Source organism: Schistocerca nitens, chromosome 2 (genome assembly GCF_023898315.1).
Source record: "Schistocerca nitens isolate TAMUIC-IGC-003100 chromosome 2, iqSchNite1.1, whole genome shotgun sequence".
NCBI lineage: Eukaryota > Metazoa > Arthropoda > Insecta > Orthoptera > Acrididae > Schistocerca > Schistocerca nitens.
The window spans coordinates 345124174-345412531 of NC_064615.1; the positions used below are offsets into that span (position 1 = coordinate 345124174).

A 288358-nucleotide genomic window follows, 5' to 3' on the forward strand; every position below is an offset into this window, starting at 1 on the left:
CTCATATATCAGGCAACATGTATTACGGAAGTTTGGTGATTTAATACTTATATACATGTGTATTTCCTATATTGATGCTTGGACTAAACAGTAATTGTCAATCATGACACAATGCCATTGTTTACAAACACACTAACTCCACCAAATTACAGTAAAAAGTTTATTAATGTGGCACAGGGATGTGTAGCAAACACGTAGAAGATATAAGACAGAAATTTTCCAAAACAGACAGGTTACAACAGCTCACTACAGAAGATACTACTGAGTGATCTGGAATTAAAACCAGAGTGTTGGTGCGCATTCCAGTAATGAGATAATTCAGTATATAAAGAAAAGCAAAGAGGCTATAAACACATTTATTACAAACATTCAAAGTAAAATGAGAACATGTAATTACATTACAATGCCCACATATAAAAATAAATACTATGATTTGTACTGAAGAAGATGCATTTACATGAGATGGAATGGGAAACAATACAACAAAAATAAAAGCAATAAATACAACTTCAGCAGTGTTATTCATCTAAATTTAATATTGAGCAAAACACACACACACACACACACACACACACACACACACACAAACACACAAATGTGATTTTCAAATTTTTTCTTCAGTCAGTGGCTATCTGATAATCACAATGGTCACACTGTGCACTAGTTTTGTTTAGCTGATTCCTCCGCATCTCTTCATTCTGAAGTTGTTCAAGCGTCAACTGTGAAAGTCACAGCTAGTCCTCACGGCTGAATGGTTGTGCCATCATTTGGCAATCTGGGAGGAGGTAAAGACGCACATTCACAATCCAAACTTTGGAAGCTCTTTTAATATTTATAATACTGGGAATATACTATGTTCAACAGTATTTGTAGATTTTCATTCACAAATTTCTCATTGGGGATTCTTTTAAAGGCATACACTTGACAAACATTTCTGCACAATGCCACAGGTGGACAAAGTTGAGACTATGGTGATCAACAATTTGAATAACTACTCAGACTAGAAAAGTTTGCAAAGTATGATGATACACAGAACACAAGATTGAGAAGTGAGTGGTGGATCAGAATGATGGAAGAGGGAAACAAAAGGCAAAAGAAACAAAACTAAAATGCACGATTGAGAACAGTTGTTAATTGCAAAAGAATGAACAAAGCCTACTGTACTGTTTGCTGCATGGCTTGTTGCTTTCGCACTTAGCATTGTAACTTCATAGAAAATCATTTGTACTCTTGTGAGAAGGATATGTCCAGCAAGGCACATCTGAGAGCTTCTGTGGTTTGGAGAACAGAAAAGAGGTAGTGACAGGCTGAACCTTTACTCAGAAAGTGCGTTGTTCGTAAGGCAACAGTCCTGTTTTAAATACTGGTCTAGCAGACTGTCATAATCTTAAAGTGCATCTGAAAGCCCTCTTAATTATTTAAAATATTAAAACTAAAATGTTGAGAACCCACTAACTAACATTGCACATATTTACCATGTAGTGTCAATTGTGTAGCAGGTCTAAATGATCAATTTTATCTTTCTGTTAATTCTAAAACTAAATCAAGTCAGTGCTCTTCAAAGCATAACACAAAAAAACATTTTATAAAAATTTTTGAATCCATTGAAAGATTAGATACAGAATCTTTGAGATGTTCTTGTATCCACTTTGGTAATTTGCTGCACTTATCCTGGCATGAGAATCTCTTAACAAAGATACAAAAGCATCATTGAATACTTTCTGTAAAGTAATAAACTGAGATTATTGACAAGAAATACACAAAGTCGCTTATATTGTCAGCAAATACCATTATACCATTGTCAGTTTTACCATGTAGTGCACGACCCACACACTGGGCTACATGTCACATTGCATCAAAAGTGAGGAAGTCATTCTCCCTTATCCGTGAAAATGTGTTTTTGTAGTCTACAATTCATAAGTATTCAAAGAAGTATCAAGAAAACGAGGCAACTTGACATTTGAGCAAAATCTAATGGGTAAATGAAGGAAACTGCTGAAGAACTTTAACATAAACTGTGTGAGTTGAATTCTGTAACTTAAAACTGCCTGAAAATTTATGTACATTTATCTGTCTTAAGACAGACAATTGCCAACTGCAAAGAATTCAGGTATGCACAGACTGAATTGTAACATTGAGGGAGCTGAAGTGTTAGAAGCAAAACATGAGGTTTTTACATTGCCTACTTGTATCATAACAGAAGAGATGACAAATTTGTACATAGGAATGGTTGTCTGCCATACAGACTGAAAAAGGCCACAAAATTGTATGCATCAAGTAAAAACTAAAAATATTTCATCTGAAGACAGCAACATTAAGAATAAATAAATACAGAAAACATAAAAGACCACACACTTAAAAGCAGAACAATCTACAGGGTGTCCGAAAAGTCTTTCCCTGATTACATAAATTGATAACTCAGGCTAGAAGTAAGATACAAATATGAAACTGGCGTCTAATTGTTTACAAACTATCAAAGTTTTTTTCACACATCACACATTCGTCTGAGATAACCATCATCATCCTCAATATGTGATAACATTTCGACCACAAAGTCATATCGACATGTACTGTCATTGGGCAACAAGGCCTGAAAGATTTGCACTTTGTATGCACGAAACCATAAACGTTTGTGTAAAATGTCATGGAGAGAGCTTTTCGGCATCTGTAATTCAAGTGAGGCCCTGCGCACTGATTACTTCGGACTTCACAGAAAAGACTGCCTTACTGCTTCCACCCTGTCTGCTGAGGTTCTTGGTCGACCAGACCTCGGAAGGTCAGCAACCGATCCTGTGTTCTTGAACTTCTCATACCAGGCTTTAATGCTCTTGACATCAGGTGGATTCCTTCCAAATGTTGTGTGGAAGTGTCTCTGCACTGTGGTTCGTGATCGTGTCTCATGGTACCACAGGACACACTATGCCTTCTCCTGATTGGTTAACATGGCTTCTTGGGCACTGCACCTCATCCACTACTTACGTACTGCGAACCTAAAACAGAAAAAAAAGCTTTGATAGTTGTAAACAATTTGACACAAGTTTCATATTTGTATCTTACTTCTAGCCTGAGTTATCAATTTATGTAATCAGGGAAAGACTTTTCGGACACCCTGTATTTGTTCTGCGACAAATGGCTATAAAAGTAGTGAACACATAATGAGGTAAGAAGCAGGGTGATGATCAGTTGTGAGAAATAGTGTGAGATGTCAGTTTCACTGGACAGTAGCATCATTTTGCTGATTTGTCTGTCACATGCAGTTCAAAATGCTCACGGAGATTTAAACTGATTTTCACCTGCTTGCCACTGCAGTGGTCACTATGGCGTGTCATGAAGCAAACACACAAAATATTACAAGGGCAAGTGAGAGGGACACAGTTCTATGTACACCAGTTTCCTGAAACAGTCTCAGTGGTAGAAACAGTGTTCTGAAGTAGAGTATGGCAGATGTAGCATTTTCATTTACCAAGTGAGAAAGGTTGGAGAATGTGTTGAGGGACAGAGACAGAGAACAAACAGGTGATGCAGCAAAGTATTCTCAGTCCCTCCCCATGCAGAGCATATCAAGCACTGTCTTCTTACCATATGCACACCAGTCTAGCAATGTGTGCTTCTAAAGGACGTTCAGTGCATCATGATGAACAACGTCTCCCGAATTACTATAATTTGAAAGTCCAGAAGAGAGATCTCATATTTTCTCATTATCATCACATAACCTACTGTGCAAAAACAATTAAAAAAACAAAATAAATATCTTTTATCCCACCAGTTTACCAGAAACTCTACACATGACAAAACCTGATTAAACTCATTGCAGTGTAGCTGACTGTAGTTCTCGACAACTCTTGGATTTTTGTCCCTTTCAAAGATCTTTTATTAACTTCTTCTATGATTTTAGTTCATTTTGTCCATTACTAATGAGTCACTTGAAAGTAAAATGTTTTGCAGATTGTATGATAGACATCACGCTGCCATTATCACTTTATGACTCTGCGAATGCACTTATTTTCTTTCTGCTAGATGTTTGAGCTGAATATACTGAACATCCTTTGTAAGTGAACTGTGAGTAAGAACTTGTGAAACAAAATGCATTGTCAGGTACAGTTTCAAATAAAAATCTTATTCATTGGGAACACATACCTGGAATTGGTCTCTTAGGTACTCCAACCAAGCTTTTAGAATGCATGATTCTGTATACACATATGGCATTCCAAACATGAGCACAGCTCTGCCTAAATGGTGATCAAAGTCAATGCCTTCTGACACTTTACCTCGTGCAACAGAAAGAAGTACCGCACCATGCCCACTCTCACATGCCTGTAAGGAATTTTTTTAAAAATCTACAGATTTCACTCATCCTCATTAAGCCATGGATCACAGCCTTGGTCACAGAACACTGACAGTCAGAGGAAAAAGTTATAGATAATTTATTATTTATTTAGCGCCCATATTATCACATTCATGATATTGGACTTGTCAAGGTACAGAACCGTATAAAATATTACATATTTACATAATGTACAAAATCTTGTCATTGGTATCAACATGTCTTTATAACAAAAACATTATTCTGCTTAATTTGATTATAAAATTATATACGTACATACAGATAAAATAAAAGCTAGCAAACCCCTTGGTTGATTTTACTAAAACTATCAAATGCCAGTACTTTATTTAACTAGGCATAGTAACATATGGCACAAAAGCTAGGTGCATAATTATATACATACATGGACGAAAGAAGTTTGGTTTTATCTAGGAATGTTTGATAATTATGAGAGTAATAAAGCAGACTTACAGATCTGAGCAAAATTCCAGGTATTCATTAATGCTGTAGAAGCTGTTGTTTATTAGTAGATTTTTTTTAGTTCTTTTTTGAATGTATCAATGTTTGGTATTTTTTTATGCTACCTGGCAATGCACTGTACAAATTTTTGGTTTGTAAACAGCACTGTCCTCATATATTGATTTTCTGTGCACATGCCCCATCATGGTTTACATTCCAAAGACAGGAAGTTCCACTCAGATGGCTCTATCTTCATGGAGCACAAAATTTTATCACATACTCTTCCCTAATATATTATTGCTGTGTTACCACAAAATATTGTAGAGCAAACAACACCAAGTCTGTTGATGCTGCATACTATACCACCTTGTATGGCGAAAGATAAATATTTCTTAGATAGGACATATGTGAAGGCATCAGTGCGTAACTTTCATAGTAACAGACGGAAATATAGAGGGCAAAAGCAGATCAATACACTGTCAGAGAAGTGGTCTCTGTGTCTTGATATATATTGTAATACATATTAGAATAGATGCAGTTAATGGTGATAAATGCCTTAATTTACTAGAGCACCACCTAACATATCAGTTGTTGTTGTTGTTGTTGTTGTTGTTGTTGTTGTTGTGGTCTTCAGTCCTGCGACTGGTTTGATGCAGCTCTCCATGCTACTCTATCCTATGCAAGCTTCTTCATCTCCCAGTACCTACTGCAACCCACATCCTTCTGAATCTACTTGGTGTACTCATCTCTTGGTCTCCCTCTACGATTTTTACCCTCTACGCTGCCCTCCAATACTAAATTGGTGATCCCTTGATGCCTCAGAACATGTCCTATCAACCGATCCCTTCTTCTAGTCAAGTTGTGCCACAAACTTCTCTTCTCCCCAATCCTATTCAACACCTCCTCATTAGTTATGTGATCTACCCACCTTATCTTCAGCATTCTTCTGTAGCACCACATTTCGAAAGCTTCTATTCTCTTCTTGTCTAAACTATTTATCGTCCATGTTTCACTTCCATACATGGCTACACTCCATACAAATACTTTCAGAAACGCTTTCCTTCCCATTGCCAGTCTACATTTTATATCCTCTCTACTTCGACCATCATCAGTTATTTTGCTCCCCAAACAGCAAAACTCCTTTACTACTTTAAGTGTCTCACTCATTTCCTAATCTAATTCCCTCAGCATCACCCGACTTCCATTATCCTCGTTTTGATTTTGTTGATGTTCATCTTATATCCTCCTTTCAAGACACTAGTCATTCTGTTCAACTGCTCTTCCAAGTCCTTTGCTGTCTCTGACAGAATTACAATGTCATCGGCGAACCTCAAAGTTTTTATTTCTTCTCAATGGATTTTAATACCTACTCTGAATTTTTCTTTTCTTTCCTTCACTGCTTGTTCAATATACAGATTGAATAACATTGGGGAGAGGCTACAACCCTGTCTCACTCCCTTCTCAACCACTGCTTCCCTTTCATGCCCCTCAACTCTTATAACTGCCATTTGGTTTCTATACAAATTGTAAATAGCCTTTCGCTCCCTGTATTTTACCTCTGCCACCTTCAGAATTTGAAAGACAGTATTCCAGTCAACATTGTCAAAAGCTTTCTCTAAGTCTACAAATGGTAGAAATGTAGGTTTGCCTTTCCTTAATCTAGCTTCTAAGATAAGTCGTAGGGTTAGTATTGCCTCACGTGTTCCAATACTTCTATGGAATCCAAACTGATCTTCCCCTAGGTCAGCTTCTACTAGTTTTTCCATTCGCCTGTAAAGAATTCACGTTAGTATTTTGCAGCTGTGACTTATTAAACTGATAGTTCGGTAATTTTCACATCTGCCAACACCTGCTTTCTTTGGGATTGGAATTATTATATTCTTCTTGAAGTCTGAGGGCATTTCGCCTGTCTCATACATCTTGCTCACCAGATGGTAGAGTTTTGTCAGGACTGGCTCTCCCAAGGTCGTCAGTAGTTCTAATAGAATGTTGTCTACTCCCGGGGCCTTGTTTCGACTTAGGTCTTTCAGTGCTCTGTCAAACTCTTCACGCAGTATCATATCTCCCACTTCATCTTCATCTACATCCTCTTCCCTTTCCATAATATTGTCCTCAAGTAGATCGCCCTTGTATAGACCCTCTATATACTCCTTCCACCTTTCTGCTTTCCCTTCTTTGCTTAGAACTGGGTTTCCATCTGAGCTCTTGATATTCATACAAGTGGTTCTCTTTTCTCCAAAGGTCTCTTTAATTTTCCTGTAGGCAGTATCTATCTTACCCCTAGTGAGATAAGCCTCTTCATCCTTACATTTATCCTCTAGCCATCCCTGCTTAGCCATTTTGCACTTCCTATCGATCTCATTTTTGAGATGTTTGTATTCCTTTCTGCCTGTTTCATTTACTGCATTTTTATATTTTCTCATTTCATCAATTAAATTCAATATTTCTTCTGTTACCCAAGGATTTCTACTAGCCCTCGTCTTTTTACCTACTTGATCCTCTGCTGCCTTCACTACTTCATCCCTCAAAGCTACCCATTCTTCTTCTACTGTATTTCTTTCCCCCATTCCTGTCAATTGTTCCCTTATGCTCTCCCTGAAACTCTGTACAACCTCTGGTTCTTTCAGTTTATCCAGGTCCCATCTCCTTAAATTCTCACCTTTTTGCAGTTTCTTCAGTTTTAATCTACAGTTCATAACCAATAGATTGTGGTCAGAGTCCACATCGGCCCCTGGAAATGTCTTACAATTTAAAACCTGGTTCCTAAATCTCTGTCTTGCCATTATATAATCTATCTGAAATCTGTCAGTGTCTCCAGGCTTCTTCCACGTATACAACCTCCTTTTATGATTCTTGAACCAAGTGTTATCTATGATTAAGTTGTGCTCTGCGCAAAATTCTACCAGGCGGCTTCCTCTTTCATTTCTTAGCCCCAATCCATATTCACCTACTACGTTTCCTTCCTCCCTTTTCCTACTACTGAATTCCAGTCACCCATGACTATTAAGTTTTCGGCTCCCTTCACTATCTGAATAATTTCTTTTATTTCGTCATATATTTCTTCAATTTCTTCGTCATCTGCAGAGCTAGTTGGCATCTTGTACTACTGTAGTAGGTGTGGGCTTCGTGTCTACCTTGACCACAATTATGCGTTCACTATGCTGTTTGTAGTAGCTTACCCGCATTCTTATTTTCCTATTCATTATTAAACCTACTCCTGCATTACCCCTATTTGATTTTGTATTTATAATCCTGTATTCGCCTGACCAGAAGTCTTGTTCCTCCTGCCACCGAAGTTCACTAATTCCCACTATATCTAACTTTAACCTATCCATTTCCCTTTTTAAATTTTCTAACCTACCTGCCCGATTAAGGGATCTGACATTCCACGCTCCGATCCGTAGATTGCCAGTTTTCTTTCTCCTGATAACGACGTCCTCTTGAGTAGTCCCTGCCCAGAGATCCGAATGGGGGACTATTTTACCTCAGGAATATTTTACCCAAGAGGACGCCATCATCATTAACCATACAGTAAAACTGCATGCCCTCGGGCAAAATAATGGCTGTAGTTTCCCCTGCTAACATATCAGTTAGCAGAGTGAATCAGCTTTATCTTTCTAGAGAGAAGGTGAACTGCCACATTTGCCCTTTGCTATTAGATGTGTCCTAAAGAATATATTTCACTTGCATTAGAAGAGTGATGGTGAACAAAGTTTCTGAACTTGATAAGGCACTCACTTTTTACCCTCAGACTATTTTCCCTATGGGTTATGTTTGTAGTGGGACACCATTCTCTAACATTTCCTTTTGTATTTTTTAATTTATTTTTTTATTATTTTTTTTGTTTTTATTTATTTATTTATTTATTTTTACGGAAATAGCCGCTACCATTCATACTATTAATTCTGGTATAGCTGAACATTATCTCAGTTGTTTAAATGAAAGAATTTCATATGATGATGTATACAATGTATTATATTTCAGGCTAAAATATGTAAAAAGAAATTAATTTGTTACTACTCTGAATGTACAATTAAAATTATTCTTCTTTTAGAAATATTTGAAATTACGAAATATCTGGCATACTTAAAATTCATATTATTAATTGCACAATCTGACGATAATTATAAAATTTATTTCTGGACTCATTTACAAAATAATGATATATTTTAGTGAAGATTCTTCTTTTGTCAAGAAAGTTTGTAAACTCTTTTTCTTTGTAAACTCTTTGGAATATTGTGAGTACCGCAAAATAGAGATGGACAAACTGAAACACATAACTCTTTTGAAACAAATGAAACAGTAATGCTGTTTCAAACCAGTGAAACAGTTTGTGTTTTGTAATAGTATAGGCTTCCACATTATATCATCTTCAGTGTCTAGTGTACAAACACTGTCATAAAAACACAAATGAGGTGTGAGAGTGCCTATCGTATCACAGAAAGTAAGAAATTTTCACTTAGGTGTTTTGGCAGTTTTGTATTTCCTGCAGCAAATGCACTGCTTCTGAGTCATGTGACTTTCATATTTTCCAACTGACCGAGGACAGACTTTGTATATCTGAGGACAGACTTTGTATGTTTGACATAACAGATTTTGCCAAACTTGTTTCTACTTATTTTAGTCCCTAATTTTGATAGCTTTTATGAGTGTTAATCAGTATGTGCTCTTGAAAAGGCATATCATGAGATAATTTATTGAGATAGCATTCTGGGAAGCAAGGCACTGAATTAACATTTATGAGTGTGCCACTTACACTTTTCTTACTCACAGTTAAATTTTCTATTGTTTGTCACACAGAGCAGGACGCAAAGTGACAGATGCACACAGATCAAAAAATTACCATAACAGACTGGAGCAAATAGCACAGTGGTAAAGTATGGCAATTTTTCATCAAACATTCACAAGTTAGCTGGATACAGCTCATAATATGTACACTTGATAGAACTGGAAGACATGTTAAAGCATTTCAAGGTAAATGAAATGCAGAGATTGGTATGTTTCCTTGAAGTGTAAAACCAGACTAAAACTTGAAACAATTCATACAGTGTAATGCCTTTGAGATACTACATAATGGCAGATGCCACTTACAATTCTTGCTAAAGAAGTTTGTTTGAGGTACAGGTATATGGAGTTTCGTAAAGTACTCACAGCAAACAGAAATATTATAATTTTATTATAAAATTCCCCAGGAAATCAGAGATGAAGTTAAGTTGCTGTTGAAATACAATTTTTATCACAGTATCTGAACGCCAAAAACAAAAGTATCAAAGTACCACTGTTGATTTGCCTGAGAATTATTTATGATATACAAGTATTAAGATGCCTATAGTGTAATAACCAAACATAGCACATTTACAAAAATAAGCACACAAACATATATATACATAAATCAGATAATTATTCTCAAACACAAATAAATAACATACTCAAAAAAATTAAACTCGCTGGATGGTGAGCAAAAACGTAAGTGTCTCCTGTGTGCAACAAATTTGAGAAAAATGTTCTTGTAAGGTAGCTACATGTAAGATTTAGTGGACTAAACAAAATACCGTCAAATACAAATTCAGTGCACATTGTCCAGGGAAGAACAAAATCAATTGAAATTTCAGTTTCATTTCTGAGTAGATCTACTATACCTATTCTAAGTTGTAGTTTATAAATATCATTTTTGATACTTTTTCAATTGAAAGACGGGATCGTCTGTTATTGTTTGCCCCTGCTTTGAAAATATGTGCTCACATGGAACAGAGGAGGCCATAATACAAAGAGGTCATTTCATTATTTCAAACAGCATAGGAAACAACACATGATTTTTTTTCCACCACAGCAACAGATATTTTGATCTGTGTATCAGTGGCATCTTCATATATTTATCAACTATGCTTGCAGCATATGGATTGTCTACAAGCCTCCTACAGCGTGGTCAAAATCTTGCCAATGTTGCCACTTCTAGAGTTGAATGTGCTCATCACAACCGGTTTGGATGGTGTGTAGAACACCGAGTGGGCTTCTGTCATACAGCACAGGACTTGTTAATTATGGTATCTTTTGTTTCTTTTAATCAATGTCCAGTTTTTGGAAATCCAAGCTCCCTCAAGTGAGGATCCAATAATGTTGCTTCACAAGCTATTACTTTACCTGTTTTGAATGAGACAGGTACAGATTTCATCCTCAAGTTAATCAATTACTATATTAATTGCTTCATTGCTGTAATCTGAGTTTTTCAGTCTCAGACAATGACTTTGTAAACCTTTGCTTAATAAGACGACTTTTGACAAGGTTACATTTCTTTTACTGCTAATTTCTGTTGTGACTTGCTCAAAAGGAGATAGTATTTCACAAGATTTTTCAATAACTGACCAGTCTTCATTGGATAGCTTTGTTTATAAATCCACACTGAGGATGGCAAGGGAGCTTTGCAGAGGCTCTTTTACTTTTTAAAAGCCTTTCAAACATTTCATACATGGAATTCCATCTCATAGGGCAATCTTGTTTTGGTGTTAAAATAGAGAAGCCCATTTGGTTCTGAATATTGTGTAATTTCTCAAGTGCTTGAGAACTTCTTTTGAAAAATTCCACTATTGACTTCACTTTTCCCTTGTGTCTGTAATTTGTTCAAGGCTTGCTTGCACAATTAAATTAAGTGTATGTGCAAACAAGGTATATGCCACCATTTGTACATCATCACTGTCTTCACCATATTAGGTGCATTATCTGTAGTGCAAGCTACAATTTTATTTGTAATATCCCAAGATGAAGTCATATTTTGCAATTAACTGGAAATGTTTTCAGTTGTATGATTGTCATGGAATTTAAAACCAGATAACAAGTATTACTTCAGATTGCAGTTTTCATCAATGAAGTGAGCATTCAGTGAAATATAACTCTCATTTTTCACAGATGTCCATCCATCAGTCACAATGCAGATGTAGGATGCAGCTTGCACTGCAGATCTTAGACGCACTACTGTGTTGTCGAACACGTGAGAGAGTGAACTGTTCGAGAGTGTTTTTCTACTGAGACGTACATAGTTTTCATTTAATACATAAGTCATTTTTCTAAACTCTGCTGTCTCAACTACATTAAATGGAAAATATTCTTTAACAATTCTTAAAATCTGTCATCTATTTTGGCTTGTTTGAAAGAAGGCACTTGTCTTGATGCAAATCCAGTAAACCTTTTTTTTGTCTACCACACCTACCTGGAACTGAACTGGTGGAAGTGCTGTGTATTTCTTGCACAGATTGTTCATCTTGACACACAGGTACTGAAATGGCAGATTCCTGAACACTTGCTGTGGAAAAATGAACTGGCTTTATCACTGCCCAGATTCATAATAACTGGTTTCCGAGTTTCACTTAAATTAACTGTTGTATGCTTATGTTGCAAATGTCTGTTTAAGCAAGAAGTTAAACTACTTTTAAATGACAACACTGCTGAGCATAAGTCACATTTAATTTTCTCAGGATTCATCTTCATATAATAATCTCACACCAGGCTTCACAATGCCATAGCTGAAGACAGAAGAACCACCACGAATGGAACTGGAGGCAGGAGCAAACTGCAGAAACAATGGATACACTACTGAGATTCCCACATTCCGTTAGTGTGGATAATATACCTGTCCTGTTAATTTTAACGCACACAAAATGAATCATTATGAAGAATAGGCACATTAGCTATAGACTCACAAATAACGCTATGTAATTTGAATAAATAACAAAATACCATATTATCAACACCTCACTGAGTTTCAAAGAGGTCACCTTAATTGGCCTACAAGAAACTGGATGTTCCTTCTGTGATATTGCAGAAAAACTTGGCAGGAATGTAGCCACTGTACATGACTGATAGTAGCATTGGTCACAAGAATGTATGGTTGCAGGAAGACAGGACTCCAGATGGCCATGTGGCAGTACTGAGAGGAAAGACCATCGTGTTCGGTGGATGGCTCTGACGCATTGCACTGCATCTGCAGCAGCAATTTGAGCAGAAGTTGGCATCACAGTGAAGCATCGAACTGCTGAAAATCTGTTACTTCAAGGAATACTTTGAGCCACACACCATGTTGGGCGCATTCTACGGATCCCAGACCATCACTATTTGCGACTTAAGTGGTGTCAAACGAGAACTCATTGGAGGGCAAGGTGGAGGTCTGTTATGTTTCCTGATAAAACTTGGTTCTGCCTCGGTGATAGTGATGGCTGTGTTGGTTAGAAGGGGGCCAGTTGAGAGCCTGCAACCAACCTGTCTGCATGCTAGACACTCCACCAACACCTGGAGTAATGATCCGAAGTGAGATTTTGTATGACAACTGGAGCACTATCCTGGTTATCCCACGCACCCTGACTGCGAATTCATGCGCCAATAAGGTGGTTCGATCTGTTGTGCTGCCATTTATGATCATCATTCCATGGAGTGTTTTCCAACAGGATAACGCTCGCCCACATTATGTTGTTGTAACCCAATAAGCTCTACAGAGTGCCAACATGTTGCCTTGGCCTCCTCGATCACCAGATCTGTCTCCAATCAAGGACTTATGGGACATCATCAGACGACAACTCCAGCGTCATCCACAAATAGCATTAATTGTTCCTTTATTGACTGACCAAGTGCAACAGGCATGGAACTCAATTCCACACAACACAATGCAAACACGTTTGCATTGTTGCATTCAACATTCTGGCGGTTACACTGGTTACTAATTGACCAGCATTTCACATTTGCAGTGGCCTATCTCGCTCTTACATTAACCTGTGATCTTGCAATGTTAACCACTTAAATATGTTACCTAGACAAATGTACCCCAGACACTTTATTCCTTTATTGACTGACCAAGTGCAACAGGCATGGAACTCAATTCCACACAACACAATGCAAACACGTTTGCATTGTTGCATTCAACATTCTGGCGGTTACACTGGTTACTAATTGACCAGCATTTCACATTTGCAGTGGCCTATCTCGCTCTTACATTAACCTGTGATCTTGCAATGTTAACCACTTAAATATGTTACCTAGACAAATGTACCCCAGACACTTTATTACTCTACATAATTAATTTTTTTGTATTGTGGCTTTTTTTTCTGTCAGTGTATTTCATCAGAATATTGCAAGGCCTCACACTACAGTTCACACCACAAAAGCCTTGAGAAATGACTGGATCCTTGACTATAAAAAAAAGTCTACTTGGTACTTAGATTTGTCATCTATATAGCATATCTGGCATGCAACGGGAAGACGCATACTTTCATGTCAAGCTCCAGCCGGCAATCTTAAGAACTGATGCAGCATGTGTTTCAGGAACGGCAATAAATTCCTCAACACAGCCGATTGATTTCTTTCCACAACACTACAGGAGTTAGTCGTGCCTGTGGAGGTCACAAATCGTACTGATATTGATGACAGACGTTAGTTCCGAATGTAATGAAAGCTCAGTCGCGTAATACCTGTTACGCGTGAAAATCGCTTCAAAGCATGACAATTATCGGACTCATTCTTGTAATGTGGGTCCACAGCTTCCACACATTTTTAAAATGATGCCATCTTGCCTTAGCTGTTAGTGTTTTGTTTTACAATTACAACTTCGGCATACTACCATTTTCCAGCATAAGATTTATTACATAGACTGTAACGTCAACCTATGACAAATAAATCTTATGCTTCAAACTGGAACTGTGAAAAAATTGCAGTCATAAAATAAAACACTAACGGCTAAGGCAAGATGAAGTATCGGACTGTGCTTGATGCTGTAACACTTCTCATTCCGTCAGTGTATAATGAATATATCCACACTCTTACAATACCACTCCTAAACAAGGCAAAGTGAAATTTTGTGTATACTTTCAGTGATAATGTGTACAACAATTAAAGGAAATTAAAAAATTATTTCTGCATTGTCCAGCATTTGGCCATTGATGTCTTTTACATATCGCAACCACATTCTCGCGTATTTAAATAGTTAATTCACGATAATGTAAACTATTATTGCTTTTGCATAAGATCCGAAAACTTCAAACAAATGTGTGAAGTCAATGCAAGCTAATACTATTCCGTTTAGATGCATCTACGCTGACGGTTGCGATCAAACTATGAGTTTCCCGCGCCCGGGTTCCCGGGTTCGATTCCCGGCGGGCTCAGGGATTTTCTTTGCCTCGTGATGACTGGGTGTTGTGTGATGTCCTTAGGTTAGTTAGGTTTAAGTAGTTCTAAGATCTAGGGGACTGATGACCATAGATGTTAAATCCCATAGTGCGCAGAGCCAAACTATGAGTTCCTACCTCTTGACAAAACACAAACTTTAAATAAGGATAGGATTTACATAAGGAATCGAATGTTAAGCCCAGGCAGCTCATGAGTGACAAGAACTGTTTCACCTCTGGTAGAGTTCTGACATTTCACGTTCCAATGATCAACGTTTGTTTCTTTCCACTGCCATTTTAATTTTTTCGGTCTCTTGTGTAGTGATTCACTGGGAACGACCACTTAGCCAGCCTAAAAGTGAAACTTGCTGTATTTATCCTACTTCTACTATGGCCTTCCTCATTTGGGGCATGTAGCAGTAATCCTAAAGAGGCCTGCCCAATAATACAGTGCTCTTCAAAACTTAAATACGACATAGATAAAGTAACATAACATATTAACTACTCAGTGTAAATAAATGAGGTTCCTAGTCGTGCACAGGAAGCTGGACGTCACATGTGATGTCAGTGTGCCTACAGCGCCAAATGGGGCTGGCCCCGCAACGGGAATTAGATGAAGGAACCGGAAAGGGCGGTGTATTACAATTAGCGCACAGTTACAGTGCACTGAGATGGTTTTCATCGTTACAAGATGGCATGGAGACAACAGGTGAATGACTTCACTTGGGGAAGAAACTGGGAAACTGAAAGGAGGATGAAGTGTGAAAGTGTAGCCTCAGGAGTTTGGTATTGGTCACGGCATTGTTTTCTGTGCGTGGGGAGTGTTCCAAACCACAGGCGCTGCACCCTGAAGGAGAGGAGATGGTCGACCACGGTCAACTACAGCAGCAGATTACTGCTACACTGAAATTATCATATGGCATTTTTGGCATTGAGATCCTATATGGTGTTGTTTGGCCGCCTTGTGCAAGTCTTTTTATTTGCAGCCACTTCGGTGACTTGTGGGTCGATGATGATTTAATGATAATGAAGACAACATATCACCCAGTCCCTAACTGGACAGAATCTCTGACCCAGCTGGGTGCCGAACACGGATCCCCTGAATGGCAGTCACCTACACTGACCACTCAGCTGTAGCGGTGGAGACTGCTACATTGTGCAACAGGCAAGAAGCGACCCACGTCAAACAGTGGATGTAATTGCAACCACATTTAACGGGAGTGAGAAACACGCAAACTCTCGCTCCACACTAGCACGACGACTGCATGGGGTTGATCTCTCTCTCTCTCTCTCTCTCTCTCTCTCTCTCTCTCTAGACATCCAGACATCGGCAACACCGTTTACTATTGCACCAAGAGCACAGTGACTGGACCAATGAGGAACGGGGTGACATACTCTTGTCGAATGAGAGCAGATTCAGTCTGAGTAGTGATTCTGGATGTACCTTCATTTGGCGAGAGATGGGAACACTGAATGCAGCCAGGAACATTGTCAAAGAAGTTTTGGTGATCCCGGTGTTATGGTGTGAAAACGCATAATGCTGCATGGTTGTACTGATCTCTAATCTTGGAACACAGTACACGCACTGGTCAATGTTATTGTGACATAATTCCCTCCTCATGTACTTATTTTCAGTGGTGCACACGACCATGAATTAACTTTTATGGATGACAAGGAGCTCCTGGAATCATAGGATATTCGGCCAATGGACTGACCTGTCCATTCCCCCCACTTAAATCCCACCGAGGACATGTAGAATGCTCTGAGGAGATGTGTTCACCCTACTACAAGAACTCCTTATCGACGTTGTGACCAGCATTGGAGCACCCTGCAGAGCATGAATTACCGCTCATGGTGATCACACACCTTATTAAGAACCATGTACCACCTTGTTTAATGTCCATAGAGCCATCATGCTCTTACGTTTTGCACACCAGTGTCGTTGCAGGACTGAATTTCTAATCAGTTATAAATCTCATACCAACATGCAGGTCCAAATTAGATTTTTCCAGCTCCATCAGAAACAATTCCACCGCCATTTAGTTTTAGAAATGGAGCTATGTAACATATGGGACGTCGCCACTAGCGTAAATTTGTTAAAGGGGGATCTCATGTAGCAGGGAAGTGAACCAAGTGCTGGGATCCTAACGTTAGCTCCTGCGACACATGTGAACTTGTTGTTGTTGTGGTCTTCAGTCCTGAGACTGGTTTGATGCAGCTCTCCATGTTACTCTATCCTGTGCAAGCTTCTTCATCTCCCAGTACCTACTGCAACCTACATCCTTCTGAATCTGCTTAGTGTATTGATCTCTTGGTCTCCCTCTACGATTTTTACCCTCCACGCTGCCCTCCAATGCTAAATTTGTGATCCCTTGATGCCTTAAGACATGTCCTACCAACCGATCCCTTCTTCTAGTCAAGTTGTGCCACAAACTTCTCTTCTCCCCAATCCTATTCAATACCTCCTCATTAGTTACGTGATCTACCCACCTTATCTTCAGCATTCTTCTGTAGCACCACATTTCGAAAGCTTCTATTCTCTTCTTGTCCAAACTGGTTATCGTCCATGTTTCACTTCCATACATGGCTACACTCTATACAAATATTTTTAGAAACGACTTCCTGACACTTAAATCAATACTCGATGTTAACAAATTTCTCTTCTTCAGAAACGATTTCCTTGCCATTGCCAGTCTACATTTTATATCCTCTCTACTTCGACCATCATCAGTTATTTTACTCCCTAAATAGCAAAACTCCTTTACTACTTTAAGTGTCTCATTTCCTAATCTAATCCCCTCAGCATCACCCGATTTAATATGACTACATTCCATTATCCTCGTTTTGCTTTTGTTGATATTCATCTTATATCCTCCTTTCAAGACACTGTCCATTCCGTTCAACTGCTCTTCCAAGTCCCTTGCTGTCTCTGACAGAATTACAATGTCATCAGCGAACCTCAAAGTTTTTACTTCTTCTCCATGAATTTTAATACCTACTCCGAATTTTTCTTTTGTTTCCTTTACTGCTTGCTCAATATACAGATTGAATAACATTGGGGAGAGGCTACAACCCTGTCTCACTCCTTTCCCAACCACTGCTTCCCTTTCATGCCCCTCGACTCTTATAACTGCCATCTGGTTTCTGTACAAATTGTAAATAGCCTTTGCTCCCTGTATTTTACCCCTGCCACCTTCAGAATTTGAAAGAGAGTATTCCAGTTAACGTTGTCAAAAGCTTTCTCTAAGTCTACAAATGGTAGAAATGTAGGTTTGCCTTTTCTTAATCTTTCTTCTAAGATAAGTCGTAAGGTTAGTATTGCCTCTCGTGTTCCAACATTTCTACGGAATCCAAACTGATCTTCCCCGAGGTCCGCTTCTACCAGTTTTTCCATTCGTCTGTAAAGAATTCGTGTTAGTATTTTGCAGCTGTGACTTATTAAACTGATAGTTCGGTAATTTTCACATCTGTCAACACCTGCCTTCTTTGGGATTGGAATTATTATATTCTTCTTGAAGTCTGTGGGTATTTCGCCTGTCTCATACATCTTGCTCACCAGATGGTAGAGTTTTGTCATGACTGGCTCTCCCAAGGCCATCAGTAGTTCTAATGGAATGTTGTCTACTCCCGGGGCCTTCTTTCGACTCAGGTCTTTCAGTGCTCTGTCAAACTCTTCACGCAGTATCTTATCTCCCATTTCATCTTCATCTACATCCTCTTCCATTTCCATAATATTGTCCTCAAGTACATCACCCTTGTATAAACCCTCTATATACTCCTTCCACCTTTCTGCTTTCCCTTCTTTGCTTAGGACTGGGTTGCCATCTGAGCTCTTGATATTCATACAAGTGGTTCTCTTCTCTCCAAAGGTCTCTTTAATTTTCCTGTAGGCAGTATCTATCTTACCCCTAGTGAGACAAGCCTCTACATCCTTACATCTGTCCTCTAGCCATCCCTGCTTAGCCATTTTGCACTTTCTGTCGATCTCATTTTTGAGACGTTTGTATTCCCTTTTGCCTGCTTCATTTACTGCATTTTTGTATTTTCTCCTTTCATCAATTAAATTCAATATTTCTTCTGTTACCCAAGGATTTCTATTAGCCCTCGTCTTTTTACCTACTTGATCCTCTGCTGCCTTCACTACTTCATCCCTCATAGCTACCCATTCTTCTTCTACTGTATTTCTTTCCCCCATTCCTGTCAATTGTTCCCTTATGCTCTCCCTGAAACTCTCTACAACCTCTGGTTCTTTCAGTTTATCCAGGTCCCATCTCCTTAACTTCCCACCTTTTTGCAGTTTCTTCAGTTTCAATCTGCAGTTCATAACCAATAGATTGTGGTCAGAATCCACATCTGCCCCTGGAAATGTCTTACAATTTAAAACCTGGTTCCTAAATCTCTGTCTTACCATTATATAATCTATCTGATACCTATTAGTATCTCCAGGATTCTTCCAGGTATACAACCTTCTTTTATGATTCTTGAACCAAGTGTTAGCTATGATTAAGTTATGCTCTGTGCAAAATTCTACAAGGCGGCTTCCTCTTTCATTTCTTCCCCCCAATCCATATTCACCTACTACGTTTCCTTCTCTCCCTTTTCCTACTGACGAATTCCAGTCACCCATGACTATTAAATTTTCGTCTCCCTTCACTACCTGAATAATTTCTTTTATCTCGTCATACATTTCATCAATTTCTTCACCATCTGCAGAGCTATTTGGCATATAAACTTGTACTACTGTAGTAGGCATGGGCTTTGTGTCTATCTTGGCCACAATAATGCGTTCACTATGCTGTTTGTAGTAGCTAACCCGCACTCCTATTTTTTTATTCATTATTAAACCTACTCCTGCATTACCTCTATTTGATTTTGTATTTATAACCCTGTAATCACCTGACCAAAAGTCTTGTTCCTCCTGCCACCGAACTTCACTAATTCCCACTATATCTAACTTTAACCTATCCATTTCCCTTTTTAAATTTTCTAACCTACCTGCCCGATTAAGGGATCTGACATTCCACGCTCCGATCCGTAGATTGCCAGTTTTCTTTCTCCTGATAATGACGTCCTCTTCAGTAGTCCCCGCCCGGAGATCCGAATGGGGGACTATTTTACCTCCGGAATATTTTACCCAAGAGGACGCCATCATCATTTAATCATATAGTAAAGCTGCATGTAAAGCTGCATGTCCTCGGGAAAAATTACGGCTGTAGTTTCCCCTTGCTTTCAGCCGTTCGCTGTACCAGCACAGCAAGGCCGTTTTGGTTAATGTTACAAGGCCAGATCAGTCAATCATCCAGACTGTTGCCCCTGCAACTACTGAAAAGGCTGCTGCCCCTCTTCAGGAACCACATGTTTGTCTGGCCTCTCAACAGATACCCCTCCGTTGTGGTTGCACCTATGGTACGGCCATCTGTATCGCTGAGGCACGCAAGCCTCCCCACTAACGGCAAGGTCCATGGTTCATGGGGGAAGATGTGAACTTAGCATGCAGGAAAGTACATTAGAAGTACGGTACAAAAAACATTTACGAGTCATGATGTGCATCTCACCTGCCAGTCCAGTTGGCATGACTGTCCATATTAGCTCTGAACCTTGTACAAGTATATGGATGCCTGTTGATCCGAGATATTTGATTACCTTTCTACAACCAAATCCCTGGGAGGTGTTTCCAATGCACCATCTGGGGCTGCACCCTCTTAAGTATCAGACTCCCCAGTAGGCTTGGTAGAGGTAAACCCAGTTCAACGTCATTAGAACTCAAGAACTGGGGAAAAATTTAGTACTTTTTGTGACTACAATTACAAGGAAATAGTAAGTAAATCTAATATTTTTGACGTCATATTTCTATTTTACACTCATCTCTACATAGAATTAAATATTAAATAACGACTCTTAGAAAACGAGACGAAAACACACAATTATTTACTGAGTAAATTACAGAGCTTATTTCTTTTGAACTACTGTTGTCTATTTTCTACTACAACAAACCTCCATTAGAGAATACACTGTTTTGTTTACTAAATGCCCTTTCCAAACTTCTAGATATTCAAGGCATCATTGGTTACATGATTTGACTGGCAAACAAGATGAGAAATTAATCATGCCCGCCGGCCGCGGTGGTCTCGCGGTTCTAGGCGCTCAGTCCGGAACCGAGTGACTGCTACGGTCGCAGGTTCGAATCCTGCCTCGGGCATGGATGTGAGTGGTGTCCTTAGGTTAGTTAGGTTTAAGTAGTTCTAAGTTCTAGGGGACAGATGACCACAGATGTTAAGTCCCATAGTGCTCAGATTTTCTTTATTTTTTTCTTTATTGTGATTTTAAACACCTTATACAAAGGTGGGCTGTCAGCAGCACAATACGCCGCTCTTCAGCCTTGAGTTTGACAACAAGTAGTACATAAAGGTGGCACTTAGAAGACAGTCAAAACGGTGGGCAAAAAATGTAGACACTAAAAAAACATGGAGCCGTTCACGCTGGACGAGAAACATCACTAACACTAGGCGACACGGTGCACATAACATTGATGATGGCGACGGCACGTGAACGGTGGTGGCGTGACGGCGAACAACACTACACACAAACGAAGGCACACACACGAAACACTGATGGCGATGGTCTCCGGCGCGCGAATGTTCACTGAGCGTGTGCGAGTCCGGGGACCTGCCAAGAGAGGAGGAGGAGGAAGGGGAATGGGAGAGGGAGAGGGGAGAGCAGAGATGCCATGGCCTGAGGAGAGAGGGGGAGGGAGGAAGGGGGAGGGGAAGCCCGGGGGAAGAGGGGAGGAGCGAGGGGATGGGGGAAAAGGAAAGAGAAGGGAAGGGAAGAGAAGGGAGGGAGGGTGCCTAAAGGAAAGGACACAGGGAGTGGGGAGGGGGAGGACCAAAGTTGATAGGAGGGGTAGATGGAGGGGAGGAGGATATCATCAGGGAGGGGGAGCTGACGGAAGCCACCTTGGGAGAGGGTAAGGAGGGTGGAGAGATGGAGACTGGGTGGGACGTGGGAATACAGGTGTGGCAGCGGGCGGGGGTGGGAGAGGATTGGTGAGACAAGCGGATGAGGAGGATCGAGTTTGCGGGAGGTGTACAGGATCCGTATCCTTTCAAGGAAGAGGAGGAGGTGGGGGAAGGGGATGAGATCATACAGGATCCGCGTGGGGGAGGGGAGACGGATGCGATAGGCGAGGCGGAGAGCATGGCGTTCAAGGATTTGGAGGGATTTATAAAAGGAAGGGGGGGCGGAGATCCAGGCCGGATGGGCGTAACAAAGGATAGGGCGGATGAGGGATTTATAGGTGTGGAGGATGGTGGAGTGGTCCAGATCCCAAATATGGCCGGAAAGGAGCTTGAGGAGACGAAGTCGGGAGCGTGCCTTGGCTTGGATTGTCCGGAGATGGGGAGTCCAGGAGAGGCGTCGGTCGAGGGTGACGCCAAGGTACTTAAGGGTGGGAGTGAGGGCGATACGATGGCCATAGATGGTGAGATAGAAATCAAGGAGGCGGAAGGAAGGGGTGGTTTTGCCTACAATCATCGCCTGGGTTTTGGAGGGATTGACCTTGAGCAACCACTGGTTGCACCAAGTGGTGAACTGGTCAAGATGGGATTGGAGAAGGTGTTGGGAGCACTGCAAGGTGGGGGCAATGGCAAGGAAGGCAGTGTCATCGGCAAACTGGAGGAGGTGGACGGGGGGTGACGGCGGCGGCATGTCCGCCGTATACAAAAGGTACAGAAGGGGGGAGAGGACGGAGCCTTGGGGCACACCGGCGGAGGGGAAAAAGGTGTAGGAGTCAGTGTTATGGAGTTATGGATGGTGACGTAGGAAGGACGGTGGGAGAGAAAGGAGCCAATCAGACGGATGTAGTTAATGGGAAGGGCGAAGGTTTGGAGCTTGAAGAGGAGACCGGAATGCCATACGCGGTCATAAGCTCGTTCGAGGTCCAGGGAGAGGAAGATTGCGGAGCGACGGGAATTAAGCTGGTCGGAAAGCAGATGAGTGAGGTGAAGGAGAAGATCGTCGGAAGAGAAGGACGGCCGAAATCCACACTGGGTAACGGGAAGGAGACGGTGCTGGCGGAGATGCTGGTGGATGCGTCGGGTGAGGATAGATTCCAGGACCTTGCTGAAGGCTGAGGTAAGGCTGATGGGATGGTAGGAGGAGACGACGGACGGCGGTTTGCCAGGTTTAAGGAACATCAGGATACGGGAGGTTTTCCACAGGTCGGGGTAGTAACCGGTGGACAGGACTACATTGTAGAGCCTGGCCAGGGTGGAGAGGAAAGAGACAGGAGCTTCACGAAGGTGACGGTAGGTGACACGATCGTGACCAGGAGCGGTGTTGCGTTTCATGCGGAGTGTAGCAATGAGATTCTGTGTAGTGATAGGGGCATTGAGTTCCGTGTGTGCAATGTTGTCCAAGTACTGGAAACCAGGTGCGAGGAGAGGGACAGAGGTGTCAGTTCGATCGCGGACAACCGGGAAGAGGGAGTAATCGAACTGGGGATCATCGGGGATGGAAAAGACATCAGAGAGGTAAGAGGCAAAGTGATTGGCCTTACTAAGGGAGTCAGGGAAGGGGTGATCATCATGGAGAAGAGGATAGTAGGGGGAGGGTTTAGTTCCGGTAAGGTGATGGAAGGCTGACCAGAACTTGGACGAGTTGATAGGTAGGGTAGCATTTAAACGGGTGCATGTCTGTCGCCAGTCCCGGCGTTTCTTAGCCGCGAGCAAATTCGAATGTGTCGCTGGAGTTGCCGGTGGCGTCGTAGAGTGTCCGGGTCATGCGTGCGGAGGAAGGCACGGTAGAGATGGCGGGATTCACGGAGGAGGAGGACGGCCTGTGGGGGTAAGGTAGGACGGTGAGGGTGGACGGCGACAGTAGGGACGTGGGCCTCCACGGCCTCAGACAAGGTCTGCTGGAGAAAGGAGGCGGCATGGGTTACATCGTCAGGATGGTGGTAGGTGAAGGGGTGGCTATCGACCTGGGTGGAAAGGGTATCCCAGTAGGCATTCCAGTTGGCACGGGAATAGTCATGGATGTACTTAGGGGGAGGGTCATGACGAGGGTCAGGGTGGGGGCGATGACCGTCTGAAACGGTGAAGAGGACAGGGAGATGGTCGCTACCAATAGGCTCCAGGACATCCACCGTTATGCGACCAAGGAGGTTGGGGGAGGAAAGGATAACATTGGGAGTGGAGTTGGATTCGGGACGGGTGTGCTGGGGGATGGGGATGAGGTCGCCTTGAAGGGAGGAGAGGAACCGATGCCACCGCCGTAACTGGGCGGCGGAACGACTATGGATGTTGAGGTCGGCGGCGATCACGTAGGAGGAGAAGGTACGGTCAATGTGGGAGAGGAAGTCGAAGGGAATAGGGGCATTAGGGCAGACATAGATGGTGGCACAGGTAACGGTAAGGCCGGGGAAGAAGAGACTAAGGATCAGGTGTTCGGTGGGGTCGGGAAGGAGAGGTTAGAGCCGAACGGGGATCTGGCGGTGGTGACCAATGGCAACTCCGCCACGCGCAATCGGGAGGGGATTATCGGAGTGGTGGAGGAGATAGGGCAAAGTGTGGACGGTGTGGTGGGGTTGGAGGAAGGTTTCATTGAGGAGGAAGGCATCCACGCGGTGGGTGGCAAGGGTGTGCAGGAAGATGTTCTTGTTGGCGGGAAGGGAGCGGATATTGTTGAAAAGGATACGGTACTGTCACACCATGTCAGGGATTTAGACAAGGGTGTCAAGACGGGAGAAGGTGAAATGGGCCTGGTTGTTGGAGTAGGTGGCGTACATTTTGAGTTGGAAAATGGAACGGGTGGCGAGGGATATCTGTTGGAGAGTGTGGGGGCGCTGAAAATGATGAACATTCTGAAGGACGATGGTGAGGAATCTGATGATGTCCTCAGCGGTAGGGGGTGGGCGAAGGGAATTGCCGGGAGGGGTGGGGGCGTCCAGAGGACGGACAGGGACGGTGAGTTCAGGAGTGGTCGGAGGGGGTCGGGCTTTACACTTTTGGGAGTAGGTGGGATGGGGGAGATTGCAGGTATTGCAGGAGGGAGGGGATTGAAGGTTAGGGCACTGCCGGAGGAAGTGCGCCTGCCTACAATGCGGGCAGGTGGGGGCCTCGCGGCACTCGGCTGTTGGGTGTGCGTTATAGTGCAGACACCTCTGGCAGCGCAGGGATTGAGGAGGGGAACGGGAGGGGTCGACCTTGTAGCGTTGGTTGAAGAGGAGGGCACCCTCCTTCAGGAGACGGTCAATGGGGGGGGGTGTCCTCAGAGAAAACCCGCATAAGGCGGGTGGGGCCGGCCGAGTTGAAAATGCGGAGGACCGCCCGCACCTCCAGCGTGCGATGCGCCTTGAGCTCCGCCAACACCTCCTCCTCCGTGATCGTCGGACTAAGCCGAGTGATCACGGCGGTGAGGGTCGGCGGGCGACGCGGGGGTTGGGGTTGGCGGGTAGGGGACGGAGAAGGAGCAGGGGTGAGGGAGGCGTTGGGGCCAAAACGGGTGATGGGGAAGCGGGAGAGGATGTTAATATGGAGGGTTGGCCTGGGGGAGGAGATGAGAATGGAATCCCATCTGGGAGTGAGGAGAGAGATGGGGGCACCAGGGAAGTGTTGGCGGAGAAGGAGGGAGAGATTCCGGGCCTCGAGAAGGGAAGGATCGGGACGGGAGAGGAGGTATTTGTATAAAGAGGGGGGGAGGAGGAGGAGGAGGAGGCGGAGGGAGCGGGGCCAGGTGGGGAGACATCCATGGCATTCTGGGGGTGGGGGGAAGGAGGACAGGGCGCGGCCTTTTTGGGAGCGGAGGAGGTGGTGGTGCCACTAGGGCGTTTAACGGCGGCAGATGGGTGGGTGGTGATATGAGGGACGGGAGCTATAGGGAGGTGACGGGAAGGGGCAGATCCCGGTGTGGACGCAGCAGTCGGCGCCGGAGATGGTGACGGTGGTGAAGGCGACGGCGACGGCGACGGTGGTGGCGGTGACGGCGAAGGCGATAGGGAGAGTGGGGCATGGGCAGTGGCCCGACGGGCCACCACCCTAGCTGGAGCGGCAGGGACAGGCTGGGGGAGTGGGGGGAAAGAATCAGAGGGAGAGGAGCGGGAGGAAGAAGCTGGAGAGGGGGCGACAAAGAGCGAGGGCGAAGGGAGAGTGAGAAGAGGCGGGATGGAGAGAGGGGGGTGTGACTGGGCACACCATGTTATGGTGGTGGTGGCGGCGGAGGGGGAAGTATAAACGATGGCTGTGGTGGTAGTGGTGGTGGGGGCGAACATGACGACAGGGAGAAACAAAAACGCACAGGACGAAAAAGAAAGGACAAAAACTGGGGACGGACGAAGACGGAGGAAGACGAAGACGGACGAAGACCAGAGTCCCACGCTGCTGGCGCTGACGGCGACTGCGACGGCGGGTGGCAGGAACGCCGCAGCTGCTGCTGCTGCTGCTGCCGCGGACGGGGCCGGTGCTGTTGCTGGGCTGGCTGGCTGGACCGCCGCTGCTGCTGCTACTGCTACTGCTGCAGGAGGACTGGCTCGCTGCTGCCGGCTGGACCGCTGCTGCTGCTGCTGCCTGGCACCTGAAAAACCTAGCACTTCGATTAGTGCTGGAACGGCACAATCGAAGGGCGGTAACCTTGCGGAGTACAGGCGGAGTGCTCAGAGCCATTTGAACCATTTTTAATCATGCCCGTGCTCTGTCGAGAACTGAAGCAATTGTTTACTTTATAACCGTATACTATTCTTTAACGACATTTGAAAGTCCTTGCAAAGGAAATTGCTGCTTGTCTTGCCACTTACATTTTGAAAATTACGTGCTACGAAGGTGGTTTGAAAAGTTCTCGGAATCACCACGAGAGGTCAGTGCTAGAGCAACGAGTTGTTCACGTGATATTCATTGGACTGTTGCCTGCAAACACGTGCCACGTCAGTGCTTTTGCAAGAGAGTTCTGGCAGTGACATGGCTCTGTAGTTGTTCCCGCATAGTGATTTGCGAAGACGGAAAAAAAAATCGAGATTCGAGCAGTGATTAAGTACTTCGTAAAGAAAGGTATGAAAGCAGAGGACATTCATTCCAATTACCAGAATATGCTGGGGGACTCTGCTCCTTCATATTCAAATGTTGTCAAGCGGACAAATGAATTCAAATTTGGTCGAGAGAGCTTAGATATGATGATCCACGCAGAGGTCGGCCAAGATGTGTCACTACTCCAGAAATCATTGCAAAAGTGCTCAAAATGGTCATGGAGGATCGCCGATTGAAAGTATGTGAAATTGCTCACTCTTGCCAGCTGTCATCTGAAAGGGTATATCACCTTTTAACTGTTCAATTAGATATGAATAAATTAGCTTCAAGATGGGTGCTGCGACTCATGACACTGGATCAATGCACGTCCGCACACATGTGCCGTCACCACGGCAAAATTACACGAACTAAGGTACGAATTGTTGCCACACCCGCCTTATTCTCCTTATGTGGCTCCCTCAGACTTCCGTCTCTTCCCAAAACTGAAAATTTTTCTTGGTGGACGAAGATTCACTTCAAACGAAGAATTGATAGCCAGAGTTGACAACTATTTTGCAGGCCTGGAGGAAACTCATTTTAGAGTTGGGATCAAGGCACTGGAACATCGTTGGACCAAGTGCATTAATCTACAAGGAGACTACATTGAAAAATAAAAAAAAGTTTCAGTGATGTAAATACCTTTTTTCTATGCCGTTCTGAGTACTTTTTAAACCACCCTCGTATTTTAGCGAAAATTTGACTGCAACCGTTATATCACTGAAGTCTCTCTCCATGTCGTTTCGATTGAAACACAAAACAAAGCAACTCATTCGATTAAAATCGAACATAGTTGCTTTAATATCTTGCCAGTTAAAAAAAGGTGCGTGGTCAGGAACAATCTGCACAGCTTGTAAGTGTGTTGCAAGGTAAATTGTTCTGACGAATAACTGCCGTTTCCGAGTTAATTAGCATTGAACTTAGCCAGTCAGGCCGTTGCGTGCACAGACTTAATCGGCCTGCCAGATACAATATTAGTATCAATTGTTCTCATAGTGCGCACGAGAATGCTCACCTATGGCTTAGGTTCGATCCTTCCCACATCCCACGTCCAATTTTTGCATCATTCTCTCGTTCGCTTTTAGGAAACCGAACGGAAAACACACTTGTCAACACCGTCTCTGGCATGCCGCTTAAATCTGTGCGCTCAGCAGTCTGATGGCTAGCATCAATGCCAATTAATTGGAAATGGAGCAACATATCAGTTTTTTTCTTGACAATTATTTCTCAGTAAAATCTACTCTACAGCATCCTTACAATCTTTCCAGACTGTTTCTAACACCCTGCATAAAATTATTAGCCTATTTGTGTTGTGCCATTTGTTGGAAACTTTGTTTCAGTACCTGAAACCGCTTGTGAAGTGTTAGGGGATCTTCAAGAACTTGGCTTGCCCTGTTATGATGGCAACCAGTCATTATTTTCATTTCGATGTTTTATTTGTTTAATTCACACTGAACTACATACTTTGGACTTTCACACATCATCAGAAGTGTATGCTTGGGATTTCATTTAGTACAGTATGTTATGCTACGGTTCTTACCATGTCCGGTATTTTTCGCCTTTGATGAACATGACCAGACCATCAACGAATATGACATTATTAGCACAATCCTTTAATGTTATTGTCAGGTTATTTATGAAAGTCAAGACCACGATATTTTATATTATCCCATTGTGAGTTTAGTTTTAAACCTATGCTGCAGTCAGGTATACAACGGTCTACTTTCTGTTATGAAGACTGTATTTTTGCAAGGTTCCATTTTTGCAAGGAGGTGTGTCTTTTAGACGTTTGTTGTTTACACAATCAAAGGCCTTTGCATGATCATAGAAATTTACAACTATACATTCTGACAACCAAAAGCAGTTTCTTTCCACGAATATAGACTGAATTTCCAACACATTATTTAGCCACAGTACACTGTAATAATTGGAGGTTAGGAATCATAAGATTGCGGTTGTGAGAATAGGTTGGAATGCTGAGTGATGGTTGTCGGAATGCTGAATTATGGTTCCTGCTATCTGAACATCACTTTTGCAAGTAACATGTTCCTAGATTATCTCATTGCACCATGATGTACAAAGCTCTGCCTTGTGCAGCTGTAAGATAACTTTTTATCAGACTTCAATGATTCAACGAAAACAATAGACCATAACTTTGCTTAAATGCTGGTGTCGGAGACAGGAACGATATTCAGAGAAAGGTGAGTACAGTGTTGCTCTCCTTGCACTCCCTGATGCTTCCATGCCAGCGCGTACCATGTACGAGATAGCGTTCCAAAAGAACGAATGGGAACGTTTTGGAAGTACTGTTGAGCGTTGGTTGCGGATGTGTCGCCTTCCACACCATCATTTAATACAGTGATCAAGGGTCGCCAGCAAGCCAGTAACACTTCTTTCTACCCACCGGGCAGAATATTAACTAAAAATGAAAATTAATCAGAATTCATTTTCACTCTGCAACGGAGTGTCTGCTGTTTTGAAACTTCCTGAGCCAATAGAGCAATTAACTGTGAAAGTCAAACGTTCTAGGTTCGGTCCGGTACAGAGTTTTAGTCTGCCTTGAAGTCTGGAAATCAGACTATCTGTTCTTTTCCTAAGCGTTTTCTAACTATTAGAAAGAAACGCAGTAAAATGGAATAATACTGAACCTAGCACCTTTCTGTACCAAGTTCATTAAGTGGTTTATTTAATGGATTTACGGTCGCCAGTCTATCTAGGCAAAGAAATGATTTTCCTACTGTTTCCTAACTTAATTTCAAAAACAAATATAACTTTTCAGAATATGGTTAGCTGCTACACCCACATGCATATATAGTGTTGATCTAGAAAGGCCATGAATTCCTAGTCATCACCATGTGCTAAAAAAAAAAAAAATGGCCAGGGGGGACTTCTTTGTTTGCAACTTTGTATAATCAACGAATTAAAGACTTAAATATTCTAATAATACACATATTTAAGTTTATTAAGAGACTTTGTTTATATCTTTCTCTTAACAAAGGGTCTGTCAAAAAACAAAGGTAGGGTGTGGTCTCTCTGTTTGTCATTCAGTGATTTTATGCAACCCTACTTCATTGTTACTGACCTGCATACGCAATTTTCTTTTATAACTCTTTGCACTTTACTGAACCTCATTTACAACTGAAAGAGTTTTATCTTTACCTTACTCGAGACTTATTGATTCACTTTCACTTCACTTATTGCCAGGAAGAGAGTAAGAATTTGTCTGAAAACATCTACTTTAGTTCTTAAGCAAACTTCCACTTCAGCACTTCTAGTATGTAAATCATAGATTAGTTTTACCTTCACTATAAAAGTTAGTTCACAACAACTATTTTCAAACATTTGTTAAAAGATGAAAATTACTGCTTGTAGATATTGAATAGCGCACTTCAATTGTTTTTGTAACAGTTTTACTCGGAATAATCATACACCAGGAAAGGACCCTATACAGGCGAATGATTAGGAATGAAATAACAGGGTGCACCGAATTTTATGTTTAACGCAATAATAATAATTCCCGCGCACTCTACAGGAAAGCGCACAAAAAACCCAAGCCACCTTCCTACAGTAACTTCCATATAGTACAAAAGCACTCCATCTTTTATATAACACATATCCCACACTTTGTCCCTAAGAAAGTACCATTTTTGCATATGACAACTTGGACAAATATATAAAATCACATACATGAACATTTTCATTTCATTCATGCATGACAAAATACGAGGGTTGGAACTTACATAGTGGCAACTATTTATTCACAACCGATACAAAAGAGTTCCGTGTTTTCACTTCTTACTGTCCATCAAAACAGTCATCAGTGTTATGTAGAACCCGTTGCCAGCGATGTGGAAGGCGTAGTACACCGTTAGCAGAGCCTGTTCTGTTGATGGTGCGAATGGAGCGGACTCAAGTTATGGTGATTCTCGTGTACGACTGTGATGGTGTTATCCTAACGCATTACGTTCCTCCACGGCAGACCGTCAATGCACAGTATTACTGTTCGTTTTTGGAGCATCACCTGCGGCCAGCTTTGCGAAAGAAGCGGCGACACTTTCTGCCAAACCCACCCATCATTTTGGACTACAATGCACGGGCGTATACAGCACAAGCTGTGGCTGCTCTGTTCGGTCGATGGGACTGGGAAGTACTGTACCATCCACCATACTTCCCAGACTTAAATCCTTGTGGCTTTGATTTGATTCCGAAGATGAAGGAACTACTTCGTGGCATTCGCTTCAGAACTGTTCCAGAGATTCGACAGGCAGTAGACCGCACCATTCGCACCATCAACAGAACAGGCTCTGCTAACGGTATACTACGCCTTCCACATCGCTGGCAACAGGTTCTACTCAACGCTGGTGTCTACTCTGAAGGACAGTAACAGATGCAAACGTGTAACTCTTTTGTATCGGTTGTGAATAAGTAGTTGCCACTATTTAAGTTCCAATTCTCGTATTACTTAGTAAATTATACATTTCACACACTTTTTTACATAAGTTACAAATATACAGTAGCAAACAACACTAACATCACGTATATCAGATTTTTCACATAGTCTTTCATGTCACAGTTATGTTGCGGCAAATTTTAAATGCAATTTTTTTAATGTAGGTGACTGATTGAATAATAGTGTTGTACAAGCAATCGAGGAACTGAACTGGAGCAGTCGCAGATTGACTATCGCGGGCATTGCTCCCCAGATGTGCAAACCAATAGCCAGTGCTCAACCCACCAGCCGAGATCATCTGCAGGGAAAATTGTGCTTATTCCTAAGTCGCATCATTAAGGGCGACGAGACATGGATCCACTAGTGTTTAACACTTGCAAGAGAGCGTCTTCGCGGAAGAAATGCGAAGTCGCACCATCCGCAGGGAAGGTCGTGGCCATAGTTTCCTTCAACTGGGAAGGATTTGTGTACACAGAGTTTATAGCAAAGGGTAGAGCCGTTAATGCCGATTCGTGCTGTGCAACACTGACATCGCAGAGCAACGCCGTAAAGAGCAAGAGGCGTGGAAAATCTCCTGCACATTAATGCAACACCCCGCACCGCGCGCACAGTACATGCTTTCAAGCTTTGCTTCACTGTTTGCGGTGGGAGGTTTGCAAGCGTCCGCCATACAGCCCATATCTTGCACCATGCTGTTTCCATCTTTTCGACAGGCTGAAGGAACATCGGTGAGGGGGGAGGGGGGGGGAAGAGATTTACCGTCTATGAGGACGTTCACATATCGGTTATCGAATAGCTTGGTGACAAAGAAGCAGTTTTCTATCGTCGAGGAACTGAACGACTAGTAGAATGCAGCGACCGTCAGTTATGGAGACTTGCTGACTGTTGAACCATAGTGTCATGTGTACGTGTCACTTTGAACTGTAATGCAACATTCAATAAAAGTTACTTGACCGGGCATGATAACGTGTAACTTACCTTTGAAGGTTTCTCGTATATTATACCAGCTAAGTGAAATGAAATGAATGGGACACTCGTCGAGAAAATCATTGAAGATGAAATAAGGTGAAATGATAGGGCAAAAGGTTCAGGTTTGCTGAACCTGCACTGTAATGAATGAGTCTACATCAGTCACAGACAGGCAAATAGTTAGTACACTTCTCTGTCTCATTCCGCCTTTTCCTCTGGACAGGTTTATGTGCGTATGTGTGTGTAACCATGAGTACATTTGGTTAATAGCCAGCAAAGATAAGAGGTAGTAATGCAAAGTGATTACTTCTAGGAATCTGTTTTCTTATTGTTTTACGCGTTCCAGACACCATATGTGTGATAAAGGTAAGCTCAAACTGTATATTTACGAAAGACAACCATTTATCAGCAGTGCTTGTTGTACATGGTGACAACGGAGCAGTTGTGATACAGACAACGTCATAAATGACTTTTAAAAAGGATAGACCTATATCCTCCCGTCTGCTCATTAGTCACTAACGTTTTCGTGTAGTGTGTCAGTGGGCGGGTCACACGCAAGTGATAGGAAGAAGACGGGAAGTCCCCTGGCAAGGTCGCCCTCCACTACTTAAAACCAAACACCAGTACCGGATGTCAGACCTGCCATGGCGCATCACAGAAGCGCCATGTCCGCCTCGATGCAGCCGTTAATAATTGTGCTGTTAGCACCTCTGACTTGTCTGGCGGCGTGTGGCAATCGGCCGATCGCCTCCACACCGCTGGGCCAAGTTCTGGGTTCGACGCTGACGACGCTCGACGGCAAAAACTTCTCAGCCTTCCGTGGAATACGCTACGCTAAGGCGCCTGTTGCTGACTTTCGCTTCAAGGTACGTATGTTCTACAACCATACTCTGCAAACCACGGTGACGTGCATGGCAAAGGATACTTTTTCCCATTCTATTCACGTATGGAACGGGCAAAAAGTGACTGCTTGAACATCTCTGTGCGCGCTGCCGTTAGTATAATGTTGTCTTCGCGACTTCTATGGGAGCGATGGATGGTAGGTTGAAGTATATTCCCAGATTAATCACTTAATGTTGGTTCCAGAAACTTTCTAAGTAGACTTTCAAGGGATAGCTTGCATCTGTCATCAAGAATCTGCCAGTTCAGTTCTTTCAGCACTTAACGTGGGTCAAACAAACCTATGACCATTTGTGTTGCCCTTCCCTATAACAATCGTTATCCTCAGTTGGTCCTATTGGTACGGGTCCCAAACGCTTGAGCAATATTCTAGAATGAGTCGCACTAGTGTTTTGTAAGTAGTTTCCTTTGTAGACTGATTACATTTTCTTAGTATTCACCCGATAAAACCAAGTTTGCCACCTGCTTACCTCCGAATGGGCCAATGAGATCGTTCCATTTCATACCCCTACAAGTGTTACATCCAGATATTTGAATGAGCTGTCCGATTCCAACTGTGACTCTTTGATACTGCAGTCATACGATACTACATTTTTGTCGTTTTGAGAAGAAACAGTTTCACGTTTTTTGAACATTTCAAGCACGTTGACAACTTTCCACCACTTATATATGTGTAGCTTCTGTCAGACAGTACTTCATTATGGACACATTATACGTGCAAAGTCTGAAGTTACTGTTGTCTGTTAGGTCATTAATAAACAACATGAACGGCAGAGGTCCCAACACACTTCCCAGGATCACAAAGTTACTTCTGCAACTGTCAGTATCTCCCCATCCAAGATAACATGCTGCGTCCTCCCTACCAAAATATTCTCAGTCCAGTCACAAACTTCGCTTGATGCCCCATACGATAATAAGCGTAGATGTGGTACTGAGTCAAATGATTTTCGGAAATCGAGAAAAACTGCATATACCTGACTGCCTTGATCCACGGCTTTCAGGATGTCATTGACAAAAACGCGATCTGAGTTTCACATGTCCGATGTTGTCGTAACGCAGGTGGTTTGCACGGAGGAGGTCATTTGGTTGTAGATACTTCATTCCGTCTGAGCCCAGAACAGGACTATACTCTCAGATTCTGCAACAAATGGATGTCAAAGATATTGGACGGTAGTTCTGTGGATCACTTCTGCTACCCTCCTTTGTATACCGGTCTGACCTGAGCACCCTGTCAACTGCATCTACACTAGCTGCTACATTTTTGAATGTAGATGAGACTGCTCTACCTTGGTTACTTTTCAGACTTATGCCTCTTGCCAGCCCTGCAATAGAAGCTTAACATACGTTCCTACTCCATTATAAATGACTGAATTTACTTTTTATGTGCCACAGTATTTTTCTGAAATTACAAAAATTATTCCTGATCATGTACCTAGGAACAAATATTCGATTGAAACTTAAAAGCGTTGCGATTGAGAAAATCGTGCCAGTACCGTATCTGATTGCCTATCTGCTGCACTGTTACTCTACAACACACCAATAATCAGTAAGTGAAATAAAATTTAGCGAAAGTATTATCAAAAACCAGTTACGGTTAAAAACAATTTAAAATAGAAGCTACTGTAAACTATCACAAATTTAGCTAAACTTAAAATAGCTAAGTTTAGTGTGCGTTTATTTTTATTTCTTGACAATGTTCTTTTAACTAAGAAATTTTACATTGTTATTCGACTTATAACTCATTGGTTAGTAATGACATCATGCCGTCAGAAGTGGGCGGAGCCTCCATAATATATAGTAAGACGTGCACTGGTTTCTCCACTAGTGATTCTCCAGCAGAAAGAGGTTCCTACTCAATGGTAATTCATCGTTTTATAGCTTTATAACTTTATATATTTTCTTTAATGTATGTAGCCCTCTAGTTAAAGCTTTGTATACGACTTGTAGGTCTGAAGATAACCACAGTAGTCGAAACCGGTCACCTTAATAAATAAATCGTGGTCAAGACTATTTTTAATAGTAAATCCAAAGGGAATTCCGTACCTGAATAGGTTTCTGAATAATCTCCCTCACACGTCCTGGAAGTCAGAAAAGCATGGTAAAGTCCTAGTCAATACGCTAATTAACAAGTTACTGTTCGAAATGCATCTTCCAGGCTTTCGAGTTTGCGGTCCAGGGACAAAATTAGATGACGGATTAGCGCGTGGAGATGTAGGAATTAATCATTTAGATGAAGCTTGCAAGATACATGAAACTGCATACAGAGACCATAAAGAACTGGAAAATAGGCATACAGCAGATAAAGAATTGCAGAAGGCAGGAAAAGAGAGAATTTTAAGCGAAGATGCATCGATAGGCGAAAGATTAGCTTCTACTGCTACTAATGTATGGAAAACAAAAATTAAGAATGGGTTTAGTAGACTGTAATGGGTGGACATTATAATTTTTTTCTCCTGTTAATAAATGTAAGGATTTAGTATTGATTTTAAGCCAAGCCAAAAGCCAAAGCTATTAAGCTAAAGCTCTCCAAAGACGAACTGAAAAGTCATGGCTTTCTTGATAATTTTCTTACTGAAAAACAGATGAAACAGAAAGCCAGTAAAGTTAAAAAAGGTGGCAGTTTACTCCTAACTTTATCTATTTCCGTTGTGAAAAAATTACTTGATTATCTTACAGCAAAAAAAGAAGGTAAACATGCAGGCGGATTCCTGCCTCTGATTCTAGCTGCATTGGGCGCAATTGGATCGTTGGATGGTGGTGCTGCAGCAATTACGAGCGAGTTGGCAAAACAGAAGAGACATAACCTAGAAATGGAGAAAAGAATAGCAGGGTCAAGTTTGCCTATGAAATCAAGCCTTAAAAAACAAGTCGAAGAAATGATGCAAAAGTATAGTCATCCGCTTACCAACTTTGATATAGAAAAATTAGTAAAGCAACTGAAAATCGTAAATTTTAGAGGCGTCTTTATGATCGATGAACTACCGCAAAAAGCAGCAAAAGTCGAAGCAGGAATTGCTAACCTAGACACGTCTGATAACGTAGGCACTCACTGGATATGTTATTTCAAAAATGGAGGTGAAAAATTTGTGTTTGACTCGTTCGTTGGCGATATCCCACAAGCATTAGTGACCTACCTAGGCCGAGATAACTTGTTTTACAACGCAGAGAGCGTTCAAAATTTCGATCAGTGTGTATGTGGCCACCTATGTTTGCTACTCTTGAAGCTATTTACGGATGGATGGTCGTTTGTTAAAATCTATATGTATAAAAGAAAGTCGTGTTAGTTACACTATTTATAACTCAAGAACGGCTGGACCGATTTGGCTGAAAATTGGTGGAGGTAGCTTAGAACCAGGAGATGCGCATGTTGTTGTTATTGTTGTTGTGGTCTTCAGTCCTGAGACTGGTTTGATGCAGCTCTCCATGCTACTCTATCCTGTGCAAGCTTCTTCATCTCCCAGTACCTACTGCAACCTACATACTTCTGAATCTGCTTAGTGTATGCATCTCTTGGTCTCCCCCTACGATTTTTACCCTCCACGCTGCCCTCCAATACTAAATCGGTAATCCCTTGATGCCTCAGAACATGTCCTACCAACCGATCCCTTCTTCTGGTCAAGTTGTGCCACAAACTCCTCTTCTCCCCAATCCTATTCAGTACCTCCTCATTAGTTATGTGATCTACCCATCTAATCTTCAGCATTCTTCTGTAGCACCACATTTCAAAAGCTTCTATTCTCTTCTTGTCCAAACTATTTATCGTCCATGTTTCACTTCCATACATGGCTACACTCCATACAAATACTTTCAGAAAAGACTTCCTGACACTTAAATCTATACTCGATGTTAACAAATTTCTCTTCTTCAGAAACGCTTTCCTTGCCATTGCCAGTCTACATTTTATATCCTCTCTACTTCGACCATCATCAGTTATTTTGCTCCCCAAATAGCAAAACTCCTTTACTACTTTAAGTGTCTCATTTCCTAATCTAATACCCTCAACATCACCCGACTTAATTCGACTACATTCCATTATCCTCGTTTTGCTTTTGTTGATGTTCATCTTATATCCTCCCTTCAAGACACGCGCATAGGATACTTTTTATCCCGCTCGACCGTTATAAAACGTGGTATAACAAAAACGCATCTGGAATGGAATAACAAAACGCAAATGTCAGCTAAACGTCTATGGTTAAGTATCAGTATATATCATTAATTAAAAATTTAAAGAAATAATTTGTATTTTCTTTGAATCGTTATTAACAATGCCGCGACCAAGACGATCGAACATTTCTCGACAAAGCCGTAATGCAAGAAGGATACAAAACATTGCGAATGAGAGGACTGAAGAAGAAGAACAAATTGCCCGTGAAGAGCGCCGCGTTAGTATGGCTCGACTTCGTGCTTGTCAGTCACAAGAGCAAAGTGAGGCAGGCCGTGAAACGGCTCGGTTGGCAATACGAAATCGTCGAGCGAAAACAGAGATCAACATGTAGATAATTTTCGAAGCACAAGAAGAGATTTATCACGTGATGACTTGAATCGAGCAGCGTTTAGATACAATTGCAGCACTGATTACTGCTTGCATCGTTATGTTTGCATTGGGCGGAAGGCCGTTGTTTGCGAGTATTATGGCGCATTGAAGTTTTCTGGAGAAACGCACGGATTGTGCTGCCTTAGTGGGAAAGTAGTTTATATGTGGTATGTTCGCAGGTCGGAAGACCATCTGCGTTGTTTGTTCTTGAGCCTGATAATAAAACAAAAAATGTCTGTATCAAAATACTTAATTTTTTATTATTTCCTAATAAAAATTGAACTTAACATCCAAAATCTGATTATTTATTGGCATTAAGGCGGAACAGAGTTCGCCGCGTCAGCTAGTTCTCGATATAATAAATGGGTATATTTGGGAACAAGATAAAGCAAGGAGAATTAGTAAAGCACCTAGATTCAACTGCTAGTAATGCTGACTTGGAAGAATTAGCTAGTAAAGATGACTTGGGAGAATTAGCTAAGCAACTAGAATCGACTGCTGGTAAAGCTAACTTGGAAGGTGAGAGAATAAAATTTCGAAAGGAATTCAATAGCGTTTTTAAAGTAACGAAAGGTTATATTGTCTTCAAGGACAGGAGATTAGTAGATGTAAAAGAGCCTATAGATGACCATGATATAGTTACCAAAAAATATCTAGAAAATCAATTAAATAATATTGTTACCAAGCCTGAATACACAAGTATTCTCACACTATTTAATAATTATGTGAGCAAAACCGACCTCAGCGAATACTAAAGCAAAAAGGACCTAGAGAAATTTTTCCGTGATTATGTGAGCAAAGCTGAATTCGATAAACAAAGCGGAATCAATTAAATAATCTTGTTATCAATTCTGAATACACAAGTATTCTCATACTATTTAATAATTATGTGAGAAAAACCGACCTCAGCGAATACTACAGCAAAAAGGACTTAGAGAAATTTTTCGGTGATTATGTGGGTAAAGCTGAATTCGATAAACAAAGCGGAATCATGGCGCATCATAATAAAGAGATAAATAATTCATTACGTAAAATAAATGAACGACGAGAAGCATATTTGGTGCTAGAAGTGCGAGAGATTTACAGCTACAGTTCACCCTCACACAGTTACTAGGAAAAATTGTCGAACCAGAATCGAGGGCAATTGCGCAGAATGTAAGGGTAAGAAGAGCAAGTTGGTAAAAAAAATAAAAAATAAAAAATAAAAAAAAGTGAAGTGGTCGACTGTGAATATTCGCAGTGAAAGTGCTGCACAAATCGGTGAGAAAAAACTTCCCAACGAAACGAGTCACAGCATTTGGTACAGGCGATTTGTAGCTAGCTGACTTGGTTGAAATGGATTCTGGTAACCTAAAGAACATGACCAAAATCAATAAAAATATGCGGTATTTGTTGACTGTGATAGACGTGTTCTCGAAATTTGGTCATCATCACATCTACACATTATGCGTAAAATAATCATCTTTTTGCGATGTACCATCCACCCGTCGATGGGTGGAGACCCGCAAAATAGTCGCGACATGTTTACTTTCATTAAAATCTGATAAACGTTTTAATCTTATCTCTGTCTTTACCTGAATTCGCTTTGCGATAGTTATAAAGCCAATCCTCGTTTCAAGATTTACTGCGAATTTCTCTATAGTCGTTCCACTTCAAATCTCCACCCACAAATTCGTCGTAGACGTGCTTTAAATCTTGCCTAAAAATGTTCAGAAAATTAAGGTTATCTCTCACCAAATGCTCGGGAATTTTGAGTACGTTTGTGCTAAATAGAAGCAGTCAACGTTCTCGTGTCGTCCTCTGGTAAAGTATTCTCTGACTGTTCCTTCAACTTCAAGAATGAAGTTGTCAAAAACAAGAACTTAGTTATCTTCACATTCATCTAGAGGAATAATTACATCAGTGTTTCTGGTAAAAGTAGTAATTTTTTCTTTGTGTTTATCTTCCATTTTTTCACACGCTTTTATAAATTCTTGATATTTCGGCTGATCTAAACTTCTAGAGTAAACATACAGGTGGTTAATTTTTTTCCAGTTCAACCATCCTGGCGCTAAGATACAATTGTCAGTCATTAACGTTGTTTTCCCACAGCGACTTGAGCCTATTATTGCACATCGAACAGAATTAGATAAAAGTTAACCATCTTTCTTTTGCCGTTTCTGTTCACGAATTCTTATTTTTGGCACCCAGTCAGTCGTCATTTATTATAATAATAAATGAACAGAATTTTTGAACTCAGTGGTAAGTCTTCGCCTTTAGAAAAAAGGCTGAATGTACCTATACAAAGTGCGTTTACAAAAGTGAAAGTGGTTGGTTTTTACTCGACATTTTTAACTCCAAATGTTACATGTCAAAACAACAGATTGCACTTTGAGAAAGACGGTGTCTCTAACACGTTGACTATTCCCACAGGCCAGTACAGCTAGATAATTTAGAGAGATATATACAGTGTCAGCAACCATTCAATGCTGATAATTTAAAGATTAAGCCAAATAGTACACTCAACAGAGTCGAAATTCAGAGTACACGCCATAAGCTGTATTCTGATAGAGAGCACAGTATTGGGCGGTTGCTGGTTTTTACGGAGAATCGAACTGTGAAGCTCGCAGCAGTAAACGCTGTTGCAGCTGCCGAAAATCACTCCTTTCGATAAAATCAAAGTCCATTTTAATTTAGCAGTAGCATGTTTGTAAAGGACTCTGATAGAGAAAAAACATTATCGCGTCATTTAAGCCAAAGTTGTTTGAACTAGTTGCTCATTTGCAGTTTGGCAGTCCTATTATATATGAACCAAGCCATCCGCTATTTTTCCAGTTCACGATAAAGTTCAAAATCTGCAGATCACTATAACGGACGAAAACGATTCTGTGATAGGTTTTGGTGGTGCGAATGTAACTGTACTTCTGGAAATGGTGCAATAAAAATTTTTCCCGTTTAATAAAGATGAACAAAACAGAAAGTTACCAGTGGAAGTCTTTTCCAGTAAACGAGACGACTAAAAATAATATGAACTTGCCGTACAAAGATGTAGAAATAGACGTCAAATTTGGTGATGGCTGGTTTATAATGATGACATTTAATGCGACACATGAAGACGGCTCAGATTACACTGCCTATGAAGGCAAATCGAATGTAAAACTAGACAAATTTTCAAGTCAACTATGGAGTGTAGTAATTGTCAAGAAAAGAGGGCACATTATCTAAAAGCTAGAGCATCCAGGCGTTTCTTAATGTTTTGTATCACCAACGTCTTCTCTGCACGAAGACACAAGATTCGAGGAAAATTTCGTTAACAACGGAAAGTTGCAAAGAAAAGAAAATGAAGTACTTTACTCGCTGAAAATGCTGGGCGGCTTTTGATCCATTAAAAATGTTCACTCACTATTTCTCTTCATAACTGTTCTGCACATTGGACAATCATTTTGCATTGCTAACCACCGGTCAAAGCATTCTTTATGAAAATGGTTTTTGCATTTTGTCAGCATAAATGGACCATTTCCATTTGTTAAGCATATAGAACAGTCATTTTCAGGTTGTTCGGTCAGTATTTCATATGTGCATAATATCTTTTGTTCGAACTATTCAGATAGATATTGAAATTTTAAAATTAATTTTCAGTTTACTTTACGCTGAAATTCCATTATAAAATCTTCAGACAGTTTTTGACAGAATGATATGCTATTACAGAATAATCTGTCTTGGAAATCTCGCATCAAATCTTCAGATTTTTTTGATGCGACGACGAGAATCCCCAGTCCAATCTATCTTGGAATTCTCGCTTGAAATTTTCAGACAGTTTTTGATCTGCTGGTATTTGAAACCATTCTAATCTGTCTTGTAATTCTCTCGTGAAATCTTCAGACAGCGTTTGATGTTTTGATACGTGATGCCAGTATAATTTCTCTTGAAAGTCTCTAATGAAATCTTCAGACAGTTTCTGCTTCCATGCTATTGCATACCAGCCTAATATATTTTGGAATTCTCTCATGAAATCTTCAGACATTTCTCGATTATACGCTACTTTATCCCTTTCTAATCTATCTTGGAATTCTCTGGTGAAACCTACAGACAGCGTTTTATTGTATGATATTTGAATCCAGTTTAATTTGTCTTGAAACCCTCTCATGAAATCTTCAGACAGCCTTCTATTGATTGATATTGCGCTGCAGTCTAATTTGTCTTGAAACTCTCACATGAAATCTTCAGAAATTTTTGATTGTATGATATTTCAATCCAATCTAATTTGTCTTGAAAGTCTCTCGTGAAATCTTCAGATAGTTTTTCCCATCTTGGTATAGTTCTCCACCTGGGATGTTTGAATGGATTTCCTTTTTTGATACAATCAGCAATTATTGCAGCATGTGTTTTATTTGTTGAATACAGTTTGTATAATTGTTCAAATTTTAAAAATTTACACATTTGATTAATCATCTGAATAAGTTGGTCTTTTTACATCTTTGAATAACCCTTTAAAACCATTTTTTCTGTTCTTCTTTTAGTTCTTGCGTAGTATAATTATTCGAGCCATTTCCTTTCGCAGCCATTTTATTATTACACAGATACATAAAATATTTAAATTATACAATTCAATTTTCATATACAGCTCGTCAGTTGCTGCTGCTGAACGGCGGCGGGTATAAATGGCATCGAAAATGCGCTGCCAAAATGCGCTCGCAAAAGAACGTCTGCCAAAATGTCGTTGCAGAAAAAGCGACCGCCGAAACGTCGCCAACATTAGGCATAAAAGTGGCCGCCTAAAAGTCACCGAATTTTGCAAAAAAGTGCCTGGCAAAAAGTAGCCACTTTTTCGCCAAAAAGCCGCCTACATTTTGCAAAAAAGTTTCCGTTTAGGCGGCCGACATGAAGTCGCCAACATTTTGCAAAAAAGTGACGGCCATCAAGTTACCGTCATCTTTCAGCAAAAAGATGCGGTTTCAGGGAGCAAAATATGCTCGCAAAAAAGCGCCTGCCAAAATGTTACCGTTTAGGCGACCGCCACTTTTTTGCCAATAAAAGTCCGCAAAAAAGCGACCGCCATCTTTTGGCCAAAATGTTACCGTTTAGGCAACCGCCATCTTTTGCGCAAAAAGTGTCTGCCAAAAAGTGCTCTCCGTCTTTTGGTCAAAAAGATGCGATTTGAGGGAGGCATCATCTTTTGCGCATAATGTTAAGGGTTTCGTCTCATACCGACGCCTATACTATACTATGTAATGATGCCCGAGCGTCCATATTCACCGGATATGGCCCTTCTGACTTTATGTTTCCAAAACTCAAGAGAACCTTAAAGCGCGGTCGGTTTACAAGGTTAGATAAGATTAAAAGTGCAGCATTGAAAGATCGAGTTCCAGAAGTGCTTCGGGGATTGCTGGCGTAAGTGCATAATATCTAATGAGGGCTACTTTGAAGGAGATAACATTAACGTAGACGAATAAATAAAATTATTTCCAAAATGTCAACATTCAAGAATTTTTTTGAACACACCTTGTAGTTCTCAAAAGCTTTCCTTGGCGATCTAGGAACACGAAAATTGTAGAAGGCAAATGCCCCCGAGTTAGTCTCGGTCCGCCACACAGTTTTAATCTGCCAGGAAGTTTCATATCAGTGCACACTCCGCTGCAGAATGAAAATATCATTCTGGAAACATCCCCCAGGCTGTGGCTAAGCCATGTCACCGCAATATCCTTTCTTCCAGGAGTGCTAGTTCTGCAAGGTCTGCAGGAGAGCTTCTGTGAAGTTTGGAAGGTAGGAGACGAGGTACGGGTGCAATTGAAGCTGTGAGGACGGGTTGAGAGACATGCTTGGGTACCTCAGATGGTAGAGCACATGCCCACGAAACGCAAAGGTCCTGAGTTCGAGTCACGGTCTGGCACACAGTTTTAATCTGCCATGTAGTTTTCATATCAGCGCACACTCCGCTGCAGAGTGAAAATATCATTCTGGAAACATCCCCCAGGCTGTGGCTAAGCCATGTCTCCGCAATGTCCTTTCTTCCAGGAGTGCTAGTTCTACAAGGTCTGCAGGAGAGCTTCTGTGAAGTTTGGGACGTAGAAGGCCAGGTACTGGCAGCACTGAAGCTGTGAGGTGTGATAGCTCAGATGGTAGAGCACTTGCCCACAAAAGGCAAAGGTCCTGAGTTCGAGTATAGGTATTGTGTAATATTTTTTCTTCAAAAGAGAATGAAATAAATTATTCTGACAAGTGGAAATGAAAATGTTTTGTTAAAAATTCTCTTTTATGTTGGTTAAAAGCCACGGCTAATTGTTTCTCAGGGCGCTATCGCCAGAAATATCATACGTATTCCAACGTGAAGACATCCATCTTACTCACTATGGATTTTAAAAAAGAATCTTTCTTTTATGTTATGCGATAAACCAGGTAAATAAAATACTTGATTTTTTTTTCTGGGAGGCTTGATGCTACAGTATAGCTGCCTATGTGCAATAGCAGCGTATACATTAATAAAAATTATTATTCATAAAACTGTTCCTCTGGCCTAAAAAATGTAATGGAAAATATTACAAGACACCGTTCTGTATTTATTAAGATTATTCTCTTTGATACTTCTTGCAAGAAATCACTATTAATAGCGTTTTTATCATTTTTTCATTAATAGCGTCGCTACAATAATTAACTTACACACAATGGCCAGGGTAACACTTAATTATTACGTAAATGAATCATGGGTCAGAGAAGGTACTTTTTACTACCAACAAAAAACACATTCTACGCTAAATAATTGCAAATATATTCGACAAAATTGATGATACCGCTACAGATAATTATATAAAGTATTTACAGACCGTGATCTCTATGCGACCGTCAGACAGGACATCAGAACCAACAAGACCAGGAAGACAAAGAGGAAGACCAAGAAACAAAATGTCCTTTTCTTATATACTACAATACAGAGATAGTAATTACTGCACATCTAAGGGCGCAGTGAGCGCTTCCATTGTTGATGATTATCTATAAGTTAATTTACGTTACTTTTTTCCGGAGGCTATGCTATATCGGTCTGGCACACAGTTTTAATCTGCCAGGAAGTTTCAAGAAAATTGTAGTTCAAAAGTTTTTGGGTTTGCAGCCTAATTGTTATTTTGTTTACACGATATTTCTACAACTGGGTCAACTGAGCCGTAGTTTCGACGCCATACCGGTATTACAGTGTCGTTTTTCGCCAAAAAATTCACCAACAAGCAACGAATTTAAGCAGGTGCATTATCGTGGTGCGAAAGCCCGGAATTGTTTCGCCACAAATCCGCGCGTTTTTATCGAATTCCTTGCAGTCAATAACGTTGAACTTATCGGTAGTACTCGTTATTATCGTCTGACCTTCCGGCAAGAAATTACGATGCCTATGCCGTTAAAATCGAAAAAAACAGTGAGGAGAGCCTTCACATTCGACCACATTTGCTGAGCTTTTTTCGATATTAGAGATCCAGAATACCTCCACTAGGTCAATTAGCCGTAGTTTCGACGTCATACCGGCAAACCTAAGTTTCCTCACCTGTTAAAACACATTTTAATAGTTCTGCAACGTTGTCGACTTATTTAGCGACTCCTGAGGGACTTCCATTTGCCACTGTTTGTGCTCGAAATTCAACTCCTTTGGCACAAATTTTCCTGTTAAACGTTTCATACCCAAAACAGTCGAAAAGATTTCATGACATGAGCCGATTGGTTTGCCGTCGTCAGCAACTTCTCTGATTTTGATTCGGTGATCATTCATAACCATTTCTTTCACTTTCTCCACGTTTTCATTCTGTTGTTGATGTGCTGGGACGTCTAGAACGTACGTCATCTTCAGCTTCTTCATGGCCATTTTGGAAACGCTTATATTCATAGCAGACTCACCAAAACCAATAATATCTCATTTTATAGCGAAATTTAATGCAAAATTTTTGAGCAATTTTTAAAACAAATCAGTACTCGCCACGATTAAGGAAACACATGTAACCCCTATTGACAACTGGCGACGGATCCACGATCAACGAACGATGACAGTTCGCGCAGGTCGAGATAAGGACGGGGATTGCATTGTTGCCAGTTCCGAGCGGCAGTTGGAGTACGCACATACACATCCTTTGCGCTTGATGAAAGCATGTATCCCGCAAATTATGTCTCTTGCTTGCTTGTGTAGAATATGTCGCTTACGAGCATCATCAGCCATGACAACTCGCAACAAATGGAATAAAAATGCACCATATAACTCGCTATGATCACATACAGGGTGTTTCAGAAGCGATGGTCAATATTCAAGGATATGACATCAATGACCATTCGAAACAAAAAAGTCAAGTAAACAGGACTCTAAAACGTACACCTTAAGAGCTATGAGCAATTCTTTATCTTCGGTACTGTGAAACAAATCTCATCTACCACAAGCTCTTTACTTTCCATATTTTGGGAAGTGGTAGCAGGGGCCAAACCATGAAAAAAATTGTCCTGTAAACATGTGCTCTAAAATTCGTACCTTAAGAGCAGTGAGCACTTATTGATCTTCGCTACTTTGAAACACAACTCTTGTAATGAACAAGTGCTCATAACTTTTAAGGTTTGCATTTTGAGCACATGTTAACTCGACATTTTTTTCTAATTTTGGTCCATACTACCACTTCCCAAAATATGGAAAGCAAGGAGCTTGCAGTAGAGAAGATTTGTTTCAAAGTATCGAAGCTCAAGAATTGCTCATAGCTCTTAAGGCATGCGTTGTAGAGCCTGTGTTTACATGAATTTTCTTGTTTCGAATGATCATTCTTGTCATATCCCTGAATATTGACCATCACTTCTGTAACACCCTGTATAATGCTCGGATTGCATATTATATTCACATAGGGTGGCCATATTTTCTTCGGACAAAAGTGGGACTTTCATACATTTTCTTGGCCAAAAAGTGGGACAATTTTTATTTCTCGTTAAATATCACTTTTAATGCTAACATTTCTTCTTCTTCTGCAAATATAGCCTTCACTGATATTTGTGTGTGTGTGTGTGTGTGTGTGTACAAAACCAAACATAGAATGGAAAGACTGGAAAGAAGTACATTTCAAGGTTTCAGAAATGTACTTATTAAGAAATGTAACAGTTATAACCCAGAATGTAGAAAGACATACAGTAACAATCACTACAAAAAAAGTTCTTAGCGAACACAAGGAATTTATGGTTTTGTGGATTCCACACTGCAATCATATTTCTTCGAAGATTAAATTTCATTCAGCAACTCAGGTTTGCGTAATAGGTATGAATAGAAGTCAGTGCAACTGTATTTACTGAAGTTTAAACAGGTCAGTAAAATAGACTTAACGCTCCTCACCGTAAATCTATTCCTCTCATCTGTCCACTGTGACGATAGTAAGCTGGAAACTCTTTCAACATTTGCATTGTGGGCAGGGAGTGAAAAGAAGTACTGCGCTATATTAAGCGATTCTCTGAACTGTTCATTACACTGGCAAGATCTGAAAAACCTACACCATTTTTCATGTGCCATCAACTGATTCCATTGTTCACTGTCTGTTTCCACTTGTTGTTTTACAAATGACTGTATATGAACTATTTCAGCAAATAAGAGGCTGTCATTTACTAGAATGCCCTTTTCATTTAGCCACATTAAAGTATTTTCAACTACTGACCATTCTAGTGGTTCTGTGAGCATCATCCATGAGAATACAGAAAACTCAGCTATTCCCTGTAACCATGAGGATAAATAGTCTACTGAAGCATCATAAATCGTTGATACGACTATGTCAAATTTCTTAACAGACTGGTCATCACAATCATTAAGCAGTTTTCTTACACTTAGTGGTACAAAATGTTCATGTTTCCTTGAATTTAGACTTGTCAGAGTTTTATTTAAGGCTGCTAATACTTCACATATGGAATTATTCTGTTTTTCAATACTCAGATGGATTGTTGTAAAACACTCATTTGTGAATGTAAAAAAAGTAAATAACATTCATTTATAGGATTACTGAAAAAACTCTTTTAAGATTGCAGGGCACTCTGAGTTAGACTGTGACAAAAAGTAAGATTTCAAAGGTTCATACATTTTCAAGATCCTTTGTATGGCTGGCAACAATGAGAGCCACCTTGTTTTGGAAAAGGAAAGTAAATTTTTGTAAGTGACACCAACAAATTCACAGAATTCAGTGAGTTCTGCAACACGAATAGAAAAAACATGAAAATGGTTGTACAACTTCATGACAATGCAGTCAATGTCAACAGGTAAAACATCACAAGCACTTTGAAGTGTGTTATGAACAACATGTGCTGGACAACCTATGCCAACAATGTTAGAGTTTTTTAATTTTCCTTTCAGATGTGAGAAAACATTATTACCCTCTTTCTTCATTAACCCCCCAAAATTACAGTTAGTATTGTCTTCACCAAATGCAACACACTTTGAGATGATACTGAATAACTGTATAACATGAGAAAGATAATTGGAAATTGCTTCGGGCTTTTCGTTCTGCAATTCATCGAGATCAAGCAATTTCGTCTGCAGTCCACCCGCACTTACAGAAAAATACTGAACTATCACAGGTAAAAATTTCTGATGCCCATGGTTGCTAGCATCAGTAGATATTGAAAAGTATTTTTCACTGTTTACAGCAGCTATTAGCTGTTTCTGGGAATGCGGAGCTATAACATTGTTGATAATTGCTTCACACTTTGTTCTTCCAAACGAAACATTTTCTGCAATCACAGAATCAGGAAATTTTTTTTTGTTTAGTTGAACACTGCAGTCATTAGAACGATAGCTTTGTGGTGTTTAACAACATGGAATGACAGGGTTCCTTCTGCTGCAGCTACGTTTTTCTGTTCCTGTGTATTTGAAGTTACAAAATATCTCGTCATTTTTTGCGAGGAACCTGCGGATCGAAGATTCTTCCTGTGTTTCTCTGATTCCATATGATGCTTGAGATCTGCAGCAGCACCACCATGAGACACGGATACAGCACAGTTACATATGTTACATTTTGCTGACAGTCATTGTCTGTAGCAGTGAAGCAAGGAAATTTCCTTTGAAGCTCTTGCGGAAACTTTGATTTTCGTTTCGGCATCGCCCTGACGTGCTAGCACTTCACGAAACTGATACTGAGTGCTGACAACAATGGCAAGCAAAAACAAAGAAAGTAAGAGTACGCAACAGTTATAGTGCTTAAGCTGTACATTATCAGGGGGTACCAACGTACGGAAAGTCAGTTTTAATTGACAGTTTATAAAATCGACACTCAGAAAATATTTTAACCACTTTGTAAATGTCTGAAAATAATCCTTGAAAATCGGGACAAATTGCTTGTTTTTTAAAAAAAAAGTCGGGACAAATTTTTGATCCTCAAAAAACGGGACAATCCGCTTTAAACGGGACGTATGGTCACGCTATATTCACAGCACAGCGCTCAGAACACAACTGAACGCTCATTGGCTGCCAGAGAAAACGACGAAGGTGTGCAAAACAAGCCTTAACTCGAGGTCCATCGTCCGTTACTCAACTATAAACATCCAGTATGGCAACCAGTGCATAGATATGTTTCAGATATGATTACCAACACAACAACGAAGAATCGCGCAAACTGTACAAATGCAACGAGCAAAATTAGAAGATTGTCGATACTTTTTGAACACACCTTGTATAGGCCTACTCTAATTAAAATAACTTTGTTATTAAGGTTCGAGCGAGCTGAATGGTACGGTCCAGCCGCCAGTCAACCACAGTTGTTTCTCAAGCACCATGTGTTCATTGTGATAGCTCAGATGGAAAACCAGTTCTAAGCAAAGAAGGGAAAGCAGAAAGGTAGAAGGAGTATATAGAGGTTCTATATAAGGGCAATTATTATGGAAATGGAAGAGGACGTAGGTGAAGATGAAATGGGAGCTATGATATTGCGTTAAGAATTTGACAAAGCACTGAAACACCTAAGTCGAAACAAGGCCCCGGGTGTAGACAACATTCCATTAGAATTACTGATATCCCTGGGAGAGTCAGCCCTGACAAAACTCTACCATCTGGTGAGCAAGATGTATGAGACAGGCAAAATACCCTCGGTCTTCAAGAAGAATATAGTAATTCCAATCCCAAAAAAGCAGGTGTTTACCGAACTATCAGTTTAATAATTCACGGCTGCAAAATACTGACACGAATTCTGTACAGACGAACGGAAAAATTGGTAGAAGCCGACCTTAGGGAAGATCAGTTTGGATTCTGTAGAAATGTTGGAACACATGAGGCAATACTGACCATACGACTTACCTTAGAAGACAGATTAAGGATAGGCAAACCTACTTTTCTAGCATTTGTAGACTTAGAGAAAGCTTTTGACATTGTTGACTGGAATACTCTCTTTCAAATTCTGAAGGTGGCAGGGGTAAAATACACGGAGCGAAAGTCTATTTACAATTTGTACAGAAACCAGATGGCACTTGCAAGAGTCGAAGGGCATGAAAGGGAAGCAGAGGTTGAGAAGGGAGTGATACAGGGTTGTAGCCTATCCCAATGTTGTTCAATCTGTATACTGAGCAAGCAGTAAAGGAAACAAAAGAAAAATTTGGAGTATGAATTGAAATCCAGAGAGAAGAAATAAAAACTTTGAGATTTGTCGAGGACATTGTAATTCAGTCAGACAGCAAAGGACCTATAAGAGCAGTTGAACGGAATGGACAGTGTCTTCAAAGGAGGATATAAGATGAACATCAAGAATCTGGTGATGCTGGTACCCATTCTTGCTACTGTCATGAAGTCCATAATCAAACATTAGATACAAAATCACTTTGAAAACAATAAACTCTACCAGGACACACAGCTTGGTTTTCGCAAGGGAAAGTCTACAGTTACAGCGGTACTGAACTTAATCACGGAGAAAGATATAGTGTGGCATTGACACTCTGCGACCTGAGCAAGGCGTTCGATTGCATGTCACACAAGATACTGATTAATAATCTCAAGTGTTAGGGTACTGCAAGTGCGGTCCTAGCTACTCTTCAATCCTATCTTGAAAGATGAAGACAAATAGTATCAGTGCATGGAGCAACCTCCAAAGAGCAAAAATTGGAGCATGGTGAGCCCCAGAGATCCGTCATAGGACCTTTCCTGTTCCTTACCTGTGTCAATAATATAGGTTGTATCTATGACATTCTACAGTTTGCTGATGATACCACACTCTTTGCCAAGGGGAAAACGGCTGAACAAGCACTGTTGGCAGCAGATGTACTCTTTGGAAGCATTAAAGATGGTTCATCGAAAATAAAATGAAAATGAATCAAGAAAAAAACAATACATGATATGCAGTCTCAGCAATGTCAACTGCCGGGATAACAAGGAAGCTGTCAAACTACTAGGCTTCACGATAGACAGCAAACTGACAATGAACAAGCGCATGGGGTACGTCTGTTCCAAGCTCTCTCGTGTTATGTACCTACTAAGAAAACTAGAAGGTCTATTAACTGACCAGTACTTATTAACAATTTATTATGCACTCTTTCATAGCCACAAAAAAAAAAGTGTCAAGCACTGCAAATCTATATTTACCAGGTTAGGGATAATGACAATGTTCAGCAGTGTAAAGGAAAACCAAGGTGATTTCAGCATGAGGCAAAACATTTATAATCACGACACCTGCAACAGGAGGAACATTGAAGTACCAAGTTGTCGACTGACTGGAACGCAAGACAGTTTTCCAATGGTACACCTAAAAATGTTCAGTACATTGGACCGAGAAGTGCAGTCTCTGCCGCTAGGACTGTTCAGAAGGACAATTGCACAGGACTTGAAAGAACACCCATTATATTCTATTGGAGAATTTTTCAATATTGACCAAACTGAATGGACAAAATAATATTTTCTTAATATGTTATATCTGCCCTTATTGTGAATACTTTTCTCTATGTTGCATAAAATTTTAACCAAATCTTACATATGTAACCCTGACGCAGTCTGTCCAGTCATGACTGGTAAATGACGCAGACCTGGTAATGAAGTTATAATAAATAATTAGATTAGAAAATGACACACTTAAAGTAGTGGATGAGTTTTGCTATTTAGGGAGCAAAATAACTGCTGATGGTCGAAGTAGAGTGGATATAAAATGTAGACTGGCAATGGCAAGAAAACTGTTTCTGAAGAAGAGAAATTTATTATCATCGAGTATAGATTTAAGTGTCAGGAAGTCGTTACTGAAAGTATTTGTATGGAGTGTAGCCACGTATGGATATGAAACATACAACAAATAGTTTAGAGAAGAAGAGAGTAAAAGCTTTCGAAATGTAGTGCTACAGAAGAATGCTGAAGATTAGATGGGTAGATCACATAACTAATGAGGAGGTATTGAATAGAATTTGGGAGAAGAGGAATTTGTGGCAAAACTTGACTAGAAGAAGGGATCGATTGGTAGGACACGTTCTGAGGCATCAAGGGATCACCAGTTTAGTAGCCTAGTTTGCACAGGATAGTGTAGCATGGAGAACTGCATCAAAACCTGTCTCTGGACTGAAGACCACAACAACAACAACGACTGGCTGCCTGTTGGCAACGCTGCCTCTGCACTCAGTTAATCGCAAAGTTATATTAATCAGTGTACAATTATTTACAAATATTCAACGAATCACAACACCTCAGATGTCAAACTTAGGCAATAATATCTAGGAAGAGTTTCTAGTGGAGGTCCCATAAATGTCAATGGACTATCTCCAACCATTATTTTTCTTTGCAAAATCATTTTTACTACTCGTAAACATACTGGGTACGAGTTGTGTACGTACTTATCTGTTCATAAAACAAGCCACTTCTGTAGGACACTTATGGCAATGCCTACTGACATCATGATGAGGACTGTGCTCACTTGAAGGAGCATGTTTGTAATCAATGACACTATATTGAACTAAATATTGTACTGCTTTATAGCTCCTGGTTTAAAATCGTAGTGAAAAGAAAAAAAAAATGAAACTATACAGCGAGCTGGAATAACTGAAAATAACAAATGAGTGAACCCAAAATGGAGTGTGCAACACTGAAAAATCAGAAAAAATTGGCAAAGAGAGAACCAAGCAGAAAAGCAAAAGTGAAATGATCCAGTGAAGATATTTCTGCTGCTAGGTGCAGTGATGAGAAAACGTGAATGAATACTCGGTTATAGTAAGCTAACTATTTTCTTATTCTGGGAGTAGACTTGAAAAATTGGTTGAGTTCAGAAAACTGTTTTAATAAATCAAGTGTGCCTCCAATATAATTAGTCTGGGATTGCCCCGATATCTTATTCTAGCTTCCACCGCCATCTTGAAAAAATCTCGATAAATTTAGCTCTTTTTTCAGTTTCCTCAAATTTTTCAGAAGTTAATTGAAAAGTAAATCTACACTCTGCAAACCATCGTGAGGTCCATGGTAGAGGGTACATCCCATTGTACCAGTTACTAGTGTTTCTTCCTGTTCCATTCACGAATGAAGCACGGGAATGCCTCTGTGCGTGCAGTAATTATTCTAATCTTATCCTCACGATCCCTTTGTGAGGATACGTTGGGGGTTGTAGTATATTCCTAGAGTAATCGTTTAAAGCCGGTTTCCTGGGATAGCTTACGTCTGTCTTCAAGAATCTGGCATTACAGTTCCTTCACTATCTCTGTGACACTCTCCCATCGATTAAAAAAACCTGTGACCACTTGTGTGCCCTTCCCTGTATACGTTCAGTAGCCCCTGTTGGTTCTATCTGGTACAGGCCCATCACAAGCAATATTGTAGGATGCCCCACATGAGTGATTTTTAAGAAATCTCTTTTGTAGACTGATTGCACTTCCCCAATAGTCTACCAATAAACCGAAGCCAACCACCTGCTTTACCCACGACTGATCCTATGTGATCATTCCATTTCATATCCCCAAAAAGTGTTACACCCAGGTACTTGATGAGTTGGCCAATTCCAACAGTGATTCATTGATATTATAGTCATAGGATACTACTATTTTTTCGTTTTGTGAAGTGCAAAATTTTCCATTTCCGAACATTTAGAGCAAGTTGCTGATGTCTGCACCATGTTGAAATCTTATCAAGATCTGACTGAACATGCTTCTCTCAGATATTACTTCATATTACTGGAAATTGAAATAAGAACACCGTGAATTCATTGTCCCAGGAAGGGGAAACTTTATTGACACATTCCTGGGCTCAGATACATCACATGATCACACTGACAGAACCACAGGCACATAGACACAGGCAACAGAGCATGCACAATGTCGGCACTAGTACAGTGTATATCCACCTTTCGCAGCAATGCAGGCTGCTATTCTCCCATGGAGACGATCGTAGAGATGCTGGATGTAGTCCTGTGGAACGGCTTGCCATGCCATTTCCACCTGGCGCCTCAGTTGGACCAGCGTTCGTGCTGGACGTGCAGACCGCGTGAGACGATGCTTCATCCAGTCCCAAACATGCTCAATGGGGGACAGATCCGGAGATCTTGCTGGCCAGGGTAGTTGACTTACACCTTCTAGAGCACGTTGGGTGGCACGGGATACATGCGGACGTGCATTGTCCTATTGGAACAGCAAGTTCCCTTGCCGGTCTAGGAATGGTAGAACGATGGGTTCGATGACGGTTTGGATGTACCGTGCACTATTCAGTGTCCCCTCGACGATCACCAGTGGTGTACGGCCAGTGTAGGAGATCGCTCCCCACACCATGATGCCGGGTGTTGGCACTGTGTGCCTCGGTCGTATGCAGTCCTGATTGTGGCGCTCACCTGCACGGCGCCAAACACGCATACGACCATCATTGGCACCAAGGCAGAAGCGACTCTCATCGCTGAAGACGACACGTCTCCATTCGTCCCTCCATTCACGCCTGTCGCGACACCACTAGAGGCGGGCTGCACGATGTTGGGGCGTGAGCGGAAGACGGCCTAACGGTGTGCGGGACCGTAGCCCAGCTTCATGGAGACGGTTGCGAATGGTCCTCGCCGATACCCCAGGAGCAACAGTGTCCCTAATTTGCTGGGAAGTGGCGGTGCGGTCCCCTACGGCACTGCGTAGGATCCTACGGTCTTGGCGTGCAACCGTGCGTCGCTGCGGTCCGGTCCCAGGTCGACGGGCACGTGCACCTTCCGCCGACCACTGGCGACAACATCGATGTACTGTGGAGACCTCACGCCCCACGTGTTGAGCAATTCGGCGGTACGTCCACCCGGCCTCCCGCATGCCCACTATACGCCCTCGCTCAAAGTCCGTCAACTGCACATACGGTTCACGTCCACGCTGTCGCGGCATGCTACCAGTGTTAAAGACTGCGATGGAGCTCCGTATGCCACGGCAAACTGGCTGACACTGACGGCGGCGGTGCACAAATGCTGCGCAGCTAGCGCCATTCGACGGCCAACACCGCGGTTCCTGGTGTGTCCGCTGTGCCGTGCGTGTGATCATTGCTTGTACAGCCCTCTCGCAGTGTCCGGAGCAAGTATGGTGGGTCTGACACACCGGTGTCAATGTGTTCTTTTTTCCATTTCCAGGAGTGTATAACTGAATCATCTGAAGAAAGCCTGATTTTACTATTAATATTGTCTGCAAGGTCATTAATACACAACATGAACAGCAAGGGTTCCAACACACTTCCCTGTGGCACATCCGAAATTACTTCTACTTCTGACAATGACTCTCTTGCCACGATAACATGCTGTGTCCTCCCTACCAAAAAGTTCTCAATTCTGTCACAAATTACAACTGATACCACATACAGTCGTACTTTAGACAATAAGCATAGGAGCGGTACTGACACAAATGCTTTTCAGAAATCAAGAAACACTGCATCTACCTGGTTGCCTTGATCCAAAGCTATTGGCATGTAATGTGAGAAAAGTGGGAGTTAGGTCTCAAATGTTCGATTGTTTCACAAACCAAGCTGGTTAAAATTGAGTAGATCATTATGTTCAAGGTAACTCATTGTGTTTGAGCTCAGAATATGTTCTAAGATTCTACAACAAACCAATGTCACGAATATTGGACTTCTACTACCGTACCTTTTTTGTAGAGGGGAGTGACCTCTGCCTTTTTCCAAGAACTGGGCACAGTTTTTTGTTCCAGGGATCTACGACAGATGGTTAAAAAGTGGACTAACTCAGCCCCAAATCCAGTACAGAATCTGATAGGGATCCCATCAGGGCCAAGAGCTTTGTTCAATTTTAACGGTTTCAGCTGTTTTTAAAAAAACTGGCACTAATACTTATTTCATTCATCTTTTCAGTGGTATGAGGATTAAATCAGGGCAATTGTCCTCGGTTTTCCTTCGAAAACGGAGTTTTAGATTTTGTTTTGCTATCCTTAGTTTCAGTTCCTGTCTCATTGGCTATGAACTAGACACTATATTTGGTGCCACTAATAGCCTATACATACGACCATAATTTCTTTGCATTTTGTGAAATGTGATTTGACAATATTCTGCTACGGTAGCCACTGAAGGCATTACGCATTGCTGTCTTGACAGCATTGCATTAAGCATCTCTCTACCTATAGCCCTATTCTTTGTTTATTATACAGAAATTTCTGTTTCTTTAGAAGTTTCTTTACAATATCTCTTTACCATGGAGGTCCTCCCCATTATGAACTGTTCTACTGAGTACATATCTATTCAGTGTGTGGTCAACTATTCTTTTAAACCTGATCCAGAGTTCCTCTGCATGCCCCTGACCTGTGCTGAAAGTTTCAAGTTCCTCATTGTGATATGACATTACTGATTTTTTATCTAGTTTACTGAACACACACACACACACACACACACACACACACACACACACACACACACATATATATATATATATATATATATATATATATATATATATATATATATATATATATATATATATATACTTGTTTTAGTTGTCCTTTTTGCTTTGGTAATCACTGTTTGCACAACCACGTCTCGCCACTGATACCAGTTTCGATGCAGACATCCTCAAAGAGGTCAGGTCGATTTGTTGCCATTAGATCTAATATATTTCCATTGTGAGTGGGGTTCCTAACTATCTGTTCCAGATAGTTTTCAGAGAAGACATTTAGTAAAGTTTCACAGGATGTCTTATCACGCCCACCACTAACAAAACTGTAATTTTCCCAAGAAACTGTTGGATGATTAAAGTTTCCAATGATGATTACAGTGTGATTGTGGAACTTACAAACACGTGAACTGAGATTTTCTCTGAAGTTTCGGTTACATCAGGATATGAGTCTGGTGGGAGATAGAAGGACCCAATCTCATTTTATGCCCACTCTTGGTACTGAGTCTTGCGCAAACAATCTCATATGCAGCTTCAATTTCTACCTCAGTGGGTTTGAGTTGTTTTTTTTTTTTTCTACTGAGACAAATACACCACCTCCATTTCCCATTTCACTACCCCTTCGATATACACCTAAAATTTCCCCAAAATTCTCACTGCTATCAATATCAGGTTTCAACCAGCTTTCTTTAACTAGTATTATGTGAGCCTTACTGTGTTCAATATCGCTTCAAACTCTGGCACTTCTGTTGTGAATGCTTCGGCAGTTTACCATTAGGATTTTAATACTCTCACCTGTGCAGGGGGGGGGTTATTGCTTTCGATCTTACACTGTTACTTCTTGGTCTCCTACAGCTATCATTATCGCGATTGAATGGAGAGTCGCCTAATCTAAAAAAACACCTTGTGTGCACCCCACACACAGTCAGCTATCTGGGTAGCAGCCTCTGATGTGAAATGCACACCTGATCTACTTTGTGGGACCCTACATTTCTCAACCCTATGGCGCAAGTTCAAGAAGTCGCAGTCTAGTATGTCACAGAACTTTCGAAGTCTCTAGTTCAGTCCTGCCACTCGACTCAGAACCAAACGGCCACGATCAGTTCTGGGGACAACACTGCAAATTGTGAGTTTCACTGAAACTCCTCGCACAAGGCTGGCCCTCTCAACTTTCTCTGTCAGTCATTGGAATGAACCAAGAATGACTTTGGAGCCCAGATGACAGGCATCATTTGTTCCAATGTGATCCACAATCTGCAGTTGGTTGCAACCTGTTCCCTCCATGGCTCTCGGAATAGCCAGTTCAAAACATTGAATGAGGCCCCCAGTTATACACGCTGAGTGCACCTGGTGTCCTTTCCTGTCCCTTGATGCCATTTTCCTAAAGGGTACCATCCTTTACCGTACATTTGAACTGTCGACGATTAATAGACCCCTACCCTAAGCCTCCTGACACCGGACAAAACAGGTTTCCCCACAACAGGTGAAGTGAATCCCACTGGTCAGTTTCAGTTTCAGTGAAACATAGCACCTCAAACAAGGCAGTCAACGAAGGACTTTAAATGAAATCTGCTGGCTGTCTTTTAATCCGTAGAGCTAAAAAGTTGCTAATTCCTTATAAGAATTGAAGCAGATATCAGAACGAGATTTTCATTAAGGCAACACAAATCCGTTTGTTAAAAATTGCTAGTTTCCTAAAACGTTTTGGCGTTAGTTGCAGTTATTAGCAAACTCGAAATTTACGATATATATATGGCTAACCTCTTAACCCTTTCAGACCCGAATTTTTTCTGGAGCAAGGAAATTTTTTAAAAATACTGTAATGGACTTGGATGATTTTTTAATGATTTTAGAAGCAACATTTATAAAAAGATATGTTACCATTTTCGAAAAAAATGTTGTACACATTTGTGTACACTTGGTCTCAACCAACACTGAGATCATAGCAGACAAAACTAATTTATTTAAACATTACACATAAATTTGAAATCATTTACACACAAAATACATGCAAGATTCACCATAGTTTTAATTAAAAATGAAATGAGTCAGGAATTATGTTCATTATGTGGTTCTAATTGATATGAAATGAACGGAAACACTTTTTTTTCCTTTGACAAACAATAATGTACATTACATTTTATTAATGAACGTTCGTTGCATCCCGGAAATTTGCACCTGGTAGGCAGTGCACCATTTTCATGAAGAGGCAAGTGTTGTGTTCCATCAAACTGCACCTCTTTAGGAGGCCTAGTTTCTCCTCGTCGTCTTTGAACAGGTGTATCTGGAGGTGTGTCAGATGGTTGACCTCGTTTTCTATTCGAGATATCCTGTTACGGATGGCAGTATAGAAAGGGCCGAACTTTATAGAACTTGTCTTTATTGTCTGCTGGTATAGCCATGTTGTTAACAAGATGTAAATTTGTTCTGAGTTGGAAGAATCTATTTCTGGGCATACTGTCCAAGAATAATTGCATTTTCAATGTTGTGTCCCAGTACATTCGGACTCTAGGAAATTTTAGAGTTCCCATGATTATATGAAGCCCAAACAAGATTTGGATTTCCGCTGGTGTAGTTTGTTTGAAATTGCTAATTGTTCCACTCTGCAAGGCATATAGGTTTGTCATATCAGCCATAGTACTGAACTGATCATTGGTAATGTACTTGCTGAAATGTTGAAGGAGAAAGTATTTCCTGTTCTTCAATACATTGTTCCCATTCGTAATATGAATCCAGTATAGAGAGAGGACGATGACGCCACTTGATGTCTTTTTTTTCTGACAAAATGTATTTTACATCACTGAGCTCATTGTTGGTAAGTGGATCACTGTCTTGAATATCACTGTCGTTGTTATCATTGTCACTGCACACACCACTTTCTGATTATTTGCAGTTGACTCATCATTGGTCTCTCCCCTGTTTATTTTGTCATCCCCCACTCTGACTTCCTTCTCTCTTGAAGTACAGTAGGATTCTACATCAGGAAATGATTCTTCATCTGATGATAAATCGATATCTAACACCTCTCCATTCAGCAGCATATCTAAAATGGCATCTGCATCTCGCTCAATGTTGAAATACTGTTTCTTCGACATGATCAACAGAACTGAAATATTCACAGATAATATTATCAGTAGTGGTATTTCCCTAAAATAATAATTTACAGTAGACCTAACGACATTGTCATCAAATGGAGCTTCAATGCTATGTCTGTTTTCCTAATTGTTGCTCATAACAGTACCTAGTAATACAACATACTTCATATGTTTTGAATAAATCCCAGTCAAAACTCATACAATCGTCAGGATAAAAAGTAACTGTTCCAACAAGCACTTCATATGAAGGAAACACAAGATACTCAAAGTTATGTAAAACATTGTTCTTAAGACCTCATGGCTACAATTGTGCACACAGAAAAACATCGCTTCTTGTTGTTGACTAAAACAAATGATTTTGAAATATTTATTGTTGTAATAAATAAATCGAACATCCTACAATGTTCGTGCAAAACAATAATGCTGGTACTCAACTATACTGTGGGTTATAGCTTATACCAAAGACTACCAGGTACTTTCAAGGTCACAAACTGCTCTGCACTGCTACGTTAATCTGTCGATATGTTTATAGCGCTGCACAACAGATAGCAGCACTTGTGCATGGTGAAAAGAATGAACATTCACAAATTGAGGACAAATATTTGTATTGCAGTTAAGAAGTCGTGAAAATTAATGTATACAATTGTAACCACAGGGTCTGAAAGGGTTAAGAGAAAACTAGATGGAATACAAAACTTTAGTTACAAAATCGGCTACAGTAACTAAATCATAAACCCCGATTTGTTACAAATTGCTCGTATATTATGCAAGGACAATGGTAGCTTACGAAAATTCTCAAAAACTCACATTTATTTGCGTTGATATACAATGAGATTTAGGTGTGATGTATACTTTGGCTGAAGTGTGAACCACAAACGCTGATTTGCTACGAATTAAATTACGCATCGGAAATACTCCTATTACAAAGTCACGAAAATATAGTTTTGTAAGCGTCCGAAAATTTTTAAACTAACCTCTTTCTCACGTTATTGCGCAATGAAATTAGAGATATATTGTTTTGATCGAGGATAGGCCTACTGTCCTTAAAAATTTTGAAAGAGCACAACTTAGTTCAAGCCTACAATTGACAGTAACAATAATAGTTTATCGCCACACTCGGGAATGTTCGAAATTGCACACTATACCACCACAGAAACGGGTATTGATACAACCAATGAAAAATTACGCAGAAGAAGATACGCTAACAGTAAAATATGCGAATATATAACTTAAAATCGACACACGCTCTTGCACAAGCGGTCTCATACAATGAAAAATTTTTAAGTCGGCTTTTATATATAAATAAACGTGCGTATTGTACGGATTTTTCACTTAGCTGATACTGTGCACACTTCTACAGTGGCGACAGTGGCGTGCCGAAGATCACTGCAGCGTACGTTTATCTCGACCAAAATCGTTAAAATGTGCAGCACCAGCAAAGCACGTCTTCTGCCTGTTGCAGCTAACAATGGTTTATGATACCTAAAATAAAGACCATTAAATTCTCAGTCAGTTTTCGGTGGAGGGTATTGTAGATACATTGTGCCAAAAATGTACTGGTACCCTGTCAAACTTTTACTGAAAACCCAGTTTTGTCTCCACAATGCGTGAAATAATCACAAAGCTGCAGTGCATCAAATTTGGTGTTTATTTAGTGAGTCCAATGAAGAGAAAAAAATGACCTGTATCATTGAAGATACAAATGTTTCACTAGCCGTCATGCCTTGCTCACTGGATTTGGTGTGCCCAACCATGATCTTCCCTTTGCTTTTAAAAGCGAGTTTTTTGCATAATGTAAAACATTACTTTGTGCTTATAGAGACAACTTTATAAAAAAATAAATGGATTAATGGTTCTAATATTCTCACTGTGGAATACATGAAGTTTATGGCAAATTGAAATATCACTTGTTTATTCTACACCAATCTATTTTTATAAAACAGGAATAGTATGGGCACAATATAATGTAGGTTTTATGAACGTTATGCGACTTTCCCAAAGTTCACAGTAAAACTACCCAGGGGCTCATCATGAGGAGGTAGTTGCATGTCAAGTCCCGCATGTGCCCTCCCAGCCAACCAACGATTCAGTTTATTCAATTTTTTTTTTAATTAAATTAACAAAGGTAATGAGAAATTACAATAGCTTTTCTCATTTTACACGTGTTTGGAGGAGAAAGGATCTGTTATGTTATACTATATTTCTTAGATTTCTTCATACTTAATCCATAATCAAGGTCTGTTCTTTTCCTTCTTCTTTTTCTTGTGTGGTGGCATCACAATTTATGTTGCAGTCATCTGTAATAAGATTGATTTCATCAGTTTGGGCATAGGTTTGCAAATAGTAGGGCATTTCATTGCATTTTTCTTGAACAGACAAACTCCAAGACAATTTTTGCAAGGTGTGCAATGTATGGTTTTCAGGATCTTCTAGAGTGTTACTTCTTTATAAGTTTGTAATGGTAAATGGCGGTAGATTGAATTTTGAGGTCTTCCTGTACAGTTGCAGTGAGTCCCGCTTTATTCTTTCTTTATTTTCTTCTTAGTCTTGCACTTTCAAACACATTCTGTTAAGCTGTGGTTTCATTTCATAATGAGAATAAAACACATCTATGAACTTTTTTCCCATGTCATCACCCTCATCAGCAGTAGCATCTGTTGGTTCTCACAAGTGCTTCTTTGTCTCTTAACAACGTAAGTAATTCAGTTTTCTTTCTACAAAAAAGCCAGCTGTGGTGGCCGAGCGGTTCTAGGCGCATCAGTCCGGAATCGTGCGACTGTTACGGTTGCAGGTTCAAATCCTGCCTCGGGCATGGATGTGTGTGATGTCCTTAGGTTAGTTAGGTTTAAGTAGTTCTAAGTTCTAGGGGACTGATGACCTCAGATGTTAAGTCCCATAGTGCTCAGAGCCATTTGAACCATTTGATTTTTCTACGAAAAATAACCAAGTTGAGTTACAACCACTAAATGTATGTAGAAATAATCAGCATCAATAATGCTAGCCACAATTAAAGTATCTGCATCATCAGCAGTGTGCTTATGAAGTATTGATTTTGAAGTGCCTGACTCAACAAAGAGATTAGAGGCTATTTGGTTCTTTGTTTAAAAGAAACACTCGTTTTGCCATGTTAACCAGTGTTAACCAGCAGTTGTTCTGCTGATTTAGTACCCCTCTCACTTGTCACATCAGGGTATATGTCAAATACAACCATATAAATTTCCTTTACTTCAACTCTATGGTCACAACTTTTTTAGTCCTCAGACTACTGGTTTTGGTCAGCAATGACCATCTTCAGATCTGTTTTATAAAAACACGTCCTAATACACTAGAGGAATAGTGGCACCGTCAAATGCTAATCATAAAATCAGTGCCAGCATCATCAAACATATAGAAAAAATAGTATACACAAGAGTCATCTTGTCAGCAGCACTCTGAGTGCTGCTGTGACTCTTGTGTATACTATTATTTGTATATGTTTGATGATGCTGGCACTGATTGTATGATTAACATTTGACGGTGCCACTATGGCTCCAGTGTATTAGGATGTGTTTTTATAAAACAGATCTGAAGATGGTCATTGCTGACCGAAACCAGTAGTCTGAGGACTTAAAAAAAGTTGTGACCGTAGATGTGAAGTAAAGGAAATTTATTCTATTTTCAGATCATTGTTCAATTCATGACCATGTTGCAGCTTGTGGAAAACAATCGGCTGCTTTACCATAACATTTCTTATTGTATCTTACAGACTTTGTAACTATTGTTAAAAAGTTCTTTTTCCTTCCATACCACTCTATGTAAAACAAATCCCCATCTCTTATGGACTTTGCCTTTAAATCAGCTGGTTCTTTAATACAATTGCAGGAATGGTAAAACACAAACTGTCCAGTATTTTGTATATCAATTCCATCAACTACCAGAAATTAACTTTGGTGCAATGTAAACAAAAATAGTAATAAAACTAACCTTTGGCATCTTTACATCACAGTGTGTATTTAAGCACAAGAAAAGGGCCATTAGCTGTGTTTTTTCAATGAATATATACAAACAACTATGATCTGTGATTGATGTTTCACAGTAATCTCTTTTTAATGGTGTCCTCCTTCGTGAGACAGTAGGTAGTAGCACATATAATCAGATGTATACTTCCTTAATTAAAAAAAAACTATATATATATATATATATATATATATATATATATATATATATATATATATATATATATATATATATATATATATATATATATATAGAGTTATAATAGAGGGAAACATTCCACGTAGGAAAAATATATCTAAAAACAAAGATGATGTGACTTACCAAATGAAAGTGCTGGCAGGTCGACAGACACACAAACGAACACAAACATACACACAAAATTCAAGCTTTCACAACAAACTGTTGCCTCATCAGGAAAGAGGGAAGGAGAGGGAAAGACGAAAGGATGTGGGTTTTAAGGGAGAAGGTAAGGAGTCATTCCAATCCCGGGAGCGGAAAGACTTACCTTAGGGGGAAAAAATGACGGGTATACACTCGCACACACACACATATCCATCCACACATATACAGACACAAGCAGACATCTCACAAGCAGACATGTTTTAAACATGTCTGCTTGTGAGATGTCTGCTTGTGTCTGTATATGTGTGGATGGATATGTGTGTGTGTGCGCGAGTGTATACCCGTCCTTTTTTCCCCCTAAGGTAAGTCTTTCCGCTCCCGGGATTGGAATGACTCCTTACCCTCTCCCTTAAAACCCACATCCTTTCGTCTTTCCCTCTCCTTCCCTCTTTCCTGATGAGGCAACAGTTTGTTGCGAAAGCTTGAATTTTGTGTGTGTGTTTGTGTTTGTTTGTGTGTCTATCGACCTGCCAGCGCTTTCGTTCGGTAAGTCACATCATTACATGAACATTGTTGCATAGTATTCCAATTGTCCTTTTGGTTTAAAAACAGCTTTTGACACATCCGCTTACAATATGATGGCTTTTGCAGCCTCCCTCTCCAGTGGACGCGTGGGATGGAATCTTAAATGCGACAGTGGATGGACCCTGGTGTCCTCAAGCAGAGAAGCCCAATGGGAGTGAAGACTGCTTGTTCCTGAATGTGTATACATCACAGGTACGTGACTTGTAGCTACTAATAGATACAAGCATAACTTTACCATTTTTCTGATTCACATATCATGAAGTTTTGTACCGTTGATGATCCGATTCCTTAAATATAGATGCAGAAGAGCAAACCTATCTATTTTTGTAGCAGCAGCAGCAGCTTTTAACTCTGTAATGACATCTTTAGATAGGAATATGAACAATGTAGGAAAAGATAGAATGCTTCTTATCATAAAGAACACATGTTAAGTTGCAGACAGGTACAATTAAAAGACACTCCCATACAGATTTTGGCCAAAGCCTTCATCAGCAAAAGGGAAACACACATCATTCATACACACAAGCAAGCATACCTCATGCACACATGACTGCCAACTCCAGCAGCTTGGGCCGGAAATCAACTATCACATGGTTTGCAAGCAGCAGTCTGGAGGAGGTGGGGAAGGAGAAGGGGAAGAGGAAAGGATAGTAGTGCATGGATGGGGGTTGAGACGTTGAATGCTGTATGGCAGTGTGTGCAGGGACTATAAAGCCAACAGGCACAGTGTCCGGAGGTTGTGGGACAGGGAGGTGAAAAAAACAAAAAAAGGGGGGGGGAGTAAAAAATCAGAGTAGTGGGGAAAGGTGGGTGGGTGCATTGGTGCATTGGCAGAGGGTGGCAAACAACGAGCATGGGAGATGAGAATGGGGAGGAGAAGGTAGGACAGAGGAGGTGGAAACTGTTGGGTGAAGGGTGTGGGGGCAGTATGTTACCGTAGGTTGAGGCCAGGTGAATTATGGGAACAGAGAGTGTGTTGTAAGGCTAATTCCTGTCTGCGCAGTTCAGAAAAGCTGGTGGTGAAGGGGAGGATCCAGATGACTTGGGTAGTGAAGCAGCCATTGAAATGAAGCATGTTATGTTCAGCGGCATGTTGTGACACAGGGTGGTCTACTTTGCTCTTGGCCACAGTTTGGTAGTGGTCATTTATCCTGGTGGACAGCAGGTTGGTAGTTGTACCAATATAAAAAGCTGTGCAATGATTGCAGCAGAGCTGGTAAATGACACGGCTGTTCACATAGGTGGCCCAGCCCCTGATGGGAGGGGATAAACCTGTGACAGGACTGGAGTAGGAAATGCTAGGTGGGTAGACTGTGCAGGTGTTGCACCTGGGTCTTCCACTGGGATAAGATCCTAGGATGTTGTGGTGGTTGGGTGGGTGATGGAACACCACTTTAGGAGGTGTGGGGAGGATCTCAGGTAAGATGTCCCTCATTTCAGGGCGTGATGATAGGTAACCAAAGCCCTGGCATACGATGTGGCCAGTTGTTCCAGTCCAGGATAGTACTGAATGAAGAAGGGGACACTCCTTTGTGCTGTTTCTTTGGGGTGGTGAGAGGAAATGGCATGGGAGATCTGTTTCTGGACTAGGTCTGGAGAATAGCCCCTATTTGTGAATGTCTTTGTGAGAGCCTCAGCATACTGAGCAAGATAGTTCTTGCCACTCCAGATACGATGTCCGTGGGTGGCCAGGCTGTAAGGGAGGTTTTTTTTGGAGTGAAAGGGATGATGGCTGTCGAAATGCAGGTACTGTTGGTGGTTGATGGGTTTAATGTGGACAGGGGTGCAGATGTAGCCATCAGAGATGAGGAGGTCAACATCTAGGAAGGTGGCACGCTGGCTTGAGAAGGACCAGGTGAAACAGATGGGAGAGAAGGTGTTGAGGTTGTGAAGGAACAAAGATAGGGATAGGTGGCATCAACAGTTACTAGCTAGGATTCGGTTATTCTAATACATTAACTCTGAATCTACAAATGATCTTTGACATACTTGTCCACCTTCCTTCAAGGTTAATCCAGTTCAAAGTCTAAGATAAGGTGCCCTAACTATAAGATAAAAATAATAGTTATATTTTTAAATAATTCTTAATATTACACAACAAGAGCTCATAACTGAACAAAAAAATTTGTTGTAGGAAAGTTCTTGTAGAATGTAAATACTTTAGGATTAAAGGAGACCACTCTCCAAAAAGCAAAAATGTCATATTTGTTTGGCAGACCAAAGTGCAACGCCAGCCCAGTCCACCTATCCAGCATCTCCTACTCCAGTCCCATCACAGGCCAGCCCACCTGTGAAAGTAGCCATGTCATACACCAGCTCTGCTGCAAACACTGCACAGCCTTTTATGTTGGTATGACTACCAACTAGCTGTCCACCAGGGTGAATGGTCACAGCCAAACCATTGTCATGAACAAAATTGATCACCTGGTGGCACAACAGGCAGCTGAGCACAACATGTTAGAGCTCAGTGGCTGCTTCCCAACTTGAGCCATCTGGATTCTTCCCTACTCCACCAGCTTCTCTGACCTACACAGACAGGAGTTATCCTTACTACGCATCCTGCACTCCTGCAATCATCCTGGCCTCAATCACAGGTAGCCCACATCCCGGAAACCTCCACTAAACAGTTTCCCCTTCCCCCATCATGTCACTGCTTCCCATTTAATGTCCCCATGTAGCCTTCAGCATGTGCTGCTACCCACCGGCCACTACTACTATACCTGCCAACCCCCCCCCCCCCTCCCCCCACATTTCTAGCTGGCAAACTGGCACCCTTCTGAGCTGCAATCCACTCACACCCAGTCTCTACTCGTACCACCTGACACTAATAAACCACAACTGGCCAACCTGTCGCAAATGAGCATTGAAGCTGTCAGTTTAGCTGGCTGGCACCATAGAGGGGCATAGGTGCATGTACATGTGTGTATAAAGACCATGTATGTGTTTGTGTACTATAGCTCATCAAAGGATAATCTTGTACTAGCGCGTCAGTGGAGCCCCTCTCAGTTTGGCACCCCAATGAGCCACTGCTGACTGTGGTACATCCTGTGCAGAAATCTTACAGTTCTAGTGTCTCTGGTGCCTCTTTCAGCGTGGTGACTCAAGAGGCAGCTTGTGTCACTTGGGCTTTAAACCAGCCCTGATCATTTAACTAACAATTTTCAATGCAGACTTTAGTGACCATTTAGCTCAAATACAAAATCTGAAAGTAAATTGCATTACTGAGAATTACATGCCTTTAAGAATCACATGTAGATGCCAAAGCCAGGATAACATAAACTACTTCAGCAGCTTATTAAACATAGAAAAATGGTCACAGATTTATAAAATTAATGATCTAGATGAAAAGTTTAACACATTCACTGATAGAGTAACCCACTGCTTTCTACAGCTTTTACATTTATGTCTGTTCTCTGCAAACTTCTGTGAAGTGCATGACAGAGGGTACATCCCATTGTACCAGTTGTTAGGGCTCCTTCCTATTCCATTTTGGTATGGAAACTAGGGAAGAATGACTGCGTGAATACCTCAGTGCCTGCAGTAATTATTCTAATCGTATTCTCATGATCTCTATGTGAGTGATACTTAGGAACTTGTAGTATATTCCTAGAGTCATCATTAAAAACCTGGTTTTTGAAACATTGTTAACAGATTTTCTCAGAATAGTTTATGTCTATCTTCAAGAGTGTTCGAGATCAGTTCATTATCTGTGTGACACTTTCCAATGGATCGAAGAAAAATGTGACTACTTGTGCTGCCCTTTTTTGTATATGTTCAATATCCCCTGTTAGTCCTATTTGGTATGGGTCCCATGTACTGTTTAGTATTCTAGAACTGATCGAATGAGTGATTTGTAAGCAATCTCCTTTATAGACTAATTGCACTTTCCCAGTATTCTACCAATACACTGAAGCCTACCACTTGCTTTACCCACGACTGGGTGTATGTGATCATTCCATTTCATACCCCTACAAAGTGTCACACCTATGTATTTGTATGAGTTGGCTGATTCAAATGGTGAATCATTGATATTATTGTTATAGGACGCTATTTTTTACTTTTTTATTTTTTGCTATTCTGCGAAGTGCAAAATTTTACATTTCTGAAGATTTAAGGCAAGCTGCCAATCTTTGCACCACTTTGAAACATTATTGAGATCTGACAATATTTATGCAGCTTCTTTCGGATAGTACTTCATTATAGACAACTGCATCATCTGCGAGAAGTCTGAGGTTGCTATTAATATTATCTGCAAGCACTCCATCTTCAAGCCACAAGTGGCCCACCGGGATAGGAGGGGCGTGTGGTCAGCACACCGCTCTCCCGGTCATTATGATGGTTTTCTTTCACCGGAGCCACTACTATTCGGTCGAGTAGCTCCTCAATTGGCATCACGAGGCTGAGTGCACCCCGAAAAATGGCAACAGCGCATGGCGGCTGGATGGTCACCCATCCAAGCGCCGGCCACTCCTGACAGTGCTTAACTTCGGTGATCTCACGGGAACCGGTGTATCCACTGCGGCAAGGCCGTTGCTCTAATTTTACCTGCAAGGTCATTAATATATAACATGAACAGAAAGGGTCACAACATACATCCCTGGAGCACACCTGAAGTTCTTCTACATTTAACAAGACTCTCCAACCAAGGTAACATGCTGCATCCTCCCTACCAGAACATCCTCAATCCAATCACAAATTTCATTTGATTCCACGTATGATTATACTTTTGGCTATAAGTGCAGGTGTGGTATGGGGTCAAATACTTTTCAGAAATCAAAAAATACTTCCTCTACCTGACTGCCTTGATCCAAAGCTTTTGGTATATTATGTGAGAAAAGTGAATTGTATTTCGACCGAGTGAGGTGGCGCAGTGGCTAGCACACTGGACTCATGTTGGGGAGGATGACGGTTCAATCCTGCGTCCGGTCATCCTGATTTAGGTTTTCCGTGATTTCCCTAAATTGCTCCGGCAAATTCTGGAATGGTTCCTTTGGAAGGGCACAGCTGATTTCCTTTCCTGCTCTTCCCTAATCCGATGAGACCGATGCTCCCCCAAAATAACCAACCAACCAACCAATTGTATTTCCTCAGAGAACTGCACATAAGGGGTTATTCTAGAACAAGCAGTTTGATCACAGGAAGAATAAGGATTTCATGTTACAAGAAGAGACTATTTCATAAAACGTGTAACTTGAATAATTCCTCACCTAAATTACACATATATTAAAAAATATTTCAAGATATGGACACAAATAATGAAAGTAGCAAAAATAGTGCATAGTGATGAGTACATACATAATTCAGCAAATAAAGTGAAGAGCACATGGAGTGTTATTAAAAAATAAAATTAAAAAAAAAAGAAAGAGAGAAATAGACACAGAGGCAGAGAGAGAGAGAGAGAGAGAGAGAGAGAGAGAGAGAGAGAGAGAGAGAGAGAGAGCACTCCCTTCCAAAATGACAGTACATTTAACAACTTTTCCATAGGAATTGCAGATAATATTATAAATAAGCAAAAATAATAAGAATAAATAGTAACTAAGAATATACAATCCAATAAATATAAAATAAGCACATATAATTGTTCAATGCACATCAGCACAATCACACAAGCTGAAAGGACTAAAGCAAAGAGTGCTCTAACCCTAACTAAACTATTTACACGCTTAAGTGAGTGCTCATTCCAGGCATCCACTTCCCTTGATGTATTAAAAACATATAAAGCAATTCTATTGCAGAAAAAAGGTAAGGGAAATACTGTAAATAGATACAGACCTATCACAGTTGCTTCTTACAGTTCAAAAATATTAGAAAATATTGTGTATGTCAAACCTACAGAATCTGTAAGTAAAAAACAAAAAGGAAGAAAACAACAAACAAACAAAAAATGAAACAAATTCTAGGTAATGAACAACATGGATTCAGAAGTAAAGAGGTCAAAGATAACTGCCTTTTATGAGTGTATTAATTGTACACTAAGCCTGATGGACACACTGCAGAAACCAATAGGATTATTTACTGACCTATCAAAAGCTTTGGACGTGGTGGATCATAAGGATCTGTCCTCAAAGCTTGAGAAATATAGTATTCAAGATCTGTCCAACAGTTGGATCAGTTTCTTCCTCGGCAGTCCTACAGAATTAGTGAACGTCGAGCACACTAATGTGTACCTTAAAACTCTTTCTGGGCACTTATCAGAATACAGCTCAATTAAATATGGTATACCTCAAGGATCAGTAATGGGACGACTTCTGTTCCTTTTTTATGTTAATGATCTAAGCCTAATGTGGGTGCTCATAAAACAATCATATTTGCACATGATACCACAATTCCATTTAAAGAGAAAAGTAAGAAAGAATTACAGCAGTCAGTAAGCACTGTCACAAAACTAGGCAACTAGCTACAGAATTGTCAGCAAGTATTTAATAAATAGTAACAAAAAAGAGTCACACTAAAAGTTCACAATGCTTTAGACAAGGATGTTGACATCCCACTTCTCTCAATCAACAGTGAATCAGTTGGTTGTTGTTGTTGTTGTTGTTGTGGTCTTCAGTCCTGAGACTGGTTTGATGCAGCTCTCCATGAATCAGTTGGTAACAGTACACAATAGAAATTCTTAGACTTCGGGCTGCAAAGCAAATGTAAAATGGAATAGGTGTATAGAATATATTAATGCAAAATTGAGCAAGACTTACTAGCTTCTTTGTTCACTAAAATCCTGTTGTAGTAAGAAAACAATAAAAGTGCATATGCTGCCCACTTTCATTCTGACCTTAAATATGGAGTCATATTTTGGGGTAACTCTAAAGCAGTTACGAGCACATTCAAACTGAAAAAAGGACTATTAGAATCATGTTTGGATACAAACCTAGAGACACATCTAAATCATTGTTTAAGATATCTATCATTCCTCCATTACCACATATCAACATTATGGAAACTCTTATATTCTTTAAAATAAATGTAATAGGTAAGGAAAATAGACCGCCAAAAAATAAAAAAATAAATAAAAATAAAATATACTGTTATATTCATGACCACTTTACCAAACCTATCATATTACCTAAATCAACACATCTCTCTGCCAAAACAGTAGTTAAACTTTATAACAAACTTCCCAAAAACATAGAAACAAACAGTGACATCAAAACCCTTAGAAAATCTTGAAAGTCATATTTGCAGCATTACTGATTTACTCCACTGAAGAATATTTAAATATATGAATCAGTCTTTCCTTCCCATCCCGTATGGTAAGTCTCCCCTGACCCGGGATTCTGGGTCATACTGTACGCCTTTCCCTAAACCTCTCCAGTCCTTTTCCTTCACCCCTATGAACTGGAATCATTTTCACCCGTATGCATATAAATTGACTTGTCCAGTGTCTTATGCATAAGCTGCTTTTGTAGACAACAAGGATGAATAACAATATAATACAAAGATTGTATGTGTTCATTTCAGCTGCCAGACAAAAGAGACAGTCCAAAGAAACCAGTCCTCATCTTTTTTCACCCTGGTGCATTCTACAGCATGAGAGCCACCAGTGATTTATTTGGTCCAGAGTATCTCATGGATGAGGACATTGTACTGCTGACAGCAAATTATAGACTGGGGGCTCTAGGTATGTTTTATCCAGTGCCTTTACAGAAACATAAAGAAGAAATTGGAGTGAAATTGGTGTTATGTGATATTTGTATATTATGTTCAGTGAATGCTTTGTGGAGATACTATGTGCGGCCAGGAAGATGTGATAATTTCAACTGTTACTTGTCAAGATAGTTTTGCTGAAATTAGTGGAAATACAGGCATATTTTATAGTTTAGAGCTCTTACATAAATTCTGTCTCCTATGTTGAGGAATGTAATAAATTATTTTTGGGATTTTTTGCAACATCCTTGCAGGGTTCTTAAGTACAGGAGATTCTATTATGCCTGGAAATTATGGCCTCAAGGACCAGGTAGAAGTCCTACGGTGGGTGCAGAAAAACATTGCTGCTTTTGGTGGAGACCCAGAAAATGTTACAATTTGTGGTTACAGTGCTGGGTCATACAGTGTTCTGCTGCATATGCTGTCTACCATGTCAAAAGGTATGTTAAAGGTTTAACATATTATACAGTTAAAACATTTATGCAGTGAAGTATGAGTAGAAATACTATTCCAATCTGATGATGATCTTCATTTGTATTTGGGAGAGAAAAAAAAAATGAAAGATGACAGCAATAGTGATAAAAATGGTGAATGCAAGGCAACCATCTGCCAAAACTAGTATATGAGTGGCCCAGTGGAAAAGGGGCACATGCCACCAGAGTATGTTGTGTCAGGAAATGGGAATTAAAGAAATATGATTTTGAACAGTAATGTGAACTTCTGCTGTGATACCAACTGTTGTTACAGTAACCAGGTGGTGTTTTGCAAATACTATTAAATATTACGCCACTTTATTACAATTTAAAGTACAGAAAATGAAATCCTTGACACCTAGGCACATCACATAGCATGCCATCAATAGTCAAACTCCTCATCAATGTTTTCCTGTTCCATTATATCATCACTACCACCACGTAACAATGACTGATAAAAACTTGAACATATTGTAGGCACAAATTGCAGTAAGCTTTGAAGGTCCTTGAGCTTTGCTGCTTTAATTTGACATCCATTTGGATATTTAGGAACTAACTGGGAGTCTGCAGGCTTCGTAAATCATCCACGACACTTCTGTAAACTAACTCGCACAGGTTTCTCAGTTTGATTGTGTGAACTTTGATGACGTTCTTCCTTCACCATGTCTAAAGCTATTAAAACACTACTTTTCATTGGCCCCTCTAGATGCAACATTCTTGGACCAGACACACATCTCTTTTAAAAACTGTTTCCATCGAAACATATGGTGTTGGCAATGTAGTTATAAGTCCATGCACCAAATGAGTGCATCACTACCATACTGTTTTGACTTTTCAGAGCACTATATGCAGCTTCAGCTTTCTCAAGGTGCAGTTTGATGTCTGTGGATTTGGTGTTATTACATGCCTTAGCAGAATCACAAATTCAACAAGTATCACTCAACAGCAATTTAAAACCAATATTATATTCTGTGTTGAAAATGGTTTCATACACATGTTGTTTCACTAGGAACTCATCTGTATTTTTAATATCATCACAGTACAAACAATACATTCCAGAAATTGAGTGAACAGAGGTCATGTAGGACTGGTTCGGATTCTGCGTTATACTATAATGTGATGTGTTCCCCGGAAACATTTTGATGTGATTGCTAACCTAATTTTTTCTCTTGTTATCATTGCTTGCCTCCTCTATCCTGCCTAGGTGTATGTACATATACATGTGTTGTAGATTCATGACTCTCAGTGTCACATTCTTCATTGCTACAGACAGTCCTCAATCGTTTAACAGAAATGGCATGAACAGCTAAAAATGCAGTCCTACACTCTTCAACCTCAGTAACTGGAGTGTCACAAATAAAATACCCGAAAGTACCTTCCTCTGTCTTACTGCTGGAACCTCCTTCTTCTTCGGATACACTTTTTTGCACTTATTGGCCGCACTAATCCAAATAAATAAGCATTTTGCTTATTATAATCTCCAAACAAATAAAAGTCAATAAATATCACCTCCTTCTGTTCTTCATTCAATGTTGCATCTTTGGAGAAACTATATAGTTTTGCAGCAAGCCAATGGCCTTGCCGCAGTGGTAACACCGGTTCCTGTCAGATAACCGAAGTTAAGCGCTGTCGGGCTGGGCTAGCACTTGGATGGGTGACCATACGGTCTGCTGAGTGCTGTTTGCTGTTGGCAAGCGGGATGCACTCAGCCCTTGTGAGGCAAACTGAGGAGCTACTTGCTTGGGAAGTCATGGCTCCAGTCTCGTAAACTAACATACGGCATATCTGCATCCAGTGACACCTGTGGGCTGAGGATGACTCGGTGGCTGGTCGGTACCATTGGGCCTTCCAAGGCCTGTCCAGATGGAGTTTAGTTTTAGTTTTGCAGCAATGATCACTGTCACTATGCAACACTTTCATGGGCGCACTCTTATTTTTTTTGGGATTTATATTCTTTTCCATTGTTTCTTAATCTCTTTTTTCATTATCTTTCCACTCATTTTTTTTTTACAAATTCTTTTTTTCACATGCACTGTTGCATTTTCTTCGTGAGTAACATTAATAGCAACACCTATTGCTGCCATCTTGGAAACATATGAACAACAATTGAGAAATGCTTTCCGATTGGCTTTCTGAAACCAAGTCAGCCAACAAGATGAATCAACTCATGAGACACAGGGATACAATTGGCATGGGCCTCTTTTAACAGCAAATATAATATGCTCTTTTTTAAAGGAACGGGCACATGCCACAGTGCTAGAAGTTCCCACTAGATGGCATCGGCTGCCTTGCTGTACCAAAATCACTGTGCAGGTGGCATGTGCCGCTTTTCCACAGGGCCCCTTATATCTGACATATGACAGGACTGGTACAGTCTGGCTTTGTAGTGCTTATGGCTTGGTTTGGAAGAGAAATAGCGTCAAGAGAACTCATGTCTCTATGAAGCATTAAATTAGACTTCAAAATGTTTCATAAAAATATCTATCATGAACTGCGATTTCAGATACCTTTACAGTACACACCCTGACTGCACTGAGCAGTGTATGTGACTTTTCAATTTGCTTTTTAGTTAAAACAATTTTATTTCCTTCTTTTGCCTACATTATGCCACATGAATCTAATGAAAATAAACTTGAATTAAGAAATGATGATACCAGCCTTATTACACATTTACATCTACATCGCTACACTGAAAACCACAGTGAGGTGCATGGCAGAGGATGTATACCATTGTACCAGTTATTAGGGTTTCTTCAGATTCCATTCATGTATGGAGTGTGGGAAGAATGATTGTTTATATGCCTGTGTGCTTGCAGTAATTATTCTAAACTTATCCTCATGATCTCTATGTAAGCAATAGTTATGGGGTTGTAGTATGTTCCTAGAGTCATCATTTAATGCTGATTTATGAAAATTTGTTAATTGACTTTTTCGGGATAGTTTACATCTATCTTCAAGAGTCTTCAAGTTCAGTTCCTTCAGTATCTCTGTGACACTCTCCCATGGATTAAACAAACCTGTGACCATTCATGGTGCCCTTCTCTGTATATGTTCAATATACCCTGTTAGCCCTATCTGGGTGGGTGCCATAAACTTGAGCAATATTCTAGAACCAATTGCATGAGCAATTTGTAAGCAGTGTCCTTTGTAGTTTGATTACACTTCCCCAGTGCTCTACCAAAAAACCGAAGTCTACCACCTGCTTTACCCATGACTGAATCCATGTGATTATTCCATTTCATATCCCTATAAAGTGTTACACCCAGCTGTTTGTATGAGTTGGCCAATTTCAACAATGACTCATTGATATTATAGTCATAGGATACTATATTTTTTTCATTTTTGACATGCAAAATTTTACATTTCTGGACATTTGGAGCAAATCACCAATCTCTGCACCACATTGAAATCCTGTCAAGATCTGACTGATTATTTATGCAGCTTCTTTCAGATAGTACTTCATTATAGATAACTGCATCATTTGCAAAAAGCCTGAGTTTACTCAAGCCAAGATAACATGCTGTGTCCTCCCTAGCAAAAAGTCCTCAATAGAGTCACAAATTTCACTTGATACTCCACATGATCATACTTTGGACAATAAGCATAGGTGTGGTACTGAGTCAAATGCTTTTTAGAAGTAAAGAAATACTGCTCTACCTGACTGGCTTGATCCAAAGCTTGCAGTATCTCATGTGTGAAAAGTGAGAGATGAGTTTCATGTGATCGATGTTTTTGAAATCCATGCTGGCTGGCATTGAGGATATCATTGTCTTCAAGTTACTTCATTCTGTTTGAGCTCAGAATATGTTCTAAGAGTCCTTAACAAATTGATGTCAAGGATATTGGAAGGTACTCGTAGTTTTGTGGATCACTTCTAATACCCTTCTTGTAGATGGGCATGACCTCTGCCTTTCTCTAAGAACTGAGCATGGTTTTTTGTTTGAGGGATCTATGATAGATTATAGTTAAAAGGGAGGGGGGAGTTAATTCAGTCGCAAATTCAGTATAGAATCTGACAGGGATTCCATCGGGGCCTGGAACATTGTTCTACTTTAATGACTCCAGCTGTTTCTCAACACCACTGACATTAATACTTATTTCACTCATCTTTTCCATGGTACAAGGATTGAATTGGGGCAATTCTCCTGGGTTTTCCTTTGTAAAGGAACATTTGAAAACAGAGTTAAGCATTTCAGCTGTTGCTTTGCTACCATTAATTTCAGTTCCTGTCTCATTTGCTAGAGACTGGACACTAACTTTGGTGCCACTAACACCCTTTACAGACTACCAGAATTTCTTTGTGTTCTGTGAAAGATCACCTGACAATAGTCTGCTGTGGTAGTCACTGAAAGCATCACACATTGCTGTCTTGATAGCCAAGTGTGTTGCATTCAGCCTCTCTTTATCTATAGCCCTATGCTTTGTTTATTATGCAGTAATCTCTGTTTCTTTAGAAGTTTCTTTGCAGTGACTCTATACCACAGAGGTTCTCTCCCATTATGAACTGTTCTACTGGGTACATATCTATTCAGTGAATGGTCAACTAATCTTTTCAACTTGAGCCGGAGATCCTCTACATGCTCCTGCCCTCTGCTGAAAGTTTCAAGTTCCTTATTGAGATACGGCATTACTGTTTTTTGTATAGTTTACTGAACATATATATTTTTCTGCTTCTTGTAGTTGTTCTTTGTACTTTGATAATCATTGTTGCCACAACTGTGTCATGGTCACTGATAACAGTTTTGATGTGGACATCCTCAAAGAGGTCAGGTCGATTTGTTGCCACTAGATCCATTATATTTCCATCATAAGTGGGGTTCCTAACTATCCATTCTAGGCAATTTTCAGAGAAGGCATTTAGTAAAGTTTGACAGGATTTCTTATCATGCCCACCACTCACAAAACTGCAAGTTTCCCAATTAATTGTTGGATGATTAAAGTCTCCTCTGATCATTACAGTATAATTGGGGACCTTACGTACAAGTGAACTGAGGTTTTCTCTGAAGTTTTCTGCTACATCAGGAGATGAGTCTGGTGGGTGACAGAAGGATCCAGTATCATTTGACACCCACCCCTGATACTAAGTCTTGCCCATGCAATCTCACATGCAGCTTCAATTTCTATCTTAGTGGTTTTCAGTTTCTTGCCTATTGGGACAAATACACCAGCCCCATTTCCCATTTGCCTATGCTTAAAATTTCCTCAAAATTCTCACTGCTATCAAGTTCAGGTTTTAGCCAGCTTTCTGTACCTACTGTTATGTGAGCTTCAGTGCTTTCATGAGTGCTTCAAACTCTGGCATTTGGTTGCAAATGCTTTAGCAATTTACTATTAGGATTTTAATTTTCTCACCTGTGGAAAGCGTTTCTTTTGATCTTGCAGTGAAACTACTGGGTTTCCTACAGCTGTCGTTATCTGTATTGGACAGAGAGTCACCTAATGTAAAAAACGCTTGTGTGCACCCCACACACAGTCAGCTACCAGTATAGCAGCCTCTGATGTGTAGTTCACACCTGATCTATCTAGGGAGACTCTACAGCTCTCAATCATGTGGTGCAAGTCCAGGCAATTGCAGCCTAGCTTGTCACAGAACCTTCAAAGTCTCTGGTTCAGTCCTTCCACTTGACTCAGAACCAAAGTGTGACAATCAGTTCTGGGAACAATGCTGAAAATTGTGAGCTTTATTGAATGTGTTTATGTTGTGTTAAAACTTAAGCCTACAATATGAATTAGGAATATAAGATAGTTGAAGAGTGACTCACATACCTCATGTGACACTATCACTTACTTTTCTTCTACTCAGCATGTGTTACATTCATTTGCTAACAAAGCATATTATAATCTGTGAGGGCCATACAGAAAGTAAAGAATGTTTGTGCATACAGTCTGTGCACCTGTCTTGTGGTAGCCACTCATTAGTTCAGTGTGATGCAGATAGTTGCCACATGTGGTAAGTGCAGAGATGGCTGTGATCATGACTGTGCCAACTACAAAACCTGCCAACTGCAAGCTGCAAGTTGTTATTCGTCTTCCGCAAGCAGAAAATGTTGGGTCCTGTGACATTCACATCAGACTTATTACCATTTATGGTGAAGGTTTAACAAAAGCAGCCAGTGTCTGAAAATGGTGGATAATGTTTAAGACAGGGAGAACAGTTGTTCATGACAAAGAGAGATCAGGGTGGCTCTCCATCATAACAGAGGTGCTTATTTCAGCAATGTTGGTCATGTAATCCAAGAGAATCGATGAGTTACCATTAGTGATGTGTATGAAAATCTCAATAAGTCTCTCATTCAGTTGTGCACAAAATTGTCACTCAGCATTTAGCATACCACAAAAGCCACGCACAGTAGCTCCCACGCATGTTCAAGGATGACCAGCGAGCTGGAACAATGGGTGCTACATTAGCATTCTTGAAGCATTATGAAGGAGATGGTGATAGTCATTGATCAAATTGTTACAAGAAATGAAACATGGCTTTCTCACAACATTCTCACATTGAAGCAACAGTCTACAGATTGGCTTCATCCTCAGTCACTATGCAAGTTCAAACAAACTGCAACAACTCAGAAACTCCTGACTTCCGTACACTGGGACAGCGAAGGGGTCCTACTTGTCCATTTCAATCCCTGCAATGCAACCATCGGTAGTGATGTACACTGTGCTATCCTTGAAAATCTTCAGCAGGCTACCCAGAATGACTGAAAGGGCAAGTTCTCCCATGGAATTGTTCAATTGCGTGACACTGTAAGTCTGCATACTGCCTGGCAGCTACAAGCCTCAATACATGAGAAATTCAGGTGGGACATTTTTGAGCATCCTTCCTAAAGCCCAGACCTACCATCAGACCTTTTCCTGTTTCCAAAACTGAAGGAGCACGTTGCTGGTAAACACTTTTCAAATGATGAAGACCTGAAGGATGCTGCCGTGACCTGGTTGAACAGTCAGGTGGCCACATGGAATGAAGAGGGTATGCACAAATTGGTGCCAAGGTACAACAAGTGCCTTAATGTGAAAGGGAACAACGTGGAAAAGTGTACAAAATATGAGCCAAAATGTGTATATCCAGTTTCTGCATTATCATTGAAGAAAATATCGGTATGGCAAAACATTCTTTAGTTCCTGGATGGCCCTCTTATCTGCAAAAAGTGTCTGAGTTAATGGTGCTTGCAACATTTTAATGTAGACATTGATATTATATAAGAATAATTGAATAATTGTTTGATATTTTTATTGAATCATCGACACCATAGGAAATTGGATCAAACAGTCTGCAAGGAAAACAATTACACAGTTTTCAGAAAAATAAATACCATATTGTTAAACTGATCAGAACATCTAAACAAACTGACTAATATGGTAAAGGCAAACAATGGAAAATCTGGGATGGAATAACAATAATATGCATTCGGATAGATTACTACTCACCACAATAGTGGAGATGAGCTCCAGACAGCACTGAGAGACAGAGAGACAGTCTGTCTCTCTCTCTCTCTCTCTCTCTCTCTCTCTCTCTCTCTGTGTGTGTGTGTGTGTGTGTGTTCATTCTTAGAGAACAGCAATACCTCAGGTCCAAATCATCATGGTGATTAAAAGCAGGAAAAAGATACAGTACTGTAATGCCCAAGCTTCTTGGTGAATTTTCAGTTTGCAAATGTAGTCTATTAATGGTAAAAATAACAAAAAGACTCCTCTTCTATATTCCTTAGCATCATTTGTATTGCAGTTACTAATTACTGGAGATCTCATCGGTTTAATGGTTGGTAAATGAATTCAAATGTCTTGTTTGTTCTTGAATCAGATTGTAATTGGGGAAACAAATTGAAGACGCTGACTGATTTCTAATAAAATTTATTATACTGCATACTTATATCTGGGGGGGGGGGGGGGGGGGGTAGATGTGGGAAAGTGTCCTCTCTTGCTCCTCCCCTGAATTCTGCTGATGCTTATGATGCCATCATACAAAAGTGATGTGTCCCAGGACACAGGTATACACATTGTCTCAATAAACACTCACACATTAACACTGGCTTGAACCAGATGCCACTAATAAAGCAATCCACGTCATTGTTCAATGATTTCAACAGCCAATTATGCTCTGTTTTTATCCAGAATTATTCTTTGTTGATGTGTTACTATGACTCATAAATGTTCTCATCACATCAACTGTCATTGTTACTGATACACTTAACACATGACTATTATTCAGTATACATTTTAAATTATTGCACTGCAATTACTTTTTCTGATTTGTAGGTGGAGGAGTTCCTCATTTGTGTCTTCCACACCTGAATAACAGCATGGATGAATTGATATTATGTCTTCTGGTGAACTGCATACTTATACCCTTCATTGTATTAACACTTGATAGACATGGAATATCAATTAAAAGAGATGCCATCCACAGGTTTCCAAAGAATCTATTCCTGTTCGGGAGGGGGAGCAGCAAAACTTCAAAACTGGCATCTTTCATATGAATGAGTTGGTCAGTTTTGAGGTGTGTCATACCACATCTACATCTACATCTACATGATTACTCTGCAATTCACATTTAAGTGCTTGGCAGAAGGTTCGTCGAATCATAATCATACTATCTCCCTACCATTCCACTCCCGAACAGCGCGCAGGAAAAATGAACTCCTAAATCTTTCCATTCTAGCTCTGATTTCTCTTATTTTATTTTGATGATCATTCCTAACTATGTAGGTTGGGCTCAACAAAATATTTTCGCATTCGGAAGAGAAAGTTGGTGACTGAAATTTCATAAATAGATCTCGCCGTGACGAAAAACGTCTTTGCTTTAATGACTTCCCTCCCAACTCGTGTATCATATCTGCCACACTCTCTCCCCTATTAAGTGATAATACAAAACGAGCTGCTCTTTTTTGCACCCTTTCGATGTCCTCCGTCAATCCCACCTGGTAAGGATCCCACACCGCGCAGCAATATTCTAACAGAGGACGAACAAGTGTAGTGTAAGCTGTCTCTTTAGTGGACTTGTTGCATCTTCTAAGTGTCCTGCCAATGAAACGCAACCTTTGGCTCGCCTTCCCCACAATATTATCTATGTGGTCTTTCCAACTGAAGTTGTTCGTAATTTTTACACCCAGGTACTTAGTTGAATTGACAGCCTTAAGAATTGTACTGTTTATCGAGTAATTGAATTCCAATGGATTTCTTTTGGAACTCATGTGGATCACCTCACACTTTTCATTATTCAGCGTCAACTGCCACCTGCCACACCATACAGCAATCTTTTCTAAATCGCTTAGCAATTGATACTGGTCTTCAGATGACCTTACTAGATGGTAAATTACAGCATCATCTGCGAACAACCAAAGAGAACTGCTCAGATTGTCACCCAAGTCATTTATATAGATCAGGAACAGCAGAGGTCCCAGGACGCTTCCCTGGGGAACACCTGATATCACTTCAGTTTTACTCGATGATCTGCCGTCTATCACTACGAACTGTGACCTTCCTGACAGGAAATCACGAATCCAGTCGCACAACTGAGACGATACCCCATAGGCCCGCAGCTTGATTAGAAGTCACTTGTGAGGAACGGTGTCCAAAGCTTTCCGGAAATCTAGAAATACGGAATCAACTTGAGATCCCCTGTCGATAGTGGCCATTACTTTGTGCGAATAAAGAGCTAGCTGCGTTGCACAAGCATGATGTTTTCTGAAACCATGCTGATTATGTATCAATAGATCGTTCCCTTCGAGGTGATTCATAATGTTTGAATACAGTATATGCTCCAAAACCCTACTGCAAACCGATGTCAATGATATAGGTCTGTAGTTCGATGGATTACTCCCACTACCCTTCTTAAACACTGGTGCGACCTGCACAATTTTCCAATCTGTAGGTACAGATCTATCGGTGAGTGAGTGGTTGTATATGATTGCTAATTTTTTATTAACAAAAAACTAAATTCCATAGGTGCTAAAGTTGGCTAACAATCATCACAGGAAATCACTTCAATAAGTGTATGAGAATTTTGTAATGAATAAAAACTCTGTACTTTAGATTCTGGGGGTGGGGGGTGGAGGGGGTGGGGGTGGGGGTGGTAGATGTGGGAAAGTGTCCTCTCTTGCTCCTCCCCTGAATTCTGCTGATGCTTATGATGCCATCATACAAAAGTGATGTGTCCCAGGACACAGGTATACACATTGTCTCAATAAACACTCACACATTAACACTGGCTTGAACCAGATGTCACTAACAAAACAAGTGTATAGATACTGGGAAAAGAAGAACAATCAAAATAATAGCATGATGTTCATCATCTAAGAAAGAATGTTTGGAAACAAGAAATTGTATGAGGAGTCACACATACAATATAAAATTAAATTGTCAAGAGTGTAAGAGAAATATACCTACAATAGTATATTATAAATTACATTTAAAAAGACTCAAAGAAACATATTCTTATGCAACTTCAACATTGGGGCACAAATAAATGTATTTCAAATAGCAACAACAGGAGAAAGATAACCTCAACCTAGAATTTGAAGCTTTCCTCCCCTTTTCTGTTAATGTTGGACACACTCAAATCAGTTCTATTTTTGGCTGTCATGTAGCTATTTAAAATATTGATAAGTAATGACAGTTGAAATAAAAAAGTCTATTGCTAGTGTATAATGAGTAATATAAAACACAGAATCATCTTCCTTACCTCTATACTCGAATATAATAAATCATCATCAGCAGCAGCTTAAATGTATATGATGAGAAACCACTTAAAATAAAACAGCAGCCTTGTTCTGCATTGGCCATCCTCAACTCTCATATTACTGAACGGCTCTATGAAAACTTTTGTGTACCTATGTCAACATATGTAATGTATCTTTACTGACTACTTGCTATTATAATTTTCCCTAGGATTGTTTCATCGGGCAATTGCAATGAGTGGTGGCGTCCAGTCAGTTGTACTTCATGATCCATTAGGACAAGCAAAGAAGCAAGCACAGCTATTGAACTGCCCTGACAATTCATCAAAGGAAATATACAACTGCTTAAAAGAGAAAGATGCTCAGGAAATTGCTGATTCCATTACTGGATTTTATGTAAGTATCATGTGATCTGCAATTTTTTTGTGCACCTTTGTGGTGTTGAAAGTCATAAAAACAATTAATTAGTTTTCTGTAGTCTAAGAAAGCATTCTAAAACATTATGAGTTATAAAACGTCCTGGCAGATTAAAACTGTGTGCCAGACTGAGACTCGAACTCAGGACCTTTTCCTTTCATGGGCATCTGCTCTACCATCTGAGCTACCCAAGGACGACTCATGCCCCATCCTCACGGCTTTACTTCTGCCAGTACCTCATCTCCTACCTTCCAAACTTCACAGAAGCTCTTCTGTGAATCTTGCAGAACTAGCACTCCAGGAAGAAAGGATATTGCGGAGACATGGCTTAGCCACTGGCACAAATAAAGCTGTGTGGATGGGGCATGAGTTATGGTTGGGTAGCTCAGATGGTAGAGCACTTGCCTGCAAAAGGCAAAGGTCCCAAGTTCGAGTCTCAGTCCAGCACACCGTTTTAATCTGCCAGGAAGTTTCATAACAGCGCACACTCTGCTGCAGAGTGAAAATCTCATTATGAGTTATATTTTGGTGATAATACAAAATATTGCACAGTTAAGAATTGATTTTCGGTTACACAAATTTACAGCACATTATAATGATGGAAACTATGATTAAGTTAGCACTGATACAGACAAAGATGCTGTGAGTCTTCGTGCAAGGTTCCAAAACCAGATAGTCCTCAAATGACCACAGAAGACTGTTCAATGGAAGATGTAACATTTGCAATAATGAGGCATCAAAAGCAAAATGTTAAAAAAACTGCTTTTTTACTATACTGTTCTTTTAATATTTGACATCTATTGTATACATCACACTGATGAGTAATCTGACAGCTTTGAAAGATAAATAGCTGTTTTCATACTGCAAGAATGGAGGCTCACATTGCTTTGGACATTAATCGATGCAGTACCTGGGATTTGTATTCCCACAATTCAGATTATATACAGGGAGCTGATAATAAAATGTACCTTTAATTTAATTCAAGTTTTTAGACATTTCCAATTTCCTGCTTTGTGTCTACTGAAAACTTTTTAAAATATTATCTGCCTGCTTAGTTTAGTGGTAAAATGTTTGCTTAGCATGCAGTAGGCCCAGGTTCAGTTCCCAGCCAGGTTGGAGATAAATCTTGTGCTTGATGAGGCCCCTTTAAGTCTTTCGTTATTGACCTAACCTGATGCTCTTATGAGAGAGCTACACAGAATAAAGCACTTTGTTAATTTTTATTACACTGCAACAGAACATTATCTTAACCGATAGAGGCACTCAAAGTACCCTCCGCCACACACCATCAGGTGGCTTGCAGAGTATGGATGTAGATGTAGATGTAGAAGCCACTTTGGAGCAAAAGTATGGCAGACATGCAAGAATTTTGTCTGTATGTCAGTTCATTTAAGAGAGAGACTTCTGTTTGTAAAATCCCTCATCATCATCATCATTTCTCAGCTCCAGTCTCCCAGGTTTGGTGTGCAAGTGCTCGCCATTCCTTTATGTCTTCACAGATTTTCTATTCCTGGACATCTTCCTCTGGAATCTTCTCTCCTCCACCCCTAATTACATTGCATCTATCCAGCATTTTCTGGACCTTCCTCTAGGTCTTTTTTGCCTAGGACACTTATTTCAAAATATTTTCTGGCTGGTCTTTTCTCACCCATTCTCATAATTTACCCATACCACTGCTGTCTGCATATCTATATTGCAATAGTAATAGAGGCTTCAATGCCAGCTATATTCTTGTTCACTTCCTTTTTTGATCTTGTCCTTTCTAGCAGTCTGGTTCATACACTCCTGGAAATGGAAAAAAGAACACATTGACACCGGTGTGTCGGACCCACCATACTTGCTCCGGACACTGCGAGAGGGCTGTACAAGCAATGATCACATGCACGGCACAGCGGACACACCAGGAACCGCGGTGTTGGCCGTCGAATGGCGCTAGCTACGCAGCATTTGTGCACCGCCGCCATCAGTGTCAGCCAGTTTGCTGTGGCATACGGAGCTCCATCGCAGTCTTTAACACTGGTAGCATGCCGCGACAGCGTGGACGTGAACCGTATGTGCAGTTGACGGACTTTGAGCGAGGGCGTATAGTGGGCATGCGGGAGGCCGGGTGGACGTACCGCCGAATTGCTCAACACGTGGGGCGTGAGGTCTCCACAGTACATCGATGTTGTCGCCAGTGGTCGGCGGAAGGTGCACGTGCCCGTCGAACTGGGACCGGACTGCAGCGACGCACGGATGCACGCCAAGACCGTAGGATCCTACGCAGTGCCATAGGGGACCGCACCGCCACTTCCCAGCAAATTAGGGACACTGTTGCTCCTGGGGTATCGGCGAGGACCATTCGCAACCGTCTCCATGAAGCTGGGCTACGGTCCCGCACACCGTTAGGCCGTCTTCCGCTCACGCCCCAACATCGTGCAGCCCGCCTCCAGTGGTGTCGCGACAGGCGTGAATGGAGGGACGAATGGAGACGTGTCGTCTTCAGCGATGAGAGTCGCTTCTGCCTTGGTGCCAATGATGGTCGTATGCGTGTTTGGCGCCGTGCAGGTGAGCGCCACAATCAGGACTGCATACGACCGAGGCACACAGGGCCAACACCCGGCATCATGGTGTGGGGAGCGATCTCCTACACTGGCCGTACACCACCGGTGATCGTTGAGGGGACACTGAATAGTGCACGGTACATCCAAACCGTCATCGAACCCATTGTTCTACCATTCCTAGACCGGCAAGGGAACTTGCTGTTCCAACAGGACAATGCACGTCCACATGTATCCCGTGCCACCCAACGTGCTCTAGAAGGTGTAAGTCAACTACCCTGGCCAGCAAGATCTCCGGATCTGTCCCCCATTGAGCATGTTTGGGACTGGATGAAGCGTCGTCTCACGCGGTCTGCACGTCCAGCACGAACGCTGGTCCAACTGAGGCGCCAGGTGGAAATGGCATGGCAAGCCGTTCCACAGGACTACATCCAGCATCTCTACGATCGTCTCCATGGGAGAATAGCAGCCTGCATTGCTGCGAAAGGTGGATATACACTGTACTAGTGCCGACATTGTGCATGCTCTGTTGCCTGTGTCTATGTGCCTGTGGTTCTGTCAGTGTGATCATGTGATGTATCTGACCCCAGGAATGTGTCAATAAAGTTTCCCCTTCCTGGGACAATGAATTCACGGTGTTCTTATTTCAATTTCCAGGAGTGTAGTTCTTATGAATCTCATCTCTGTCACTTCAATTCTGCTCCAGTCTTTTGCCAATAGGGTACATGTCTCTAAACCATAAGTGAGAATTGGCACAAATTATGAGCGGTATATGGTTGTTTCACAAAGTATGTGTGGTATGTGGTTGTTTTTGCCTTTTTGTGGTATTTTGCTGTCCTGTAGAAGGTTTATGACTTGATTATAAAAGCTAGTGATTTCTGCGTTCTGCTCAGTATTTCCGGTCTTTGGAAGATGTGCTTCTGAGGTACTGGAAATTAGAAACTAATTCATTTCACCCATTCCAAATATAAGTTGAGTCTGTTTTTTTTCCTGTTTATTGTCATTACTACGATCTTGGTGTTGCTAATCTTGCCCCAAATTGAACTATTTGTCAGCCTATCAATATGATGATTCGATTCCATTTTGTTATATATCTAGGCACCAAATAAGTTTAAACATAGAGTTTGTTCAGAGCTATTATAAACTTAATTATGATGTGACACAAAGAAAATATTATGTTTCCCTGACAAGATAATTTTACGTTTTCCTTAATTTTTAAAAGCACTAGCACTTCAAGCAGCTAATAAAATTACTTTTGTTCAGGATAATTGCAATGCAGGTCACTGCCACTACCATAGTATTAGTTGATCCTTTCACTACTCAAAGCTGTTTTTCTCTTAGTAGAACCATATGTACTAACATGATTAACATGCTAATTTTCTTTCTTGCTCCTCAACATCCATAGTTTAAAGTCTTCCCAATTCCCCTCTTGGAGATTCCTAGACTCCTTAGCTTCATTCACACCTATTAACATTCATTCATTCTAGATGACCATTCCATAGTAATGTCCTATATTTAATAGCTTCATCACAGTATTTTAATTTCCTATAAATATTTTATGAGCTACTTTAAGAAAGACCTTGACAGGGTCGGAGGAAACACTAACAACATGCTTTTACTTCTTAGCAGCATTTGTACTGCATTTGTACTGCAGCTACGACACCTATGAGAACATATTTTACATCAAATTATGTATAATAAGGAGAGGGATGAACATATCAAGGAAAGTTCTGGCAGAATGTAAATAATTTAGGAATAAATGAGACCACTCATCAAATAGCAGAATCATTGAGCTGTCAACAGGAACACAAAAGAGAGTGAAACCTTGCTTGCTTCTGCATTGTATCAGCTAGACACAGAGCCCAGATTGCAGTCTGACAAGTGGACTAGGATAGAGATATGTTTTTGTTAGGTGGGGAGGGGTTTTTGTCAGGTGGGGTAGGTAAAGGGATGGAGTGGAGGGTGTCAGGAAGAGGGATTAGGGCTGGGCGGCCGCTAGTGGCTCAAAGGGAGGCAGCAGTTGTGATGGCTAGGAAAGCAGGTTGAGGGGTGGCAGGTGTACAGGCTAGGAATGTGATACACTGGAGTTGAGCCAGTGAGGTGTGGTGCACAATGAGGGTGACACGGAGATGTGGATTGGGAGGAGGTGACACGATTCAGGAAGTGGAAACTGTTGAGCAGAGGCTGTATGGACAGTGGGTTAGCACAGATAAAGGCCAGGAGGATTATACAAGCAGAGAATGTGTTGCAAGGATAACTACCATCTATGTAGTACAGAAAAGCTGGTGCTGGACAGAATGATTCAGATGGCACAAGTTGTGAAGCAACCATTGACCTCTAGCATGTTGAGCCACTTGGTGGTCAACTTCGTTCTTGGCCACAGTTTGGCAGCAGTCATTCATTCTGACAGAGAGCATGTTGGTTGTCATACCAACATAAAAAAGCTGTAGGGTGATTGCAACAGAGTTGGTACATGACATGACTGCTTCACAGGTTGCCCTGCCTCTGATGAGATAGAATAAACCAATGACAGGACTGGAGTAGGAAGTACTGGGTGGGTGAGTTGGACAGATAGCAAGAGAAATCTATGGATTAGGTCTGGAGGAAGGAGGAGTGGTAGCGGCTGTCTGTGAAGGCCCTTTTGAGATCTTCACCATACTGGTCAAGGAAATTCTCATCACTGCAGATATGCTGTCCAGAGGTGACCAGGAGGTATGTAAGCAATTTTTTGGTGTGGAAGGGCTGACAGCTGTCAAAATTCAGGCACTGTTGGCGGTTAGCTGATTTAATATGGGCTGAGGCATGGGTGGAGCCATCAGACAGTTGGAAGTAAACATCCAGAAAGGTGGCATTTTGGGTTGAGAAGAACCAGGTGATGCAGATAGAAGAGATGGTGTTGCGGTTGTGGAGGAATGAGGGTAGGGTGGGTGGCTTGGCCCTGAGTCCAGACCATGGAGGTATCATCGGTGAACTTGAAACAGAGGGGTTTGGGGTTTTAGTAGGCTAGGAAGGTTACCTCTAGATGGTCCATAATTACATAAATAGGTTGGTAGCAGAGGATGCCATGTGGGTGCCCATGGCTGTGCCATGGATTTGTTTACATACCTTCCCCTTAAAGGAGAAGTAGTTGTGATTGAGGATATAGTTGGTAAGGTATATGATGCATGAGATAGTGGGTTTGGTGTCAGAAGGACAATAGGAGAGGTAGTGTCTGATAGTTGCAAGACAGCGGGTGTAAGGGATGTTGAGGTGGCATCAGTAGTGACAAGTAGGGATCCAAGTGGTAGAGCGATGGAGATGGTCAAGAGTCTGTAAAGGAGCTGGTTAGTATCTTCGACATGAGAGGTTAGGCTTCAGACAATTGATTGGAGGCATTGGTCAACAAGAGTGGAAATCCTTTCAGATGGTGTCCACGATTGTCGTTTTTGTAGGTTTCAGGGGGCATATAAAAGTTGGATGTGCACGGCGTCATTGGCGTGAGGAGGGAGATGGACTCAGGGAAGAGGTTCTGGGATGTGCGTAAAGATTTGAGTAGGGTCTGGAAGGTATGTTGGATTCCTGAGTCAGGATTACAATGGCAGAGCCTGTATGTGGAAGAGTCTAGCAGTTGGCAGAACCTTCTGTCAAGTAGTCACTGCGATTCATCATGATGGTGAGGGAACTTTTATCGCAGGGAATGGTCTGTTTTGAGACTGTGAATGGCTGTCCTTTCTTTTGTTGAGAGGTTTGTGTTCTTGGGATGAAACCTGGGAAAGGATCGTGAGACCAAGTTGGAGGTAAGGAATGCCTGGAAGGTGGTGGGGTGGGAAGGAGAGAGGGTCACAGTAGAATGGTGATATGGACTGGGAGGGACAAGGATCAATGTTGGAATTAGTTAGCTTTGGTTGGAGCGGTTGGTGCAAATAAGTGTTTCCACTGGAGCAATCAGGAGGAGGAGGGTAGGTCTTTTAGGCCTTTGATGAGTGCACCTTGGGTGTGGGGCTGCAGTCAAGGCCTTTGGGTAGCACTAAAACTTACATAGGATTGAGATTTTGGTGGTAAGGTTAACAACAGTGTTTTGAGTTTGTATGAGTTCTGGATTTTGTGGAGTTTTAGAGGATGTGTAAACTGAAAAGGTCAACCAGGCAGTGTGTGGAGGCTATGAAGGACTGATAAAGGGGTTCACTGTGGGTAGGGTAGGTGTTGATGGGCAGTAGTGTTCCAAGGCAGCACTCAGATGCCAACAGGTTTAATAATTTATCAAGGTGGTATGTGGAGTGCTCAGGGATTGCACAGTAACACTGTCTTGCGGAGGGAACAGATGTGGTTCTGGGATGTCTGCACCATGGAGATGCAGTACCAGATCTGTGAAGGATAGGAACTGACAGAATCTGAAAAGATGAAAGTCATACTGAAAGGAGAGGTGGGATCCAGAGAAGAAAATTGTTACGGTTATGTCATTGGGTGGGATTCCACAGGTTAGGGAGGTTTCCCATGCCATATTCTCTTGCACCCCTAATCCTCCCACCAAATCCAAGAATCAACTACAAAGGAGCACCCCTCTACACACCCATTATCACCCTGGACTGGAGAATCTCAACCATATCCTCTGCTAGGGCTTTGATCATCTATCATTGTGGCCAGAAAAGTGGGATATCCTACCCAGACCCTTCCCACCCCTCCTAAAATGGTGTTCTATTTCCCACCCAACCTACACAATTTCCTGATCTGTTCCTAAGCCACTTCTTCTCTCAACCCCTTGCCACAGCAGTCACATCCCTACGGAACACATCAGTACATGATCTTTCCAATTCATCCATCCAGCACTTCCTACTCCAGTTCTGTCAGTCATATCCCTTCAAAGGCAGGGCCACCTGTGAAAGCAACCATGTCATATACCAACTCTGTTGCAATTGCTGTGAAATTTTTTATGTCAGCATGACAACCAACAGGCTGTCCACAAGAATGAATAGCCACTGCCAAACTGTGGCCCAGAACAAAATTGACCACCAGGTGGCACAACATGCTGCTGAGAACAACATGCTGAAGGTGATGGTTACCTCACAACCCATGCCATCTAGATCCTTTCCTCCAGCACCATCTGAACTAAAAAGATGGAAGTTATCCTTGCAACACATCATTTGCTCATGTAATCTTCCTGATCTCAGTCCCTGTTAACCCACTGTCCCCATAGCATCTGTACAACAGTTTCCCCTTCATTTGCCCTTTCACCCCCTCCCAGTCCATGCCGCCATTCTTCGTGGTGCGCCACACTTCACTAGCTCCAGTATCTGTGTATCACATGGTTAGATTGGGCACCTGCCATCCCTCTCTCCCGCATTCCTAGCAGAACATCTGCTGCCTCCCTCTGAGCCACTAATTACCCAAGCCTTTGTCCAACAATATATATTGATATGACTGCCATTCACAGCAGCAATACCTAATTTCCTGCTGCTCAATGTAGTATTATTCTGGTTTTTTTTCACTAATGTTCTAAGTGTCTTTTCAATTCCAGAGTCTGCATATGTGAGTTAGCACTCCAGCAAAAAGTAATTCTGTCTGTATGACAGAATTTTTCTTCTTCTTTGGCTCTATTTCACAATCTTATCTGCTAATTTTGTTATCTCTTTGTTTTATTCCACCTCTCATTCTGAGGTTATTTCTGCTCTCTTACTATATGCCCTCTCTGGCATTTTTGTTTATTCACTTCAAACTTTTTCACCTCTTTACCGTCTGGGTTATGTGATTTGTTTCATGCTGCAGCTTTCGGGAAACAGGTGAGTGGATATCATCAGACGGAAATAAAAAACAGAATGCAGCTAATGAGAGAGATAGAAGTGGTGTAGGGGGAAGTCAGTAACTGAGAAGAAAAGTGTGCCAGGTGTAGAAAGGGAAAAGAGTTAGTAGTAGGTGAAGTTAAAAGCAAAGGAATGCATGAGAAACTGAAAAGGAAAGAAGGGAAGGAAGTTTGTATCTTCTATCAACAGTGAGGTCATTTCAGATGGCTATTTAAACAGAAAAATGAATGAAAATGGAAGAAACGGATGAATGAACATACCGTACAAACAAAAAACAAGGATAAGTATTAAAGGAATGAAAAGGTAGAGAGGGAGGTGCAGGGATGACAGAAATAATGTGAGAAAATATAGCCTTATTGCCTAGATTTGTCATTTAAAGGAACGAAAAGATAGAAAGGGAGGCGAAGGGATAACAGAAAGAAAGTGAGAAAATATACCCTTTTTGCCTAGATTTGTCATTTATTCTCTAATGTTTGCACCTTTTCTCTTGTGTTTCACTTCCTTCCAATCTTTTACATGTTTCATCCCCTTTAATATTTACTAATTGATGGATTTTCCCTTGCTACCCTATTTTTTATACATTTCAAAGTTCTCTTTTATTTTAATCTTCTTTTTCTCAATCGCATCTACCAGCATACCCTCTACCACATTTGCCTTTTCCGTTTCTCCTTTCTATATATCTGACACACTGACTGCTCCCTCTGTTACTTCTTAATTTTCAGTTTTTCGGTTCCTATTTGTTTTTCATATAGAATTTTTATTCAGCCACATCTAATGGTAGCCCTCTTGTCCTCATAAGCTACACAGTTTTAATAGCTAATCCTCTGAAAGAACTTCAGATTTTCCTTCTTCATCCTTGTTTTGAAAATTGAATGGCTGATTCTCAAAAACAGCAGCCCATATGCCTCTTATGCTTAGTGGTGAATGTTTTATCATCAGCCAAACTAGTGAGTGGACATTTTGGGTGTTTTTAGCTCTTCAGTTTTAGATGAATATAAGTTTTTAAAGTAGTATTATCTTCTGAACAAGAGTTGAAGCCATCTGTTAAATTTCTGGAGCAGCAAGGGAAATGCAACTGATCCTAATTTCAATACTGGGCATCCATTCAATGAAAATTTTTTCTGTATGTTTTATTTATTTAATGTCTACTGTTGCTAAATGTTTTACACACAATTCAGCATTAGATATACACTAACAAACATTACACATAATTGTCACATTGGTGGAAGAGGGGGCCTTTGCTATTGTATTTTTACAAAGGTGGAGTTATGAAATATGAAGCTGTAATTGTCACTATGGGTTTTATTTTTTCCTCTTTTCATTAGCTGTCTCTTCATCGGTTGTAAATTTACTTTTTTAAGTTCCTTTTACTCTCTCTAGAGTTTTCTATGCACCAATATAAATAACTGAAATAACTGAATTGAACAATTGTTTATTTTCTTTGATGAAGACAGAACATACTGGGCGGTTCTGTGATGATGTTACAAGCTTTTGGGGATGATGGAGAAGGGTAGATGTATCAGTTTGAGGTTAAGGACCTGATCTGGAAACAATCAAGCCAAAGTTATGGAAATAGTTGTGACAACTATGACAGTGACCTCTTCTACTGCAAGCCCTTTACTTTCCATATTTTGGAATGAGGTAGTATGGATCAAAATAAAAAATGGACTCTAAACTGCATACCTTAAGAGCTATGAGCACTTGTTTAGTAGAAGAATTGTGAATTATGGTTTATTTGTCTCAAAACATACATAATCTAAATCATTTGCTTCAGGTACAGGAGACAGGTCAAATTGTAGTAAAGTTTCACCATAAACAAAGAACAGCCATGTTAACAAACAGCATAATAATAATAATAATACAATTTTATATCAACCTCCTCTCATTGCACACAAACCCAGTCTCTTTCATCTACTCAATCTCCCACTTCCAGCTCCACTCCCTCCAAAACCTCAAAATTCCAATCAACACAATCTGGTACCACAACACCCTAATTCAGTAGTTAACCTTTCCTCCAAACCTCTCTCCCAATCCGAAACCTCTGTCCTATCCAAAGGCCTCACCTTCAGCCCCACTCCCAGATTCAACCAAACAGCCCTCGTCAAAGATTTACTGTTCTACACTCATACTCTCTGCTGGAAGTATCACTTTGCCACGAAGAAAAATGATCCTAATCCTACCCCTAATGATCCAACTCCCCAAGACACTATCCAAATTGAACCCTGCCTGGAACAGTTCCGTCCTCTGTCACAGCGGGACCCACCTCCTCTTCCTCAAAATCACCCTCTCCAAACCTTCCAGGAATTTCTGACTTCCAGCCTTGCCTCTCAATCCTTCTTAAAAAACCTTAATCCTACTCCCAACATCACCACTGCTGAAGCCCAGGCTATCCGTGATCTGAAGGCTGACTGGTCCATCGTCATTCTTCCGGCGGACAAGGTTTCCACGACCGTGGTACTTGATCGTCGGGAGTATGTGGCTGAGGGACTGTGTCAGCTTTCAGACAACACCACATACAAAGTTTGCCAAGGTAATCCCGTTCCTGATGTCCAGGCGGAGCTTCAAGGAATCCTCAGAACCTTAGGCCCCCTACAAAACCTTTCACCTGACTCCATCAACCTCCTGACCCCACCGACACCCCGCACCCCTACCTTCTTCCTAAAATTCACAAACCCAATCATCCCGGCCGCCCCATTGTAGCTGGTTACCAAGCCCCCACAGAACGTATCTCTGCCTACGTAGATCAACACCTTCAACCCATTACATGCAGTCTCCCATCCTTCATCAAAGACACCAACCACTTTATTGAACACCTGGAATCCTTACCCAATCCGTTACCCCCAGAAACCATCCTTGTAACCATTGATGCCACTTCCTTATACACAAATATCCCGCACGTCCAGGGCCTCACTGTGATGGAGCACTTCCTTTCACACCGATCACCTGCCACCCTGCCTAAAACCTCTTTCCTCATTACCTTAGCCAGCTTCATCCTGACCCACAACTTCTTCACTTTTGAAGACCAGACATACCAACAATTAAAGGGAACAGCCATGGGTACCAGGATGGCCCCTTCGTACGCCAACCTATTCATGGGTCACTTAGAGGAAGCCTTCTTGGTTACCCAGGCCTGCCAACCCAAAGTTTGGTACAGATTTATTGATGACATCTTCATGATCTGGACTCACAGTGAAGAAGAACTCCAGAATTTCCTCTCCAACCTCAACTCCTTTGGTTCCATCAGATTCACCTGGTCCTACTCCAAATCCCATGCCACTTTCCTTGATGTTGACCTCCACCTGTCCAATGGCCAGCTTCACACGTCCGTCCACATCAAACCCACCAACAAGCAACAGTACCTCCATTACGACAGCTGCCACCCATTCCACATCAAACGGTCCCTTCCCTACAGCCTAGGTCTTCGTGGCAAACGAATCTGCTCCAGTCCGGAATCCCTGAAGCATTAAACTAACAACCTGACAACAGCTTTCGCATCCCGCAACTACCCTCCCGACCTGGTACAGAAGCAAATAACCAGAGCCACTTCCTCATCCTCTCAAACCCAGAACCTCCCACAGAAGAACCACAAAAGTGCCCCACTTGTGACAGGATACTTTCCGGGACTGGATCAGACTCTGAATGTGGCTCTCCAGCAGGGATACGACTTCCTCAAATCCTGCCCTGAAATGAGATCCATCCTTCATGAAATCCTCCCCACTCCACCAAGAGTGTCTTTCCGCATCCACCTAACCTTCGTAACCTCTTAGTTCATCCCTATGAAATCCCCAAACCACCTTCCCTACCCTCTGGCTCCTACCCTTGTAACCGCCCCCAGTGTAAAACCTGTCCCATGCACCCTCCCACCACCACCTACTCCAGTCCTGTAACCCGGAAGGTGTACACGATCAAAGGCAAAGCCACGTGTGAAAGCACCCACGTGATCTACCAACTGACCTGCCTACACTGTGACGCATTCTATGTGGGAATGACCAGCAACAAACTGTCCATTCGCATGAATGGACACAGGCAGACAGTGTTTGTTGGTAATGAGGATCACCCTGTGGCTAAACATGCCTTGGTGAATGGCCAGCACATCTTGGGACAGTGTTACACCGTCCGGGTTATCTGGATACTTCCCACTAACACCAACCTATCCGAACTCCGGAGATGGGAACTTGCTCTTCAATATATCCTCTCTTCCCGTTATCCACCAGGCCTCAATCTCCGCTAATTTCAAGTTGCCGCCACTCATACCTCACCTATCATTCAACAACATCTTTGCCTCTGCACTTCCACCTCGACTGACATCTCTGCCCAAACTCTTTGCCTCTGTATATGTCTGCTTGTGTCTGTATATGTGTGGATGGATATGTGTGTGTGTGCGAGTGTATACCCGTCCCTTTTTTTACCCCTAAGGTAAGTCTTTCTGCTCCCGGGATTGGAATGACTCCTTACCCTCTCCCTTAAAACCCAAATCCTTTCGTCTTTCCCTCTCCTTCCCTCTTTCCTGACGAGGCAACCGTTGGTTGCGAAAGCTAGAATTTTGTGTGTATGTTTGTGTTTGTTTGTGTGTCTATCTACGTGCCAGCGCTTTCGTTTGGTAAGTCACATCATCTTTGTTTTATATATATATATATATATATATATACACACACACACAATAAAATGTAACACTTAATCAACCCCTTGCTTCATAAATGTATATGGAGGGAACGGTTGGGATTTGTAGTTTCCAAAATAATGGGAAGACTCTGTTTGCAGTGCAGTACACATGTATTGGACAATTTTCTTTTGCAGTTTTAGAATTCGTTATACACTACTTGAACTTCCCCAGAAAATTGTCCCATATCTAATGACAGATTCAAAACAAAAATGACAAAGAATTTCTTGCATACTCAAGTCATTGGAATTTGCTAGTATTTGCATTGCAAGTGCAACACTGCTTGGTTTATTTGATAGGAAGTGTATTCCAGCTTAATTTCTTGTCCACACTTAGCCCCAAGAATTTGACCGTGTCAACTTCTTTCATACGTTGATTGTTATGTTGAATTTTAAGTTCCACACATTTGGAATGTTTGGCTTTGATATGTATCATACGGGTTTTTGCAATGTTCAATTTCAACCCATTTAACTGGAACCAGTTTTCTAAGGTATCCAGTATGCTTAGGAACAGGACTGGCCCCAAAATGGGGCCTTGAGGCACACCTTGTGGTACTGTACTCCATTTAGAATCATAATTCACTACATCTGAGGTGATAGTTAGCATTTGTTTTCTGTTGTGTAAGTATGATGTAAGCCAATTTATAGCATTGTCCTTAATCCCATATTTGTACAATTTGTAGATGAGCAAGACATAGTTCATGGAGTCAAATGCTTTTGTGAGATCGCAGAAGATACCTGCAACTTTACTCCTCTGATGTGTTTCACAGTAACAAACATGAACAAGTGCTCATAGCTCTTAAGGTATGCATCTTAGAGCCCATGTTTACTGGACATTTATTTCTTGTTTTGGTTCATACTATTTCCTCCCAAAATACGGGAAGCAAAAAGCCTGCAGTAGAAGGGGTCCACTGTCAGAGGTATTAAAACAGTTTTCGCTTACAACATTCGACTCGGTCATTTCCAGACAAGGGTCACTTACTTCATATTGATACATTTAACGTTCTTTATCATTCCTGAAAATTTGTGACATCATCACGGAATCACAGCGTGTATGTAACAGCAAATTATATTTTAAATTTCAAATATATCTGAAACTGTTGTTACAATAAAGTAACGATTTAATTGTGTCCCAAGGTAGGTGAATATATTTAGGGAGACTGAAGTACAGTCTCAAGATTTTGGAATAAAGGATTATTTTTGGAGACTGAAAAAATTAATAAAAAGATGGAAAAAAGTGTGACGGAGGAAGGTGGTGGTATTAATTTGTATTATGATCTTATATGTATACTTTGTCAAAATATCAATTTTGCAGTGAATTTTTCTATTTCAGGAATTTGTGTATGATCCAATACTGATATACAAAGCAACTATTGAAAAGGATTATGGGAATGGAGCAGAGAGATTTCTAACTGAAGACCCAACAAAACAATTCCTTTCAGGAAATTTTACTCATGTGCCACTGATGACTGGAAGCACTAAAGATGATTTTTCATGGAAAGCTTTGCGTAAGTAATTAACATCTATAGTGCTCAATACTAGAATAATCTAACTGTTTTTGTGGAAAATAGAGGAAGAAATTGGTAATTGCCTTCTTTAAAAACGTATTCTGTCATGAACCAGAAGTGATAAACAGATACTATGTAAAGTATAAATCAGGATGGTGTGATAGGAATCTGAACAAATATCTTGTACCAAGAACTGTTTGTTGTCTGGTGTAAATGTGTCTGCCAGGATATAGACAGTGTTAAGTCATTTGTCAAGTGTTACTTGTTGACACACAAGGAACCCCTTGAGTGTGAGGTAGCACGTTCAGTATTTAGTAACGTTTATTTGAAAGTGTTCGGTTAACAAATACTACAGGAAAAATATTAGCTGCTAATGACTCATCACATGCATTGGAGGATGACAGAAAATGAGTGTCTGAGAGGTATATTGGTCAATCTTCTATAGAACATATGTATAACACTTCACAAAATGGACATCATCAACATTCAAGAAATGTTCGAAGCAAACCATTAGCTTTCATCATGAACACTGAATGAGGAATTGCATGCCACACTGATCACAAAGGTTTGCACCATTGAGATCGGAGGCGAACTCATTGGGAGATACGACCCATACAGGACATACAGCTAGGTAACCACTCTTAAAGAATGCATACAGAATCAAATTGGTATAAGGGAGTAATGAGAACTGATGGAATGTGATGGCATGCAACCGAATGCGAAACATTCTGTTGTGGAGCTTATTGTGAAACTGGCTATCCTGTAAGGAATAGCTGCAGATAGTGCGATAATATGTTTATAGGTATGGAAAAAACAAACATTCAAAGGCTGAATTTGTCTAGTGGTTCCAGGTGGTATGAATTGCAATGTCACACACTTATCAGGAGGGATAGAAAGTATGATCTTTACCTGCAGACCAGGAATCAAGCAAAGGCAAGTTATTTTGACCAGCTATTGGCCAAAAGTAGTGCTCATACCATAGTTGTAGCGTTCTTACACCCATTTTCCCACTCTTGCTTTCAGTGACATAAATATACTCCACTGTTGCAAGATCACACACATGAGAAAGAACTGTAGGGAGCAGAGCAACTCCAATGTCTCAAAGCACAATGAATAACTATCCAGCCAATTTACCATCTAGATTAACAGTTGGCATAATAGTGCATTTGACTCTTTTTCTGGAAATTGTGTTAAATAGTTCATTATGTCATTTTATGCTTCTAACATGCTTTTTTCCTCTTTAATTTCAGTATTTTTTTTATAAAAACAGAAATTAACACCCGATAAAACACTCCATTACAGTCATGTGATGGCTACAATGTCATTGGTTAGTTCACTGCTCCTGTTGTCATAATGCTAATTCACAGTGGTGTCTCGTTTTGGAATTTACGTTTCAGAAAATGCGTTACAAATGGTGTGTAGTATCATACTGTACAAATACATCTACAAAAAAACTACTGAAAAGTTGTTTTTGAGTGTTCTAGACCATGAGAAGATGTGTAAAATGCAGTTGCACTGTACCAGTGAATTGCCACCACGTCGACACACAAGTTCACTAACTTAATTAAAAATGTGTTGCACTGTGAAGTTAACATTAACTTATCTCTGAGATATGCTCTCCCATTGTTACAACGAAGGATAGCATCATTTAATGAAATTAAACTCCCAGTGAAAAGTGTCATTTTACTTAACTGCACCTCAGTTGGTAGAGTGGTAAACCATCAAATTTTAGAAGACAATGTCCATTGATAGCTGGTTCGAATCTAGTCCAAAAGAACAGTTCAGTTTATTTGTAAAACGATTTGATAGTCCTCTAGTATGAAAACCAAATCACGACTATGAAACTCCACCACATCGATCAGAAACAGAATATTACTATGTTTTCCCTGCTCTTTACACGTGCTTACATTTGCAATTGCTGGTCACACACATCACGTTCTAAAAGGTACTTTCTTGTTAATGTGACCACACACTTTTTACTTTATTAGAAACAATGTTTTTATCTTCGTACTGTCTAGCTATGATCCTTATCGTTCAAATTTTTGCAGTTTTGTCATCTTACATAAAGATGAAGTAAGTCTACTTCAGATGCTAACTATAGTTTACACTAACAAACATCACACCCCTTACATTTCTTTCACCTGCGTGCTGCACACACTTTATATATATCCGTATAACCTCAATGTCCTACACCTCGTTGTACTGTGGATGTATTGTGATATCTTAATAGTAATGCTTTCCAAAAAAGTGAATCATTTGTTTGCAAAGTAAGTGCATTTATCCTCTGTTGTCTGTTTCTCAGACTAAGACCAATGTGTAGTTATATACAATACATCCCACAATCAAAAGAACTGCTACAATCAGTTCTTGCTAATGCTATTTTCCTATTTCGTGTAAAACTTTTTTTTTAAAAAAAAGTATCCCTTCCAGAATTTGAACATGTGAGTCCTATCACTCCAGTCAAAGGTGTAATCTGTTGTGCCAAAGAATGCCTGACAGGTGCAGTATTTCTGCTGACTGGCTTCTACGTAGGAAATCAGCACTAAGTTCTACCAAGAATAATTTTGTTGTACTCTGGATCATAGCTCACGACTGATAGTCAACAATCTAGTTATTATATGGACTCATTTGCTGAAGTTCTACAGTTTTGAGCGAGTTTAATGATGTTGCAGGGAGCAGGGAAAAGAATGTCCATCATTGCACATATCGCCAGCTATAAATCAATAGAGCTCAAACGCATCAACCTTCACAAGGCTTCCACTACCAGCGTTCACAAAATTCCTTTCTGTTGTTATTTAAAAGTTGTAATTGCATTTTCCATTACTATATAACTAAACTGTTTGCAGTAAAGTTGGTAAAAACCTCTTCACTTTGGCTAATGCTCGTATAACACAAGTATAGCCTCATCTTACTCCTAGCCTGTGACGTCACCAGAGCATCAGCCAATAACAGAGCGTTTTCGATCACATAACCAGGTCTTGATATTTAATGATTTTTAAGTTTTAATTACCTAAAAGTAACATATATTTTGTGAGAAAATTGTCTGTAAATGCTATTTAAATATTATAATCAATCACAATAACAACAAACTGAACCATATTTTTAACATAGGAAAATAGCCTATTGTATACAAATTATGAAAGCATTAAGGCATTGGTGTTAGTTGATCTCGATACAACTCTCTTGGTACCTCTAATTTTCGAGGTTCCTTTTATATGCATTTCCTCTTCAAATCCTGATCGGTTGAAGTTGAAAACAAAATTCCTTACTGAACGATGAGTTAAGTTTGTTTTCCTCATCTAAAAATTTTCAGGCCAATTCTGCAGTTTGCTGTGCATTGTCAAGTTCACATTTTGTTAGAAATTTTGTTAAGTCTTCCAATTCTGTAGCACTGTTTCGGAGTTATGCAACCATCCACTGCTTCACATGAAATCACTGTTATCCATGCTGAAATCAGTTTGATGTGCATAATGTAGTAGGTCACTGTCATACACATCCTGTAAATTGTATCAAGCATCCCTGAAACTCGCAAACAAGTTTTTGTATCAAGTGTGCCTTGTTCTCCCGTGAATATCTGTAGTTTTTTTATGCACTACACGATCATATTGCTGCAGACTTATTTGAAATCTGTTCTTCTTCTTCTTCTTTTTTTTTTTTACTATTGTGGATGATCTTCCATGTACATAATTTATGTTTAGTATCTGCTCCAAGGACAAAGATTATTCTTCACAACTTTTCACTCGAGAGACGGATTTTGTAGCTCTGTCAGACAAGGATGATAAACTACATGGCTTGACAGCTGTTTCAGTATCACTTTCACTTGCTAAGCACTTATCGACATCTTTGTACTCCTCATGTACACTGTCCACACAATCGATCATATATGACACCACACATTCCACTGACTCATCTAGAAGAAACATTAATATTTTACCTGCCATTTTTCTCTCACTCTGTGGATTCCTTTCAGATGAAATGTCAACATCAGCAACTGTTGTTGTAAATAAAATGCAATGTTTGCTTTATTTATCATAGCCATTGCTCTGATTTGTATCAACACCACTAGCACTGTTGTGAGTTACTCATTGACTAAGCAGTTCGACTACGCTCTGTAGCCTCGTGCTGGCTCACTGTTGGATACCTCCAATACTACCATCTGTTGTCATTATGAGCCAATAATGTGGCTGCATGGTAGACAATATGTGAGGTGTCGAATACCGTAAACATCATTGGCCTTTTGCAACCTCGTGCTTAAGGGGTTCCTTGTCATTGTGATCCAGATTCCAAGTTGTACATATGAAGATCCACAGTTGAAATACTAATAACAACTGGACCATTTACTGCACTGGGATTTGTATATGTGAAGAGCCGCAAGCAGTATCAGAGTCCAGATTGTGTACAGAAGTGCTGGGTCACTGTATAAGCACTATAAATTGCTTCAGGCATAAAAAGAAGTTGTTGGTAGCAAACATCTCCAACCTCAGCAGTGCTGTTCACAGAGAGACTGGAATAAAGATCAGTTCTAGGATCACTAGTCACCAAAATAAAGAAGACTACCAAAACAATAGGAATGACATGCTGTTCACTGGTAATGATAAGGGTGTCACCTCATTTGTTAAATAGGAGTAGGATTATTGCAGTTATGGAATCAGAGCTACATATAGAAGTTGTAAATCGGCTGGGACCGAACCCAGAGAAGGTACTCAAACACACCACTGTGAATGAAGTTAAAAAGAGATAGTGGGGTTATAAAAATATATGAGTATTCAAATAATGTATCAAAACTGTATACAGGGTAAATGACTTGTGAACTGTATCCTCCTTGTAACCAACCAAAAAGGATAGTACAGTGTCTGACAGAAGTAACTACTTTGTAATGACACCAATCAACAAAAATTAGGACTATCTATACATACTAAGATGGTATCTGTTCTTTCGGACATGTCCGAAAGAACAGATACCATCGGTGACCATGTAGTTCGTTAGAATGAAATTATAATGAAATGAACACCCTTAGCTGCTTTCAGGCGTTGACATACGTCAACGTGGACAGATGAAAATGTGTGCCCCAACTGGGACTCGAACCCGGGATGTCCTCCTGACATGGCAGACACTCTATCCATCTGAGCCACCGAGGACACAGAGGACAGCACAACTGCAGGGATTTATCTCTAGCACGCTTCCCGCGAAAACCCACATTCTCAACGTATTGTCCCCCAATATATTCGTAGTGCCCTTGCCCATTATACTCATTAATCACAGCACGTTGCTGATTCCCGTAACAGTTCGGGCAGTGTTTGTGCATTTGCACAGAAGAAGAAGATGGTCAAGTGGCTGGTGAGCCTTAACTATATATACTAAGATGGTATCTGTTCTTTCGGAAATATCCAAAAGAACAGATACCATTGGTGACCATGCAGCTTGTTAGAATGAAATTACAATGAAATGAACACCCTTAGCTGCTTTCAGGCATTGACATACGTCAACGGGGACAGATGAAATTGTGTGCCCCGACCGGGACTTGAACCCGGGATCTCCTGCTGACATGGCAGACGCTCTATCCATCTGAGCCACCGAGGACACAGAGGATAGTGTGACTGCAGGGATTTATCTCTGGCACGCTTCCCGCAAAACCCACATTCTCAACGTATTGTCCCACACTACATTCGTAGTGCCCCCGCTCATTACACTCATCACTCGCGGTGCGTTGCCGATTCCCGTAAGAGTTCGGGCACTGTTTGTGCATTCGCACAGAAGAAGAAGATGGTCAAGTGGTCGGTGAGCCTTAACTATATATATACTAAGATGGTATCTGTTCTTTCGGACAAAGCTCCAATGCCCAATGGAATCCCTATCAGTTTCTATACTGGATTTGTGGCCGAGTTAGACGCTCTTCTAACTATAATCTATAGTAGATCCCACAAACAAAAACCCACTCCTATTTTTTGGAAAAAAGTGTGTGTGTGTGTGTGTGTGTGTGTGTGTGTGTGTGTGTGTGTGTGTGTGTGTGTGTGTGTGAGAGAGAGAGAGAGAGAGAGAGAGAGAGTGATTAAAAGAAATGAATGTGCACAAAATTACTAAAATATGATCATATTCACTAAGACAAGGGGAAAGAATAAAAGATGCTTTACAGGAGACTAAAACACAAGTAAAATGACAAAGGAGCTAAAAGGAAGGCACAGGAAAATTCCACTGTCTAACCACTCACATAAAATGTGGGTGAGCCAGTCACCCAGTTAACACCTTAAAACCAACTCCCTAAAATCTTGGAAAAAACGGACAGTTCACAAAACTTTAAAAGTGTAATCATATTCATTTGAATGTTATCTGAAATAGAGGGCAGATCCGTCAGCAAATCAGCCGCAGCCCGATGGTCGGAAAATAAAATGCAGTCCAATAAAACATTGCGTACAGTGATCTGTACGCCACAAGTGCCATATAGTGGAGGGTTCTCTTGCTGGAGCAAGACGGCTTGTGTCAGAGGGCAGTGGCCTATGCGAAGACGATTGAGCAGAACCTCGTCCTGTCTATGAGGTTGGAAGGAAGTACACAATGGCAGCGTTGTGGGCTTTACTACACAGAGTTTATTGTCTGTCACTTCCAGCCACTCATCCTCCCATTGAAGCAAGACTATGGAATCAACAGTGAGGTTATACCATGCACGCAAATGGCACACTGAAATACCTGAGGATCATCACGTGCCTCCTTGGCTGCTAGATCCGCACTTCCATTCCCCGCAATTTCCATGTGTCCTGGTAGCCAGCAGAAAAACACCTCCTTCCCCAGTCACTGTAGTTGGAGGAGGAGGGCATCCTGGATAGTCTGGGCTACATTATCTGCTGGGTACAGATGTTTCAGAGAGTGAAGGGCACTTGGAGAATCAGAAAAGACAAAAACATTTAGCACAGGAAAAACAACTCATCTGCTCCAGTGCCTGCAAGATCGCATATAGTTCTGCATCAAAGTCAGTAAAGTCTTGAGGCAGCTGGACCTTGAGGACATGATCTGGGAAAACAACAGAACAACCAGCAGAGTCCCCTGTTTCGATCCGTCTGTAAAAACAGTTACATAGTGGTCCTCAGATAAAATGTCAGAATGTTATTGAAGAATACTCTGATACAATGTTGTTTACATAGGAAAGCCTGCTGAATAGCTGCCTCTAGGAGGGTCAGGTTGTTGACAATGGACCAAAATCTCCGGAATCCACACTGAGAGTGGCAAATGAGTTGCCTCATCTCTAACAATCAGACCAGATGATGGTTAATCATTCACTCCAGGCTTTTTCCTACACAACTCTTTAAGGAGAAACTGTACTACTTGGAGATGTGCAGTCCTTTCCTGGTTTGAGGAGTTGTATCAGAATTGTCTCCCTACACAAGCTGGGAAAGCTGCCTGCCTGACATATAAGATTAAAACATTTGAGGAGGATTTCCCTTGCTGCCGCTGAAAGTGTTGAAGCATACAGTACCAGATTTGGTCGTGACCAGGTGCAGAGTCGTGACTCTCAGACAACGCTGATTCCAGCACCCACATGGAGAAAGGAGAGTTGTGGGCCTCCGAACTGTTGGATCTGAGGTCCAACTTGCTCCTTTCTACAGTGGCACAGTAGAAACGAAATGCCGGATCCTGGCTTTCATCAGCTGTAGTTTCTGCAAAATGACGAGCGATGTCTCTGGGCATTGTTTGGAGACACCCCTGTTTCGGCACTGCTGCTATTGGTAAATGACTGTGTTTACAGGAAATCCTCCGGATGGCTTCCCATACTTTTGTAGAACAAGTAGAACAGTTGATGGAGGCCAAGAATGCTTGCCATGAACTTTTCTTGTTTTCCTTAATGACGTGTTGAGCCTTGGCTCTCACGACTCGAAAGGCTGTGAGGTTGTCTGCTGATGGGTGGCATTTAAACCATCAAAGAGCAGCATGTCTGACCCAGATTGCTGAATGGCACTCATCTTTCCTCCAAGGTACATGTTGCCTCGTGAGATGACCTGAAGACTGTGGTATGGAGAAGTCAGTGGCATGATGGATCATGCGCATAATGTGGTCCTCCCATTTCTGGATGGTGTGATGGTGCTTAACCCTTTGTTGCCTGACGGTACTTAAAAGTACCAGTATGTTTTGACTCTCATTATTTTCTCGTGGTGCAGTTTCGTGATCTGAGAGCCTGTCGGTATGTAACAGTAACTCTGCTCTACTGTTTCATAGTTGTTATTGTGCAATACATAGACCTCTCTGGCGGTCAGAGCTTGAAATTGTTTTTCGCGCGCTGCTGTGAAAACAGAAGATTGTATGTGCTTGTTTCCATGGTGTTGCCTGAATTTGTGCGCAATTTATTGAAACTTCCGTTGAGTTTTCCATTGTACGTACTTACCTTCTTTGTTTTTTTATAACAGTTTGAAGCATTACGTTACAAGTGAATGAGATAAAGTGGAAAATATAAGGCGGACTTATTAGTACCGTCAGGTTGTGTGAACACTTTATTGTAGCAACAAAGCGTTACCTCTCACTAGTTGTTCTGTCCACTTTTTCTCACATAGAAATCGGTAAATACATTTGCCTGTGGAACAATTAGAAAAAACAGGAAAGGTTTGCCAGGGAATTTACCTAAAGAAAAATGTCTAAATCAAATCACAGAGTGTCATCTTTAGAACTAACAGTATTTCAATGGAAGGAAAATAAAGTAGTGTATTTTGCATCAAACTTCCATAGCACCGAACAGAGCGTAGTGACAAGAAAACAGAAAGATGGAACTAGTATGTCTATACCATGTCCAGTTATTGTATGTGATTAGAATAAAAACATGGGTGGTGTGGATAATGCAGACAGATTACGTTCAACTTATGGTCTTGACAAGTGATCAAAGAAATGGTGGCACCGTCTCTTCTGGGGAGCAATAGAAATTGCTTTTGTCAATGCTTACGTCATTTTCAGTGATCTACATGGGGCACTGCCACTGCTGGAATTCAGGCGTGCTGTGACACTATGGCTAATGAATTAACAGCAAGTGCCAAATCTCAAAAAGAGAAACTCTGGTAAAGATGAAATAACTCTCCCAAAGAGAAGGAAGGATAACTTTTCTGTTCCGAAGGATGTACGTCTTGGCAACCGAGGAAACCATTTTGTAGTGTTCAGTTGTAAAAGAGGACGATGCGAAATGTGTGCAAAAAATAAAATTCAGTCGAGACCACATTCACAATGTAGTACATGTAAAGCATATTTGTGCTGCAATGAGAAAAAGAACTGTTTCCTACAATTTCATGAGGTATCACTAAATATGTGATATGTATATACTGTCAAAAATGTATAGCCAAGTTACTATGTATTGTAAAGTTGCTCTAGAATAAATTTATGCGAAATTTTAAAAAAAATTCAGAAATATATTTCTGTTAATTTTCTAATGTAAAAATATTTAATATTTATGTGGAATAAAGTACAAGTTATAAAAATTGGAGCATTTTTCTGCGCATGTTGTGATTCTGTCCATGGAGTCTGACGGTACTTCTGAGTACCAGGAGAGAAAAAAGTTGCAAAAAATAAAATAAAATTTTACAAAAAATCCTACCGTCATTTGAGGCCACAATAGCATAAATTCTGCAAAGAAAATGTTAAAAAGTAAAAATTTTCTTATGTCAGGAAACAAAGGGTTAAACAAGGCCAACTGGCTGAACAGTGCCCAGGTAACCCTGCTGATCACCCATTTCAGTGGCTTCTGTTCAACCAATCCCCTATCCAGTAGGTGGACTCACAGTGGGAAGTGGTCAGTGAAATTAATGTCAGCAGTTGCTTCCCACTGTGCTGAGGCAGTAGTTGAGGATGACCCAGTAGCAGCTGAGAAATGCATCGGACTACCGACGTTGAGGATGCACAGCTCCTGAGATGACATGGGGTTCTCCAAGACTCGACCCCTGGGGCAAGTATAGTTTGAGCCCCATAATACATTATGGGCACTGAAATCACTCAGTAGAAGAAACGGGTGGGGGAGTTGTTAAATAAGGCCTGCGAGAGCCTCAAAGTCTATTGCATCCTGTGGAGGTAAGTACTGACTCACACGAACTGCAGTGGCTACTTCTTGTAGGTCAGTTACTAAGGGAAGAGCAGAGGACAGGTGTGTGTTATTGACAAACAAAGGAACACCTCCCTTGGCTCATTCTCCAGTCAGGTCATCATTACAGTGGAGATTATAACCATGTAGCACAGGGGCATCAGTAGTTTTGAAAGGTGTTTCCTATAAACACAAATATAGAGTTGTGACTGTGGCAGAAGTTTCAGTCCCTTCACATAAGTCCTGAACCCATACAGGTTCCACTGTAGTACAGGAGCAGTCTATCATGGAGGTTGTACTTCCCCTGCCTTTCCGCCGGAGTGGGGAGCCCACAATGGTCGGAGCTTCAGCCTTGGGGCAAGATGGTTGCCCTGGGCAGACCTTGCAATCCATTGGCTCTGTAGCAGAAGGAGCAGAGTCATCAAGTTGAATGACATTGACAGCATCTGACAATTTACCGCCTGTTTTTGGCTATGATGGAATCTACCCATTTGCTGTTTTGGACTGGGAGGGCTTGGGAGGAGCTACCGCAGCAGCTGTATAGGCAGTGCTGGAATTTTTTACCAGGCTCTGCCTTTGGAGGTACTGAAGGTCCGCAGTGGTGGCAACTGTCACTTTATCTGATGTTTGTGGGAAGGCTATGGGCTCTGAAACAACTGCAGCTTGACATGTGCACTGACAAATGGAAGTACTAGTGTTGACACTAGTAACCTCCGTTTGTGCAGAACCGTTGGCTGTCAAAATATCCTTTTTAAAGGAAGAAGCAAAAGGGTGATCCCCTGTGCAATTTACACATCTTGGAGGGGAGCAACAGCGAATGCCATCGTAGGTGGCCTTGCCCCATTTGCGACAAATGGTTTTACTCTTGCATCCTAAGGTGTTGTGCCCAAAGCATTTGGTTAGGGACATATGGCCGTATGCTCAGATGAAGAATACCTGCCTTGATATTCTCTGGGGGTTTCATGCTATTCAAAGTAAGGATGAAGGAGTCAGATTTTATGAGATACCCATCCAACCCTTTCACTATATTTTGCGTGTCAACGATCCCCTCCTGAGCCCACTCATCCTTCAATTCCTCCTTGGGAATGTCAACAAGATCTCTACAGATTACAACACCGTAGCTATGGTTCAAATTGTTGTGGAGCTCCATATCTATGGCATATTCCCCAAGGTACTTACCTTCCCAGAGGTTGGTGACTTGGTGAGACTTAGCAGTTTAAACCAACAGTGTTCTGTTACACAATCATTTGACGAATTTCAGAGCACCTGCAATGTCCTCTAAACTTTTCTGAACATAAAAAGGTGAAACCTTCTCAAAGCTGCCCTCTTTTTTGCTTCACAATTAAAAACACATTCTGACCAGCAGCATGCGTCCTGTTAAACCTGAGTCAGGAGGACTGGCTACACAAGCCCTCTTGTTAGACTGGATGGTAGTACCGCCTACCGGCCCACCCTTCCTGCTGGGAGGAGTAAAAAAAATTTCAGAAGAACCATTTCGGTCCCACAAGCAGCTAGGGTAATAAGGGTCCACTCAGACAGAGCCCCACATGTCTTAGTAGGCCTTATACAACTGAGGTGCGGCAGGTTCGCCAGAGGTATCCCGCCAGTGACTGTTCCATCTCAACAGCCATCCATCTCCTCAGCACACAGCACACCTCAAACGGATTCTCAAAACATTGATCATGTGACACCCAACTCTCACTTTTCTCACGACATACTGGAAACTTCGGACCGAGGCAATCAGGTAAATGAAGTCCTTGCTGATTTCTGAAAAGCATTTGACTCAGTACACCATGCTTATTGTCCAAAGTACAATCATATGGGGTGTCAAGTGAAATTTGTGACTGGATTGTGGACGTTTTGATAAGGAGGATGCGGCATATTATCTTGGATTGAGGGTCATTTTCAGACATAGAAGTAACTTCAGGTGTTTTCCAGGGAAGTGTGTTGGAGCCCTTTCTGTTCATGTTGTATATTAGTGACCTTGCAGATAATATGCAAATTATGCAGTTATTTGTGAAGAAGTACTGTCTGAAAGAAGCTGCATAAATATTCAGTTACATCTTGATAAGGTTTCAAAGTGGTGCAAAGATTGGCAACTAGCTTTAAGTGTTCAGAAATGTAAAATTGTGCACATAACAAACGAAAAAATATGTAGTATCCTATGACTTTAATATCAATTAGTTACAGTTGGAATTGGCCAACTCATACTAATACCTGAATGTAACATTTTGTAGGGATATTGAATGGAATGATCATATAGGCTCAGTCATGGGTAAAGCAAGTGATAGGTTTATTGGTAGAATACTGGGAAGTGCAATTAGTTTATGAATGAGGTTGTTTACAAATCACTCATGGGATCGGTTCTAGAATACTGCTAAAGTGTGTGGGACCCATACCAAATAGGAGTAACGGGGGATATTGAACATATACAGACAAGGGCAGCACAAATGGACACACGTTTGTTTGATCCCTGGGAAAGTGTCACACAGACAATGAAGGAATTGAACTGGAAGACTCTTGAAGACAGATGTAAACTATTCCAAGAAAATCTATTAAGTCTAATAACAATGTTTCAAGAACTGGCTTTAAATGATGACTCTAGGAATATACTACAGTCCTCTACATTTCATTCACATAGGGGTCCTGAGGATAAGATTAGAATAATTACTGCACACACAGAGGCATTCAGACAATCATTCTTCCCACACTCCATAAGCAAATGGAACAGCAAGAAACACTAATAACTGGTATAATGGGACTTACCCTCTGCCATTCACTTCATGGTGGTTTGTAGAGTATAGGTGTAGAATTAAGAAGTCTCCTGCATACACATCTGAAAAACAATGTTTGACCTTAAACCACAGTTCCTCTAGATTTTACTTTCACTGACATTCAGTTGACACAGTCATTCAATTAGCATTGCTCAAATGTTTTTAGTTAAAACACAGCACTGGTTACGTATTTTATTCATGCTGAGAAAAATGTGCTTCAAGAATTTATTCTCGTTGTCAAGTGGAGTATTTATGTATGTATTTTTTGTGATGTTATACAAACAAACAATGTGAGTGATAGTTTGTGTGTGGTTTTCTACATAACTGATGAGACACAGTACCTGATAACTCAAAGAGACAACTACAATGCAAGACACGCAGAACAACACATATTCAACTACCATACAAAATACGTATTTACATATTTGCACTTGACAACGAGAAAAAATTCTCGAAAAGTGTCATGCTAACATTGAAAAAATACATAACTAGTGCAGTATTTCATTATTTAAGTAATGAATGACAGCTGCAGACTTTCAAAAACATGGATTATGATGTATGAAATTGAGTCAACATCCTACTTCCCAGACAGTTATCAGCTCCAGTTACATCAGAGGTTTTTATTCGAAAATAAACCTTCATTAGGTAATAAACAAGTCCCTGAAAAGTCTTTTGATGCCTGTTATGTACATATATCATACATAAAGTGCAAGGGGGTATCCTATACGTAAGTTTTACAGCTTAAAACCTTGTTTCCCACATTTTACACAACTTTTTTGAAGTCCCTTGAAAAGTGTAAAAGCAGGGTTTCACTGTGCATAGTTCACAGAATTTCTATAAAATATTAAAAATAATGTGTAAGCAAAAGACATGCAGTGGTATACAAAATACACACAACTCACCGTAGCTGTTGCTCCATGGTGTGGGACTGATAACAAACAGAACTAACAGTGTACACTAGAAGTACACAGACAGGGCTGCACAGATGAATACAGGTTTCCTTGATCCATGGGCGAATGTCACAGAAGTGTTGAAAAACCAAAACTGCAGACCTTTAAGACAGATGTGAACTATCCCGTGAAAGGGTACTTACAAAGTTTCAAGAACAACTATTAAGTGAGGAATCAAGGAATGTACTACAGCCCCCTGTGTATCACTCCTGTAGGGAGTGGGGAGACAAAACTAGACCAATTACTGTAAATTGTGAGACTTCCCGCACTCCATACACAAATGGAACTACTACATGGTACAATGAGAAAGTACCCTCTGCCATGCACTTCAGTGGTTTCCATAATACAATGTGACTTGTACCAAGACCACAGTCTGTGTGTTCAGAATTTGTGTAACTATTTGCTTCACTATTCATAATGATATGTATGAGTTTTTCTTTCACAAATTCATCTAATAATTCTATGTCCTTAATGAATAATTTTATGAAAAGGTTAGATTGCTACTAACCATTTAGCAGAGATGTCGAGTCACAGACGGGCACAACAACAAAAATACTGTCGAACAAATAAGCTTTTTGCCAGAAAGGCCTTTACTGAAATTAAATGGCATACACTCATCCAAGCACAACTCACACACAAATGACCACTCCCTCTGGCTGCTGTGGTCAGCCAGTGACTGTAGTTAGTTTTGTGTGTGTGTGTGTGTGTGTGTGTGTGTGTGTGTGTGGGCGTGCGCGCACGCGCGCGCCATCTAATTCCAATGAAGCCCTTTTTGGCTGAAAGCTTACTTGTTTGACTGTCTTTTTGTTGTGTCTATCACTGACTCAAATTCTCTGCTATATGGTGAGTAGCAATCTAACCTTTTCATAAAATTCAGATTATTCCATCTTTGATTGTCCATTGTTTAATCAATAATTTTGCTATTTATGATTAAACATTTTATGATTTTACAATACGTTTCACAGTACCTTTTTTATAGACTGATTTCTAATTGTACAGTGCTCTGTATGAAGTACTCTCTGACTGGCAAATGTTATTCAGTCTTCCCTACTTGAGCACAAAAATGGGCACACAATGTTGTAACTAAAATTTTTGATAACTTATCCAGAGATATAAAATGTCCAACAGACAGAAAAGCAAAGCAAAATTTGAGAACAAACTGAATAAGTTTCTCCTCGACAACTACTCCTGTTCAAAAGAATAATTTCTGTTTTTGTATGTGTAGAAGGTGGTGGGTAGGGATTACTAACTCACACCTATTAATTTCTGATGGGGATGTAAAATGACTCATTCCACATCATTATGATTTATCGTGCAAATGATCCATAGAAAATGAAACTAATTAATTGTTGTTGTTGTTGTTGTGGCCTTCAGTCCTGAGACTGGTTTGATGCAGCTCTCCATGCTACTCTAGCCTGTGCAAGCTTCTTCATCTCCCAGTACTTACTGCAACCTACATCCTTCTGGATCTGCTTAGTGTATTCATCTCTTGGTCTCCCTCTACGATTTTTACCCTCCACGCTGCCCTCCAACGCTAAATTTGTGATTCCTTGATGCCTCAAAACATGTCCTACCAACCGATCCCTTCTTCTAGTCAAGTTGTGCCACAAACTTCTCTTCTCCCCAATCCTATTCAATACCTCCTCATTAGTTACGTGATCTACCCACCTTATCTTCAGCATTCTTCTGTAGCACCACATTTCGAATGTTTCTATTCTCTTCTTGTCCAAACTATTTATCGTCTATGTTTCACTTCCATACATGGCTACACTCCATACAAATACTTTCAGAAACGACTTCCTGACACTTAAATCTATACTCGATGTTAACAAATTTCTATTCTTCAGAAACGATTTCCTTGCCATTGCCAGTCTACATTTTATATCCTCTCTACATCGACCATCATCAGTTATTTTACTCCCTAAATAGCAAAACTCCTTTACTACTTTAAGTGTCTCATTTCCTAATCTAATCCCCTCAGCATCACCCGATTTAATTTGACTACATTCCATTATCCTCGTTTTGCTTTTGTTGATGTTCATCTTATATCCTCCTTTCAAGACACTATCCATTCCGTTCAACTGCTCTTCCAAGTCCTTTGCTGTCTCTGACAGAATTACAATGTCATCGGCGAACCTCAACGTTTTTACTTCTTCTCCATGAATTTTAATACCTACTCTGAATTTTTCTTTTGTTTCCTTTACACTGCTTGCTCAATATACAGATTGAATAACATCGGGGAGAGGCTACAACCCTGTCTCACTCCTTTCCCAACCACTGCTTCCCTTTCATGCCCCTCGACTCTTATAACTGACATCTGGTTTCTCTACAAATTGTAAATAGCCTTTCGCTCCCTGTATTTTACCCCTGCCACCTTCAGAATTTGAAAGAGAGTATTCCAGTTAACGTTGTCAAAAGCTTTCTCTAAGTCTACAAATGCTAGAAACGTAGGTTTGCCTTTTCTTAATCTTTCTTCTAAGATAAGTCGTAAGGTTAGTATTGCCTCACGTGTTCCAACATTTCTACAGAATCCAAACTGATCTTCCCCGAGGTCCGCGTCTACTAGTTTTTCCATTCGTCTGTAAAGAATTCGCGTTAGTATTTTGCAGCTGTGACTTATTAAACTGATAGTTCGGTAATTTTCACATCTGTCAACACCTGCTTTCTTTGGGATTGGAATTATTATATTCTTCTTGAAGTCTGTGGGTATTTCGCCTGTCTCATACATATTGCTCACCAGATGGTAGAGTTTTGTCATGACTGGCTCTCCCAAGGCCATCAGTAGTTCTAATGGAATGTTGTCTACTCCCGGGGCCTTGTTTCGACTCAGGTCTTTCAGTGCTCTATCAAACTCTTCACGCAGTATCTTATCTCCCATTTCATCTTCATCTACCTCCTCTTCCATTTCCATAATATTGTCCTCAAGTACATAGCCCTTGTATAAACCCTCTATATACTCCTTCCACCTTTCTGCCTTCCCTTCTTTGCTTAGAACTAGGTTGCCATCTGAGCTCTTGATATTCATACAAGTGGTTCTCTTCTCTCCAAAGGTCTCTTTAATTTTCCTGTAGGCAGTATCTATCTTACCCCTAGTGAGACAAGCCTCTACATCCTTACATTTGTCCTCTAGCCATCCCTGCTTAGCCATTTTGCACTTCCTGTCGATCTCATTTTTGAGACGTTTGTATTCCTTTTTGCCTGCTTCATTTACTGCCTTTTTTATATTTTCTCCTTTCATCAATTAAATTCAATATTTCTTCTGTTACCCAAGGATTTCTATTAGCCCCCGTCTTTTTACCTACTTGACCCTCTGCTGCCTTCACTACTTCATCCCTCAGAGCTACCCATTCTTCTTCTACTGTATTTCTTTCCCCCATTTGTGACAATTGTTCCCTTATGCTCTCCCTGAAACTCTGTACAACCTCTGGTTTAATCAGTTTGTCCAGATCCCATCTCCTTAAATTCCCACCTTTTTGCAGTTTCTTCAGTTTCAATCTGCAGTTCATAACCAATAGATTGTGGTCAGAATCCACATCTGCCCCTGGAAATGTCTTACAATTTAAAACCTGGTTCCTAAATCTCTGTCTTACCATTATATAATCTATCTGATACCTTTTAGTATCTCCAGGATTCTTCCAGGTATACAACCTTCTTTTATGATTCTTGAACCAATTGTTAGCTATGATTAAGTTATGCTCTGTGCAAAATTCTACAAGGCGGCTTCCTCTTTCATTTCTTCCCCCCAATCCATATTCACTTACTATGTTTCCTTCTCTCCCTTTTCCTACTGACGAATTCCAGTCACCCATGACTATTAAATTTTCGTCTCCCTTCACTACCTGAATAATTTCTTTTATCTTGTCATACATTTCATCAATTTCTTCATCATCTGCAGAGCTAGTTGGCATATAAACTTGTACTACTGTAGTAGGCATGGGCTTTGTGTCTGTCTTGGCCACAATAATGCGTTCACTATGCTGTTTGTAGTAGTTAACCCGCACTCCTATTTTTTTATTCATTATTAAACCTACTCCTGCATTACCCCTATTTGATTTTGTATTTATAACCCTGTAATCCCCTGACCAAAAGTCTTGTTCCTCCTGCCACCGAACTTCACTAATTCCCACTATATCTAACTTTAACCTATCCATTTCCCTTTTTAAATTTTCTAACCTACCTGCCCGATTAAGGGATCTGACATTCCACACTCCGATCCGTAGGACGCCAGTTTTCTTTCTCCTGATAACGACGTCCTCTTCAGTAGTCCCCGCCCGGAGATCCGAATGGGGGACTATTTTACCTCCGGAATATTTTACCCAAGAGGACGCCATCATCATTTAATCATACAGTAAAGCTGCATGTCCTCGGGAAAAATTACGGCTGTAGTTTCCCCTTGGTTTCAGCCGTTCGCAGTACCAGCACAGCAAGGCCGTTTTGGTTAATGTTACAAGGCCAGATCAGTCAATAATCCAGACTGTTGTCCCTGCAACTACTGAAAAGGCTGCTGCCCCTCTTCAGGAACCACATGTTTGTCTGGCCTCTCAACAGATACCCCTCCGTTGTGGTTGCACCTACAGTACGGCCATCTGTATCGCTGAGGCACGCAAGCCTCCCCACCAATGGCAAGGTCCATGGTTCATGGGGGGACTAATTAATTAACATTTAGAATAACTGTGACCTATACTAGGCAAACTTAGTTTCAAAGCATTTGACAAAGTTGTTTAACACACTTACTGCCACATGCAAAGTGATGAATGTTCACCAGCAGACCAGTACATGGTGTGACTCTTTTCTGTGACAGAGCAGCCTCGTGTCAGTTACCATGTTAAGAATGGTACTAATTCTTCATCCACCATATGAGTGAACTATATCTTTTCGTTAGGTATATGATGCACACTTTTGCTACCTGTTTTATAAGAGAGTTTCACATGTACACCCTACGTGTAACCAGTTATTAATCTCCTTCCAAGAATTTGTTATTTTTAATCTTTTCCCAGTATAATAAAGAATATATTTCTAAATTTCAGTGAGTACATGTAAGACCACTTGCAGTATATGATGAAGGTATTGAAATACTGTACTTAAAAAGGAAATGTCAAACCAGTTGAATACTCAGATTTACATCTTTCTAAGTTACATTTAACTATATCTTCCCTATTACTGTCCAGGCATATTTAATTACCCCGTTCATTTAATCCACATTTCAGAGGTTCTTGCAAATGATTCTGCAGCTGAAGAAATGACTGAGCACTATGAAAAGATTTATCCAATATCTTTTCTATATGAACGAAATACAGAAAGTTCCCATACAATTAGCAAGAATCTGAGGAGTTTCTACCTTCATGACCATCCCATAGCAAATAAAACGAGAAATGAACTTGGAGAAGTAAGTAAAAAAAATGGAAATAGCACATTAGTTGCGTAAGTTACAGTTAGTGTACCAATTTAAGTAACTGATAATGCTTATTGAAACTTTTCTATTTACTTGGCAGTAGCAGACAAATAGGTGATACAGATCATAGTGGTCAGAACCAGAGGCTCTTTTAATTGGCAAATGATGAAACACATTCTGAAATGGAAACTGAAAACCACCCAGTAGCCCAGATAATCTGATGAACAGGATGAGAGAAAAATAAAAAATGCTATTTTAACCATAATGTAATAGGATTGACTAATGGGGAGAGCTGTGTCAAACCAGTCTCCTAACCAAAGATCACAACAAGATCGACAACAGAAAGTTTAGGAGTGGCAGAGTGAGCAGTGGTCAAGTCAGAGATACATACTGAATATACTGCAAATAAAAGCATCTACAGAAACTGAGAAAAGAGAAAGCAGTTAAAAAAGAACAGGAAAGCAATGAAACAAAATGCCAAAGGGAATATGAGGAAAAATTATAAGAGAAATGAGGGCATGGGAAATGGAGAAGTGAAAAGTAAAAGACAGTGACTGATGAGGGTGGTGTGAAGTTAGATTTGGGTGGAAAGGAACCAGGAAAGTGCTTGTACTAAGTTTCCATCTAATTTATGAGATGCAGACATTGTAAGGAATATTGCAAAACACCTGTATGTCACAGCCAGCAATAAGATTCACCTAGTAATCGGGCTGGAGTGAGCAATGGTGGGCTGGTGTTTAAGAGACACTTTTCAGTGGTGGACCACACAAATATAAACCTTATGGCATCAAATTACTCATGAAAATGTATAGGATGTGACTAGAATGACGCAGAACTTGTAAGAGCAATTAAAGCTACTTTGGTGGTATGGGGAGAGTAGCAAATAGGAGTTCATTTTCAGAAAATAGAAACCTGAGGGCCAAGATGACATTTGCATTCCCCACTACGGTAGCGATGGAAAGGCTATCCACTGCCAAATGTAATATTACTGGTTGATCAGGGATTCAACATGCAATAAAATAAGGGACTGGTTGAAAGCTGGATAGACAACATTAAAGGATGTGCAATGGAAAGTTTGGAAAAGAATCAGGACCTTACCACTGAACATGAGGTGGTTAGATGTTTCAGAAAGTTCAGCAGTACATCTTCAGCCTTGGTTCAGATGCGATGATTGTATCATAAGGTTGCTAACATACGCCTACATGCTGGCACTTGACTCAAAGATAGCGGATGAGAATCCTAATGATGGAAGAAATTTTCGGCACTAGTATTTGGCCAGCAAGAAAAGCAGAGGCATAAAAGTCTTGATCATGAGACTTTGCACAAGTGTCCTTGACTAAATACAAAATGTCTTTGCAGTCTCTCATGGAGTGAGACCATAGGACACTGTTGATGGTGAGACAGCTGTTGAATGAGGATCATAAACTCAGTGACCCTTGGTGTTATTCGAGAGGAGTAGGGTATTTGCCATCACTGGGTTTCAGCCTCTCTTTTCTCTCATAGTCATCATTCAATACAAATGTGACACTACACTACACACACAATCCATTATAGTCATTTACACCCAACAGATACAAGGAAGATATAGTTATTACACACAATGAGAAAAGGGTGTGCACAGACAAAGAAAACCCTTTCTGATTAAGACGCTGAAAGTATCCTTCAGGGTCTTCTAGCCAACAATGATATACAACTCTTTGATAGATGCTTCTTGGATGCAAGGAAAAGAGAAATTCTCTGGTTCACAGATTCCGAGGCCTCTTGCCTTTGCTCTTTGCAAGCTTGCCATTCAAAGGTCAAATCGTGACTGACTACAACGAATAGAAAGATGACCACGTTTTCTTTCAAGTGAGCAAAGACTGAAGAAAAAAAAAAGAAAAAAAAATTCAACACATAAATAGACAATTCACATGAGAAATACTGGTGTAAAGGGTTGGCATCAAAGATGACTACTAAGGTGCAGAAGAGGTATGAACAGAGATTTGTATTAGTCCAGTAGATAACTATAATGCCTTTAATATATGAATGAAGGCACTCTGACACTATATTACTGAACTTGAGCAATCAAAATAGATTTATACTGAGTGTTTAGCTTTATGTTCCTTTTGAACAGATGAGGAGGAAAAGGGAGTGTAAGAACTGCTGCAGATTCAGACAGATTATTTGTATTTTGACAAATGTCCTGTTTCTGAAACTAATGGGAGATTTCTTTCAAAATATATAAATTAAAGATAAAGCAAATGAGTACAGGAAAATTTCTGATAGTTTTCAAAGTTTAGTAGCATATAGCCTCCACCATGCAGTTTCCAGTGTCTTGTCAAGGATTTACGTGAATAAGCTTGCGAGATCATGACAGGAGCTTGGAATCCTTATGTATTTTTGGTAATGTGTTTGATCCACTGGCATGGTGTCTTGATTGCAGAACCTGTAAGTGGAAGTATGTCAGAAAAGTAACACCCCATTGACGATGAGATCCTTAGAGACAGAGTATGAACTCAGACTGGACATGGGTGGGGCAGGAAATTGGCCCTGGCACTGTTTGAAGAGCCATTCTGTCTTCCGCCCGCAGTAATTTGGATAAGCAATCAATGGAAAACCTAAAACTGTATGGTCAAATGGAAATCTGAATCTTACCTTTCCAGAATGTAAGCTAAAGTGTCAGAGTTACTACAGATATTTCTTCAAACACAGTTATTGGTTAAGTATGCCAGTAACAGGATTGGTCCCCATTGTGTTCTGGAAAGCTATGGTAGAACCATCCAATGCTGAATCAAATGCCCCAAGTCCTTCAAAGTTGACAGGCATCTGGGATACAAACTGTAAAATTATACAGGATAGTTCATGGAATTCTGAAATGTGATAAGTCTTGAGAGAGATGGTGAGGGAGTTCAAGCAAGTGAAATCTATGAAAGCTGTCCATGAAATACAGATGTAATGATACAGTTTTATCAGAGATAATGGCTATTTGTTGGGTAATGTGTTACCATGTGTGCCACATATAGAAAGAGACTGGCAATAAAGCCGTATGTTGTTACAGTAAACATGAACAGTAGTGATGCAACAAGTGTCCATTGATCTTCTTCCCACCACCTACTGGCCTCAAAACGCATCCTGCTACTGCCGTATGAGATTCATTTGTTAATTTATAATCAGAGAGATCAATTTCAGTTGGATTGGCAATGATATCAACAAGCACTTAGACCTGTAGCATTGCATAAATAGGAGACTTGAAAAACAGGAAATTAGTTCCTGGAAGCTTGAGATTTTATAATGAAATGTCAAAGTTATTAGTTTATGTAACTGCTACTGCCTAGTAAATTCAAACCTTTCATATCTATAATTACATTACAATTTGATTAAGGTGACATATGAGGTAACTTCCACACTATTTTTTTTTTTTTTTGAAACATAAATGTATAGCAGCTCTTTCCAACCATTGAGCTTCTGGCACGAATGCAATGCATTTTCTGTTGCCCCACTACACCTAGAGGCTAAGTATCTCTGGGTGGCTGCCCAGCAGCTGTTTTGCATAGTATGTATGCACTATTCCACTATGAACTAAGACTTTAGTGTATTGTGGAGCAGAGATATTATTGTATGTTACCTTTAAAATGAGATCACTTTTCTTTCAGCTGTACGCTGATTCAATTACGATATTCCCAGTACATCGATCGGCTCGAATACTGTCCAAAATAAATACATTTCCAGTGTATTACTACCAGTTTACTTATCAGGGAAGATACAGTTGGGTGGATGCACCTGGAACTACTACACCTTATGGTATGCAAAGTTTAGAGAACCTGCAGAATGAGCATTCTGGGGGAAAAAAATTCCAGCTTTTGCCTCAATCTGAGTTTTATTTTTAATGGAATAATACAAATATATTTCTTTTTCTTTCATGTAAAGGTGTTGTGCATCATGATGATCTTATTTACTTATTCTACATTTCGACGCTTTTTCCATTCTTTAATAAGGATGACCCTGAGTACGTAACAGTCAAGAGAATGACTAAAATGTGGTCCAATTTTGCCAAATCAGGGTAAGTTGCAATAAAACTAATTACATTCATCATAATATTTATTGCTAATGTGAAACACTCGGAAGTTATCCATGCTAAATGTTTCTTCTTCAGGTATCGAGGAATACCCTGCATCCTTACTCCACCCCACCCATGCCTCCTCCTTACATCCACCACCCGGTTGTTTCTCCCATCGTGCACTGCTGCGCACAGTCTAGTCTTAGCAGCCAGAGGCTATGGTCATGTGTGTGAGAGTTGTGTGTGTGCACGCACCTCACATAGTAATGCCAACAACTTATATGATTATGTACACTGCAACTGTCATTCTCTACAACTGTAAGAGCAGCAATGTCCTCACGTATGGTTTCATGACCTCTTAGACCACTAATTACTGATGTTCAGTATTAAGCATCGAAGCACATAACACTTTTCTCCTGCTGTTAGGATTGCAATTGCAACATGAAATATGGTTACATGCTTTACGTATTTTTACATGAACAGTAGTAACTTAAGTATAGAGTTAAGATCTGATATTGATTATTGCATCTTAGACATGTTCATAATCTTAAGATGTAAATTCTAAATGAATTGTCTCTCCTTTTCCCATTCTTTCTGCAGTCAGGCTGAATATGTCATTCCTTGAGTCACTGGAGTATAACTGCTTATCTTACAATTGTTATCAAAAACCATTATCCTTGAAATTTACATCATTGCAGTAGAAAGTCCCTGTTTGAATATAAATAATGGAAGAAGCAAAGGTAACAACTCTCATTTAGTTGAAACACTGTGGGGTTGATAGGCACTAATAATGTTGCCAAGCTTTTGGGTGGCATCATTCTTCAGAGCTAACTATTGCAGCATGCATGTGCATACTAAATGTTTGAAACATTCAGAGAATTGACCGTAATACGCAAATATTAGCTGTCCGATTCCATGATTGCTACATTATCCAGGCTAGCAATCTTGTACTGGCCGTGCAGATCAACCACACTCAAAGTATGTAGTGAGTTGTTACTTTTATTCCTTCCATTATTAAAATTAAAATTTTTAATTTAGTAGTTGGGCGGAGAAAGATCACCAATATTACAATCTAAGAAGCAGCTAGCTATGAACATTATGCAAAAGGAAACTTCCTCAGGATTTTGGACAGACTGCAATCACTGAAACTGACAGCTAATATTAGCATATTGTGATCTGCTGTCTGAATGAAAGGGTCATTTTCAAATGACTGATTATGCCTCTCTTCAGTCTAATCTATTTACTGTATACACATTAATTTCAACAGTGTATGGCAGAGCTACATCCTATCAGAAACTAAAGTGAAAATTATAAATTAAACTAAACTATTATGTTTCAGCAATCCAACATCAGAGAAGGATGACACAGTAACTGTGGATTGGAAACCACTTACAGCATCACAGAAACAATATATGGAAATAGGTTCACAACTCACAATGAAGAAGGGTTTATACTACTATGATCGCATGTCTGAATGGAGCAAACTTTTTCCACTGCCCTGTGTTAGTGCTCACAAATGATATCCTTGGTATATTTTGAATTAATGGTGATTAAAAAGTATTTGACACACTAAAGCATATTTTACAAATATACCAAAAATATTTTACTTGCTGCTGCCTGGCTGTTGCCAATGTATTTAAGTTAAATGAATAAAAAATCGGTTTAAACAGCTTCTTTTTATTAACTGTGTAAACTTCAATGTTTATTGTTATGTAAATTTCATGTGATTTTTTTTGTCTGAATTTATTGCTATTCCCACATAATATTACCTTCCCCAATTTTTCATTATGGAAACTGGTTAAATATGGAATCCATATTGCTGGTAATTTTTCTGAGACTGGCGTAGAATTATCATACATTCTTTTACACTATCATGAAAGTGTTTGCATACTTTAATTTCCTGTTACCTTACAAGATAGTATTGTACGACAATGCAATTGAAGTAAATTATTAACCTATAGGAATCACTGAAAATATTGTGCTACATTAACTCATATCAGGCAACATGTATTACAGAAGTTTCGTGTTTTAATACTTATGTGCACGTGTATTTCCTATATTGCTGCTTGAACTAAACCGTAATTGCCGATCATGACACAATGTCATTGTTTACAAACACACTAACTTCACCAAATTCCAGAAAAAAAAGTTTATTAATGTGGCACAGGGATGTGTAGCAAACACTTAGAGGATATAAGACAGAAATTTTCCAGAATACACATGTTACAACAGCTCACCAAAGAAGATGCTACTGAGTGATCTGGAATTAAAACCAGTGTTGGTGCACATTCCAGCGATGAGGTAATTCAGTATAAAAAGAAAAGCAAAGAGGCTGTACACACATTTATTACAAACATTCAAAGTAAAATGAGAACATGTAATTACATTACAATGTACACATATAAAAATTCTATGATTTGTACTGAAGAAGATGCATTTACACGACATGGACTGGGAAACAATACAAAAATAAAAGCAATAAATACAACTTCAACAGTGTTATTCATGGAAATTTAATATTGAGCAAAACACACACACACACACACACACACACACACACACACACAGTGATTTTCAAATGGTTTTCCTCAGTCAGTGGCTATCTGATAACCAGACTGGTCACACTGTGTACTAGTTTTGTTCAGCAGCTGCTTGCTGATTTCTCCGCATCTCTTCATTCTGAAGTTGTTCAAGCGTCAACAGTGAAACTCCCAGCTGGTCCTCACGGCTAAATGGTTGTGCCATTTGTCTCAGCCATCGTTTAGCAATCTGGGAGAAAGTAAAGGCACACATTCACAATCAGATCTTTGGAAGCTCTTGTAATATTTATAATACTGGGCATACACTATAGCCAACAATATTTGTAGTTCTTATTCACAAATTTCTCATTGGGCATTCTTTCAAAGGCATACACTTGACTAACATGTCTGCACAGTGGCACAGATGGATAAAGGTGAAGCTATGGCAATCAACAAATTGAATAAGTGCTCAAACTAGAAAAGTTTGCAAAGTACGATGATACACAGAACATAAGATTAGGAAGTGAATGGTGGATCAGAATGACAGAAGAGGGAAATAAAAGGCAAAAGAAACAAAACTAAAATGCACAGTTGAAGGAATGCCACTCAGCAGAGAATGTGTGGCAGCAGGGACAAGAATAATGGCATGAACAGTTGTTAATTGCAAAAGAACGAACACCACCTACTGTACTGTTTGCTGCAATGACTTGTTGCTTTTGCAACTAGCATTATAATTTCATAGAAAATCATTGGCACTCTTGTGAGAAGGATATTCAGAGTGCTAGTTCAGCAGGGCACATTTGAGAGCTTCTGTGGAGTTTGGAAAGCTGAAGAGAGGTAGTGACAGGCTGAACCTTTACACTTCCTACAAGTTATGCTGGCAACTCTCATTCAGAATGTGCGTTGTTCATAAGACAAAGTCTTGTTTTAAATACTGGTCTAGCAGGTGGATGTAATCTTAAAGTGCATTTGAAAGCCCCTTTTAATTATTTAAAAATACTATAATTGAAATGTTGAGAGCCCATTAACCAAAAATTACATATGGTCTAAATAATAAATGTTATCTGTCTGTTAATTCTAAAACAGGATTCTTGAACTAAATTCAAATCAGTGCTCTTCAAAGTACACACACACACACACACACACACACACACACACACAAAAATTATAAAAATCTTTTTGAATTACCTGGATAGCTTCTTCTGTTGAAAGATTACATAATGAATCTTTGAGATGTTCTTGTATCCACTTTGGTAATTTGCTGCGCTTATCCTGGCGTGAGAATCTCTTAAAAGATACAAAATCATCACTGAATACTTTTTTTGTAAAGTAATAAACTGAGATTATCAACACGAAATACACAAAGTCACTTACCTTGTCGGCAAATACCATTATACCATAGTCAGTTTTACCACGCAGTGCACGACCCACACACTGGGCTGCGTGTCGCATTGCATCAAAAGTGAGGAAGTCATTCTCCCTTATCTGTGAAAATGTGTTTTTGTAGATTACAAAAAACTGTCTGGAAATGTGTGCACATTTATCTGTCTTAAAACAAATAAGTGCCAACTGGAGAGAATTCAGCTATGCACAGAGTGAAATGTAACACTGAAGGAGCTAAGATGGTAGAAGCAAAACATGAGATTTTTACATTGCCAACTTGTATCATAAAAGAAGAGATGATAAATTTGTACATAGGAATGTTTTTTTGCCATACAGACTGAAAAAGGCCACAAAATTTTATGCATCAAGTAAAAACTAAAAATATTTCATTTGAAGACAGCAACATTAAGACTAAATAAATGCAGAAAATATACAAGGCTGCACACTTAAAAGCACTACAATCTATTTGTGCTGTGACAAATGCCATAAAAGTAGTGAACACATAATGAGGTAAGAAGTGGGGTGATGGTCAGTTATGAGAAAAAGTGTGACATGTAATGTTTCACTGGAAAGTAGCTTCATTGTGCTGATTTGGTCTGTCAGATGCAGTTCAAAGTGCTCACTGACATTTAAACTGATTTTCATCTGCTTGCCACTGCAGTGATCACTATAGGATGCTATACAACACATGATATACTACACAGACAAGCGAGATGGGTACAATTCCATGTACAGCAATTTCGTGAGACAGTCTCAGTGATAGAAAAAGTGTTCTCAAGTTGAGTACAGCACATGCAGCACTTTCACTTATCAAGAACGAAAGGTTGGAGAATTTGATACAAAATGCACTGTCATGTACAGTTTCAAATAAAAATCTTATTCACTGTGAATACATACCTGGAACTGGTCTCTTAGGTACTCCAACCGAGCCTTCAGGATGCGTGATTGTGTATACACATACGGTATTCCGAACATGAGCACAGCTCTGCCTAAATGGTGATCAAAGTCGACACCTTCTGACACTTTGCCTCGTGCAACAGAAAGAAGTACTGCACCACGCCCACTCTCACATGCCTGTAAGGGATTTTAAAAAATCTACAGATTTCACACCTCCTTCGTTAAGCTATTGGTCATGTACTAATGCCTTAGTCACAGAACACTGACAATGAAAGGAAAAATTTCTATATAATTGCCACATCCTGGTGCACAGTTTAATTATGACGTACATTCCAAAGACAGGAAGTTCCACTCAGACGGCTCTACCTTCCTGGATCACAAAATTTTATCACATACTCTTACCTAATACAATGAACCCCATTTTTACACTTTTCAAGGGACTTCAAAAAAATGGTGTAAATTGTGGGAAAATTTAAAATGTGGGAAATAATATTTTAAGCTGTAAAAGTTACGTATAGGATACCCCCTTGCACTTTATGAATGATATCTGTACATTAGAGGCATCAAAAGACTTGTCAGGGACTTGTTTATTATCTAACAAAAACCACTAATGTAACTGGAACTTATAACTGTCTGGAAATAGGAATGTTTGACTCAACTTCATATGTCATAATCAATGTTTTTGAAGGCTTGCAGCTGTAATTCATTTAAATGATGAAATACTGCACTAGTTACGTATTTTTTCATGCTTAAAACAACACTTTTTGAGAATTTTTCCCATTGTCAAGTGCAAATATATAAATAAGTATTTTGTATGGTGTTTGAATGTGTGTTATTCTGCATCTCTTGCACTGTAGTCGTCTTTTTGAGGTTATCAGGTATTGTGCCTCATCAGTTATGTACAAAACCACACACACACACACACACACACACACACACACACGCAAGTGCGCGCCAACTATCACTCACATCGTTTGTGTAACATCACAAAAAATACATGCAAAAATACTGCATTTGAGTAATAGAGTAATTTTCGAAAGACGTTTTGCTCAGCATGAATAAAATACCTAACCGGTTGAGCAACACAAAGTGAATGACGGTGTCAACTAGCGCTACAAGTGGCCACACGCTGAAACACGCTAAGTATGGTTTGACGAAGGTGTCACGATGATCATAACAATCACAAAAATGCACTTGCGCATTAGAGACAGTTAGGAAATGGTTGTGATTGGTCTAATATCTTCATTCAAACGAACCTAGTTACTCACATCAGCCATCATGCCAATTAGAGCTTGGCAGCAGCGGGAGATACGGCATGAATTGTTCCAATTTTTACACATTTACTGGTTCAAATCCTCTGAGTAGAGTGCCCTGGTGTCAAGGAACTTAACCATGTGTAATATTTGTAAACACTACTGGATGTACAACATCATGCCAGCATCATTTTTTTCTCCACAAACATTTTTTCATAATGTGTAAATCGCAGTAAAATTATAAATATGTTTATGCAAAATCAGGTGCAAATTAACATTGTGGGCACATAAAATCTGATGGGACCAATAAAAAACGGCAGAAAAATGTTAATTCCGGGAACGTAAAATGGGGTTATACTGTATATTATTGTCATGTTAACACAAAATATTGCAGGGAAGACAGAATCAGGTACGTTGATAATGCATAATGGAGAAAGATAAATATTTCTTAGCTAGGACATACATGAAGGCATCAGTGTGTAACTTCCATATTAACAGAGAGAGCCACAGAGAGCAAAAGCAGACCCATACACTGCCTGAGAAATGGTTTGTGGATCTTGATACATACTGTATTTAAATATTTAATTAGATGCAGTTAATGGTGATAAAAGCCTCAATGTACTAGAGCACCACCAAACATATCATTTAGTGGAGTGAATTGGCTTTATCTTTCTAGTAAGAAGGTGAACCGCCACATTTGTCGTTTGTGGTAAGATGTGTCTTAAGAACACTTTTCACTGGCATTAGAACAGTGGTGGTGAACGAAGTTTCTGAACTTGTCAACACCCTCACTTTTTACCCTCAGACTATTTTCTCTGTGGGTTATGTTGTAAACTAAATTAGCCAATTTCCTGTCACGGTCAAATCACATTCCTGGTGAAGAGGTGATGCGTCAAGTGTGGATAGAGTTTACATAACGTAGCATGTTTCCAAAAATGTGCATACTAAAGTGGACTGCAGATGAAGAAGAAACAAAAAGAGTTAATGCATCACGTAAACCACAAGTTATATTTCAACATCCTGTTTCATTGCAAATTGCCTTCTTGAATGTTCTGAACTATCTAGCTACAAGTAATACACCAAATGATCAGAATAGGTTCAAGAAGATTTTGTATACCAGATTACTTAATTTCAAATGCATCAAAAGAAAAAAGAAAATTGTGAATTGGCCAGAACGTTAACACACAGCAAAAATTCCCCATATAATACTTCTAAAAGTAGGAAGACTATAGCTATGCTAAGGTTATTATATTCATGTTAAAAATAATAAAGCTGCTGGTGATATTGGCTCACTGCCAATTAAACTAAAGAAAAATCAATATGTCTAGTTAGGAAAGTTCTGGCAGAATGTAAATACTCCAGCAATAAAGGAAGTCATTCATTGAATAGCAGATGCACTGAGTTGTCAACAGGCATGCATAAAAGAGAAAATGGGGTGGGGGGGTGGGGAGGCAGCCAGCGGCTTGGAGGGAAGCAGCAGGTTTGGCACATAATCACTGGTGGCTTCTTCAAAATTTTACCAATGTGTTACAATGTGTAATCTTAACTAGTTTCATGTATTAACTAGTTTCATGTATTAACTAGTTTCATGTATTAACTAGTTTCATGTATTAATTTTACATGTATAAACTGACCTGTTTAAATATTTTTAAATTTTATAATCATGTGTTAAACATTGCACAGAATAGAAATAAATGAAGAATAAATCACAGTAGTAGCGGGAACTGAAGCCAAGCTGACTAATTGCCAGTCGGTGTGATTCACCACTGTGCTACCGAGCCATTATGTAAACTGCAGCCCAAAAATCCCTCATACTCTATGTGTCAATCCTTAGAGAAGGTTTCACTTTTTCTAACACCCACTCAGACAAAATATACTAGGAACCTGAAAGGGTCATCTATCAGCTTCTGCTCACATAATCTGAGCCAAATCGATGAGCTTTGTCCCACACCTTCCTGTTGTTAGATTTACATTTGGAGTAGATCCACCTAACTCTTTAACTCTTACTTTCTCCTTCCAAGATCTAGTGGAAATCAGATCATCTACAGGAAACACTTTAATACTAAATTTCTACATATACTTGGTTTATTTACTTTTGAGTTAACAGTGTAGTAGTTGTAACTAAACTGAATATGTTACTTTTACACACATAAATTGAAATGTTTACATGTATTTAAATTTTACAATAAATCGTTCAATATTGTGATAGGCGGGGAAAAATAGTAGCAGTGGGAATCAAACCTGAGCCAGTGAATTTCCATTCAGGTAGCATGACTGCTTGGCCATGGCACCATTAAGCCAACAGCTCCTCAAGAGTCTCTCATACTCCACTTTTGCACAATATGGCAATATTTACACACAGGTGATCTAAATGATTAATAGAAAATCTCATATAAAGATGTGAAACAAATACTTACAAAGAGATAGAGGGGCTGGCCAGTACTTAACTCAGCTCAGTACAGCCGATAGATACACAAAAAAACAGAACCGAAAATTTACGTTCCTAGCTTTCGGAACAAATGTTCCTTCATCAGGGAGGTGAGAGGGGAAAGAAAGGGAAGAAGGGAAAGTAGATTCAGTTACTCACAACAGGGAGGGTAGCAAGGATGGAGGCATGGACAACCCTCTGTTTTCCTTTCCCTGTTGCTTCATAACCTGGGTTGTGAGTAACTGAATCTACTTTCCCTTCTTCCCTTTCTTTCCCCTCTCTCCTCCATGATGAAGGAACATTTGTTCCGAAAGCTAGGAACGTAAATTTTCGGTTCTGTTTTTTGTGTATCTATCGGCTGTACTGGAAATGTAGAAATGTCATGTGGCTAGGGCCTCCCGTCGGGTAGACCGTTCGCCTGGTGCAGGTCTTTCAATTTGACGCCACTTCGGCGACCTGCGCGTCGATGGGGATGAAATGATGATGATTAGGACAACACAACACCCAGTCCCTGAGCGGAGAAAATTTCCGACCCAGCCGGGAATCGAACCCGGGCCCTTAGGATTGACAGTCTGTCACGCTGACCACTCAGCTACGGGGGTGTACTGGCCAGCCCCTCTATCTCTTTGTTAGTATTTGTTTCAAATATTTACACACATTGTGACGAAGCAAGCTGGGATATTTTTATTTCCCCTCTTGTTTTACATCTGCCTGCTTAAATTAATTTTTTCGATTTTAACTGGTTACCATTAACATATGTGAGTACAATCTGCATTTTCATAAAAGAGAAAGGTTGGCCCTCAGTTTTAAAGAATATAACACCAGATCCAATTTTATGCTTAGTTTTATGTATGTAATTGATTTTCTGATTTATTTTGACTATTTCTAGTTACTGTCTTTCACTATAGGGCGAAATCAGTAACTGTTTTGTAACTTAAATTCTATTGTTGACACATAAATAAATATAAATTCTGTAATAATTATAAAAATTTGGAAGATGAAATGCTAGTAATCTTAAAGTGTTTATTTGGCTCTATTCGAAAACATGGTAGCAAAGCCTGTCCTTAATTAATCCCAAAGTAATTAAAAGTTTTGTCAAAAGTATTGTTTGTGTAACTACATTTGTTAATTTCACGATTTAAACAAATACTTCGGCCTAACTCTTGTAGTAGAAGAAACTGTTAAAAAGACGGAGTTTTTCAATGTATTCAGTTAATCTAATGAGTTAAATTTTAATTGTAATGTCCGTAAATTAAACTTCAAACAATGTACAGTTTCAGCACCTATTATTGTGAGGATATATAAGGGCCCGATTTTTGGTCCCAAGACAGTCAGTCCGCAGTTGAGTTTCAGACGAGGAACCTGTGATGGTTAGAACGACAATGATGCATCAACTTAACAGAGAAATACGTGTTACAGCAACAGGCCGTGTGTTAAAGCAATGACAGTGTCTGTTCCATACGTATATGATTATTCCGAAAGAACTGTGAATTATGTGGTTATGTTTTTACTGCTCGTAGATGTTCAAAAGCAAACTATTGTAGCAGTATGTGGATGTTCACCTGCAAACTATTAATGAGGCTTATGGGAAGTTAGAACACTAGTGCACTGGCCATATATAACTGTGCATTATTGGCGGTTGTGCAACAGTGAAAGTAAAGAACTGTAAAATGCAAGTGTGCACCTGTCGGCTACATCATTTACAGTAGAGATCCCCTAGTTTTTCAGCCAGTACATAACACCAATGAAGAAATAAAACAGGGAATGTCATCACAACACTTTCAAAGAAGAATAATGACCTGGTGCTGTGAGCGATGATGACGTCACATCACAGCACACACAGTCACTAACAGATAACCATGTCCCTTCTCTGACATGATCATAGCACAGCTGATCATCATTACAGCACTTGATACTGGTTTCTAGTTATTGTGGAGAGAACATTACAAAACATGTTTTCAACTTTTTATTTGCAAACTAGCACACGTTCAAAGAGAAATGGCGTAATTGTACTGTAGCACATTAAGACTTGATAACCGGCCACCAATGTACATGATACACGAATACTGGAGCTGGTGGGTTCCAGCACACAATGAAGACGATGTGGATTGGGAGGGGGTAACAGGTCAGAGAAAGGGGAAACTGCTGGGTAAAGAATGTGGGATTGGTGAGTTAATGTAGACTGAAGCCACGAGGATCACACAAGCGAAGGGCTCAGCTGCATATTGAGCAGCAAAACTGGTACTTTTTATACAATATTAATGTTATGATAAATCCCATTAGACAGAAAGCAACAGAAGAGTTGGTAAATGATATTTTCCAACGAATTACTAAGTGGTTCTCTGAAAATAGACTCTCCATAAAAATTGGAAAAAAAAGGCCTCACTACATTCACTTCTGTACAACAAACAGTCATATCAGTACATGAGCAGGAGTCAGTAAGAACGGTACAATGTTTCAAATTTTTGGGTTTACATATTGATGAAAACTTTAACTGGAAGAAGTATATTACTTAGCTTCTCAAAAAATTAATTTCAGCTACTTTTGCTCTTTGAATAATTGCTAATCTTGGAAACAAATGTATCAACCTTCTGATATATTTTGCTTATTTCCACTCAGTAATGTCATACAGAATAATTTTCCGGGTAACTCATCACTGAGAAAGAATGTACCGATTCTATAAAAGCGACCAGTAGGAACAATATGTGGTGTTCAACTACAGATATCATGCAGGCACCTCTTCAAGGAGATAGGCATTTAAATGCCCTGCCACAATACATACATTCGCTAATGAAATTCGTCATAAATAATCCATCACAATTTGAGATGAACAGTTTTGTGCATACCTACAACACTAGAGTGAAACAGAGAGAGGTTCTACATGCAGCAACAAAACTTTTTGATCATTTTTCTAATAAACACTAAATGTTTGGAAGTGAAGCAAGTTTTACGTCCAACTTAAAATCATTCATCTTGGACAAATCCTTCTAATCCATTGACAAATTTATACATAAAAACTGGTAGCCAGTATTCGATAAAAGAATCTATGAACACAGAATCAGTGGAACACACAACTAACAAACTGTTGTGCCACTGGGTGGTCAACTTTGTTCTTGTACAAAGTTTGGCAGTGGCCACTCGTGGTGTTTGACAGCTGGTGGTTGTCATACTGACATAAAAAGCTGTGAAGTGATTGCAGCAGAGTTGGTTCATGACATGGCTGTTTTCACAGGTGGCTCTACGTCTTATGGGATAGGATGAGCGTGGACTGCAGTACAAAGTGTGAGGGGGGGAATGGAGTGGGCTTGTCTTGCATCTGGGCCTTCCACAGGGATGTGATACTTGTGGCAAGAGACTGGTAGTGGCATAGGGATGGACCAAAATGTTATGTTAGTTGGGTGTGTATGTGATAGAATACCACTTCAGCTTGGGTAAGATGTCCCTCTATCATGTATCTCTGTGCCAGGAAATAAGGGACATCCTGCTCAAGATCCTACCCAGCCCTCATAAAGAGATATTACATCAACCAGCCAACCTACCGAACATCTTGGTCCATCCCTATGTCACTCCCAATCCCAATTCATCGCCACAAGGATCATATATCTGTGAAAGACCCTGGTGTAAGACCTGTTCAACCCACAAACCCAGCACTTCCTACTCCAGTCCTGTCACAGACTTATCCTAGCCCATTACAGACAGGGTCACCTGAGAAAGCATCCATGTCGTATACCAACTATACTGCAATCACTTCACTTCACAGATTTTTATGTTGGTATGACAACTACCAGCTGTCCTCCCGAATAAATAGCCACTGCCAAACTGTGGCCAAGAACAAAGTCAACCACCCAGTGGCACAAATGTAGTTGAGCACAACACAATTTAGTTCAATGGCTGCTTCACAAGCGAGGCCATCTGGAGTCTTACCTCCATCACTAGCTATTCTGAGCTATGCCAAAGGGAGTTATTCTTGCAACACATCCTTTGCTCATGCAGCCATCCTGGCTTCAATCTCTTTAACCCGCTGTCCCCACATTCTCTACCCTTCCTCTGTCCTGTCAATCCCCTCCCAATCCATGTCACCTTCCTCATGCACTGCTGTCCACTGGCTCCGCAACCCGTGCCTAGCCTATGCACTTGCCACCCCCACTATGCCGCATTCCTAACCAACAAACCTGCTGCTAGTTACCGACCTCCAACCCCCCCTCCTGTCTCCCACTTCTCCCTCCCCTATTCACTCCACCAAACACAACACAATCCCAAGCCTCCCCACCCCACCCTAGTCCATACACCAAATGCAATTCTGTTACTGTGTGACCCATTGATACAATGTGGGAGACTTTATTTCAAAAGCTAATAAGTTTTCTTTCTCATTTGTATGCACCTGTCGGAGATTCAACGCTTCGATGAGTGGTCTCCTTTACACCTAAAGTAAATATATAAAAACAAAAGTCAATAAATTGCATATCTAAAGATACACATCACATTACTCGTACAAAATAAGAGTCTACCCTTCAGATGTGCACCAGCATAGCTGCATTTTCCAAAGAAAAAATGTCACTTCTTGGAAAAAAAATAACAATAAAAACTGAGTTACACACAGAACACTAGGGCAAATAGGGACATTAATATTAGCAGCAAATATGCATACAGGTATATTAATTTACAAACCTTAATGTAGTTCAGAAGCGCTAAGCTTGTTTCTGCAGCATCCTGTGTCTCTATAAATAGCAGTTTATGTCTCTGAATATTATCTACAACTCCTTGATCATACCAGCTAGCTACAACTGATTCGAGGTACAGGTAAGATGTGAAGAAACAGACAACTCCATCAGGGACATTGGATGCAACTTCCACCAGAAGTTGACTATAGTTACGAACTACTGCAACATCTTCACGTGTCTCAAATCGTGATGAGATTGCTACCTGGTCATTGCCTTTTGACACTATCTGAAAAAATAAAATATATTGTCTGTAGTAGCATATTTTTTGAGTCACATTTTTTTTACATCATACTTTGGTTTTTGAAAGAGAAACTGAAAGAGTAACACTGCATGAAAGTTTTATAAAGAAAAGAATCTCTAAAATGAACTACAGGGATCAACAGGAGATGACAGAAAGAGCACTTTCACTATTTCTGCAAAAACTTCGGTCTCCTCCAGTAACTTAAGCTGGCCCCTCGTGTTCAAGGATACTACACTTTTTACAACAAAATTTCTTAATGATACATCCTCTCCAACAAACACACACACACACACACACACACACACACACACACACACACACATGGCCACAGACTCTGTCCTCAGCAACCAGAGACTGTGGTCATGTATTTGTGTGAGTTGCACAAGAGAATGATAGATAGAGAGAGATAGATAGGTAGAGGGAGAGAGATAGATAGGTAGAGAGAGAGAGAGAGAGAGAATTTTAATGACTCAGCATCTCTTCTATATGGTGAGTAGCAATCTATCCCTTTCATAAGTCTGTCATTATTCCGTCACAGATTTTCCATTGTTTGACCAGGTATACACTCGCACACACACACATATCCATCCGCACATATACAGACACAAGCAGTCATTTGTAAAGGCCTTTACAAATGTCTGCTTGTGTGTGTGTGTGTGTGTGTGTGTGTGTGTGTGTGGCGCGCGTATACCTGTCCTTTTTTCCCCCCTTAGGTAAGTCTTTCCGCTCCCGGGATTGGAATGACTCCTTCCCCTTTCCCTTAAAACCCACATCCTTTCGTCTTTCCCTCTCCTTCCCTCTTTCCTGACGAAGCAACCGTTGGTTGCGAAAGCTTGAATTTTGTGTGTATGTTTGTGTTTGTTTATATATATACAGGGTGTTACAAAAAGGTACGGCCAAGCTTTCAGGAAACATTCCTCACACACAAATAAAGAAAATATGTTATGTGGACATGTGTCCGGAAACGCTTAATTTCCATGTTAGAGCTTATTTTAGTTTCGTCCACCTACGCCCAATGGAGCATGTTATCATGATTTCATACGGGATACTCTACCTGTGCTGCTAGAACATGTGCCTTTACAAGTACGACACAACATATGGTTCATGCACGATGGAGCTCCTGCACATTTCAGTTGAAGTGTTCGTACGCTTCTCAACAACAATTTCGGTGACCAATGGATTGGTAGAGGTGGACCAATTCAATGGCCTCCTCGTTCTCCTGACCTCAACCCTCTTGACTTTCATTTATGGGGGCATTTGAAAGCTATTGTCTACGCAACCCCGGTACCAGATGTAGAGACTCTTTGTGCTCGTATTGCGGACGGCTGTGATACAATACGCCATTCTCCAGGGCTGCATCAGCGCATCAGGGATTCCATGCGACGGAGGGTGGATGCATGTATCCTCGCTAACGGAGGACATTTTGACCATTTCCTGTAACAAAGTGTTTGAAGTCACGCTAGTATGTTCTGTTGCTGTGTGTTTCCATTCCATGATTAATGTGATTTGAAGAGTAATAAAATGAGCTCTAAGATGGAAAGTAAGCGTTTCCAGACACATGTCCACATAACATATTTTCTTTCTTTGTGCGTGAGGAATGTTTCCTGAAAGTTTGGCCATACCTTTTTGTAACACCCTATATATATATATATCGGGGCGGTTAGTAGACCCGCAACCGAGCGCCTCCCCAGGTGGCGGATAGGGGAATGCCTCCTAGATATAGGTGGTACCGAGGAAATGAAATACTCGGGGCGGACCAAAACTACTAGTAGCGTCTGTTCCCACAGTGGGCGGCTACAAAAGGCGTCTGCTCCACATGTCAGTGGCGGCCTCAACCAACCTCCTGATCTGGAAAGTCAGGTTGTAGTCGGCAGCATGCCATACATCCAACTACTAAACATCATGATGGTACAACGAGAAAAATCTCACTACCCCGGGCCCCAGTCAATAGACTGGGATCGTCGTGAGCATCGGATTCCGGGGGCTCACGGACATCATGAGAAGAATCGGAGCTTCTCAAACTCCCTCAAGACCAAACGCAAACACTACATCGGCACACTCAACGCGAACACACTGATGAAGACAGGAAAGATGAAACAACTGACAGACACTCTCGAAAAATTTCAAATCAAAATATGTGCACTGCAAGAAACACGATTCACAGACGAAGACCATTTCAACACGGAGAATTTCAGAATATACAAAGGAAAACCATCGAGACAACTGAAAAACCTAAGGCTTTTTGGCACAGGATTTACAGTACACAGGTCCATCACGGACAGCATAATCGACTTTTCGTCACCAAACGAAAGAATCAGCACCATCACAGTGAAATCAGCCAATAAATCCTACACAATAATCAACGCACATGCACCGACTAATGACTACAACAGGAAAAATCCGGACGAAATTGATGACTTCTGGACGACAATGGAAGAAACTATCAGAAAAATTCCTGCACATAGAGTCAAAATAATACTGGGAGACTTCAACGCCAAACTCGGAAAAGAAAATATATACAGACATATCACAGGAAAACATACTCCACACAAGGACACCAACAAAAACGGAAAACATCTGATAGACTTTTGCAAAAGCCACGACCTCGCCATTATGTCAACAAAATTCAAGAAACCAACACGAAAACTTACCACATGGAAATTCCCCAGCGGAAAGCAAGAACTACAAATCGACCACGTAATAGTGCAGAAAGACTCACAGAAAGAAATTTTGAACATAGACACCCGTAAAGGCTACTTCGATTCAGACCACCACCTACTACAGATCAGGATTCGCCTTTTGCCCAAGAAAAAGCTCCAGAAGAACAAAATTGTTAGACCAGATCCAGAATACGTTACTTTAAATCAGACACAAATATTACACAAAATTAAAATGGAGAAAACGACAGACTGGACACAACTTTCACGAAGAATCCGAGAGGCCATGAAACTAGCACAAGCACCACGAACACGGAAACACCGTTGGTGGAACCACACATGTGACCAAGCTATTGACCAACGAATCAGTGCATGGAAAAAATTTAGTTGCCATAAATCCCAAGAGAATTGGATGAAATTCTTGAAAACACAGAAGCAATCAAGCAAAATCATTCGCAGTGAAAAACGACAGTATGACAAACGGCGACTGACACGAGATCGAATCGGACTTCATGAAGAACAATACAAGAAACTTCTACAGAACGTTCCGAGAAAATATGACTGGATATCAACCACCCAACTTGTGCTTCAGAAGACCGGATGGAACCCTAGAAACCAATACCAAAAACAATTGTGACATTCTGGCAAAGTACTTTGAAAAACTGCTCAACACGGACCCCCCCATGAAAGAAATGATGACAGAAACGAGCACATACAATCCAGATAGTGAACCTCCAACTCTAGAAGAAGTTAAAGAAATAATAAAGTCACTCAAGAATCGTAGAGCACCAGGAGAAGATGGCATCATCGCGGAAATCTGGAAGTTACAAGACCCAGAACTCACCAAAGACATCCACTGGATCTTGGAAGACATCTGGAAGACCATCAAAATTCCTGACGACTGGAAAACTGCCCTGATACACCCACTACACAAAAAAGGTGACAAGACTAACCCGAACCACTACAGAGGAATATCCCTACTACCGGTCACATACAAGATCCTCTCTAAAGCTTTACTGAACAGACTAGAATGCCAAACCGACCACTTGATTGGAGAATACCAAGCAGGCTTCCGTAAAGGGCGGTCTTGTACGGAACAAATTTGGAACCTGAAAATGATTTTACAACACAAACAGAACCTGATCATTACCTTTGTTGACTTCAAAAAGGCGTACGACTCTATCGACCGGAAAACTCTCTTCAAAATTCTATCAGAATACAAAGTAGACAACAAAACACGGGCTATCATAGAGCAAACTTTAACCAACACGACCTCCAAAGTAAAGTTCTGTGGGGAACTATCAGAGCCCTTTGAAATTCGCACAGGTGTCCGACAAGGTGATGGCCTCTCACCTCTCCTTTTCAATCTCGTGTTAGATAAGGTCATAAAAGAATGGGAAACATCACAACAGGGGATAACCTTAGGAAACCTACAGATTAAATGCCTGGCTTTTGCAGACGATTTGGCGATTGTCACGAAAGGTATAAAGGAAACAAAAGACGCTATTGAAAAACTGCACGAAATCGCTGCCAAAACTGGACTACAGATCTCTTACGAAAAGACACAGTTTATGAGCACAAAGAAACTCTCATCTCTGAACACAAAGTATGGCACGATTTACAAAACGGCAAACTTCAAATACCTCGGTGAAACACTACAAATGAGTGGACATAACAGAGACTCAAACGAAGAAAGAAAGACTAAACTGGACAAGGCATACAAAGTAGTGTGGAATCATTACAACAAGAAGTCTAGCTCACAAAACGCCAAATTACGCCATTACGACACGGTGGTGCTCCCCGAGGCACTATATGCAGCAGAGACCACACTAATCCTAGGGCATACACGTATCAGACAATTAGAAAAAGTAGAACGGAAAATACTTAGGAAAATATTTGGCGCAACTAACAACAATGGAATATGGATCAAGAAACCTACAGAGGAACTGTACAAACATACGGAGACAATCACAGAAAAGATTAGAAAACGCAGACTACAATTCTATGGACACCTATACAGAATGCCATCACACAGGCTGACCAAACAGATCTTTGACTGGGTAACCACTAGAAACAAAAAATGGGTGGCAGAGGTAGAAAACGACCTGAACCAGCTCAACATAACAGCAGACATAATAAACGACAGAATAAAGTTCAGAAACATCATTAAGAAAAGTAAACTACATGAGATACAATGCGACAAACGAACAGGCATAAAATGGACCGAAGAACGCAAGCAAGATCACAGCCAGAAGATGAAAGAAATATGGGCAACCAAAAAGGCAATCAAGATGAAGCCGAAGACACAAAGCCGACAAGAAGCATGGACAGAGGACCGGAAGCAGAAACACAGCGAGCGAATGAGGGAAGTTTGGGCAGCAAGGAAGGCAGCAAAAGGAACTGGCCATGTAGTTTAGTCCAAATGCGCTCTTTAAGGGCAAAACACCAATAATAAAGACACCTCACGCACACACAACTGCAATCACCCACAGCTCCGATCGTTGGTGGTAGTGGTCATGTGTGTGTGAGGTGTGCTTGCTTGTGTGAATGTGTGTGTGTGTTTTCTTTGCTGAAGAAGGCTTTGGCCAGAAGCTATAGTGTGTCACAGTGTTTTTGTTGTGCCTGTCTGAAACTCTCTGGCTCATCATTGTGGTGAGTAGCAATCTATCCTATTCCTAATATTGTTTTTAATAACTGTATACATTTTAAGAAAGCTGTACAACACAAAGATGTACTAAAGACTATTGTGTTGATAAAATATAAAATGTCTGGAAATACATATGAGGGGAAAGTAAATAGCCTTAGCTTATTTCTCATAAAAAGGATTAGGTTGTTAAATACAAGGTGTGCAGAATGGACTCCCTTGTTTCAATAATCACTGAAGAGTGTGCAGGTGAAGTAGCGCAAAGGGAGTAGTGGCGGTAGGTGGGGGAAACAACACCATTTTCAGTAGTCACCATGCCATGATCTGGTGAACATCAGGGCTTTGTCGTAGAAACATTCTTTAAAAACAATGATAGCATGGTGACGACACAGAGGGCTTTCCATAAGCAGTTTGCCTTGACTTGTCATGACAGGGTTCCTGATTCTACAACCATTAAGAAATGGATTACTAGTGTTAGGGTGATAGGATGTGCACTTCTTGGAAAACCAGCTAACCGACCAAAAAAAGTGAGGACACCTGAAAACATCTTGGCAGAGAGAGCGTCCATTGAACAGTCTTGGCCACACTCTGTGCTGAAACATGCTGTTACTCTTGGAATGTTGTCCAGAACAGTAAGGCAAATATTACACTCTGACCTTCACTTTCACCCCTACAAGTTGATGGTTATTCAGGAACTTAGTCCAGAAAACTGGGTGAAATATACAGATGCTTGCAATGCAGTCTCAGCCTCTGTGCAATCTAACCCTATTTTGTAGTCTAGCGATGAAGTGCATTGTCACTTATCCAAACAAAGAGCAAAATTTTCATTACTGGGAAACTGAAAGCCCTCGTGAACTTCACCAAAGACCTCTGCACAACACCAAAGTGACAGTTTGGTACGCTGTGTCCTCCATGAGCTTTATTGGGCCTTACTTTTTTGGATCTCGAGGTGCAACTGTTACTTGAACTCTGTGCGTCATTGTGAGTTGCTGGAGAAATTTTACTCTGCAAAATGGACGAGTATGGTGAGGACTATGGCACAGAAGCATTTTGGTTTCAACAGGATGATGCCATGGCTCATACTGCCCATCATTCATGCCAAATTCTGCAAGAACGGTCTGATCTCCTTACAAGGGGATGTTCCATGGCCTCCTTGCTTCCCAGATTTGGGCCCCTGTGATTTTTTCTTTGGGGATACCTCAAAGCAGAGGTTTACAAAGCTCGACCAAGGACCATGGACACTCTTAAGATGGCAATTACAGATGTCATAACACAAGATATGGTGAGAACAGTTTTTAAAAACTTTTTTGAACGACTCAGTATGTGCATCGCTCACCAAAGTCATCACCTGATGATATGATTTCCAAAACCTAATAAAAATAAAATTGCACTGAATGCAGTGTTCTTTTCCAATTCACCCATCAAATCAGGAAGTCCATTCTGCCCCGCTTTGTACAAGAAAGGGATCCATGAAGTTGTTAGGCAATGCTGCTGTGTGGGTGATTACATATGGCACAGCTGTTGGCTTATCCATATTACCACTATTCAGGGTTTAAGGTAGCAGCATTGAAAGATCACTGGTTGTGTACTTAAGCTGGTAATAGCAGTTTGAGCAGCATGTTCCAGTGGCAAACATGAGGATCTAAACTACTTCCAGAAAATGCTTTGCAATGGAAGTCATCCCGTATATGATACAGGAATTTCTCCCCACTGATTCCAAATGTGAGCTGTGCTTATAAGGCTGATGGATGTAATTAGTTTGCTTTCAGTTACAGCCAGCTGTGTTCAAAAGGATGAGCTGGTACATCTGAACATTGCTGTTCAATGCACATAATTTTAATATGAACAGAAGGTAAAATGTTTCATAAAGTAAGCCTGACCATGCATAAAAATTAAAATATATTAGATGACAGGATGGCAGAGGGAATGTTTTATTATCTGTTAACCGTATTTGTGATTTGATAATGCTTCCGTCCATGAGAAAAGATAGCGCTCAGTCAGTGTGTACTGGAAACGGAGGCACTAGAGACAACATAACCTTGAAACAAACACAATTCATCAATTGTATTGTTTTTATTTCTGTAGGTCTGAAGGTCTGAAATGTACTTGGATATAGAATTGCTGAAGTTCCTATTCCATTTACCTGGAATATTTTCATTTACCCTTTGATACACGATTTACTTACTTCCGTTATATTTTTTAATCACATCAAATACCTTTCCCTTTCCCACCTTCTTTCCTTACTTCTCAGTGAAAGAATCATTCCAAAATCTTGATGTTCATAATTCTTTCACTTTTTTGTTAATTACAGCTAGGTGTGACAGACTTTAGATGGCATGTCAACATCTGGAATCCTTTTTATCTAATGGATGTCAAACAATCTGTCTGTTATCATTTTTGGCTTAATTTGCTGGCCAAGTGGGTGTCAGACTACAAACCCAAACATTCGATGTTCAATCCACACACAGTGCTAGAATTTTCTTCTGTCATTTGCCACCTCTGGCAATGATTTGAATCTTGTGGGGAATGTCAGGGGCCCCACAGCCTAGAGTCAGCATTAAACAGTAGTTCCCCCTTCAAGTGACTGACTAAGTTTACTTGTGGGAGGTAGGCTACGGTGTAGCACTTCGAGACTCATGCCTAATAAAGGACTATAGCATTCCAATCAACATGCAGGTTGAGCACAAATACACTTTTTATTCTGTAAATAGTTTTTGCCAAGTAACTGAAGTGACCACTGAAATACAGGGTAAGCAGTTATACTGTCCTTACCTGACAAGTTAGAGTCATACACCTATATGACATGATGATGATACATGGAAACATTACACCAGTGCATTTTTATGGTGTACAAAATTAATTACTCACCATTGGCAGAAGACAAGGTCTCGCTAATGTCATAGTAAATGAACTCATGATAACAGGGTGAAAATCCAGTATCTTCGGATACATGTCCAGAGGAGATAGTGTACCCGAAGTAATTACCACAGACTGAAAGCGGTCAAATACTGGCTTAACAGCAATTGATGAATCCAGACAACTACAAGAAAATAAGTTTCAAGGTTTGAGTCTACATAACATAAAATGTAAATAACAAACAATTTTAAGGAAATTTGTTACACCAACCTGAAATGAAGTATGGGATTTGATACTGTTGGAGTTTTATCATCAAATGGCTCCACAATAATAGTAAAGCCTTTCGTGTATGTTGCTACAAGTGTTGCTAAATGGGTAATAAGAACCAGTGGGGAAAAGTCTGTCAGATCAGATATCTCCAGAGTCTTTAACAATGAAGTCAGACGTTCATGGCAAAACCTGAGCCAAAACAACAGAGAAACACATCACTATTAACAAAATTACTTGCGGTAGTCATACAGAAAGTAAAATATATTGGGCTTTGGAAAAAAAAAAGAGTCTCTTCACCACACTGCACCCATTTTATCTTGAACAGCACTTATGCAATTTATGCTTGTCTATGGAATGGACTGGTGTGGTGTGGTGTGGTGTAGGTAGCAGTAGTGGTAGGATTTAATGAACACAACATCATGGTCAATTGTCCCCTTACACAGAAATGAATAATGTTAAAAACAGTAACAATTAAAATTTTCCACTAAAATAAATATAAAACACACAAACACTCAAATACTTATGCTAATGATAAAATGTGTACTAAGTTATTAACACTTTTAATAAAATAAGGGACTAGAGAAAAACTAAAATATCTCAGAAAAAATGTGTGTGTGGCTGACCACAAATCAAAAATGGACAGAGTAGCCATTCTGAAACCCAATTAAATCTTGAACCTAACTGCTTAGGCTACAGTCAACAAAATATACAAAATTATAAAACACCTAACAAACACACCTTGTTCTAAACTATAACAGAAGCCATGTGCCTTGTTAATATACCAGCCAGAATATGAAATGCACTCCATTAAAATGTGTGTACTGATACAGATACACCACAGATACTACAAATGATAAGTGTCCTCCTGTGGAGTAGCTGGCAATACCAGAGAAGGACAACTCCTGTATCAAGTCCAGTCTCTGTGACCGGAAGGAGGAAAGTCATCACTGAACCACTGCTTTCAACATCAGGAACTTCTTCCTCACCTCTAGTATTGACACACCCTATTATCGTATACATCAGATCACACTAACAATACTTTTCTCTACCACCATCCCTCCTCCTAGTCATTCTTTGTAACACTTCACTTCAGAAATAAGTGGAAAAATGCAATCCTATAGAAAGAAATTCTGAGAAATAATGCCATCTGCATGCCATGCATTTGTCTAAAACAAAGAAAATCAATTGGGTTCCTAATGAGGTACTGTAATTTAGTTCGCACATAAAAAAAATTCAAAATATCTACTCAGTCACTTCTATGGTCAAACTACTATAAAAGATGTCAAATACACAAATTTCTTGAATACTGCAGTAGGTGAAATCAGGGAATGGTTGTGGCAATGAAGAATACAGCACATGGCTTGGATACAAAGTGATTAAAAAAAGACGGGTGTGGGACAGGAACAAAGATTGGGACATAATTTTAGAGACATGGAACATGCTCTGATAGAAAAGGGGTGTGGCAGAGCATTGACCATGTTATTTTCAAAAAAACGTTCCAACATTCACCTTAAGCATGTGTTATGCATTAACAGAGTACAACTACAGAATTCTCCCACATGATATTGCAATTAGAAGATAAATTAGAATGACTACAAAAGATACAGGGGGTACATATAAATACAGACATTATGAAACACATCTTGAAGATCTACTCATTTTTAATATATGCTCATATTAACCTCAGTGGTTTCCTTTCAATGCAGACCTTCTGTGCAACATCCTTGAGGAAACCAGCTGGCGATTCCTGAACCACATGCTGGACTCTAAGACGAGTTTTCAGGTACTCCACAAATCGCTTTAGAAAGGCAACAAAGTGCTCAGCATTTCGAATGTTTCCCGGCACTACCTCTGTAAAGATATTTATTATTCTCAATTAGACAGTTTATCACTTTAATGTTTTTCTGAGAAACACAAATGAATCAGAGTTTCTGGGCAATGCTCTTTAACCCCTTAATGCTGAGTGTCATGAATTCACATCATACCAATGCTGTGCTAATAACTGGAAGGTTAACTGTTTTTAAATGCCAGTGGCAGTAGATGCTGACTCTTCATGAAGCTACCAGTGCTTATGACAAGGGCTGCATTCTCCTGAGTGTTTCGAGTATCTCCAAAGCACCATGATGGTTTATTTTTATCTTTCACCTAGAAATTTATTCAGGCATTAAGGGTTAATTCTAGATATTATAACACATGCTTGTTACAATTCAGGTTTTCCTTTGTGACATACACAACACTGCAAAAACAGAAGAGTAATACTTTAAGCATCACATACAAACTGTCATTAACTTTGTGATGTCTCCATACAGTAATAACTAATAATAAACAAGATAAAAACTACAGCTGACAAACACACAAAATAGGAGGCAGAATTCATATAATATGGGACTACATCAGTAAAGATAAACTATCTCTTTTTACCATTCCGTTTATACACATTGAAACAAGGGTAGTATGCTTGTCAATAGACACTTAATTATCTGTTCTCAATGCACAGTACCAATGGGTATAGCGTATCTGTCTAGTTGGAGGCAGCCAATGTAAAGATGGTACTTGGTAGTCATGAATAGTTGTTAACCACATATCTTTATGGCATGGACATATGAACTAATCACATTTTGTGAACATTAACATTAACAGCCATTCCTTCACATTCTGCTTCTGCTGCGTAAGACATTTTTGTCATTGAATATCTTAAAAATGTATTAATACACAGCAAATTAACATCTGACTCCAGCATCTTGGGCCGGAATGTAGAAATTAAGAGTTGCTGATCTGAGAAGTATATAATGAAATGAACTGAAAACAATGCTACATTTAAAATTGAAGATTTTATCACTGAACTTTTCCAATTCATACTTAATATGGCAATGATTCATGGAAATGTTTTCCATACAAAAGTTATATGATGAATGTGAAAAATATTCTGATTAGTCAAGGCAAATTATGGTACACACTGATGAGCCAAAATATTATGAGCACTGTCCATGTTCAAATGTCACCCATGGCACTGTGGGCACATGATGTGGTAAGGAAAGTACTGTATATAAGCAGAGCAGAGAGAAATGTTATATCATTCTAATGACGCTACAGGTCGCAAATGGGGAAAGTCTCTAACAAGTAATTTTGAGAAAGGGCAGACTGTTTTGGCCTGATATATGAGAATGAGCATGTGAAAAATCAGCGAAGCTGGTCTACTGTTTACATGTTTCTGCTGTGATCATCTATGGAGACTGGTTGAAGACACAATTAGGCAACAAGATGCTGGACGTTCACACCTCACGACAGAATGTGGACATCAGAGGCTTTCCACTGTGTAAAGCAGAACAGACAGAGATCTGTAGCTTATCAGCTAACAGAGTGCTACGCTAGGGCAGGCACAAGTGTTTCGAAGCACACAGTTCAGCATCCATTATTGAACATGAGGTTCTGCAGGTAAAAACATCTCTATATTCCCATCAACAGTTCCACTTGTAGTGAGTATGGGACTGTCGAGACTGGAAATGTATTGCTCAATAAGATGAATGACTATTTTTGTTACACTAAGTCATATGTAGTATACAGATACACCATTATCTGGACAAACTGTTATTCAAAACATGCACCACTCCATGGATGCAGACTTATGGATGCAGTATTGTGCTAGGAGGCACATTCGCCTGTTGTTCTATGGGACCTGTTGTTGTAACGTAGTAATCAAAAGCATAAGGACAGCTGTGGACTAAGTGAGCATTATTGTGGACCACCTGCATCCAGTCATGCCTGATGTCTTCCCCAACAATGTTTGTATGTTCCAGCATGATAACTGTCCTTGCCACAGGGTCTGAACCCAAGAGAACATATGTGGGAGAGTACTCATCATGTCCACACACCACAGGCTTGTAATTTACAGGAATAGAATGACTTGTGTGTAAATGTCTGGTACCACATAGATCTGGAAACATATGAAAGACTTGTTGAATTCATGCCACACACTGTGTACCAAAGGTGAACTAACAAACTATTACACACGCAGTCATAATGTTTTGGCTCATCAGTGTGTCCATCTAACAATACAAAGTCTTCAATTCAAAATTATTTACTACTAGGTCACACGGTTTGATAAGCAATACTTTCACAGAAAAAAATAATGCTCAGCAGAAATTTTCCGCCAAACGAATGATTCTGGTGATGTTTAATTTCACTGGATGTGTGAGAAATGGCATCAACCAAAATTCAAAACTGGGCTATTTAAAACTCCCATTTTTATAGTGTCAGGACTGTTTATGTATTATAATGAACATGAGCTTCTGGATGAGCAAAATTTTCTGTTCTGACTGTTCATTGAGCTGCAATGATAGGACAAAATTAAGTAACTTGAATACATGATCATATAGGAAAAACTTGAGCATGGCTTTCTGCACACTTTTACACACAATCAATGACAACACTGATCCTCTCAAAAAGTTAAGTGAATTCTGCAACAACACAGTTTCAATTTTTTCAAGTTAACTCAGTTAAACCAGTAGAGATCCTCTATATTTTCCAGTCTCCAACGGAATCGCATTTCCAAATAAACCAGTATTATTCTTCTAAGTAATATGACAAAAAACAACTACAGCATATTCAAATAAATGATTTGCAAACACTGTTTAGCAATGAAACCATACACCTATTGAGTAAACAATATGTCTGCCAGCAACAAACATGTCTTAATGTCATGACTTTTTCGATCACTCTGTATTACTCATTTTTCTCACTTTTGGAATACCACAACAAGTTCTGGTTATTATGCAGTTTCGATAGCTCCAAGAGAATCATCAAAATCTCATAAAAGACCTAAACTTTTTTGTACTATGTAACTAACATAATTCTATTTATGCCATTCTCTACTGACTGATGTTCATAACACCTGTCTACGCTGCTGCTGCTGCTGCTGCGCTAAAGTCAATTTGTGCAATGCTGTTCTGTCCTACATAGAATGTCTGCAGACAAAGATTACACAGTTGCAATATTTAGAGTTGTTTCTACCAGACAACTGCACAAAACTAACAGTACATTTCAACTCATGACATTCTAATTTTCATATTCTCAATATCTCACCATGGAGAACTTCATCTGGTAAAACAGGATTAGCAAGGACAATATCCGTCTCACGGGCAAGATTAGCATCCCGCAATCCTTCAACCAATCTCTGGTACTCTTCCTTCAGTTTTTGAGCATCATCTTCCTTCATTCTGGAAAACAGTAACGTACATCAATATGACTCCTCATTTATAAGAAATAGGAATACTTTATTTCACAGCTGATTTTGTTACAGTATTTGCTAAATACAACTTAAATTATTAAAATCCAGATGTTACCATGCCTACATCTGCGCCTGGCTCGAGTCTCATAATCAGTCGCAGAACTGGTTTAAATTTATTTCTGCTTGAAAAGTTCTGCATCAAGTAATAAGAATGTTGATCTTACTCAGCAATAGTACGTTCCAGCAGCTGGATGTTGGCAGTACTCCTGTCTACAATTCTCCTTGTTATCTTCACACTCATTGAGTCAATACAAACATTATCTGAAAATGGAACAACATGACAACTAGCACTGCCCCCTCATTTTACTGTGCAGTTTATTTACATTGTATTTTATTTTTGCAATATTTAATTTAATGTTATTAATGAACACACATCATTGCCAAATGTACAGTGTATGGACACACTGAAATTTCAAACACTACTTTATTACTTTTAAAAGTACACAAAATAAATATTGGAATAATAGAAATAGTGCAGTACTCTTCAGTGCTTTATAGACATACATAAGCAGCAATGAATTTAGTATCAAAATAATTTTTTCCATTTCTAAAAGGGACATAAACCAGGATTTTAGGTAAAGTGTGTACTGTAATTATTCATGGAATAGTTAGCAGCCACAAAACATTCATCACTTTTTTTATTATTATTTATGAATTTGGCCTGCTATGGAGTGCATACAACTTAAGACTTATGGTGTTTCTTTTTCTTCCATTCTTCCCAGTACTACTACATTTTCTCACCAACTGCTCGTCTCTACTCATCTGTTCACACTCTCTTGGGTCGAGGTTTCGGCTGATCTTCTTCATAGTTTGCTTTTTCTATCAGTAGCCTGAAGTGATTCCTGTCACTTATTATTTCTTCTGTAACACCTATTTTGTTGGCATCTTTCTTGACTGCTTCTATCCATCCTACAGTTTTTTTTTTTCAGCTTACTAATGTAATTAAAAATTTTCTTTATAATCCGTGTTTCTTCCATTCTTTTTAAATGTCCATAAAATTTTAGCCGTCTCTTCCTCATTGTATCTGTGATCTTTTCTGTATTTTTGTATAAGTCTTCATTTCTCCTTTTAATCCACCTGTTTTCCTTGTTTTTCTCAGGACCTAGAATTTTTCTTAGATATTTTTCTCTCTCTTTTTTCTAGTTCTCTTAATTCGCCTTTCTTATTCAGCGTTAGGCACTCTGATCCATATGTTGCTTGTGTCATAATAACTGAATTATAATGTCTAATCTTTGCTTTTATGGATATTGCTTTCTTATTGTAGTAGTTTTGCGTTAATTTATAAGCAAATACTAACTTTTTTATTCTTTCTTTATTTCTTGCATTATCCAGTCCATTGGCTTGGTTGGATCCACTCCCCAAGGTATTTGAATCTATCAACACTTTTAATTTTTCCACACTTTGTTTTCATAAACTTTTCTGTATTATGTTTTTGTTCTATATACTCGGTTTTTTCATAGGATATTTTTAGCCCAGTCTTTTCAGCAATCTCGTGTAACAGATCAAGCATAACTGTTGTGTCTGTTCAGTTTTCAGTTATCAATGCCATATCATCTGCAAAGGCTAAGCATTTCACTTCAAATTTTTTCTTTCCTTGGCCCATGCTTATACACTTTGTGACTCTGTTGTTTAATGTGCTTTCCCATGTTTTTACTATTTTATCTAAAACCAAGTTATCACTATTTTATATACAAAGAAAACTAGGCAATAACCAACATCAGTTTAAAAGGAAACAGAAGTCACCAAACAGGTCTAAAAGCATCCAGGGGAGGTTAGCTTGGGAGGAACCTAAAGAGTGTTAGAATTGTGTGTGTGTGTGGGGGGGGGGGGGGGGAGCCGAAAGCTAATTTGTCACTATAATTGGTACTGGAAACAAGGTTATACAAATATCGCCATGGCACACAAGACCTTGTGGTTGAACAGCATTGTTTTTGTAAAAAAAAAAAAAAAAGCTGCACAACAGTTGCCAAATTCTACAGATTAAATCTGCGCTAGCAACCAGATATACACAGTCCGCCAACACGAAGTCATACAAATAACTGAAGTTTGAGTCTTAGTGCTGAGATTTTTTTGTAGGGTTTTACTGTTTTCCAAGTCATGTGTTACTAGCCCAACATAATACACTCTATAAGTGTTTGTTCTCCTATTCAATATGTTCCAGTTAAAGGATTGAAACAAGGCTTTTATTTACCTCCCAACATTGTTCAAAACATATCTACAAATCACCTTGCAGAACTAGGAAAATAAATGCTGTAGAATGTGAATTCAGCAATGAGATCATTGTTTGTATATCCTTTTATTCCGAGATGAGCAGCTGGTTGTTGAAACTGAAGAAGATATCTCCTACGTGGTGAGAAAATTAATATAAGAGTACTGCAAATGAGGACTGAAGTTGAACAGAAGATAGAATACTTCAACATGAGAACACAATCAGTTGATCTTGAAATATCAGATAATGTAAACATCATTAACTGCAAAAGTTATAAATACCTTAAGAGTATAGTTAATAAAGATGGAGCACTTGAGGATGACTTGGGAAGCAGACTGAACTCAGGAAGGACAGCAATATCAAAATAGAACTTGCTCTTATGGTCCACAAAATTTGGATTAAAAATGAATTTTAATATATATAAAGCCATTATTGAGCCAATTAGTATTTGATTTCTGTTGAGTGTTTATAAATGTTGGTTTACAAAAGGGTGTTTTAATTAATAAAATTCAGTATTTGAGAAAGGACATGTTATCATTTAGCAGTTTTCCTTAGATTTCACAATAACAGAAGGACACAAGAATGAGTTTGATGCAAAGGAGCTATTACTTATTATGCTAAATTAATTAAATATAACTTCATCTTCAGCGTATGCGAATAATAAAGTTCAGTGCGAAACTAGGGGGAGGTTACAACTGGTCAGTTATGGGGAAGAACCACAAGAAGACTGAAGCTGTAGAAATGGACTTTCAAAGACGAGCATCAAGGAGCTCCTGTTTGGAACATAGAACAAAATGAAGACGTAAGGGAAATAACACACAAGAAAGATACCGTAAGGGATGACAAACAATGCAAAAAACTTTTTTGGTTTGGCCACTTAATGGGGGTGGGACAGTAAAGAATATCCAAAACTGTATTTAAATATAGACTGACAAACAGAAGGATAAGAATGATTTAAACTGACGCAGTGGATGGAAGGGAGTATGACCAACATAAATCTGACCATTGAAGATACACAAAATAGGTTATTACGGAGATTGAGATGTGGGATGCTAAGGAGCCATTGGACCCCTGCCAACATACATATTATGCAAAATACAGGCAGTAATGAATATGAAAATGAGCACATTTGAATACTATAAAGTAGTGCAATCTTTATGAAACATCTCAGCATTTCTGGGAGTGACTATGAAACAAGAACAGAATGGACAGGAAATGATATCCAGTACCCTTCAAAACCAATCATCCCAACAGTGATAGTATTCCATGCCAGCAGTATCCTACGAATACTCTAAGCACACACTGAGACTGAATGTTGGAATGCTAATTACTATGCTACATCACAGAAAAAGAACACAGCCAAAACGATTGGTGGCAGCCTACCCAAGAGCTGGAAAAAGTAAGAGAAATGTAACATCTTAATGAAATTTTGTCCAACTCTGCATTATACCTAGCAAACAGAGGGGAGGGCTGATAATGAAGTGTGGTCTTTATCAGACTAAACCAGAGAAAAGTCACTGCTTCATAAATCGCTTTAGCATGCTGTTGCTACTGACAATATGCCACTACTAACCCTGGGAGACTGACCAGCATACTGATTAGAGCTGAGTGAAGAGGGCCCCTGGTGCACCCAATTATTCTTAAACTATGCAGCTTCCCACCACCACTGAGTCCTCACTGCTGAATTTTGACACTTATTTTTCCTTGAGATGAGAGATGAATTTCCTACTCAACAGCCCTAATGTAATATCTTCTGTGAAATCACTCAGATTTTCTCTTAAACGAACAATGGTATACAAAGTCAATGATTCAGTAGGTACTATGAGACATTACGGTCATTTGTTCTTATGGTGGCTAAAATGTGTGCACTGGCAAAAGTACTGAAAATTGTTACTGTTTCAAAAGCTATGCAAAAATCTGAGGCCATTTTGCCCCAGAAAAGGGATTCAAAGTTATCTTACCAATGTTGTGTGCTTCATCAAACACTACAACAGATGACTTGCTAAGTTCCTTGGACACAACTTCAGCAATTTTAGGATCTAGGAGATAGTGGTAACTGTAAACAACAATGTTGGCATGTGTAATCTGAAACAAATTATAAAAACAGAAACGATTAGGTGTGCAAAGATCACAACTTTACAAAACTGACTGACAAATCATAAACTACAAAACCATTACAGTAATTAAATTAAAATAGGTAAAGAGTTCATAGCAAGCAAGCACAAAAAACAGGAACAATATAGTGAGTGTAAACACATTTTAGCCTCGAGCTTACTTAACAGAACCTTTCTACATTTAGTATTTGAAAAAAAAAAAAAAAAAAAAGAGACAAAGACGTGATACAGATAACAAAATAATAGCTGATTTCATTATGCTTCTGCCAATTTCTGCCCCATCTGCTGCACTGTGGCACTGTGTGTGTGTGTGTGTGTGTGTGTGTGTGTTGGGGCTTATGGGCACTCAATGTCGAGGTCATCAGCACCCTGACACACATTAAAAGGAAGGAATGTGGACAGACTTAGCAAAATCGAAGCACACATGCAAAGAAAGCAGGAAAAGAAGGAAAATGCTACATAAGAAAGTAAAACATAAGGAAAGCAAAAATATAGCAGCAAGAACGCCACAGGAAATTGTCATTGGCTGGCCACTTACATAAAATATGGGCGAGCTTGTCACACAGTGAGCAAATTAAGACCCTCTCCCTAAAAACTTTGTAAAAACATTTGACAAGGCACAGAACTTTAAAACTTTAACCACATTCGTTCGAGTGTTTCCTAAAAGAGACGGTAGGTCTGCTGGCAAGTCAGCCGCAGCCCGCTGGGCTGAAAATAAAACGCTATCCAATAAAACGTGGCGCACAGTGACCTGGACGCTACAAGCACCACACATTGGAGGGTCCTCTCGCCAGAGCAGGAAGCCTTGCGTCATAGGACTGTGGCCTATCTGAAGCCAAGTGAGGAGAACCTCGTCCCGTCGACGGGGCTGGAAGGAAGTACACCACACACGCGTTGTGGGCTTGACTAAACGGAGCTTATTGTCAGTCATTTCCAGCCAATCATCCTCCCACCAACACGACTCTTGAGCTCAACAGCGAGGCGAGTGCGTGCAGGGGGATAGTACACTGAAATACTTGTGGATCGAGACACGCCTCCTTGGCTGCGAGATCTGCCCTTTCATTCCCAGTAATGCCGTCGTGACCCGGAGCCCAGTAGAAAGCCACCACCTTCCACAGTCGTTGTAGTTGGAGGAGGGCATCCTGGATGGTCCGGACTATTTGATCTGCTGGATACAAACATTACAATGAGTGAAGGGCACTTAGTGAATCAGAACAGACAAGGAATTTAGGACAGGAAGAATGTCTCATCTGCTCCAGAGCCCGCAAGATTGCAGACAATTCTGCATCAAAGACAGTAAACGTTTGAGGCAGTCGAACCTTGAGGACACGATCCGGAAAAACAACAGAGCAACCAACGGAATCCCCCTGTTTCGACCCATCCGTAGCTGCTGCATGGAGCAACACCAATATTTAACTTATTTTCCCATGTGATGCCAGCAGTAGGCTTCTTGTGAATCTTGAAATCTTCCCAACAACTGAATACTCGATGATGTTTCAGGTACGGAACTGATCACAGTTTTCTACCACACAGGATACTTCATCTCAGTACTTGCTGGACATGTTGAAGGGAGCTATCGAAGAATATCATCAGCTACCCAACAGAATAATTTATTTGAGCATTTTAAACGATACATGGATGCATCGTGATCATAATTGCGACACTGACCACACTGCCAGCAAGCAGTACCCTCAATGGTGGAAATGTGAAACAGGATATCTGGTGTGTTGTCACTCACTGTGGCCCTTGGCATACTCTTATCTTTTCTAAGAGAAAATCATGAAACTATGGGTTTCCATAAATTGTTAGCTTACTGTCCTTGTTAATATGGGTTTCCACAATGCTTATCTCCACAGATTCTTTAATAATGTAATCCCAAAATAAATTGGCAGTAGTTAAACTTGTTTCACCATATTTCATTGCATGCTTGGTGGATATACATGTTCTGCTATGACAGACTTCAGACTTCCTAAGTAGCGAAAGGTGAGTGCAGCGTTGCTGTTCTGTGCAACGTTCTTCCAGGACATGTGTATATAAGCCATACCACATTGGCATGGCATACTCCTGCCTTCCTCAATAATAAATCATATTTTATTGTTCCAAGAAGATCTGCAATCTTAAGTGGACAGAAAAACACTTAACCTTGAAATTTCTAGAGTATCCTGCCTACTTTGAATGATATGTTGTCAACTAGCGAAAGAAAAGTTGCTGATTTTGCCAACTTACTGTACTACTTGTCCAGTGCTGATATTTTTTTGCTTTAACTGATAATACTTTATTGATTTGCTATGTCAAGCACACATTTTCCTTAAGCACTGATCTAAGACAGACAAGCTCCATAGACAAACTTTTAATTAGAAACTATGTGTGCCCTTGGTGCAAGTCTTAAGCACACTCATGGTGTGAATATGCAAATTTAAATCCACGTTAGTGAGCTTGCACTAAAATGAATGACGCAAAGAGCCATCGTTCTTCCACATAACCAGATAATCCAAGATTGGCAGAAAATCTTCTTTTGATGTTACCATGGTAAACTGGATCTTCTTATGAATGGAGTTTGATGGCAGAAAAATCCATTACTTTGTCCTCACCATGGGACCACACTATGAAAGTGTGATGGAACCCGATTATTTCATTGATTTGCTCACAGCGAAGATAACAGGGAACGTCAAGATCCATGGCAATCAAAAACCCAGTGGACACCTGAATTTCACATTTCCCTCACTGAGAGTACTGCCTGCTAGGAGTATGTTCGGTCTCGCAATAAAATTATGATCATGGTGCATGCACACAACACAGACAGCCCACTAATAAACTGTGTGCTGAGGGCAATCGACGTCAGTCTCTGACAGCTGATCTGCAGGTGCCTAGCAGGTGCCCAGCTGAAAAATTATGTGATGGTAGAGAATGATGGCCGGCTTCACTCCCAAAACATCATTGAGTCAGTTCACGCCACCATCTATGTGGCCAAGAATGGGTGGGATGAGGTATTTCCCACTGAAAGAATTTAAATTTGCCCTTCCAAGAAGAATTCTATCACACTAATCTGCATTTTCAACCTTGGCTACGGAGGCAGGTATAAATCAAGATACGAATTTACCACAAAATTCTACAGTGAGCAGTAATTATAAAGAAGAATCTAAGGGCAAATATTTTATGACTAAAATAGAATCTGTTAGTGGTTTATCTCTACTATATAATAAAATTTATGTATTTATTGCTAGCATAAAGAGAGGAATGAAACATTTGACAAGGCTGACAATAAGACCTGCTCAAGAAAATTGTGCACTTATAATGGAGATTTATATCTTCTATAGCGATAAAAAATGTGTTGTTAGCTCTGCAATCAAGAGATGGGCTATTAGAAAGGGTATAAATACCTCCAGCTGGATTGAATGGTTTTCATGTTTCACAAACTGTTATAGTAAGGAGATATCCTAATACATTAATGGTTCAACGCTACAGAAAGGGGAAAAATACTGAAAGCCTACAAATAAAAGACACTATGAATTGAATTATTAATGAGGAGCAAGATATTATATAAGAAGAATAACGGAATGATGCAGGTATGTAATGCTATAAATATCTGGGTGGAATGAAATGAGCGAAGATAACCATCTACTGTACACTTCGCCAGGAATGTAACTCTGTGTGTGCGTGTTAAAGTGTGTCTGTGTGCTCTGAATAGTAAGGAAGGTTCGTAGCTGAGCTACTATGTCCAGTTCTCGTACATGTTCCTATTCAGCACTGAAACACAATGTGAATGCAGATGAAGCTCAACTTCATCTGCCAGGGAGGGAGGGAGGGAGGGAGGGAGGGAGGGAGGGAGGGAGGGAGGAGAGGGGGAGGATAAGGGGAGGGGGGGAGGATGAGGGGAGGGGGGGAGGATGATGGGAGGGGGGAGGATGAGGGGAGGGGGGGAGAGATTAATTTGTGTTTGGCACTTTTGTCCAAGAACATTTCTCATAAACTGTACTTTTGCGAACATTATTCCACACTGTAATGCGACAGAATCTACGTTTTATTGAAGTAAATCAGCTGCAAAATTATAAAGAATGTAGCAACCAGTCACGGAAACATAATTTATTTATCTTGTTGCAAATCAATTTCGACCGATATCAGTCATCATTGGAGCATTTTTCTAACCGATACATGCCATAAGTAGAAGTACTGCCCTTGGCAGATTTCTATGATGATAGAAATCGGCCAAGGACAGTACTTCTACTTGTGGCATGTGATGCTACACAGTATAGAGTTTAGTAGGGTGTTGAGTCTTTGTACTTGCCTTCCATTCAGCTATACACATGCTCCACTGCATTATAGATAAGACCTGAAGCCTAGTATTTGGTAGCGTTTGTCACTCTCCTCACTGTACGACATCTCTGCCAGACATTGTTCATTGTGCATATGTTAACAGATATGATAAACTTTTGATGTTTGACATTCAGAGTCTTGCAGTGCTCGTACAATTTAGTCTACTGGGGCACTAGCTGTGTAGATGTACATATATTCTATACTAGTATCGACCAAATCAACAGCGTAACTGTTGACATTCAGAGTCTTGCAGTGCTTGTACAATTTAGTGTACTGGGGCACTAGCTGTGTAGATGTACATATATTCTATACTAGTATCGACCAAATCAACAGCGTAACTGTTTGGTGAGTTTTTCCTTCCCTTCAGCTATTATGTAGGCTAATCTGAATTTGTGATTTCTAAAAATAAAATAATAAAACTTTTATCATCACTTTTCACAATTCTAAGTGTGCTTAAGCAGCACTGTTTTGTATTTTACCCTGTGTATCCCAATATCTAGCATTTGACAAAGAAAATTATGGGCTCAGCTACAGGCAGAAGTACAGGTGTATTTCACTTTACGCTCGTGTGCATTGTTCAGTTACAGTGCAAGTAGGAAAGAGATCTTGTACAACATATTCTTAGAAAGGTCTGATAGTGTACTGTTAAGGCCTTTAAATTTATTGAAAATGAGATGTGGAAATGAGTGACAGAACCAGTTGAGAAAATGATAGAACATGCATGTAAGATATTAAAGTTAATCAAACAATGGAAAATCCATGATGGAATGTAACAGTGTGGTTTCAGTTGCCTGAGACTGCAGTCGCATGTGTGAGTTGCGATTGAATGAGTGTGTGTGTGTGTGCACGCATATGTGTGTCTATTGTTAACAAAGGTCACTGGCTGAAAGCTTTAAGTGCGCAAATCTTTTTGTTGTTCCTATCTGCAACTCAGATATTAAAGATAAGTTGACACGAGGAAAAGAACATCGTTAGAGCACTTCCTTCAACAAAGAAGAAACACCACCCTACAATATGTATTCCATTGAAAAGAGTCATAAAATTCTCAGGCAACAGTTATTTTTGTTATTATTATTATTATTATTATTTTCCAAAGCTCGCTGCACAAAATTAGACCACAAGGTTAGCGAAGTACCAGATATAAAAAGTGACTGTAAAACACAATAGTAGCAAAGTAGCTATACTACACTAAATTTTAAAAAGTTAAACTGCAAATGATTTTGAATGTTGGGCTCCATAAGGGTCCCTTTCTGTGCAGCGACCGTGGAATATAAAATTATAAAGAATGTAGCAACCAGTCGTGGAAACATAATTTATTTATCTTTTTGCAAATTGATTTCGACTGATATCACTTATCATCGGTGCATTTTTCTAACCGATGCATGCCATAAGTAGAAGTACTGTCCTTGGCAGATTTCTATCACGACAGAAATCTGCCAAGGACAGTACTTCTACTTATGGCACGTAGTCAGGGTTACAGAGAAGTTCTGTGTCAAGGGCTTTGTTTTACAACTAAATGAACTAATTATTCTGGTTGCACTTCTCTTTCTTTTGAATGACAAGAGTTACAGTACCTAATGGAGGCAGTCTCTCCTGGCAAATGAGGAACAATCCTTAGAAGATGCTGTATCAATTCAACATGGGAGATAAAATCAAACAACGGAAAATCACAGACAGAATAACAATAAGGAATATGGTAGTGCTAGCCTACTTATCGCATAGAGGTGGCAGTGAGTGGTAGACATAAATTTAAAAGTAGATGAAACTCTCGCATTGTCCAGTACTTCAGTCTTCTTTTAAATCTGCTGTGTCTGCTGCTCAGTGCCTCTTCTATGAGGTGATTACAACATGGAAGATACAATGATACACTACACAAATGGTGGAAGTTGCCTTCAGCTGCATGCGGGTGTGGATAAGTGCACCCTAGTATAAACCACATTGTACAATGTTGCAAAATTAGATAATATCTAGGAGTGACAGCTGATTTCTTCACACTAGATCATTTTTACTTTTTTTATATACAGTTACTGTCTGCATATCTTTTGTATTACTGACTTACAAATTGTCCTTGGAAACAAAATATATGCAGATAGCAACACTCTAAATAAAAAATAACTACAAAAGCACTTTGCATTTCATTTTCACAAATTAATAATTTTACTTTGTTCAAACAGCTCAATGAATAAACCATTTATTGTGAATTTACATTTTTATACAGAAATCTACAATTCAGAATTGAACCTCTCCATATTAACCTGATAGAATACATGTTTCTCCTCTAGATGTGAGGACTCTCTTATAAAAATTTAGCATTTTATGTACTACACACTATGTATTCAGTGTTACCAAATCTCCCGACATGAGAAGCATGTTCATTTGCACAAATATGGTGGAAACTACACAGCATAATATTGCCTGACATTTAAAGATTATGTGCACTCAGACTCATGAAGGAATCTCTTACATTAGGACAAAAGGCCGAAGAGCACCTAACAGAACAAATGTACCTCAAGTAAAAGTTTCGTTGTGAACCCCTCTTGCATTTTTCATACTTTATATACAGCATAGGAACATAATATGCATCGAAATAACTGTAGGAGATGTGGCCATTATTTAATGGCCCTATCCTGAATTTCCTTTGCAGTTTTAATTTTTATGACGAAACTTGCATTAAATATGACAAAGTGCATTTACATATGGCACAGATGTAAACATTAAACTACGATACAGGTGATATTTGTGTTTCAAATTCAGCCTTCCTCAATCATCAATCAAATTATCACCTTTCAACCTAACCTAGACCACAGGCTCTGCTACAGATCTATCACCACAACCAAGAATTCAGAGGCAGTCCAATATCACTATTATGTAACACAGCTACTGACCCAACTATACTCATAAGTGGGGAGGGAGAAGTGGGACCATTTAAAAAGCACTAGTGGGTAGATATTTAGGATGAATACGTTTGTATGTAAGATGGTCTGACAATGAAGACAATGGAAAATAATATAATTTTTACAAATCACAGCCAGCACTTTTATAACAAGGATACAGTTTACCAGAATTACAACTTCAACAATTAGCTGTCCATCTACCACCCAAAATGTCAACATTTCATTCATTACTTCAAAATGATTGACATAGGTATATAGCAACAGACAGCTATTTTCAGACTTAGAAGAACTGGAGACACTTAGTGGATTATATGTGATTTATAACAGTAAAACCGGAAGCTTACCGCATATCGTGCAAGGAAATATGGGCACCAACCCATGTCTCGACCATAATCCTTCAAATCATCTATGCTATATATACCAGGTACCATTGGAGCTTCTTTGCCAAAAGTACTGAAGGCTTCATAGAAGTTGCACACAGGGACAGACTCATCATAGCTGTGACGGTCCCGTATGTACGATGCAGTCAAGCTGTGACATCGACCATCGACTATTTTGCCATCACGCTCTTTACTGACCTGTGAATAACAGTGAAGTTTAAGTTATTTATTCCAAAAAGGAAGGAGCATATATAAATCTGATAAATGAATACCTGGGGATGAATGCAAAGATTTTTGCGAGAACTCAGGACCAGCCCAAGTATCCTAGGTTTTTCTTCAGTCTGTTTCTCGATGTATGCAATTAACTTTTTAAGTTCCTCAATAACTTTCTCAATTTCAGGAACAGTACGAGAACAATATATTAATTTTGTTACATCCAATGGGTTGTTCGCCATGTAAGCCACAATTAAGGACAATAGTGATATTGTTTTACCAGTGCCTGACGGCATTTCCAGCAGGCAATGGCCCTGAAATAGGTAACAAGTAATCACAGCAACACTGTTCACACATTTTACATGATCACACGTAATTCATTTTCCTAAAAACTACGTAAGCACTACTGCATACCTTCGCATCCAGGCCCTTCTTAAGCTCCAACATGTATGCATACTGTTCCGGGTAAATGTAATCATAAGGGAAATAGACCGGTAAACCATCGACATCCAACCTATCAATATAAATACACAAAATAAGTAATTCCACTTTTTAACGTTCATGACAGGGCAAAACGACATAATGTACTGCTAAACTAAAAGGTGTATTAATGACACAATGATGAGTACGATGAAACAAAGTTTTTTGACGTTTACATGACGGGAGGGAATCTTATATTTAAAAAAAAAGATGAAGAAAATGTTCCGTACTATTCATACCTCATTATTTTAATGTGTCTTTTCCAATAATTTTTCGGAATGCCAAGACCAAAAAATTCCAAACATTCACATATTGTGCACAGCTATAACTTTGTGTATCAACACAATCACCCAACTCATGGACGCTCCCACCAACCTACACACAGCCAAACTGTTATTATTTCAGACGCATGTAAGTTGTATTGGCTGCACTGGAACAGCCAAAGTAACTCCAAAGCAGAAATTCCCAAACGAGAAGCAACAAAGGGCCTGCACACGTCCAATATTTATTCACGACACAGGTTTGTCAAACCTTCTACATATTGAAGCGACTTCACGCCAGCAATAATAAAGACAAAAATCGTTAATTGACAACGCGGTTTTACAAGGCTAGTATGTAGAACACCCCGTCCAAAAGAAAGTGTGTGCTGTAATTATGTTATCTATAGCTTGCAAGTAATAGAAGCCAGCGAAAAAGAGGAAATGGGTACGAGAATGATCAAAACAACAAACGAGCGACTGGTCACGAGTTAACTTACTAATAATAAGAACCATCCACCAGAAAGAGTCCATATTATTTTCCGATGAGTCCTGGACAGTACCGGTATAACACGTTACTAATGTTGAAAAGAGATAGAACAGAGAAGCAAAATACGTTAATGAGAGAGGCAATTGCGGTCAACGATAGATTCGGGGTAACTTTGAGATTCCTGGAGACATGTAGGTCATTCGAGTGCTCGAAGTGTAGTTCTATAATACCATCAAACACAAAGCAGAGCCACAGAGAATCCTCCATTACCCACCATAAAGTGGTACACACAGTGATTACCCTTGCGTAGGTCTATTAAAATTGTTGTACATTGAAAGATCACTTAAAAATTTGAATGGGAGGTATGATATGAACACAGGCGAATTGAACATAAACAGTGTACACTAACGCCCTGTGGCTGACACATCCAGCTCTGTCAACATTTGATTGGAGAATATTGTCAAACCATCACTACTTGAGCACACACATTCAGTATGTGTTGACATACTGAGAATATTTTGAAGGCCGTTAATACTACTTGTCAATATTTCTTGTATAGTCAGTACATCAATACACGCCCTCAGACAGTAAATATATTGACGAGTTGACAATATTACTGAACGTGTGAGCGCCTCTTATGATATAGACGCTGAAACAGGAATTGAAAAGATTTTATGTAGCAAGTTTAAATTTAAAATCTCTGATTTTATCTGAAGATTCATTAATTCTCACCGAATGCACGACACCTAACATACTACCACAGTCTAACATATACAGTGGCGATGCTCACTACTGTGAAAATTGTTACCATCTGACAGCTGATGCAACACTAGCGCTCCCAGTGGCGAGAAAGCAGCCGTAAAAGTACAGTTTGTTTTTAATCATTTTTATAGTTAATTAGTGAAATAGTTATTAAATATTTGCGTTCCAAGCATTATTAAATGAATGATCATGAAATACAAGTAAAAACAGCTGAACCTCCTAGATCAATGACATAAGCTACAACTTAATGATGAAGAAATACATTCGAATATATGTGTAACTGCAGCTTACTCTGCTGGAAACAAGAGAATATAAACATATTTTATGCATGAGAAGAATATATTTGCCACCCGGAGTGGCCACGCGGTTTGAGGCGCCATGTCATGGATTGTGCGGCCCCTCCTGCCAGAGGTTTGAGTCCTCCCTCAGGCCTGGGCGTGTGTCTTGTTCTTAGCACAAGTTAGTTTAAGTAGTGTGTAAGCCTAGGGACCGATTAATTCAGCAGTTTGGCCCCTTAGGGATTCACACACTTTTGAACATTTTTGAGAATATATTTCTTTTGTTGTCTGTTATTATGACAGGCACTTTCCCTGACATGTTATAACTTTTTGGGGAGCTTCATGTTTTGCACAGTTTTACACTTCATTCGACTTTCTAATATGTAAATATTTTGTAAATGTAATTACTTATGTTTTAAAAGTGAATGTGTTGAAGATTCTTACTGTTTGTGGCTCAGATGCAGCAACAATTGTGAAATTGGTTCCTTATATGCTGGGAAACAATTTTTTTGCTTTTATTCTTTTGTTATCAAGCCTATGTGGTTTGTTTCTTCAGCTATGATTGTGGTAGCTTGTCTGCTACGTCGAATAATGTAGGTATGGGTATTTAATTGCACACACGTTGCCTGTGTTCCACATTCACTAATTTCACTGAAGAAAACTTAACGTTTTTGAGTAGATATGTGACACCTTTCTGCAAAAGGTCAGGTTTTCTTTTGTTTACCAGCAATATTTTTGTTCTTGAAGCACTTGAGGTTCCGCCCTAAATATCCATGGGTTACAAGAAAATTGTAAATAAACTGTTCTGTAATGTAGCTTTTCACACCTCCTAGAGTCGTTAGGAAACCTAAAGAAAGGCAAATATGGGTTTATCTTCCGTTGTTGCTGCAATTTATAGCGCTACAGACGGTCCCGTTTGTAAGAACCATTCTGCAGACTAATATAAACAATTACGATTCGCTTTCACTTTCACGAGATCTTGCAGAAATCAACAATATAACTTCCTGGTCGCTTGGCACGCTAACAATTGCAGTGGATAACAAAAAAGGGACTGAATATCGTGACTGTTGTGTTAGACTGTGATACTACTCAAATAATCTATTTTCTGAACAGGGGAAATCAATACTACAACTTACTGTAAGTCAACCAAAATATGTATGCACGACAAAATGAAAATTGAGGCGTATTAAAACACTACTTTCAAAAATGTACAATAAGCATTAAAGAGTTTCGGATGTATTAAAGCAGCTCTTATTACTTAACTTATAGATAATCTGTTTTAAGGTGCTGTGATGTGACATGATATGATGACCAGTGTGAATCCCTCCATATGAAATCCAGTGTGGAATGTTTTTACACCCGTGATGTGATGAACAGAGTGAATTGTCCTTACACCTTAACAAGTGGTATTGCAACCTGGTGATGCCATGACAGCTGGTGAGAATTGGCCTTCAATCTTCATTTTATTATTTGCTTTGTTTTCATGACACTTTCTGAAAGCTCCATGTGGAGCTGGATTTTTTTTAAGAGTATTCTCCCACAAAAGAGGCCAAATATCTGAAACTGAAAGATGAATTTGTTTTACAACACACGGACAAAGAAAGAGGGCTATGCTGTGCATAAATGTGAGCATAAATAGATGAAACTTTTTCATTAAGAAAAACCTTTTTGACAGTGATAAAGTGAACTCTCCTGAATGATAAAAATACAGTTCTTTTTGTGTTTTCGGTAATTAAAAAGAAATCGAAACCATGTATTGAAGAAAGGGCTCTATGTATTGACTTCAAAATATTGTTCAGAGCGTTTTTTTGTTATTTATGTAGCAGCTTTGGATGTACACTTTTGCATCATCAGTTTTACACTCAAGTAACATTTCGCTTTCTGTCAAGGTATTGGTATCACATAGATTTGTGCCAATGGTTATGCTGGTGCTAACATCAGCAAATAGAAACATTTTGCTTTCAGTGGTGAGAGGTAAGTCATTTATACACTAAATATCAGAAGCAACAGAGATCCTAGTAGCTGTCTTGGCTAGATCCTGAGTTATTTGTTGAAATTGAATTCCTGCTGTTTCTTTTCGGTTTTGCAGATATTGTTTCATGGTATTAAGAGATGCACCCCTAATTCCTCTGATTCCATAGTGATCAATTTTCTGTATTAAAATTTCATGGCCAACTAGGTCGAAAGCTTTTGATAAGACACAGAATATGCCAAGAGGATTTTTGCCTTCATCTGACCCCTCTGTGATTACGTTTATACATTCAAAGGTCGCTGAAACTGTTGATTTTTCCTTCTGGATCCGAATTGTTTACCATTTATGATGTAATTTCTTTCAAAATGTGATATACATTAATCCACATTATTTAAAAAAAAGTCTGAGAAAATGGACTGCAATGTAACTAGTCTGTAGTTGCCAGAATACATTGGATCTCCATTTCTGCAGAGTGGTAAGAGACTGGTTATTTTCATTCTATCTGGATAACTACCTCCTGTCAGACATGAACTAACTAGGTGCCAAGCATTTTGGCCATTTCATTCGTTATTAACTTTAAAATTTTAATTTAAGGCCCACTTATGTCACTAGAGATTTTACTATCATGTTTTCCTTATCACTTTTACTACCCCTTGCTTGTTATATGTTACAAATAACATGAGTTAATGATTCAGTCTTGCTTATTTTTAAGCAGCTTGCAGAGGCTCACTTTTGTTATATTGTGTAATTCTATGGCATACGTTTGCAAAAATTTGTTGAAAGTGCTACTGCTATGCGATCTTCTACTACTCTGTTCTATACTTTGAGTTTTAGGCATTTGCTATTACTGTCTTATGATTTACTTGTTTCTTTGTTAATTATGGTTCTGTGCTCCTGACTGTTTGATAACCAAAGAGTTACAGTTCCCATAAAAATTTTTGCAGCTCGTTTTCCTACTGGAAGTCGTTCTGCAAGCTTTATAATATTAATCAAAATGGTGAGGTTTGTGTGCATCTTCGCTAATGCTAAAAAGATGTTTTTTTTTAGGATAGAAGTAAACTGTTCATCAACCATGGTATACGACCTTCTTTTTTCTTCACTCTCCTTGTTTTACTTGGCAGGCACTCTTCTATGGCTTTTAAGTAAATATCCAGTAGAATGATATGTATGTAGTGTCATAAAGGTAAAATTCTGGCCAATTTTCGTTTTCCAATGTCAGAGATGCTAATGTCTCTGTAAAAGAAAGCCGGCCGCAGTAGCTGAGCGGTTCTAGGCGCTTGAGTCCAGAACCACGTGGCTGCTATGGTCGCAGGTTCGAATCCTGCCTCGGGCATGGATGTGTGTGATGTTCTTAGGTTAGTTAGGTTTAAGTAGTTTCTAAGTCTAGGGGACTGATGACCTAAGATGTTAAGTCCCATAGTGCTTAGAGCCATTTTAACCATTTTTTTTTGTAAAAGAAACAGCGCTGAGAATCGACCTTTACATCACCATTTATAACTAAAGTCTGTGAGCAGTGTTCTGATAAAATCATTTCATTTATCAGGCATCTATACCAATTTCATTCAACATTTATAATTATATAATGAATGGCAGACTGGCTGGTCTTGCTCAGTATAGTAAAACTCTCAACAGTACTATGAAAACCGCATGTTCTAAGAAGAGTAACAAATTCTGTCTTCAGTCTTGTGTATGATGTTGTTGTTGTGGTCCACAGTCCAGAGACTGGTTTGATGCAGCTCTCCATGCTACTCTATCCTGTGCAAGCTTCTTCATCTCCCAGTACCTACTGCAACCTACATCCTTCTGAATCTGATTTGTGCATTCATCTCTTGGCCTCCTCTATGATTTTTACCCTCCGTGCTGCCCTCCATTACTAATTTGGTGATCCCTTTATGCCTCAGAATGTGTCTTACCAACCGATCCCTTTTTCTAGTCAAGTTGTACTACAAATTTCTCTTCTCCCCAATTCTATTCAATACCTCCTCATTAGTTGGTTCAAATGGTTCAAATGGCTCTGAGCACTATGGGACTTAACTTCTGAGGTCATCAGTCCCCTAGAACTTAGAACTACTTAAACCTAACTAACCTAAGGACACCACACACATCCATGCACAAGGCAGGATTCGAACCTGCGACCCTAGCGGTCGCGCGGTTCCAGACTGTAGCGCCTAGAACCACTCAGCCACTCCGGCCGGCTCCTCATTAGTTATGTGACCTATCCATCTAATCTGCAGCATCCTTCTGTAGCACCACATTACGAAAGCTTCTATTCTATTTTTGTCTAAACTATTTATCGTCCACATTTCACATCCATAAGTGGCTACAGTCCATACAAATACTTTCAGAAAAGACTTCCTGACACTTAAATCTTCTAGTCAAGTTGTGCCACAAACTTCTCTTCTCCCCAATCCTATTCAATACTTCCTCATTATTTATGTGATCTACCCATCTAATCTTCAGCCTTCTTCTGTAGCACCACATTTCAAAAGCTTTTATTCTCTTCTTGTCCAAACTATTTATCATCCATGTTTCACTTCCATACATGGCTACACTCCATACAAATACTTTCAGAAACGACTTCCTGACACTTAAATCTATACTCGATGTTAACAAATTTCTCTTCTTCAGAAACGCTTTCCTTGCCATTGCCAGTCTACATTTCTATCCTCTCTACTTCGACCATCATCAGTTATTTTGCTCCCCAAATATAAAAACTCATTTACTACTTTAAGTGTCTCATTTCCTAATCTAATTCCCGCAGCATCACCCGATTTAATTCGACTACATTCCATTATCCTCGTTTTGCTTTTGTTGATGTTCATCTTATATCCTCCTTTCAAGACACTGTCCATTCCGTTCAGCTGCTCTTCCAGGTCCTTTGCTGTCGCTCACAGAATTACAATGTCATCGACGAACCTCAAAGTTTTTATTTCCTCTCCATGGATTTTAATTCCTACTCCGAATTTTTCTTTTGTTTCCTTTACTGCTTGCTCAACATACAGATTGAATAACATTGGGGATAGGCTACAACCCTGTCTCACTCCCTTGCCAACTAGTGCTTCCCTTTCATTCCCCTCAACTCTTATAACTGCCACCTGCTTTCTGTACAAATTGTAAATAGCCTTTCGCTCCCTGTATTTTACCCCCGCCACCTTCAGAATTTGAAAGAGACTATTCCAGTCAACATTGTCAAAAGCTTTCTCTAAGTCTACAAATGCTAGAAACGTAGGTTTGCCTTTCCTTAATCTATTTTCTAAGATAAGTCATAGGGTCAGTATTGCCTCACGTGTTCCAACATTTTTATGGAATCCAAACCGATCTTCCCTGAGGTCGGCTTCTACCAGTTTATCCATTTGTCTGTAAAAAGCTGTGGCTTATTAAACTTATAGTTCGGTAATTTTCACATCTGTCAACACCTGCTTTCTTTGGGGTTGGAATTATTATATTCTTCTTGAAGTCTGATGGTATTTTGCCTGTCTCATGGATCTTGCTCACCAGATGGTAGAGTTTTGTCAGGGATGGCTCTCCCAAGGCTATCAGTAGTTCTAATGGAATATCGTCTACTCCCGGGGCCTTCTTTCGACTTAGGTCTTTCAGTGCTCTGTCTAACTCTTCACGCAGTACCATATCTCCCATTTCATCTGAATCTATATCCTCTTCCATTTTCATAATATTGTCCTCAAGAACATTGCCCTTGTATAGATACTCTAAATACTCCTTCCACCTTTCTGCTTTCCCTTCTTTGCTTGGAACTGGGTTTCCATCTGAGCTGTTGATATTCATGCAAGTGGTTCTCTTTTCTCCAAAGGTCTCTTTAATTTTCCTGTAGGCAGTATCTATCTTGCACCTAGTGATATGCGCCTCTACATCATTACATTTGTCCTCTAGCCATAATTGCTTAGCCATTTTGCACTTCCTGTCGATCTCAGTTTTGAGACGTTTGTTACCTTTTTGCCTGCTTCATTTACTGCGTTTTTGTATTTTCTCCTTTCATCAATTAAATGCAGTATCTCCTCTGTTACCCAAGGCTTTCTATTAGCCCTCGTCTTTTTACCTACTTGATGCTCTCCTGCCTTCACTATTTCATCTCTCAAAGCTACCTAATCTTCTTCTACTGTATTTCTTTCCCCCATTCTGGTCAATCGTTCCCTAATGCTCTCTCTGAAACTTTCTACACCCTCTGGTTCTGTCAGTTTATCCAGGTCCCATCTCCTTAAATTCCCACCTTTCTGCAGTTTCTTTAGTTTTAATCTACAGTTCATAACCAATAGATTGTGGTCAGAGTCCACATCTGCCCCTGGAAATGTCTTACAATTTAAAACCTGGTTCCTAAATCTCTGTCTTACCATTATATAATCTATCTGAAACTTGTCAGTATCTCCAGGTTTCTTCCATGTATACAACCTTCTTTTATGATTCTTGAACCAAGTGTAGCTATGATTAAGTTGTGCTCTGTGCAAAATTCTACCTGGCAGCTTCCTCTTTCATTTCTTAGCCCCATTCTGTATCCAACTACTACGTTTCCTTCTCTTCCTTTTCCTACTATCGAATTTCAGTAACCCATGAGTATTAAATTTTCGTCTCCCTTCACTATCTGAATAATTTCTTTTATCTCATCATACATTTCATCAATCTCTTCGTCATCTGTGGAGCTAGTCGGCATATAAACTTGTACTACTGTGGTAGGCATGGGCTTCGTATCTATCTTGGCCACAATAATGCGTTCATTATGCTGTTTGTAGTAGCTTACCCGCATTCCTATTTTCTTATTCATTATTAAACCTACTCCTGCATTATCCCTATTTGATTTTGTATTCATAACCCTGTATTCACCTGACCAAAAGTCTTGTTCCTCCTGCCACCAAACTTCACTAATTCCCACTATATCTAACTTCAAGCTATCCATTTCGCTTTTTAAATTTTCTAACCTACCTGCCCGATGAAGGGATCTGACATTCCATGCTCCGATCTGTAGAACGCCAGTTTTCTTTCTCCTGATAACGACGTCCTCCTGAGTAGTTCCCGCCCGGAGATCCAAATGGGGGACTATTTTACCTCCAGAATATTTTACCCAAGAGGACGCCATCATCATTTAGCCATACAGTAAAGCTGCACGCCCATGGAAAAACTACGGCTGTAGTTTTCCCTTGCTTTCAGCTGTTCACAGTACCAGCACAGCAAGGCCGTTTTGGTTAGTGTTACAAGGTCAGATCAGTCAATCATCTAGCCTGTTGTCCCTGCAACTACTGAAAAGGCTGCTGCCCCTCTTGTGTATGATAAACAGTTGATATGCATATCCCCACATAAGATTAGTTTATTCCTCCAGTACCCTATCTTCGAATTGTATAAAACTATTGAAATTAGCACTTGGTGCTCTTTATATAGATGCTATAATATAAGCTACATTTTGTATCTCAATTGTTGCACCACTAAGTTTGCAGCAATTTCCTACAGAATATTTATCCATGGGAACTGCTGTTAATAGGCAGTTTATAGTTTCCTTTATGAATAAGTAACTGCCTCTATTACTGAAATGTTTTCGGTAGAAGTGTGATATTGATTTATAATGTACATTTAGTTTCATTTTCTCTGAGTCAATGCTCTTGCTTTACTGAGAACTGTGGATATCAATTCCATGTTAGTATCGTTTGTGGCTACCTGTAAGATCAAAAGTGAATTTTTTTGGGACTGCGTGTTTTGAAATGTTATAACAATGGTATCTCCTTGTACTTATCTTACTCTTGTTTTTCTGTGCCCCTTGAGCAAAAAATGTCCAATAGAACGTGGGACGACACTGATGTCTTCCCATTTTTAAGTGACAATCATTTGGTAGGGCTTCTATCATTACTTCTTCTTCTTATGCTGCTGATGACATGCCTGTGGGTTTCTTCTTTTCTTTGGTCAATAAAATATTGTTCTTCTGTTCATGTACATATTTTCTCAGTTAAATAAATGGCTATGTTTTGAAATGTTCGGATGACGCTTTTCCCATTCTTTCACTTCTCAGCAGTATAGATAATCACTGTCAAGATCATCCATTCCAAATTTTGTTTGGCTGTTGATATACTCTACCAACTCTAGTTTCCTAATTCTGTTACCATACTCTGATTTTTTGTAGCAGAAAATGTATCTCATAACCTGTCTTTCACTGTTTGGTACTGGGCTAAGCGAAGTGATTCTATGTTCTGTCTAACGTGAACAAGGCTCTATTAGATTGTGAGGCTGCTTTTTGGACTGTCCCATTTTGTTGACATCCAGTATGAATGACCATTAAGCTGGATTCACACACACAACTAAAGTGATGCCACAGCAAATGACATATGGTACACTGCAGCAGGATACGAGTTGTACATATGAATACCCAATTTTCCGAGATATAGTTCAAGAGACACCACTTTTGTTATGCCATAAAAAACTTCAGGTACATTGTACTTTGTGATGCCACTGTCTTTCCCCCACTACCAAATAGCACATGCCCACCTACAAACCAGGCTGGAATGGTTTTGGCACAGCAACACTGATGGCCAGCTCGAACCACACACTGGATTACTTATTGTGTGCTATTGTACTAGCTATATGTTAATATGCTGTTTATTAGTTGAGAAACGAGGCATTATCTTCCACACAATATCTCCTACTGGTGATGTAGTTCTCCTGTAAGAAATGTGACAAGTCTGCAATGACAAAAACAGTATGTGTGAGTACTTACTGAAATAAACCTGTAAAGTACTTGAGTTAGCAAAATAATATGTTATCAGTTAACATGCACTATCAGAACACCTTTATTTCATATGGTTGTAGCTTTGATGCAAGAGAAGCCTATCTGGTTGTTTGATAGTGGTATACTGTAATGTCCATTTCTAGGTGGCTTCAAGGAGTTGTGTTCCAGGACGTGTCAGCAACTACTATAACATGCTGTGCACATTAGTAAACAGCTGCATTATGCATTCACACACACACACACACATAGAGAGAGAGAGAGAGAGAGAGAGAGAGAGAGAGAGAGAGAGAGAGAGAGAGAGAGAGAGGGAGAGAGGGAGAGAGAATATTTTGCAGAGTCGCCAGTGTGCTCTCTGTCTCTGTTCCACACCTCATGCTCCAGCTCTTGCTACTCTGGTAACTGGCTTCTAACGCATTCATGGATTTTATGAATTTCTTATAACAGTTGGTCCTCTATGTACAACTGGGTCTTTACAATGTCCATTTACACACTTCATATAATAACAAGAACCACTGTTTTTTATACTTTATTGTATAAGGTGTTCCTGGATTTGGTTGACAATTATCCACCAAAATTTCAAAATCAGCATAAATAACAAAAGGGACATTCATTGTGTGTTAATGATTTTTAAAAACTATATATCAAGTTTTCTCTGTGAATTCAAGTTTTAATTGTTTGTTAACTAACCACTTTGTTGTGTGAGTACATCATTTTTCCTTATCATAAAAATGAAGTAAACACAAATCACAAATAATTTTACTTCTGTATGTTCAGTAATTTGACTTCAAACAAGTCGAGATGAATTTCTTCCCCAACAATAATGTGAACACAGTTCTAAGCCTGCTCTACGTGGTGCAGAATTTTCGTTACTTTTAATATATACTAAATTCATATGTTTTTCTTCCTTACATTTAGTTATTTTTAGTGGATATACTTGCTAATTATCATCAAGTGAGCATCCATTAATAGCCTATTACTCTTAATCTTGACTTTCAGAGTTTTATCACTCACAAATGAAAATTTAAGATTTTCAAATTTTCCATCAATAACACCAACAGCACTGTTATATTTTGCAACTCTGTCCATATTTTTATTTACAATATATAATGCAGATTTTAGAGAGTACAGAAAACATTTTGATCATTATCTTTTATATTAATACAAGACGTTTCACTTCTTATTCTTCCTGGCAATTCAATAAATGGGGAACCCCTTGATGAAAAACATTTATTAATCGATAACTACAAGCCACTAATTTTGTTTAATGTCCATCCTGAAGAATGGAATTGAAATTCAGACATTTATCTTTTTCCCTCTTTTATGAAACTTAATCAAATCACTTTCATTAGTAATTCTAGAACTGTATGTTTGAAATTTAAATTCCACTATTTTTCAGAAACTGAACTATTGTTCAGAAAAACATAAAATATTCTTTAAACTCATTTGCAATTTCAAATTTTCTGTCATTATTTTCATAATTTTTGTTCTTTATGCAGTCAAAAACAAATTTGGATTAAGAAAAGTAAGATTTTCTGTACAATTATAGTTTGGAATTTATCTAGAAGTGCATTATCAATTAGGTAGTTATTAATTGTTGTTCCATTTCTTCTTCCCCACATATATTAGTAGAAAATGGATTGGTGACTATTTTCGCCACTTGTGAAAATATCATGGTTTTCAATTTTAGGATAATGTAATTGTTTCTAAAGATTTGTACCAATATTACTGTGAATTCTATGATATTTAATAATATGTGCATCCTGAATATCTCTTCTTGATTTACATATTCAGTAATTTTATTGCTCTTGCAGTAACCACAAAACTGAGGAACTGTTCATTGTTCCATTTTCGTTTCTTTTTAATAAGTTTAATTGAATTTTTCGAAGTTAAATTTAATTGCAATCACCTTGATTTTTAACATTAGATTTGCTATTCTTGGCATATGATCGAAAATGTATCTTACATCTACTTCTGCATTTGTGTTTAGACAATGAATTTTTGTAAAAGGAATCTAAAACTTTAATTTCTTAATCACAAATACAATTTTCGATACATTATCACATTCAGTTTCTTGTTTATCATTTTTCATCCAAAATAATGTATTTGGATATTCATGCCCAGAATTAGTTTAAAGTGTTCCTTGTAATTATATACAAAAGTATTACCTCCATATATGCAAGGAATTCATTTATTTAAACATCGCCTTCACAATGTCTTATAACCATTTTTCTGTGTTTCTGTGGAGTAAGGTCATCAGCTGACTTCTCAATTTCACAAGTTTTATACTTCTCAGATTTTACCACCTTCATTTTGTATGAAATATTTTTACTGAAAATTGCAGAATTTATATGCTAACAAAATATTCTAGTTTTTGCATTGCGTTTTTAATACAACCTTTATACTGGGAACTAATGTAGATGGTTTACTGTAGTTAATGCTGAACATCGTTAAATCAGTTGTACTGGCTCTGACTATCTTTTTTGTGAATTCATTAGATTTATAGTATGTACCAACCTCGAAAAAATAAAACAACCCATTAATGTACCTGAATGCTGAATTTATTGCTGCAGGCAAACCTCAAAATTCTCTGTTTATACCGCCACATACTTTGTACTTATACTTACATACATTGAGCTCTAGACAGAAAAAATCGTTAAAGAATAAAAAGGCTTTACCTGAGTATGTGTGGACTACACCATTTAATACTGAATATTGATATAATCCTGTATTAAACAACAGTTTTGGATATCCTAGAATTAACTGCAATGTTTGTAAATTCATCACACATATCATGCCCTCAGCAAGTAAAACAACTTCACAAGTTGGTCTTTAATACACTGCATTTATTCTTTGTAAATCTTGGGCTAAGAATGTTAACCAATTTGTTCTTAACTGTGATTTAAATTCTTTGTATTATCCACTATTCACACCCACTTCTTATAAAACATATAAAATTGTGTTCTCTAATACTAAGTGTTCAGTTTTCTCGTTTTGAGATAATGATTCAACTGGTTCCATTGATGTAGGTGAAACAACTAGTGTTGTTTTTGGTACAGATGGTTGTTTCAGATGTACTGATATTTTACCAGATAAACTCTGAATAGCATTGATGTTATTTTGAGATAATTATAAATTAAAACAATTGTAGTAAAGGTATATTATCGATCCATAAACATCTTTGTGCTATAAATCTAATGCATGACCAATGCAATGAATGAATACTCAAATAGATTTGTTTGATCCTTTGATGTATTCCCATCTTTCTCGAAGTATCACAACTCATCTCATACATACGTATTTTTGTTGCAGTACTTGTAATTGGAGTATTTCTAGTTGGAAGAAAGTGCATAACCTACTAAATTACCATTTCCATCAAGTTTTCTTGGACATTGATAACAATATATATCATATCTACATAATCATCTTTAATTTTTTATTAAAATATTATTGCTATCATGATGAAATCGAATGTAAGTATAACTTTGCCATAACTGTAATACCATCTTCGCTACTTGTAATACATTTTTAGTTGCCCCTTATAGTGTCATTTCATATTTTTCTTATTATAATTATAGATATATGTGCTATATCCAAGAAATAGATCTTTTGCATGACATCTGGTCTTATTCATAAAATTTAAAATATCTTCATTTAACTCACAATTTATCTCAAGATTATGAATTAATTGAAATAAAATTAATGCTTCTCACAATGTGCAATCACTCATTCAACTAGCAACAGTTGAAGCCATCTTTGGACTGTCTCTATTTCTGTTATCTTGTATATCCAAATAACCAATATCACTTAAATATTTGATAATTTTAGTGTTATTTGCATGAGCACTCGCTTCATCTCCAACTATTATTTTTGCCGTCAACAACAGTCCAAGAACCTTCAGTTACATACTCAAAATATCATAAGATGATTGTACCTGTTAAGATTTTTAGAAGGCTAAAAATTTAGCCACCTATAATTATACAGATGACGAAGGCAAGATGTATTTTCCTGATCATAAACGATGCCCTGCCATAGGACATCGTAAAAATTTACTGCCATATATTATATTTATCATTACATATGGATTATATTATCTTATTTTATGTTAAGCAGAAAAGTTCAAAAAAGCTCGGAGACAGAAGAAGAAGAGGACGTTACGATGACAGCAATTGTGTGCCACCACATGAGACATTCTTCTGGGTTCTCTGGTGACGATAGCCAAGATCCAAACAAGTGGCTGAAGGTATATGAGCGTATAGCCAAATTTAATAAATGGGATGACACCTTGTGTTTGGCCAACGTATTTTTCTGCTTGGAGGGTACTGCCAAGTAATGGTATGAGAACAACAAGGAGAAGTTCACAAGCTGGGAAGTATTCCAGGCGGAACTGCACAAGTATTTCGGCGACAAACAACGACAGAAGTGCAAGGTTGAAGATAAATTAAAGTGCAGGGCACAGCGTCCAGGAGAAACTACAGCATCCTACATTCAAGGCATCTTGGAGCTGTGTAAAATAGTGGGTCCTAGAATGAAGGAGGAAGATAAGGTTACACATCTCCTGAAGGATGTTGCTGAGAGCACGTATCAAGCCCTACGCCTGAAAGAGATTTCGACCACAGGCGACTTCATAAAATGGTGCCAGTATCAAAAAAGAATTACACGCATGAAGTTTGAATGGCTTCCAAACGTCGTATCGATGTCTGTGATGGAGGAAGCAACTAATTTCACAAGTGTTCTTCATCAGATAGTGAGAGAGGAAGTTCAGAAGGCACTTGGATTGCACAGCGAACAAAAAACTGAGACGCTTCAAGAGGTCACAAGGCAGGAAGTGGAACAGACAATGAACCCAATCTCTCGTCGTTCATTTCCATTTAAAACGGTGAAAAGTCGAGACCCAGGCTGAGTTACGTTCCTACAATGCCGCATTAGGAACCTGTTTGGGCACCAAGGACCTCTGGAGGACCCAGGATAACCAACCAGTATGTTTCCACTGCGGACGACAGGGACATGTGGTGCGCTATTGTCGAGAAAGGCGGCGGTTATTTGATGACGCCCGCGCCAGAAGACATCAGAGCGATCTTAGCCGACGCCAACTCCAGGACGTCGACGATAAACAAGAAGATGTGGGTGCAGGACGACGTAGGTCACCATCGCCGCAAGGTAGCTGCTGGAGAGGACGCTCCCCAACAAGCCGATCAAGGTCTCCATCGCCGTTTAGAAGCTCCAGCCGATCACCTAGCCGCCGCAACCTGGAAAACTAAGGGCTGCGACCTTTCTTGGAGGTGAGGCCGCCGAAGAGAAAAATCCTCCGCCGTCGATCACTACAAAAATGATAGGAAACTACGTCGATATCCTCATGGATGGCCTATCAGCCCAAGCTCTTGTGGACTCTGGAGCATCAAATTCAGTCATTTCGGAGAAGTACCGTCACCAGTTGCAGAAAACAGTATTCGTAGACAACAAAACATCTCTGCTGAAGGTGCCTAATGGGAAATATGTAAAATCTACAGGCAGATGTACCATTCGTAGGGGTATAAGTGGCCATACACAGCCCTTAGAATTCATTGTCTTACAAGAGTGTAGTCATGACGTCATTCTCGGATGGGACTTTTTGAAAGCTTCTGAGGCAATTGTAGATTGTGGTCGCTCGAAGATTACGCTAGACGAGATAAGATACTGTGGACAGGAAGATGCACATCTGAGTGTGTGGAGATTATGTGTACTGGATGAAGTGATCATTCCTGCAGTCAGTGCTAGAAAGGTAAAGTCACGTGTCATATACCATGCATCAACCCCTGGATCTTGTAATGGAATGTAAGAGAAGCATACCACTGAAGAATAATTTGCTCGTCCCAGTCTCTGTCGTCTCGTTTAAGAACGGATTCGGTGAATTGTGGGTAGTTAACTGTCACTGAGAACCGCTGATCCTTCTAAGACGCGTGTGTGTAGGAAATACTGAGCTGTTAACTAAAGAACAGCTGAGCGTCATAGAAACCTCCCATGCCGAGTCTGGGCGAAATTAGCGCTACCACTACGAGACAAGATCTTCTAGCTCGACTGTCACCAGATCTCACTAAGGAACAACAGAGGAAGCTACTTGCCATTCTTCAAGAGTTCTCTGAATGCCTCAATCCACAGGTGAAGAGCAAATCAGACAAATCGATGGTGAAGCACCAGATTAGCACTGGAGATCATCAACCAGTAAGCCAGAGAGCATACCGTGTGTCAGCAACAGAACGTCGAATAATTCGCGACGAGGTAGAGAAAATGATGAAGAATGACATCATTCAGACTTCGCAGAGCCCATGGTCATCACCAGGCAGTTGGCGCTTTTGTGATGATTACAGGAAGCTTAATAAGATAACTAAAAAGGACGTTTACCCTCTTCCACGAATTGACGACACACTAGGTGGTCTGAAGGGGGCTAAGTTTTTCTTAACCATGGACATGTACTCGGGATACTGGCAAATCGCAGTAGATGAGGCTGGTCGCGAGTAAACTCCATTCATAGCCCCTGAGGGCCTGTATGAGTTTAAGGTAATCCCGTTTGGCTTGTGTAATGCACCAGCAACTTTTGAACAGGTGATAGATAATCTTCTATGTCACCTGAAGTTGACGATGTGTCTTTGTTATTTAGATGACATTATAGTGTTCTCAGAGACATTTGATGAACATATAAAAAGACTAAGGGCCCTTCTTAAATGTCTCCAACAAGACGGACTGAAACTTAATCCCAGAAAGTGTCTCTTTGGAGCAAAAGAAATCAAAAGGAATAAAAATACTTGGACACCTTTGACATCTTGTGTCAAACGAAAGTGTGCGGCCAGACCCAGAGAAGGTGAGATCTATAACGGAATTTCCTATTCCTAAAAGTATTAGAGATGTGAGAAACTTCCTCGGATTATGTTCTTATTACCATCGTATTATGAAAGACTTTTGTATCAAAGCCTGGCCACTCCATGAGTTGTTAAAAGCTGATGCTATATTTACGTGGGGTGGTGCTCAACAATATTGTTTCGATGTGCTACGAAAAGCTCTGACGACTGACCCTGTACTTGGTCTGTATGATGAGAGAGCATCTACAGAACTACACAGAGATGCCAGTGGCATGGAATCAGTGTAGTTCTGGTGCAAATTTGGGATGGAAAAGACAAGGTTATTGCCTATGCTTCTAGGACACTTACAAAAGCCGAGAGAAACTACTCAACTACAGGAAGAGAATGTCTTGCTGTGATCTGGGCCATGTGCAAATTTCGACAGTATCTCTGTAGAAGGTCATTCGTAGTTGTTACAGACCATCATTCACTTTGTTGGTTGACAGATCTTAAGGATCCAACAGGACGACTCGTCAGGTGGGCACTACGTCTTCAAGAGTATGACATTACCATAGTGTACAAAAGTGGAAGAAAACACCGAGATGCCGACTGTCTCTCAAGAAACCGTGTGCAAGGCCATCAAGACTTTGATGAAGATAGTGACTGTCTCGCTGCACTCCAGGATCTCTCTGCTGAGCAGAAGAAGGACGCCAAGATATCTCAAATTGTTCTTGCCTTAAATTGGTCAGAGGATGTCAAGGGACAATTTAAGGTAGTTAATGGATTACTTTGCAAGAAAAACTCTGATCCGTTTGGAAAGAGGTGGCTACCAGTGATTCCTCAACACATGCTCGTACATGTTTTACAGAAATTCCATGACACACCTGAGGCTGGACATCTAGGATTTATTAAGACATACGATAGAATCCGCAAGAGATTTTTCCTGGCCAGGTCTTTTTAGGAGTGTCCGTCACTATGTGTCGTACTGTCGAGAGTGCCAGAGGAGGAAGGCAGTTCCTCAGAAACCACCTGGTCGACTCATTCCACCAGCTCCTGTCCAGCGTGTTGGGATTGACCTCCTCGGACGATTTCCAATGTTTGCTAGTGGCAATAGGTGGATTATTGTTTGCTCTGATTATCTGACACAATATGCCATTCCAAAAGCCGTGATAACAGCCGAAGCATCCGAGGCAGCCAAATTCACCGTGGAAGACTTTGTATTAAAACACGGTGCCCCAAGGTCGTTAATTACGGATCGAGGGAATGTTTTTCAATCGAATCTTGTGACAGAGGTAAACCGTCGGTACAACATTACTTATCACATGATGACTGCCTACTGTGACGGTACGTCACATAAATATTGACATTTTTAGCGTTGTGAATCGTAGTTTACGTATTTTATGAATATAATTAGTGTAAAAGATATAGTTAAGGTTTTTGAAACAACTGATATGCAGCGATAGCATCTTTATTTAATGTCTATGAAAATAAAAAAGGATCGAAAGAGACGCGATTGTACGGCCGAGGAGGAAGGACGTATTTTGTGGCACACACACACTGTTTTGTTTCGCTTTACGGAAGGCAGCCACTGAGCGGCTACACATATTTTATGTAAGTTATTCGTATTTATTGCTAAGATAAACTTGTTATTATTATTACAAAATGAATTTCTATGTAATAGTTGTCACCTCAAATGCTCGCAGTGGCTAATTATTTTTAATAAGCATTTTTTCAGTAATTTGTGCTGCGAGAAGCTCATCTTCTGATGCAGCCTCTGGTGAGCCATTACGCACCGAAGTATTAATTTATTTTTCAGAGTGTTAACAGTAAATGTAAATGCCAGCGATTTCGTTGTAAGAACCTTACTAAATTGCAACAGATAATTAATTTACGTTAAAATTCATGTTTTTAAACTATACAGATTCCGTGACTTCAGTAAGTTTTATCTTGGGCACTCCACGGCAACAATCGAAATTCTCTCAAGCCTTGATTTGCAATCAATAACTAGAAATTAACAAAATTACATTCAGTTCAGTTAATGGCAACTATATTTTAGTCATCACGTTCAAAATCTAAAGTTGGTACATGAATAACTGAGGCCCTTCAAGAACCCGTTTCATATTTACTTATTCACGTAAGTAAAAGTGATAAGAAAAGACAATATCCCTGAGAGAAAGAAGCCTGCTGATAAATTAAAAATAAAAATATATATGTAATTTCCTTTGTATATAACGAATAACTTATGCCAACGACGTCACACTACCATCCGCAAACTAACAGGCTTGTGGCGCGGCACGTTACCTTTTACCACCCTGGCAGTGTCTAGCAATGTTCATTTGTCTAGCTAAAAGCTGTAGTAGAAAATACTAGACCACTACTGTCTATTGCAGGTCGCAACATACACAGAATTTTCCGGTAAACGGGATGTGGCTAGCTACTGAAATAAAAGTTTTAACTTGACAATGTAAATTTTCAGGTGTATTTTTACGATAAAGATCACAGTTAATACCGACAGGTCCATACTAAGTGGCAACACAATGTAAAGTTCACACGCACACCACAATCACACACCTAGCCAGTTTATGGTATTTACACCCGTTACCGAAGATAATAGAGTTCACCAGATCGTTTAGTTATGAAAATTCTCGCTCAAATGTTGTGCACTCTGCTCTACACATAATACCTGTTCCAGTCTTAGATCGCACAACACGCCACTCGGCTTTAACTAACAGTCAAAAGCAATAATTTTGATATTCCGTCCGAAATTCCACACGACTTCCACTATACAGTTCACTTAAATACACTTTGTACTACTTCGCGAACTCGTAATTAGCATTTTCCAGCGATTTTACAGTACTTTCGTTGGAGCTACTTTCAATGAGATGTTACTAGTTCGAATCCTCAGCCCCGACCCCCTTAGATCACACCAAAGGCTTTGTTCCCAGCATAGACTAGCGCGAGCCTGCATTTTTCTGATTGGCCAATCATAGTAAAACATTTCTTTCTATGGCAATTGCTAAATAAATAAATTTAGAAAAGTATTAAATATAAAATTATTCCTACTAAAATTACCGATTAATTTGTGTTCTACTCACGATTTATTAGTACCATAAACTCACTGCACATTTAAGTATACTAAATCCCCTGTATAGTTTAACTGGTACTTTGTGAATAAGCAAAACAATTTTCATTTACTTCTATTCTTCTTCACTCATACAACACTCACACTGCTAATTACTACACATATAAAACAATTATAATTATGCAAATACATTAAATATTAATCAAACATAACTTTATAACATTGTTTTTATTACAACTGCTAGCACTGTCCGTCAACTGCTGACCTCTGCCGCCTACTAGTACAACTACGTGCAGCTCTGTAACTCAGGTCCATGTCAGCTGGTGACATCTGTCGATGACTCATGCCTATAACGATATTGTCCTAACAAGTGACAGGAGCGATGCGAAGGTGCAACGCCTCAGGCTTACTGAACGTCTTATGAGGACCTTGGCCGACATGCTATCAATGTTCGTCAATGTTCAGCAGAGCAACTGGGATGAGGTGCTACCTTTCGTGACGTTTGTCTACAACACCGCCAAACAAGCCACCACAGGATTTACGCCATTTTTCCTGGTGCATGGGTTTGAGGCGACTACGGCGATGGATACTGTGTTTCTGTTACATCCTGATGACCTGGACGACGACTACATAGGACAGGTGTTAACCAGACCTGAGGAAGCTCGGCAGTTAGCTCCACTCTGCACGCAGCAGGCTCAAGAAAACCATCGCCAAAGATATGACGAGAGCCCCCACCCTGTTGTCTACCAGCCCGGTGACCTAGTCTGGATCTTCACACCTGTTTGGAAGGTTGATCTCTCTGAGAAGCTCCTCAGGCACTACTTTGGACCTTATAAGGTTGTAAGTTGTCTGGTGTTACTTATGAAGTTGAAGAATTCGACCCCGACAAAAGACGACGAAAGGTCAGAGATACGGTCCACGTCATACAAATGAAGCCCTATAAGGATCACGCAACCCAGGGTAAATTCGAAGCTCCAGCGACCGGCAACAAGAAGAAAGGTGACGAAGAGCGTAGGGACAAAAGAAGTTCTAAGAAGATCACAGCCATCGGGAGTCGGAGTATGCAGGACCGATGACTGGTTCCCGGGCTAGGACGACGTAACACCGAGATGCTGTTCCCTTACGAAGGAAGCAATGTCGCAGAAGAAGCTGAGTAGCACCGTGGTATAGTGGGTATGGTACTAAACTCTGCTGGCACGGTAGCTCAGCGTGTTCGGTCAGAGAACTGGTTCGCCTCTGTAATAAAAAAAAAAACTGAGTGAATGGACCAACAACGAACTTCAATGGATGTCATATGGAGTCCTCAACGACCGAATACAACCATCAGCCACGAAAAAAAAACTGTTGCATGGAGGATCGTGAGTTTAAAACTTATCTGGCCTGTACAATTTTAATTTATATATTCGGTTCGAGTACATTCTAGGAGTATCATGTCAAGAATCAACGTACTGGAATGTTCTGTAGCTGTATATATATTGTATATGTTCTGGCCAGAGGCAGCTCGCTCTGCACTCTTGTATGTGCAAGTGCTGAATAAACCTTCGTTAAGTGAAATTAGTGTTTATCATTCATCTAATTATACCTTCTTTTATGTGACACTAACAATCTTAGAAAATTTAACTCCCTCCAATTTGGAGTGACTAACCTATAATGGAAAAGTTCCATATTTATCAATGAACAATGTCCATATTCATTAATTTCAAAATCAGAAAACAGGAAGACAAACAATTCGAACTGGGTTGCATGTGAAGTTTACCATAGGTTCACGAACATGGGTAATATAAGATTGACAAAGGGATATTGGAAAACGTCAGAGAGTTATATCAAGGAAAAAGAACACACAAAATATAAACAAATTCAAAGATAAACAGATAGCAATGTTAAATGGAAGAGCCAGTAATGGTTTAGAATCAGCTCTACATCTACTCTGCAGATCACACTTAAGTGCTTGGCAGAGGGTTTTTGAACCACCTTTACAATAGTTTTCTATTATTCCACTCTCGAACAGTGCGTGGAAAAAACGAACACCTAAATCTTTCCGTGTGAGCTCTGATTTCCCTTATTTTATTATGACGATCATTTCTCCCTGTGTAGGTCGCCGTGAACAAAATATGTTCGGACTTGGAGCACACCATTGGTGATTGAAATTTAGTAAGAAGACTCTACCGCAACGAAAAACACCTTTGTTTTAATGGTATCCATCCCAAAATCTGTATCGTGCCCTTGACACTTTCTCATATATTTCGCGATAATACAAAACATGCTGCTCTTCTTTTTCTCAATATACTTCATTAATCCCATCCGGTAAGGATCCCAGACCATGCAGCAGTATTAAAAAGAGAATGGACGTGTGTAGTGTAGGCAGTCTCTTTAGCAGATCTGTTACATTTCCTAAGTGTTCTGCCTACAAATCACTGTCCTTGATTTGCCTTCCCCACAACATTGTCTATATGTTCTTTCCAATTTAAATTGTTTGTAATTGTAATTCCTAGGTACTTAGTTGAATTTACAGCCATTAGATTAGATTGATTATCGTTCAACCGAAGTTTAATGGACTCATTTTGTCACTCATGTGGATGAACTCACATTTTTCATTATTTGGGGTCAACTGCCAATTTTCGCACCATTCAAATATCTTTCCCAAATCGTTTTGGAATTTTTTTTGATCTTCTGATGAGTATATTAGTCGATAAACGACAGCATAATTTGCAAACAACCCAAGATAGATAAGTAACAGCGAACAGCCTCTAACACTACCTTTGGAAACACCAGAAATTACTTCTGTTTTACTCGATGACTTTCCATCAATTACTGCAGACTGTGACCTGTCTGATAGGAAATCACGAATCCAGTCACATAACTGAGACGATATTCCATAAGCATGCAGTTTCACTACAAGCCCTTGTTAGGTACTGTATTAAAAGTCTTTTGAAAATCTAGAAAGATAAAATCAATTTGAAATCCCTTTTCAATAGGACTCAACACTTCATGTGTGTTAAGAGTTGTGTTTCATAAGAATGATCTTTCCTAAATATGTGTTGACTGTGTATCAATAAACCGTTCGTTCTCTTCTAGGTAATTCATAATGTTTGAACACAATATATGTTCCAAAATCCTGCTGCATATCGACGTTAATGATATGGGCCTGTAATTTAGTGGAATAACCCCACTACCTTTCTTGAATATTGATGTGATCGTGCAAATTTCCAGTCTTTGGGTATAGATCTTTCGTTGAGTGAGTGGTTGTATATGATTGCTAAGTATGACGCTGTTGCATCTGGATACTCTGAATGGAATCAAATTGGTATACAGACTGGACCAGAAGACCTGCTTTTATTAAGTGATTTAAGTTGCTTCACTACTCCTAGGATATTTACTTCTTAGTTACTCACGTTGGCAGCTGTTCTTGATTCGAATTCTGGAATATTTACTTCGTTTCCTTTGGTGAAGGAATTTCGATAGGCTGTATTTAGCAGCTCTGCTTTCGCAGCACTGTCGTCTATAGTATTTCCATTGCATCGCACAGAGAATGCACGACTGTGTCTTGCAGCTAGCATACTTTACATATGATCAGAATCTCTTTGGATTTTCTGCCAGATTTGGAGATAAAGTTTTGTTGTGGAAACAATTATATCCATCTGGCATCAATGTCCGCCATAAATTCCGAACTTCCGTAAGAGAGTGTCGGTCTTGGAGATTTTGCGTTTGTTTAAAATTGGCCTGCTTTTTTCGTTGTTTCTGCAACAGTGTTCTGACCTTTTTTGTGTATCAAAGGGGATCCGTTCCTTCGTTTGTTAATTTATTTGGTATAAATCTGTCAGTGGCTGAATTCTTTGAATTCAAGCCACGTCTGGTCTAGACTTCCACTGTTAATTTGAAAGGAAAGGAGATTGTCTTTCAGGAAGGCGTGAAGCGAATTTTTATCTGATTTTTTGAATAGGTACATTTTTCGCTTACTTTTGGAGGATTTTGAGGTTACAATATTCAATCTCGCTACGACAACCCTTTGTTCACTTATCCATGTATTCGTTTTTATTCTCGTTATTAACTAGGGATTATTTGTTGCTGAGAGGTCGAGCATTCGCATAGGCTCATCAGCTAACTGCTCGAAATAATTTTCAAAGAATGTGTTCGGCACAATTTTGGATGATGCTTTATTCTTACATCTGGATTTAAAAATGTATTTTCTACGACATATAAAGGGTGAATTAAAGTTACCACCAACTATAACTGTGTGAGTCAGCTACATGTTTGAAGTTAAACTCTCGTTTTCTTTGAACCTTGCAGCAACTGTATCATCTGAGTTGGGAGGTCGGTAAAAGGATCCACTTACTATTTTATTCCGGTTATCAGGCATGACGTCTGCCCATACTAACTCTCAGCAACTATCTGCTTCAATTTCGCTACAGGATAAACTACTTATAACAACAACAACCACACCACCACCAACTGTGTTTAGCCTATCCATTCGAAATACTATTAGGTTCTTCGTAAAAACTTCAGCTGAACGTATCTCCAGCTTTAGCCAGATTTCAGTGCTATAACTATTTGAGTATCAGTACTTTTAGCTTCACTCTCTGTGCGTCCAAGTATCCTATTTTGGTTATGTGGTTAACTGCTGCAGCTTTGTCTCTAGATATTTTACAGATCTATCTTTCGGAAACATTTATGCTTGGTGTATTACTGGAAAACACTGGGATTGGCAAACACTGCTTCCGTCGGACGTAACATTTCTGGTAATTAATCATGTAAGTAATCTTTTACTGTAAACAGTCATACTGTGTGAGAGGCGATACATCAATCGCATCCACTGAGGAATGTGTCAATCTGCTGAACTAATCCTGAAGCTTTGAATTTCTGTGCTCTAAAGGTGGCAGGTGTAAAATACAGGAAGCGAAAGGCTATTTACAATTTGTACAGAAACCAGATGGCAGTTATAAGAGTCGAGGGGCACGAAAGGGAAGCAGTGGTTGGGAAGGGAGTGAGACAGGGTTGTAGCCTCTCCCCGATGTTATTCAATCTGTATAGTGAGCAAGCAGTAAAGGAAACAAAAGAAAAATTTGGTGTAGGTATTAAAACCCATGGAGAAGAAATAAAAACTTTGAGGTTTGCCGATGACATTGTAATTCTGTCAGACACAGCAAAGGACTTGGAAGAGCAGTTGAACGGAATGGACAGTGTCTTGAAAGGAGGAAATAAGATGAACATCAACAAAATCAAAACGAGGATAATGGAATGTAGTCGAATTAATTCGGGTGATGCTGAGGGAATTAGATTAGAAAATGAGACACTTAAAGTAGTATAGGAGTTTTGCTATTTGGGGAGCAAAATAACTATGATGGTCGAAGTAGAGAGGATATAAAATGTAGACTGGCAATGGCAAGGAAAGCGCTTCTGAAGAAGAGAAATTTGTTAACATCGAGTATAGATTTAAGTGTCAGGAACTCGTTTCTAAAAGTATTTGTATGGAGTTTAGCCATGTATGGAAGTGAAACATGGACGATAGTTTGGACAAGAAGAGAATAGAAGCTTTCGAAATGTGGTGCTACAGAAGAATCCTGAAGATTAGATGGGTAGATCACATAACTAATGAGTAGGTATTGAATAGAATTGGGGAAAAGTTTGTGGCACAACTTGACAAGAAGAAGGGACCGGTTGATAGGACATGTTCTGAGGCATCAGGGAATCACAAATTTAGCACTTGAGGGCAGTGTGGAGGTTAAAAATCGTAGAGAGAGACCAAGAGATGAATACACTAAACAGATTCAGAAGGATGTAGGTTGCAGTAAGTACTGGGAGATGAAGAAGCTTGCACAGGATAGAGTAGCATGGAGAGCTGCATCAAACCAGTCTCAGGACTGAAGACCACAACAACAACAATAACAGATTAATGCACCCAGCGCTTGTTGTATCACATTAAGAGTGACATATTCACCTTAGTGCAGGGAGCATTCTCAGTGATTTACCTGATATCATCCTCAGTTTAGGATAAGAGGTTGTGATCTAAAAATTTACTTGTACTCACAATAAACAGTACAAGTTATTCTTCAAATGGTTCAAATGGCTCTGAGCGCTATGGGACTTAACGTCTGAGGTCATCAGTCCCCTAGAACTTAGAACTACTTAAACGTAACTAACCTAAGAACATCACACACATCCATGCCCGAGGCGGTTCCGGACTGAAGCGCATAAAATCGCTCGGCCACCCCTGCCGGCCTGTTATTCTTCACCACAGAGAGCACGTCTCACAAGTGACGTTTCTGACACCTGCATTTGTCCTGAAACAGTAGGCAGTAGCTACTCGCTATGCAGGGAGTTCCACATTAATTCGGATATGCGCATTCGATGACTATTGTTTAGAAGCAGTATTAAGCGTTGACTTACCATTTTCCCTTGATTTGCCTATTTCCGAACTCTATGGATCGTCTGAAACTTTTCTCTGCAGTATATAAAGACTGGAGCCGCTGGATAAATGTAGACTGAAACGTGTAGACCTGTAGCGTCTCCTAAGACTCTTGTCTGGTCCGGCTTGTTCGACCACAGTCCATTCATTCTTAAACTCACTGAAGTTAACTGCAGTGCCAACTGCTACAATTCAGAGAGTGCTACTACCACTCCAATTTTGACTACCTTGTTTCAAGTGGGTTACATCACAGCTTCCTACGTGAGAAGAGCGGAGGTCATCTTCACAAAATCGTTCAAATGGCTGTAAGCACTATGGGACTTAACAGCTGAGGCCATCAGTCCCCTAGACTTAGAACTACTTAAACCTAACTAAACTAAGGACATCATACACATCCATGCCCGAGGCAGGATTCGAACCTGCGACCGTAGCAGCACCGCGGTTCCAGACTGAAGCGCCTAGAACCGCTCGGACACCGAGCCGGCGTCATCTTCACACTGTCGACTATTTCTCTCGTCCATACTTGTCCTTTGTGAATTACTTATTTTGCGTGGAAATATTTTTTCAACAAACTCTACAATAAAATACTACGATTAAGTAAGTTTTTCAGGTGTTTTATTGAAACCAGACCAGACTGGCTTGTAACAGTCCGCTCACAGCGCAGTTTGAAGCAGTTGTGGTCTAAAGGCAATAATCGGCCGGTAATCGGGGTCATTGTGTTCACAATGAAGAAAGTAATCACGCAGAGTTGAGTCAATGCCCGTGGGCAGCTATCTCTTCCCCTCATTCTTCTTTGGATGCAGAAATCTTCTCACTGCCTCAAGAACGGGTGCGAGGTCTCTCTTCATTCGACTGTCAAACCCTGGTCTCTCTGTCAGTCCGTGGTTCCGCTGATAATCTCTCTTGTTTCGATACATGTCGAGTAGAGTCTCCACTAGAAGTCCGATCCATGTTGTTGGCAGTGGGTTCTCCTGTGAATGACAAAAATAATTATATTTAATTACGCTGCTAGCTCGACCAGGACTTAACCGGCTATTTGTATTATTGTACTCTGTTAACAGGCTCTAACTACAGGATGACTATGATTTACCGGGGCTATGGAAAGAATGGAAATGTTACGTGGATAGAGATTAACAATTTCATCAAGTACATCAACAATCACTCAGATTAAATTCAGACATATTAACTGTCAATAATACCTACTATTATTAGTATAACAAGCAAATTTAGTATTCAAACGTTGTAACTCTAAGGCTTTCCAGATATAACCCAAATCTGTACTTTCATTGTTTTTTTATTGTATGTTCGTAAGTGTTTTATGTCTACAGTACCAGAATAACAAAACTGGAATCACACAAACAATAGAAATGCCTGATTGTAATAGTTTGTGTGGATATGAAGTGCACTGACCACGAAGGCAGATTTCGGTTCATTTGTAAGAAAACTTGGAAATGCTGTCAGTCTACAACCTGGATTTACTAAACAACAGCTATGTGGCCCATCCTACAATACTCAAATGAGAGGTGCCGTACGAAAAAGGAGTAATGGTTGATGTTTAACGTGTACAAACACCGGGAGCTCGAATGATCACAGGTTCTTTTGACTGACGTGCGAGAGTCCCGAAAACTCTGAAAAACCTGAAATGGCATTGTTGTTGTTGTGGTCTTCAGTCCTGAGACTGGTTTGATGCAGCTCTCCATGCTACTCTATCCTGTGCAAGCTTCTTCATCTCCCAGTACCTACTGCAACCTACATCCTTCTGAATCTGCTTAGTTTATTCATCTCTTGGTCTCCCTCTACGATTTTTACCCTCCACGCTGCCCTCCAATGCTAAATTTGTGATCCCTTGATGCCTCAAAACATGTCCTACCAACCGATCCCTTCTTCTAGTCAAGTTGTGCCACAAACTTCTCCCCAATCCTATTCAATACCTCCTCATTAGTTACGTGATCTACCCACCTTATCTTCAGCATTCTTCTGTAGCACCACATTTCGAAAGCTTCTATTCTCTTCTTGTCCAAACTATTTATCGTCCATGTTTCACTTCCATACATGGCTACACTCCATACGAATACTTTCAGAAACGACTTCCTGACACTTAAATCTATACTCGATGTTAACAAATTTCTCTTCTTCAGAAACGCTTTCCTTGCCATTGCCAGTCTACATTTTATATCCTCTCTACTTCGACCATCATCAGTTATTTTACTCCCTAAATAGCAAAACTCCTTTACTACTTTAAGTGTCTCATTTCCTAATCTAATCCCCTCAGCATCACCCGATTTAATTTGACTACATTCCATTATCCTCGTTTTGCTTTTGTTGATGTTCATCTTATATCCTCCTTTCAAGACACTGTCCATTCCGTTCAACTGCTCTTCCAAGTCCTTTGCTGTCTCTGACAGAATTACAATGTCATCGGCGAACCTCAAAGTTTTTACTTCTTCTCCATGAATTTTAATGGCATACACTTGAAGATACATGCCAACTATCCGACGAATGTCTGCTTTCGAAGATTCAAGAAAAACCATTAAGTGGAGAATCCAGGAATATTCTACAAAGCCTTCCCTATTTACGCCGTAGTTTGTGCAAAAGTGAGAATAGAGTAAGAAATGATGGCATTCAACCAGTTATTCTTCCGTGCTCGATACGCTAATGGAAATGGAAGAGACACATACACGTAGCAAAATGGTAACTATCCTCTGCCATGCACTTCAGAGTGACTTGCTGAGTATGGATTTAGGTGGAGCTACAGGGCCTCTCTACATTTATTATAAGAGTCATACATTAGAAAAGTAAAGAGAAAGCTACATTTCTGTTTTTAAGATAACGTTGTATTTGTAACAGTTACATGGGTTACATACCATCGCGTGTATCTCAGCTCGTAGTTGTGCAATCGCACACTGCACTTCCACAGACGGTGGCTCCCTGATAATCTTCCGTCTGCGTGGTCTGTTGGCAAAGATCTGCAGCCGACTGGGTGGAACTGGAACTCCAGGAGGATAGTAAGAGCCGGACACTTCCGCCTCTTCATCTTCAACATCAGACAAATCAAAATGCACAATTCTTGGTCTTGGACCAACCTGTGGAAAGAAACTGTCATTTCAAAAAATGTGTCTGCATTTACTGGTATTAATTTCTGCGTTTGTTCTTGCAGTACTCTACGGTAATTATTGTCTGATGTAACAGGAGGCTTTGTTGCTTACATGAATTGCTTCAAGCTTTGGTTTATCAGCAGCGGCGTCTTCGCTGTCAGTGGTGGATTCCGCCTTCTTCTTATTCGGCTTTGGTCGAGGTGGCCGAAGGCGGCGTAGAGGCGCAGGTGTTGGCGGCCTGGGATTCCCCTGGCTGGCAGCTGACGAGGTGAACCGCGACATCATTCGCGAAAACATCTGAAAACGTAAATCGAGTTGTATTTGTGATATACATAGTTTGGTGAAGTGAAAACAGTCATATGAAGATTGTTGTATTGGATAGTATCATTGGCTGGAACCAACAATTGTCTTATCGTATACTTCACGCTATATGTAACTACTGACTGATCATTAAGAACAAACATTTACTGGTAGGAAGGAATTTTCCGATTTGTCAACGTTACATTTAAAGGGGGGTTGGTTTGAGGGAGGGGACCAAACTGCGAGGTCATCGTTCCCATCGGATTAGGGAAGGATGGGGAGGGAAGTTTGCTGTTGCCTTTTTAAAAGAACCATACAGGCACTCGCCTGAAGTGATTTAGGAAAATCACGGAAAACCTAAATCAGGATGGCTGGGCACGGGTTGTCCCCCCGAATGCAAGTCCAGCGTGCTAACCACTGCGCTACCTCGCTCGGCACATTTAAAGGTAATGAAACTTACTGGGTACTGGATGTTCGACTATATTTCGTAAAACCTTGCTATTATGTAAGTAAATGTGTCAGAGTCGAGAACTCAGTTGTGTAAAAATCATGAACATCGTTTTTTCAGTCAGTTAAAATATTGGAGACAAAGTAATTCATCTTGTATGCGCAAACAATTTACGTAGACCTTCTAACGTTGTGAGAATAAATCATATTCCGTCTGTTCAAAGGTTTGTCGTAATAATTCTGGCATAGTTTTCTGGAATATAGCGGTGCAACGCAGATAATATAGAATGCATAACCGAAGATGTCAAGGACGGGAAAAATATCACCTGCTGATAGTGAAACAAAGATAAACGTAATTGCTTCAGTTGGACGACAATATGTTGCTCAACATGCACGTCAGCAGAACATTTGTTTGAGTTTTTTTAATTGTTGAAGTGAAATATGATGCTGAAAGCTAATAGTAACTCATTGTGCTACTTCTAATAGAAACGAGTCCTTTGGAACTGTATACTTCACGTCATCTACTAATCGAGTATATCAAATAAGACGATTTCAGTACGAAAATCAGAAGCAAAATTACACATTATAGGTAGTATCATCAAATGAAGTTTTGATGTAGAACCGTTAATGAAATGACAGCTAGCGTTTGTGTTCGTTATTGGCATTATCAAATCTCAGATAAACTTACATTTTGGTGTTGTAGATTTGAATTTCCTTCCGCAGAGTCAATGAAACTGATCGCAATATCCCTTCCCTCTCCTTGTCCCAAGAACAGACATTGAGTACGGCCTTGTTTTAAAGGCTTCAAATAGTTCAAATGGCTCTGAGCGCTATGGGACTTAACATCTGAGGTCATCAGTCCCCTAGAACTTAGAACTACTTAAACCTAATTAACCTAAGGACATCACACACATCCATGCCTGAGGCAGGATGCGAACCTGCGACCGTAGCGGTCGCGTGGTTCCAGGCTGAAGCTCCTAGAACCGCTCGGCCACAATGGCCGGCTTAAAGGCTTCAAATTGTTTCATTTGTATGATCCCTATTATTATTTTCAACAGCCATAAGTACTGAAATTTAACATTAAACTAAAACTAAACTAAACTCCTCCCACACAGGCCGTGAAGGCCGAAAGCCAACGACCGTCCGCCGTGTCATCCTCAGACCACAGGCGTCACTGGTTGCGGATATGGAGGGCCATGTGGTCAGCACACCGCTCTCCCGGCCGTATGTCACTTTCCGAGGCCGGAGCCGCTACTTCTCAATCAAGAAGCTCCTCAGTTTGCCTCACAAGGGCTGAGTGCACCCCGCTTGCAAACAGCGCTGGGCAGACCGGATGGTCGCCCATCCAAGTGCCAGCCCAGCCCGAATTCGCTTAACTTCGTACATCTGACGGGAACCGGTGTTACCGCTGCGGCAAGGCCGTTGACGAACTGTTTTCGCACATCCATTTCGTGCAATCGTTGCTATTATGTAATTCTCGCGTCTACCTTATTTATCGACTTCACTCCCTAGACAGCAAAATTGATCCACTACTTTAGAAATTTCTAGTCCTAGTTTAATCTTTAGAAGACTAGGATGGCCCGCTGCTACGTAAGTCGATACCTTACTTACAAGGGAACATCCCCATCGCACCCCCCTCAGATTTAGTTATAAGTTGGCACAGTGGATAGGCCTTGAAAAACTGAACACAGATCGATCGAGAAAACAAGAAGAAGTTGTGTGGAACTATGAAAAAATAAGCAAAATATACAAACTGGGTAGTCCATGTGTAATATAGGCAATATTAAGGGCAGTATGAGACGAGGAGCGCCGTGGTCCCGTGGTTAGTGTGAACAGCTGCAGAACGAGAGGTCTTCAGTTCAAATCTTCCCTCGACCGAAAATTTTAACTTTTTATTTTCAGTTTATGTGAAAAACTCTTATGTTTTCATCACTTTTTTTGGAGTGATTATTACATCCACAAGAAAACCTAAATCGGGCAAGGTAGAAGAATCTTTTCACCCATTCGCCAAGTGTACTAGTTAGGTGGGTCGACAACATATTCCTGTCATGTGACGCACATACTGTCACCAGTGTCGTATACAAAATATCAGACGTGTTTTCCTGTGGAGGAATCGGTTGACCTATGACCTTGCGATCAAATGTTTTCGGTTCCCATTGGAGAGGCACGTCCTTTCGTAACTAATCACACGGTTTTGCGGTGCGGTCGCAAAACACAGACACTAAACTTATTACAGTGAACAGAGACGTCAATGAACGAACGGACAGATCATAACTTTGCGAAAATAAAGAAAGTAAACTTTTCTCTCGAAGGAAGACTTGAACCCAGGTCCTCTTGTTCCGCAGCTGCTCACGCTGACCACGGGACCACGGCGCATAGTTGCTCACACACTCCTTTATGTTGCATATCTTGCGCATGGACTACTCAATTTGTATATATTGCTTATTTTTTTCATAGTTCCACACAACTTCTTCCTGTTTTCTCGATTGATCTGTGTTCAGTTTTTCAAGGCCTATCCACTGTGCCAACTTATAACTAAATCTGAGGGGGGTGCGATGGGGATGTTCCCTTGTTAGTATAACCACAAAGCGGATATTCTTTCTGTGATATATCATTTCCACGACGACATTGTCCATTATTTCCTTCAGTGTATCAGCAAAACACTAATTCAATATCGGTAGTAGTAATGAGCAACTCTGCCTTACAGCCTTGCTGCTTATGAACGGTCGCGTTTCCTCTGTGCTGACTACTCCAATCTGTATCGCATAAAGAGAATAGGTTATTTTCTGACTCTGTATATACTTGTTAACACAGTACCTATAAGTACACAAATACATGCCACGTTATATAAAACCTTCTACAAATCTACGAACTGAAGGAACACTAAAAATTATTACCTAACTACAATTTTAGTTTATAGGCGGGTGGACTAGTGCAAATGCAAAACGCTATCGAAATTACCGGCCTGCGTATCAAAATAACACAATTTGTCTTAGTTTGCCTAAAACTCGGTAAAAAAACCTTATAGTACATCAATAGAAGCTCTTTTATATCCTGATTGTACCAAATTTCACCCGTACTTTGGATTTCTGGCGATCAGAGTTTACAGAATGTTACAGACAGCAAAGTTTTATAATGTAGCGCAAATAACAATTGTGTTATTAGCACAAACAAGAACGACGGACATCCGTTGTATCTGGCCTCTATTTACCTGAAGACCACAGAAGGATTTCGTAATTAAATGAAGGACTTCGTTTCCGTTAGTTCCCGAGCTAGACTGTTTAGCATCTGACGGTTTGACAGGAACGTCACTAACGTTTTGATTCTTGACCGTGCTAGAAGTATTGACACGCCATCCAAAAATTAAATAGATTATGTGTATGGTAGCAGGAGGATCAGACTTGCTAAATGACGCAGAAAAAAGTTAATAACCAGAACTTCAGCTATTGGGAACGTGTACATTTAGAAACGGATTAATTACTTTCACGTAATTGCGTGAATGACATCTAGGTTTCTGAAACAAGCTGGTTTATAGCCTTCATTTACACTTTAAATACTGAAAACTAATAGTATTTGGGATGCCGAGTTTGTGACGATTGTAATAAGTAAGTCACAGTTACTGTTTTGCATTCTACGCCAAATTCAAATCCACATATTTCTGTGAAGCATGTTTTTGGAAATCGCACGATACATGTATCAGATATCGGATAGTCGGCCTTAGTTTGATACTGAATCAACCTTTTGAAGGAACTACAGGTATTCAGAATAGTGCACAATTTGCTAGCTAGAACTTACAAAAATATGATGAGAATAATTTTTCACACCGTCATGAAGTATGTGAAAAGAAAGCTTATGGTTTTGTAAGCGGGATCGGGACTACTGAAGAACGTGATACAATCTGTCGGCTTTGACTAATGATGTCAGAATTTACCAGAGATGATTTATTACACAGATTTAACAACAAAGACGAGTGTTTGTAAACAAAGGAATGCAGGAGAGAGAAAAAAGATGGTAAACGTATAGCACATGCATTACTATTTCGAACATAATGTTAAGGATATCGCTTGTTAGAGTCCTAGTACTTCTGTAAAAAATAAAGAAAAAATGGATAAAAATAACGTTAGCATGGAACGATAGTCGTCCTTTATAGGTTTGCTGCAGTACGGGAAACAAATTTGACGTACGTCGATTCCTTCGTTTTCGTTAGCTTCAGTATCCTATTCTTCAGTTGACCTATACAGATCAACTGAAGCACGGGATAAAATTTTAACAGGTGTTGCTTTTTTGGCCTCCGTTATTACTAGCATTTTGTTCTTACGTAGATAATATTACTAGTGAAGGCGAAAAGACTTACATACATAACTAGTGCTAACGAAAACGAAGAAATCGACGTACGTAACATTGGCATCCTGTACCTCAATTGAACTACGCGAAGGCCAGAAAAGAAAGACACATAAATTTTGTATCCATACTTTAGTTGAGCTCTATAAGTAAAGTGAAGTATAGGATAAAATTTTTTTTGCCTTCGATACTAATATTATCGACTGAAAATTATGATAGTCTTGCTGGCGAAGACATAAAAGTCCGACATCAGTAAATTTTGCATCGCATTCTTCAATTGAGCTATATAGGTAAATGATACCAATGTTACGTGTGTCGCTTTTTTCGTCTAGCTAGCACCCGTATCCCGTACTTCAGTTGACCTGTATAAGTCGACTAAGTTCTCGGTCTTTTTACCTCCAGTAGTGCTGGTATAGACTCGAAAAAGTCGTAGTGATACTAGTACTAGGAAAGGGAAAAAGAGCAATCACTGCAAAATTTGTATACTGTACTGCAGCTGACGAACCCGTACTTAACGCAGAACAATATAATACGACAAAGAAATACATTAAAATAGACAAATTCCGTACAACATAAAAATAAAAGACTAAACTTACCATACACAAAATCCTTACTTAACATAAGAAAATAACGAATGATGGATCAACTGCAAACAATCCCGAGCAAACCCATCCCTTTTTCTTAACTATCAGTTGCCCCCCCCCCCCCTCGCCCCCCATCCCAACCTGAAAGTAACTAACAATTTCTGTAGGATACATTTACCCAACATTTTTAAGGAAACACTAAAACGGGAATTTGCATCGGGTACTCTACACCTCATCTAAATGGCTCTGTACTGTCGAAACATGTTGTTTCCCCCTCCCTACAACAGATCTTATGGCTGACCAACAACCTTCTATACTATTGGTACAAGCCCCAGTTAATGAAGATCTGAATTCAATATTATGATTGATGACAAGATGCTGAAAACCCCTATTCCCCATATCCCTATATGAAGAAGAACCATCGGAAATAACTAAAGAACCCTCTGCAACATGACCTTCAATTAATTTCACCAACACTTTCTTCGTTCGATTAGGAACTACTTTAAAAACTGCATCATCACATTCTGGACCTGAAATTACAGCTCCCCCAAATCCATAATCCCACCGCAGTTTCCCTCCTGATGTACTTGGTTTTGCCAAAATGAGACTCGTCGATTTCGACTATAACACCCGGCCCCTCCAAAGGCCTCCTACACTTTATATATTCCCCACAAATTTCCCTACAAGACAAGTACCAATCTAAAACGGTACGCTCACTCACACGACATTCATGTACACACAACCATACAGGATACCTCAAACACCAACAGTATGTAAATTTTATTATAGTCCTCGAGGCCAGCTTCGATTTCTCAAACCATGTTCCTCGTCTAATTGAGCGCCATAGTCGATCCTTGCTACACCTCCATATGAATATATCTTGAGTACTACGAGCAGATACACTTATCAGCGAATATGTTCGCCGCACTCAAAACATCGAACGTAATCAGCAGGAAGACCAGACATTTCCAAAAACCGAATGGTTGCCATCATGTCTACGCCCAAAGTCTGCTATAAGTTTTCCATATTCATGTGAATAGATAAATCTATATCTACAAACGAAAACGAAAAACTAAAAACTCTTCTAAATGAAAAACTATTCTTCCAAATTATCTCAAACTCACTAAGAATGAAATTAAGTACGGAAAGAATTGGAAAGGACCAGTTACTTAAGACAATTTAAATTAAAAAAAAATCCTACGCAGTGTCTTGCACTGTGTTTTAAAAACACACTCATTTATTTCAATTTACATTGACGGCGCTTATCCACGACAGACAACAGATTTACTGTCTATGGCTCGAAAGTAAATACATTAATATCTATGACGTAATTGGTCAAAGCCGACGGGTTGTATCCCGTTCTTCAGTTGCCCCGTGGGAGCTGGCGTCAATTCAGACATGCTCCCATGAGCGACAAAACGACAAATTGAGACTACAGCTACGTAGCAAGCGTTTCGGAAGCGCTAAATGAAATTCTGCTTCTCAATGCTTACGCCGTTTGGCCAATACTTGGTGAGCGATTGAACTGAAGTTACATACGGCAAATTCATCTACCTATCTCTGATCCGGGGTCTGCAATTGCAACACAATGAAAAACTCGATGATCACCTACCTCTTCGCTTCGTCTTACAGCCCAAAGGATGCGAAATAGACTTCCTAGAAAGCGCACTTCGAAATGGACTCTTTCTTCGGAAGGTTTGTCAATGAGACTGATGCTACGCAACGGCTCCGTTGGTTTTTTTCCCGAACTCATTATGACGTCACGAGGTCGCATGCCTATTACTTTCTTTGACGTACGAAGTCTGTACGAAATGAAACGGAGAGACTGACTGTGGTCAAGAGGCTGTCTCTGAGGGAAACTCTCGGCCGCGATCTTGAGGATTAATTCATTTTAGGTATGTGGAATAATGAGTCAGTCTGAAGATCTCTTTTCTTGTTTAATATATTTACTGTCTTTATTTCCTTTTCAGAGATGTTGCTTGTGTACAATGACGTCCCCACGACGTGTTTATTGAACGGAAAAGGAATCTGATCGAATGACGCACAGCAACAAAAACCCGTTCTCTGATGAAGAGACTCTGCGAAAAAAAAAAGAGCTTGCCAGCTGTAAATCGACATCTACATTTATACTCAGGAAACCACAGTCAAGAGCATGGCAGTGGGTACTTACCACTGTATCAGTTTTAAAGTTTTTTCTTAGGCTCAGGAGAAATGATTGCTGAAACACCTCTGTGCGTGCTCTAATTAGCTAATCTTATCTTCATATCTCTGTGGGAGCCATATATAGGGATCTGTAATACATCGCTAATTTCATCACGGAATTCTGGTTCCACTTCCTTATTTTTAGAGGCCTATTCGGAACAATCTGCGTCCATGTTCTACCAAATCTACAACACTTAAGGAAAATTATATGTCAACTGAGTTCTATCAGCTTCTCCGTGACACACACCTGTGGGACAAAATAACCTGTGAAGATTAGTACTTCCCTTGTGTGTATATGTTCAAAGGCTCTATTGTTCCCATTTAATAAGGGTTCAGTACACTTGAGCAATATTATAGGACGGGTCCCACGAGTGTTTTGTAAGCAATCTCCGTTGTGGACTGAGTGCTGTTTCCCAGTATCTTACCAGTGAATCCACTATATGCAAACTGCAATATTTGTTGTGAGTTTAAGGGATAATTTTAAGAAGGTTGAGAAAAGGCATTTATTTCAGTCTTTTTCTACAGTTGTCTGCGTGTGGAAGCATGCAGATAACCACAGCGTCTTCGTGACTGATAACAATTGGTGTAATGATTGAAGAAAATTGTTTCCTTTGGTTCACCTAATATGACGTTTCTGTTAATTATTAATTTAGGAATCAAGTTTTAAATTGTAAGACATTTCCAGGGGCAGATGTGGACTCTGACCAGAATCTGTTTGTTATGAACTGTAGATTAAAACTGAAGACACGGCAAAAACTAGGGAACTTAAGGAGATGTGACCTGGATAAACTGAAAGAAACAGAGGTTGCAGAGAGTTTCAGAGAGAGCATTAGGGAACAGTTGACAAGAACGGGGGAAGGAAATACAGTAGAAGAAGAATAGGTAGCTTCGAGAGATGAAATAGTGAAGACAGCAGAGGATCAAGTAGGTAAAAAGATGAGGGCTAGTAGAAATCCTTGGGTAACAGAAGAGATATTGAATTTAATTGATGAAAGGAGAAAATATAAAAATGCAGTAAATGAAGCAGGCAAAAAGCAATACAAACGTCTTAAAAATGAGATTCCTACGAAGTGCAAAACGGCTAAGCAGAGATGACTAGAAGACAAATGTAAGGATGTAGAGGCGTATATCACTCGGGGCCTACAGGAAAATTATAGAACCCGTGGAGAAAAGAGAACCACTTGTATGAATGTCAAATGCTCTGATGGAAAACCACTTCTAAGCAAAAAGGGAAAGCAGGAACTTGGAAGGAGTATATAGAGGGTCTGTACAAGGGCGATGTACTTGACGACAATATAATGGAAATGGAAGAGTACGTAGATGAAGAAAAAATGGGAGATATGATACTGCGTGAAGAGTTTGACAGAGCGCTGACAGACCTAAGTCGAAACAAGGCCCCGGGAGTAGACAACATTCCATTAGAACTACTGATAGCCTTGAGGGAGCCAACCATGACAAAACTCTACCATCTGGTCACCAAGATGTATGTGACAGGCATCAAACCAGTCTCTGGACTGAAAACCACAACAGCATTAATTATTTTTTTAATTTTTTCGATAGAATATCAGCACGAATATCTACAAGTGGCAAGAATATCAGCACCAATATCTACAAGTCGCAGATGTAATACATGGAGCTGAGGTAGACGGAACTATTAGGCCAGAGTGAGTAGGCCTACGAATCGTTTTTCCACAGAGATTGCGTTAATAATGTTGGCTCCAATCTTCATATTATCAACTATTATGCTTCACTTACATTTATAACAAATTCCAAAATGTATTGTCAGGTTCGTAAATACAGATATATGTGGTCTGGGTAATTTGTTGTTGTTAGAACTGGTGAATGTACCTGTAGTTAGAACGGTCTACGAGTATATTCAGAGAGTGCATTCATACTACTTCTTGCTTCTCCGTGGCGATGACCACATCTTTGTGGTGAATAGATCACTGTTGCTGTCGTTAGAAGATGCAGTAAATGTCGTTTCTTGCTTCACACTGCAGGTTAGTTCACTCAGCTTCCGATGTGAACAGCCGCAGAGTAAATGCTTTAGGCGACAAGATACCTGCGCGACCAGCGATGTGACAGCAGCGCGGCTGCACGATAAGCGTACCCTAAGAACGTCCTACGCATGAGATTCAACATACTACAGAAAACAACAGCTGTAAAGCAGATGCCTACTCCAGTTACTGTTATGCTCTAGGATGCAACTGTACTCGAGAAGAACCGTCGCTAGAGTAAATAAACCATGTACCTACAAAATTGTTGAGGTTGTCATGGCCACTTGCTGACGCATTGTCCATCGATTTTCATGTCAATATCTTCAGCTGACGTTTATTTTACGATTTTTCTAGTGTTTGCCCAACACGAGTTTGTGGCATGGTCATTCACGCGGTAGTAATTTATACACCACTGGCCATTAAAATTGCTATACCAAGGAGAAATGCAGATGTTAAACGGGTATTCATTGGTCAAATATATTATACTAGAACTGACATTTGATTACATTTTCACGCAATTTGGGTACATAGATCCTGCGAAATCAGTACCTAGAACAACCACCTCTGGCCGTAATAACGGCCTTGATACACCTGGACATTGAGTCAAACAGAGCTTGGATGGCGTGTACAGGTACAGCTGCCCATGCAGTTTCAACACGATACCACAGTTCATCAGGAGTAGTGACTGGCGTATTGTGACGAGCCATTTGCTCGGCTACCATTTACCAGACGTTTTCAGTTGGTGAGAGATCTGGAGAATGTGCTGGACAGGGCAGCAGTCGAACATTTTCTGTATCCAGAAAGGCTCGTACAGGACCTGCAACATGCGGTCGTGCATTATCCTACACAAATGTAGTTTTTCGCAGGGATCGAATGAAGGCTAGAGCCACGGGTCGTAATACATCTGAAATGTAACGTCCACTGTTCAAAGTGCCATCAATGGGAACAAGAGGTGACCGAGACGTGTAACCAACGGCACCCCATACCGTCACGCCGGGTGATACGCCAGTATGGCGATGACGAATACACGCTTCGAATGTGCGTTCACCGAGATGTCACCGGATGTGACCATCATGATGCTGTGAAAAGAACCTGGATTCATCCGAAAAAATGACGTTTTGCGATTCGTGCACCCAGCTTCGTCGTTGAGTACACCATCGCCGGCGCCCCTGTCTGTGATGAAGCGTCAAGGGTAACCGCAGCCATGGTCCCCGAGCTGATAGTCCATGCTGCTGCAAACGTCGTCGAACTGTTCGTGCAGATGGTTGTTGTCTTGCAAATGTCCCCATCTGTTGACTCAGGGATAAAGACTTGGCTTCACGATCCATTACAGCCATGCGGATAAGATGCCTGTCATCTCGACTGCTAGTGATACGAGGCAGTTGGGATCCAGCACAGCGTTCCGTATTATGCTCCTGAACCCACCGATTCCATATTCTGCTAACAATGGTTGGATATCGACCAACGCGAGCAGCAATGTCGCGATACGATAAACTGCAATCGCGAAAGGCTACAATCCGACCTTTATCAAAGTCGGAAACGTGATGGTACGCATTTCTCCTCCTTACACGAGGCATCACAACAACGTTTCACCAGGCAACACCGGTCAACTGCTGTTTGTGTATGAGAAATCGGTTGGAAATTTTCCTCATGTCAGCTCGTTGTAGGTGTCGCCACCGGCGCCAACCTTGTGTGAATGCTCTGAAAAGCTGATCATTTGCATGTCACAGCATCTTCTTCCTGTCGGTTAAATTTCGCGTCTGTAGCACGTCATCTTCGTGGTGTAGCAATTTTAATGGCCAATAGTGTATGTATAGTGGTGTTAAGAACAATCCAAAATAATTAACGGGGAGTAATGAACCTTCGGGGATACTTTCGTCTATGTAGCATACTTGAGTGATTAACATTGCAGCCTGCCGGTGTGGCCGTGCGGTTCTGGGCTCTTCAGTTTGGTACCGCGTGACCGCTACGGTCGCAGGCTCGAATCCTGCCTCGGGCATGGATGTGTGTGATGTCCTTAGGTTAGTTAGGTTTAAGTAGTTCTAAGTTCTAGGGGACTGATGACCTGAGATGTTGAGTCCCATAGTGCTCAGAACCATTTGAACCATTTGATTAACATTGCGAGATTACAGGTTAATGTAAGATAAGCCATTGAAAACGTGAAAAGCTGGTACCTGAGTAACCGGTGTAACCGCCAGAGCGTTAAATGCAAGCATGCAAACGTACAAGCGTTGTGTTGTACAGCTGCCAGATAGTTTGTGGGATGGAGCTCCTTGCCTGTTGCGCTCGATCGGTCAATACAGGGACGATTAATGCTGTTTGTGGCTGTGTCTGACGCTGGAGTTGTTCGATGATGTCCCGTATGTGCTTGATTGAAGAGAGATCTGGTGATCGAGCAGGCCAAGGCAACGCGTCGACACTCTGTAGAGCATATTGGGTTACAAGGGCAGTCTTCTGTCTCGCAGTGCAACGTGGCCGTCCGTATCCTAGTTTCTTGCGACCATACATTCTCGTGACCACCGCTGCCAGCAATCATGTACAGTGGCTACATTCCTGCCAAGTCTTTCTACAGTATGGGAAAAGGAATATCCATCTTCTCGAATATCGGAGGAGAAGTATCCAGCTTCTCGTAGACCTATTACAAGACCTCATTCAAGCTCATAGAAGTGTTGATAATGGCGTCTTTGTCGTTTTAAAGGCATCCTTGGCTAACATCAACTAACCACGTCCAGACTCAAAGATAACCAACTCTACATTTACATCCATACTCCGCAAGCCACCTGACCGTGTGTGGCGGAGGGTACCTCGAGTACCTCTATCGGTTCTCCCTTCTATTCCAGTCTCGTATTGTTCGTGGAAAGAAAGATTGTCGGTATGCTTCTGTGTGAACTCTAATCTCTCTGATTTTATCCTCATGGTCTCTTCGCGAGATATACGTAGGAAGGAGCAATATACTGCTTCTCCTCGGTGAAGGTATGTTCTCGAAACCTCAACAAAAGCCCGTACCGAGCTACCGAGCGTCTCTCTTGCACAGTCTTCCACTGTAGTTTATCTGTCATCTCCGTAACGCTTTCGTGATTACTAAATGATCCTGTAACGAAGCGCACTGCTCTCCGTTGGATGTTCTCTATCTCTCCTATCAACCCTATCTGGTACGGATCCCACACTGCTGAGCAGTATTCAAGCTGTGGGCGAACAAGTGTACTGTAACCTACTTCCTTTGTTTTCGGACTGCATTTTCTTAGGATTCTTCCAACGAATCTCAGTCTGGCATCTGCCTTACCGACGACCAAATTTATATGATCATTCCATTTTAAATCACTCCTAGTGCCTACTCCCAGATAATTTATGGAATTAACTGCTTCCAGTCCCTGACCTGCTATATTGTAGCTAAATGATAAAGGATCTCACGACCATTACAGTGTGTGTTTAAATAAAACCTGATTTACATCCTCATAGTGACGCAACCAGCATCGCTGTTATGCGGCTGGCGCGAAATTTCAATAGATGTCATCTTGCAGATGTAGAAACACACATGCCAACTTTCGTTTATGTAGGACGACTACTTCTTGATGTTTAATTATTTTCCATCAGTGTGGTTCCAGAGTGTGGTCATTGCCGCTATGTTTCTCCATCTGTTATTTCCAAAATCCCTTCATCTTGAGAAGGCGGAGAAGCATCCATGGCTACAGGAAAGGAAGACGATGTTTGCTGTTAAATTAAAGAACCCTTTGGATGAAAAAATAAAGCTTTGTAAACATGGTTTCATGAATACTGCTTTCATGAAACAGTGGTCAGCTTGAGAGATAGCGAGACGGTCGATGATTCCGACGAACGTTAACGTGTCGCAGAAAATGTAGTTTTCTTTTTTAATATATTGAAACTCTCAATATTAGAACTACAAACACAAATTTTGACGCCGGCGCATTGTAAGAGAAAAATTTTCGGTGGCATTTTGTCGTATATGATAAAAGAGAAGAGTAAAAATGAATGTAATGGAACGGAACTCATATCCAGGAAGTCAACAGATTTGCTGTGACTGAGTTCAGAAATGACGTGAAGACATGGAAAGTTGGCCAGACAGGTTAGCCAAGAGTTGCGATAGAATCAGTTGCTCTTTGTGAATCCGCAGGTGGAACACGGCCCGATGGATGTTGCCGACTGGTTGGCACCAGGCTCAGCTGTTCTGTGCAAAGGCGTGGGGCCCTAATGATCAGCGAGACCTTGGCGTTAAAAAGAGTACAAGAGTATTTGGATATGATACTGCTCGCAAAAGGCATCTCATCCTGGACTCTATAGAGGACATCACATGCGCAGATTGACTCCTCCTGCACTCGCGAGCTGGCAGACGGGTTTGACGACACTGGTAAGACGTTTTGTATCAGTTACCTTGACCCATTGGCGAAGTATTTCCCTGGCCAATGCCAGTTCGTGACCTAACCGTTTTAGTGCAAATATTTAATGTACAATATAAACAGTGTTTCAGAAAAGTTGATCTAAATTTACTGTAGATACTGTTTGACAGTAGTAATAAAAACAGTTTTATTGTGAGTTAGCTTTGTTTGTTATGAGTGGTATTTCTACTAGATCCAGCTTATTTCTACAAGCTGCACGCGGAGTACTGGTGTATGCATTGTGCATACGACACAGAAGTGGAAGTTACGGTGGGGTCGACTGTGTTAGAGCTGTACGAAGCAGATCTCGGCCTGCCTGTTCCGCAAGGTTGTAGCATTCGAACGTGCATGCACAATACAACAGCTTTTTATAACCCTAATGTACACATTTATATCATAGGATGCAACTGGTTTTTCTTTTCCTTTTTAAGAAAGCGCTGCTGGTTAACCGCAAGCTAATAATCTACTATTCTGAGTCATGGCTATAAAGATATAACTAACACTGTAAATTATTGTTGACTTTATGGTCTAAATGGTAAAACGACAGTGTTCTGGAATTCGGTGGCTGCGTGGTTTTAGGCCCTGATTCATACTTTTGTTGTCAAGGTTGATTGGTTGGTTGGTTTGAGGCAGGGAACCAAACAGCGATGTCATCGGTCTTATCGGATTAGGGAAGGATGGGGAAGGAAATCGGCCCTTTCGGAGGAACCATCCAGGCCTTTTCCTGTAGCGATTTGGGAAATCACGGAAAACCTGAATCAGGATGGCCGGACGCGGTTTTTATATGGGGCCGACGTACGACGCTGGTGTTTATGAAAGGCGCCGTAACGGCTGTACGATACGTTAATGCCACCCTCCGACCGATAGTGCAACCATATCGGCAGCATATCTGCAAGGCATTCGTCTTCGTGGACAACAATTCTCGCCCCCATAGTGCACATCTTGTGAATGACTTCCTTCAGTATAACGACATCTCTCGACTAGAGTGGCCAGCATGTTCTCCAGACATGAACTTTATCGAACATGCCTGGGATAGATTGAAAAGGGCTGTTTATGGACGACGTGACCCACCAACCACTCTGACGGATCTACGCCGAATCGCCATTGAGGAGTGGGACATTTGGACCAACAGTACCTTGAACTTGTGGATAGTATGCCACGACGAATACAGGTATGCATCAGTGCAAGAGGACGTGCTACTGGGTGTTAGAGGTACCGGTGTGTACAGCAATATGGACCACCACCTCTGAAGGTCTCGCTGTATGGTGGTACAACATGCTAAGTGTAGTTGTCATGGGCAGTAAAAAGGGCGAAAATGATATTTACGTTGATCTCTATTGCAATTTTCTGTATAGGATCCAGAACTCTCGGAATCGAGGTGATGCAAAACTATTTTTGATGTGTGTATAATCAGATGGCGGAAATATCATTCAAACATTATTACGTGGCTATGGCCCAAAAATATGAAAAAATATTCATTGAAAGCTTCACGCAATGCTCTCTCTCTCTTTATCTTTGACATGCCAGGTGTTAAATTATTCATGGTGACAAGAGCGCTGTCTTTTGTAACACAGTATCTTAATTCTTATTCAGTTGTTTACGAGTGGAAATATTATTGTACACTTAAGGCTAAATTAATATTAAATATGATAGTTAAGAAAACGGCCACAGCTGTTATTGTAAGTGCACTACTGGCCATTAAAATTGCTACACCACGAAGATGACGTGCTACAGACGCGAAATTTAACCGACAGGAAGAAGATGCTGAGATATGCAAATGATTAGCTTTTCAGAGCATTCACACAAGGTTGGAGCTGGTGGCGACGCCTACAACGTGTTGACATAAGGAAAGTTTCCAACCGATTTCCATACAGAAACAGCAGTTGACCGGCGTTGCCTGGTGAAACGTTGTTGTGATGCATCGTGTAAGGAGGAGAAATGCGTATCATCATGTTTCCGACTTTGATAAAGGTCGGATTGTAGCCTATCGCGATTGCGGTTTATTGTATCGCGACATTGCTGCTCGCGTTGGTCGAGATCCAACGACTGTTAGCAGACTATGGACTCGGTGGGTTCAGGAGGGTAATACGGAACGCCGTGCTGGATCCCAATGGCCTCGTATCACTAGCAGTCTAGATGACAGGCATCTTATCCGCATGGCTGTAACGGATCGTGCAGCCACGTCTCAATCCCTGAGTCAACAGATGGGGACGTTTGCAAGACAACAACCATCTGCACGAACAGTTCGACGACGTATGCACCAGCACGGACTATCAGTTCGGAGACCATGGCTGCGGTTACCCTTGACGCTGCATCACAGACAGGAGCGCCTGCGAGGGTGTACTCAACGACTAACCTGGGTGTACGAATGGCAAAACGTCATTTTTTCGGATGCATCCAGGTTCTGTTTGCAGCATCACGATGGTCGCATCTGTGTTTGGCGACATCGCGGTGAACGCACATTGGAAGCGTGTATTCGTCATCGCCATACTGACGTATCACCCGGCGTGACGGTATGGGGTGCCATTGGTTACACGTCTCGGTCACCTCTTGTTCGCATTGGCGGCACTTTGAACAGTGGACGTTACATTTCAGATGTGTTACGACCCGTGGCTCTACCTTTCATTCGAACCCTGCGAAACCCTACATTTCAGCAGGATAATGCACGAGCGCATGTTGCAGGTCCTGTACGGGCCTTTCTGGATACAGAAAATGTTCGACTGCTGGCATGTCCAGCACATTCTCCATTTCTCTCACCAATTGAAAACGTCTGGTCAATGGTGGCCGAGCAACTGGCTCACCACAATACGACAGTCACTACTCCTGATGAACTGTGGTATCGTGTTGAAGCTGCGTGGGCAGCTGTACCCTGTACCTGTACACGCCATCCAAGCTGTGTTTGACTCAATGCCCAGGCGTATCAAGGCCGTTATTAGGGCCAGAGGTGGTTGTTCTGTATACTGATTTCGCAGGATCTATGCACCCAAATTGCGTGAAAATGTAATCACATGTCAGTTCTAGTATAATATATTTGTCCAATGAGTACCCGTTTATCATCTGCATTTCTTCTTGGTGTAGCAATTTTAATGGCCAGTAGTGTATATTTATGAAGTTACGAGCATTGGTACTTAAAATAACAGCTGTGGTGATTTTCTTAACATTCACTTTACTTAGCTGTGGGAGCACAACATGATAGAGATTATTTAATGTTAAGTAGCCTGCTTACGGAGTAATTCGACGTCATTACGATACGTCGTGCACATGACGTATCGAACATGCAAGTAATTAACCGTCTCCGTGCACAGGGTGGGATGGGCTGCCAGAGGATAGGAGCTTTCACAGTGGCAGTTGGGGGTGTCAGCCCTCTCGTTCCTCGTATCCGCTCGACTGGGAAGGGGTGTCGCCCGGCCTGTCGCCGAAGGGCCTGATTAGTGGCGCTGAGAGCGCGCTGTCGCTGCCTCCAGGAATAGCGGCCACCCTCGTACACCCGGCTGTGTCACGTCTCGTCGGTCTTATTTCTGTACGCACCACTGGAAACCACAACCCGTAGAATTGGCATTTGACTCATCGCCAAATCAGCGCTTATTAACTGAAGTGCCATTATATGGGGTACCAAACGAAATGAGTGAACTGAGGAGTTATTGGTAGCGAGGGTGCAGCATAGTGTCTTGGATAGAGTGTAATTAGCAGAAGTACAAGTAACTTCAGGAGAATCGCAGGGAAGCGTGTTTGCGTTGTCTATCTATGACGTAACAGGTAGTTTAATACGAGGGGCATTAAGTAAATAATGCAACTCATTTTTTCTCTCGCAATTTTGGTTGAAAAATTACGGAATTTGTTATGGGACATCGTAGACTATTACTACTTCAGCCCCTATAGTTTCTTGAAGTTCCGACAGGTGGAAGTGGTGTGCATTGCCTTCAAAATGGCTTCTGTAACGGAGGTGATTCCTAAGCAGAGATGGTTCAAAATGGTTCAAATGGCTCTGAGCAATATGCGACTTAACTTCTGAGGTCATCAGTCGCCTAGAACTTAGAACTAATTAAACTTAACTAACCTAAGGACATCACACACATCCATGCCCGAGGCAGGATTCGAACCTGCGACCGTAGCGGTCGCTCGGCTCCAGACTGTAGCGCCTAGAACCGCCTAGCCACTCCGGCTGGCCCCAAGCAGAGTTCTCACTGAGTTTCTTTTGGCGGATATTCATAGACGCTTTGCAGAATGTCTCCGGATACGAAATGAACAAAAGCACGGTGAGTCGTTGGGAGAGGCGTCTTTCGCCATCGCAACAACGTCACTCAAACCTGTCCGATCTTCCGTGTGCCGTGCGACCGCGCACAGCTGGGGGCCTTCAGTGCTGAAACGTGCGAACAGTCTCATTCGAGGTGACTGTCGGATCACAGTCAAGCACCTCACTGCACAACTGGACATCTCTGTTGGTAGTGCCGACACACTCGTCCACCAGTTGGGCTATTCAAAGCTGTGTGCCAGCTGGTTTCCTCGCCGCGTAACACAATACCAAAGAGCAACAAAGGCCCATTTGTGCGGAATTGCTTGTACGTTACAACGATGATTATGACAAGATTTTGTCGAACATCGTAACAGGCGATGAAATACAGGCTCATTACGTCGAACCGGAAACGAAGCTGCAATCCACGAAGTGGAAAACGTTCAAAGCCACACCATCATCCGGTAAAGTCATGGCGACGGTCTTCTGTGATACTGAAGGAGTTGTACTGTTTGATGTCTTCCCTCATGATGCAAGCATGAACTCTGAAGTGCTACCCTCAGGAAATAGAAGAAACGGCTTCAGACTGTTCATCGCCACAAAACTGTAAACGAACTTCTCCTTCTGCATGGTGACACAAGACCTCCTCGGGCATGGATATGTGTGCTGTCCTGAGGCTAGTTAGGTTTAAGTGGTTCTAAGCCTAGGGGACTGATGACCTCAGATGTTAAGTCCCATAGTGCTTAGAGCCATTTGAACCATTTGACGGTTCTTCCTCATCCACCATACAACCTGGTGCAAAGATGAAACTTCTTGGCAGATTGAAACTGTGTGCCTCACCGAGATTCGAACTCGGGATCTCGTGCAAAGATGGTTAACTTGCTTTAAATTTTCAGAAATGTAAAAGTATGCACTTCACAAAAATATAGCACTCTATGATTACAATATTAATGAGTCACAACTGAAGTCAGTCGTCTCATACTAATGTCCATGTGTATCAGTTTGTAGGGCTACGACATGAAATGATCAGTTGGACTCAACCGCAGGTAAGGCAGACAATAGATTTCGGTTGATAGGGACGATGCTGGGAAGTCTTCAAGGACGCTGCTTACAACACACACGTGGGACCAATAGTACAATACTTTTCATATCAGATGATAGTGAACTGCAAGACTCTTGAAGATGACGTCGGACATCGCGCTAAAGCCTGTTTACGAAATTTCAAGAAACAATTTTAAGTCAAGAATCGACGCATGTACTAAAGCTCCCTAAATTACATTGCCATCAATGTCCGAAAAAACTGGAGAGCACTAGGCTCATTACCTGGATATTTATAGTGTCAGTATCACATTGATTCAGTCTTTTCTGCAATCAGACTTCCGGAATATGTCATTACATATGAGATGCCCGATACTGATTATTTTTATTACTCGTTTGCCACCGAATGTTCTCGTTTGATGCGGCCGCCACAAATTTCTCTCTTGTGCCAACGTCTGAGATTAGCACTTGCGTTTTACGTCTTTAATTATTTGTTGGATGTACTCCAGTCTCTGTCTTCTCCTACAGTTTTCACCCTCTAGAGCTTCCTTTAATGCCATGGAACCTATTTCCTGGTGTCTTAACACACGTTCTATCACCCTGTCCTTTATTCCTGTCGCTGTTTTCCATATGTTTCTTTCTTTGCCTGTTCTGCAGAGATCCTCTTCATTTCTTATCAGTCCAAATAATTTTCAACAACTTTCTATAACATCACACCTCAAACTCTGTTTTATTTCCTGGTTATCCCACAGCGCACTATTCACTACCATTCAGTGCTGTGCTCCAAATGTACATTCTCAGAAATTTCTTCCTCGGGCTCAGGTCGATGTTTAATACTAAGAGACTTCTATTGATCACGAATGTCCTCTTTGCCTGTGTTAATGTTGTTTTTATGGTTTCTTAGGACATGCCAATTTTTTGTTCAGATCCCCATTTGGCCATTGTGAAACAGATTTGTGGTTTTCCTAAGCCAGTACGGCAGGATGCCAGCGTAATTCATTCCATATGGCCACAACCGATCCGTTCTCCAAACCCTACCCAGTCTGGGCTCTAACGTTTCAACATCGACGGTAAACTTTATTCTAAAGTTCCTCCTTTTCTACGAAAACTTTTCCTGTAAGTTGTGTTGCTCTTCTGCACGAATTTTCTTGTACACAACTTACTAGTTGGCGAACAATTTTGTAGCCTTGTATAGAGGATTTAGTGTGTGTGTGTGTGTGTGTGTGTGGCGGCGGCCACTCTAACTCATGTTTCTTATGCTTAATTGGGTTGAGATGAGAGATCGTGCCTGGCCATTCGATTTCATTCACTGTGTATCTCCTTCCAGTCCCCCCTCCCACCTTGAGGTGAGGGTTGCAGTTATTAACCTCAGCCTTTTTTCCGTAAATTGTAGGAATCTGCAAAATAAAAGCTTTGTACATGATGCATATGAATTTCGCTGTTCATCGGGATTTCAGGAACCTATATTACTAAATCACAATCAGCCACTGCAACTATACTGACCAATAAAAAATATAAACACACGTGGTGGAACGAAGATTGTAATGAAGCAATTGAAAAGCAAAGACAGGCTTGGATAAAATGGAATAGCAAGAAAACCTCCAAAAATCACGAAAACTTCTTGAAGGTTAGGAAAAATACATCAAAAGTATTGAGAACAACTAAGAGACTCTTCAACAAAAACCAAATCGATGAAATAGAAGCAAATTTTAGACAGCACACTCGGGAATTTCATAAAGTCTTTAAATCACAACTATCGAAGTTTAAACCTCCTACGTTACATATAAGACGACTCGATGGGAAACTAAATTTGAATGACAAATCATGTGCTGCAGCTTTTGGAAATTACTTTTCATCCCTACTGAATGCTGAAAATCCAAATGAAAAGCTTGATTTCTATCCTACTGTTCCTCCTGCAGATAGTCCCCCTCCTACATTAGATGAAAGCATGAAAACTATACAAGGCTTGAAAAATAACAAATCTGGAGCTGAGGATCGCATCTTGGCTGAAATGTGGAAATACGCAGATCATGATACAATAAAACATATCCATGATATCATAGTGAAGATTTGCGAAACTGAAACTCTACCTCCAGATTTGACCGTAGAAATTATTCACCCACTTGATAAAAAAGGCGATAAGAGTGATCTGAATAATTACCGAGGAATCTCTTTGCTACCAGCGACGTACAAGATCTTTTCCAGACTGTTGTTAAAGAGAGCTGAATCAGTCTTAGATCAACAATTGGGCGAATATAAAGCTGGTTTCAGGAAATCAAGATCCTAAGATCCTGTGCAGAGGAGATTCATAACCTGAAATCTGTTATATCTTACGCCTTTGTCGACTTTCAAAAAGCGTATGACTCAATTGATCGAGAAACAGTAAAGAACACTCTTGCCGAATTTGGTCTAGATAGGAAAACAATCAATCTGATAAGCGCCACTTTAAGTAACACAGTGTCAAAGGTCAAGTTCAGAGGCAAACTATCAGAACCATTTGAAATCCGTGCAGGGGTGAGACAAGGTGACCTGTTCTCTCCATTACTTTTCAACTGCGTCCTGGAAAAGATAGAGAGTGGAAAACAACCGTACCGGCAGGTTATGGGATTCAAATTAGACACAAAAGAAATGGCCTCAGTGGAAACTGTTTGGCTTTTGCTGATGATCTGGCACTCATTGCAAATAGTATTGGCGAAGCTAAGGTTCAAGTGTCTAGCCTACAATCAGTTGCTGCTAAGACTGGCCTAAAAACAGCATTTAACAAAACTGAATTCATCGAAAACATCAAACACGCTCCTCCTCATATTGAAATACAACAAGAGAAAATCAAGCAGTGGAAGAAATTTAAATATCTTGGAGAAATAATTACACCTGACGGTTCAGAAAATGCAGCTGTAGAAAGTAGGTGTTCTAAAATAGAAAGTGCTTTTCATCTGTGCAATGACTTATACAAAAGCAAAACCTTTCTTTAAATCTAAAACTTCTTCATTGTAACACCATAATTAGACCGTCAGCTTTGTATGCATCAGAATGTTTAAACATGATGAAGAAAGGAACACTACGAAAACTTGAAATAAAAGACCGGAAAATTTTGAGGAAAATCCTTGGCCCTATCAAAGGAAACGGAGAATTCCGCCGAAGACACAAATGTGAATTATACGAACATACAGAAGACATTGTTACCAGCATGAGGAAGCGGAGAATGATGTTTTTTGGTCATCTGGAAAGAATGAACCCGCAAAGGCTTACTTATCGCATACATTCAACAATTTCAAAAACAAAGTCGTATTCAAAGTGGGCAAGTCAAATTAAAAAGGATTTTCAGGAAGCTGAAATTTAATTTGATGACATTCAGGATCGAGAAGTTTTGAAAGAAAAAGTGCAAATTACTAAAAACCTTATTTCTCTTACTACGCCATTTCCACGTCCTGCCTGCAAATGGTCAAAACAGAGAAAAGAAGCACAGTCAGCCAAAACGAAAATCTACTGCCAAAAGAGGAAAACACAAACAGGGAAGAGAGAAAAATCTTTGTGGTCCATAGCAGACGAAACGATAGAAAAAAGAAAAGAAAAAAACCCACACTATCCCTGAACCCCATCCATTTGTAGGTTGTCTATCTATCAGCTTCAGGAGGCAACAGTAATTTGATTTTCAGTATTTCGCGTAATTATTGACTGAGTTCAAAAATTTAAGAGGTATAACCTAATGTTAAACGTTTAACACGCTGAAAGAAGTATTACAGTTAGAAATTGTGTATACGTCTTGGGGCAGTGTAAATGATGGCGCGCAAATTCCATGACAACACTCGTCCAGTATGTCAGAATGAAAGCACTTAGCAACTTTCACCAAACTTTATACAAAATTTAAAACCTTTGCGAAAGTTCTTGTCGCTAACATCTCTCGCAAAAGATGAAAGAAAAAACGTTTATCTGCTACTACATTTTCGCTGTTCATACAAACTTCAGCACCAGGCATAAAGTTTCAGTTTATTATTTCTTTACTACCGACTCTATCCGCAACATAGTTTGCAGACAGTATCCACATATACCACTGGATTTACGGCTAAATTTTATCATCGCACTACAGATAGTTCAGGAGATACGACGTAATGAATATCTACGTGGGTGACAAACCAGATTTTGTTTAAAATGGTGCGTAGTAAAAATTCAAAAAATCGCATTACTTCTTTACTACTGACTCCATTCGTAACAGACTTTTCAGAGAGTATCTACATGTACCACTGAATGAACATGCAGTATTATATCACTGTATGGCACCTAGCTCAGGAGATATGACGTCATAGACGATGAAAAACTAGCTTTTCTTAAAATGGAGCGCAAATTACTCTGATTATATTCATCCGTTGCTTCATAATGAGAGCACTTTGTGACTTCCAACAAACTTTAAGCATAATTACAAACCTTTCCCAAACTTTTGTTCTCTTACCTGCTTAAAATCAAATATTTAAGACAATAACTCATTTCTAAAGTAATCAGAGGTTAGAAACTGTTTTATACATGAGACTTGGATTCTTTAAAGAATCGTGGGTTGATTGGTTATCACTAATCCAATGTACCGTAGTGGAAGTTATTATATCATGCAACTTAGTAAAATAAAGACATTGTTGCAGATCGTAGCTGTTATATGAAATAAACTGTTGATGGTGTACAGCAACCAGACACAAATTCGTTTTAGGTCACTTTATTCAAAAAGCACCATATCTGGTTTCGAATTTTGCACAGTTCAACATCAGATGATTTTCATTCTTTCATCGAAACAAATGATGCATTGCTTTCTTGTGAGTTGCTGTGGAATGTCCATCTGGCGCATTTATTTCTGCAGTCTTCTTAGAATGAAATATATTCTCAAAGAAGTTCGTATTTTCACAATCATATACGTTGATTGGCATTGTTGAACACTTTCGTTTGGTAACAACACGAATTTTCAATGTGTACCACATGTTTTGATTCACAACATACCAAAAAAGACAAAGTTTACAAAGGAAAACTTCCTTCGCCCTTATGACGGCTTGAACCCTACCGGGGTACTTTCAACGCGGCGTTTTCATGACTGTGGAGGTATGGCGGCCCATTCTTCCTCTGGAGCTGAAAACGTAGAAGGTAATGGTGTTAGTCGTTGAGGTCTGGAGCGAAGTATACAGGGTGGTCCATTGATAGTGACCGAGCCAAATATCTCACGAAATAAGCATCAAACGAAAAAACTACAAAGAACGAAACTCGTCTAGCTTGAAGGGGGAAACCAGATGGCGCTATGGTTGGCCCAGTAGATGGCGCTACCATAGGTCATACGGATATCAACTGCGTTTTTAAAAATAGGAACCCCCATTTTTAATTACATATTCGTGTAGTACGTAAAGAAATATGAATGCTTTAGTTGGACCACTATTTTCGATTTGTGATAGATGGCGCCATAATAGTCACAAACGTATAAGTACGTGGTATCACGTAACATTCCGCCAATGCGGGCGGTATTTGCATCGTGATACATTACCCGTGTTAAAATGGACCGTTTACCAATTGTGGAAAAGGTCGATATCGTATTGATGTATGGCTATTGTGATCAAAATGCCCAACGGGCGTGTGCTATGTATGCTGCTCGGTATCCTGGACGACATCATCCAAGTGTCCGGACCGTTCGCCGGATAGTAACGTTATTTAAGGAAACAGGAAGTGTGGTGTCACCGCCAGACACCACGCTTGCTAGGTGGTAGCCTTTAAATCGGCCGCGGTCCGGTAGTATACGTCGGACCCGCGTGTCGCCACTATCAGTGATTGCAGACCGAGCGCCGCCACACGGCAGGTCTAGAGAGACTTCCTAGCACTCGCCCAGTTGTACAGCCGACTTTGATAGCGATGGTTCACTGACAAAATACGCTCTCATTTGCCGAGACGATAGTTAGCATAGCCTTCAGCTTCGTCATTTGCTACGACCTAGCAAGGCACCATTATCATTTGCTATTTATCTTGTGATGCATGTACCGTCAGACCGATGTTCACCAATTATGGATTAAAGTTAAGTATTCCAGCAAGCTACGTACTTTTTTTACTAGACTCAACTCCTTTAACTGTTCCAGACCTCACGCCAGCCTGCGTGAGCTTAAGCGCGTGCCTTTCGGCTCCCTCTCCTAGTGGCTTGGCTGTCTTGCCAAGTCACAACAGTTTGACGACGAGGATTTCGCGTTCGTATCTCTAAAGACTGATTTACTTGTGTAATGGCTTCGCCACAATCTCCAGATGTACTGTCCGAATTTTATCGCTTACAGAATCAGCAGACGCAGGCGTTACTGGATGCCCTTGGACAGCTTGTCCAGGGTCAATGTGCAATGCACAACGATGCGGCAGCCGCCGCTCCACCGCTCACGCAGCCACAACACGCAGTTGCACCACCTTTTCGTCCTTTTGATGCGGAACTGGAAAGCTGGACGGAGTGGTCACGCCAATTTGGATTCCATCTCGCCTCCTACAGAATTCAAGGTAATGAGCGGCAGCCTTTATTATTATCGTGTGTCGGAGTGACCACGTACCGTGTGACAGTGAAATTATTTCCCCGACGCGACGTAGCAACTCTGTCCTACGAAGAAATTTTGTCTGCATTAGATGCATATTTCAAAGAATCAGTCAATGTAGTTGCAAAAAGGTATACCTTCTTTCGCACCAAACGTACGGCAGGACAGACTAATCAGGAGTGGGTTGCAACTTTGCAAGGCCTTACTAGGGATTGTGCTTTTGAGTGTCAATGTGGACTCCCTTATTCAGATACTATGGTACGTGATGCTATTGCACAGAACGTTTCTGATGTTCGTATAAGGGAACAGATTTTGAAACTAGTCAATCCCTCCCTTCAACAAGTGATGGACATATTGGATCGGCAGGACACACTTGACTTTGCTCAGGAATCATTTGCAACTTCGCCACCCGTGTGTCAGGTTAACCGGTCCGCCGGGCGAGCTGCACGGAACAGTAAACAGTCCTCGCGCCCCGCCGCGCCAAAGCCGCCTGGCTCTCCACCACGTGTGCCGTGCAGGCAAGCAAATGAAGTGCTAAAATCATGCCCGCGGTGTGCTACTAGACATTCGCGTGAGAACTGCCCGTCACGCCAAGCTATTTGCTTTTTCTGTAATAACGAAGGACATGTTCAGAGTGTTTGCCAGAAAATGCTCAGATCGGACACTCACAACCATTCCAGGCCCTTTGCTTCGCGCCGGAATCGGAATCGACCCAAGAGTACTCAGGCTCGTGAACCTTCGCCCATGGAAATTCATGTGGTTCAATCCACTCCGCCCAGTGCCACTCTCTCTAACAGTGACTGTGTTCGTCCCACAAAAAGTGTGCGTCGACATCGCCGGAAATCCCGTCATGTCGCAAGTGATTCTGTACCAGTGTTAGTTCACGTTGCACGAGACAGTCGCTCTTGTCGTCAGCAGGACAATAAACTTTTTGTAGATTTGGACATAAACGGCAAAGTGATAGCATTCCAGCTCGATACTGGAGCTGCAGTTTCACTGATCAATCACGACACGTACAAACAGCTGGGGACACCTCCGTTGCGTGCCGCAAATGTTAAGCTAACTACATATTCAGGTCATGGGCTCCCTGTGCTAGGACAGTGCAGCCTTCTTGCAACATACAAGGGACAAACAAAACTTGTGTCATTGTACGTCCTTCGTTCTTCTTCTGCAGTGAACTTGTTTGGTTTCGATTAGTTTCAGTTGTTTAACTTGTCTATAGTAAATCAGGTCCTATCATTGAACCGGACTGTGCCTCCAGCCAGTGTTTCTCATCTATGTGAAGAATTTGCAGACATTTTTGCACCGGGCCTTGGTTGCGCTAAGAACTATGAAGCACATTTGGAACTGAAAGTAAACGCCCAACCGAAATTTTTCAGAGCGCGCAATGTTCCTCACGCATTGCGTGATGAGGTCGCAAGGACATTAAACGATTTGGAATCACAAGGTGTAATTGAACGTGTGCAGGCTTCTCTCTGGGCATCACCCTTAGTAATTTTGCAAAAGCCTTCCGGAAAATTGAGACTTTGCGTGGACTTCAAGGCAACAGTGAATCCCCAACTAGTGACTGCAACTTTTCCTTTACCCCGCCCGGAAGATGTTTTTGACAAACTGTGCCCAGGTAAATATTTTTCGAAGTTGGACGTAGCAGATGCGTACTTGCAAATACCGGTGGACGAAGAATCCCAGCGCGTTTTGGTGGTTAACACGCATCTTGGTTTGTACCGATTCAAACGCCTGCCATTCGGGTGTGCATCCGCCCCTGCATTGTTTCAGCAATATTTACAAACTGTTTGTGCGTCGGTCCCTACTGCAGCAAACTATCTGGACGATATTGTGATCTCCGGAAAGACGGAAGAAGAACATTTAGCCAATATCAGAACATTATTTCAGGTCTTGCGACAAAATGGTCTTCGCTTGCGGAAGGACAAATGTGTGTTTTTTGCTCGTGACTTACCCTACCTGGGCCATGTACTCAATGCCCAAGGCATACATCCCAGTCCTGAGCACCTCCGTGCCATACAAGACTTGCCTTCGCTGCAGAATTTGAAGCAGCTCCAGAGTGTGCTGGGAAAAATTAATTATTATCATCGCTATGTGCGCCACGCCTCTTCCATTTCAGCTCCGCTTCATCACTTACGCCCTAAAGGTGTTCCGTGCGTCTGGACGACGGAATGCGAACGCGCCTTTCGCCGGTTGAAATCGGCGTTGCTTTCCAATACTTGCCTTACGCCATTCCATCCCTAGAAACCCCTTTTGTTGATGGTGGATGCATCGGATTTCGGGATCGGTGCTGTGCCTGCGCACAAAGATGGTTCGCACGATCGCCCTATTGCCTTTGCCTCCAAATTGCTCTCGTCTGCGCAACGAAATTATTCACAGATCGAGAAAGAAGCTTTGGCTCTCGTATTTGGTGTTACCAAGTTTCATGATTTCTTGTATGGTCGTCACTTTACCATCATCACGGACCACAAACCTTTGACATCGCTTTTTCATTCGAACAAGCCTGTACCTCCGCGTACAGCGCAGAAATTCATCCGCTGGTCTATTTTCCTGTCGCGGTAGCGCTACGATATCTTGTATCGGTCCACTGCTAAGCACGGAAACGCCGATGCGTTGTCCCGTTTGCCTGTTGCTGAGGATAGAGCATTCGATGCTTGCATGTTCTTTGATTCGGAAACCGATGACGTGGTCGAATCGTTTCCGATTGATTTTCGTCGTGTAGCTACAGCCACAGCTGCTGACCCTGTCCTTGCTACCGTTCTGCGTTTTGTTGCTACGCAGTGGCCCTTGTCAAAGTCACGGATCGAGGATCCGTTGGTTCGCCGATTTTTTGCTCACAAGGAGAGACTTTTTGTGCGACGTGGTGTTTTGCTGTTGCTTTCTGATAATGATCAGTCCAGGGTCGTGGTCCCTCGTTCGTTACAGTCCTCTGTCTTACGGCTTCTCCACCAAGGACATTGGGGCATAGTGCGAACGAAACAACTTGCTCGTCAGCACTGTACTTGATTCGGAATCGATGCTGCGATTAGGAATATGTGCTCTTCTTGCATGGCGTGTGCCGACCACCAATCCGCACCACCGCGGAAATTCTTTGCATGGCCGAAAGCCACTTCCCCTTGGCAACGCTTGCACATCGATTTTGCTGGTCCATTCTGGAATGCTCGATGGTTGGTTGTGGTAGATTCATTCAGTAATTTTCCTTTTGTTGTCCGGATGTCTTCCACGACGTCATCTGCCACCATCCAAGCGTTATCTGCTATCTTTTGCATTGAAGGTCTGCCACAGACTATTGTTTCCGACAATGACCCACAATTTATGTCCGCAGAATTTCAGTCATTCTGCAAGGCCAATGGTATTCAACATCTGACATCCGCGCCGTTTTCGCCTCAGTCAAACGGTGCCGCTGAACGATTGGTCCGGACTTTCAAGTCACAGATGTTGAAGTTGAAACAGTCGCATTATAGGGAGGACGCGTTATTGCTCTGTTTGTCCTCGTATCGCTCTCAGCCCCGAGATGGTCGCTCGCCGGCTGAGTTGCTCCGCGGTCGTCCTCATCGAACCTTGATGTCTTTGCTACATCCGCCGCATCAGGTTCCTGTGCAGCGGCAGACACCTGCTTTTGCTCCGGGCGACGTTGTCTACTATCGTAACTATCGACGTTCACGGCGTTGGCTCGAAGGGCGCATTCTTCGCTGCCTCGGCCGCGCTATGTATCTGGTTTTGGGGGCCTCTGGTGAGGTGCGCCGGCATCTCAATCAGCTGCGCCTCTGTCGTCGCACGGGTTCTGCCGCTCCTGGTCTGCTTTCAGCGACGGTGCCGTCCGGTCAGCGCCCTGGGGACCCATCTACTGGCTCGCCTCAGCCCCAGGTGCTACCGACGATGCCTTCCATTTTGCCCCATGGCGACGCGCCGCCGCCGCCGCCCGTTCTCCCGCCGGCGACGCCCGAAGTGGACGCGTCGCTGCAACCGCCGGGCGCCTCCCTGGGTCACGCGCCGCCGATCGCTTGCCGTGACCCGTTGTCCTCCGCCATGGACTTCTTGCCCGCCCCGGACCACATGGCGTCTTCGCCCGTCGGGTGCCCCGACCCGATGGAGGTCGACCATTCGGCCCCTCCTGTCTCTTTACGGGCGCATACCCCGCATGTTGGCGTGCACCCTGGACTAGGTTTTCAGGCGTTTCCTAGCTCCCCTCGGACCGAATGGCGGGGTGCGGGTGGCACAGCCTCGCCTGTTGTTAGGCTCCCCCACCTCGTTGCATACGTCAACATGGGGTCCTCCCCACGGCGGGCGGAAGCCTTATGCCACAACCGTCCGCCGATTTGCGGGGGAGGAATGTGGTGTCACCGCCAGACACCACACTTGCTAGGTGGTAGGCTTTAAATCGGCCGCGGTCCGGTAGTATACGTCGGACCCGCGTGTCGCCACTATCAGTGATTGCAGACCGAGCGCCGCCACACGGCAGGTCTAGAGAGACTTCCTAGCACTCGCCCAGTTGTACAGCCGACTTTGCTAGCGATGGTTCACTGACAAAATACGCTCTCATTTGCCGAGACGATAGTTAGCATAGCCTTCAGCTACGTCATTTGCTACGACCTAGCAAGGCGCCATTATCAGTTGCTATTTATCTTGTGATGCATGTACCGTCAGACCGATGTTCACCAATTATGGATTAAAGTTAAGTATTCCAGCAAGCTACGTACTTTTTTTACTAGACTCAACTCCTTTAACTGTTCCAGACCTCACGCCAGCCTGCGTGAGCTTAAACGCGTGCCTTTCGGCTTCCTCTCCTAGTGGCTTGGCTGTCTTGCCAAGTCACAACAGAAAGTGTTCAGCCACATGTGAAACGTCAACCACGACCTGAAACAAATGATGATGCCCAAGTGGGTGTTTTAGCTGCTGTCGCTAATCCGCACGTCAGTAGCAGACAAATTGCGCGAAAATCGGGAATCTCAAAAACGTCGGTGTCGAGAATGCTACATCAACATCGATTGCACCCATACCATATTTCTATGCACCAGGGATTGCATGGCGACGACTTTGAACGTTATGTACAGTTCTGCCACTGGGCACAAGAGAAATTACGGGACGATGACAGATTTTTTGCACGCGTTATATTTAGCGACGAAGCGTCATTCACCAACAGCGGTAACGTAAACCGCCATAATATGCACTATTGGGCAACGCAAAATGCACGATGGCTGCGACAAGTGGAACATCAGCGACCTTGGTGGGTTAATGTATGGTGTGGTATTATGGGAGGAAGGATAATTGGCCCCCATTTTATCGATGGCAATCTAAATGGTGCAATGTATGCTGATTTCCTACGTAATGTTCTACCGATGTTATTACAAGATGTTTCACTGCATGACAGAATGGCGATGTACTTCCAACATGATGGATGTGCGGCAGATAACTCGCGTGCAGTTGAAGTGGTATTGAATAGCATATTTCATGACAGGTGGATTGGTCGTCGAAGCACCATACCATGCCCGTACGTTCATCGGAGCTGACGTCCACGGATTTCTTTCTGCGGGGAAAGTCGAAGGATATTTGCTATCGTGATCCACCGATAATGTCTGACAACATGCGTCAGCGCATTGTCAATGCATGTGCGAACATTACGGAAGGCGAACTATTCGCTGTTGAGAGGAATCTCGTTACACGTACTGCGAAATGCATTGAGGTGGACTGACATCATGTTGAGCATTTATTGCATTAATGTGCTATTTGTAGGTAAACACACTGTAACAGCTTGCGTACTTAGAAATGATAATTTCACAAAGGTACATACATCACATTGGAACAACCGAAATAACATGTTCAAACGTACCTACGTTCTTTATTTTAATTTAAAAACCTACCTGTTACCAACTGTTCGTTTAAAATTGTCAGCCATATGTTTGTGACTATTACAGCGCCGTCTATCACAAAGCGAAAAGTGGTCCAACTAAAACATTCATATTTCTTTACATACTTCGCGAATATGTAATAAAAATGGGGGTTCGTATTTTAAAAAACGCAGTTGATATCCGTTTGACCTATGGCAGCGCCATCTAGCGGGCCAACCATAGCGCCATCTGGTTTCCCCCTTCAAGCTAGACAAGTTTCGTTCTTTGTAGTTTTTTCGTTTGACGCTTATTTCGTGAGATATTTGGCCCGGTCACGGTCAATGGACCACCCTGTATGTTCTTACACATCCAAAAGGTGTTCCATTGGAATGAGCTCGTGACTCTGCACATACCGGTCCATTCTAGAAATTTTATTCTATACAATCGATTGCCTGCTTTATGACAGGATGCATTGTCATGCTGATACATCATCGCCCCCGAACTGTTACTCTGCTATACGCAGTACACAGTGCTGTAAAATGATTTCATGTCTTTCAGTATTTCGAGTTTTCTTATGCACAATAAGGGGACCACGCCCTAATCACGAAAAACAGTCCCGTACTGTAACGTTACCTCCTCCATACTTCTCTGTTGGCACTACACATGATGGAAGGTAAAGTTCTTCAGGCACTCGCCCTTCTACCGGATTGCCGCAAGGTATAATGCGCTTCATCGCTTAAAATCACTCGTTTCCAGTCGTCCACTGTCCAGTGGCATCGCTGTTTACAGCGCCTCAAGCGTCGTTTGGCAGTGACTACAGACATTTGTGTATTAAGAAGAGGTGCTGTACCACTGTACATCATTCTTGTTAACTCTTTACTCACAGTCATTGTGCTAGCTGGACTGTTGGTAGGCCTTGGAACCCACGAGTGTTTCCTTCCACTGATTCGTGCGACTTCTTATAAGCACGCTCCAAACACTTGACCGCCCCTATCCGCCTGGTCTCGGTTCGCGTTCTCACTTCACAATCACAGCACCAAGTCGATTTGGCCAACACAGAAGTGTCGAAACGTCCCTGACGGATTTGTTACGCAGGTGACATCGAGTGAGTAGTCAACGTTCAGGTCACTGAGATCTCCTGATCGGCCCCTTCTGCTGCTGCTGTATCTCTGCTGACAACACAACACTCCCAGCCTCCTTTTTATACCGGCACATCCAGTGATCGATTCCGAATTACGTAGGGGTACCCAGACAGTTTTGATCAGACAGTGTATTCATTCCTCAGATCAACTTAACTGCATTGAGATAAGACAACTGGCCTGTAGTCCACAAACAGTTCACATCTCGCCTCCTGCTGGCTTCTCACAACCCTAGCTGATAACATCCACAAAGAGAAAACAGATAACAGTCAACAGCCAAAAAGTCACCTATAACGCAACAACTCAGGTTTCCACAGGCACAAACGTAACTTACTGGCCTTAACATAATATTAAGAAAACAGTTTTTTTTTTCGTGCCGACCGGTTTCAGTCCATCGCAGGTGCTATCTTCAGGGTGAACATACCGCTGGTCGACTGCTGGTGGCGTCACGTCTACCAAAGTGTGGCAGGAGACTGTCGGACACCGGTCGGTCGGCACTTTTTTAAAAAAAAAAAAAAAAAAAAAAAAAAAAAAAAAAAAAAAAAAAACCGCGAAGAAGATTGTTTTCTTAATATTAAGTTAATTTTATATCAATCGCTGTTTCTCCACAACCATGTTGTCCAAACATCTTACTGGCTTTAATCGCACCTTGTGAAGTCAGTCTCCTTCATTTAACACCACCTTTTGCTTGCTAGCGGCTTCGCTATCTAATGTGAGGTCTCTGCCTACTTAACACAAGCTTGCTTATTAAACTGCAATAGTTGTGTATAAACCCGGAAAATGGTGGGGTCATAATTCCACGCCCCTGCACGGAAACGCACTTTCGAATTCTCGTAACTTCCCGTACTGGGCAACATAACTTGGATGATGACATAACTAAGTACGCTTCCGCTGTGGATATCACGATGGTTAAAATTCTCCTGGGTGTTGTTCCGCATCACTGCGTAAAATAATTTAATTACAAATTCTAAAATCAGTGAGCGGCGCTATGTCAGAAATGTTTTCCTCGGCCACAAATAAGAAAGCCGCGGTTCTGATCTCCATCGCAGAGGCGTCAAAAGCAGGGGTTAAAAGTGTCAAGAAACGAAAAATCCAGGATGGAATGTAACAATGTTATGAAAGGAAAGTTGCTACTCACCATATAACGGAGATTCTGCGATGCAGATAGGCACAACAAAAAGACTGTCACAAATAAAGCTTTCGGACATTAAGACCTTCGTCAACAATAGAAGTAGACACACACAAACACACACGCACACACACTCACAAACGCTACCTACACGTACACGACTACAGTCTCAGGCTACTGAAGGAGGAGGCTGGGGCGAGGAGGTGTGTTCCTCGATGTTTGAAGCGTCATCGAGTCCGAGGATGACGCCGCAGGACCCACACTTTTTCACCATTACAGAGGAAGGTTGTAGGTATCTTTGAGCCAAATTTGCAACCTCTGCGTCACAATGGAAGACAATTACGGGGTTTCGGAACGTGAACCTTTAATAGTGTTGCACTGTGTACTTCCCAGTAAGTCCGCTTGGCTGGTACGTTCTGGCGACGCAGAGTTCTCTCGAATTCACGAGGAAGCCTGCTGACAAAGTTTCAAGAACCGGCTTTAAATGATGACTTTAAAAATATTTTACTGCCCCCTTTAAGGGTACAGGTGTCGATCCGGCATTCGACGGATCGAATCTGCCCTTCATACTTCTTGGCTACAGCATACTGTACGTCTTTGCTTCGGCGCATAGGCAGCACTGACGGGGATTCCCCATAGTACTGGAATGTGCGAGTTGTACCTAGAGATCGGTTGGCGGTAGGCAGTGAGTCAGTCGCACTCGGACAGTACCTGGAGCTATCACGCGAGCAGGACTCGAATACGTATGAGAGTGCGATCGCGGGAATGTGTCAGAAATATTAATTTGTCGATTATGAAACGTTTAATAATGATGGAATGCCAACGGCTAACTCATTTTATATCCTGAATGATGAGTATATGCAAGTGTAATGCGACTGCGGTTAGAAACCAGATTAAATGGCTTTGAAAAAAAAAAAAGAAAAAAGAAATAGAAATGAGCGTATGGCATAGTGGGCCGGGAGTCCCCCATTCGGGGAATTTCGGCCGCCGAAGGCAAGTACTTATTGCATTCGACGCCACTTGGAGCGACTTGCGCGTCGGAGATGGGGAAGGGGTTTGCAATCGAGGAACGAATAAAATCGAGTGTTGCATACAAGCGCTATATCTAATTTATAACCTAATTTACTTTCACAACTTTTGGGTGGGATTGTTTTGTGTTAGTGTGAACGAAGTAGACAGGGCATGTGTCGCAGACGGCACAGTTGAGACTCTAATTACCGACGCATGTGCCTTGGGAATAAGTTTTCCTTTCGAGATATTGTCTAATATAGATGTCCGATGTCTTTAAAAATATCAAACAGCCAGACTGAATCTCTTCCAGCAAACTGATATAAAAAGGGGGAGGGGGGGGGGGCATCAGCTTACACCGCTACATAATGTAGGGATTAGATTAATTACAGCACGCACAGAGGTTTTTAAATAATCATTCTTCCCGCACTCCATAAGTGAATGCAACTCCGGTAAAGTTGGTCGTACCCTCTGCCGTTCACGTCACAGTGGCTTGCAGGATATAGTTGTAGATGCAGATGCAGAACATCGATGTTTTATAGGTACTTTTATCAGTCGGGGCAGCAGTTTACGGTCTAATGTGTACTTACAGAAAAGTTTGGCACAGCAGAGGAATTCGTGGAAGGTTGCATCAAACCAATCAGAAGACTGATGACTCAAAACATATATATTAGGGTAAGTCAGGGTGATATGGTGAATCGGGTGAAATAGTGAATTGCTTTAATTCTTTACTGGTTAAACAGATGTCTCTGTATGTCTGCATGCCAACAGTCTCTGATCATGTGTGCAGTGTGCACGTGTTGAAAACCAGCTCCCTTTTAAACACCGAAAGTACTTTGTGCAAAACTGTTTTCGATGCCAAATAATTTTTATATGCTGCATGCATTTGTAGATGTTACTTCAGGTAGCGTAGTCCGCGGGGTATTTTTTGATATATTCTTCCTTCTTATACTGCTAATGTACTACATAACCTAGAAATCGTTGCGTCTAGTGTTTTGAACTTCTTGCCGTGCTATTCAACGTTTCACCCATAGCAAATGGGAGAAATGGTGAACTCGGGCAGGGGTGATACGGTGAAGCACTTTTCTTATGTGTAAAGTGTTAAAGCTTTTATTTAGGAACATCCTAACCACGGTTTTTGACAAGTCATGAACTATTAGCGTTTCCTATCCAATGCGAGAGTTATATTCTGTTTTATCCGACGTCTCAATACAATCGTTAATTTAAAAATTAGTTTTTATATATTTTTTTGCGAGTACAGTTTGGTTTGTCAGTGATTAAAAAAGTAAATGTTCTAACTACCGCCATTGTTCCAGGCAAAGATGCCTACATTTTACAAAAGACAAAAAGGCTCCAGCCGTGCTGATTGGACAGAGGAGCAACTTGACGATGTCGTAAAAGCGGTGCAAAATGGAATGAGCCTGAATAAAGCCTCAAATGAGTTCCACGTTCCATGGTCAACGCTGAAGAGACGATCAGAAAACGGCTGCTTTACGAAAAAACCTTTGTGTGGGCAGCCTGTACTAACACAAGAATGTGAGAAGAAGATGGTAAAACATATCATAAAATTATAAAACTTCGGATTTGCCCTGACAAGGACAGAAGTACGTACCATGGCATATAAACTAGCTGAGAAATATAAGCAACATCACAAATTTAACCGAGAAAAGGAAACTGCTGGATTGGGTTGGCTACATTTATTCTTAAAAAGAAATCCGGAACTCTCAATCCGCAAATCGGAAGGAGTTTCACAAGCACGGTCAAGTACGAAAAACGTTTCAGACTATATTTCACTGCTGCAGAACATCTTGGTAGAGCATAACCTCCTTGACAAGCCGGGAAATATATTCAACGTAGATGAGTCCGGACTTCAGCTGAATAATTACGTGGTGGCAGCAAAGGGGTCTAAGAGCGTTCCAGCGATAACATCCGGTGAAAAGGGTGAAACCATATCTGTAATCTTTTGCTGCAATGGAGAGGGCATGTTTTTACCCCCAGGTTGTGTTTTGTAGGGAAAAAATGAAACGGTCGAGTACAAGAACTGTATGCCGCCGGGTTCCACGTTATTCATGTCACAAAAGTCGGCTTACGTAACAACTGATATTTTTCTTCTGTTGCTAAGGAACCATTTTGCACAGAGGAAGCCTGAGGGAACAGTCGTGCTTATTTTGGATGGACATAGCTCTCATTGCAGCAGTGTGGATACATTACAGTTTGCAGAAGAAAAAAACAAAATTTTGCTCTGGCTACCCAGCCACACCACACACTATCTGCAGCCGCTAGACAGAGCATTTTTTAAAGCTCTGAAATCCTATTATTACAATGCTTGCAGTTCGTACATTAAAATGAATCCAAATAGAAACATTTCCAGACTAGTGTTTGGAGGACTGCTTACAAAGGCATGGGTACAAGCAGCTACGACAGAGAATGCAATATCGGGGTTCAGAAGCACAGGAATCATTCCGTTTAATCCTGATGTCATCCCCGAATACGCGTTTCTAACATCAGATCAACATCAGGAAAACAACGAACGACATGAAAACAGACCTACTTCACCTCGACCAAGTTGTTCGCACTGGCAGGAGATACCGAATCCCTCGGAAGAAGCAACTGCAGACGTAGATAACGATCAGGGACTTGAATACATACAAGCTTCACCACAACTGGGCTGTTCGCAACTGGCGGAAAATCCGCAGGAAAAAGTGCAGTCTTCATCAGAAGCAACAGATATGACTTCGGCAGTGGCAGCAGAAGAATCTCAAATAAACCCTGGCAAACTCTTGGACCATATTTCGCCGATACCTACCCTAGATAAAGTTGCATCTGTAAGGAAGAAGTCCAGAGCTTCTGAGGTTTTGACGTATCCAGAAAACATCGACAACCTGCGAAACAGAAAACGACAAAATTAGTCAGTGAAGAGTAGAAGAAATGCTAAAAAGGGGACCAAAGTAGTAACCGTAACCAAAGGGAAAACCGTAACCAAAGAGACTACCAAAGGAATTATCAAAAAGAAGCAGCCTAAGAAACGAAAAGCGTCTACCACTGACACCGAATCCGATTCGTCGCTGTATATCCATTTGCAAGGCGATGATGACGACGCGGATGATGAAGAGTGTTGTTGTGTAGGGTGCGGTGAACTGTACAGTTGCACTAAAAAGGATGTGGATTGGATCAAATGTGTTAGCTGCCAACGTTGGCTGCATGAAGACTGTTCAAAATATGAATCTATGTGTGACGTATGTGGCAAAAAGCAGGGGAAATAAGTTCACCATTTCACCAAAAGGGCATTCGCATTTCACCCATATACATGGGTGAAATGGTGAAATTGATAAAAATAAGTATTGCTTTTTTTAACTTTTGTAGTGCCTTAAAGAGTATGTGGTACTGTTAATGTGTTACTTATGTATTTTGTGAAAGGAGAGTGTTTTTATTTTGTTTAAATAAACAATTTCTTGTCTCCTACGAGGCTCAGATTTTTCGTTCACCGTATCACCCTGATTTACCCTATTTGTTTGTTTTATTTTGAATGGCATCAGGCAATCTTTATGTACATCAATACTCTGCAGCCAGCTGACGGTGTGTGGTGCATGGTGTGTGGCATGACTACCTTTCCGTGTTCAGTGCGCGAATGGCGAAGAATGAGTCTCGGTATCAGCTATAAGTCCTCGAATTTTCTCGTTGCGATCATTTCGCGAGTCTTATGAGGGAGAAGGCAGTATGTTAACGTAACACTTCCCGGAACGTAGTCTCTCGGAATGTCGATAGTAAACCTATACGTGATGCGCAAAGTCTGTCGTCTAGCGTCTGCCACTGGAGTCTGCCGAGCATCTCTGTAACTCTCGAACCAGCTGAACGATTCCGTGACAAAACGCACCGCTCGTCGTTGAATTTTGTCCATATCTTCCATTAATGCAACCTAGTAAGAGTCTCATAATGAGGAGCAGTACTCAAGAATCAGTTGAATAAATGTATTGTCCGCCACTTCTTTCATGGACGAATTCCAGTGAATGCCAGTCTGGCGTCCGCTTTCTCTACAATTAGTTTTATGTGGTCATTTCATTTTAGCTCGCTCCGAACGGTTAATCCTAGATATTTTACAATTCTTATTCATTCCAGTGATTTGTCGGCAGCAGTGTAATAGAACAATAATCAGGATTTTCGCTTATTTATGCGCAATAAGGTTACGTTTATTTTCGTCCAGAGTCTACTGCCAGTTGCTGTACCAATCGTCGATCCTCTGCAATTCTCCGCAGTATTCTTCTTATAGTCAACTAAATCATCTGCGAAAAGTGGCATGAAGCATCCGACGAAATCCACTATCTCGTTATATGTACTGTAAACTGTAATTGTCTTATCATACGCTATGTGATCGAAAGTATCCGGACACCTGGCTGAAAATGACTTACAAGTTCGTGGCATCCTCCATCGATAATGCTGGAGTTCAACATGGTGTTAGCCCAACCTTAGCCTTGATGTCAGCTTCCACTATCGCAGGCATACGTTCAATCAGTTGCTGGAAGGTTTCTTGGATAATGGTAGCCCATTCTTTACGGAATGATGCACTGAGGAGAGGTATCGATGTCGGTCGGTGAGACCTGGCACGAAGTCAGCGTTCCAAAACATCCCAGAGGTGTTCTATAGGATATAGGTTAGGACTCTGAGCAGGCCAGTCCATTACAGAGATGTTTATTGTCGTGAACCACTCCACCACAGGTAGTGCATTATGAACAGGTGCTCGATCTTGTTGAAATGTGCAATCGCCATCCCCGAATTTCTCTTCAACAGTGGGAAGCAAGAAGGTGCTTAAAATATCAATGTAGCCCTGTGCTGTGATAGTGCCACACAAAACAACAATGGGTGCAAGCCCCCTCCACGAAAAACACGACCAGACCATTACACCACCGCCTCCGAATTTTACTGTTGGCACTACACACGATGGAAGATGTCGTTCACCGGGCATTCGCCATACCTACACCCTGCCATCGGATCGCCACATTATGTGCCGTGATTTGTCACTCCGCACAACGTTTTTCCACTGTTCACTCGTCCAATATTTACGCTCCTTACACCAAGCGAGGGATCGTTTGGCATTTACCGGCGTGATGTGTGGCTTATGAGCAGCGGCTCGACCATGAAATCCAAGTTTACTTACCTCCCGGCTTCTGTCGTAGTACTTGCATTGGATACTGATGCAGTTTTGAATTCCTGTGTGTTGGTCTGGATAAATGTTTGCCTATTACACATTACGACCCTCTTCAGCTGTCGGTGGTCTCTGTCAGTCAACAGACGAGGTCGGCCTGTACGCTTTTGTGCTGTACGTGTCCCTTCACGTTTCCACTTCACTATCATATAGTAAACCGTGGACCTAGGGATGTTTAGGAGTGTGGAAATCTCGCCTACAGGCGTATAACACAAGTGATAACCAATCACCTGACCACGTTCGAAGTCCGTGAGTTCTGGGGAGCGCCCCATTCTGCTCTCTCACGATGTCTAATGACTACTGAGGTCATTGATATGAACCTGACAGTAGGTGGCAGCACAATGCACCTAATATGAAAAATGTATGTTTTTTGGGGTGTCCGGATACTTTTGATCACATAGTGTATTTCTTTGGTGTATTCCAGAGATAGCATTTTACATTATCATTTTTGTTCCGTTGACAACGGCGTGTTGAGTTCTACCTGTAATGAAGTCCTGAATCTTGTCTCTTACTCGATAAGCCTACGCAATTAAAAGAGAAAGAGATAAGAAAACATGTGACAATATTACATGTAAGTACTGTATTATATTTGACACAGAACACAACGTTAATTAAAAAATTCGAAAATTGTACACTTTCTTATCATGAATAAAGCGAAGTTACACACATTGCCATTCAATTAATATTAACTATGCATAAATTAATATGCTGGTGTGAAAAACTTAAGAACGGAAGTAACTTTCACATGATGTATCAGTGTCAAGTAATATATCTCGATGAAACTTGGACCAGACATAGAAAGAACTGATGCAGTGCAGCACCAACGGTAACTGAAAGAAATAAGCGATGAGACGAGCAGGAATGAAACTTTTAGTCGAAGACAATAATTTCACTGAAGTCACCGAGGCTTATGACGATCTGCTGGACATTAGAAGAGGCGGAACGTGGTCCTTAATGAAACACGTGATCGTCACGGACAGCAGTGTATGCTCAAAAATGGTTCAAATGGCTCTGAGCACTATGGGACTTAACATCTATGGTCATCAGTCCCCTAGAACACCCAGTCATCACGAGGGGTGTATGCTCTGCATCGTGCTCCCGTACTGGCGACAAGGTCGGCAAGGAGTCACCTGCTGAGGCGTTGATGATCGTTGGTGTATGTGGACGCGTTGCAGTGCGTCTCCCCAATACTTAAGTCGGGGGACAGGCAGGTCAGTCCATTCGCCGAATATCCTCTCGCTCCAGGAGATCTCCACCTCAGCTGTTCGGTGCAGTCCCGCATTGTCATCCATAAATATAAAGTCTGCGCCGAATGCACCCCGGAAGGAAGCATATGGGGGAAGGAGTACAATTGACGGTGAGTGTACTGTGCTCAAAGATTTGGAATTCAATACGCCCATGCGGGGAGGAGACCTGGAGACTTGGGAAGATTACAGATTTATTATAAAATGATAGGGTAGAGATTTCGGAACCAGGTTTTAAACTGTAAGACATTTCCAGGGGAAGATGTAGGCACTGGCCACAATTTATTGGTTATGAACTGTAGATTAAAACTGAAGAAAATGCGAGAAGATAAACTAAAAAGAACCAGAGACTGTAGAGAGTTTTAGAGGGAGCATTAGGGAACGACTGCCAAGAACAGGCGAAAGAAATACAGTAAAAGAAGAAAAGGTAGCTTTGAGAGATGAAATAGTGCAGGCAGCAGAGGATCAAGTAGACAAAAAGACGAGGGCTAGTAGAAACCTTTGAGTAAAGCAAGGGATATGAATTTAACTGATGAAAAGAGAAAATATAAAAAGGCAGTAAATGATGCAGGCGAAAGGGAATACAAACGTCTAAATATGAGATCAACAGGGCCGGCCGCGGTGGTCTCGCGGTTCTAGGCGCGCAGTCCGGAACCGTGCGACTGCTACGGTCGCAGGTTCGAATCCTGCCTCGGGCATGGATGTGTGTGATGTCCTTAGGTTAGTTAGGTTTAAGTAGTTCTAAGTTCTAGGGGACTGATGACCACAGCAGTTGAGTCCCATAGTGCTCAGAGCCATTTGAGATCAACAGGAAGTGCAAAATGGCTAAGCACGAAGGGCTAGAGGACAAAGGTAAGGATCTAGAGGCATAAGTCACGAAGGGTAAGATAGTTGCCGCCTACACGAAAATTAAAGAGATCTTTGGAGAAAAGAGAACCACCTGTACGAATATCAAGGGCTCAAGATGGAAAACCCGTCCTAAGCAAAGAAGGGAAAGTAGAAAGGTGGAAGGATTGTATAGAGGATCTATACAAGGGACATGTAGTTGAGGGCAATATTGTGGAAATGGAAGAGAACGTAGATGCAGATGAGAAGGGAAGTACGATACTGCGTGAAGAGTTTGACAAAGCATTGAAAGACTTAAGGGGACCACATCCTGCCTATTTAACCCATGTTAACTTAGACAAGCATTTGACTCATTTCTGAAAAACTATTTGATGCAGGACCTTAATATTTTTACTGTATGTTACATGATGCTATTAGAGTCAACTGTACTAAAATCTACTTTATCCATTTCATAGTTTTTAAGAAACACTTCTTTAAATTTATTAACAAAGAATATTAAGTTTTACTGCAGAAAATATTTTTTTGTGAACTTCCTAACGGGGGAATATTAATGCATGTAGTACCAGAGGTGCTTTTTATGTTATGCAGAGTCTGAAAATTTCATTCATTTATCTACGATAGTTTCTGATATAATAGGGCATATGTACAGAAAATTTTGGTTTGCGGGAAATTGACTTTACAGAAACTTTTGAAATTTGATACTAACAGTTAATTAAAACTGTCCTGCTGCATATGATGGCCCTTCTTTGGCCTCTAGCAGGTCTTCCAGCTTCTTTTTCACCTTCCTGGATGTTTGTCTTGCTTTCTTGGCCATATTAGATGGAGACCTGTCTGCATCGTCTATCCTCATTTTATTGCATTGTTGCAGCCCAGTGATCATATTTTCACCAGGATGAATTCCCAGCTTTTTCAGTACCCAACACTTTCCAATATTACCACAACTGAATGTAATAACAGCATCATGAACTCCTAGTTTCATTGTATGCATGCCTACAAATACAGTTTTAGGAAAGCGGTTCCAAATTATGCTGTTGAAACATTCATTTGGGTTCTGTGTCTGCACATGTAGACATTTCCTTAGAAGGCCAGGATGAACCAAGTCTCTGAAAATAGGTTTAATTGCTGTAATAACAACTGCAGGAAGAGAATGCTGGTGTAAATAAGATTCTCCAGTTGCCTGAGCCCTATTGTATTTGTACCATGAATTTTCTCCTGATAGTCCATGACATCGTTTATCATCAGTAGAGGACTTATGGAAGAATATGGCCCAAACATCTCTCTTCATTGCCTCCAGATTTTCTTTATTTCTCGTAATTGCCTGCCCATAGTATACCTGCAATTTTTCTATAACAACTACTCGCAATCACACTTGAACAAAACTAACTGCGTGTTGTTTACAAACAGCAGAAACAAAAGAATACCGACCGTTGCATTCCAAGGATAGCCAACACACTTGGGAGTAAAAAAATCCCTAACGTGCAATGTAGCGGATATAAAGATCTAAAATATATGCAGAAAAGTGGGTGACAGAAAAATGGGCGTGGCACATAAACACACGTGGTAGGAAAATGCTGTTTAAAATTTTTTCAGCAAAATCCTTTTCAGAGTACTTAAATGAAACCTTAATCTATCAAAATATGATGAAAACCGAAAATCGATTTTTTTAGACCCAAACCACTGTGTGGTCCCCTTAACTGAAACAAGGCCCCAGGAACAGACAACATTCCGTTAGAACTACTGATAGGCTTGGGAGAGCCAGCCATGACAAAACTCTACCATGTACTGAGCAAGATGTATGAGACAGGCGAAATACCCTCAGACAAGAAGAATATAGTAAGTCCAATTCCAAAGAAAGCTTGTGCTGACAGATGTGAAAATTATCGAACTATCAGTTTAGTAAGTCACGTCTGCAAATACTAACACGAATTCTTTACAGACGAATGGAAAATCTGTCAGAAGCTACCTCGGTACCTTAGAAGGCCAGGATGAACCAAGTCTCTGAAAATAGGTTTAATTGCTGTAATAACAACTGCAGGAAGAGAATGCTGGTGTAAATAAGATTCTCCAGTTGCCTGAGCCCTATTGTATTTGTACCATGAATTTTCTCCTGATAGTCCATGACATCGTTTATCATCAGTAGAGGACTTATGGAAGAATATGGCCCAAACATCTCTCTTCATTGCCTCCAGATTTTCTTTATTTCTCGTAATTGCCTGCCCATAGTATACCTGCAATTTTTCTATAACAACTACTCGCAATCACACTTGAACAAAACTAACTGCGTGTTGTTTACAAACAGCAGAAACAAAAGAAATGTTGGAACACGTGAGGCAATACTGACTCTTTATCTTAGAAGATAGATTAAGGAAAGACAAACCTACGTTTCTAGCATTTGTAGTCTTAAGGAAAGCTTTCCACAATGTTGACTGGAATACTCTCTTTCAAATTCTGAAGGTGGCAGGGGTCAAATAAGGGAGCAATTTGTACAGAAACCAGATGGCAGTTATAAGAGTCGAGGGGCTTGAAGGGGAAGCAGTGGTTGAGAAGGAAGTGAGACTGGGTTGTAGCCTATCCCCGATGTTATCCAATCTGTACATTGAGCAAGCAGTAAAGGAAACAAAGAAAAATTTGGAGTGTGAATTAGAGTCCAGGGAGAAGAAATAAAAACTTTGAGGTTCGCAGATGACAATGTAATTCTGTCAGAGACAGCAAAGGACTTGAAAGAGTAGTTGAACAGAATGGGCAGTATCTTGAAAGGAGGATATAACGTGAACACCGTCAAAAGCAAACGAGGATAATGGAATGCAATCGATTGAATCAGGTGATGTTGAAGGAATTAAATTAGGAAATGAGACGCTTAAAGTAGTAGATGAGTTTTGCTATTTGGGCAGCAAAATAGCTGATGATAGTTAAAGTAGGGAGGATGTAAAATGCAGACTGGCAATGGCAAAGAAATCGTTTCCGAAGAAGAGAAATTTGTTAACTTCGAGCATAGATTTAAGTGTCAGGAAGCCTTTTCTGAAAGTATTTGAATGGCGTGTAGCCATGTAAGGAAGCGAAACATGGACGATAAATAGTTTAGACCAGAAGAGAACTGAAGCTTTTGAAATGTTGTGCTACAGAAGAATGCTGAGGATTGAATGGGTAGATCGTGTAACTAATGAGGAGGTACTGAATAGAATTTGGGAGAAGAGAAAGTCGTGGCACAACCTGACTAGGAGAAGAGATCGGTTGGTAGGATACACTGTGAGCCATCAAGGGATCACCAATTTAGTACTGGAGGGCAGCGTGGAGGGTAGAAATGCTAAAAGGAGAACAAGAGATAAATAAAATAAGTAGGTTTAGAAGGATGTAGGATGCAACAGTTATTCGGAGTTGAAGAGGCTTGCAAAGGATAGAGTAGCAAGAAGAGCAGCTCAAACCAGTCTTTGCACTGCCCATGCGACATTACGCTGCACACACCAAAAGACCTGGACCACAATACTGGACGGCAGGTGGCAACACATAATGCACTTGGAACGTTGTCGAACGTGATCGTTTTGGTGGTCCAGGTGTTACGGTGTGGGGAGGCATAATGTTACCCGGGCATACTGTTTTTCAGATTTTTGAAAACGACACACTCACCGGTAAACATTATTGTGATACTGTGCTCCTTCCAAATGTGCATCTTTATAGTGGTGCATTCGGAACTGAATTCATTTGTGGTAATGAGATACGCGGGCGCATCGAGTTAAGGAGATAAAGGTGCTCTTGGAACGAAAAGATATTCGGTGAATGGATTGGCCTGCCCCTTCCACCGACTTAAATCCCATGAAACCCGTATGGGATGCGTTGAGGAGAGGTATCGCAGCACATTCACGTGCACCAACCAGCAGTTTTCAACCGCGCTGTTGGAAGAACGGGTCGTTCTACCACAAGAATTCATTACTCACTTTGTGACTGGCATGGGAGTCCAATGCAAAGCATGCATTGCCACCCATGGTGATCACATGCCCTATTAATAAGAACCATGTCCCAACTTTTGTAATACCCAGGGGACCATCACGAATCGCGGCGACTTCAGTGTAATTGTTGTCTTTGAATGAAAGTGTCATTCTTGTTGGTTTCATTGTGTATTTCTTTCAGTTACCTTCTGTACTGTACTGTAGCAGTTCTTCCTATGTCTAAGTTTCATCGAGCTATGTTACTTTTCATTGACGTATGGTGCGGGAGTTACTTTCACTCTTAAATTCTACACACCAATGTATTAAAGGTTGCTTTATAAGGTCTAACGATTTAACAAACATATGTAGACATGATTGTTCAAGTTATTTACTACTAATCGAAATGAAAAGTGATTAACAATTACGCATAAATGTCAACGTACGAACTGATCATCTTGTCAGAATCGTGGCAATAACTTGCACCCACTTTAATTCATCTTTCCCTCTGAGACCAATCTCGTCTCTTTGCAGTTATGAACAAGGTGGATGTTGAAGGCTATGAAGAAGACATGAACTTCAGAGGAACTTGGTGCTGAGCTGTGTACCAGCGCATACCACATCACCCATATTTCCCTACTGCTGGAGTGAACCAGGAGGAAACTATTAGTAGGTTAACATCAAGCTACACAGAGACCAAAAAATGAACTGCGATTACTGTACAACTGTATTGTATTTTAGGTGGCTTGTAAGGCCCAACAAACAAAGAGTAGAAGCACTGGGGTTCAATGGCCGTTGTGTTTCAATTTAGAGCGCTTATTTTTCGTAAATTTTGCATTTGCTGGTCAGTTACCTGTTGGCCATAGTAGCGTGTACGTGCAGGAATTTAATATTCTGTGCAATATTACTTGTTGTTTCCTACCTTCTTTGGAGAAAATTTTGCTACAAAAAGTGACTGAAGAGAGACACTTAGCTTTCGAATTAACTTCAGTTTTGTGCGCATTTCTCGCTTACGAACTTATACGATTTGGTATTTATCTTTAGCAATTGCTACGAACATATTAAAAAGCCAAGTAGAGTGAAACTTGTTCTCACTAAGTAACAAAACATAGAACAAACGTAATTCTTGGTGTCTGCATAAATAATCGCATAAAATACTTATAAACTTATCTTGGTTCGTGATAGATGAGATTTGTTTGAGAAACTTGAAGTAGATTTTATAATGTGCTGTGCATTCCATCCTATGTGAGACTTACTTTCAGAATAACTTGTAACTATTAGTCTCTTTCGTAAAACCGAACCTGCACTTTGTGAAGAAGTCCCACTTCACAGCTGACTTCATTAGCTGCAGGGAAATAAAGCAATATTTATTCAAAGGATTATCACCAGGTAGTCCATTAGTGACTTCCTCTTAATCAATTGAGTACACATTAATTGTGTTGACATCACCAACCTATTGAAGCACAGAGTGTCGCTAAGAGTAAGTTGTTTTCTCGAACAAATATACGAACATACCAAATACTTCAATGAAATTTATTTGCATAAACGAGCATACTTATGTGGTATCTTTGAAAGGTTATGTGCGTTGAATTTCTCCCTGGAAGGAGTCAGCACGCACATTTTAAAATTATCAGAGAATATTTCAACTTTCCGAATAAAATTATGGATACGAAAAAGAAAAAAAAAATGATGGCATCGATGCTTGCTTTCCCTTGTTGCACCAATTTACAGTCTCTAATGTATTTATTTTGCAATATAAAATATTGTGTTCGAAGATCACCTGGTACAATTTTTCCATCTGGTCTAAAAATACTTTCAAGCAGAACAGAAGCTTTTGACATGCTGTGCTACAGAAGAATGCTGAGGACTGGATGGGTAGATCATGTAACTGATGAAGAGCGCTACCGTATAGAATTGGGGAGAAATTTGTGGCACAACCTGACTAAAGAAGGGATTGGTTGGTAGGACACACACTGAGGCATCAACGGGTTCACCAATTTAGTCCTAATGTGAAGACTCATTTAGAGCCAAACACCCACCTCAGTATACCGCTTACTGCGCTATATTGCGACAGTACAATGAACACAAAATTTGGCAGTATGGAGCGTCATGATTTTTGGATATCACAAGAAGAGAAATATTCGCTGCGACATGGAATATTCTATTTTCACTAAGTTGGCTTTCCGGTGATAGCTGCATGAAAAAAAATAAAATAAAATGAGTGTGGAGATCTGTTTTAAGTTTGATTCCGAGATGTGGGAAGATATATAGTACAAATATTCGCTGCCACATGGAATATTCTATTTTTACTAAGCTGGGTTTTCGGTGATCGCTGCATGAAAAAAAAAATGAATGTGGAGATCTGTTTTAAGTTTGATTCCGAGGTTTGGGAAGATATATAGTACAAAAAACATCTTACCTGTCCCATTAATTATATTACTGACAAATTTAATCACTAAATTGTTTGTGATTTTAGAGGCGCAATAGTTCCCAAATCACTGCACTGATGTCAGTGCGGGGAAACAAGAACCCTGACAGTGAAAGTTGGATTGGCCGCGGTTGCTTCTCGCGTCTGCCACAAACAAGATGTTGTGTACGTCTCTATGGCAACGCCTCAATTTTGCCTCAGCTCTATATATGACTATTGTATTCTTCGACGTACCTGTTATCTTTGGTACCGCCAGCAGCCTTTAGCGTTTCACACTTCTAATTCCACTGGGAAGCGAAATTTCCGTGATAGGACGATTACGCGCCATCAACATGCTATCATATGCACGTTTGCATCCTTTCTCTTACAACCTTCAGTCTAAATGTTTTGTTAAACGAAGTCTGATTATTCTTGCTGCACACCGCGTCATCAATACCATTTTGTCCTGTATTTTAACACCGTCCACCATCACCCATCTTATCAGTCTTCTACAACGATCTCTGCGCCCAGTTTCATCATACAGGTAAAAATAATGGTAACAACGTTGAGAAACAGCTCCATTGGGGACTTCCGATTAAGTTCTTTCTTAACTGCAAACTAAACATGATGATTTGCACCCCCGTTGCAGTTTTGTGATTTATCCCATCTCAGAACAACTAGTACTCTGAGACACAGTGCAGTCTAGCATTCCATGCTTGTTCTGATGTGATTTACCGGATAAAAACCACAATAACTATGTTCATTAGGCTGCACAGGGTAGGCTGCCTAGGGAACCTCGCGAGGGATTTGCAAAGCAGTCGGTTATTTAGGTAAAGGCCGCGCAAGACCTTTACGAGGACATTTAAGGTGCGGTATACTCGTATGTGCTCCAACTTTGTGGCAATATATGAGTTGGAGCCTTACTGCCCATCGTCGATAAAAGGGGTTACGACACGTCGTTTCTCCACCTGTCTCGTATTCGAAACATTCATAACGGCAGTACCATTATGCGCCATATTGACAGTAACTGCTCTGTACGACAAACCAAATTCATGAAGACTGACAATTCGACCTTCGACCGCATTCAAACTCTGTGTCTTTTGTCATACGGAGTCCTTTGTCGTCGGCTGGTCTTCAATGTTCATCGCTGGCAAACAACAATGCAATATGTTCAACGCTCTTCTGTTGTGTTTATATACACAGTTAAAAATCCAGATTGCACTGAAAAACTCAAGCACACATTACAGCTCTGCAGTTAGTCTTTTATGTCCCGTGTTCTAGTTTGAATGCCTCGTAATTTCCATATAGCCTTCATATTCCTTCATGGATTCTGCAATTTCCTCTGTCGTGTACCGGATTACGATGACGTGAGCACTGAAACGCGTAGCTAAGAGAATAAACGTGTAAACGAAGCAGAAAAATGCCTGGAAATCCACAATCCAAAGCCATACTGACTATTTAGATTTATAAGGGATCCTACTTTCATATTTTTCAGGTGCTAATGCATCCGAAGAAGATCACAGAGTATTGAGATTAGAAAATTGTGCATAACAAACGAGCATAACAGGCATGTTTAGACATGATGACTTAGGAGGTACTACATCAATAAAATCGTTTGGGCAAATCTTCAATATGCGTACTGTGTTGTTGATTGATTAGTGGGTGTATTTTAAGAAACATTTGTGCATACTAAATGTCTAGTTCATCTGTAAGTTTTCGTACTACTGTGACTGATACATGTATTAAACGTTTATTTCTCCAACAAATCACGTAACGCTATTAATTTAATTCTTTCATTGCACTACGCATTTTAGGCTCTTATCCATCGTCTGGTGGCTTATTTGTTAAGACTAACACAAAACATATCTGCGTGCTATAAAATAAAATAATAGAGGAAGAGGTACAGGCCGAGCGGTTCTAGGCGCTACAGTCTGGAACCGCGCGACCGCTACGGTCGCAGGTTCGAATCCTGCCTCGGGTATGGATGTGTGTGATGCCCTTAGGTTAGTTAGGTTTAAGTAGTTCTAAGTTCTAGGGGACTGGTGACCTGTGAAGTTAAGCCCCATAGTGCTCAGAGCCATTTGAACCATTTTTTTTGAAGAGGTACAAATACGGAATAGGGATAATAATATGGAATACTATGATTTCTAGCCTTGTAAGTGCTGTACTTTGGTTATATGCTTAAAAAATATGTTCAGCAACTGTAGACTGATTTGGGATGTTCCGTTTCCCATGTACACTCTTCATTGGAAGTCACTGATCTGACGTTTTATTATTCTCACCATCTTGCTGAGGAGCTCCATGTTAATTACTTTCTTTAGCAGCCCGTTGTGCCATATCTTAGCTAATGCTCGTTATATTTCAAGAATTAATGTACGTGCGTACTGGTTGTTGTTGGAGGCTTTCTTAATGTTGCTGGACAGTCTTAAGAGCAGGTCATTCGTAGAATGGTTCTTCCTAAACACTGATTGCGTGTTGGGAATTAGGTGTCTCTGTTCTGCGTATTTTCGTAGCCGATGCGCTATTATTCGCTCCTACGTTTTTCCAATAGTGCTTAGTAGCGTTATTGTCCTGTTGGAACTTGGGATTGTTTTGGGCCTGTCGGGTTTTGGTAGCATTATATTTTTTCTTTTCCAACCAGGATTCGGGTGTTGTTCCATTTTCCATGAAGTAGTTAAATAGCGTTGAAGGTAGTGGTATTACAACTTCTTGTGGGGTTTTTCTGAGATGAATTCTTCGCAGTCCGTCTTCTCCAGGAGTGGATTTCCTATCCAGCATTATTGCATTTGCTATCTCGTCCTCTGTTATTGGTGTTGTTAGTGTTTCTTCTTTATTGTTTACGGTCGGCGCGTTGAGTTTGTCGGTTATGTCATGCTCTGTTTGTCGTCGTTGTATCTAATCTTGGGTCTTGGGGGTGTGAATGCTCTTCTTCTAGCGTATTTTTTTTTTAATTTTTGCGCTATCTTTTTTGCGTCGGTCGTAGATTTGTCGCAAATTGAGAAGCATGGCCCTATTTTTTTTCTTCTGTCCCGCGAGGGTTTTGAATTTGTACCAGAATTTTCCTCCACTTTGTAGTCCAGTTCTTTACACTCTTCTGTCCACTTATTTTTGTCTGTGGTTTGAGAGTATTCGTTTTATTCGTGCATTCAGTCTGTTCCAAATAGGTTTTAGTGTCTAGCCTATAACGTTTCTTGGTAAAACGTGCTTTATAGCTATGTAGTTATAATTTTATTTATATATAGGCACTGATTACGTCTGTGGACTCTGAATAATAATATAATAGAGACAATGATGTTATATTTTGTATTTGAAAGGATTACGTACCGAATTTGTGAAATAATATCTGTGTCGTCGAGTTCTGAAACAGCCATAGAAAAGAATTAGTAAAGAAAAACACAGAGACTTCATGACAATCAGCCATTGTATAAATAGTAGTGTAAGAATAATAATGTCGTTGGCGCCTTCTTGGAGTCACGTAGAGATGAGGAACATGTGACGCTAAGTTTAACGCAAAGGCAGCTTTCTTTTGTCAAGATTGTAAGCAGGACGCCATTAGGCGCTGATTATAAAGAAAGGTGTGTGAACCTGCTATTATTCGAGTTTTAAATATAGTTATTTAATGAGAACTTGCATGGTATTATTAGAAAGCTTGCCTGGTATTTTACCCTTTTATTTAAAACATTTTCAGCTTTTTAAGTAGTGTTCGTGGTGCGACATGGTGGAACGAGCCGCCGCCGCGGCAGATTCAAATCTGATAATAAGGGTAATCATACTGCAATAAGCGGTCAGGTAAAAAGTGCGTTTAAAATTGTTTCTTACAGCAGTTCGAGATCGGAGTACAAAGCAGCAGATTTTATGTTGTGTTTCACAGGCGTACACGGGCTGCTAATATTGTAAACTTTAACAGTGTCAAAGTTAAAATACTTTCCTGTTTCAAAAGGAAATCTTGCTGTGGAAAATTCTGGACTGGTAAAAGTTATCGAAAAATCATTTTCTGGTTAATATTGATAGTTTCCTGCTCTAGTGTTAGCCGTGGTACTGATTAATAATTAATGTTGACGAAAAATCCACTGCAAGGTTTGAGGTTCTTTAAGCATTGCGTACGGTAACTTCATTATTTTTGATAGCAGAAATAATTTCAGAACATTTTTACTATAGCTGTAGCAGAGATGGATATGTTGTGCATTCTGTTGAGTTACAGTAACAAAACTGTGTTCATTTAATAAGAAGCCAGTTCCAGTATAATAATAATTAATCTAATTTGTCCGCAACAACATATTTTAGCACATACAATTAACCAACGTAAACCAGTGTACAGAAAAAATAATGGAGCGCGAAAAGCCTCACATGGTAGTTCTGATGTCAAAACCAATTATTCCCAGGCTTGTTTCTAACACCAACAACCGAAGATGTTATTCCATACACTTGTTTCATAAGACAATTTAAACAGGCATTTAAACAGTCAGTTTTCCCGAGCTCCATACGTGAATGGAACGGGAAAAGTCTTACAACTGGTACAGTAGGACATAGCGACTGCCACGCACTTCAAAGCGGTTCGCAGAGCATAGAGGTAGATGTAAAATTATGTCTGGATACACAAAAAAAGAAATTAGATCTTGGATACGGTTCTGCAGAGTTGTCGCTTGATTCTCGTTCCTTTAAAGGTATTTCCCATTTATTCAAATGTAATACTGTCGTATTTGGAAAACTACCCATTAGTGAAAATGCGTCATAGCTAACTCCGCAGTTAATTGCGTTCTGAGATAGTAGAGAGAATGTCTCTGTGGCTACGACATGCTTAGCTTGATAAGTGTTGACACAGTTAAGATAATTTGTTATGTAATTGTGCAAAACGTGCCATATTTTAACGCAAACTTGCTTTACTGTCTTGAAAACGGCAGAATGCTCTACATGAAGTGAAAACGCGACTGTTCTGCTTATCTTACGAAAAATTATATGCTTAACATTAGCAGTAAATAAAGAGTTTACCTACTCGTTAAAATTGAACAAAGACCCGGGTTCCGATGGAATCCCTATCAGATTTTATATTGCAGCTGAGTTAGCTACCCTGTTAACTACAACCTGTCGTAGATCCTTCTGACAAAAAACCGTGTCCAGTAATTGGAAGGCAGCTAGGTTACATCCATCAACAAGAAGGGTAGCAGAACTTATCCACAAATCTACCATCCAATATCATTAACGTAAATTTATTGTATCTTGGAATACATTCTGAGCTGAAACCTAAATAGATATCTCCAAGAGAATGACCTCCTTGCCAACCAGCACGGATTTCGAAAAAATCAATCATGTGAAACGTAACTCGCACATTTCTCACATGAAATATTGAAAGCCATAAATAATGGCAGTCAGGTAGATGTTGTATTTCTCTATTTTCGAAAAGCATTTGGCTCAGTACCAGACCTACTGTTATTATCAAAAGTACGATCGTATCGGGTATCAAGTGAAATTTGTAACTGGACAGAAGCTAGCGAAGAGGCAGCAAGCTATCTTGGGCGGAAAATCATCAAGAGACGTTGATGTAAGTTCGGGTGTACCCCTGGAAGTGTGTTGAGACCCTTGTTTTCACGTTGTGTATATAAGACCTTAAGAACAATATTAATGGTAGCCTCAAATTTTTGCAGATTATGTAATTATCTGTTGTGAAGTACTGTCTGAGAGAAACTGCGTAAATATTCATTGAAGTATTGCTAAAATTTCAATGTGGTGCACACGTTGGTAACTTGCTTTGAATATTCGGAAGTGTAAAATTGTGCCCATCACAAAACGAAGAAATGATGTATCCTATGACTCCAATATTAACGAGTCACAGTTGAAATCAGCCAAGTCGTAATACTTTGCAGAGATATGAAATGGAACGATCACAAAGGCCCAGTCATGGGTAGGGCAGGGCAGGTATCACACTTCGATTTATTGGTAGAATACTGGGGAAATGCAACCAGTCTACAAAGGCAATTGCTTACATATCAATCATATGACCCATCCTACAATGTTGCTCAAGTGTGTGGGATATGTACCAGACAGGACTAACAGGGCACGTTGATCATATACAGAGAAGGGCAGTACGAATGGTCACAGGTTTGTTTGACCTGTGGCAGTGTCACTGAGATGCTGAAAGAACCGAACTGGCAGATACTTGAGGAGACAATACCTACTTAGAAAGTTTCAAGAACTGGCTTTAAATGATGACTCTAGAAATACACTTCAACTCGGTACGTATCACTCCCATGTGGGTCATGTGGACAAGGTTCGAGTAATTACAGCTCGCACAGAGGCATTTAAAAATTCATTTTTCTCGTTCTCCATACGTGAATGGAACTGGAAAAAGTCTTACAACTGGTACAGTAGGACATAGCCACTGCCACGCACTTCAAAGCGGTTCTCACAGTATAGATGTAGATGTAGAATTATGTCTGGATACACAAAAAAACAAATTAGATTTTGGATATAGTTCCGCAGAGGTGTCACTTGATTCTCGTTCCTTTAAAGGTATTTCCAATTTATTCAAATGTAATACTGTCGTATTTGGGAAACTACCCATTAGTGAAAATGCAACATAGCTAACTCCGCAGTTAATTGCGTTCTGAGATAGTAGAGAGAATGTCTCTGTTTCTACGACATGCTTAGCTTGAAAAGTATTGACACAGTTCAGATAAATTGTTATGTAGTTGTGCAAAACGTGCCGTATTTTAACGCAAACTTGCCTTATTGTCTTGAAAACTGTTCTGCTTTTGTTCGCATTTGCCAGGTATATGGAAAAACATAACTGACAACACAGTAAATGATAAATAAACTACTGTAGTTTTCCGTGTATTTTGAGTTTTATTGCTTTAGTGTTATGGTTAATTTCGCGTGAGGTAACTTCGTTACATATAGCTATTTGACGAAGACTCCCCGCAAGCTTCTTTGATCAGATCTAGGAAATAGTTAAACTGGGAAATATTTAACTTGAAGAACTCACAGACTTTGTCTTCATTTAATAAGTGGAGACTGATAAGTGTCCTAAACGAAATTTTTGTCAAGCCTTGTCTTTAAAGGTAAGACATGTTTCAACTTTTCCAATAAGCAACTGTTGGAGTAGAATGTCTTCCTCTTCATCATTTTCTTCCAGCAGTAAACATAGCAATAATTCGCGATCAGTAACTTATAAAAGGTGCGTGCATTTCCACGAAATGTTCACGACTGAGCTGCAGGCAGGCTACAGTACCTAGCCGTGGCCGCTCAGGCAGCGCGCTCGGCGCCAGCGCGCACAAATAAAATACTTCGACTTCTATATTCTCTATAATGTACTGAGATATAACTTTCGTTCCAACTCTAAAAACAATTTCGATAGAATAACTACATTTAATTCTCAGCAACCTATTACGGAACGAAAAGCAGCCAGCGATCACATTTTTCACTGCAAATCCTTCAAAATTTATGCTACATAGTTCGAAAATACACTACTGGCCATTAAAATTGCTACACCAAGAAGAAATGCAGATGATAAACGGGTATTCATTGGACAAATATATTATACTAGAACTGACATGTGATTACATTTTCACACAATTTGGGTGCATATGTCCTGAGAATTCAGTACCCAGAACAAGCACCTGTGGCCGTAATAACGGCCTAGATACTCCTGGGCATTGAGTCAAACAAAGCTTGGATGGCGTGTGCAGGTACAGCTGCCCATGCAGCTTCAACACGATGCCACAGTTCATCAAGAGTAGTGATTGGCGTATTCTGACGAGCCAGTTGCTCGTCCATCATTGACAAGACGTTTTCAATTGGTGAGAGATCTGGAGAATGTACTGGCCAGGGCAGCAGTCGAACATTTTCTGTATCCAGAAAGACCCGTACAGGACCTGCAACATGCGGTCGTGCATTATCCTGGTGAAATGTAGGGTTTCGCAGGGATCGAATGAAGGGTAGAGCCACTGCTCGTAACATACCTGATATGTAACGTCCACTGTTCAAAGTGCCGTTAATGCGAAAAAGAGGTGACCGAGACGTGTAACCAATGGCACACCATACCATCACGCCAGGTGATACGCCAGTATGGCGATGACGCATACACGCTTCCAATGCGCGTTCACCGCGATGTCGCCAAACACGGATGCGACCACCATGATGCTGTAAACAGAACCTGGATTCATCCGAAAAAATGATATTTTGCCTCTCGAGGATCCAGGTTCGTCGTTGAGTACACCATCGCAGGCGCTCCTGTCTGTGATGCAGCGTCAAGGGTAACCGCAGCCATGGTCTCCGACCTGATAGTCAATGGCGCTGCAAACGTCGTCCAACTATTCGTGCAGGTGATTGTTGTCTTGCAAACGTCCCCATCTGTTGACTCAGGGATCGAGACGTGGCTATCCGTTGCAGCCATGCAGATAAGATGCCTATCATCTCGACTGCTAGTGAAACGAGGCCGTTGGGATCCAGCATGGCGTTCCGTATTACCCTCCTGAAACCATCGATTCCATATTTTGCTAAGAGTCATTGGATCTCGACCAACGCCAGCAGCAATGTCGCGATACGATAAACCGCAATCGCGAAAGGCTATAATCCGACCTTTATCAAAGTCGGAAACGTAATGGTACGCATTTCTCCTCCTTACACGAGGCATCACAACAACGTTTCACCAGGCAACGCGGGTCAACTGCTGTTAGTGTATGGGAAATCGGTTGGAAACTTTCCTCATGTCAGCACGTTGTAGGTGTCGCCACCGGCGCCAACCTTGTGTGAATGCTCTGAAAAGCTAATCATTTACATATCACAGCATCTTCTTCTTGTCGGTTAAATTTCGCGTCTGTAGCACGTCATCTTCGTGGTGTAGCAATTTTAATGTTAGTGTAGGTATCACAGTAACTGTAGCCAACATCGACAAAATAGATACTTCATCATCAAGCTATAATGTGAAACCATAAGATTTACAAATATCAACTTTTTGTGGCTGACAAGTATTTTACAGTGACGAAAACGCAGAAACCTGAAAATAGTGGTTTTTAATTTTTTAAGAGAAGAATAGAATCTTTACCGAAAAACTAACTACAAAAGTTGACGTAGTTTTGCTTCATTTACATACATTATTCTTTACGGCAAGAAATTCGGAAAACTCATTTTTCTCGTGTACCGCCGTCAGCCGGTCTGTATGAACCTGTCGCTTCCTGTGCGGCGTCCCTGGCCGTTGAAAGTCGCCGCCAACCGTCGTGGCGTTAAGCCGCGCAGCCAGACCGCTTTCTGTCTGACCCCGGTCTAAGTCCATCTCCTCTGGTGGACGTTACACCACCAAGGCGTCCAACACCAGAACACGTAACATGCGGAAATTGTGAGACAGCACCCCGATAACGTGTACAGCAATATTAGCTAAAAATAAAATTTTCTTCTCCTTCTTGTGCATCTTTCCGGAGTAGTGTAGCCATTGGAAGCACTTGTAACTGTTAGCAGGTTACCTTCCATTGGGAAAGCTGTTGGACTCAGGGACTGTTATATTGACTTGTAACTTATAAGAGTACAGCGATCAGTCGTCCTTTTTTAAATGTTAATTTGCAGATCTAAATTTCGGCTAGAAGCTAGCCATTCTCAATGCACTATTATTTTCGCTCAATGCATGTAATGCCAGTTGGTCGGGCTTCATCCACACGAATAGTATTCAATGAACTGTGGAAGAAGCTCGACCAACAGGCATTACATGCATTGAGCGAGCCGAAATCTAGATCTGCACAATAACATTTAAAAAGGACGACTGATCGCTGCAATCTATAATTTACAATACAAAACTTGTAACTGTGTTTTCCCCCTCCTTCTTTGTTTCGTTTATTGAACGATTACAGTAATTAGAGGATCTTGCAATAATGTCAAGAGTTTTTATTGATATTTTTGCTTGCTCGTTTGCCTGTTCCGCCAAAAATTTAATGGTAGTGCATATGTGCCTGATTATGAATAACTTTCACCGCTCTGCCATTCTATGTAGTAAAGGAATAGCAACGAGATCGCTCTAAGTGTGCAGGTCTGCCGCCGACTGTCAACTGAGGTGGTTATAACCACGAGAATGCTCTGTCGCAACTCGGCGCAGGTCTTGTCACCAGACTGGGTAAATGTGTGGCCTGTGTAGCGCAGTCGGCACGTTGTCGACAGAGTTTTTATCCTGAGGTGGGGTCTACTAAATAACCTGTAAAGGAGTGGCAAGGAGAGTGTCTCCTAGGTTTCTTAGCACAGGTGGTTCTGAAACACAGAGGCGTGATCGTGATTCGTAGGAAGTGAATAGCGGTGCAACAACTTTAAGCACTCTATTCAGAAACAATTTATTTTCCCAATAGTTTAACCTTATTCCGAGAGGTGTCTTCACTCTCTGCATATCAAGTAGCAACGACAGCATTTCTGCGCGAGTGTAACTCTATTTTGTGGTCTAATAGTTTGTTTGTTGTTAATGAAAGTGTATAAATTTAATACAAAGACATTCAGAGGATATATCATAAAATGTTGATAAACTTCGTCACAAAATTTGTACTCACTGCAGATCATGAGGTAGCAGCGCCCGGCGTGGTATGGGCGCAACACTTATCGTATTGTGATGAGATGTCGTAGCACTACAGAAACGTTTTAGAACTACTTTCACTGTCTTCGTAAGCTCAGATTGCAAAAGACCACATTTAGTTAACTATTCTTGTTTTAGCATTGACATACTCCCCAGACGACGCTGTGCATGTTTTGATTCAAAGATGCACTATCTTTTGTAAGACAATGCGGAACCCCCCGCCCCCTCCCACCTCAACCCCACGTCATTAAAGAGAGGGAAAAATGGTGTTAGTCAGTTACCTATCTAGGTCTTTGCCCAAGGAAGCAAGCTAATTAAACTGTGAGCAACGGAATTAATAAACGCTGATCTTCGGCCCAGCGCTGGGTTAGTGAGTGGGAAGTAATTACAAAGCTTCATTAATTATGCACAGCGCTAACTACGAAATGAAATTCCCAGGTAGTGTAAATTCCTGAGTTTATTAGCTCCAATTCATTTCCTTAAGATATTTTCAAGTAATTCAGTAAAAGGTACTTCAGATGTAACAACAAAAAAGATAAAATTGAAGTGACTTATGGTTGTGAAAGTTCAGGAAGGGAAGCAAGTGATTGTAAGTTCAGCCCTACACCTTATTATATTTTAAATGACTAAAATCCGCGACCCGACAACAATAACTGCTTGTCATACTTGGAGTATAATTGAAGTTGTAGTGCAACTGTGCCAGCTGCAGTGGCCCTTGGAACCTGACTCTGAAATTATTAAAAAAATTTTAACTCATCACAAACCAAACAGCCAGTGCTGTCTGTAAGTGTTCCCATCGGTGGAATGTGACTGTGCCAGCTTCTGGTGTTTCCAATGGCTCACTAAGTGCGCCTCTGCTACATTGTCTCCTGGTGAGGTCTGAACCAGAAGTCGTCTGCTCGAAGCCTTCGCCAGAGGTGTCCCGATCGAAGGTTGTCCCAGCTACGTGTGGAACCCAAAGTCTCTCTTCCGAGTGTAAAACGCGGAGTGACGCAGTTGCAAACAGAAGCCGACGAGAGCTGTCTGCAAGGGGAGCCTGAAGGCCCTCAGAGCTGAATTCGAAGAGTCGAGAAAGCGCAGGGCGCATTAACTCTGCAGACGTTTCCCGCACCTCAACCAGCAAACACCAATTACAAAAGTAACATTTTCGTCCCGCCAATCGAAAAATTAAGCAGATATCCCTCCACCCCCACCAAAGTTGGAGAACTGCGGCCCTCCCAATCATGTCTGCAACCCCTTGCAAACTTCCGGGCTCTTTCAATTGCAACCAAGAATTTTAATAAAATGGCGAAGGTAATGTAAATCAGAACAGTGGGAAGAGTTGTGGTCTAAATAACAACTGATTTACTCTTTCGTAATATCACATGCGAAGTGATGGCTGAAGAAAGACACACAAACATTTTTTTTGACAATCGCTTCCAGTAATATGCGGTCTATGGTAAACAAAGCGATCATCTGGGGATCAATCTACCACACTAACCAGAACTAATCACTTTATCTGACTTCACAAATGTGAATCTGTGGCATGGCCCAAAAACTACGCTACTATCAAGCATCTATATTCTACTATTCAAAATAAAGAAAAATATGGTTCCTAAGAGCAGGGTGCTGAGAAGCATATATTGGAGCCGTACGCCATAGTAGCGATTACTTTACCCCAGCACAGGTGAGGGACGCACAGCACAACGAGTTCGCAGAATGCAGTCACGGACGGTGGCAATCTGTTATTAACGGCGCGTGCCCGGAAATATGCAAGTACATCGTCTCGCGTTCGGCTGATTTGGAAAGCAGATACTTGGCTGTGAGCCTCTGAAACCCCAGTGGATTCCAGTGTTCAGATGGACCCATTTGCTTGTCTGCCAAACCAATTTGACTCCGTGACATGACTATGCGTGATGGAATATGTCAAACGTTCAGACGGACGACTCAAAACAAATGAGTACATCCACACATAACTCGTTGCGAACTTGATGCAAGAATCAGTACCTCTGACGGCCCCGCTGGTGACTGGCACAGGCTCTAACTTGCACACTAGCAAACGACGTAAGTCTCACTGTCTAAGTAAAGAGCTGCCGTTCTTTACTAGAGAAGTGCCAGTACAAGAGCGATCTTCTCTTTCTCTACAGCTTCCCTCTGCAGCTCGGTAGCATAGCACATTTGCAAGCTTAGACAACACCCACTTTAGCACAAGTCAATCACTAGCTGGAGCTCGGCATTCGAAGCTGCTCTGCATACACAGATTTGACCAACTAGCAACTTTAAAAATTAAATGGGAGAAAAGGGAAAAAAGATGCAGCTTTGCACCCACTTTCCTACGCATTTATGCCATGTCTTTGCTAAAAGCATGACTTGGATGGCACCACAGCCCTTCATAAAAAGATCGCCATCTCCCCTGTTGCGTCCATTTCGAACTTTAAGAACGGCCATAAACTCGCTAAAAGCCTCGTGCCTTCACAAATATGTTTTGTAGCAGAGTCTGGATGCCTGGGCGCCATTGCCCTGTCCCACGGAATTCGCAAAAGCTCTTAGCCATATCATCCGCCTTCTACCTAAGATGGTCCCATACTCTGCCTTATTGCCAGCTACCAGATCTTACAATGCGCTGGTCAACGCTGCAGTGACTCCTCAGCCCTACTCAGCCTACCTGGACGGGGCCACCAACCGACCAGTGCCACCCGGTGTGTCTGCACTATGAGACTGGGGGACTTGGCTGTCGGCAAACGTTTTCACTCAGGTTAAACAGGAAAAAGGCTCCTCTTGGTTCTCAGCCACCATACACTTTTACTGTTGTCAATTAACCCGGCACCCTCATCCTTTGAACAACACAGGTAAAGCCTATCCCTATGCCTTCACTAGAGCACACAACCAAGAGCGTTAACTACAGCAAACCATTTCGTCATATGAGTGAAGTCAGATCATATCAAATGTAGCAGCCAAGTAATAAAGATCACTTTCTCTATGAATATTAAGCAGAGTGACATTGTATCAAAAGTGAGAGTGCCATACAATCTCTCACCCTTTTCCAGATACTTGTTTCTACCATTTTTGTGTCACGATACTCCAGCCAACAGAAATATCTTATTTTTTGGCTTATGTCACGCTGATTTCTAGCACGGAAACCTAAAAAGAGAGACAGAAAGAAATAAAAAAGAATGTTGGGCTAGACGTTAGACGCCAGGTCTAAATGTGTGACCATCATTCCTCGGCCTGTCCATTTCTTTTAGAGAGCTTCCATATCTCATCCAGAAAGTTTTCTCTTAATAATGCTTCTAAAAACTGATTGTGTTGTTTGCGAATCCTCCTGTCACCAGAGAAACAACTTGCGGATTTTCATAGCAGGAAAACATTAGCCGAGGGCGCCTGGCCAACAACGGCTCTCCAGGAAGTGGGCAGGACACCCGCGGCTGCCAAGCGTCCCCAGCGTTCATCCTCCTTTCCTCAGTCCAGCACCTGAGGCCGGCGCTTTCCCTGCCTGCGAAACCAGTGGGGGGTTGGGGCAGTTCTTCTGTTGAAATGTCCTCTTTCCTCTGTGGATCACATATCTCACAGAGATCGCCTTAGACCGTACCCAGTAAACATGTAATAGAATGTCTATAAGTGCTGAGATGAAGAGAAAGAAATAAATGACCTACGCCGTCACTGTTGTATTGCGACTGGAAATAAATATCCGTTTCCACAGTATCCCCGAATTCGACTGGATATGACTGAAGTCTAATTAATTTACATACCAAAATGCCTAAGTCCGAAAATCTTCTTCTGTGTAGCTTGCGTTTACTGATGGGGAAAGAAAAATTGTTGACTGCTTCTTGAGAGAAAAATAATTTAATAATTTTGAACATCAGATGTGCCCGCAATTTGACGACAATTCTCAATGGAATCGTTAGCCGCAGCACACAAAAGGGATTTACATTAGCGAGAGAGGTACGAACTGGATACTTGCTGGTGCCATATCGCATGGTTATGGTTAGCTTTACGAGCTAGAAACAAAAAGAAGCTATCTCGCTTTAGATCAGTGTGCAGGAGGCAGAGAGCTTCTGCGATACGCTGACCTGGAGAAAACTATTGTTCCTTTTACCTTTAGAATGTGAAGTCAGGAAAAGAGTGAGAACTACTTTCTTAATTTTTATGTACCGAGCAAGTGGCCATTTTGACACAGTCCAAGCCAGTCAGGAATTAATCCGCTTTCGCTTACCTCCTTTTACATAAAGCCTCGAAGAATCACTAAACTCCTTCCCTTGGCCTTCTCTGTAGTGAAAGGTACCATAGAACGACAATAATTTTGTACACAGATTTCTTCACTTGAATGGTTGTTATTATCCGTTAATGAACGTAGATAATCCAATCTCTCCAAACTTTATCCAACGTTAAAAAGAAAAGTTACCAAAATGTCAGAAAATAAGATCAACTTTAACGTATCTACTGTTTTTCTACAGAGATCGTAATCTTCTGTCTGGCACCGTAATTATTTATTGCAATGTTTCAAGTTGCATATTAAAATGTGGTTAGTTTGCATAATAAAGTATCACAGAACGAAAGAAGGTGAGGCATACTGCTCCGATACTTTCCAGCATGTACTAAATTTATTTGTTTGTTTAAGTTGTAATTAGATACATGGTTAAAATACCTACTTATTGTTTTTAGCGTTGACGAATCATATTGAGACTCAGCTTTTTCATTTCTTAGTTGAACGTACTTCATCCGATACTGCCTTGTCATGTGGGAGGAAGGAAAAATGTGGGTATACTGAATTTTGAACATCTACCCTAGTGTTCCCCGCTCCACTAGATAACTCCTGTGTACGACGCCGCGAGTAGGATACGGGTAAGATGGAAGATTGAGGTTGTCGTGGGACGATTATAAGTCATAGGGTTCACAATGGCATCCTCCAACTTAGATGTGTTCGTACCGTGCTAGACCCTTTGGCATCAGGGATGGGTGGCCAGAAGTTAAAAGGTAGTCGAAAGGAAGCGATATTTCACGGCGAATACGAAATAATAGAGAGAGACAGAGGCGGAGGCAAGCTGCAAGAGAGACAGAGGAAGATAGAGACTGGGCAGGGCGGTCTAAAACATCGGACTTGCAGTAGATCTGAAACGCAAGAGAGAGTAATTCATGATCTTAAGAATAAAAGAAAAAAAAATAAAAGTTATTGATTAGCACCGATCCACATTACGACTGACAACTGGGTTGCACAGTTACACTACATCTGTCTATGAAAAACTGAACTGCCATTTACACTACCACATAAGCTCGAAAAGTCCTTTTAAGGAATATAACGTATTTCCTCAAGTCATTTAGTATTAACTCAAGAGAGAATCGCAACTGGTTTAAAATTCTCACGGGTGACGAAATACGATTACAATAAGACGGCGTGTACGGCGAATAACCAGTCCACGGTGAGGTTAGTTCTGTAACAGTAAACTTGTTTGTACTCTCTTGTTTTAAGCACGTAAAAGTTCGCTTCAAAAGCATATATTAACGTAAGCGTTGAGGCAGAACGATTAAAGCTATGGACTCGCAAACGAAAGGACAACATTCAACTTCCCCTTCGACCATAACAAATGTAATTTTTATTCAGTTTTCCTAAATTACTTAAGGGCAGTGCGGTGGGATTATTTTGAAATAACGAATAAAGTCTTCGCCAATCCGACCCTTCAGTCGGACTAAGTCATATGTCGTCGTGTCGGCAAGAAGTAGGTTGCTCGATTTGGATATTGGAAGACTCTTAGTTGCCCAAAATGTGTCACCCAACAGATAAGAGGAGGTGACGTAATGTGACTGATCAGCAGACTGCGCGCGAACGTCATGTGTTAAACACCCAGCTTGTCTGCAGTGTCTCATAGTATGGGTACAGGGTTGACCGACAGTTCGATGCGAACATTAGGTACGGCGGCGGCCTTCACGTTTTTCAAGATGAGTAGGCTATCTATTAGTATCGGATTTTATCCTATACTTTCATTTACGTAATATTAGAACCAACACAGGCACAATAATACATTGCATCGAAACGACATGAAACATCTTTACGCATTGTGATGCGAAAAGGACAGAAACTATACCTTACTATTTCTGTACGACTCATCCACAACTGCCAGGAGCTGTGGCCGAGCGGTTCTAGGCACTTCAGTCCGGAACCGAGCTGCTGCTACGGTCGCAGGTTCGAATCCTGCCTCGGGCATGGATGTGTGTGATGTCCTCAGGTTAGTTAGGTTTAAGTAGTTCTAAGTTTAGGAGACTGATGACCTCAGATGTTAAGTCCCTTAGAGCTCAGAGCCATTTGAATCATTTGAATCGTCCACAAGCATTACTAACGCACCCGAGGAACTTTTATCTACAAGACGTTGGAAAATGCATGTCAATGAAACATATTTTGCCCATTGTTTGCTATTTCTCTTTTGTTATTTGACTCTTTAAAGAGCATGTAGAACTATTAGTCAGCTATGATCCTCTTCCTATGTGTTGGACGGATCCCGAAATGGTATAATCAAAATGGTCAAATGGCTCTGAGCACTATGGGACTTAACTTCTGAGGTCATCAGTCCCCTAGAACTTAGAACTACTTAAACCTAAATAACCTAAGGTCATCACACACATCCACGCCCGAGGCAGGATTCGAACCTGCGACCGTAGCGGTTGCGCGGTTCCAGACTGTAGCGCCTAGAACCGCTCGGCCACTCCGGCCGGCGATGGTATAAACCATACATGTTACAAAAATGTACGTCTGTATGTATACATGTATGTTCTATACCTCTTCGTAACCTACCGGACCGATTTCATCCACATTTGGTACACATACCACTCACTGTCTGGAAATCATCGCTGTGGGAATACGAAACAACTACCTATGAGAGTGATGGTGATGAAAAATCAGTGTAGCCCACGACGCGCTAATAGCTATATTCGTATAGCACACAAAGAGGCACGTATCTTATATGATAAATATTCGAAACTTTTTTACTCACTCGTCCGCAGCAGTTACGTAGAGGGTTGGCCGGTCATCACGTATACACACGTCAATAGCGCTTCAGTTCTGTAAACATTTATGCATAGAGTATGAGGGATTTTCGAGCAACACTTCATGTGTGAATTCCATGCGGGAACGGTGTCTGAGCGTGTTCCATCAGATGGCCTGTATCTCGTTGTAATACAAAAAGAACTGAGAGAAGCATTCAACAATGAACTTGAAGGGGTGTCATGTGACGTCTGCCCAGACCAAATGCCGAGAACAATGACGCATGAAATGAGGAAGAAAAAGTGGTCAAGTTTATCGACGGCCAGTTTGTTGGTTCAGGTTCGATTCCCGCCGCTAGTATTGTGTTTTCGTTTTATTATATTCCTCGCAATGTTAAATGATTAATTATTAAATTAAAATATATTTAAACAGTTCAATGTACGTATATAGGTAAAATTAGTATATTCAGTTTATATAATCAAAATTAATGTATTCAATTTAGAGACGGTTAATAACTTCATAAGTCAAATGACTAAAGGTCACCACATTGTAGTACACTGATAATATTTTGCACTAGCCGCCACTGCAGCATGTTGCCTGTGCTGTCCTTACCTACCTTGATACAGAGAGCGTTAGGCTGCTGCCCTGGCCGACACTTTTTCCAGATCTCATTGAAAACATTCGGTCATGAGTGGGTAGGAGACTGGCACACAGTCAACAGCTGGCCACTACGCTTGATGAACTGTACCGTAAAGTTGAATCAGCAATGAATAAAGTTCTCAACTCTGTCATTCAATTCGATGCCCAGACAGACTAGAGCCGCTGATGCTGCTAAAGGCGGCAGCACTGTGCACTAGATTTCGCACATTGTCTAGCCCCAAATCACCTACAAGTTTAATTATGTATTCTTCCTGTTGCATTGTATGTGCACAATAAGTAACATTTTGTTACCAGATTTCCTGGTGTTGCAGTTTCCATGGCCAGCAGTGAAATTGGGCCAGGGAGCTCCCCGGTTAGCCGAGCGTGCCGGCACGGTAGTTCAGCATGTTCGGTCAGAGGGCTGCTTGCTCCCTGTAATAAAAAAAACTGAGTGAAGGAATTAACGATTAACTTGAACGGATGTCTTGTGACGTCCGCCCAGACCACCAAACGCAACGGACTATTTCGAAAAATAAAAAAAAGAGAGAGAGAGAAACGCGTTAATACGCCGCTTTCGGCATATGGGGAGGTGTAGCTGTCCCAGATCGAATCCGCCTCACGGATTAATGAGGCAGGTTGGTGAACCGACCAGCTGGATGTGGTTTTTACTCACTTTCCCACATTCCACTACGTAAATCCTGGGCGAGTCCCATGTGCCGTCTCAGATACAGGCTACGCAAATGTTTTCGAAACGTTCTCAAACTTCAACACGTGTTTTACTCTAGGCACATACGGATGTGGGACACAAATTCCGTCCCGTAGGGAGCGATCTCGCCTGGAAAGGCATTCGGCCACCAACTGTAACTAACATTGCCAACACACGTATAACAAAGCCGACTCCCTACATAAACGGGAAAAGGCAAGGAAGTAGAAGTAGTGGAAGAAGAAGAATGTGGTTCGTTCGGTCAGCGAGTAGAGTTCTTCTGTACTTTCTCACATCCAGAACTGTCCTTCACTTTGGATCTTAATATTCTCTCTTATCTCTGTCGTTTCATCTTCTGGAAATTACTGACATTGATAGCTTCCAGAAGGACGATTGTCAGGTAGTGGAAAAGTTTGGCTTTGGTGGGAAGAGTCTTATTGCTATATTCCAAGTGTTTGTGTAGGCTTCACACATTTTTTCCGTGCGCGCTTTGTTGGCTACTCTTATTTTAAGTGTTCCTCATAATTTCACCTAAGTATTTGAAGTGTTTAACATGTATAATGTTGCCATATTTTATTTTGAGGTATCCAGAATCTGCTTCTTGAGGTTGAAGCTTACTCTTGTGTCCTTGTTTGCTTACAAGTAAATTAGTTTTCGGGAACGCTCTACAAACAAAATTTTTTACCCTGATATATTTCGCTGAAGTTACAATATCTTCAGCGTGTTTTTTATTTGCTTTCTATCAAATAACTTGATAAATTGCGTTTTATTGTATGTGCGTGTACAATTTCAGTTTTTAAGTAAAATATTTACAAACCGAAATAGAAAAACTTTCATATTTTGTTAACACATGCAGTGGTCTCTGTAAGTTTTTGCACTTTACTTTTTCTTCTACAATCTATCACCTCGAAAGTTTAGCTGTTGTGGTTTATATTACTGTACTCATGTGAGACAATCTCTCTCTCTCTCTCTCTCTCTCTCTGTGTGTGTGTGTGTGTGTGTGTGTGTGTGAGAGAGAGAGAGAGAGAGAGAGAGAGAGAGAGAGAAAATAAAACAGTAAGAGTACGTGGTGAGAGTGAATGTATGGAGAAAGAGAGAGATTGTTTTTATGTTCGAGTGTTTATAGGTCTGGAATGTGTTACTGTTCTTCGATGGCAGAGAACAGTGTTCCACTGCACAGAGTTGCGCACTCGTTTATTATTTCCTTTCCTTACACCATCGTTGTCTGTATTTGGTAGTCTTCTTCAATTATTATTTCTGTGGGAGGCTGTTGTTGCATTTGAGAATTTTTAGGTCAGTGTTGATGTCTGTTGGTCTATGGTCCATATACGTAAAGTAGGGAATACATACCAATGACTATAAATCGCCTTGTGTTCCTTTATTGAAAATCACCACATTACGTCAAGAACCATGTTTTCTTTTAACAATAATTGCAATGTCCGTAAGCTGTGGGAAAGCAATATTCGTTTAGTTATTCAGTAACAGTTATGGGCGTCCCTCCCAATATTTTCTTAATTTGTAATATCTCCAATTGCGGAAACATCTGTCCTCTTTCTTCTGCGTGTGGTATTTGATATCTATGGCTTTTTACAAATTGATTTATTTATTTAGCGCATCGCTACGTCGCTAAAATATCTCAATCTACAAACTAATATCCAGGCCACGAATATAGTCTATTGATCCAAACGTCATAATCAGGAGCTTTTAAAGCTTTAAACGTGGCTGCGTTGTCAGCTACCGTTACAAGGTAAAATTAAAACAAAATATTAAAACAGAAAACATAGAGGCAGGCTACTAAGGGCTGCACCACATGACGAGCTGCGGTAGCTCGACATGTGGTGCAGCCCTTTGTGGCCTGCCTCTATGTTTTCTATTTTAATATTTTGTGACTAAAGCGTTATCGCTTCATATTTATTTTATACGTGACATGCCAGTTTTAAATGTTTTATTTCTGATGAAGGCACTCTTAGAAGTGGCCGAAACCTAGGTCAAAAAGTCTTCATTTTTCGCGACCGAGGACTGCAATTGTTTTAATTTTATCAGGGGCTCTGTTGGATGGTTAGCGAAAGCTCTCAGGAGACATTCTTGAATTACATGGTCAACAGTCTGCTTTTCTGCGCCACAGTCACAACTTGTTATTTTCTTCTACTTGTGCAAGGAGTCAGCACAGGTTCCAGTGCAGGTTCTTATTCGTTTAAGAACCGACCAGATCTATGTGGATATCAAAGCCAGGCGGCTTGGTCGGTATGTATGGCATCTTAAGTTCTTCCGTCGTAGCGTTAACCTGCCATATGTCTCTCCAGTAATTATCAGTATTAAAGCCGCTTACAGCAAACATTCTCGCGGTTTGTAGAGGTGGGTGATGAGAGGGAAGCCTACTTTTGCTGATGCATGCAGTGTCTGCGTGAACAGGGCGTTTAGGATTTTTTTACAGACTTTTGTACTCATGTACAGGTGCACTTTTCCACTAGGAAAGGAGGTAGTATATGGCTAAGAAAGGGTAGCCAGAAAGTAGGTGTGGTGCTGATGGTCCCAGTTATAAGACGGATGGTGTGGTTGAGCTATGTATCAATAAGTTTTGCGTTAGCACTGTTCATGCAGACTGGGGAGTAATATTCCGCTAGAGAGTAAACCATTTCCAGACCTTATGTATGGAGTGTTGATCAAGTTGATCCCCTTGATGCGCTACAGAGTTTGTGGAGGCCGTTATTTGCCGGCCGGTGCGGCCGAGCGGTTCTAGGCGCTGCAGTCTGGAACCGCGTAACCGCTACGGTCGCAGGTTAGAATCCTGCCTCGGGTATGGATGTGTGTGATGTCCTTAGGTTAGTTAGGTTAAAGTAGTTCTAAGTTCTAGGGGACTGATAACCTCAGATATTAAGTCCCATAGTGCTCAGAGCCATTTGAACCATTTGAACCAGCCATTATTTGATAGATGTTGTACGTAACTCAGCACTTTATCAAGCGTAATCCCTAGATATTTTGGGTTTCTGTTATGTCTGAGTAACCTTCCTTCTAGGTGGACTATGTGTGTTCTTTGTTGGTCACCTTGTTGCTTAAATGAAATGTTCCGACTTCTGCCTTAGCGGCATTTGGTGCAACCTCCATTTACAGAAATATCCACCAATCGTTGATAAATCATTGGTCAGTATGAAGTCAGTAAATTCAATATCTCGATACCTCGTTACGGGTGCCCAATCGTCGGTATACCCAAACTTTTTTGATGTGGTTCAACACATATCAGTGTGTTAGGATGTGGATTTTGGTCAAAATAACTTGTAGTATCTTTATTCTCTAATGTGCTCTGTTGTTATATTTCAAACGCATAGCTACCTGTCTGGATGTTTTTATTAATGCTCAGAAATTTGATAGCCACACTAAATTGTATATTTTCGAGCAACCAATTCATTTTTTCTAGACGGTTGTGGAGACACCTGGTAACCTCTCTCCAGATACAAACACGTAAGAGGAGGGTTCTCTTGAAAAGGACACTGCCAATCATCTTGCCTTTTTGTCCACAATCTCAGTTTGCGCTCCGTCACCAATGACCTCATCACCGGTGGGACGTTAAACATTACGCTTTTTCTTTTTTTACGATAAGTGACAGCAACGGGGTTTCTCACCCTCACTCTTCTCACAAAAGAGCTGGCAGAGGGGGTCGTATAACAAGCAGATTTCGCATAGGAAGCACGTCCTCATTCTTAGCGTTCGGCGCTAGGCGTCATATAACAGCACGTTTGACGCCGCGAAAGTAGGCATACAACTCGCCTTCAGAGTCGAAAGGGTGGCACGTCTGCAGGACAACGTTCCAATTTATTTGTGACATCGAGGTAGAAGACAGGCGATGTTGACGTTTCATGATCTTTATTTACAATAGTAACAAAAACTGCTCGAAATTATACCCTCCTGCTCGAATGCACACGGTGCAATGAGCATGAGTGACTGGCGCACCCTTTCAAACATCCCTGGCAAAGAGAGGATTGCATCAGAGGTTGCCATAATTCGCGTTATCATCTCTTCAACCGTCTCCACAGGTGTTTCGAAAACAACAGATTTCAGGTGTCCCCAGAAGCAAAACTGAAGGGGCATTAAGGTGGGGGAACGTGCAGGCCATGCCACCAGCCCAGCAACCCCTATACTGTACCGCATAAGCGAAGTGCACAGATGAACCATCATCTTGGAATCACATGTGATGTTACACGTTGAGTGGGACATTTTCTAGTAACTCTGGCAGTATTTCCCATAAGAAGATTAAGTATTTTCTTGCGTTCAGTTGTCGGGGGAACATGTATGGACCAATCAGATTATCGCCTACCTAGGATGATGGCGAAGCTCTCTTGGTGACCATGAACAAAGGCGGCGGTGGATTTTCGCGTGCCCACGGGTACTGATTGTGACGGTTGAATCCATCTTCCCTTCTAAAGGATACCTCATCTGTAAGAGGTGCGAAGTGTGGGAATTCGGGCTGAATGGCACATTTCTGAGAAAACATCTGGCAGAAGTTCAGGCGACGTGGAAACTCCTTGGGCCTGTGGCTTTAACTTTCTGAAGGTTATAAGGGCCCAAATCACGCTCATTCCACACACGCTAGACCGTGGAATGGCTTACACCCATTTCTCGAACAACACTCCGAGAGCTTGTTGATGATGTTTTTTACAGCAGTGTTAACGCCTCTTCTTCAAACTCTGGTGTATGTACTGTGCGTTGACTGTCGCGTCCGTCTGGACTTCGCACCTGTATCACAAAATGAATGCATCGGGTTTCAATGAAGGACTTAAATTCTCATGCGCCATTACGGTGCCTTGTCGGTGGGCAACTCACCTCAAGTGCACCTCTCTCTCTTAGGGACCTATGGACGGCGGTGAACGTGCGTGGATGAGGCACTCGATGATTCGGAAACCGCAGAATGGAAACCGCAGAATCTACAACCGTTGAGCAGCGAGAACATTTCCATCCACCGCCACGTAAGCATTGTGCCTGTCTGCCCTTTCCTACCAGAAAAGCGCTCCATTTCACGTCCGCTCCGCACAGTATCAGCCGCAAGAGTGTCCCCATTTGTCGACACACTGACGCAGGGCAAACCATACTCTGCAGTGGCCACAAGTGTCGTCCTCTGTGCGACCTCCTATCAGATAGGCATTTGCACTGCCAAGCGCCACGCGTTGAAATCCCAGCAAATGCTGCAAGAAACTCCGCGGTGTTGCCCCCCGCCGGAATATGTGCTACCATTTCAACTTGGATGATTGGCTGTTTGCCTGCCTCCCCGGCGCCACGCGGCGCTGTTACATGGAGCTTAGTACCGAACGCTAAGGGATGCGGACATGGGTTGCTATGTGGAACAAAGAACTTTGTATTGCGGACATCCACAGCCGTTAAACTTCTAAATGAATGGAAGTAAAATGAACCGCAAGGTAGTGGTTTCACTGCATTAAAAGAGCATCCTCAGATAAACTACATAAGACGGAAAGGGTGCTATGTAATATATATGATCAAAATACTATGGGAATCTTTAAAAAATTAAAATTTTAAAATTTTCCGAAAATTTCTAAGAAAAATTTTAAAAATATTTTTTTAGATCTAATTTAAAGTATTTAAATAGGCAGATAAAATAAAATTAAAATATACTTACAACAATTCCCTTCATAAACCAAACTGATCTTCACTCAGCATATCTCTTCAATTCTCTTCAGAATTATTTTTATGAACATTTTGGTGCATGTGATATTAAGCTTAAAGATCTGTACTGTTCACATTTTGTAGCTGCTGCCTTCTTGTTATAGGAACAATGATGCATTTTTGGAGGTCTGTAGGTGTCTGTCGTGTGTTATAGATGGGCCTAATAAGTTTTCATGCTGTCACCTGCATTCCTTATCAGTTCTGCAGGGATGTCATCAGTGCCCGTTGCTTTGTTGTCCCATAGTAAATACACTGTCCGACGAAAAGAAAAGTACCCATAAGGGGAGGAGGAGGAGAAATGAAGCCTCACAGGTTGGGAGCGTATATGATGTTATTGTAATGATTACAAATGTGGGTCAAACTTAGAAAGAACTTGGCAGTATGAGCTCAGTCACACTGATGACTTTGCAGGCTCCTCTGGGCTGGATGCTTGCACTAATTCGGCTGGGAAGGGTCTGATAAAGACATTACATCCTCTTCTGAGGTAAGCTGGTCAACAACTGTTGTAGGTAGTCCTTAATGACCCACGTATTGTCGCTGTGACAGAGTTGACGTCAGAGCTGATCCCACAGACGTTCTATCGGGGACAGATCAGGGGAACCAGCTGGACGTGAGATTATCTCATCATGCAGACGGGTCATACAAATATGTCCCATGTGTGGACGAACATTGAGTTGGGATGATATGGTGGAAGAGACCAAACAGCGAGGAGCGGGGTCAACTGCCTCATCGGATTAGGGAAAGATGGGGAAGGCAGTCAGCCGTTCCCTTTCAAAGGAACTACTCCAGCATTTGCCTGAAGCAGTTTTGGGACATCACGGAAAACCTAAATCAGGATGGCCGGACCGTCGTCCTCCGTCGTCCAGTGTGCTGACCACTGCGCCGCCTCGCTCGGTCGGTGGACATTGTCCTCATGTAAAATGGCACCACGATACTGACACATGAGACGTAACACGTGAGGACACACAATGTTCGTGATGCGCCTTTATGCCGTCAGACTTCCCTGTCACTACCAGCCACGATCTGGAATCATAGTAGTTGGCTCCTCACACCATGACACAAGGAGTGATGCCGCTGTGCCTTTCCAAAACATTAGAAGAACTGGATATCACCCTAGTGCGCCGCTATATTCGCCGACTGTGATGATCCGAGGGAGTACAGAACCACGATCACCATCACTGAACACAATGCGACGCCATTAATCAGCAATCCATGCTTCGTGACCACGCCACTCACTCCGAAAGCAGCCGTTTGTCTTGTGACTTTAACGGCAGCCCATGTATTGGATAATAATTACGTAGTCTGGCTACTGCTTATCTCCGACCAATGGTATGTCATCACACAGAATGTTGCAAAGAGTCTCTTTTTTGTCCTCGAATGGCAGGTGCAGATGTGAAGAGGTTGCGATGTGCTCGCTGCTGCGATCTTGCTTTGTGCATTATGGAAAGATGTGGGAGCACTTTGCAGGAAGAATAGGACAACATATTACTTCTTCCCATATATATCTCACGAAGTTAGTTAGTTAGTTGCGTGTTCCATTGATCAAAAGCACGGAAAACCGTTATGATGTGGAACATGTCAAATGCACAAGAAATGCGCACAAGAAACAATTTTTTTCTGTTTTTTTACATTATAGTGTTATATCTAAATATTTCTATTATCTATCCAAATTCCTTAAATGGCACAAAATTTATACAGGGTGTTACAAAAAGGTATGGCCAAACTTTCAGGAAACATTCCTCACACACAAAGAAAGAAAATATGTTATGTGAACATGTGTCCGGAAACGCTTACTTTCCATGTTAGAGCTCATTTTATTACTTCTCTTCAAATCACATTAATCATGGAATGGAAACACACAACAACAGAACGTTCCAGCGTGACTTCAAACACTTTGTTACAGGAAATGTTCAAAATGTCCTCCGTCAGCGAGGATACATGCATCAACCCTCCGTCGCATGGAATTCCTGATGCTCTGATGCAGCCCTGGAGAATGGCGTATTGTATCACAGCCGTCCACAATACGAGCACAAAGAGTCTCTACGTTTGGTACCGGGGTTGCGTAGACAAGAGTTTTCAAATGCCCCCATAAATGAAAGTCAAGAGGGTTGAGGTCGGGAGAGCGTGGAGGCCATGGAATTGGTCCGCCTCTACCAATCCATTGGTCACCGAATCTGTTGTTGAGAAGCGTAGAAACACTTCGACTGAAATGTACAGGAGCTCCATCGTGCATGAACCAAATGTTGTGTCGTACTTGTAAAGGCACATGTTCTAGCAGCACAGGTAGAGTATCCCGTATCATGATAACGTGCTCCATTGAGCGTAGATGGAAGAACATGGGGCCCAATCAAGACATCACCAACAATGCCTGCCCAAACGTTCACAGAAAATCTGTGTTGATGACGTGATTGCACAGTTGCGTGCGGATTTTCGTCAGCCCACACATATTGATTGTGAAAATTTACAATTTGATCACGTTGGAATGTAGCCTCATCCGTAAAGAGAACATTTGCACTGAAATGAGGATTGACACATTGTTGGATGAACCATTCGCAGAAGTGTACCCACGGAGGCCAATCAGCTGCTGATAGTGCCTGCACACGCTGTACATGGTACGGAAACAACTGGTTCTCCCGTAGCACTCTCCATACAGTGACGTGGTCAACGTTATCTTGTACAGCAGCAACTTCTCTGACGCTGACATTAGGGTTATCGTCAACGGCACGAAGAATTGCCTCGTCCATTGCAGGTGTCCTCGTCGTTCTAGGTCTTCCCCAGTCGCGAGTCATAGGCTGGAATGTTCCGTGCTCCCTAAGACGCCGATCAATTGCTTCGAACGTCTTCCTGTCGGGACACCTTCGTTGTGGAAATCTGTCTCGATACAAACGTACCGCGCCACGGCTATTACCCCGTGCTAATCCATACACCAAATGGGCATCTGCCAACTCCGCATTTGTAAACATTGCACTGACTGCAGAACTACGTTCGTGATGAACACTAACCTGTTGATGCTACGTACTGATGTGCTTGATGCTAGTACTGTAGAGCAATGAGTCGCATGTCAACACAAGCATCGAAGTCAACATTACCTTCCTTCAATTGGGCCAACTGGTGGTGAATCGAGGAAGTACAGTACATACTGACGAAACTAAAATGAGCTCTAACATGGAAATTAAGCGTTTCCCGACACATGTCCGCATAACATCTTTTCTTTATTTGTGTGTGAGGAATGTTTCCTGAAAGTTTGGCCGTACCTTTTTGTAACACCCTGTATAGTGTTTGACAGAGATGAAGATGAGGAAAAAGAAAACGTAAGTGAAACATGTAATTGGTTGCAGATGACAAACTGTGGAACAAAACAGTCACTGTAGAAACACAACACATCATAAAAACCACACCATGTGGTAAAAAGGTATGAATTCATAATTTATGTTTTTTCAAATATCTGTAATTACGATTTAAAAATTAATAGTTACATGTATACAAACAGTGAAGAACATTCTTTAACAGATGAAAAATAAAAGCCCACTGAAGATGTTGCAACTGCAGTGAAACATGTTTGGGTTAAAAAACAAATTTGTGTTTTGCTAAAGGCGGACCCTATCCAGAAACATACGTATTGTTAAAGCAAACACGAAAAAAAAGAGCTTCAACCCCAAGATGATTTAGAAGTCTATACTTTCTGTAAAATTTACAAACTTATAAATTGACATTGGTTTCTGCTGTTTGGAACAAATTCATAGAAAACTGCACCACGTGTTACAAATCGAGTTCTGAAATAACGATAGACGAGCGACTCTTCCCCAGAAAAACTACGTGCCCGTTCACGCAAATCTTTGCTTCGAAGCTCGACAAGTATGGAAAAAATTACTGATCAACAGTAGATGTTGATAGCAAGTATATTTTCAATGGTTTCCCTTATCTTGGTAAGGATATTGCACGAGTCCAAGGTGAAAGGGTTTCAGATTATGTAGTGGTGCGTCTTATGGACCCATTCCTATTTAAAGGCAGAAACGTCACTACAGATAATTATTTTACTTCCCTCAAACTCGCTAAAAAATTGAAAGAAAAGTCCACCTCCATTATAACAACAGTTAACAGAGCAAGAAGAGAAATACCATTTGCTCTGAAGTCTTTGAAGGACATTCTGTACTTGACAAACATTTTAAAATGTGATAATATTTCCTGGATGGTCTATCACCCGAGCGTTACTATACATAAAAATGGGAGAGAGAACTCCAGCAACCGTAAGTTACTACAACAAGACCAAGTTTGGGGTTAACATAGTTGACAAAATGGCCAGGCAGTATTCAGTCAAGGTCTCCTTAAGCCAGTACACTCCCTCTATAATATTCTTGACCTAGCAGAAGTAAATGCGCATATAGCATTCAGGGCTGTTACTGGCAATAAGATCAAAAGAAGATATTTTATTCAGCAACGTGTAGGGAAATTATGCTCTGAGTACGTGAAGAGTCGTCACTTTTGTAGGGTCACAGACGGTCATGAAAACAGTGCAAATGAAAATGAAGACGAAACAGCACACAAACGTCTAAATGTCAAGTTCTTGAATTAGGCAAGTGCAATAAAACTATTACCAAGCGCGCTCTTTGAAAGAAGGAGATGTGTGAAAAATGCACAAAGAAAGCTGAATACAGAAGTGTCATATGCGTGGAAGTATGAAGTAGTTAAAATCGCTGTAACCGTGAATAATTCAACTTTTCTACTCATTTATAACTAAGTAAACCCACTCACTTGCTAACTCTTATTTGCGTTTTACGGTTTTCGGTGAAATCTGTGAACTTTTTTTTATAACTGATGTTACTTGTGTTCTGTTGCATTTTATTCATAATTCTGAATCTTAAATGGTATATGAATCATGTCGAAACATTAAAATATAATAATTGCGTACAATTCTGAAATAATAATACTGAACTTTATCGTTCTATAGTGTTATAGTATTGTTATGGTTCAAATGGCTCTGAGCACTATGGGACTTAACAGCTGAGGTCATCAGTCCCGTAGAACTTAGAGCTACTTAAACCTAACTAACCTAAGGACATCACACACATACAAGCCCGAGGCAGGATTCGAACCTGCGACCGTAGCAGTTGCGCGGCTCCAGACTGAAGCGCCTAGAACCGCTCGGCCACGCCGGCCGGCAGTATTGTTATAGTCTGGGCGTTAAAGAAGGCACAGAAAGGCTGGGCGTCGTAATTGTAACGAGAGATTAGTCAGAGTAATGCACAACTGCTTCATAAAATAAAAGTGCGCCCGGCCCCATGCATACGACGATAGTGGGAACGGCTGCGTATCCGCTCGCAGCTGGAGCCAGCAGTCGGCTGGTGACGATATATCAGCGGTATGGTGTGAGGGCCTAACTCGTACGCGGCTGTCCTCCCCGCTGCGTGGGTGCGTGGGGCGGCAGGGGGCGTCGACAGAGTCACACGCGGCCCGGAAACTCGACCCTCCGCACGGCTCGGAATAGCTGCCGCCCCCACAACTGGAGGCGTTATTTACTGCTTAGGGGCAAGGCAGTTCGCTAAGGTTTTCATTAAGGGTAAGCTAGTCTCTCTCCCTTCCGAGAAGACAACTCCGGGCACTCGAGTACGGACAAAAGATGAAGACTGGTATCCATAATGTTAATGAACAGGCGGGAATGACCATCAGAAAAGAGCTTCGCTGCAATGGTACAGCCTACATCTCCATCTGTATTCTGCAAACCACTGTGCAGTGCTTGTCAGAGGCTTCTTTCTATGGTGCCACCTATTACCGTTTCTGCCCATTCTTCCTGTTCCAGTCGCATATAGAGGGAGGAGAAATGTGGAAACACCAAGAACACTGCACAGTACCACACCAAATATGGTGTATCAAAATAGTTAGAATTCAATGCATCTTCCAGTCCTCCCGAGTCCTGTATTTTTTTCAAGGAAATATTATACCATTATTCATGCAAAATAGTGACTACTTCAGGTTACGATTATGGAGGTGGATCACGATCAAGCACCCTTCTCTCCAAAGTGGACCACAAAGACTCAATAACATTGAGATCTGGTGACAGTGGTGGCCAAGGGAGATACGAAAATTCACCCTCGAACTCATAAAACCAGTCCAGGGCGATCCGAGCTGTGTGTACAGGGAACCAATCATCTTAGAACACAGCATCTTCATTAGGGAACAAATACAGTAACATGGGATGAATTTGACCAGCCAAAATATCACATAACCCCTGTCTGTAACTCGACTTTACAGAGTGCCAGTGCGGCCCATGAAATACCACGGTAAGGCTACCAAAATCATCATCGAGACTCCGCCATGTTTCGCTCTTGGGTCAACTCGGCGAGAAGTTGGAAAAAGTGCGAAACAAGCCTCGACCGACCAAATGACTTTATTTCATTGCTCCATAGTTTTGACACCACGTTTTCAGATTACGGGCATTTGCACCGAAATTTCTTGCTTAAGGAGCGTCCTTCGTGTTGTTTTATTGCTGACAGTATTTGCGAGTGCGACATTTGTAAGTAGGCTGTTTAGGTTTTTATGTTGGTAACGCCACGTAGCGCTCTGTATGAAAATCACTGGCTGTGCTGTGCGCAGTCTGTGGCTGGTTTGCATTGTTGTTTGCTATTGTAGTGTAGGAAGGGGAAACTTTATTGACACATAGGAAGGGGAAACTTTATTGACACATTCCTGGGGTCAGATACATCACATGATCACACTGACAGAACCACAGGCACATAGACACAGGCAACAGAGCATGCACAATGTCGGCACTAGTACAGTGTATATCCACCTTTCACAGCAATGCAGGCTGCTATTCTCCCATGGAGACGATCGTAGAGATGCTGGATGTAGTCCTGTGGAACGGCTTGCCATGCCATTTCCACCTGGCGCCTCAGTTGGACCAGCGTTCGTGCTGGACGTGCAGACCGCGTGAGACGACGCTTCATCCAGTCCCAAACATGCTCAATGGGGGACAGATCCGGAGATCTTGCTGGCCAGGGTAGTTGACTTACACATTCTAGAGCACGTTGGGTGGCACGGGATACATGCGGACGTGCATTGTCCTGTTGGAACAGCAAGTTCCCTTGCCGGTCTAGGAATGGTAGAACGATGGGTTCGATGACGGTTTGGATGTACCGTGCACTATTCAGTGTCCCCTCGACGATCACCAGTGGTGTACGGCCAGTGTAGGAGATCGCTCCCCACACCATGATGCCGGGTGTTGGCCTTGTGTGCCTCGGTCGTATGCAGTCCTGATTGTGGCGCTCACCTGCACGGCGCCAAACACGCATACGACCATCATTGGCACCAAGGCAGAAGCGACTCTCATCGCTGAAGACGACACGTCTCCATTCGTCCCTCCATTCACGCCTGTCGCGACACCACTGGAGGCGGGCTACACGATGTTGGGGCGCGAGCGGAAGACGGCCTAACGGTGTGCGGGACCGTAGCCCAGCTTCATGGAGACGGTTGCGAATGGTCCTCGCCGATACCACAGGAGCAACAGTGTCCCTAATTTGCTGGGAAGTGGCGGTGCGGTCCCCTACGGCACTGCGTAGGATCCTACGGTCTTGGCGTGCATCCGTGCGTCGCTGCGGTCCGGTCTCAGGTCGACGGGCACGTGCACCTTCCGCCGACCACTGGCGACAACATCGATGTACTGTGGAGACCTCACGCCCCACGTGTTGAACAATTCGGCGGTACGTCCACCCGGCCTCCCGCATGCCCACTATACGCCCTCGCTCAAAGTCCGTCAACTGCACATACGGTTCACGTCCACGCTGTCGCGGCATGCTACCAGTGTTAAAGACTGCGATGGAGCTCCGTATGCCACGGCAAACTGGCTGACACTGACGGCGGCGGTGCACAAATGCTGCGCAGCTAGCGCCATTCGACGGCCAACACCGCGGTTCCTGGTGTGTCCGCTGTGCCGTGCGTGTGATCATTGCTTGTACAGCCCTCTCGCAGTGTCCGGAGCAAGTATGGTGGGTCTGACACACCGGTGTCAATGTGTTCTTTTTTCCATTTCTAGGAGTGTATAATGACTTTTGAACGCTATTAAGGTAAATACATTGTTTGTTCTTTATCAAAATCTTTCCTTTGCTAACTATGCCTATCAGTAGTTAGTCCCTTAGTAGTTAGAATCTTTTATTTAGCTGGCAGTAGTAGCGCTCGCTGTATTGCAGTAGTTAGAGTAACGAAGATTTTTGTGAGGTAAGTGATTCATGAAAGGTATAGGTTATTGTTAGTCAGGGTTATTCTTTTTTAGGGATTTTTGAAAGTCAGATTGCCTTGCGCTAAAAATATCCTGTGTCAGTTTAGTGTTGATTAGAGTAGGTAAAGAGAGAAATGTCTGAGTACGTTCAGTTCTGCTCAGCTGATTGAAAAACAAATAATGTAAGAGGTTTATCAGCACAGTAATTCATTAATTTTTCTAAGGGGACGTTACAAATGGCGACCCTGCCAGGATACCTCACTGGATTCTTCTGATTTTATCTTGTAGTTTCTATAATTAGTGTAGCTATTGTTTATTGCTAGCATGTAATTATAGAGAAAATGTCCTTTGTAGTTGTAGTTTTTCATTATTGTACGGTAAAACAATTGTAGAATGCATGTAGATTTGCACCAAGTATTTCTCAGCTGCACTAGCCTTCCTGGCAGATTAAAACTGTGTGCCCGACGAGACTCGAACTCGGGACCTTTGCCTTTCGCGGGCAAGTGGTCTACCATCTGAGCTACCGAAACACGACTCACGCCCGGTACTCACAGCTTTACTTCTGCCAGTATCTCGTCTCCTACCTTCCAAACTTTACAGAAGCTCTCCTGCGAACCTTGCAGAACTAGCACTCCTGAAAGAAAGGATATAGCGGAGACATGGCTTAGCCCCAGCCTGGGGGACGTTTCCAGAATGAGATTTTCACTCTGCAGCGGAGTGTGCGCTGATATGAAACTTCCTGGCAGATTAAAACTGTGTGCCCGACCGAGACTCGAACTCGGGACCTTTGCCTTTCGCTGGCAAGTGCTCTACCATCTGAGCTACCGAAGCACGACTCACGCCCGGTACTAACAGCTTTACTTCTGCCAGTATCTCGTTTCCTACCTTCCAAACTTTACAGAAGCTCTCCTGCGAACCTTGCAGAACTAGCACTCCTGAAAGAAAGGATATAGCGGAGACATGGCTTAGCCACAGCCTGGGGGATGTTTCCAGAATGAGATTTTCACTCTGCAGTGGAGTGTGCGCTGATATGAAACTTCCTGGCAGATTAAAACTGTGTGCCCGACCGAGACTCGAACTCGGGACCTTTGCCTTTCGCGGGCAAGTGCTCTACCATCTGAGCTACCGAAGCACGACTCACGCCCGGTACTCACAGCTTTACTTCTGCCAGTATCTCGTCTCCTACCTTCCAAACTTTACAGAAGCTCTGCTGCGAAACTTGCAGAACTAGCACTCCTGAAAGAAAGGATAAGCGGAGACATGGCTTAGCCACAGCCTGGGGGATGTTTCCAGAATGAGATTTTCACTCTGCAGCGGAGTGCGCGCTGATATGAAACTTCCTGGCAGATTGAAAGTGTGTGCCTGACCGAGACTCGAACTCGGGACCTTTGCCTTTCGCGGGCACGTGCTCTACCATCTGAGCTACCGAAGCACGACTCACGCCCGGTACTCACAGCTTTACTTCTGCCAGTATCTCGTCTCCTACCTTCCAAACTTTACAAAAGCTCTCCTGTGAAACTTGCAGAACTAGCATTCCTGAAAGAAAGGATATAGCAGAGACATGGCTTAGCCCCAGCCTGGGGGATGTTGATGGTAGAGCAATTGCCCGCGAAAGGCAAAGGTCCCGAGTTCGAGTCTCGGTCGGGCACACAGTTTTAATCTGCCAGGAAGTTTCATATCAGCTCACACTCCGCTGCAGAGTGAAAATCTCATTCTGGAAACATCTCCCAGGCTGTGGCTAAGCCATGTCTCCGCTATATCCTTTCTTTCAGGAGTGCTAGTTCTGCAAGGTTCGCAGGAGAGCTTCTGTAAAGTTTGGAAGGTAGGAGACGAGATACTGGCAGAAGTAAAGCTGTGAGTACCGGGCGTGAGTCGTGCTTCGGTAGCTCAGATGGTAGAGCACTTGCCCGCGAAAGGCAAAGGTCCCGAGTTCGAGTCTCGGTCGGGCACACAGTTTTAATCTGCCAAGGAGTTTCATATCAGCGCACACTCCGCTGCAGAGTGAAAATCTCATTTGGTAATGAGATTATTTTCGATGCTATGTTAATGTGTTTTTTATTTTGCTCTTCAAATTGTGCTTTTCTGTGTTATCATGTGAAATATTGCGACAATAACGGCGTGTGAAAAACGTAATACTAGGCTCCAAAGTAAACTGAGAAATGACAGTGAAGACGAAAGCAATGTGTTACCGGCGCCGAGTAATGAATTAACTAATGTTCGAAGTAGCAATTTGGTAATTGTGCATGGGGAAATGGAGTGGGCTGCAAATAATTGTGTAGACAGTGAAACAATTAGTGAACAGGGAAGCATTATCGATCGATCAGTCGGCAACAGCTAGCCTCAGGAATCCGAAACGACAAGACACAATCTCGCAAATACTGTAGATTCAGGTTTTGCGTCCTCACCGTTTTCTCAAATAAGTCAAGACACATTTTCTGCTTTTCAAAATGTGAATATTGCCGGTTCAAATGCACTGCGGAAAAGCACGGAGGAACATGTTTCAGACACCAGTGAATTGTCATTGCAATTAGTGCAACGAATGGGACAAAAACTTCAAAAGTTAGACACAATGGAACAAAATCAGAGAAACACAGCAACAGCTTCAAAAGTTAGACACCATGCTTGAACAAACACGTGAAGGTTTAACTGCTGAGTTACTTAAAATCGAATCTAAATGTCAAAAAGTCTGTAATGACGTAAAAACACAAATTTGTGAGCATTTTCAACCTTTTTTTTCGAGTCATAAAAATGTATTACAGAATCACGAAGCAGCTATAAAAGAACTGCAAACTATTGTTCATGAAAATCACGACACCTTGCAAGCTAAAATTGACTCAGTTGCATCTACCGATTCGGTTACGCAACTTGCAAAAGCTCAGGAAAACTTGAAGGACACAGTAGATACGATTTCAACACAAATGGACACTCTGAAACATGGTTCAGAAAAACACACTGAGGAAATAAGTTCACTATCGGGGAAAGTAGCCGAACTTTCAGTTCACTAACTTATCTACAAAGGTGGATGATGATCTGAATGACACAAGACCTGTAGCTTTCACTGACATAGAAGAGTATGAACAAATTAAGAAATTCAAACAAAATCAGAATCAAATTAATACGCAACACAAAAGAGAAATCCGGGAAGTACAAGATCAGTTGGCACAAGTAATACAAAAATTACATATTTCAGAGGACACTCGCGCTCCAACACGGGAAGAGAGACTTAGAAATACCGAAAAGCCACAAAATAATAACACAGGGCATTTCGGAAATTATGAAAGCCATTGGCGAGGTACACCGAATTTTGAGATGGAACCGCCGAAACGACGTAACAATGACCGACATGCGACTCGCCGACATGATGTTTTTGACTATATGCTGTTTATTACTACACATAAATTCAAAACATTTAAGAATTCTGGCAACGACATTCAGCCACAAGTATGACTCCATCAATTCTCTCATTGTTTTCCTCCCAACTGGTTATTGGAGCACAGGTTAGAATTTATGCGTGGCTACTTAGAGAATGAACCAGAATGCGATCGGTCATTCATGATTCTCACAGTGAAGGAGAATTTTATCATGCCTTCCTCTCAGCATATTGGTTTCAAGCTACTCAAGACCGAGTACAACATAGCATCATAATGATGAAACCTTTCGAATGATCTGAATTTTCCAGTCTTGTCAAATATTTCGAAGAGATGTTACATAGGCATCAGTATCTTTCAAACCCATACAGCCCCTCAGACCTCATCTGCGTTTACTTAATCAAATTGCCTGAACATTTACGACATATTATTTTGGCAGGACGTGGCAAAGACGACGTTGAAGCTTTTCAGGGACTGCTACAAGAATTGGAAATTAACACTGACAATCGCGGGACGCGAAAACAGGAACACAAGAATTACAGGTCACATCCATCACAATTCCGCGATGACAGAAACAATAACTGGACACGACAAGGCTATTTTTCCAAAGCAAATCGTGACCAAAACAGACACCACCCGTGTGACAGTGACCAAAACAGATACCACCCGTATGACAACCGTTGGCAGAATAATAGTTACAGAGAAAGATCGCATTTTCGTAATAATGAATATGACAGAGATAACCATAGAAACAGGCGATATGGGAACCAAACCAGTTATTATCAAGGGAGACAGAATAACTTCAGACGCAACAGTTCAGCGTACAGTTACGATTCAGGGAGAAATTCTCCACCACGTGACCGATAAGAAAGAAACTATGGAATCTACCGACATGACGACAGACGATATAATCGTAACGACAGACCTGAATTTTATCAGAACTGGCGAGATGCAAACAGGGCAGGGCCCTCTCGACAAGGTGAAATTTGTAGAAGTTAGATCTTCTAATCCTAATAACGACGCACGCCAACAAAGAGACAGACAATGACTCGCACCGCAGGCAGCCACGTGCGGCAGCTGGCTCAGAGAAATATAACATAGAAGCTAGCCTTGAGAAAAATTCCAGTTACTCTTTACCGACATATACCCCATGATAATTGCGTTCAAGTTGATATTCTGCATACTGAGGTACCACATTTCAAATGTAAAACCGTTTATTGAGAGATAATCTGCTTTTTAACTTAGTCTTTGCCATAAAATTCTTCACTTCACGTTACTAGTACTCTTTGTCACACTTAGAAACTGTTAACATGCAACTATGTTTTAAAGTTAACTATCCAGTCAAGAACCTGAGCAACTTATTTAGACAGTAATTACGAATGCATTGTTATAGTGAACAGACGACACAGTGTAATTGCGTATACATTCTTGCTTGTTAGTTGCACGATTACGTAACGACTATAAGGCTTACATACTTAGAACATATACTGCTAATGAGATTTTAATACGACATTTTGGTTTACTTGAAAAGACATTCTTTATTTGAAATACTTTCTGTGAGATTAATGATGACTTAGTATATGGTTTCTTTGACATTTACACGATTATATCACAACGCTACTAATGTGTGACACAATTTACATTGTTGCTTTTGCACTGTACCTGTTTCATATCTGCACAGTTTTTCTGAATTCTTCTGGAAAGTAAAACATGTTTTAGTCGTAACTTTCGTGGTATAGCTACAATGAGACAGCTTTTTCTGTAGCACAACAATACGTTATAGTACAGTACTTACTTCATAACGGCAATAAGCGTAATAACTACGATATCTATAGGCAAAGCATTTCACTTTTGTTTATTACGAGGTAAGTACATTGACTCCTACAGAACGTTGCATACAGACGACGATAATTACGACACTTAGCACATTTTTTACCCTTAAGTAATGACAGAGAGTGTCTTACAACAAGACGCACAGTTTAGCGCTACAGTACACGTATTTGAGTGATTGATTAAATGTTTAAAGATTTTTGAATGACAACGATACAAAGGTTTTCCGTGATACATTTCATTCCATTGCTGCAATCTGTAACACCTGAGGGTATAATTACATAAATCCTCAGGGGGGATACACGCTACTTTGTGTACCATGTGTTTGGCAAGCACAAGGAGCCATAGCTAATATGGTATTTGCTTATACAACTTTATGCATCAGTACCATAATTCTCTAACACATAATTACATAGCTATCTGATCATTTAACTGAGAGTGACAAACATTTTTTTTACTACGTCAGTGACACATGTTTACGCAATTACACAGTTGGATAACTTCACACTTATGAAATTGTATTTTGTCTGTACTTTGTGAACTGTTCATATTTTTTTGGAACCATTGTGATACGATTAGAGCTTTGAATGATGTATTTGGTATGGGATCATGATTTTTAAACTACGTTTGAGGTAAATGACACTATTGAAATGAGCAGAGAATTTTTTTTAGGTTTTGAAATTATTGGAGGAAGCTACGATGATTTTGAGATGTGATTGATCTGTTATGATGTTATTACTACGATGACGATGTGTATTATGCTGTTGAGGCATGTTTATGATCAATAAGCTGCTGCTACCGTATATGAGGAATGTGATTATGTGTTTATATGTATATGAATAATGAATAAAATTTAGGGACTCTGGTTTGTGAAAAAGAATGTTGGAAACCAAGAATCGTACTTTAAGAGTTATGACTTGTGTGTCCATGCGTGTATGTATCACAACACTGCTACTCACGAGATTTCGTTTCTACACATTTCTACTGTAATTTTTCGATCTGTGAAATTTTTTATGAGACTGTCACTGTAGTGCAAACTGCTGTCCTAAATATTTCGTTAACGAAGGTAAGTGACATTGACATAATGCATAATGGGCGCCCAGCTGTGCCACCTGCATGGAGAAAAAGCCATTAGGTGGAAAAAAAAGAGACCATTATCCTCGCTACTGACATTTCTTTGTAGAAAGCATCGCAAATACGACACGCTCGAACTTGAAAACGTATGATTACACTGTGGAGCTCTTAATTTATGATGTTTACTAAAATGCCTAATGAAATGATGAGAAACATTTTACATCTATTGTCTTTATAGTTGAGAGATTCAATTTGTTTAATATCTAGTTTCTATCTGCACTGCGGCATTGGTTAAAATAAAATTTAATAGATGTACTAATATAGATATTTTATGCCTGCAGATCCAGTAAATAATAATTTTATAATCTACTTCCAAAAAAAAAAACGAGGGAGCACAAAAAGACATTTCCCTTCACAGGAATTGCATACATAATTTTGTCAATGACTGCGTAACTTGTTTCATACAGTAATTTATCGTGACGCATCACTCTAGTGTTAAGTTCTGACGTAGGTATTAGACATGGCCATCTTTAATGTAATATTTTTTCTGCTTGAGCTTTGTCATGTTTAGATATAAGATAAAGCATTTGCAGCTGCTGTTTGCCAGGCATAGTGCTACTCAATTTAACTTTGTATTACTCTGTTAAGCCAGTATTACTACTGATTTATTTTTCTTGTTTGCTGCACATTGCCTTATATTAGTTGTAATATTGCAGTTGCTTTGCTAATTTATATTTATTGCTGCTTGCTTTGCCAATTGGCATTTTTTGTCAATACTGTTTGCATTAATTTTTTTGTGCTGCCGCATTGCCTCGTCCCTTAGTTTAGCATCTGAGCTCATTAGATTTAGCTTTAGAGGGGGTAGGCTATATAACAGAATGAGTTGTGATGAATTGGAAGAAATGCATTGACAAGGTATAAGAAAAGGTGAAATAAGAGGAAACATCTATGAAATGAAGTTTTGGGTTGGACTGCAGTACCAAATGTCACATTGAAAACAAACCCTGTCTTTTCATTTTGTGTTATTCTACTATGTGTCTGTGTACCTTGTGTATTTGTGTTCTTCCTGTCTTTATGTGTTTATCTGATAAGACTTATGTTGTAGAATTTTTCTAATACTCAGCTACATTCACTATGATGAGGAATACTGTTATCATCAAATATAATTTGCATTTATAATATGTTGTTTACTGTGTAAAGATGTTTAGACATTATTTATTCTGTTTTTTTAATGCTCACGTGTGAAGTTGATGTTTAGAAAGTTATTCTGACCTTTTAGATATTTACTTACGTCATAATTCCTGTAAAACTGATGTATATGTTATTTCGATTCATTTGTAAAGCCCGTATTACCACAAATGTTATCTGTATTATCATGTTCTTTAATGATGTATTTTGTACCTTTGTAATTGTATTCCCATGTCGTAAGTTTAAAATTGTAATTGACACCAGTTCATCAAATTAAGTAACTTGTAAGCATTCATTTCACTGCACACAGTTCTGTTGTACATAGTATATGCACAATATGTTACAAGTTGGGACTGTTAGTGTTTGCACGTGTGTTAATAATTCAGCAAGGGACTGATTAACAGCATTGCTGGTTCTAAGGACATTTCAAAAAAAAAATTTGTGGGTGCACAAGTGGTAGTTCATGGACTTGCTATATTGTCCACAAGACTCTTCGATGGTGATTGTGCAACATATGGCTGCTGGCCATCTCTACAAGGACTACAGTGGGTCTACACCTTTGATGGCCCACCAATACTATTATTTCTACAAGGAATGCGGTGGGTCTGCACCTCTGGTGGCCCACCAATACCATAATCTCTACCAGAACTACAGTGGGTCTGCTCTGTGATGACCTACCTACCAATATTCTTGAACCTCGACTGACTCTGCTGTGGGTTTGCTCTGTTGTGGCCCATTACCTGCTTGCATGTCAAGAGTCAGCGCTCTTTCCGTTGGAAGGACAACACTACTTCTTCAAGACTGCATGAAAATCCATTACTTCCGTGTGCATTTTCTTTTACTGCTCAGACTTTGAGAAACAAACACTGCAATTTAACTGTGATGAATGATCAGGTCTTTATGGACTGTGAGAAAATTTTAGCTTTTGACTAACATTGTATCAATAAATGTATGCATTTGATTTCTTTGTTATTGTAATTATGAAAAAATTTTTCCAATCATTATTGGCCTCTGCCAAAAACAATTTGTAAATTTTTTTGTGGGGAGTATGGGGGCTATGTAAGTAGGCTGTTTAGGTTTTTATGTTTTTTATGTTGGTAACGCCACGTAGCGCTCTGTATGAAAATCACTGGCTGTGCTGTGCGCAGTCTGTGGCTGGTTTGCATTGTTGTTTGCTATTGTAGTGCTGGGCAGTTGGATGTGAACAGCGCGTAGCGTTGCACAGTTGGAGGTGAGCCGCCAGCAGCGGTGGATGTGGGGAGAGAGATGGCGGAGTTTCGAGAGCGGATGATCTGGACTTGTGTTCATATATATACACTCCTGGAAATTGAAATAAGAACAACGTTAATTCATTGTCCCAGGAAGGGGAAACTTTATTGACACATTCCTGGGGTCAGATACATCACATGATCACACTGACAGAACCACAGGCACATAGACACAGGCAACAGAGCATGCACAATGTCGGCACTAGTACAGTGTATATCCACCTTTCACAGCAATGCAGGCTGCTATTCTCCCATGGAGACGATCGTAGAGATGCTGGATGTAGTCCTGTGGAACGGCTTGCCATGCCATTTCCACCTGGCGCCTCAGTTGGACCAGCGTTCGTGCTGGACGTGCAGACCGCGTGAGACGACGCTTCATCCAGTCCCAAACATGCTCAATGGGGGACAGATCGGGAGATCTTGCTGGCCAGGGTAGTTGACTTACACCTTCTAGAGCACGTTGGGTGGCACGGGATACATGCGGACGTGCATTGTCCTGTTGGAACAGCAAGTTCCCTTGCCGGTCTAGGAATGGTAGAACGATGGGTTCGATGACGGTTTGGATGTACCGTGCACTATTCAGTGTCCCCTCGACGATCACCAGTGGTGTACGGCCAGTGTAGGAGATCGCTCCCCACACCATGATGCCGGGTGTTGGCCTTGTGTGCCTCGGTCGTATGCAGTCCTGATTGTGGCGCTCACCTGCACGGCGCCAAACACGCATACGACCATCATTGGCACCAAGGCAGAAGCGACTCTCATCGCTGAAGACGACACGTCTCCATTCGTCCCTCCATTCACGCCTGTCGCGACACCACTGGAGGCGGGCTACACGATGTTGGGGCGCGAGCGGAAGACGGCCTAACGGTGTGCGGGACCGTAGCCCAGCTTCATGGAGACGGTTGCGAATGGTCCTCGCCGATACCACAGGAGCAACAGTGTCCCTAATTTGCTGGGAAGTGGCAGTGCGGTCCCCTACGGCACTGCGTAGGATCCTACGGTCTTGGCGTGCATCCGTGCGTCGCTGCGGTCCGGTCTCAGGTCGACGGGCACGTGCACCTTCCGCCGACCACTGGCGACAACATCGATGTACTGTGGAGACCTCACGCCCCACGTGTTGAACAATTCGGCGGTACGTCCACCCGGCCTCCCGCATGCCCACTATACGCCCTCGCTCAAAGTCCGTCAACTGCACATACGGTTCACGTCCACGCTGTCGCGGCATGCTACCAGTGTTAAAGACTGCGATGGAGCTCCGTATGCCACGGCAAACTGGCTGACACTGACGGCGGCGGTGCACAAATGCTGCGCAGCTAGCGCCATTCGACGGCCAACACCGCGGTTCCTGGTGTGTCCGCTGTGCCGTGCGTGTGATCATTGCTTGTACAGCCCTCTCGCAGTGTCCGGAGCAAGTATGGTTGGTCTGACACACCGGTGTCAATGTGTTCTTTTTCCATTTCCAGGAGTGTATATATAATGACTTTTGAACGCTATTAAGGTGAATACATTGTTCTTTATCAAAATCTTTCCTTTGCTAACTATGCCTATCAGTAGTTAGTCCCTTCAGTAGTTAGAATCTTTTATTTAGCTGGCAGTAGTAGCGCTCGCTGTATTGCAGTAGTTAGAGTAACGAAGATTTTTGTGAGGTAAGTGATTCATGAAAGGTATAGTTTATTGTTAGTCAGGGCTATTCTTTTTTAGGGATTTTTGAAAGTCAGGTTGCGTTGCGCTAAAAATATTGTGTGTCAGTTTAGTGTTGATTAGAGTAGGTAAAGAGAGAAATGTCTGAGTACGTTCAGTTCTGCTCAGCTGTTTGAAAATCAAATAATGTAAGAGGTTTATCAGCACAGTAATTCATTAATTTTTCTAAGGGGACGTTACACATTCAGTTCTACAGTGACTTTTACGGATGTAGTCCTCTTATTTTTTTGTCTCAGTCCTCTTCGATGATCGTCTGTCACGACCACTCAGCACACGCTTTCGTCCGCATTATGACTGAGCGGGTAACGTATTTGCGCTTTCTCTGTAAGCTGTATAACTTTCGATACGGTACCTCTTGGAACACCAAAGACTTTTGTTACCTTCGTTCGGAAAGCAGCAAAAATATGTGGGCTAACCATTTGTCCACCTTCGGTTACACTTAGCTCCGACGTAATCTCTCCCAATTACACAGAACAGTATTCTGACCACAACTGGCAATTGGAACGTATTGAGGACACGACACATGTGCCACTCGTGATCAAATATAACAATGCAACCTGTGGACTTGGCTAGGATCTGGATTTCAGTGAGTGAGTTGGAAAACGAGTTACTTTCTCTTTTTTTTTTTTTTTAATAAATTACATTTACCGGCGATAACTGATCTTTGTTGACAAAAGGAGTCATATCCCATCACCGTTGACTGATGGACTTCGATGTTAAGTCCCATAGTGCTCAGAGCCATTTCAGCCCATCACCGTTACATACTTATTGCATTAGAGAAGGGCCATCTCCGGATCAATAAGCGCATGGTACACGTGTTCCAATAAAAAAAAGAAGAAACTAGGCGATGTAAAGAAAATTTTGAGTACATACCAGACGAGCAGAAACCATTTGATAACAGTGTTTGCCAGTGACCACCGAAGAATGGAGGAGATAAAGATGAAACATACCCACCATTGCCTGCTTTGCTCAATTTTGCTTGTGACTGCATTCTGCGTACATTATGAATAAACGTGTATGCTAGTAACACACTCTTTTATTCCTTTAATGAATATGAATAATACTAATTTGCGTAACACAATCATTCCGCTGCAAACAGAACACTAGTTGCCATACCAGCATCATCAGATTCGGAAAAGGTTCATCTCGAGCATATTCAGAGTTGATTACTGATTACACTCGATAGCCAAAGTGTGGTGTAAGTATGTATATTGTATATATAGATACTAAGATGGTATCTTTCTTTCAGACATGTCCAAAAGAACAGATACCATCTTAGTATATATATATATATATATATATATATATATATATATATATATATATATATATATATATACGAGGGCGGTTCAGAAAGTAACCTCCGATTGGTCACAGTGCGGGTTGTGGGGGGAGTAGCGACGCCATCTGTGCGTTCACGCACTCAGCAGGTCAGTCGGCATCAAGCCGTGGTCGAGTGAACGTCGTACCTGCGCTAGTTTAGTTTATGTGGCAGTTTGAAATGTGTGCTGCAATAGAAAACCCCGCCAAATGTGAAGTGCGTGCTGTCATAAGGTTTTTTACAGCCAAAGGATATTCTGCAGCAGCTATTCATCGTGAGCTTTGTGCCGTGTACGGACCAAGAGTTATGAGTGAAGGAGTTGTCCGTGAATGGGTACGTTTATTTAAAAGTGGATGAGAAAACGTTCATGATGAAGAGAGGAGTGGTAGACCATCATTGGTGACTGACGAACTCGTTCAGACAGTTGATGCAAAAGTTCGTGAAAATCGACGTTTCTCAATGTCGGAGTTGTCTACTGGTTTTCCACAGATTTCTAAGACTCTCTTGTACGAGATAGTGACAGCAAGATTGGGTTACCGTAAGTTCTGTGCACGATGGGTGCCCAAAATTCTTACCGACCACCACAAAACTCAAAGAATGGCCTCTGCATTAGACTTTCTGTCACGTTATGAGGACGAAGGAGAACCATTGTTAAACAGAATCGTGACCGGTGACGAAACCTGGATTAAGTACGTGAACCCTGAGACAAAAGAACAATCAAAGATGTGGGCACATTCAAATTCGCCTACCAAACCAAGAAAAGCCTCGCAAGATTTTTCTGCCAGAAAACTGATGGCAACGGTGTTTTGGGATGCCAAAGGGGTGTTGTTGGTTGAATTCATGGAACGTGGTACGACCATTAATCAATACGTGTACTGTGAAACAATAAAAAAGTTACGATGGGCTATACAGAACAAACGCCGTGGTATGCTGACTTCCGGTATCGTTTTTTTGCACGATAACGCCCGTCCTCACTCTGCTCGCAGAACAACGGCCCTTCTTGAGTCCTTCAAGTGGGACGTTATCAACCATCCACCTTACAGCCCAGACCTGGCGCCAAGTGATTATCACCTCTTCATGCATTTGAAGAAATGGCTCGTGTCACAGCGGTTTGATGACGACGAAGAGCTCAAAGATGCGGTCACAGGCTGGCTCCAGGCACAAGCGGGTGATTTTTATGCAGAAGGAATTTCAAAGCTTGTGAAGAGATACGATAAGTGCCTCAATCGCTATGGAGACTATGTAGAAAAATAGTGCAAAGATGTAGTTGTAAGATGTATATATTAAAATATTTTTATTTAACTTGGTGTATTTTTTTAAATCAACCGGAGGTTACTTTCTGAACGGTAGTTAAGGCTCAACGGCCACTTGACCATCTTATTCTTCTTCTGTGGAGATGCACAAACAATGCCCGAACTCTTACGGGAATCGGCAATGCGCCGCGAGTAATGAGTATAATGGGCGGGGGCACTACGAATGTAGTGCGGGACAATACGTTGAGAATGTGGGTTTCGCGGGATGCGTGCCTGAGATAAGTCCCTGCAGTCGCACTGTCCTCTTGTGTCCACGGTGGCTCAGATGGATAGAGCGTCTGCCATATAAGCAGGAGATCCCGGGTTCGAGTCCCGGTCGGGGCAGACGTTTTCATCTGTCCCTGGTGACATATGTCAACGCCTGTAAGCAGCTAAGGGTTTTCATTTCATTGTAATTTCAATGGGGCCGACTACTACACAGCAACTTCACTACACCAAGTTTAAAGCCGTTTTGTAGTAAAACAGTCTTTTGTGTCTCCTGAAAAATTAGCTTTCGGGACATGGCCTTTTTTCCAGTTTCACGGTTCAGTTACGTTCAAGCATACATTTCTCGCAATGTTTCCATATTTTCGTCCAAACCCTGTGTGTAGCGTCGTAACAATAACTGCTTAAATGCCTCCGTGCGCGCCCAAAATTAGTTTCACTTTGTGTTCGCAGTCCCTACGGGAACGATACGTTGAGGTCACAAGTACGTCTCCAGACTCCTCACTGATTCCTGGTCTTCTAAACTGCGTAAGTAGGCTTCCCCGGGATAGCTGTGTTGGTAATCTTGTTTGCGATAGTCGTCAGCCCAAGAATACGATCAAGATTCAACAACAGATTTATTATTCCATGCAGGGTGGAATTGTTTGTGACATTTGGAATACGCGTCTGGACTATGTGTCGGGAGTTTCTAGGGCAGTCCACTCCTATGTATGCGAATCACGTGACAGGCTTCAAATTACACGTCGCATGTTTTATTCACGGGCGAGGATAACATGGATACAGTTTCAGACAAGTATTTCTCCAAAAGGGACGCGACAGTTTTTCAACGTCCAACTTTACATAAGCGGACTTGATATGGAAGGTTCTTGTCTGACCTGAATGATAATATTAATAAGGGGTATATGCGGAAAATATAGTAAACCTGTGTTCCAATAAAGATAATTACAGCGCTCTAGCCAGACAAGTAACGACAATAATGCAAAAAAATCTATTCTATTTTTTCCTACTAAATGATTGAAGCAGTACAGCATTTGAATACAATTTCACTGGCACTTCTACCCATCGCAACAGTTTAAAACATTGCAACGCTTTCAAGACGTTTGCAGAATAACAAAAACTTTGTGTTAAAGAAAATTACTGACGTAGCAGGAAATCAGGAAGCTTGCAGAGTTTTGCCTCTGATAAATCTCTTCACAACGAAATTACAATGGAAGATGGAACGTGTTTAGATTGTTTTACAGTGGCGGCAACAGGTCTCAGCGCATATACCGGTGAAAGAAATAATATGCCAACTGTAACAGGGTGTGTCATTAATTTCTTGAAAATAAACTATGTTTTTTTTGTAAAAACGTAAATGTATTGGGAGAGAACTACACTGTGTACCTTGCATTTCACACTGGGCTAAATTGCGAGATGCCAGTGGAACCTATGAGACCGTGCTGAAAACAAATGCCTCGGAATTTATGTGAAACATCTTAGAGGTTTTTAAATAAAGCAAACATTATTAACGTTCTTCGTATTTATTCTTCATGTCTGCATATTTACAGCACTCTGCCTCTAGGGGTCCGAATTGTACAGTGTAACATGGCGGTGTGTAACATAATAAAAAAAAGTGGCGCTATCAACAAACTGATCTCTTATTGGGAAAAATGTGTTCTTCGCAGGGGTGACTATGCTGAGAAATAAATATGTGGGCATGAAGAATAAAGATGTAGAATGTTAATAACGTCTTTTTTATCTAAAAACCTTAAAGAGTTTTCACATAGAAAATTCGGACGCATTACTTCTCAGCGAGCTCTCGAAAATGAATATATCGTTAAACCACTAAGTAAAGGAACATCCATTTTAATTTAATTCCTTATCAGAGTAGTCTAGAGAATGATTTTTTCCAACAAAATGTTCAGGTGGTAAGATGATAACATCTTTCAGAAGTAAATTATAATAGGCTTCCGTGTTCAATAGCACGAGATTTTTTAAAATTTTTCGCTGATGTGTCTTCCATTTAAATACTTAAATAAAAAATGTTGTTGCTACAGTTCGTTACAGTCTCTAAGTGCTCTCACTCTCAAATACTGGATGACAAAAGTACGGGTATTCGCACGTCATAGCTACACTGCTTTTTCACACCCAGCCCATCGATGGGCAGATGGTTCTTACCTAAGCGAGATTTCCAGACTGTAAGTGATACGTGTATCAAGTCGTTCCAGTGGTTTAGAAGGAGATGTGGAAAGTGCATACATACATAAGTACATAATTTTTATAACATTCCTTAACTCACGAGGTGCGCGAAAATTAAGAACTCTTTTCAATGTCAATTCAGGCGGAATGCTTCTATATTCTCCCCTACCTTCCTTAAATCGCCAGCTCTACTACTTTTTTGCTGTCAGCTGCATTATTGTCTTTTTGCTTGTTGTTTACACATGTTATCGACATGTATTGTGGTCTCCTAGACCGCACTTCGTGAAC

General features: G+C 40.9%; 2 protein-coding genes and 1 non-coding gene across 3 annotated transcripts; 2 read left to right on the top strand and 1 right to left on the bottom strand.

Moving 5' to 3' along the window:
• The first annotated feature begins 33033 nt into the window (after positions 1-33033).
• On the top strand, positions 33034-123143 carry LOC126236158 (juvenile hormone esterase-like). Its single transcript, XM_049945245.1, has 10 exons — positions 33034-33266; positions 64671-64796; positions 72060-72219; positions 72500-72685; positions 83606-83790; positions 98121-98295; positions 117269-117447; positions 121086-121233; positions 121360-121492; positions 122829-123143. Exons 1-10 carry the CDS (start codon positions 33045-33047, stop codon positions 123007-123009), a joined length of 1695 nt encoding a protein of 564 aa, XP_049801202.1. The 5' UTR covers positions 33034-33044; the 3' UTR covers positions 123010-123143.
• Positions 123144-123817: 674 nt separating this feature from the next.
• LOC126236161 (general transcription and DNA repair factor IIH helicase subunit XPD) lies at positions 123818-161644 on the bottom strand. The gene is made up of 15 exons (XM_049945247.1): positions 161489-161644; positions 161184-161283; positions 160829-161083; positions 160521-160754; positions 152816-152939; positions 148810-148906; positions 148441-148574; positions 145041-145209; positions 143359-143547; positions 143101-143272; positions 134638-134916; positions 126289-126465; positions 125383-125493; positions 125197-125295; positions 123818-124258 (listed from the first exon to the last, which is right to left on the bottom strand). The coding sequence occupies exons 1-15, from the start codon at positions 161491-161493 to the stop codon at positions 124121-124123; spliced, it is 2283 nt and encodes a 760-aa protein (XP_049801204.1). The 5' UTR covers positions 161494-161644; the 3' UTR covers positions 123818-124120.
• Positions 161645-285937: 124293 nt separating this feature from the next.
• Trnai-uau (transfer RNA isoleucine (anticodon UAU)) lies at positions 285938-286012 on the top strand. The gene has a single exon. It is a non-coding gene; the product is annotated as a tRNA-Ile (tRNA).
• Positions 286013-288358: the final 2346 nt, after the last annotated feature.

Excerpts from the sequence above, each read along its gene's own strand:
- LOC126236158 (XM_049945245.1), top strand. The coding sequence starts at position 33,045 with ATGGCGCATCACAGAAGCGCCATGTCCGCCTCGATGCAGCCGTTAATA. Across the intron at positions 83,791-98,120 it reads ATTCCATTACTGGATTTTAT|GAATTTGTGTATGATCCAAT; the intron begins GTAAGTATCATG and ends TTTCTATTTCAG. Across the intron at positions 121,234-121,359 it reads TGGAACTACTACACCTTATG|GTGTTGTGCATCATGATGAT; the intron begins GTATGCAAAGTT and ends TTTCATGTAAAG.
- LOC126236161 (XM_049945247.1), bottom strand. Across the intron at positions 143,548-145,040 it reads ATTGAAAGGAAACCACTGAG|GTTTTGCCATGAACGTCTGA; the intron begins GTTAATATGAGC and ends GTTTTGGCTCAG. Across the intron at positions 125,494-126,288 it reads ACCTAAGAGACCAGTTCCAG|ATAAGGGAGAATGACTTCCT; the intron begins GTATGTATTCAC and ends ACATTTTCACAG.